The 242,921-nt window shown below is 39.0% G+C and overlaps 3 protein-coding genes and 2 long non-coding RNA genes across 8 annotated transcripts; 1 reads left to right on the forward strand and 4 right to left on the reverse strand.

The window, feature by feature from the left end:
• Positions 1-1,754: 1,754 nt before the first annotated feature.
• LOC137177303 (uncharacterized) lies at positions 1,755-2,271 on the reverse strand. The gene is made up of 2 exons (XR_010926065.1): positions 2,085-2,271; positions 1,755-2,002 (listed from the first exon to the last, which is right to left on the reverse strand). It is a non-coding gene; the product is annotated as an uncharacterized lncRNA (long non-coding RNA).
• Positions 2,272-15,648: 13,377 nt separating this feature from the next.
• chrm4a (cholinergic receptor, muscarinic 4a) lies at positions 15,649-36,590 on the forward strand. Its single transcript, XM_067583799.1, has 7 exons — positions 15,649-15,748; positions 19,201-19,799; positions 20,848-21,002; positions 22,893-23,094; positions 23,234-23,320; positions 25,579-25,848; positions 34,364-36,590. Exons 1-7 carry the CDS (start codon positions 15,649-15,651, stop codon positions 34,607-34,609), a joined length of 1,659 nt encoding a protein of 552 aa, XP_067439900.1. The 3' UTR covers positions 34,610-36,590.
• Positions 36,591-56,805: 20,215 nt separating this feature from the next.
• mdka (midkine a) lies at positions 56,806-89,182 on the reverse strand. Its single transcript, XM_067583395.1, has 5 exons — positions 89,075-89,182; positions 70,813-70,892; positions 67,299-67,466; positions 64,182-64,343; positions 56,806-61,419 (listed from the first exon to the last, which is right to left on the reverse strand). Exons 2-5 carry the CDS (start codon positions 70,889-70,891, stop codon positions 61,391-61,393), a joined length of 438 nt encoding a protein of 145 aa, XP_067439496.1. The 5' UTR covers position 70,892; positions 89,075-89,182; the 3' UTR covers positions 56,806-61,390.
• A 20,594-nt stretch (positions 89,183-109,776) lies between these two features.
• On the reverse strand, positions 109,777-113,130 carry LOC137177045 (uncharacterized). Its single transcript, XR_010925939.1, has 6 exons — positions 113,039-113,130; positions 112,654-112,704; positions 112,320-112,442; positions 112,115-112,234; positions 111,667-111,750; positions 109,777-109,996 (listed from the first exon to the last, which is right to left on the reverse strand). It is a non-coding gene; the product is annotated as an uncharacterized lncRNA (long non-coding RNA).
• Positions 113,131-114,253: 1,123 nt separating this feature from the next.
• Positions 114,254-234,548, reverse strand: LOC137177362 (diacylglycerol kinase zeta-like). 4 transcript variants are annotated; one of them, XM_067583601.1, is made up of 38 exons: positions 230,032-230,134; positions 212,870-214,107; positions 203,407-203,515; positions 202,974-203,069; positions 200,485-200,562; positions 200,006-200,068; positions 197,348-197,404; positions 197,038-197,106; positions 196,220-196,291; positions 195,970-196,086; positions 194,949-195,020; positions 194,076-194,174; positions 193,393-193,475; positions 193,224-193,284; positions 191,507-191,620; positions 191,150-191,287; positions 189,546-189,624; positions 189,259-189,314; positions 187,475-187,537; positions 187,288-187,361; positions 184,341-184,452; positions 183,190-183,276; positions 180,521-180,633; positions 180,244-180,344; positions 175,917-175,996; positions 175,614-175,658; positions 157,596-157,662; positions 152,249-152,289; positions 150,632-150,774; positions 145,600-145,686; positions 138,829-138,918; positions 138,369-138,425; positions 134,568-134,617; positions 129,653-129,693; positions 128,038-128,158; positions 126,236-126,272; positions 125,637-125,736; positions 114,254-117,992 (listed from the first exon to the last, which is right to left on the reverse strand). In XM_067583601.1, the coding sequence occupies exons 2-38, from the start codon at positions 213,904-213,906 to the stop codon at positions 117,876-117,878; spliced, it is 4,026 nt and encodes a 1,341-aa protein (XP_067439702.1). In that variant the 5' UTR covers positions 213,907-214,107; positions 230,032-230,134; the 3' UTR covers positions 114,254-117,875. The 4 variants fall into 4 exon arrangements, with proteins under 4 accessions (XP_067439702.1, XP_067439705.1, XP_067439704.1 ...); XM_067583604.1 differs by lacking the exons at positions 212,870-214,107; positions 230,032-230,134 and adding an exon at positions 232,995-234,548; XM_067583603.1 differs by lacking the exon at positions 200,006-200,068.
• Positions 234,549-242,921: the final 8,373 nt, after the last annotated feature.

The following is a 242,921-nucleotide window of genomic DNA, read 5'->3' on the forward strand; positions in this document are numbered from 1 at the left end:
ACTTTGTAATGTTGCACTATTTTGGCAGCTTGTAAGTGAAAGATATGATATGCACTGGCAACCAGAAATTAAAGCTGCTTCCTCATGTGGTTGTCATGTTTGTTTTTGTAGAGGAGATGAGATGCATCTTGTGTATTGGGTTATAATTGTACTTCTGTGTCCATCAGAGATGTACTAACTTATGTACTAACTTTTCTGATTGCTTTTTCTGTTGCATTTACACTGTCTATACTCTCACTGTGCTCAGTTATCATGATGATTGCCCTGTTATTGAGGTCACATGAAAAGAGGCAACCAGCTTCTCCCAGTTAGGATTCCTTCAGTGTTCATCGTTCAGGAGGTTTATACTGGGGGCTAAATTATCAGCAGTGGTCTTCTCCTCTCCAACACAAACAGACTCAGTGATTAAAACTTGTGAAAACACTGAATAAAGCAGTTTTACATTAAAAATCAGTGTTTCTCTGACACTGTTTGGCGGACACAGGATCGAAGGAGGGGCTGCGTGCCGAGCTGCTGCTAATATTCGCTCATCTCGTTTCTCTTGCAATTTAAGATATAAAACATTCAGGAGATTTTTATCAGGAGCTGAATTATCTGCAGATGTCTCCTCTCCAAAATAAACGTACAGGGGGATTAAAATCGGTAAAAACACAGAATAAAGCAGTTTCCTGGTAAAAAATCAATGTTTCTCAGAGGCTGTTTGGCACAGGACGTCCAAGAGGGGCTGCGAGCTGAGCTGCTGGCAATGTTTGCTCAGCTTGTTTCTCGGATAACTTAAGATCCAATGACTAAAATCATTCATCCAGTTAAAAGATATACTTAAAAACAACCAAGATCTAAAAAAGTTTACTGTCAAAGTGTGGCTTAAAACTGAAAAAAAAAGTCAATGTATCATCATGTATGCGTATACACTTTGGTAGATGCCATTGTGATGGGCAACCACAACGCCGATGCACATGCACAAGATGATTATCGCTACTCTTTGGTAGAGGGGGTATGACACCACTGACAGACGACCAAATTAAACGGACCGTTACCTTGACTAAAATCATGGATTTCTCTGGGTTTGAAAATTTTTGGAAACATTTGGAATAATTTAAGTACACGACTCAACAAAACATATAACATAGGTTTAGTCGTTTTTAGACATTTTAATGCAGGATAATTACATATTATAGCTTGAAAACAACAGTCAGGTGACCATATGAACATTGAAACATGTTTTTTTGCTGTAATCATTCCTCCTGTTCATACTGACCATTAGAAGAGCCCTTCATAATGCACTTTACAATGTAAGGGATGGGGGATAAAATCCACAGTCCTCCTCCTGTGCAAAAATGTATTTAAAAGTTTATCTGAAGCTAATATGAAGCTTCAGAGAACCATCCAAATGAGTCAAACTAAGTAGATATCTTTCAGTGTTACAGTCTTTTTATTGCCAAAGATTTTTACTATACTTCCACCACAGCTCAACACGGAAACACTGTCCAAGGAAACACAAAGAGGGAATTTGAAGCTAAAAAGACTAAATGTGGCAGATATCCACTTGATATGACTAACTCAGACTGCTGAAGCCTCATAAGCTTTAGATAAACTTTTAAATGCATTTTAAATGACTGTGTGGACACACTGTGGATTATGGTCCCCTTGACTTGCATTGAAAGCACATTGAAGGGGATCTTTTAATAGCCAGTTTGAACGGGTGTTATAATTACTCAATTTAGGACCCAAAATGCAGGACACAGACACAGGAGTGGTTTAGGAAAGGGTTTATTGCAAACAGTTGGTTGATTTCACCAGAGTCCAGTGTAGGAGAGGGGCAAAGAGTGGCAGATGGAGCAAGTGGAGTGGAGCAGGTGAGGGGTTCTGTGTCGTAGGCAGGTTGGAGAATGGGTTTCTCAGCAGAGCTGGGCAGGCGATGAGTTGAGGATCCAAAACCAGAAGTAGATGACAAAGATGAAGCTGTTCGTGGCAGGCAATGGTGGCAGACTGGAGTGTTAACCTGGTGCACAGAGAGACTCAGAATTAGCAAATGCAAACTAGTATGAAGCTCAACAAACTACAACTTGGCCTGACATTGATACCGTGTGGTAGACTGAACAATCTGGCAGAATCTTGATGGATGAGCCGAGGTTTTATGCTGCAGTGGCATGTTAAGTTGATTAGATGATCAGCTGCAGGTGCACTGGTTGAAGAGTGGGAGAGGGAAACCAGGATGCCATGCCCAGCATACACACAAACACAGAGAGAGACAAACTGGGGACAAAACCACACACACAAGGGAGAACTAAGAACTAAAACTGCTAGAGAGGCAGAACCAAGACCTAGTCTTCAATCTTACTTTGTAAACTAGTCAGAAGGGACATTGATGAATTGTTTGAAATAGTACAAAAAGGTACAACAGCTCTAAAAAGGACAACATAGGGAACAATGAGTGAAATGAAAGATATAGTCGTAAAGCCAGTGGATAAATATGGGAGGCTTGTTCTGATAGATAAAAAGTTCTATGATAATGAGATACATTCTCAACTTACCAATAAAGGTTTTTACATTAAACCCAATGGTGATCCTACAAATGAATTCAAAAAAGAGACTGATTCCTTTCTGTCTGACTCCTTAACTAAATTATATCTCCCAATCTGAAATGAGATTTTTAAACAAAGATTTTCATGTATGTCCTCCCCAATGTTTACAAGACCTTAGAAAAAACATTAGGAAGTCCAATAGTTGCCTCCAATTACAGTCTGCTAGCATCTTTGTCAATATAGTTGGACAGATGCTTACACTCTCTTGAAGTACAACTTCCAGCCTATCTAAAGGATGCCAGTGACTTCAGTTATAGTCTATCTGATATCAATATTCAAACATTCAAATCAAAAGTCTGGAAACCTCAGCCAATGCATTTCCATCACTGTAGGGTACTGGAGAAATACAATTTACTGAGCTTTGACAATTTTAGATTATTCTCAAATTTGTGCTTTGTTTATAATATTTTAAATGGTTTGGCCCCTCCTCCACTATGTGACTTTGTGTACACTTGCTCAGTAAGTTCTATTAGATCCTCCATAATATCCTCTATACAAGATTGTACCATACCATTTCGTCACACTGCATTTGGACAGTCAGCTTTCTCTGTGAAAGCCACAACTTAGTGGAATGCCCTACCTGATGATATGAAAAACTATAGTTCTATCAATACATTCAAGGCCAAATTAAAAAATCAACTAAAGACCAATCAGCTGTGTGACCACTGAGTCTAGTTTACATTATTAATTTTTAATTGACATTGTGGGTGTATGTGATGTGCTGTTGTGTGTAGCTTTTTTTTTTGTATGGTGTGTTCTGTGTGGGTTTTTTTTGTTTGTTTGTTTTATTTTTTGTTTTGTACTGTTTGTTGTTGTTGTGTTGATTGTGGGGGACTACGGATGCAAATTAGCTTCGAGCTAACTCCAGTGCAGTGCATCTTTAATGTTTAAAACTGCACACTGTCCCAATCAATAAATCAAATCAATAAATCTTGTCACTATGGATGTGGTCTTGTTGTAGAAAAATATTCCTCATTCCATCAACTGATTTTTTGGTATTGTTTGGTCTTGACTAAAATTTTCTTTCAGTTTGATAAGCAGTTCTTCTTCACAGGGTTTGGATGGGTTCTATTTTTGGTCCTGATTTTGCTAACCTGTACATGGGTTACTTAGAACACAACTTTGTTTTACACAATAACCAATTTTTGTAGTTTTCTCCTGTGGAAGCCTCACTGGATATTCTCTCTGAATTCATCACATATCATCAGGTTTAATGTGGTACACAGCACCTATGAAGTTTCCATTTTGGAGGTTTATATTCAGGGTGATCAGATTTCAAAAACTCTTTATACGAAACCCACAGACAAGGACAGTATTCTCCATGTGTCCAGTTTTCATTGTACCTCTATTTTGAATTAGAAGCTCAAAATATGTACAGCAACTTCCAGGAGAGAGCCTATCCTACCGATTGGCTTGATTCAGTCTTTGATATAGTCTGCAAAAATTGTGGTAGGCAGCTGATTAAGTATAGATCCACCAAGAGTTATTCATGTGTGTGTCACCACTTAATCTCCTTTGAGTAAGGACAATACATAAATAGCTGAAAAGCACTGGAATGTTTTCTCTGTTGATTCTATTTATAAAATACAGTTATTTGACCTTCTTTTTTCTCTAATTACAGAGCTAGAAATGTAAAGACTATCCTGTTGGTGCAGATTCTTCTAGTCCCCCTGTTACTACTGTAAGAACTTGCAATGGAATAACCTGCTTCTTTCCTTGTCACAATTATGGCATGTGAGAATTGCAAGAAATTTTGTACATTTACAAGCCACACTACAAACCTACAGCATCAAACAGTGTCTGCTTCACATCTGTCAGTGTGATTTACCTTGCCAAATACAATGGCGAAACAAACACATCGGTCAAAACATGTCTTGGAACACAAGAGTGCCATTAGCAGAAATTATATGAAGGCATCTTTTGCAAGACACTTAAAGGAAACTGGTCATACAAGATTTCAAGATTTAGTTTATTGTCATTTTCTTGTGTATTTGCATCCACAAAAAAAACAACAAAATGCTGTTTCTCCCAGCCCACAGCATTGCAACAACAACAGAAAGGATAAATATATACTGTATATCTAAAAATTCCCTTTAAAAAATGATAAAAACATATAAATCAAGAGAGAAAAAAACAAACAAAAAAAGAACGAGCAGTCAGCAAAACAGTGCATTAAAGTGCATTTACAGAGAAAAATACGTCTCAGTTTGATGTAGACAGCTCTTGCATGTCAACGACTGACCAGCACTGATGGGGAAGTTATATAATCCATTTTGCTATCCAGAGAACATTAGGTAACATGATTTTTGGCACTGCCAGTTTGTATGGGTTAACAGTTAGCCTAGCTTGCACTCCTCCACTCTTGCCCTGCTTCCATGTCCTGTCGCACTGCTTTCGATGTTTTCTCTCCGGCACAGCTCCAGGCAAGGCCTTGGTCTCCTTTGGGTCCACCAGGTGTAGCAGACTAAGCACGCTCAGCTGATTTAGCGCTCCAAGCCAGTATTTCTCATAGCAAAAGCCTTTGTTATGAATGTCCAAAAGAAACTGACGATCATAGACATATTTCACTCCTTGCACTCCACATGATGACACAGATGTAGACGTAGACATGGACAAAGACACTGCATAGTTGGAACTAGGAGAGGCCACTGCAGACATCGTTTGCCTCACCATCACACCAGTTCATGGATAGAGAGAGAGAATACCGCCAACAAGGACTCCTTAATTTCTCTTCTTGTCTTCACAAAATAACTCTTCTGTTAGCTTCCTCAGTGCAATTTCTCATTTGGAATGTTGGTAACAGTGACAGGTAGCAGTTAGCAGTTGACAGCTAGCTAGCTGTTTTGATTTAAAAAATATATCCAAAGATGATATTTCCTGTTCTGTTCTTGCAGTCTCAGCACTGTCATTCTGTGCTATCCAACAGATTACAAAACCATGAAGAGGTTATGTTGTTGTGATTTGGTGATATATAAATAAAAATTGATTGATTGATTGATTGATTGATTGACTTCAAGAGTACTCCACCAAATTTAGGGTTAGGGTTAGGGTAACAGATAATCTTTGCTATTCCACACATTCTTCTTTCTTGTCAAAACCTTTTCCGCTTTTAGAACACAATGGACCTAATCTTGCCCAGTAGTATAATATATATATATAATTAATATTGTCTTCTGGTACAATATGACAGAAGGTCATCACAATTAGTATGCAAGTTTAATTAATTACAGATTCATTTACAAATTCTAAAGGTTTGCTTGTTTGTGTGTGGCTGTATAATGATGTGGGTACACAGGGGCTTGTGCACATGTGGTTGTTAATTACTATTCTAACCATCTTATCTGACTCCTTTTATACATCGGAAGCCAACATCTCTTATCTCTGTGTTCCACACATTGTCAGACCATTAACCTGCAGCTCAACAGTGTCTTTTTCTTATTAAAAGATAGGTTCACAATTTTTCAAGTCTGTCTTCTGACAATAGTCAGTGTGTCTGTTTATGGTCTTCACCTTTTTTGTTACTACTTTTGTTGAAGCACATCGCAGAAAATTTTCTAAATGTCCACAATTACCGAAAGTCACAGGGAAAAACTGTGTCCTTTTGCCAACCTAATATTATGAGAGTATGATTATTTCATCATGCTTGTCACATGAATTGTGTTAAGAATGATTATTGCTGTTCTGTAGGTGCAGGCTATAAGATTTAAAGCTACAGTATTTCTATAGGCAATCCTCTGAATATATCACTGTCAAAGAGCAGTGTGCCTTCCAGAAGCAGGATACACATACATGATTCAAACACTGCAGATATATTACATACATGTTTAAACACAGCCTTGCTGCACTCATCTGATGCAGTGGTATGGTTATACTAATGTCAGGGGGGCTGTGTTCGTGTGTGATACTTGTGTGCATGCATATAATTTATGGTTATGTGCTGGTCAGCTACTTAACTGTGTGTGTAGATGTGTGTGTGATGTACTATTTTTGCACTGATGTTGCTGAAACAGAATATTGAGATTTGAGTCCACAAGTGTTGGTTAGTGGTTGTGGTACAATTTTGCACAATGAATCTTTTTCACAGCCCTGATGTTCCTTCCTTAGGCTTTCTCTAAAAATGCTTTTGAGCCAATCAACATGACTGTGTATCACTAATTAATAAATTTTAAAAATTATTAAAGCAACAAGATTGTGCAACTTTGGTAGATGAATGTCCTCTCTCAATACCTACTAGTTTATTCATGTTACATATTGATCACATGCTTCACAAAATATTGTTTTGTCAATTTTTTAATTTTACATTTACACATTTCCACCCTCTATAGTTCTCCTTTCTGCATCAGCAGCATAATTTGTTGCTGTTATAGTGAAATGTTTTAAAATGCTTCTAATTATTTATTATATTGGTATTACTCTTCATACAGTAAGAGAAGAACACAAATGTCAGTGGTCAGTGTGTGGTTCTTAAAACATAAAAATGTCACATATCAACAAATTACATGACAATACACCATTGATAGAACCTTTTTGTATTCCAGTGATGTGCTTTGATTTTGTATCTAACAATTTGTACTTAGCTTAATATGACTTCTTAGCACGTCATTGGCCTAATTTTTATCTAGTCTCTTATTTACTTCACCTATTTTAGATGCAGGAGCTTGTAGCTGCTTTGGAATACCTTAGATGAAAAGTATCTGCTTTAATAAGCTTTTTCATACACTTTCTGCTCATCTAAAATCCGTAATGCTGGGTTTAGTATTACTAATAAACTAACTAATAAATATTACCTATAAAATAGGACATGACTCTTTCCCTGGGCGGGACTTATTTCTCTGAAAACATGCTTTTTAGGGAGTGCCCTAATCCCAATCAACCTATGTTTTTGTTTTCTTGATAAGGACCTCCAGTCAGCATATGACAGACTGACAGACTCTCAAGAGAGAGAAAGAAGTGGCATGTTGTTATAGTCTGTACAGTTGGGCTTGCAACTTGCAGTTTAGGCCCCTGATGGCATCCTGTCCCCTCCCAACAGTCAAGGTTGGTTTGTTTTTTCCAAAAGTCACCTATTTGGTTAAAAAGATGGCAGCTCACACAACACTCATATGGGTCAATTTGGAAGGCGATGACCAATGACTTGTTTGGTTGTGTAGGGTGTAAGACTTGTGGGATTGTAAATCTTTTCTTGAGTGCAGAGTTGGATTTTTTTGTGCACTTTAATGTATTCCTTAAAAGTTTTAGCAATAAAGTAACGCACATTTTGACTTATATATTTATGTAAGATCATCTGATAACCAAAGTGTCCAAACTTTTTTACTGGTACTGTATGTGTGCCAACACGTTATTTCTTATTATTTTAGATGAGAAAGTGAAAAGGAATTAAAACAGCAGTGTGTTGACCTTGTGTCCTACTCTGTCTATTTTAGCAATTCCTCATAAAAAAGTGGGTAAAACACATCTTAACTATCCTCACATAACAGTATACTACAAGATGCATCCTTTTTACCCTGTTTGTTCCTTTTTTCTTGGTCTGGACCAAATTAATCGGACTAGTGCCAAAGTGAATATGATAGCCATCATCAGCCAACTTGAAATTACCTGTCTCAAGCAAATTCATCCATACTGCATACAAGATTATTTGAATAGTCAGTAGAATGACTGGATAGTCATCAATATACTGAAAAACGTCATGCAAAAATTATGTTGGAAGGTTGAAAATGATGATGTTCTGCTTTAATGTTTTAAAAATGAAGCTCCCCTATTCCCCTCTGCACTCCATCTTCTGGTTTCTTGGTTCTGCAGTTTGTTTCTTCCTGCACTTAATACATCCATTGAATGTTATCAGAGCCGGCCACTCTCTCTCTGTTAAATGAACATTATTAAATAACAGACATTAAATAACAGAATAACTGTGTTGACTCAGCGTCTTGTTGAAAGAACAATACACTGTATATTTAAACCACGGCTTAAATTGATTTCACACATTGGTTAGAGTGCATGCATTAATTTTCAATACACTGCTTTGAAGTAGGGCTGGCAAAAAATGCACACAAAAATATGTTTGATTGCCATTCCGTATTAACATATTGGAAAGGTTTGAGCATTTAATTTCAGCCTAGACTGCTTTATAATAGTTTTTGGTCTTTAATGATAAATAACAAATATTTTTACCTAAGAGTATTTTTGTGGAGGTGCAATGAAGAGTGCAAGCAGTGCAACAGTTTGGTATTTTACTGATCTTGAAATTTGCTTTGTGTGTCTGTGTGGTATTTTGGTGCCCAGCGCAGAGTGCACGGTGCATAGGGGGGAGGAGGTGCAGACAGGTGCGAGGTTCATTCAAATGAAGCAGCACAAAGACAGTTGGTTTGGTTCTGGACTTTGCCCTGTGAATAGACATCCCAGAGCCAGGTCTATTCCTGGTATGAAGTCACTTCTGTTGATTATCTTGTGTTGGTCTACAGAAATGCCTACATTTTTTTGGCCTATTCTTTTCTATTGGCCTGTGTCCACGTCACAATAAGGCTTTTGCACACCAAGTCTGTATTTTTAATGTGTGTTTTTTTAATCCATCATCTGATAAAAATCGTTACATAAAGAAACCTTGCACACAGGGTCCAATGCATTTTATTATTCTATTTGTTGCAAAAATTCACAACATGAGATAAAATGGAGTCATCAAGCAGTGCAGATGACTTTGTGGTTCTCTCGCTTCTTGACAGCAGGAAAAGAAGAAAATATTGGATCCATCCAATCCTGAGATTGGATTTCCAGGTCTATTTCAGGAGGTCAGGGGTCCAGTTTGATATGCTGCTAGCAATACTGGAACCACACATTAAAAAGAAGAACACCAATTTCCAAGGTGTTGCTGGAGTGTCCCATACAATATTTTTACTGATCTCAAACAATCTAGCCGCTTTAACTCCATGTAATGTTAATGGTAGGATCTCTGCGAAGTTGCCAGGTTTGTGGGTTTTATACAAAAAAGTGCACTATTATGAGTGAAAGAGCAGGATATGGGGGATACTCAACCTGATGATCTGGCAACCCTCAATTTCAAGCTGTACGCATTGTTGACTAGCAGCAGCCTGGCAGCAGCAGTGGCAGTGCAGTCTGTTAAGTGGAGATTCTGAAGTGGTTAGTATTCATAGTTTAAATGGTGTGGGCGTTTGGAAACGCCCACACTGTGCATGCACCTAAGACCTACCACACTGCGCTTGTCATTGCACTTGTGCAGTTAAAACAGGGCCCTTAATGTACTACTTCTGGCATCTAGTCGAGCTGGTGAAGTTGTACAGTAAGTGGTGTAATGGCTGGCCATTCTTGCCTGCTCCACAGATCCATGTTTAGGGGTCGCACCCCTCCAAAGGGTCACCAGATAAATCTGAGGGGTTAGATGATTAATTGGAGAGGACATAAGAAAAAAATAATGTTCTAATACACAAATCTGTTTTCAGTATTTGGACTTTTTCTCTAATCTTTGATTTTTGGTGAAATATTGGGTCATTTAAACATTCAATAAAATGAAACCTTGTGAAAAGTTTAGGGGGGAAAATCACTATTTGGTGGAGTTGTTAACAACTAGACATCTGAAATGTGACCCCGACTACACACTGCTTTTTGTAAGATGTCAAAAGCCAAAAAAGTTAGACATCATTGGTTTGCTGTATAGTATAATTTATTATTTCCATAGTGAATCCACAAACACCATACATATAAGGCAAAACAAAAATATATGCACAATTAAAGCTGCAAGCAGCGATGATCGGGCCCTTGCACCCTAGCGCACGTTGGGATGCAGCGCAGTCGAAGGGCTTTTATTGCAGGCATGCAGATGTGTTCAGGACTGAGCTCTTATCGAACATGGCACAAAGGACTTAAATATCATTTCCAGTGTCCACTATGTGGTGCTAGAGAACACCCATCAAGTAAACATCATGTTGCTGTATATCAACTGTAGACCACACCTTGAAAATTCCATGTGAATCACATGATGTTTGTTATATAAGGCTGACTTCCTGTTGTCAGTAGGTGGCGCTATGACTATGACTCAATATTGACATGTAGATGTGTTCAGGACAAGGTTCTTATCAAGCATGAGAAATTTGGTGCAGGCTGGACAATGTACATTCATGCTACAGCAACTTCCTGCTTCATGGCGAAACGTCAAAGTTTGCCACTTCGCCACAGCAAGGGTGTTCAGCAAAAACTCAAGAGAAACTAGTGTAGATGACACACACTGATTTTGAGGTCATCATAATGAATTCTGTAGGAAGAGTTCGTTAAAATACAAGGCATGCAAAATCGCCATAATTGACCACTAAATTCAAAACTGTTCGGTTTAAGCGATGGGTCCAAGAGACTTTTTTGTGTGTCCTGGCGTGATACATGTGTGTACCGATTTTTGTACATGTAGGTTTAACATGGCGCAAGGGCTGTTTCGTTGAAATATTGTTGCGGGCGCTGTCGAGCCATTCTGCCACACCCATGCCCACCACCTATACAGTATTATAGACTTTAAGAGCTGTCATGTGTGTGCAAAGTTTTGTGAGTTTTCAAGCATGTCTAGCCCCTTAAAAACAGCTTTGTATTTTGTAGCGAACAATGTGTTGCCATTGCAACGGCTTTTGATGAAAACTCAAAATCTTCAGGAGTTATCATCATCAAGATCTTACACCTTGGCTGACCAAATTTTATGTGTTCAATTTAATTATATTTATATAGTGCCAAATCACAACAAAAACCATCTCAGGGCACTTTGTCTTATTTATTTATTGGGACCATGTACAGTGTTAAACATAAATGTTACCATTTGATGTATTGCACCAGAGTTAGCTTATAGCTAATTTTCATCTGCAGTCCCTTTGGCAGGTCACATTTAAAACATATAACAAAACAGTAACAAACAGTACAAAGCAAAAAACACACAGGACACATAATACAAAATACAAAGCTGCACACAATAGCACATCACATACACCCACAATGTCAACTAGAAATTCAGCAGACTTTTTCAGCAGACTTTTTAATTTGGTTTTAATTACTTCATCATCACAAAGCCTGCAGCATTTCAACAATTGCGCACTCAAAGTTCCGCCATTTGTCCCCCCTTCATTAGATTTGAACAAACGTTGATGTGTACATTCAGGCGATATGACATGATGTCTCCAGTGAGTTTAATCAGGATTGCTCAAAGGCATCTTGAGTTATGAGCAAATATGTGATAGGCAATACCCACTTGCACCAATCAACATGGCACTTCAGATTTTGGTTAATACTTGTCCCCAGAGCATGCACACCAATTTTGGTGAAATTCTGTCCACTGGGTTTTCAGATATACATTTGTGGCATCCCCCTATGGGTCGGGCTCAAAATGCTTTGGTAGACCTATTCCCCAATTACGGACTGTTGGTATGTACCACTTCTAAGCCCTTTGGGGTTTGAACCCTGATCTAATACAAAGAGTAATTAAGTAGTAGAGCCAAAAGGATACAACACCATACTACAAAACAAAGGAAAGAATAAAAACAATTTAAAAAGTCAATCACCTCTACAGCAGATACTTACATTTTCTATTACTTACAACTACCACACTCTACTTACAAGCGTTTTCCCCGTCTCATTTAAGCAAGCTCGAGTCACCCTGCTGCTCAAAAAACCTACACTTAACCCAGCCCAGGTTGAAAACTACAGACTGGTTTCACTCCTGCCCTTCCTATCAAAAATACTTTAGCGCACAGTCTTTGTCCAAATCTCTGAATTCCTTTCTGAGAAAAACAACCCGAATCAGTCTGGCTTTAAGCGGGGGCACTCTACCGAGATTGCACTCCTATCAGTAGAGCTGCTTGTCAGTCCTCAGCCCTTTTGCTGCTAGATCTGTCAGCTGCCTTTGACACAGTTAACCACCAAATCCTCCTTTCCACACTCACTTTGCTTGTTATCTCAGCATCCGCCCTCCGCTGGTTCATGTCCTACCTCTCAGCAAGATATTTTAGAGTATCTTGGAGGGGAGAAGCATGGCTTATCCACAGGGTTTCCTCAAGGGTCTGTACTTGGTCCTCCTCTTTTCTCAATATACACCACCTCACTTGGCGTAGTCATCTGCTCCCATGGTTTCCCATACCATTGCTATGCTGATGATACCCAGCTCTTCCTGTCATTCCCACCGAAAGACCACAGAGTCTCGGCTTGGATCTTGTCATGCCTTGCCAATATATCGGCATGCATTTAATAACGCCTCCTTCAACTCAGCCTCTCCAAGACTGAGCTCCTTGTCATCCTAGCCCATCCCTCTCTACAACAAAAACATCAGTGTCCAGCTCGAATCAACCCAACTCATGCCCACAAAGTATGCCGAAACTTGGGTGTCATGATTGATGACCAACTAACCTTTAAGGTTCACATGGTCTCAATTGCTTGGTTGTGCCCTGTACAACATCAAGAAGATCAGACCCTACCTGTCTGAGTATGCAGCACAACTCCTGGTACAAGCTCTTGTAATATCACTGCAACTCCTTCCTGGCAGGCCTCCCCACTTGTACGTTGAAACTTCTACAGATGATCCAGAGCACAGAGGCACGGCTGGTCTTCAATCAGCCCAAAATAGCACATGTCACCTCGCTGTTCATATCCCTCCATTGGCTCCCAGTTGCTGCCCACATCAAATTCAAAATGCGGACACTCGCTTACAAAACGGCAACTAAAATGGCTCCCACCTACCTGAACTCCCTCATTCAGGTCTACACTCCTTCCCACTCCCTACACTCTGCCAATGAAAGGTGTCTGGTACCACCACCACGACAGGGCCCTAAATTGCTTGCTAGACTCTTCTCCTCTGTAGTTCCCTGGTGGTGGAACGCGTTACCAAACTCTGTTCAATCCGCAGAATTCCTCTCAATCTTTAAGAAAAGACTAAAGACCCAGCTCTTTCGCAAACATCTCTACACTTGATGGACTGAGGGAAGAGAAAAAACAAAAATACAAAATAAATAAATAAATTTTTGCTTCTAAGCAATCTGTGCACTCTATGCATTGCCTCTGGCATCTATGTCCTATTGAACTCAAAACTTAGCTTTACAGCAATTACTTGTGCTGTTCTCTCCTGACTAGATCCCTGCTTGTGTTATATCAGCTCTCAGATGTACATTGCTTTGGATGAAAGTGTCTGCTAAATGAAATTGTAATTGTTGTTATATTACTCAATTGACCCTCTTCCTTATATAATTAAGAATCTGATACATATAAAGTAAAATTTGACAGGCAGTTAGTCAATCCTGCAAGCAAGGTATTTCCAATCACCTGTGGCACATGATTTACCAAAAACTCCATATTTGACTAAATTTCCTTTCACTGCCACTTAGGATTGCAGACAACCTCTCTAGAGGAAGAATCTTAAATATTTCATTGTACCACATATTAACTGTAGGGGGCTCGAACTCAACCCATTTCAGTAATATACATTTCTTTGCAAGCAACAAACGTTTAAATTCAAATTTATTTAGGTCTTATGTCCCCTTATTAACTTTAAGGAGAAGAAAGGATGGATGTGCATCTATATTCCAATGGAAGACTTAATTAATTTCTAGGGTGATACCATTACAAAAAGATTTAATTACAGGACAGGACCAAAAACAGTGTATATAGGAGGCAGTGTGTAACTTACATTTTATGCACAATGGAGAGACCTGGGTATTAAATTTGCTTAATATTGAAGATGTAATGTAGCCTATGAAAAATGTTAAACTGTGTTTCACATAGCCTATTACAGGTAAATACAGAATTAATTGAGTTTATGGCTTTATTCCAATCATCCGCTTTCAAATCAATTCCCAAGGCCTTTTTCCATGCTGATTTGGTCTTTTCACTAATTTCAGTGGTAAGGGAGGACAGCATTTTATAAGAGTCAGAAAGAAAATGGTTACTCTTCCTTGTTTTAACAGGAATTTCGCCATACTGTGTAGGAGGCATATTGCTTAAATCCAGAAATTTGGCCATTGTAAGACTGTCAATTTGAAGAAAGACAAAAAAGTGAGATAAAGGTATTCCATATGTAGTCTGAATCTGAATCTGATGAAAATCTGGTAAAAATTCAGCAATTTGTATTATAAGGATAAGGAAAGACACCTTGTTATTTTTACCACAGTTTTTCATAATATCATGCCAAGAATGTATATAACTACTTATTATTGGGGTTTGAGTAATATCTGCAGGCCCTTTAGTGATTTCCTTTGTGAGGAGACTTAGCAAAATAAAAGGAATTAGGCACCAGCCATCACAATTATCGTTTTTTTCCAGGTACGCATTAAGCCACTGTGTAACAATTCTGGCATGATTTGCCCAGTTATAAAACTGAATATTTCAGTTTAAGTTTAAGTCCACCAGAATTTCCAGGTAATAGCAGTAGTGTAAATTTCAATCTGTCCTTTCTCCTTCTCCATATGAATCTCAGTGTAATCTCCCTGTATGAGGAAACCACTGATTTCATCTAGGGATGCACAATATTGGATTTTTTGCAGATATGCCGATATTTCCAACTCACTGTGGCCAATTGCCGATGCCGATGCCGATACCGATACATGCACATATTTTTTTCCAGATGGCTGAGGAGACTATTATGCATGCAAGCATAGATTGTACTAAGTATGATCAAGAAAGACAATATATGAAGGAAGAATTTAGGAAGACTGGAGTTCAGCATTAAAACTTTAATGAATTTGCCAAGTGGGTGGAGCAGTAGAATTTTCTTTGAGTTCATTAAACAGACAGGATTAATGTGTAGGATTTAATCTCTGGTCCAGACTCAGAAGCAGAAGGTGGCGGTAATGCACCTAATACTGCCGTTATAAACCAAAAAGATTTTTTTTTTCCAAACAGAGTGGTACATCTGTCAGCCAAGGTGTTTCCTATCTGTGCAGCCGAACTTAGCAGCTCCTCAACGGACTGTTTCTCATTGACGGCCCCAGTGTTTCCTCCGAAGGCTCCTTTAGCCCCAGTTCTGCATGTGGATCCAACCAGAGCACCAAGCCACGGTTTGTTATTCAAGTTAAAGTGGGAAGAAGCAGCAGTTCTGATGGCCAGCTTGAGTGAAGTGGAGCCTGTGGAGGAAGCACCGGGACCGTCAGGGCGAAACAGTCTGTGGAGGGAAGCACAGTCAGGTGGCGGAGGAGAAGGCAACGAATCGGCCTCTCATAATCAACAGAAATGGCGGATACCAACATTTCATTTTAGAGCTTTTATCAGCCGATACCGATGACGTGCCGATAATATTGTGCATCCCTAGTTTCATCTTCAACAATGTGTTGCATTTTAAAAGCTTGTTACGTTATCTATTGTGTCAAATCTTCATCTGAAAAGTAACTAAAGCTATCAAATAAATGTAGTGGGGTAGAAAGTACAATATTTCCCTCTGAAATGTAGTGGAGTGGAAGTATAAAGTAGCATCAAAATTGCACTCAAGTACAGTACTTGAGTAAATGTACTTAATTGCTTTCCACCAGTGTTGTGAAAGGTCCATTCAGAACATGCTGAACCAACAAGGGCCACTTCTACTACAACACACAGATTAAATAAATTAGGCAAAAATATTCTTTATCCATGAAAACCCTGTGCAAATGCTGTGCAGCTGCTAGTTTAGAGAGTAGGGACTTATCCTCTCAAGTCAGACACATATTTTATAAGTCAATGGTTTTGAACTACAGTCCTCAGCAGTGGCGGAAAGTAACTAAGTACATTTACTCAAGTACTGTGCTTCAGTACAATTTTTAGGTACTTGTACTTAACTTGAGTATTTCCATTGGATACTACTTTATACTTGCTACACCACATTTCAGAGGGAAATATTGTACTTTCTACTACACTACATTTATTTGACAGCGTTAGTTACTTTTCAGATGAAGGTTCGACACAATGAATAATATAACAAACTTTTAAAATACAACACACTGAAAAATGAAACCAGTGGTTTCCAACCTTTTTGGCTTTTGACATCTCACAACTCTCTGAGTTGTTAACAGCTCCACCAAATAGTGATTTTTCCCTCTAAACTTCTCACATGCTTTCATTTCAATAAATGTTCAAATGATCCAATATTTCAGCAAAAATCAAAGATTAGAGAAAAAGTCCAAAAACTGAAAACAGATTTGTGTATCAGAACTTTGTTTTTTCTTCTTTCCTCTCCCATTAATCATCTCAAGACCCCTCATAATTATCTTGTGACCCTTTGGAGGGGCCCGACCCCTAGACAGGGAACCACTGGACTAAACCTAGCTGACTCTATATAAAGTAGTTGAAACTAGCTCCACCTCCAGCAGCTACAACAGTAACATGCTGCTCTAACACTGATGCTTTAGTATTAATAATCTAATGATGTTGTATACAATAGTATATCAGTCAGGGGGACTGAACCACTACTTTTACTACAATACTTTAACTACATCAAGCTGATAATATTTATGTACTTTTACTTAAGTAGGATTTTTTCATGCAGGACTTGTGCTTGTAATGGAGTATTTTTACATCACTGTATTGGTACTTTTACTTATATAAAGAATCTGAATATTTCTTCGACCACTGGTCCGCAGCTGCCCTGACAGAAGGTGATTTGTTTTGAGCAGGTGCTTATGCACCTGTGACAGCTGATTAAGAGCCTGTTGATTAGGTCTGGCTCAGAAACTGAGGGCCTAAAGTGAAACCATCACTCTTAAGTGAACATATTCGCTCTGTAAATGCACCAAAATTACTTGATTTGTACCATAGACTGGAGGGATGGTACTATAAGACTAATGACCTCAGAATCTCTAAGGAACAGCTTCTCTGTTGAGTGAGTGTTGAGTTGAATCTTATTTTATACCGAGTTAGCAAAGCTGAAGTCATCAGCACAAATACATGAGTCATGATTAGGAACTTCAGTCAGGCTTATCCAGAGGTACAAACTCCAGCATCCTCAGAGAAAAACATTTTCACACATTATAAATTTACATTATCACATACCATCATATTGCACTAAATCAAAGAGTGATTGGTGTATTGTTCATGATGATTGAAGAAATAACCAGTGATTGTTCATAATATGCTCATTTACCTTGAGTAATATTTAGCAGTTGCAAACACAGCATCCCCCCCACCAATATTTTAACAAATATTTAACTGTCTGATTTTGCTTACCCTCTAAATTTGTTGTCCACTGTCCACAAATTTAAAGCACATTTTCAGGGTTGGTGGTTCGATTCCAGTCCCCTTCTTAGGAGTGTGTGTGTGTGGGCGTGTGTGTGTGTGTGTGTTTGTGTCAATGTATGTGCATAAATGTTAAGGATTGTATAGCAAGTTGCATTGCTCTCAGGTTGGATGTACTTTATACATGCAGTCAATATGAGTAGTTGACTTGCTGCTGTGATTAAAACAACACCTATTAAGAACTTGTTTCAGTGAGCTCACAGTGCAAATAGACTCTTTAAAAATATGCAAAATACCAAAAATAAATACAGAGAGGACAATCACTTAAGAATAACATGTACCTCAAAGTGGTGCCAAATGTTAACCCTTCGAGTGACAAACAGAATGTGTTTATTTTGAACCACTCAGACTTTGGAATAGTCCCAGCAGACATTTCCTTAGAGGGGAGATGCTGGGTGAGAATAATCTCTAATGATGTTCAGGGCCTTTTGGTAAAACCGAACTTCAGAAATTGAAGTGTTTCCAGATGCAGTCCTAACTCTAATACATTCAACACAGCCAACTCAAGTGCAATGTATTATTATGGAAATGTTGAAAATGTACAGAGTTGATATTTGGTGTCTAAGCTCTGACCTCATCACAGCAGGGAGTGATGATAATAACGTGGGAAGATACAGTAGTCTCAGATCCTACATGTGGATGCAGGAGAAGGTGGGGCTTGTGAAATACTGTTAACAGCAGGCGCAGAGCTTTCAGATAGGTGTGAGCAGAGTACACAGCAAGAATGCTAGGTGTGTTGGATATACAGTATGTTGCAGTGAAAAGAGTATATTATGAGAGTGTAGTGACAGACTTTAGTTGACTGTCTGAATGTGCAGGCTTCACGTCAATCTCTTCAGCTGTACTCAGGCTACCAAACCAAACTATAACAGAGAAAGTTTACCATAACAGAACACAACCCAGTTTACCACAGCTCATGCGTAAAACTGAATCATAGTTTCCCTCCAGTTTTAACATTTTGGAAACATTGCTTTTTCACTTAAGATTACACTGCCAACAGATTTAAACTCTTTCACATGTTCAACTGGTAGTTTTCCACCATCCATTGTCCCAAAGTTTATCAACATTTCTTTAATTTCTATTTTTCCCAATGTTAAACTGAAGATTATTTTCACTGCCCCGGATTAGGCACTTTGTAGATGTCTTTTTGTTGGTTCCTGTTACTAACCCAACCACTTTATTGCCATTAGCAAATGACTTATGTGTTTTAACCAATTTCTCTCTTTTCTACAAGAAGTCAATTGCCCAGTTTTACAAATTTCCCCTTTTAGTTGTTTCACAGTTAGAATTACATTACAGTACATCAACCATAATCATTACTGCTATTGCACACCCCATATTTCTCTTTGTCTTTCTCCTTATCTCTCTCTCTCTTTCTTTCTTCTTTTAGGCTCCTCGGTCAACCAGTCAGCTGACCTGTTCTCCAATGCCTCGTGCAACATGTCCACCAATGACTCAACATCATGCTCTCTAGTGGATGATGGAGTAGGGACAGGAAGTCCATATAAGACCCTGGAGATGTTTTTTATTGCCTTGGTTACTGGATCTCTGAGCTTTGTGACTGTCACAGGAAATATTTTAGTCATGCTGTCCATCAAAGTAAACCGCCACCTACAAACTGTCAATAACTATTTCTTATTTTCATTAGCATGTGCTGACTTGATCATCGGTGTTTTCAGCATGAATTTGTACACTGTTTACATCATTGTTGGCTACTGGCCACTGGGGCCGGTGATCTGTGACTTGTGGCTGGCTTTAGATTATGTTGTCTCAAATGCCTCAGTGATGAATTTATTGATCATCAGTTTTGATCGCTATTTCTGTGTGACCAAACCTCTCACATATCCAACAAGAAGGACAACTAAGATGGCTGGGTTAATGATTGCAGCAGCATGGATCCTGTCGTTCATCCTTTGGGCTCCTGCCATCTTGTTCTGGCAGTTCATCGTTGGACAGCGAACAGTGCCACCTGGAGAGTGTTACATACAGGTACAGTTTACTGAGCAGATATAGGCAAATTACAGCAGAGAAAAAGGAAAAAACAATGTAAATATATACATTGTCTGCCAAATTACTTAGCAATAAATTGACCCTTCTCACTTCTGCATTAATAAAATTTAAAAGGTATGAAAGTGTAGTTTGAAACTGGCTGCGTTGATGTGGGACAATATTATCTCAACTCAAGGTCACCTTGCTAGCTTTTTGCAGCTTTCAAATAGGGGTGGGTCCTTTGTCCACTAAAATGCAATGTGAAACATAAGTAGAAGTTAAGGTAACTGGCCTTGATGAAGGTCACTGTCTAAATTAGAGGAAAAATCAGAGTGAAGTGTGGGAGAGTACACAGCTTTTTGATAAATAAAAAGAACTGTATTACATAGGAAGCATCTTCAGTTTTGTGCCTGCATGACAATAATGGAATGAAAGTGTAATTTACGGACCAATACCACTGGTTAAATGGTTTTTGTAAAAATAGGGGTTGTGAACTGGTACTGGTTCATTTTGTGTTGACTACTGGTCTGCAAATCTCCTCTTTTCCCCCCAAAAGTCATCCCCTACCAGTGTGAGCAATAAGTGATAACGTTATTGCTCCTCCCAATTACACACCTCTGATCACCCACAAAAACAACATTTTGGAATAGACAAGGAACACCCTCCTTGATTATTAGTCATGAAAGATTAGTTGTGAAGAAACAACATTTTTATTTCTCTTTATAATATATGGTTTTAGACAACAATAGCCCCTCTCTGTCCCTCACTTCCTGAAGCTGTCCATGGATCTAACACGTCTTTTATGACAAAACAGAGAGACCTCCCCTGAACCCACAGTTCAATTTGAACACTGTTCAAAGATTTCCAGTTGGAGCAATGCAATGGCAACAAAAAGAAATATTGTAAGTTTTATAAAGACAGGATTAATTTCAGGTGTGTTGTACTGGATTATACTTGTAAAACTGGCCACTTAGTGGATGTGTAAGCATTCTCTATTGATTAGGGAAGGGCTATTTGCTTGTCTACTAAACTTTCTTTCTTTCTACAGTTCCTATCTAACCCTGCGGTGACGTTTGGGACAGCTATAGCAGCGTTCTATCTTCCGGTCATTATTATGACAGTCCTGTACATCCATATTTCCCTGGCGTCCAGGAGCAGGGTCTCCAAACACAAACCAGACAAGAAAGAGAAGAAGGGAATAAAGTAAGGAATAAAATAAAAAAAAAATAAATAAATTGAAATCTCACATGCACTGACCTTTTCTTAAATCAAGCATTTGTGTTAAGAAAGGCTTCTGTTACTTATGAAATGTCTAATTTGAAATTCTGTTTTTCATATAGTCTCCTTTCTTTGTCTTCATATGCATGATTCAAACCTTTTCATTGTAGCATATTTTCATTGAAAGCTATTTGTGTCTTTTCCATCTCCAGTTTCCAAGTCAATCAAGTTCCTTTTGATTGACATGATCGTGAAATTACATCTTATTGTGCTTAACCAGAACCCTCAAATACTTTTAAACCGCTATTTCACCCAAAAATCTGCTGAAAGATGTTTGTAAAAGGTTTTATTGTCTCCACTGAAAGGAAAAACAACTGCACTGAGCCTGAATTTGGTTAGTTACAATGGATTCCAATGGATTTTCACTGCAGAAGACAGTATCACAATACACATAGAAACTTCTCAAACCAATGTTACATCATATTCCACTTCCTGGTATCTATTTAAATGATTCTAACACACTCAGTTTACCCATAAAATGGCTAAATCTTCAAAGCTCTTTAGCACAACTTGAAAGTATAGATATATTGGATAAACCACAGTTGCTTGATAAACCATAAATACACAATTATAATAACAATATTAATGTATTTTAAAAGTAAATATTTATTTATATACTGTGTGTTTCTATGTCTACAGTATCTTGAGCACTATATTTGGTGATATGCACCTGATTAGAGCAGAGTTGTCTGGTCTTCTCTGGATGGATGTGCAGATATTTTCCAACATTTTGTAAATCTTTTGCAGTTTGCTACTAACATTGAATTAGTTATATCACCACTTAGATTAAACTTTAAAACATCCAGAGCTGTATTGGAATAAAAGAGTTAACAAGGTAGTCAGAATAAATCAAAACCAGCACCAGATGCATGTTACTAAGGCTATTAACATAAATTAATCATACGTACAATTTGTTGCACAATATGTGTCCAATTAATGATTCATATCCATTTGTGGATTTTATAATGTGCACATCTGATTGTCAAGTCAAGTCAAGTCAATTTTATTTATATAGGACCAAATCACAGCAGAAGTTATCTCGGGGCACTTTTCACATAGAGCAGGTCTAGACCGTAATTTACAGAGACCCAACATTCCCCCATGAGCAAGCACTTGGCGACAGCAGCAAGGAAAAACTTCCCTTTGATGGGAAGAAATCTCAAGCAGAACCGGGCTCTAGGTGGGCAGGCATCTGCTTTGACTGGTTGGGTTGAGAGAAAGAGGGAGGAGGATCGGGGAGAGAGAGACACAGAAGCACAACAATAACAACATTAACAACAATATTAATAATAGAAATATGACCAATAATAATGGCAGGTGTGGTTGTCAAGCAGGACAGGTCATCCAGGTCTTAATGTCCTTAAAGCATGCTTGGAGTTAAATTAACTGATTGGTTTTATCTGGCTTCACTGATAAATATAATTGGGTATCATCTGCATAACAATGAAAATGTGTTTCCTAATAATATTGCCTAAAGGAAGCATATGTAAAGTTGAATAGTATTGGTCCAAGTACAGAACCTTGTGGAACTCCATGTCTAACTTTTGCGTGCATGGAGGATTCATTGTTAATGTGTACAAATTTAAATTGATCTGATAAATAGGACTTAAACCAGCTTAATGCAGTTCCTTTAATGGCAATTAAATGTTCCAGTCTCTGTGATAGGATGGGATGGTCAATGGTGTCAAATGCAGCATTAATATCTAACAAGACAAGTAAGAGAGAAGTTCTTTGTCCAATGCAATTAGGTCATTTGTATTTTTAATGGTGTAAGCACTCTTAAAAAAATAATGGTCATTCCAATTATTTTCCCAGAACTCCCAGCTTGATCAAAAGTCACCTGCTAAAGCAGAACAATAACAATGAGACCAGCCCTCAGGCCAGTCCCCGCTCCACTCCCAAACTCAGCCTGGACTCAACTACCACTGCACTGGAGGCTGTGAAGAATGGCAGAGTGGAAGAACCAAACCCAGTTCAGCGACAGCCTCCAGCACAGCCCAGTCCAGGACTCACACAGGTACTCATTTGTACATTATTAACATCACTGCTTACGTCTGCCCATCACACTCTGTTTAGCATTGAGACAAGACAGCTCGACAGTTTCAATGTCCACTGCTAATCAAACAATCTATGTATGTATCTATCTATCTATCTAGGAGGAAAAAGAGAGCTCCAATGATTCGTCCACAGCTTTTATTCCCCCCACAGAACCAAAGAAGATCAACAATGAGGTGATGTCTGAGGTTGGTGTTTGAAAGTTGGACAACTTTTTGGACTTATGCCTGGGAGCCTAGAGCTGCTAAAGTTTACATTATCTTTTTTCAATCCTGTAATCTCAAGTTATTTATCTGGTTTTCTCAGGATAACCAAGTCATTTTCTTCTGATATGAGGTCAATTATTGTTCTATCTCTGAATGACAAACTTGATTTCTTGTGATAACAGATTCAATATTTTGGGAAAACCAAAGGTGTTTTCCCACAAAATAACAGGATAAAATTGTTTTTACAAAAACATCAATCAGAATCAGCTTAATTGGCCAAGTATGTTGGACACACAAGATTTCTAGTGGTTCTTAATGTACTCACATACAAATGCAAACATACAGAGGACATAGTTAAAATAAGTATAGTAGGCTAACAGAGATAAGCAGATATAAACATACAGCTATTATGTTTATGAGAAAATGAGATAATTATTTAATAACTACTGAATATTGTTATTTTAAGAAGATATTTCCATCAGGTAAACATACACAGTTTCTGTGATGTACAGTAAAGCTGATTGCTAAACAGCTGATTGGAGCTGATGTCAGTTCAGGAAGATCCCATTATGAATCAGTGTAGCGAAAAAAAGTCAATTTCTCACCAGAGACAAGGTGCTGCTGCACTGCGCCTAATACACAGAGTATGTGTTATCACACCACACCTGGGAGCAACATGGAAACAAGGTGGGATTGGGGAGAACTGGATCATAGGGTGTGTCAATTAAGCTTTTGTCAAAACTGTTACTGGCCGTTATGGTCTGACCAGACTGACACAGCTGCATTCTGAATTGGGTTTATATATGCCAGGACTGTGTGCAGGGATTCAGACAAGGCTGTGTGCTTTTTGTCGACTGTTCAGACCTTGTCGGCAAGTTTAAGAATGAAGAGGTCATCTTCCTGTGTTAAAGCCAGAAAAATGTGACAAATGTGAAAAGTTGGCGCAGCTGTACAAGTTGTTGCAAGTCGACTTACCAAAACAAGGTATGTCACTCGCTACTGATTGGTTAGGGCAAAACAAAATAAAGTAACTCACTCTCAATCAGAAATCAGATAACATGGAGACAATGTCAAGCTAAATAATAAAGCAATCTGTCAGATTTCCATGCTAGGATCATTGTAATTTTATATAAATTTGCACATAACTGCACAGGAAACAAAAACATGGTGACTACCAGACTTACAAAGTCTGAATTTAACTTAAAAAGAGACATGATTTTAGCTTTTTATTTTACATTATATGCTATTGTAGCAAGTCTAGCTTCTACCGTGAGTTCCCTCAGCATACAACACCAACACGACAGATCAATCACAGAGAACTCCTTTCATTCTCCACTGCATGCACACATTTTAACATAATTACTTATCATAAAGCGACCATGCACCTGTGGTTGCCTGACTTCTTCTGGCACATGCAGTCAGGTCTCTGTAATCACTCAGTCTCACAAAATATTAGTTTTGGGCGTCGCCAAACAATATCTTTCTGTCTGCCTCTGTGGTGTGCAGCAGTCATCTGAGGTCCAGCAGGCTTCTGCATTTGAAAGGGAGAGTACAATTAGTCAACAAGCACCAGCTGTGCCAATCAACTCACCTGACACTGCTCACCTGAGCCATCTCCACACCTCTCTCTCCTGCAGCTGAACACCAACCTCGCCCACCTCCACAGCTATATTTTCGCTCGCAACTTTGCAAGTCCTGGACTGGACTTACAGTTCACCCTCAGAAGACACTGGTCTGGACTCTCTGCCCCATTAAACTGTCAGTGTGTTATTGTAGGAGAGTATAGCCGGTGTGATTGGCTGCTTGCCACTGGTCCTTCACCAAGTGACAATGTACAGCATGATTATCTAGTTTCCCAAAGCCAAGAGCCATGAAAATGCCCGATGTCATCAACAGCATCACTGAAATATATTCAGTGAAACTTTCATCAATACATTTTGTGACAAACATTTATGTTATCATGGGAATATAATAAGAATATAACAAATATAACAAGAATACCTAACTTTGTTAACTTGAGATAACAGGATTAAAGTAAATTACAGCAACTATGACCTCTCAGCTTTGTACATATGCACCTTTTAGGGCCAGCCAAATATTAACTCACAAGACAAGTGTGTAAGACAGCTTGTGGCACAAAATGACTGAATTCAAATCCCTGACTTGCCGGACTTCATGTACCTTTTACAACAGGCCATGTTGGCTGTAAAAGTTCCAAACAAAACTCTGTTTTTTTCCAGGCAGCAAAAAATCCAAACCCAGTTGAAGAGACAGCAGCCAATCCTTCAGTGTCCAAGATCAACCCTTCCTCGAAGTGGTCCAAGATAAAGATTGTAACAAAGCAGGCCGGTGATGAATGCATCACAGCTATAGAGATTGTCCCACCTGTGGAGGGAGCCGAGAGGCGCTCAATCCCAATCAGCCGCCCCAGGACTGTGGCAAGAAAGTTTGCAAGCATTGCTAGAAGCCAAGTGAAGAGGAAAAGACAGATGGCCGCCAGAGAAAAGAAAGTATGTTTTTTTCTTACTTAAATATTTATTGGCAAGAAATTTGCAACATTAAAAAATAACAGTAACAAAAAACTGTTAAGGGAAATACATTCACATGCAGTCCTGTTGAAGGATTCATTTGTAGCTCTGTTTCAATGTCACCATTTTGAGTGTCCAATTTCCCTGTTTTCTTCCAGTTGTGCTTTTTGTAGTTTCAATATATGTGTCAGTTTTTCCAGTAACAAGCCACTGGTCCTGTCCCAGTGGAGCTATTTTCCCCCCAAATTCTCATATACTCCTTTTTACTTGCTATTAATAGTATTTTAACCAATTATCTGTTGCTTTCCATCACACTTCCTTCAGAGAAGTTACTGATATAAAGTACCATACAACTCATAGTGACCTATACCATTTCCCAAAACCATGTGACTGATCTACTTCAAATGATCACAATCCCTCCAACATATCTGATGTCTCTGTAACTGCTTACCTTTAACCCTGGGTGAAACAGATAAAGGAATCAGAATTTTCCTGGAAAATTCTCTTCATGTCCATGAATTGGTGGATGGGTGGTATATCTTTCAGTCATCAAAAGATAAAAAACTCAACTCAAGAATCAGATAATATTCATGTAACACAACACAGACATGAATGAATAAGTGATAGACAGCATGCTGGAGGACAGATGTACATTAAACAATTACAGGTTTGACTGGTAGTGAAAGAACACAGATGGGCAGTGGTAGCCTAAAGGTTAGAGAAGCAAGCTTGTGACTGGAGGGTCGACAGTTCAATCCCCAGACCAGCAGGATAAATCTAGTTGAGGAAAGTGGAAAAGCAAAGCTGAGGAACTTAGCTGCCCTTGAGCAAGGCCCTTAACCCAAAACTTCTCCAGTGGAGCTGCTCAGTAGCCAACAGATCAGACTGTGGTTGTATGAGCAGCTTTGAGGTGTGAATGTGTGTAACCATGTGAATGTGATCAGGGTGCTCCTGCAAAAGAGAGGCTTCCTCTCAGTAAAACTTCCCTCAATAAAAAAAGGTAAAAAACAGAGGTATTATGAATATAAGGTAGTATGATATGAAGTTTGTGTCAATCCATCCAGTAGATATTGATATATTTAAGTGAAGAGGAAATGTCAGCGGATCACCAACATTATTTATCATCTTCTGGGTACCATTATACCAAATTTCTCGGAAATCCATTAGTTAATCTAGTTGTGAGACATTTCACAAAAAATGCAAATGTGAACCTCATGGTGGTGCTAGAGAAAAGGTCAGGGGATCACCAAAGTAGTCAGATTCATTGTCAGAGAATCATGTATGATCATGTATGAATGTATAAAATTTTTGCAAATCCAAGTAGATTTTAGATATTTCACATAATAAGTGAAAACTTTGTCCTGCTGGTTGCACTAGAAGAAAGCCAGGGGATTACCAAAGTTATTAGACTTTATCCTTAGGGCACAATGTATATCTGTGCCAAAGTTCATGGCAATGCATCTAATAGTTGAGATATTTCAGTCTGTATCAAGGCAGTGGACTGAGTGACCAGCCCACATTCCCATCCCTAGATATTACTACATGTATGGCTAAAAATGTTTTATACTAAGAAGCCTCATCAACAGGCAGAGCATTAGGATGTGTTCAGACCAAAAGTGAAGCAAATTTTTGCCCTCATCATTCATGCAAACTGTGTTTGACACACCGTTTGTGTTTATTCGCCCCAAACAGCCAATGTACCAGCACCAACATAGCTGTGGGAGTGTGCCTGTGTGTTGGTTTGTGTTCAGCCTCTGACTTCACTAAGAACTCACCAGAAAATGGTTATTTCTGCTATTTTCCTCCAGTCACTTTCCTTTTACCTCTTGTCTCTGTATGTTTATGAAGCAAGGCATCATTTCCTGATAATGATCGATCTTAGAAGAGTGCTTCCCAAACGCTCTTAAATTTTACACGTTTCCAAACACAGTACTTAAGAGCGAGTGCACACGCACACTGTTAGAGCGTCTTAATGTTTGTGCTGTCCATGGTGCTGAAGGTTTTGCTGAATACATTTTAGAGTCAGAACAGATAATGGGCCCTATTTTCCCAAAATAGGGCACAGGCACAGATCCAAGTCTTAATGTGTGGGTGTGGCCAACACATTTTTGCAATTTTCCTGACCAGTGAGCTTCAGTAATGACCGATCACATGAGCTCCTCTCATCCCCTTCAAACACAGCAACAGGTAAAACGAGGGAGAGAAGCTGAGTGAGAAAGAGAAATGAGTCTCTGTGAAGCCCCTGACATTCCAAATTACAACTTCAAGACACACCAAACATTAATATACATCAATCAGAATATGCTGACAATGGTAGAATGAAAATAAAGCTGATGTGTTCTCACGTGTGCTGTGTCTGATAGCAGACTGGTGCTGGGGCTTATTTTGTGCAAACAATTAATATAGGATAATTAATAAACTTAAATTTGCAGTTCTACTCCTCTGCTGCATATCTGAAAGTCCTCATTTATGCTTTCAAGTACATATAATATCTTGGAAGTAATATATATATATATATATATGACCTACATAAGCAAACGAGACCATCAGCAAGATTGGCTGTATCTATATAGTTATTCTAAATGCCTGCCACCAGGTCATATTCCCCGCGAAATCAGACAGAACAATTTACAGCATGCAGAAAGTAAGAGTCTATGTTTACATTACATGACAAAGTCATTACTAGGAAGAAAGGAGGACATTTCTCCTCATTTGATAACATTAAAAGTAAAGTTAGACTTGTTATATAGGCTTCCTGACTCATTTAAAAAAAGAGAGAGAGTGCTGAGCTGAGAACACCAGAGTGAGAGAGACAGTGCAGTGGTGCTCTCGCTTCCAAAAACAAATGCATGAGCTAACCAAGATCTTTACGACGCAAGGCGGTGGCACTCATGGGAAATGCAGTCTTCATTCCAGGAAAACACTACCACTTTTGTCCACAGGGGCCTCTAAAATCAAAACAAAATGAAAGTTCCTTGTTGTAACTTTAAATAAACAGATACGATATAGATAAGTTCTAACACTGATCCATCGAACTATTTAAATGATGAATGAAGGTAACCATGTTGTGCCGGCTGTGTGTAAAGTGAAAAACAGGATTTTGTTTAAACCTGTTTTAAAATGTTTTCACGAACATGTTTTATTTTTTCATGGCATATAGAATGCTTATGTATACCTACTCCGTTTAGGGAGGAGTGCGCAGGAAACAGGACCTCTGGTTGTCTATAGAATCAAATACTGGTCATAAATATTTTGAGCTTGTGAAATGGTTTGTGAATGTGTAATAAAGTTTTGCAGCTGTAGAAATATTTTGTGCATGTGTAATTAAAATTTGTGCAGGAATTTTTGCAGCAGTGAGGTTTCACAAAGTCTGAGACGGACACAGAAATTTCCTACCTTTGTGTGTAACAATGAAGTCACATGAGAGACGGACATAGAAATTTCCTACCTTTGTATGGGACAATGAAGTTACAACTACAAACTGCTAGTTACGGCCATAAACTGTAAAAAAAAAATACGGACGTAGTCACCGTGATGTGCCATTTTGAAGCCTCGAGTGTAGCAATTTGACCTTCGCTATCATGGATTTGGCTGTTGCCATGTTTGATTTTTGGAGCCAGAGGTCACCATATTTGGATGAGAGGATGGAGGACCTGCTCACGCATGTGCAGTGCAAATCAGGCAGCGATGCAAATCGGGCAGAGCAGACCATAGTGCTAGCTGCTAGCTTGGTTAGCATGGTGCATTAAAATCTATGTTTAGCAGTGATAATGCTAGTGTCAATGCTAATTTTTGCTAATGAAAAATAGGCCTAAAACCGTTAAAACAAAATGTACTCACCAGAAAATGTGATCATCTGACTCTTTGGTGGGTCTTTTATTACAACCAAACACTGAACAAGACTTTTTTTAGGCGACCAAAATGTTACAATTAACTTTAGTGAACTGAAAACACACTGTGAAATAGCAACGTTGTCGTCATGGTAGCAACTTGTCAATCACAGTGTAGCCACGCCCTAAAGCATAGACTTCCATGCAATCAGACTTCTTTTTGCAGCCAGTGGAGTTGCCCCCTGATGGCCATTAGATAGAATGCAGGTTTTTGGCACTTCCGCATTAGCTTCATTTTTCAGCCCCGGAGGTTGCCACTTGGTTACAGCTATAAAATTTTGACCCTGTTTTTATGTCTGAATCCGATTGGTCAAATGTAGAGTCAATCTGTCTAATCAGAGGGCAGATGGTTGCATTGCGTTCATCTCCCTGCAGGTCTTGAAAGATGGACGACGGTGCAGCTCTCCCACAATCCAGGTAGGTTTAATTGTAATTGAGGGTGCTATAGATAAAGGTGAACATTTAATGTGTTGTGTATTTAGCTCGTAGTTAGTTCACTGTTATTGTAAGGCAACACGGTAACACAGTTGTCCAAATGCATATTTTCAAGTGCAGGAAAGCTGCTTTATGTACCCAGAATAGAACAGTAAAGTAGCTTTCTGTTAGCAAATTTCTGCTAGCATTACCAAAATAGCAGCATCAATGCTGGCAATTAACTTTTCAAGCTGAAGGCAAAGCAATCACTTGGCTGTATTACATACTGTTTCTCTGCTTTAGCATGTTTGATTAAATAATGTAAGCATTGCTAGGCTAACCATTAAAACATACTTCTGAGAAAAATTGCCCTGAGCTAGTTGTATCTCCAGATGGATCAGCAGTTGACATTATTGTGTGACTATGATGTGTTGAGCTGCCATTGATGATGTCAAGTTTTATTTCTAACATCTTTTTAATATATCCAGTCTTCCCTTGTGTCAATAAACTAAAAAAAATCACTTTGTGTGTAGTTGCTAAATATATGAGTAAGAAGCAGCGCTGTATTAGTGGAAATATCTGCAGCTTTGTATGACCTAATAATAACACCCATTTGCTAGTAGACATGAGCTGTCATTCTCATATTTCAGATGCTGTGGGAGTCCAAAGACTACAGCTCCATCCCAAAAGTTCAGAGGGCCATGGTAATAAAATGAGTGTTATCAGGGCCTAGGATGCCACAGCTTTGATCCAGATGGCCAGATGATCCACATCAGCCTGGTTTGCAGTCTGCTGTACCAGCCTTGACCACTCAGGAGCCATTGTAGAGACACAGATCAGTAGGAGGCATGACAATGTATTAATATGTATCACTGACTCCACTGCTGTGCAAGAGTTGATTGTTACACTTGAATCATACACACAAAATATGAATATTGTTCACCCAGTTATCTATTTGGCATGAGTGTCAGTTGTGGTCAAACTGTCAGTGCTGCTTTCTGAAAACAGAAAAGTAACAAAGTATTTCAAAACAATAGAGGCTACATCTGTGTATCATTAATTTTTCCAAACAGTAACTTTTCTGTTTTTTTTTCTATTGGCATGTAATGATTCAATATGTGGATTCTTTGAGATTTTTAATTGTATTTTTTCCAGAGGCCAAAGAGACAGAGGCTTGCCCCTGCATCAGATGAATACCACCTGTGAAGTATCCACAGTCACCACATCAAACTACATATCTGCCATATTAAATTACCTCTATATAGCTATTCATTTATATTTGTGATTTGTAATCCAGCCTTCTGTATATATTTATTCTTGAGCCAAATAAATTCTTACAATTCAAAAAAGTCATAATTCATTTTGTTTAGTCTCTTAAAGACTTCTTGTTACAATTAACTGTTAATTGATTTGTCCATGCCATTACTCTAAATGAAAGTGAGGGTCTAGTAAAAATAGTTTATGGTACAATGATGTAACAAACATGTATTTGTTCAGAAACAATTCAATGTAGTCACTTTATTGTAAAAGCAACAACAGCACAATAAATATTAAATAGCAAGTAAAATGTACCTATTTACAGTAAAAAGTACCTCAGACTATTTTCAGTTGAAAAACTGGAAGCTAAATCCTCATACAGATAAAACTTCTTTTTGTGACACTCTAGATATCAGATTCTCCAAAAACAGCAATTTGGGAAGAAGAGTGTTTGACTACACTGCCATCCAAATACTGTCTGTTATCATCCTGTGTCTGGCAGGTTTGCTGTTACCTGGGTGTCATTCTTGAGCCTCTTTGCAACACTCCTGGAATATGTGTGCCTCCATATGCAGCAGCATCGGAATTGTCTCTAGTCATTGGTTGTAGCATTTCCTCTTTACAGCTGTCAGTATTTCCCTGCATTTCTGACCAACACACTGTGCAGGATCCTCAGCAGCAGGATCATCAACACCCTCTGCATCGTTTTCCACAGCCTCTGCTATGCTCCTGTCCACTGCTCACACTTCCACCGGACCGTTGACTTGTAGAAGCACCCACAGGGATGAATTCACCATCAGCTCTACCTGTGCCAAGAAACAGAATAAGATTAAAATGCAAACCAATCACAGCGCATAATATATAATCTTCCTGCTAATTTACTCGCTTATTGTTACCATCAACCTTACCTAAGCTAATAGCTAATGCTAACTTTATCTTAGTAAGCAAGCCAATATAAACCTGATACTATCTTCACATCTACAACAAAGCTTCTGTAATCCCACAGCAGCTAGACTGTCATAAATCCACAAAATTGTAAATACTAAGGAGTGTGCTAGTATTCATGTCTAACTATGTGTAATTACGGTACATGTCTCCACTCTTAGTTTGTCTTCAGCTTGAAAAGTATTAATGCTAGCGGACATGTGCTAACCAAAAGCTACATTACCGTTCTATTCCGGGTACATAAAGCAGCCTTCCTGAACTTGAAAATATGCATTTAGACAACTGAGTTGCCTTACGATAACAGTGTACTAAATACAAGCTCAATACACAACACATTAAATGTTCACCATTATTTTAAACCCACCTCGGTTGCAGGAAAGCTTGCACCATCATCCATCTTTCAAGACCTTCCAAGACCTTTCAAGACATAAAAACAGGGTCAAAATTCATACTCATAACTTGCAGTTTGTAGTTGTAACTTCAGTGTGTTGCATACACAGGTAGTAAATTTCTGTGTCTCTCAGACTTTGTAAAACTTCACTGTTGAAAAAATTCCTGCACCAATTTTAATTACACATACACAAAATATTTTTACAGCTACAATTTTTTTTTTTACACTTGCAAATTATATATCTGCGCACACAAAACTTTTTCACACTTGCGCAAAATATTTCTACAGCTGCAAAACTTAATTACACATTCATGAACCATTTCACAATCTTGTGCAGCATTATATACAATGCAGGCCTGGCAAAACATAAAAATAAAAAATAAAAAAAAATGAAGAAAAATAATACTTGCAAAAAATAAATAAATAAAATAATAACTAAATGTAAAAACTGCACTAGGCAGTGCCTCTTTAACTCTTGGGTTATCCCACAGGAGATTAACACCTGGCCACAAAATATCCAAACATTACGATTGAATTACAAAACATATTAAAACACAGTTTAGGCAAATATTTATTCAAAAGGCAATTAAAATAGCATTGCAGTTTTGTGCAGTTTTGGCAGTTCATTCTAAACAGAGGAGCACAAATACAGCAGAGGAGAAATAGGTGACCAACAATTGACTTTCATTGCTAAACTCTTTTAACAATAAATAGAGATGTTTAGTACAAATACTAGTCCCTGGGTCTTATTTAAAAATACTTTTTGCGTGCTTTGTTACACTATGACCCACAATATAAAAAATATTAACACTTTGTCAGCAGGACTCCAAATATTAACAAACAGAAGTAATGATGACAATGTAAAATCATGCTATGCGAACACTACAACACAGACACCTCCATGCCAGTTTGATTTAATTATTAATGGAAGTGGCTATGCAGCGTTTGTGTGTGCAAGTGTTCATTTTGCTATATAGGGCACAGGCTACCACCATGACAGATGGTTCTTATGTTTCATGAATATATACATCATCGATTTTGAATGTCTTTCTGAAATTTTTTGTCATAAGGAAAAAGAAACTACATAGAGTACGTAGAAACTGCAAACAGAGCATCAGGAAAAATGGCATTTCAAACAGTTGAGATAAATACATTATAGGTATAGCCAAATATCCTTTTCTTTGATGTTACCAAAAATCACTAGTGTGATCATTGCTGTCTGGATGATGGGGAGAGGAACGAGAGGAAGACGATAGTGATATAAATCAGGCAATGAATGCTCAACACATGGTTGGTTTGGTGCAAATCAGTAATTGTTCAATCAATTTATTGTAGGTTAGTCAATTTTAATGTAACTTAAAGAGATGAAAGAAATTAACAAAAACAAACAAAAATAAAAATGTCAAAACTCACAATCATTGCAACCAACAATCCATCAGGTCTGCTTTTATTTTTGTCAGGGTTATGTCATTGTTGCATGGTTACTTTTCAAATCAGCCTGTAATACAACCATAATAGAAAAGAACAACAGAGTTGGTTTTACTTTGTTCTGGTGTCTCTTGTTCATTTCACTCTTCTTTCCTGTCTCTCCTCTCTATAGGTGACCAAGACTATCTTTGCCATCTTGCTGGCTTTCATCATTACATGGACGCCATATAACGTCATGGTGTTGATCTCAACTTTCTGCCAGTCGTGTGTCCCTGACACTGTGTGGGCTATTGGCTACTGGCTGTGTTATGTCAACTCTACTATCAACCCAGCTTGTTATGCCCTGTGCAACGCTACATTCAAAAAGACTTTCAAGAACCTGCTGCTGTGCCAGTATAAAAATATAGGTACAAGATGAGATGGAAAGAGAAGACTGAGGGTGGGATGGATGGGGAAGGGGTATACTACTGCAAGAATGGGGGGACAGAGGAAAAGAGAGAGGAAGTGTCATTAAAAGTTGAGTGAAAGATGGTCGAAGGAGCTGAAGAAGAAGGATGGAGGAATTTAGTTAAGGGGTTCCTTTGAGGAGGGCTGTCTGCAGGGGATGAGGAGATAACAGTTCTTTGTCCTGCAAATGAATGCCAGTCATCCCAGTTGGTACATATAGAGTGAAATGTGAGTGAAAAAACAGGGAGTCCTTAACCTGCCCAGCTTCCCTTAAGATGGAATAAATCACACACTGAGTGGAAACATGGTTTCATGCACACAGGGAAAAGTCTGCAGTGGCAGAACAGGGATTGATATGAGCAGAAATGATAGCAGTGAATGTAGAGGGAGGGGAAAATAGAGGAAAAACAGCAGATGAATGCAGGTATGAATTGACTGATATATTTGAATTATAGTACTAATGACAGTGTATAATACTGAGGGACAATACTGCAGCATGCATGGCTGAGGGAGTGGTCTGGCCGTGTAGATGGATGGATGGATGGAAGGGGCGGTTCAAAGGGGCACATGAAGGAATTGATTGCGATTTGTGTTTTGGATGATCAAATGACTGTTATCTAAAGCAGCAGACAGACTGGGGGGCTGACTAATGATGTTTTTATGGTGGCCACTAACAAATTTTACAGGCAGGATAAAAAGGTTTCTGTCTCTTGCTAGGGTAAATCTGACCACATAGATTAATAATAGACCACATTATCTTCAAATAGCTCTAACACTGCACCCTCATCACTCAAGTGGAAGGCTACTAGTTTAAGATGTAAATGGGCTAATATCGCCTACTTGGTGGGTGCATAAAATGTTTACCATGGCTGTGTCACAGCCATAAGAACCATAAGAACCAAAGCTGTAGCCATGGTTACAACTGTAATCATAGCTATAGTCTGTCGCAATCACAGCAATGATAGCAGCCAATCATAACACAGTGTAGGGAACTGGGTTAACTCATGTCCGCACACTTGTGATGCAGTCAGGCAACTGTAACTAATACATAACATTATATCATAATGTATCCATGCTATATGCTACTGTGGGAGCTCTGCCTTCCTTTGGTGATCAGAAGAAATGCATTAAGTATTGTGAGGTAAAAACTAGGTAAAAATAATTCTGAAAATGACCACCTCAACCTGTTAGAAGCAAAGTAGAGATGACTTAGAGCTTGTGAGTGTGATTGATAACCCAGATTATGTAATTGGTTCTAATTGCTAATGGGAGGAAACACTATAAACAGGAGAAGGGATTCAGTGACTGAAGAGAAGGTAAAGGGAGCAGGAGACTGACAAACAATTGATATGGTGGAGGGTAGCAGCAGGACAATAAGAAAATAAAAGTATTTTAGATAGCATACCACACAGCAGCCATTCAGCAGCCATAGAGGCCATTTGAGGTCTTCAGCTCATGGGCAATAATAGCAACAAATAACTATTTGTACTTCTTTAAACGATATGACTTAATCTCCTTAATAATGTTGTGGAAAAAGGATTTTCCCTGTTTAGACATGTGATTAATTTGTGTTCATTCCACTTTAGTCAGCAAAAAATAATGAGATTTGATACTGTCCTGCTTCCTATACACTTGATTTGCTTACTACTTGCATGCAATGGGATGATAGAACTATATCCCATAGTCCCATGGTAGTAGCTTCTATCTCATCACAAAGGCTACTTAACATCAGTCTACTGCAGTTTGTTGCCTAACAGTTGTTTGTTTAGTTCAAAGTTTCAATTATAATATTAAAACACGATTTAAGGTCAAGCCCCACTAGCAGTCCTTGGAAGTTACAGTGTTCATTACAACCCAAGTATGCTGAATCAACATACTGATATACAGATCTAACTATTTTTAGAGCCTCACCAGTAGTGGAGCTAAAAGGAGCTGTTCTGAAGGACATGAAAATATGGGTATTATTATTATTATTATTATTATTATTATTATTATTATTATTATCATTATTATTATTATTATCATTATCATTATCATTATCATTATTATTATTATTATTTATTTATTTTTTAAAAAGTTGGTTTGGTTTTCATGAAGATTGCATCTTGTGACCTAAGTAGGTACTGTGAGATGTTTAACTTTAAACTAACTTAAAAATGAGCTGTCATGCTCAAATCCAATACCACATCTTCAAACTGTCCCAAGAGTCCATAGGGGCCAGTTGAGGTTCAGGTAGGATCCCAGTTGGATGTTTGCAGATGATTTTTAAATACATATATATGATTAACAATTTGTGATAATACAACAAGAGTATTTTTTTTAATGTGTGATACTCTACAACAGTTTATTTGTGTTGAATCTCAAGACCTGCAATTCACACTTTGGCCTTTTAACTATTGGGGGCTGGAGGTTGCAGCCTATCAGAGAGGAGCATAGGTTTTATATATTTACTGCGTACAAATGAAATATTTGCCCAGATGGTGTTATTAAATGAAAGTGCAAAAAGTCTTCATAATTAGGGTTTACCCTCTGGGAACCATAAATTTACACAGCACATTTCATGGAAAGTTTTTGATATCCTGTATGATGCACAAACTTTGACAGCCCTTTGACTTTAGAGTGATGCCATTTATACTTTGATATTTAGTATTACAACAGGAACGGTCACACCAAAATCATTGGGAATAATACTCCAGGGACCATGAAAATCCATAAAGTTTCATGGCAGTTGTAACACCTAAACACACTAATGGACCACTGCCATATTTAATCTGCTCCAGAAAAAGCATCATCTTTAACTTTTCATGACTTTCTTGACTTTTCCTTTCTGTTTAGTGCCAATAGCTGTTTATTCTATTTTCCCTCCTTAAGCATTTTTTATGTTTCCACTCCTGCCAGTACAGAAGATAAAAGGGAACAGAGCTGCAGTTTGATCATCTAGAAGTAGCATATTTTGAGAAAGGCAAAAGTAAATAGTTTTTTACTGAGGCAGACTGAAAGTGTGAACTGTGAGAAGCAGGAAAAATGACATGTACTGCTGCTCTTTTCCACCTTGGTTGTTTGTTAATTGTTGGAGCATCTTGCTGTTGCCAGTGTTGGTTTTCTCTCTCTGTCTGAGTCTGTTCAGGTCATTCGCATTTCGTATTGCACCTAGTTATCCCTGGGTCTATTCAGATCGGGTGTCTCTCTCTTTTTGTCTTTTTGTCTCTTTTTGTCGCATCAAGTTTGGGTTTTTTTGTGTGGCTCCATTTCTGACTGGGTCCAAAATGTTGGATCTGTGAAGACCTTTACTGTATGCTATTTATATATTATAGTGGACAGTATTAACTGTTGTTGCGACTACAAGCTAATCTTTTACAGTAACTGTGTTGGTTCGGTTGGCATTGTAGCTGAAGCAATGACTTCTAATGAATTTCCAGCTGACTGGACGATGCAATCCACCTTGCAGCTTCTGCTTCAATTCTATAAATAGAACATTGGGATTAGTATTTTGGAAATATTCTCACTGTCAAGACAGGAGTCACCAAATCCACCTAAACAGACATTCTTTAGAATTAACACTTAACTGAACTGTTTGTGTATGTCTCTTCAAACCACACTTGTTTGGTAGAATTAGTAGATTGTGAGGACTGAGAGAATAAATAGCATAGTTCTTTAGAAGACAGTACAGTTTCAAGCTGGAGGGAAAGATGCAAAGACAAGATATAAGAGGTTGGGAGAGAGTACAGGTAGAAAGAGTGAAAAGACGTCAAAGAGAAAACATCTGGATGGGAGGAAATTATAAAGGGAGAGGGTAGATGGAATTGGAAAGAGGGAATTGGGGAAAAGGACTGATGTGCTTCTGGAAGAAAAGTAGGTCATGATGGGAGGAGAACAGAGGAAGAACAGGAATTCCTCATTTAGTCCTGGTCTCCCATCCCTAATTCTTATGCTGAAATACAGTCAGACAGGCAATTAGAGAAAAAGGCTAAAAACACAATAATGAGGATAAAATCCTGTCCTTCAGAACCATCGTTTCAGCATAAAGAATTATTCGGTTATGAACTACTCAATTGGCTTAGTGATACTGCTGTTGTACAGCAGTTTGGTTTGGTCCCAGTTTACAGAAACAGATTTATTTGTGAGGAATAATGACCCTGTTAGTTATTCAAACATTTTGAATGATAAGAGGATGTTAGGTGAGGATTTAGGTTTTTTAAATGCCACAAACATTATTCATGCCCAACAAGGATTTGTACCAGGTCCATTCCAAATGCAGCTGTACCATCTGAGAGTACCAGTCAGCTAAAGTCCTAAAAAAGCCATGGCTCAGCAGGACTTGGGCTGAGTTTGCTTACAATGTGACCATGTCAGCTTAGTATGGCTCAGGAGCTTGTCGACGCCTAGTCAAGCACCAATTGCAAAGACTGAAGAGAAAAAAGGGCACAAAAAGTTGTTCACAGGAAGTCATGACATCCTGTTTATCTACCCTGGGACTGAGGAGGAGTTACTAAAACATAGCACTCAGGATGTCTTCTTCTTATATTGAACCGTACAAAGTCCCTAGTGGTGAAATTGTAAGTAGGACTTAATAGTTGATTGTCATCCTTCTCATATTGGCTTAATCAGTGTAGGTTAGTAAAAATTTCAGTCACAAATGCGCAGTGAAGGGGCATCCTGGCCCAGTGTTACCTACCTAGTAGATCTCATGGAATCATTTCAAAACAAATTCCTTCATTGTAAAATTTAAAGTTGACAACACGCCCTTACTCTTATATTTTATATCATCTTGCCTTCAAAACCTTTTGCACTGATATGCATTGTACCGCAACATGTTTTGTTCCTAAACACAATCATAATAAGACTATAATTTAGAATATTCTTATGTGACTGTCACATCGTGTATAAACTAGGGAAGAAGTGTGTTCCAAAGAGACATTATGAAGTGAAAGTTTCAGTCGTTGTTCTCACTGGAGACTCCACAGGAACATTTCAAAAGCTTTGGTTGATTCATTCAGTTGTCTTCTTGTCTTCTTCTTCATTCTCTTTTTCACCTCATCTCATCGTCATTTGCACGCTCTGTGTTCCTCTCTCTTGCTAATTTTTTGCTTTGCAAATTACATTATTATGGAGCATTATGGAACAACATGGCATAACAATTTACATAGCAGATAAAAATCATAATTCTCAAAAAAAAAACACAGGACAGTTGCAGAAATAAAATTCCCATTTAATTGAGGTATCTCCAAGATGTAACTTTTAAATGTCTAATGTTTAAATGAGATATTGTCATACCCTAACCTAACTATCAGGGACTACTAAGAAAAGTATTGTCTGTCTTTCTCTGTCACAATAAATTCCGTGTTGATAATGATGTCTACACATTGTAACAGTGGTTCTATGAGCACATCCCTTTTTGGGGGCACTGTAGGTTTGGTCAGTCTCTACTTTGGGGCTCCAGACTGAAATTTCCATTTATTTGTTCATCCAGAGAACAGGTGGATGGAAATGGATCTCCATCTTGTTGCTTACCATTCTTTATGACCTGCATTCTCTACATCCTGAATATTTCCTTAGCTTGACTCCTACATTAATACATCCTATTTTAAAATCCAGAGTTTGTATGTTTTCATAATGTGGACAAAGCCTGTATTGAGATTTGAGCAACAGCAACTTGAGAATGGCTGCTTGGTGTCATTTGAAAACAGAATAGTTTTCACAGAGAAAAGAAGAGAGTCAAAGCGACATTGGATTGTGGTTTGGTATTCAAGAACTGTACAAGGACAAGCATCACCAACAGATTGCTAAGTTGATTTGTAAAATGGCTCAAAGGTTGGTTAGCTTACATCCTGAACCTGAGTTTAGGGAAAATTTGACTGACTGCCTAATTGCTTTACTGACTGAAAGAATTAAAGCTTCCCTAGGCATGATATGTATGAGAAAATCCATCTTAGGATCCTAAATTACAGAACTGGGCTGTAACAAAGTGTCATCTGTCATCTAATTCAGATGCCAAACTTTTACCATTCTTTTCCAAATAAAATTTGGTCTTTGGTATTGAAATTGATGGGAACTGAATATACTTAATCTCACATTCAGTGCATTTCAGAAGCCAATTGAGGTAAGTCATATTGTTTCTCATTTCCTGATATGATGTACCTATCAGCAGGACGACTTTATGAGCTGCCACCCCTGTAGTTAAGATGTGGTTAGGTTTAGACACAAAAATACTTTGTTAAGGTTAGGGAACCATTGTTGTCAGGGTTAAAAGAAGAACAACTTGATTATTGTTGGGGACTTATGGTCATGGTTAAAAAAACAACATTGGTAGTCTAGATGTGTGAGACAAAGATCACGTGACTGCGACATCCTTCTGTTCAAGTCAAGTCAGGGAGCTTTGTTATATGTCAACCCCTCTTCTATCTGCCCTTATTTCCCATCAGCTCCCTGTCTGCTACAGTAGTGATTTAGCGCTCCATTCAGAGAAAGCTCTTTAACATAAGATTATTTTTGATTTATCCCTCTGAGCCCCAGGGAGTAGAGGTGTGTGGTTGAGAAGTGAAGACAAATCAGGGCAGAGTCTGAGCCAAAGGGACATGGGGTGCTTTGAGGCTGTGGGCATACAGTAGGTCTAACAAGTATGATCGAGGCTTCCTCAGCTCCTGTCACAATTGAACAAATTGCCTCCTACTTCCAAAGAGTACTCTCCAACTCTACATTGATTGGTTTTCCATCATGTACCTCTACCAATAGTTCTTGCTTATGGCCACTTTGGGTATGAAACCTATTTTCTGAGTAGCAAACAAGTCACTTCCATTACACCAAATGTTGAGAATTCTCTGATCAGATATTACCAGATATATACTACATTTTTATGTTTATGCGAGACAAATGAAACAGGGATACATTTGTTATGTTTGGCTTATTTGGTGAAGACTCATGATTAATCATTTTGTAATACCACTACCAAAACATGGGTATGTAGTGGTGTCTGTATTGGAAAACAGTGTCAACCAGAGTAAGTACTTTGGTGATATTAGTGTAACTAATAGAACTGATGGCCAGAGCAACCAAATTAAATCCAAGTTTTAATAGATTGAAGTGCTGTTCTGGAGGAATGCACCTCTCTGTAACATGTCTTCAAAATGTCTCCTCCACTAGCATGTCAGTCTTTTTAAAACAATCACAGCAATGAAAATAAAATACCTGTGTGTGTGTGTGTGTGTGTGTGTGTGTGTGTGTGTGTGTGTCCTACCTGTACTATCAACACCATTTTGCTACCACATCTGTAGAACAACATTTTAAAATCGTTTATAATCTCAGTCAGCCAATGGAGAATCATGAGCACTTGGTTGAAAACGTGGTTTCCACTGTTATAATCAGTGGCTAAATAGCCAATGCATGGTTTAGACTGGTGCCCCTGTATACACTGTTTTTTATGATCTGAGAGTGCTGGAGAACCACTAGTTCTACTATCAGCTGATACTCTTGTCTCAGTAGAAGTTTTATCTGACAATAGCTGATGACATGTTTATCTTCTGAACAGAGGATGCAAAAGCCTGGAGAAAACTTCAACTTGACATTTCCTTTAATTTGGTAGTTTACTTTAAACACTCTCCAAACCTTAAATACAGTACACTCTAGTCACAAATACACCATTGTACTGTATCAATTTGAAGCACATTGCTGTAAATACACAACACATTAGTTCTGAATATTAGAGTTTAATATATCACATACTGAATCAATCCAAAGAGAGGAGACATGGTCCTTGTGTTCTTTCAAAGTATATGAAATATATTTACCTCCCAGTGTACAGAGCATGTACTTTATAGTGATCTAAAGACATTGTGAATTGTAGTCTTATTTTTTGTCAGAGTATGGCTATTAAAAGTTTCAATGGCATCAGTTAAGTGACAGCAAAACATTTTCATCATATTGAAGAGCAACTGATTCATTCATTACTTTATGTCAAGAGTACATCCCTGCATTAAGATGACATATATTTCATATTGGGAGCTTGAAATCTGTAATATAAATGCCAAACTAAAGGAAACACCCACATATAACAACTTAGTAATGTTTCCTTTATGTTGGAAACCATCTGTATATGTACTGTATATGCTTTGTATTTAATCTGCTACTCAGCCAGAGCTGGCTTCCCAACAGCATACAAAAAGCTGCAGAATGACTCTTTAAAGGGTAAATCAACACTAAATGGAGCAGCTGTTTTGACTTAGACAACTGATGGAATTGGGGTGCCCACAGAAATATAGAATTAAATGTTTCCAACTTTAAAGGATAAGGCTGGTGATATTCTATATTCTATATTTTTCTTATCGTTTCATGCACAGAGCTAAACCAATAATGATCTGATCTATTAACAACTGTGTGTGTATCCAAAGCCTGATATATCCTGTTCCTCTGTGCCGTAGACTGCACTGGGTGCACTGGGTGACATGATGATGATGTGACAATGGTTACTGTTGCTTGTTTAGAAATGGCTCCAAAGAGTAACACTGTGGAAACCGCTTATAGTGATCACAGTTACAGCTGTACTGTATTTTAAAACAGTCAATAAAATGCAGTAAATAGCTAAGCTGGCCATTTCATGACTTTATATTCATGTAATAAATATACAAATGTCAATTAAATGGTAATCTGCATGAGAAATTAAGAAAAAGAAAAGAAATCGCTTATAATAATCATCCACTTATAGTGATCAATTTCACCCGGACGGACATGATCACTATAAGCGATTGCCACTGTAACAGCATGTAACTCTCAGGAGAGGTTCCTTGTATAGCAAACGCCACTGCACATGCACAACTAAGCAGTTCTATTTACAGAGCTGCGCTAGCTTGTTGTGCTACATATCACAACCTCTTGACTATGTGCTTAAGCTCTCTCTTAGAAATTTACAATCTAGCACAAAGTCAAGAGGTTGTGTTATGTAGCACAACAAGCTATCAAATCTAAGTAAACAGAACCACGTTCCTGCACATGCGCAGTGGCGTCTGCTGTACAAGGAACCTCTCTCCTGAGAGTTAAAATCATATTGCTGCGATTACACTTTCGACCCATTTCTAGGACTAGGTCAAAATCTAATATATGTCTGGACCAACCTTGTATGGTCAATGTGTGAAATTGTGGCCAGTTTGTTACAGGGATAGTCAGTGGTAGTGTCTATAATGTGAATTCCTGGATATTAAATGTTCATCTGCAATTTTCTGTTGTGGACCCAGTAATATTTGTTGTTAAAGTGTACTGAAGTAGCATATCACATGACATGGTTAAGCTACGTTTTAGCAAAAAAAGAAGTTATAGATTCAGTTGCAAGAAAAATACTTTCCACTCATACCTTGGGATGTTTGAAAGAGAACTGATTTTACTTCTAATTATAACTATTCTAATTATTATTAAGTCCCCCTGCTCTTTCATCTGTTTCATTCTGCATATGACTTTCATTTTTTACTGTATGGAGTGTTTTATCAGTGATTGTTATTTGAGGTGCTTTAACTCTGCTTTAATTCCCTCATACACCTTTCTCTGCCTCTTTTTGAGTGAAGGAGGCTGCAGTGGAAATAATAAATGAAAGTTTTGACAACAATATAGGCGCAAATTCAAGAGGCTTATCTCTGCCTGGTTACCGCAGCTACAGTCAAATCAGGCACACCTGCAGAGCAGACACCCCACACTAAACTGATAAAACAGCTACACGAGTCACATGTTTTACCTGCAAGACTTGTGTTAATTAATGCTGTTTTTCATTATTTGTGATGTGAAAACATCAGAGAAATAAAAAGCTTGCGTCCTTGTATTAATTCAGTTATAAAATCCAAACGCACCGCGGAGCATCTCTCCTGCCAGCTGCTGACAGTGCTGCCAACCGGAGAGTCAATCACACTAGATGGTAGAGGAGGAGACAATAGAGACACTGGTATGCGTCTGTTTAAACAGGAGTTCTCTTTATTTAACACTGGAGCTGAGAGCATCAGAGCATGGAGCAAGAAACGCGGTCACTCTGCAGCTGTCCTCTGCTTCCATCATTTGATTCATTTTGAAAGAGAAACGGCCAATGGGGAAACTCCAACACAACTGGCTGACCAACTGTGAACCTTCATCACTCAGTCAGTCAGTCATTCACTCATGGACAACCGCCATTATAGGGCTGGCCTCACTGTTGCCACTGTCTTCAGGGACAAAGGAACATGTCACCCAGTGCAACAGTGTGGCTCAGTGGCATGTTTTTAATAGTTTTGGACCACAACAGAGGTACAGGGGAATAAGATATATCAGGTTTTGGATACACACACAATACTTGTTAGTAGATCAGTTCCTGGTTGGTTTGGCTCCAAACATGAGTTTTGTTGACAATAAGAAGAATACAGAAAATCACTAACCTTATCCTTCAAGCTCAAAAAAGGACTATGTAAGTACACAGAGGTAAATGACAATACCCAGTGTATGCATTGCAACAGCACAGCACAGTTGTACATATTCAATGTGCATTCTTAAATCTCTTACGTTAAAACACCTGGGTCCTGCTGGATACTTGCCAAACAGGCCTGTTTGGCAAGTATCTTATAATCGAACAGAAGCGCAGATCAAGGATCAGCTTCCTGAAAAAAAAAATGCATAGCTGAAGCCTCCACATTCAACAGCATTGAATGTCCATTCATTCACAGCATTAACACCAGGCTGAAAAGCAGTGTTTCACCATTTCTGACTGAAAGTTTCAAGTTGGACAGTGTAGTTGGATGTTGTAAGAAGTGTGCTCTATGTACCCTACTGTGACGTCACACCCTAGAGTACACTTCTGCATCCCTGCAGAAAGGAGAGATGTTAAACCACTGAAGATCAGCAAAAACAAGATCTTCAGCTGCTGTGTAAAAAAAAAAAACGTAATCTGCAAAGTAACTCAGGATCGGAAAGTAAATGTAAAGAAGTAGTAGTAGTAGTAGTACACATAATAGTTGGAAGTCTCCATATTGGAAATACTCCAATTAAGTAACAGTACCTAAAAATTGTACAATACTTAAGTAAAAGTACTTGGGCCATATAGCAGTGAAACACCACTTTACTGCCCTTTGTGAATCAAGGTTGATTTACTCTTTAAAACAATGAGTGCCATTACAGTCAGATCTTTTCTTTACTTTGGTTTCCAGTGGTGGCTTTTGGGAAAACTCCTTTGATGATTTTTTTTTTGTCTGTATAATGCTTTAATGCTGTTTGTACTTTACCTTTTACTTTTTCATGTAAAACACTATTTGAATAGAGACATAATTTTCAAAGCAACATCGAGCATCACTTGGCACAATAATACACACCTTGTATTACTTTTTAAAATACATGTACTAAATGACATGTACTAAAGATATATCAGAAGTAACTTGTGTTAATACAAAACTGTAATGCTAATAAACATCTGCTGTTGCATAACGTGTGTTGCCTCAAACTTGATACACTGAAAACTGCACAGCCTGTAAACTGAGAGTTTGAATATGAACAAGAATTACACTGTAATATATATAAATGGAATATATGTAATATCTATACACATTCTTATTCAGGAGAGAATTTCAAACTTAGAATATCCCCTCCGAACATATTTTAAGGCACGTTAAGATACTCTGCTTGGAATAATAGTTTGTTTGTGTGTTGTTGTTTGCTTGTTTTTTCATTCTTAAAAGTGCTCCTTCTTCCTTAATTGAAAAATCCTGGATCTATGAATATGTTTTCATTTCAGTGGTTTAACTGCTGTTTCCTACTTCATTGAAAAGTCCATTCTCAGTGTATGTGCAATGGATGTTTCAAGTTTCCACATTACTTTGTCGCATACTGGACCACAATTGGGTTCCAAACAAGCGGTGATGTCACAAAATCTTGCTCAGTAAAAATTTACCCTGTTCAGAAAATAGTCTGCATCATCCTGCAAAGTGGAGGTCAAACATCCAAGCAAAACACATTTTTTAATGATGGGGGACTTTAAATTCTGTGGTCAGGGAAAGAAAGAAGAGCACATGAAGACACATTAAAAGGGATAAGCTATATTTTCACCATTTGTCTAATTTCATTATTCAATTTTTTTTTTTCCTGTAATGTGTTTAAGTAAGCATCAGTGTTGGACACCAGAGATAGCCCCACCCACTCACACTGTAAAGCCATCATGTTGTAACCATGGTAACACAGATAGAAACAACACACATCATTTATTCCAGTCTTGATTCCAATGAAATGGAACACAGAGATCAGAACATCAGAGCTGACCTAGATTGGGAGGAGCAGGTCGTTAGGAGTTAGAATCAGAGAAATGAATCAAATCGACAAAAAGTTCACACACACGCACACACACAAACACACACACACATATATATACATATATATATACACACACACACACACACACACACACACACACACACATATATATATATATATATATATATATATATATTTACAAATCAGTTCTAGTTTATACAATAAAATATTAAGACATCGTTATTCCACAAAGCATTTAAGCACTCAGTGAAGGAACGGTTTGAGAGAAACATAATGTTAAACCAACCCTCTGTATCTCATACACAATTGTTATATAAAACAAAACAATGGAAATCGCTGGTCTTTAGCAGACTGCTCACATAGAGAGAAGTGGAGAGGCAGTGTGTTGCCATGGTGAAGGTGTGATCATCATCATCATCATCATAGTCAGTTTGAACAACTCTATGTCTCATTATAAGAATGAATATCATCACCAGGAATGTGAAATGGTAACTCGTAGGCATTACACACACATACACACACACAGAAAGAGAGAGAGAGAGAGAGAGAGAGAGAGAGAGAGAGAGAGAGAGAGAGAGAAAACTGTGTGTGAGTGTGCACATGTGTCATTTTTGTTAAATTACCATTACTTTTCAGTATTAAACACATAAACCTGTTGGCTTGCTATGTGAATTTCTAAATATTGTGTAGGTTTTCCCCTGTTTTTCTAGTCCATGTTTCCATGTAGTAGGTCTCATATGATCCCAGCAATTGTAATCATCAAGTTGTCATGCAAATTTGGTATCATTATATTTTCAGTATAGAGGGAGCTCCCAATTACACACACACATACAATGTGCACTTTGACATATTCTGAATGTAATAAATGAATGTTTTCATGATGGCTAAGGGATAACAACATGATGATCACACAATGAAAATATTTATACCACATTTATCTCCACTTTGAAATTACTATACTGGTGTCAAGTCGGTCCATATTTATTGAACATTGAATGGAGAACTTTTGTTTTGTATGGTTCAGGAACAGCAAGAAGGACCTCGTGTCACAAGATAGGGGATGTCAACCACAAAGTGTCCTGCTTTTTTTTTTCTTTTGTTAGAAACTGCATGTATAAGAGGAGGGCGAAGAAGACCATGCCAGCAAAATGCTGGCATGGGTCCACTTGTCCTCTTAGAGGGAAGGGTCACTGCAAATCAATACAAAGTTGTTCTGAGCCATCACCTTTATCCTATGATGACACATTTCTATCCTGATGGGAGTGGTCTCTTCCAGGATGACAATGCCCTCATCCATAGGGCACAAGGGGTCACTGAATGGTTTGATGAGTATGAAAATGATGGGAACACTTATGGGAAATTTTGGATGGACATGTTAGACAGCACTCTCTACCACCATCATCACAACACCAAATGAGGGAATATCTTTTGAAAGAATTCCAGAGATTTGTAGAATCAATGCCAAGATGCATTGAAGCTGTTCTGGTGGCATGTGGTGGCCCAATACCTTACTAAGACACTTTATGTTAGTTTTTCCTTTAATTTGTCACCCGTCTGTAAGCGTAATTAGCCATTACTAATTGTGTATGTTCTTGTATGGTCATTGAAGCATTACAAATTGGACTAGGTTGAACACCTTAAGCATGCAAACTGATATCTTACACAACATTGAACAAGTTGGCAATGATGCTAATTCTTTTTGCACCAGTTATTTAAACTTTCCAACTGTAACAATTAGGTGGGTTTAAAACCATGACTGAGATTTTCATGTATCACTTCAAGGGGAAATCAACTGATTTTACACATCAGAGTCTGTTTATAGATCTTATGCTTAAATAGTTGTATAAAGCCCTTTGTCATCCCAGAGGGAGGTGCACCAAAAATGATAAATAATAAATAATAAAAGTAATAATTTCTGTTATTTTACAATGTAGAATCCTACACACTGGCAACATCTCATCATGGCTCTGCAATTTGATCACTAAATTATACCTTCACTACTTTGCTTGTATGTATGTTGTGTCTGGTAAGGGCACTGACGCAGTGCACTGAAAGGATGGAGTTTCACTGCCAGACATCCTGAAGTGCAGCAGACAAAAGTGGTCAAAGAAGAAAAAGTGTTAAAGTCTGTGTAAAGCAATAATAAATGTGTGTTCTGAGTTTGTCACATCACAGAAAATGTGTAGTTAACCACTCAGTGAAATTTGAATGATTAAAAAAGTCACCAAGTATATAAAATTAGGTTTCAAAATCATGGAAAAATAAGCAGTATTCTTTGCTCTGAAACACCAGGGGCATGTCTGCTGAAGGCACTGAAAGCACAGCCCTACTGAACAGCCTCTGATCTAGCAACGCTCCTATAAAACTCCTGTATTTAAATACACGATTTAAAATAGGCCTTGTTTATAGGTGTAAGGCAAGCAACATGGATGATGCTAGTCACCCCTTTACGTCATAGAGCTGCCATTTCAAAAAATCCTGAACACAGAAATGGTGAAAAACAGTTTAACGCCGTCGGTATTGGGAGGAGCATATTTGGTTATTAGCAATAATTAATAATCAACCAAATAGGTAGTCTAAGTAAGGTAGTCTCATAAAAGGAGTTCACTTAGGAATGCTAATATCTGAGGGATACCAGCATCCATGGGTGAACAAAGACGGTTTGAGTCCAAGCTCTGACTCTCTCAACCAGCCACTTATTACAATAAGTAAACACAGTAATCACAAAAGACTTCTTTTTACATGTACAACCTTAGCACAGTTCCTCCGATGTGTGGTCCGAGCAGTGCTGTCCTCGTTTCCTTGAGGATTAGCACCAACTGGTTTCTCGATGGGCAGCAAGGAAACACAGGAGAGTCGATTTGGTCGGAAGGCAGTGGGGCATAGAAGTTATCCGTGTCTTTGTGAAGAACTCTTCTGCAGGCAAACAGGAGAGCGCTGTGTTGCAACAGTGGTCTCTTTTTCGGATCTGTTAATTGTGCTCGGTTGAACACAGGGAGAAGTCTCAGCTTGTCCAGCAAGGGGAGGATTTGCAAATTCGGTGAGGGGAGATACACATGCATGGTGGTTACCTCTTTTAGTAAACTGGCTCATGGGGAAAGCTGAGCTTCCTGTGGCACGGATACAATGGAAAAGCAATGGGTGTATCTGTGCAGCCGGTACTTATGGCTGAGGTGATGTCACAACTGTGTTGCTGTGGCATTGGAACATCTCTGCCAATGACAGACAAGAGTTTGGGGCTCTCCCAGATTCCAAACCAAGGTGCGAACTGCAGGGCAGGCTGGGAGTTGTGTTCTGTGTGAGCAGCCTTTTGGCGCTCCTTCTTTGTTTCAGATATTAAAGGACAAAGGCGATAAAAATTGTCAGCAGTGGATAAGTCCTGTGGTCTCCTAGGTTTATGTAAACCTTTTATAGTTAATATTTCAGTTCCAGTGTGTGGGTGTCCTCTTGTTTTTTCCTTGTGCACCTCTACATCTCCCAGATGCTCCTAGTGCCAGATTACCAGTCCTGCTTATCTGAAGGATTGTGTGACTGAATCAAGCCAGCCTGCCAGTAAAGAGCTTCTAAAGTTAGAGGACAAGATACCTGCCACCTCAAACCCCTCTTCTCCTGATTCCTCTGCGGCCAGCAGTCCAGGCATCAAAGATGACCTCAAACACATGCTCCTAGACACAATTAAGCAGCTAACCAGGTACAGCTGGAACAACAAATGGCCATGATTAGTGCATTCACCTCCAGAAAATCCACCTGCCAACACTCAACCCATGTATGGAATGACAATGTTCCAGTGGTTGGTGAGTCAAAGAGTAAAATTGATCAGTGTGTGTGGGTTTCTGGTATCCTTCAATGTGAAGGCTTCTGTCCTCAATAATGTCCACTGTCCAAGAAGGCCAAACATCCGCTCATGTGAAATTGATGTTGCTGTCCACTGAGTTGATGTATTCTGTGAAGGTCTGTACTTCCTGGGTTTTTATTTTCACCCACATGTTGTCCACATATCTGAACCAGTGGCTAGGTGCTGTTCTTAGGTCTCTGCTCTCTACTTCCTCCATGTAGAGGTTGGCCACAGTGGGAGACACTGGTGAACCCATGCCACAGTCATGCTTCTGTCTGTAAAAACCCTCATTGTACTTGAAGTAGGTGGTATTCTGGCAGTGGTCAAGTTGGTCAGATATCTGGTCTGGGCTGAGGTTGGTTCTGTTGCCAAGGATGTGGTCTTGTAGCAGCTGTTTCCTTACAGTATGTATTGCATTCCAACTACATGTATTAAACTACATGTATTCCAACTATTGTGATGGTGGAGTCACAGTAGTTGGAATACATGTGATGAGTGAGGTAATGTTGTAGGACACCATGGTTTCATCTGGGTCTAGTTTCAGTCCTCAAACCTTGTTGACAAAGTCCATTAAGTTATGGATATCCTCAAGAATCTACATGTCTACTTGCTCTTGTTTCAACTCTTTTGGATATACCATGACCAAATCTTTACAGACATTGCCTATAAAGAGAACAATCCAGTGGTCCTGACTCCACAACCGACCTTAACTGACATAATCAAAAGCAAGTCACTCTGGGACCTAGCACCTCCTAATAGATGGCATGATGGGCCAACACAGTTTATTATCAAGAACAATAATAATAATAATAATAATAATAATAATAATAATAATAATAATAATACAAACTTTATAGCTATCCACTAGGTCAATGACTATGTTTACATGTCATTACATGACAATGTTTACAATATTCCTAATAGGCTGCTTACATGGCTAATGAAAATGAATATTCCACCAATATTCCCCTTTACATGCAGAGGGTTTTCAGGGTTTTCCTCTGCTCCAGTGGGAACGGGAATCACAAGACCTTAAGAAACCAGTGAAGTGAAAAACATTAGTGAGCTGCTGCCTGATATTTATAAGTGATGTTGATATGACTGATCTTATAAATTCATAGTTACAGGCACATCCAGTACCTAGGTTGTTCCATGATGTTTACTACACTGCTATACTATACTGCTGAGTGTTTTTGATGCATCACACTGTCTTGTCACCGTCAGTTCATCGCTGCATGTCAGGATAATAATAACCAATCCCTTCTGTCCCATTGTGGAGAAGGCGTGCTCTGTTTTTCCAGCCCACCCTGAACAGCTTTCCACTTTGCTCTCATTGCTCTCCTTTGTCTGCCTTCCTGCTCCAGCATACGTCATTTTGCCTGCGCAGGGGTGCGTTACACATCCAGCCCACTATGCATCTCTATCCCAGCCTTGCAAACTGTTGGCTAGTTGGTTTGTTTATGACACACAGAGCTGACTGTAAACAGCCAAGAGGCCATGTGTCGCAAACTGCAGTCAAAACCCAATTTGACACACACATATTCTGAATGAGCTGTATACATGTCCAAAGAATGTTCCTAAAACCCAAATAATATCGGCATATCCCACATATCAAATTTGCAATATTGTCATATTTGGAATAATAGTGAAATATTAGTGTGCATGTAAACATAGTCTACAGTTGGCAGTGGGCTTGATGGTGACTTTCAGAAATCAATGATCATATATTTTGCTTTTGTCACATTTAGATAGAGGAAAGCAGGAATAGCTGGAGCCCTAGCCCTCCAAATGCTGGTACAGAAAGTTTAAGGTGTAACAACAGCATCCTCCACACTTCTACCAGGCCTGTACACAAATTGTAACGGATCTAGTCATTCCTCAACCTGCATTAAAATCTCATTCTTGATAAACTTTTGTTGGGCCACATATGCCATGTGCATGAGACAAAGACAGGCTTGCACACAGTCACAAGGCCTGATAACAAAGAAAGGCGCCAAGTCTAACAAAAGGACTCCAAACAGACTTCAACTCCAATCATGCTCTGCTCAACTCACACCTAGGTATGAAATGGAGAGTCAAACTCAGCTCTTATTGGACGAGACCCGCTGGAAACGCACAGGATTTCCTCTTCCCCGCCGTGACGTCACTGAGGGTATAAACACTCCACTCACTCCCCTCTTCTCATTTCTCAGTTTGTATATCCTTGATTCCTTTCCTTGCCCCCTCTCCTCATGTCTTAGTTCCTCCCACCTGAGATGCGAGCAGAGGAGGCGAGGAAGAGACACGAGGAGAGAGGAGTTGAGGCAACAGACATTTCATAAGATGAGACATCCTCGCTTCGAAGCCATTATATCAATTAAATATAACATGCGGCAGAGCTGCATCATCTGTCGATTGTTTTGTTACAGCCTGCTGCTGTATTTTATGTTCTTTGACAGATGAGTATAACAGTGTTTATGATAACTTATATATTTACTTTTAATTCAAATCACAACGTAATAATATATATGATATAACAAGAATGTACGGATATCATACATTGTTATATTTTATTTAACACACACATATATATATGTATATCCCTCACTCATAACTCCTCCGGCAAGCCTCCTCTCTCCTTGCTTCTCTCTCCTCCAGATGCATTTTAGGAATTGAGACATCCTTAAACATGATGCGCTGAGATCAATTTCTGGGTCACAGGCAGGAGGATGGAGGAGAGAGGAGACGAGGAGGCACAGAATAGAGAAATGAGAAGAGCCCACTGTCTGAACTACACTTCCAGCTGCTCACCTGACTAAAGTACGGAAGCAACTTCTGTACATATGTTAAACTCTAACTATGCTGCACCATCTTAACCTCGCTGGATGAGTAGAGATTTTCTGTGTTCAACCAAGCACGTTAATGAATCCTAAGAAGACCGCTGTGCAACCCAGCACCCTCACCCTTTCTGCAGAAGACAGTGAAGGATAACCTCTGCGCCACACATGCCTTTAAGTGAGTCGATTCCCCTGTTTTTGTCCATACCGCCACCGAGGATCAGCTGCCAACAGAGCTCAAGGGTGGCCCCGTCAGCATCCAAGCCAAGGAACTGACTATGGACAGAGCCACTGAACGCAGATTGGAGTCAGTGTGGATTGAATGGATATAACGCTCTCCTCTTCTTTTGTCAAGTGAGGAGAAGAAGGACAAGATGATGATCACAGTTATGATCTGCATTCAGGGTCTCTGTCCATAGAAGCAGCCGCCTGTCAGCTGCAGCTCATGGGGAGCTGAGAGGACAGCAGCTGGACAAACTGCCTTCACCAGGCTGACTGACTGTAGAAATTTACTGAACCAAGATAATTTTCATGTCGGCTCCACAGGAAGAAATCGACAGCATTTGTATTTATACATACATGATCATGATGCATATGATGATACATAAATCAATATATTGATTCTCACAGACAGACTGGGAGCTGATCAATCAATGTAGATATGGTAAATAAATTCAAAACACATTCAGTGGGATATTCAACACCCCACGTGGGCCATCACAATAAACAGTTGTCTGTGCAGATTACACTTCATGATTGGTTGATGCTTTTATTCACTGTATGAAAACTCAGAAAAATCAACCTTGTTCCCAAAAAAAAATAATGTCGCTTTTTAGCTGCTTAATATTCGAGTTCTGTGTGAAAGTACTCATGACAAAAACATTTCAAAAAAATATTATATTGACAAGCGAATTTGCATGAAAAAAAAACACCCCTGCTGTGTAAAGGCCTTTAGTCTTAGCATGCCTAAAGAGGTTTGCCACTCTTTTTTATATAAATATCAAATGATGGACAAGCTGTGGTCTTTACTCTTATCTCATCTGTACAGTAAAGTCATGATGATCAAATTTGACCCCCTGTTGCCCTTATCCAGTGATCCTGTCAGTTTTCATTCCATTCCAGGCTCTCTTTATGTTGTTACTGCTGAGCTCTGCCTCAATCTTATCCTCAATCTTAACCTCAGTTTAGCCTTTTTTATTTCAGCCCACACCTCTTTCTTTGATTCCCTCTCTGTACTGACATCTCCTTCACTGAAAGCATATCAGACCCTTAATATTTTTGGAAATCCATTGTTTGTTGTTAGGAAAAATCTCAATCTTAAATCCTGACATGTATTGAGACATTTGAACATACTCTGTTTAGAACTATAATGTGTCTCTGACATGTTTTTTCCACAAAAAAAAAAAATTATCACATTGAAATCCTTAAAATTACATCCACTCCTCCCTCATTTATATAATACCAGAATCTATTAGTATGCAAACATATTTTATTTCAAAAGTTTAACTGCTGGACACTGGATGTCTCCTACTTCACTGCAAAGTCCATTCTCAGTGTTTGTGCACTGGAGGCTTCATATTTCCACATCACACATGTAAGTTGAATATTGGCCCATGATTGGCTTCCAAATGAAGAACAAACTCTTCACATATATCATTCTGCACAGTGAACTTCAAACATCCATCTGTAGGAACAAGAAAAAGAACATGTGTCTGAGTGGAGGGGGACTTTCTTTGGTAGGAATAACAGAGTCTTTGCAAAAGGAGATGTAGCTACACGCAACATCTGTAAGTTGATCAATATCAGAGTCCTCCTGAAACACTGACCAGTCCGGCAATCGAAACACCCCTGGAGGGCAAGAGAACTGTCCTCAGTCCAGACCTTTACCTGCCTTTTTATCGTCTTTTTCCTCCTCAGCATGCAACCACACACCAGTAACACCAGTCCACCGTAAACAAGGTGGTTGTGTTTTACAATTGACATGTGCAGCACACAATAAAATATAAGCTGATACATAATATACAACAAAACAAGTCTATTGCATGGAAAAGCACTGTCTGAGTTTTCCCCAGAAAGTGTTGCCTCTTTTTAGTTACTTTAGTTTGCTTGAATCTGAAGTCCTTGATGTAGGATCTACAACAAAAGATTTTTAAATCATTGACAAGGTCCTGCTCATTAGTAAATGAGATAAATTGTCCTTTGGGTTTCTATCCTGTAATAGTCTGTAAACCCTGCCAGGCTTTCTCTGCATCCCTCTTGAAGAGAGACTCTGTGTCATCCCTGCAGGCTGCCTTGCATTCCTTTATTTCAGTTTTGATCTTGTACTGTTCTCAGTTCTTCTTTACTTCCAACTGCCTTGAAGAGGCATTTTTTCTTCTTTATCTGTGCTTTACAGTAAGTTCTGTTGTCACCCATGGTTTATAATTTGGTTATACTCAAAATGTTTTTTAAGAATTATGTGCACAAAAGTGATTGTACCTATTTATCACTACAACAGCTGGGTGTCATGCATCAAAGGGATATGACCTACTTTTCTTTTCACACCTAAATTACATTTTTGAATTGAATTGTATCATATTTTACTCGAATATTTACATGAGACAACATTTGGCTTAATCACTGGCATATGCACCAATCACATAGGTGCTTTGGAGCTTAATTGTGAGTACATTTCTTGATGTTGCCCAGCAGTCCCCTTATAGATTTCAACCACTTGGTTTCATACAAAGTGCATCATCTTGCATCACTGTGTGAACCTGCTATTTGACCTAATTGGCTCTAGGGTAAGCACTGGAGCAATTTGTCTCATCAAATCAAAGCAATAGAAAAGAATTTATCAGTATAACACATCCTCAACATCCACAACCAGACCTTTTGAAAAGTGGATTACTTTATGATAAAACTAAAAAGGACAGAGAAAAAAGCTGTAAGGTACCAGTCTGTCAGTTAACATTGAGTCTCAGTAAAAAAAAACTACTTCTTCGTGATTTATTGTAAAAAAAAAAAAAAAAAAAAAAAAATCAAAAATAGAGCCAAGAAAAATGAACATAAACCTTTATATTAGGAGAAAAGATCAAAATGAAACATCTTTCATCACTGGAACACACTGAGTGAGTTGGCTGTTTACTTCCACAAATTTTAAAAAAGATAACTTCAAACAACAATACAAAGTTCAGCAGACTTCAGGATAAACTACATGTGTGGAACTTCAACCAAATGTGAATCAGTGGATGAAATGAAGACAGCAGAAATAAATCATTGCTGCAGGGAGCTGTTTATTTATTGATAAAGGCTTTCTTCTCCAACCTACATCAAAGGCAGAATGACACACTAGGTGTGTGTGTGTAAGAGAGACAGAGGGAGATTGACTGCATGTGTGCATGTGAATAAGACTGTGTGTATTATGTGTCTGTTTTACAGTGACAGCCAAATCAGGTCATTAAAATTAGATCAAAGTGACATGACACCATATCATCAAGATCACTACCGGCCAAACTTTAAATACAGACATCTCTCCTGTCAGACACAACAATCTGACAGGAGAGTCAAAAATCTGTCAGCTTCAAATGAAAAACAACAATAAAGCGACATAGCATACAATATAATTTTTGTGATGTTACAGAAAGTAACAAGCTAAAAGTCAAGAAAGGCACAGTATTTTGAAATTGGTTGTAATGGATACATGGAAGCATAGGCTTTGTTCTTATCCTTTAAGGGTAGGTTTGAATTTTGTATCCATCTTAAAGGTGCAGTGTGTAGGATTCATCATAGGATTCATCATCTAGCAGTGGGAATGCAGATTGCAACCAACTGGGGAACCTGAAGTGGCTGTGAAACTGGCAAAAAACGCAAAAGGCCCTCTCTAGAGCCAGTGTTTGGTTTGTGCGTTCTGGGCTACTGTAGAAACATGGTGGTGCAGCATGCAATATGGCGGGCATGTAGATGTAAAGGGCTCATTCTAAACTAACAAAAACACAACGATTCTTATTTTCAGGTGATTATACACTAACTAAAATGTACTGTATATTATATTCCATTTCTGCCAAGTCTGTTCTGCTAGATGCCACTAAATTCTACACACTGCAGCTTTAATACAATAATCACATGCTATAGGTACAATTTTTTTAGGTACAGTTTTTCTCCTGTTCATACTGGCTATAAGAGAGTATCTTTGTCCTTGAAGTCTATGCAAGTTTCTTTGTAGCATTGTGTTCACTGTTCAGCAAACTTATATGGAAGTATCAGCAAGAAAATACTGGATGTGGAACTAAAATGGAGGAATATTGGTACTTAGAGAACAGCTTTTAAACATCACCACCCGTCAGACTGCTGAAACTTTTTACTAACTTCAGCTGAACTCTAGAATGAATGTGCATTTTGGCTCCCATTTCTTCCAGTATTAGTTTTTATAAGAAGTGATCACTTCACTGCCAGCATGGACAGCAGTAACGATTATAGCAATGAAAAACTCTTTCAATATATGCCATGTGACAACTATAGTAGGATAGACTTCTGTTCTGGTAACATTTTACTTCAAGTCCCCATATTTAGCATCTCTAAGCAAACTTAATAATGATTCATAACAAACTATAATGTAGTTGTAAGCAGATATAAGTGTTACCGTATTTGTCAACAATTATAACTCATCATGTGGACATCCATAACTGTATGCTGCTATATAAACACATTGTGAAAGACAATATAATAAAATCAAAATACTTCATCAACATCCAGCCATCATATTATATATGTGTTCATTTAAACTGATATTGAACTTGATGGTATTATACTCTGAAGTGTGTATTTGACAATGAAAAAAAGAAAGACAAGTGATAGGCCACTATGGTTGAAAAAAAGTTCCATGAGGTCTACTGTTAACTATTTCCTTTTGTTTCCCAAGTAGTATTTTAATCACGCATGTGGCATTTAGGTGTTACAGCTAACACAAGTTTGAGGGGAAACTGAGGCGAGTCTTGTAGCCAGTATTCAGGTTATTGTAACAATGAATATACTAAACTTCAGCTTCACACAAATTTGTAATGTTTTTTGTGTGTTTATTTTCTTTCTCACTAACTATTTTTGTCAAATCATAATCTCAAATGAACCGAGCCTCTCCACAATAACGCCTGTTAACTGCAGAAGTACCGTCCCCCTTATAAATCACTGCTTTACAAGACCAAAAGGCCCAAATATGGAAAAATAACACAACCTCAAGTTTGAATATGGTTTGATCTTTATTATCATTAGCTATGTAACACATGACATCATGGTCAATACCACCATTGTACATGTGTTAAGTTCACTAATGTGCCATGTTTGCTATGAACACTCTACAGTGTGACACATGCCATGACATCTCATACTCTGAACATTTTAAAGTATCACTCTGCTATTCCTTGCAGTTTGGAGATTCATGCTAACTAAGGCCAAGAAGGTCATGGTACGCTTCTTCTGACTTATCTTTCACTTAATGAGACCTTGGTAATGATCCGTCTACACATGAATATTGGGAAGATCCAAACCAGAGGGTTAGCTTATTCTAATCAAACAATGTAGGAGTTATAGAATTTTGGAAGAAACATACTGTCAGTGACAACAGAGGTGATACAGACAGGGTAAAACATCCTTTAAAAAAGGTTTTCATTATCACTGTCTAAAATTGTACCTCAAGCCTCTGTGTACTGTATTGGGAGTCCATGACCTTAGAATTGGACTAAGCATTGGGCTTCAATGTTTAAAACGAGTTTGGAATGCATTTTCCACAGTGGCATTACTAGGTCCTGACAGAAAAACCTCTTGTAGTCTATTATGGATAAAACTAATTCAAACAACACTAAGGTCCAGATGTACTAAGAAAATGCTGTTGCGCACATGTGAGTTGCGGTTGTCTGAGTTTGCAGCTGCAGTCTGTGTATAATCAGCGTCTGATTTACTACGACAACAGCTCATTATGCAGTCAGCTCCTGGACTGTGCCCCCAGACACACAGTGAGAGTAAAAAAACTGACAGTCGCAAACTGCATGAAGTTAGTAATTCCAGAGGAATACATAAACCTCTGTTACCATGTCTCCTCCTTTTATTTGCTTGGCGATCTCTTGAATGCATATGCTATGAGAAGAGCGCACCTTGCAGACAATTACTAAATGACTTGCAGACTGCGAATCCAGGCTGCTGAGTCAGCTTGATAAATACAGCACATGTGTCAAACCCTTAGTACATCTAGCCCTAAGAGTCTACAGCCATGCTAGATGGGCTGTACTTGAGCTCAATACTCATATCCGCATGTTAAAATGCTCACAATGGTAATGCTAGCATGTTGATGTTTAGCAGGTGTAATATTTTAGCATGTTCACCTTGTTGGTTTAGCATGTTAGCATGCAAACATTTGTTCATTGGCACTAAACATAAATCACAGTACAGTAAGTGAGGCTGATGGGAATGTCGTGTGTTTTGCAGGTATTTGAAGTATTGAAAGTATCAGACAAAATCTAATTTTGAGCAGAGGATGGTGTGATATGAATAGTAAGGAAATCAGAGTTATTACATTGCATCTTCGGGAGAACATGAAGGTGTGAGTAAAATTTCACAGCAATCCATCCGATAGTTGTCAAGATATTTCAATAACAAACTAAAAAGAGGATCATCAATGCTGTTGACATGTATCCTTTAGTGACCTTGAAAATCTGCTATAAATTTCATGGAAATCCGCATTGGTGAGATATTTCAGTCTGAACCACTAATGTCAACCCCATGGTTGTGCTAGCGGACAAAGTAAGGGGTTCATTGAGGTCAGTAGGATTCATTCTCTGGGGAACATGAATATCTCTACTAAATTACATTATAATCTGTTCAGTAGTTGTCGAGATATTTCAGTCTGGATTAAAGTGATGGACAGACTGTCACACCGACCAACAGACTGACACTAACATCCCTAGAGCCATGCCACAAGCATGGCTTATAAAGAAAAGAGAATTGATGCATCTAAATTGGAAGAAAAAGGGGAAACTGCATAAAAAATACAAAGTGTATCCTAAAGCCCTTCAGCCAAGTTTGCTAGTGATGAGTGAAAGTTAGGGAGAGGCGTACAGGAAATATTTTTTCAGAATATTCAAAGTGAAAGAAATGTGTAACAGGGGACTTATGAAGTCCTAAGGCAGATTTATAAACTTTAAATTCCAAATGCACTTTGATCTACAAGCAACTATTGTGGTTAGAGTTGTTGAATATTATGAATTATTGGCTGCGGTCACTAAGCCAGAATTAGCAGAAACAATGGAGGATACAGCTTGTGTGTGAATGCCTCTCACACACATCCAAGATTAACAAAATGATTCAGACTCATAGCAGAGATGAACTGCGAACAGCTCCTGCAGCCATGGCGGAGTGGATACCCAGACGCATTCTCTGGTTGTGATGGGTCAGACATAGAGAATCCCTCACAGAAAACATTTTTCACAATATCCACAGTGCAAGAAATGTATACCATGGTCTAAAAGAAAATTTATGAAACGAATATTCCAAAAGCAATTTGATTTGTGTTGCTTGGTTACAATGTCACAGGTCACACTCACATTATCAGACCTATTCTAGAGTTTGTGGCAGTGCATATTTCTCCTTTTTGTTTAAAAATTTAGACAGATTCCAAGCTTTTGTCATGTTTGACGAAGCCTGGAGAAAGACTCAAAAATGTGTGTGTGGAAATCAAGCTGTGTTCTGTAAATTTTGTGGCCACTGTGCAATTCAGAGTTCAGCTGGTTCAGGCAATCGTTTTAATTCTATTTCTTCTTTGACTTTTAACACTCTTCTATGTCACCGGAGACTGCTCTCTTCAGCCTGTATTCTAGTTCCCTTTGCCTTTTCTCTTCTTTCCTGCAAAAACACACAAAACAAAATATTACTTACACCATTCATCCACAAAACACTGATTGGTATTTGAAAGAGAAAACAACAAGTATAATGATATATATAATAATATAATGGCTGAACCTAAAATAAAATAGCAGTTCAAATGGTCCTCAGGAGAAGCACAGGCAAAAAATGAAAAACAGAAGAATCTCTAAGCAAAAAATTAACAAGACTAATCTCCGTTTACAGGCCTATAAGCATGATTGTTTGTTACAACCTACTACACCAAAGTGTTGGATGTAGCAAACACTTTCGTTATTCTTTAAAAGTTTGTCCTCAGGTTGGTGGAAGAGTAACATTTTTGAGGTCATTTACATCAAATCTTCCCCCAGGAAGTCCGGTGCTCGCCGAACATCGTCGGAGAAACATTGATTTTTTAGGTGAAACAGCTTTAATTAGTATTTTTAACAATTTTAATCTGCGTGTACATTTGTTTTTGGAGAGGAGGAGACCTCTGTGGATATTCCGCTCCCAGTAGACACCCACCGAATGTCTGGATCTTAAGTTATAAGAGAAATAAACCAAACAAGTGTTAGCAGCAGCTCAGCTAACAGCTTGTGCCAGACGTCCAGTGCTCGCTGAACATCGTCGGAGAAACTGATTTTTTTTTTTAGGTGAAACTGCTTTATTCAGTGTTTTTACCTGTAATCACCCGGTCCGTATGCTTTGGAGAGGAGGAGACCTGTAAAAACATCCTGAACGATTAACACTGGAGTAATCCTATCCCGGTGAAGCTGGTTGTTTAACAATGAAGACAACAGCTCCCATGATCCCTTGCTACTTCACACCGTCATCATACTCCGTCTTTTGTTATTGTTTTGATTGAGAGACCCCTAGCAGCTGAAATTACATATTGTACATTTAACTAATCATTTAAGTTACATTTTTGTTGTGACAAACTCAGAATATGTATTTATTATTGCTTTACATGGACTTTAAATACTGGTGTCCTGTGTAGAAGATTAATTAATGACACTGAGCCAGTTGTGCGTAAAGTAAGCCGGATTTTCAACAGGTGAGTGTGATCCTCTACCATCAAGCTGTTCCAAGCAGGCAGAAACACAAGTAAACATAATCCTCTGAAAATATGGAGGGTGTTTCCATCTATATGTTTATTTATTTTTGTCATTTAAAAAAAAGTATAAGCTTGTACTTTCACTGTTCAAGCAGCAGCTCAGAGCCTATATCTGATTACAGGTCAAGTCAGTTATATTACAGTTTTTTACAACTGGTTACCAGCATGGTTCAATACTCAGTTCACATCTTCAAAACTCATCCCACAGTCAACACAGCAGCAACAATTATGAACCCAACTGTGACACATTTTCATTGTTTTCACACAAAAAACATTCAGCGACTACAGCCTTCAAATGAATACTGAATACTTTTCTCACTCAACTCACAACAAGCAACAAAACTGTGGATCTGCAGCACATTTGACATGTTTACATCCTCACTTCCAAACTCTTCGGTTTATGTTCAAAAACTAACATGTATTCATATAGACAGCCATCTGCCAAATCATAACCACACTGAAATACATCTATATTCACCCAAAAAACAGTATTCCTGTAGAATACATTGTAGTACATGCTATAGAGAACTACACATCTTACTCTGTTTACATAACATACACATTATGTACAACATCACCCATTAAAAAACAACATATACAGTACAGTACAGTAATAAAAAAAGTGATGTCACTTGATAGACTGCTATAAAAAGAACCTCATATGCCTGTTGTTAGTGTTTTTATCTCAGTATGTTCTGATTGACACATGAGTTGTTGTGTCTGTGATTGCTGGAAAGGTTTGCTTTTGTGTGTAAAATGAGCTGCTATGTCCAGCAGTGTGTTGGTAAAGTTGACTGTGTGAAGAGTTTTGCAGATGTGGACTCAGTATTGAACCACGCAAGTAACCAATTGTAAAAAACTGTAACCGGCTGGATCATGAATTGATTTAGAGAGTATTAGGCCACACACGGCCATACAGCAGCCTGACCCCTTCATGGGGCTCTCACTGCCTAAGACCAGTGAAAGGAGCACCAACTTAGACAATGAGAATCCAAAACAGACTCCAGCTCCCAGCAGGCTTAGCAAACACGCACCTAAGTGTGACATCCGGGTTGTTCAAACCCTCATCTCCCATTGGATGAGACCCACCAACAACCCACAAGGAGTCCAATGACGTCACTGAGGATATAGACTTGTGAGCTAAGCAGAAATCAGTGCTTTTTGTGTGGCTTGTGCCGCTTAAGGAAGCAGCAACACATATGTGCTGTGATTTTGTCAAGGCCTACTAACTCTCCTCGCTGGCTGAGCCTGAGATTTCTTTGTGTTCATTCTGAACATAATTCCCAGATCCGAAGAAAGACCGCTGTGCAACCCAGTGTTCTTTCCCATTCCTGCAGGAGAAAGACAAAGGATAACCTCTGTGTCCTGCTCATGAGTGAGTGAGTTGACTTGCTGTCTCCTCCACCTACTCGCTCCTAACTGAGTCCCAACAAGAGAATTGCTGGTAACAGATCTGTTCATGTTAGTTCAGTTCGTGTTAAGCTTTGCTGATTCACGTATGGTTTTACAAATTAGACATATGCATGACTCCTCACATGTTAAAACTTGTATTTTCTCTTATATCCTGCATGCCATGAGCTATTTGTTCATCACAGTTTGTTCTTCTCTGTTGAGATGGAGAAACATCCAGCTATGAACTTGTCAGTCTCACCTTTGTTTTTTGTCTTGGTTTTTCCGTGGCAGGGTTTGGAGACAGAAATAGTCTGTTGACACTCTGCATGAAACAGAACCCTCTTCAATGTCCCTGTTCTGGTCCGCAAGCCAGAGGTTGGATCACACTCTCCCCAATTGCCAAAGCGATACTTGCAGTCAGCTAGAAGAGAGAGAGAGAAAGTGTGAAATGTCATTTTATGTACTGGAAATGGCTCTAACTTTTTAAATTCCTATAAAATGTAATCCAATCACATGCTTTAGCCCTGGTTGGATGTTTGTTGAAACAGTGTTAAAGAAGTGTGACTATACTCTATTATTAGGTGCTATTACTAGTGCCATCCTGTGGACAAGATAATTGAATACATGCAATACAACTTTTACACATTCATGCATTAATTTTTTTTTTCAGCATGGTCCAGTGGGAGCATGTTAATGACTGTTAATGACTGTTGAAGCAATAAAAACAGACATATCACAACTTTAAAACAAGTATTCGGGGCTCAGCTTTGGTATGGTTTCATTCTTATTTGTCAAAGAGAAGTCAGTGTGTACTTTATAAAAATAACCCATCTAACTTTTCCACAGTTACATCTGGTGTACCTCAAGGTTGCATGTTTGGGCCTCCAGTACTCCTCTCCTCTGCTTGCCTTTTTGCAATTAAAATACACCTTTTAATACTTACTAGTTATTTTAGTTACTTAGTCTTAATAATTACACATTATTAACGCCATGAGATGCTTATTGTTTCACCAACAGACACCCACATGAGTTGTCTCTGAATGTTGATGGTTGTGTATAGTATAGTATAGTTTGAGAATGCTACAGGAGAGCCAAACAGAGAGAAAAAGATGCATTACAGCCAGCTTAGTGTGGACATGGTCTTGGTGTCATATGTGACCTGACATTGTTTGCTTTTTACTACTTCCATGCCATAGCCAGATCCATTAATTTCTCTCTTCATCAGATACTGACATTTCGATCCATACATTTCATTTCTCCCAGACTTGATTATTGTAATTTTCCTTTCTCTGACCTGCCCAAGTTATGAAAAGTCTCCATCCTTTCCAGAACACTACTGCTAGAATCCAAACCAGAACCACAGCATTTGGTTACCTCTCAGATCTCATTTCAACAAATACACTTTAATTCTTCCTGTGTTCTCTTCAATCAGGTTACTTTTTCATTCTCATAATTCAAAGCAAATTGTCCATTTTCAGATCATTTTCATGTCATGGCTGCTGTCTTTGAAACAGTTTTCCCAATCACATTAACACAACTCCCTCTTTGGAAACTACTGAGACTGTAAACTCCAAAGTCACCTGTGCTCTTTGTCCTCCAATGTAGAACTCTGTGCAATACAACATACCCTTATCATATTTTATTTTAATAATTTATCAGTTATACTGTGTGTTAGTATGTCTGTTTTTTTCATTGTCTTTTGTAATGGGTCTCATGCAAGAACATTTTCCTCTCTTACTTTTCTCTGTGAGGTTTGCTCGTACATGTTCCAAGTTGGATTCAACAAACTCTCTTAACTGCTCAAACTTGTTGTGAATCGTTTGTTTCAGCCTGATGAATGTCACCTGTTCATGAGGAGGTGCCTGTTTGTGAGATCTGCTCATTAGCATAATCAACGCCCCTAAAATGTCCATATCAGACTCCATGTTCTGCTCCATTTGTGGGCAAAAAATGTTACCAAAGTGTAAAAACAAGAATTTCACTGTGGAGCTTCAGGAAGTGTCAATAGTAGAGGACCAAAACAGTTAGAAGATGTTAACACAGCATGTCATCAGAGCAGCACTTAGTGTGACAGAAATAAAGAAGGAATGCCTGGGACATGAAGTTAGATGCCAAAAAATATCTTTCTAAAGCAATGTGCTCTGTGATTTGAGGCGATCATGTGACTGTTGCAGAGATATTAGAGAAGAATCTTATAGTTTACACGTGATGTTACACTGTCAGCTGCAACACAGCATGATACTGGACAAGGCCTGCAGAGAGACGCTGAGGCAGCTGTTTGAGTGAGAGAAGTTTCCTAGCAACTAAAATGTAAAACTTGCTGCACCAAAATATGCCAAAAATCTAAAAACCCTCTATAAACTGTCAGCCATGATGATGATAATATGTTGAACAGAATATTAATTTTGCATGAATGTTGTTTCAGAATCTTAACTTGACCACTTTGCTAAGACTTAGGCTACACTGATCCAGATTGTTCCATCTGATTGGAATAACTTACTGAGCTCAGAGAACTTCAAGATCAAGCTAATCTTGAGTAGGATAATAAGTTGTCCTGTGCTGTAGAAGTGATGTAAGACAAATGGCTTACATGGTTTTCCAGAAGGGCTTTATGAATGTACAGTAACAGTGCAGGTCTCCTCTAACTAAAAGAAGAGATGCAGAATGATGTGAGACCAATTATAAACCTCTGAGCGTGTTGGTTTAAAAATGGCAACAGCAATGTACATGGAGAGCTTCAGGCATCACACCAGAAACTGTGTTGTTATCATTCAGAAGTGAATCAGTTAGAATCTAATCACCTCTGACACAGTGTCAACAAACACTGTATCATCATAGCTTCACGAATGTATTTATGCAGGGCTGCTGCACCGGATTGCATCATATGTTATGGCTGCTTGTGCTGTTGTTTCTACTGCCTCTATGTCCTCATGCTATGGAGTCAGTGTCAACGGTTTGTACAGTGAAGGTTTTAGAAAATAAAGCAAAAGTTCACAATCAATGTACTATTTCCAGTCGTAGACTATTTTACACTGAAATGCGCACAATTTACCTTCACCTCCACACTGTATCCATCCATCAAATCTCTAACTTTATGGGCACTGGAGCACTACCATTATGTGAGTGTTTGCTCCCTTTTGGGGCCAAAAAGCAAATCGTCATAACGTAAATCATTCATAATGATTATATAAGTCTAATGATTATACAAGTCTTTAGGTTGAAGACTTTAGGTCTTCAACTGAAAAGACTTAGGTTAGGGTTAGGGTAAGTGTCCAGGAAATCAATGTAAGTCAATGTAATGAAATGATTGAGTGTGTGTGTGTGTGTGTGTGTGTGTGTGTGTGTGTGTGTGTGTGTGTGTGTGTGTGTGTGTTACCTCCAAAGTCTTTTTTCCAGTTGCATGGTACTTTACATTTCATCTTCCTGGTCTGCTGGTCACATGACCCCTCTCTAAACCCTGCCCCACATTCCCCGTTGCTAGGGACACAGTTTCCATAGCGCCAGTCAGTGCATTCTGACCTGGGCTGGGAGGGTTTGTTTTTCTCTGAGGATAGAAAAAAATGTATTAACTGGATATGACATGGACGGGCATGCATAGCGTTAATATTATTTTACTGTGTGATCCACACATTCAGTGACAGTGCTGCTAGTGGCCTGTGCCCCATTTCTGCCGGTCACTGCTGGTCACTGGGAACGGAGTGACCAAAGCAAATCTAAGCCATTAGGTGTTTCATGACTTCACCTGTTTTAACAGCCATTCAGCTTGTAGCGAAGTCAGCTGGTCAAGTCAGTTACAAATTGTCAGCTGGGCGAGTTTTGGATGGAGGAAAAAGAGGATCACCTCATCAATTTGTTTGAGGAACAGCCGTGTCTGTTTGACACAAACCTTAAAATTTACTCCAACAAAACCAACAAACAAACTGCCCTCTCCTGTCTCAAGTTCCTGGCATAAATTTGCAAGCCCCCTGGGTATTCCATTGAAGCACCAATGGATGGCTCCAAATTCTCAACCCTCTCATTTTTTAATGTTTTCGCCCATTTCATCAATTCAAGAGCTGCAACTGTAGCAAGTCACTCACTATCACTATCCTCATTCATAATTTAAGACACCACAGATGCTACTAGCCAGCAGTTAGAATGGAAGTACAGAGAGTCATTGCTATGGAAATGATACACCATCTCGTTGCACTGGTGTAAACTGGCAGGTTTCAGAGCGTTGCAGACTGGTGCATTGCAAGTAGTTGCAAGCTTCACCTCATGTCGCGAATCTTTGGCCTGAAGGCAATGGATGCATCAGCCTCCAATGTGCCCATGTCACATAAAATTTGAAATAATTGCTCTAGACAAAAACATACTTGATTCAGTTAATCTTCTGTATATTTTCATAGACAACAAGTATATTTGGAAATGAAAGCAAGAGCAGCGCACTGTTTTAAAGCAATAGTTTTGGTAAATATGCTTATTTGCTTTCTTGGAGTGAGTGGAGGGAGTGCATTGAGAAGACTGATATCAAGATTAGGTTTGTACATTGAGTACAAAACGTGAGCCAGGAGGAGGTTAGCCTTGCCTAGCAGAAGGAGTGGAATCAACTTCTTCTTTTCTTTATTTGTTACTGTTTGTTGATGAACAGTAGTTTATCCACTGATGCCAACTTTTTGTTTTTTTTTGCTAGATTTAGCAACTTTTCAGACTACCCTGGCAACTTTTTTTCTTTTCTTTTTTTTAAAGCACATAGCAACAAATTTAGCTATTTTTCAAATTTGGAACCTTTTAGCAACTTTTGAAAAGTGATTCAAAAGCTAAAATGCTCACATTTTCCCTCTAAATGACACAAAAATGATTTTATCTGTCACATACTCAGAAGTGCATGAAAGTGATGAGAAGTGACAGTTTCTCTGTCACACACTCAGAAGTGCATGAAAGTGATGAGAAGTGACAGTTTCTCTGTCACACACTCAGTCACGACACACGGTCTGTCTGCCTGGATGAAAAAGTACATAGAGGGCTTTTAATTTGAAACAACGGACACAGAAAGTGTCTACATGTTGCGACATCTGGCCGAGGCAAGTGTCTTTCTCCTATCTGTGTATTGACCAGTCTACTGCCTAAGTAAGCGGTGAAGTAAAAGATAAGTTATTGCTAATACATGGGCATGTTTGTGCTCTAGAACATAACTGCTGTCAAACAATCTGATTCACTGCCTTTCTCGCTACCACCGTTCCTTCTCCTCAGTCACTCTCTAGCTGCTTGACCGCAGCTGCTCTCTCTCTCTCTTTTTCTCTTGTCTTTTTTAAAATGAGTTGACAGCAAGGTCTTACTTTACTTATCAAATGAAGAGAAAAGTCCTCCCCTCATCCTAGTAACGTCTTTGTAAGTTTGTGAGTGCCCCCTTCACTCTCACTACCAGAGGGGGGAGACAAAAGTCCTGCACTCCAGCTTTAACTATAGCTAGCCAGCAGCTAAGCTAGCCAGCAGTTTAGCAAGTTATTGCTAGTTAGTTACAACCATGGAGGTATAATAAGAGTTGGAGTTGGCGCCGCCGCTCTGCCTTGCAGCCAATTTTTCACAATGGCCACTCGCGATATTGCAGCGAAAAATTCCCTGCGGCCCAGAAAGGATTTTCCACATAGACCACCATTGTAAAAGAGACACCGGTAAAACTGTTGACAGGACACCTCGAACTGCAAACAATGTCAATTATGACTCTTTCTATTATGAACTTTTGATCCATGGAAGTTTTATGTATGTAAAACTTTCCTCGAGCCGAGAAAAGCGATTTAAAAATCCGTGACATCATCACAATGTAAAGCCTATGGGCTGAGCAGGAACTCGCGGGCGGGGCCAGCGGGGGAAACACTACTGTGCATATTCAGTGTGCTGTACAACACGGAAGCAAACCCAGAAGCTAGAAACTTTTTTTGGCGTATGCACCAGCCGAGCAATTCCTATAGGACTGAATGGGTGCCATTTTTATTCCGGTATCCAGCTCTTATAATACATCCATGGTTATAACAGGTAACAGATTATTAAGCTATGGGTTTTTTTACATTTACATTAAGAGGTTTCAGATTTGGCGGCAAATCAGTAACAGAATCCACAAAAGCTGTAAAAGATGTAGCCTATGTAAGAGATGATTATGTTTTGATTTTTTTCTGCTGGTTAGCTTTAGTTAACATTTTATATATTCTCAATAAAGCTAAGCTGCTGATTGAGCAAAAATTGTTTAAGTAAATCATTTTAATCTAAATAACTGATGACTAGCAACAGTAGACATCGCCAGCCATCACAATGAGTCTATTTTGTGAGACTATTTATAAAGTTTGTGGGTGGTGGGCGGGGCTACTTGAATTAAATTTTACGTTTGCATACGAATTAAACAAACACGATGCAACATGTTAATGAGTCAGCTTTACAGGTGTTTGGCAGGTTTATTTTCCAGAACAGAAGTAAACCAACCCTGACGCTTTATAGCGGCTCTGTGAACAAAGTGACTTTAGCTGAGAGTTTATCTGGTAGTTAGAAATCCTACACTACATCACTCTCCTGCATTTTAGCATTACTTTTAGCTGTTGTTGACATGGGTCTCTAGTCTTCATATTTTAGTTGCAAACATGACATTTAAAAATTAAAAAAAAAAAATTGGTGCCAATATATAATAATAATAATAATAATAATAATAATAATAATAATAATAATAATAATAATAATAATAATAATAATAATAATAATGAATGCTCTACTGCTTAGGAATTGGTGACAATTAACGTCTGTGCAAAGAAGTTACAAGAGATTTGGGGTTCAACACTCGGCATTTGCAATTTTGCGCTCACAGGAACAACTGTAGAAAGAGAAAGCAAGCAAGACAGGGAGAGAGAAAGACAGAATCTTACCTTTCTTGTTTTTCCCTCCATCTACAGATTTAATGGCGATGAGAGTGACTAACAGCAGCAACAGCAACGCAGCCCTCATTCTGTAAAAACACACAGCAGTGGGGAAATCAACATTAAAACGCAACTTCACATGCATTATAAGTGGTAAACCATTAAGTGTTGACCCTCAATCCAAGGTTATTTCATGAGAAATCATTATCTGCTCCTCTCAACAGCACCATCACAGCTCAAAACAACCCAACAAGGGGCTCCTGAAAACTGGCTGTATTTACACGAGAAAAGAAGCACAGAAGAAATTCTAAATCTTAAGTGAAAATTGTTATGCTCCTGTCCGTTTTATACAGCTGTTGGTTATGTTGCAAGCTTAAATTGCAGGGGCAGATGTATTAAAAAGAGCCTAAAGTAATGATACTAAAATAAAGAATAACATTGATGGCCACTTATTAGCTGCGGACAAAACTGTGACCTTGTAACAGGATTATGTACTTTGTCTAAACCTTGCAGTCATATTTGATATACTGCAATGATTACAGAATACTGATTTTCTTCCTTTAGCTTTTTCTTTTCATTTTAATCTTATTGAGATCAGGCTGTGTTTCATTGAAAATAGCTGTATTTTATACTGCTGGACTTTATGAACTCATGTTTTTGGTATAATGTGCTATGTAATCTAATAAGAAAGTTCGTCTTAGGCTTTTTTACTGTTGGTTACACTTCCCTTTAGGTGAACCTGTCAGACTGTGTGAACCAAATTATCTACAGTTGGCCAAACCATAGCTGAGGAAAACACCTACTCCCCCAAGCCAAGAGTGGACCGCTGGACACTGCTGGCCCACATGTGACCAACTGCCTGCCAGCCTGCAGATTTGACAGTGTGTCCAGCACAGTTGGCTGTAGTTGGCTGTTGTTGCTGTTCATCTAGTTGATGAGTGATTTCACCTTCCCTCTCTTCTGCCACAAGTAAAAGACCACAGGCTGACAGCGCCAGCACAAAGCAAAGCAAAACTCCACACAGACAGTATTTCTCATTAGACATGTTTTCAATTTCTTCTTCATAGTGGCAAGAAAATGGTTGGCTTTGTTAGTGGTCCTTCTGCAATGTCTTTTGGAGAAGAGACCCACATCACATCAATTATATCCTCTCATAGAATGTACATGCGTGCATGTTGGCCACCAGCAGGGCCGTCAGCTGTCGTGTTTGTAGTGTGTTCATGTGCAACTACTAACAACATGAGATGTACAATGCGACCGCTGGTCATAGGATTTGAAGAATGAATGAATAATACAGCTAACATACAGTTCACCGGTGTTCAATGCATACTGTTAAGGTTCATTATTAATCTACTGTATTTCCAGGGTTAATACTTTTACTACTGTCATATTTTCTTCATTTTGGAGTTCTTCTCTCTGTTGTAAAAGTTGGAGTCACATTTAACTCCCTCTCAGAAGTTACAGGTGTTTCTCCACCCTCCTCTACTTATTAAGCACTCATTAATGCCCTGCATAATAGACAAGACATCAGCCATAAGCACAGCATGGACATGGTTAACAGTCATTAACAGTCATTTTCAAGTTTTAAGAAAGATTCAGCCGCTGCAGGTGCTGCCACCAAAGGTTACCAGTCAATAACAAACAGACATGAAGCTTAAAACCGTAGCTCACTCCTGTAGGATTCTGGTTTCACCTCTGTAAAACTTTAAGTCTCACTGCATACCATATTTCTAGAAATTATGCTTTATTTAGACATGAGATAAAAAGAGCAGAAGATAGATGCCAAACACGTTTCTCAATCCATAAAATTCTTTTATCTTCAAACTATCAATAGCTTTGCCTCACCAGCCAGCAGGATCAAACATCTACCCCCAAGCCCTCAGTGCTGAGGTGATATGATCATATTCTACATATTTAAAAAAAAAAAAAAAAAAAAAAAAGAGTGCTAAACTCATTTTTGAAACAATTCTGATAGATAAATTTATTAATACATTTTCACAAAGATATACTGTTGACTATGTTGCAATTGAAAAACGCATGAAAACAGTTTTATTAAATGGAGCCCGGGTGATGTCACAGAGATAAGACAAACAAAAGCATGTGCATAATTTAATAATTTGTGCTTTCTAATTACTAATTTCAGCTTTTGATTTGATATCATATTATATATTTTGCCTCCTTCTCTCTTGTAGAGGGCAGCAAATGCTTCTGACGCAATCAATCAGCTGGAACTTTGAAGAAGACGACAAAAACATTTATCAGGGTTTCCAATGTTTTTGGCATGAGACGCTTGCTTTCAGACTCTGTTTCTCACTCTCACGCTGCCCAAACAAACCTTACACAAAATTACGTCTGAACATCAGGATTTTTTCTACATTTCAGCTTTGAGATTGCTCCATAAAAACTGCAGAGAGTGTAAAGGCCACAATTAGCAGGACTTCAGTTGGAGGAAATAATGTGAGGTTTCAGAGAAACGTCAGTACTGATGTTCTGTTTGTTGCCCAACAACGCAGTCTCACATCAAAATGTATAATTGCTACATTGATCTACAGTGCAAAACATATTAGTTTTACAATAACCACTCTAAAATTGTGACATGACTACGTTTTTTCAGCTTCAAGCTTCAAATTCTGGATTTCAAATTCAATTCATTTCTCCACTCTAAACTCTACGCTTTTTTTTATTGAAATAATATAATCAAACAGTTACATAAAATAACACAAGTAACAGCTCAGACAACTACACAACACAAAGACAATGACTCAAACAACATGCAACTATGTGGTTTCAGTTTTCACAATTTTAGAGCTGTTATTGTGAAACGTACAAATATGTTTTTTCATTGTGGACCAACATAGCTATTATACATTTTGATGTGAGACTGGGTTGTGCCCACAGCTGTTTATATGTAGGGTACTGTTCTATGAGTTTATTAACTTTTTGGATTTACATTTAAATTTTGTCATTTGGCAGATGCTTTTATCCAAAGCAACTTACAAACAAGGCAAGACAATTTAGCATTAGAGGACAGTGAAAAAACTCAAAAGAGCTTTGGTACAAATTCTCAAGTAGCTGACCAGGTACAAGTGCAAAAAGAGCGCTGGACAGAACTTTTTTTTTGTTTTTTCATATATATGATTAATAAAGTAAGTAACAACTGGGAGTAAACACGTGCATAAAAAATACCATAAACAACAAGAAATTAGTGCAACAATCAACAAAGTACTAAAAGGTTAAAGGGCTCAAGTGTTGAGGTGTACATGAAGAGCTGAGTTTCAGGCAATTCTTAAAAGCACCAAGGGAGTCAGCAGACCGTGTAGAGCAGTGTAGCTCATTCCACCATTGCAGAACCATGAATGAGAAGAGTCTGAATCGTGATTTCATGATGTGTTTTCTATATTAAATGGCTGTAACCATCACATAGCAGCAGGAATGACCAGGGTCTCCAAATTAAAAACCGTGCATTGTGCATTCTTATGCACCTGGCACAGCAATTGGCACAGTAACTTCATTAATTATCCATAATCATTAATAATAAATAAATAGAAATGTCTTGACAAATTTGATGAAGCTCAGGTCTCATCCTGAGGATGGCTGCTTTATTCCAAACAATTTCACAGAATAAACTCAAAATCTCTGTGTTACAGCTTATATATCTGATGTGTAGAAAAGTACAGAATGTCAATTACCATTAGACACTCATTATTCCTGTCACCAGTCAGGTTTCCATTCGAATTTAGCACAAATTCATTCATCAATTCTTATTTTTGGAGATGCTTGTATTGTTACAGGTATTTCATAAACTCAAATTTGATGCTCCTTGTAATGTTTATGGACCAATCTGGAGCCGGAATGTGCGAAAAGCCTGATGTTCTGAAGTTTCATTGAGGAGTGGCTTTGTGGCCTCCTCTTATGTGGCATGAGATTATTTTGGGCAGCATGAGAGCTAGAGACAGATCCTGAAAGTGGGTGTCCCATGCTAAAAAGGTGTGGGAGTTGACAACCTTAATAAATGTATTTAATTGATTTCTGCCCTCTACATTAAGGAAGGAGGCAAAATATATAACATACACTAAGAACTATTTTTTTTCTAACTTGTCTTTTTTATTACCATGACATTCATAAAAGTCTGTAAAAATATAATAAAATTATACATTATAAAAAGTGAATGGAGTTCTCCATGATGAGAACTGAACAAACCATTTGTTGATTAAGGCCATGAGATGTGGCTGAAAGGCTCCAGAAAAAAAAGCATGTGAACCTGACAAGAATGTTAGTGCTGCTAATTCCAAGGTCAGAATGAACCTCCAAGCTCAAAATATATTTTATTAAATGCACTGTGAAAGTGAATGTGGTCATTTATATTTACAGTGTATATTTCTACTTGCTCAACACCTTCCTAATTTAAATATAATTCCAAACAACACATGTAAAATGTCAGTGTCAGCTTATAACAAACATTGTGCAGAGGTTTTCACAGTTTCTCTCTTAAGCCAGTAACACAGAGTGTAAGCAAAGCTGGTAGAGCATTTTGCAATGGATGTTTCACACGCCAACCAGGCTGCAATTATACACTGCTGCTCTAATAACCTGTCCAGGGACTGGAGTTGAAAAGCAGCGCAGATGCATCCCATGAGGAAACCACTCCAATCTTTTCCAGGATCAACTGTAGTAGCAAAATTATGTATGGCAATAAAACTGAAATCATTGTGAAGGCCTTGGTCACCCAGAGTCTTACTTATGTATAATCAGATGATGGAATGGTTGGGTTTTCTGAAACGATGCCACTTATGATATGATGAGACAAAACGAGAGAGTGTTTTTCTAAATGTGTTATTATTACTCATTTTTGTAAATGACAAGAAAACATATGAAATAATAATGTCCAGCCTGTCAGTTTCCTCAACCCTTGGCTTCTGTTACCATTACCTGAAACAACCCATTAAGGCTCAGAGTGAAGGTCAGAGGTCAACATCGTTTTGTCTAGTCAGTGTTGAGAAATGACCAGAGGCTTGTTTCAGGTTAGAGGTTAATAACCAACACATCCTCATAATTAAATGACCACATAGGTCGATTTTACCATGCACTCCAGAACGTCCTATGGGAACGTTTTCTAAAATGCTGCCTTCATCGGTGCTTTCCAAAACCGTTACAAATCACTGTTAAAAAATAATGATGTTTTATGGCGTGACAACACTGTGGTTAAGGTCTGGTTAGGTTTAGGCACAAAAAACATTTGGTTAGGGTTAGGGAAACATACATAGTTTGGATTAAAACGATCACTTGAAACGTGGCATGGGCTAAAGTTACTATTTTATAAGTTAGGTAACCTTCGTTGTCATGGCAACAGTAAACACCACAACAATCATAGTTACGTTTTTTTAAAAAACATTCCAACTTGCGGTTGGAAACTGGAAGTGAACAGCAGTCTCCTGTAGCTAAGTCCACTTTTTACCAACTATCTAGCCATCCACCCAACCCACCACCATCCAATTTTGTCACCTTATATTGAGATCTGAACTGTATCACTTCTCCGGGTCATAATTACTACAGCTGCTAGATGGTGTCTGTCACTCAAATATAACTATAGGTCATTTAGTCAGGATGCCTCCCATAATGAAAAACTGAAGATCAATTGAAATTCATGTCTTAGTGTGTCATTGACTGCCTGTTCCCGTACTTCCAGAACCATGTCTTCTAAGTCAACATATTTTCATGCACAAGACAAACTCATGTTTCCAAATATTTTGCCCAAACACAACGGTAAATATTGGTTCTTACAGATGCCAATAGCTAGCTGTAGTGGGATCTTATTGACAGCATAGACACAACTATTGTGCCATGAGTATAAATAACAACCAAAACATACCACTGTTATCACTAATAGCATTATCCGCAATCTGCAAGATGTAGCAGCACTGCTGACTGAGACCATTTCCACACTAAACCGGCTAGATGCATCCTCTTTTCTCCGTTTTGGCCCTCCATCCAGACTAACATGGCTTTTTTCTCCCCCCAAAACGGAGCTTTGTAGATATGGCCTCCAGAGTGTGTAAATGTAAATGTGAAAATGCCGGTTTGGCATTGTCGTGTATACAGGGAAAACAGAGCTTTGTAGAAACGCTGTCATATCGGTGAGAAAATAAATGGTAGCAGTAGCATGGCATTTCATTAGAAGTGAAAGAAGAAGAAACACAAATACAATAAGAACAATGGCGGACAGCTTCATGTGAGGGTTGCTCTCTTTCTTGTCTACTTTGACAGCTTGTTTAGGGTTAAACGTAGCTATCTACCACCTCTCTTTGCCAAAACTGTTGTAATCTGCTCGCAATAAACTAAATGTCAGGAAGCCATCACAGAAGCGGTATAATTTCTTCTTTGCTGGTTTTCTGTGGCTGACTTTCTCATTTGTCCTCCGCACATGCCCAATTATCTGTTTTGGCATTTTAATGTGAACAGAGGTATGTGGAGAAACAAGCTGAAACTCCTGCTGTGCTGTCATTCCCAGGGCATCAAATATTTATGCTTTGTCACGCTTTGTCATACCTCGGCCTTGGCGTCTGATATCGACACACAAGGTACCCTTTGGCATCTGTATGAGATGCGCTTGGCTTTTAACTTACTCCAATGTAAACCCATCCATGTCATTATTAGACACCACAAGACCAATGACATCTATATGAGGTGACATTTTCCTTCTTAGGAGGAGGCAAGTTGGGTGGATGGCTAGATGGTTTTTGTCCCTAAACCTAAACAAGTGGTTTTTGTGCCTAAACCTAACCAGACCGCACCAGCTCTGAGAATGTAATATTGCCGCAAATGGGTCCATGTTGAAAGCCTGATGTGTCTCATACAGACACCAATGGGTACCTTGAGCTTCGGTACCAGACGCAGAAGGGCATTGACAAAGCGTTGGTATTTGACGACTTGGGATGAGAACATGTAGCAAAGGGTGTATCCAGCTGTGTATTTTTTCTTGTTGGGCCTTGCTGCCTATAGTTGGCCAACTCGATGCAGTGTGTGCTAGGGAAGCATGCAACAGAATGCATACAGGTATGAAAAGAGCCTACGATGAGTTCAGTGCATCCTGATAAATTCAACTAGTAATATTGCATATCTAATTCCTTATGTTTACAGCTGAACTCCAATGTGTTTAGATGAAAAACAAAACAACAAATGTCACAGTCCTGTTATCCAACCAGAAACCCTATAATTTCTCAGGACCCATCAGATTTTGTCAGGCCGTTGGTTGTGTAAAGCGCTGGGCTAAAGTTGGATTATGATTTGTTATTTTCAGATAAGGATGCTTGATTGTTACATGGCAATAGGTGTGTTTCCATCTACCTTTTTTGTGCACGTTAGTAGAAATGCTGGAAATTTGAATAAAGTCAAAATAGTGCACCATCTTTATATGCCTTACTGCACTTGATAGGAGAATCAGCACCACCAACTGTTTACTTTGATGTGCTAAACTATTAATATTCACAAAAGAGCAGTAGAGGGAAACACATTAATTTTTAATCAATTTTCTGAAATTTGGTTAAAATTTGCACTACATTTAGATGACTAATGATGATAATAATGACTAATGACACACCATAGAAAGTAAGCATTCCCTGCACAAAGACACCATCGAGACAGAGACAAGCATAAGACAATAGATAACCAAAGACCAGACCCAAGATCTACAGCCCTGTCTTTGGGGCCTTCTGATAGCTAGCTTCACTGTATGTACAGTATGTATACATGTATCATCATGGAGTACTGTTCTTTGATGCCTCTTTTCACAGGGGTTGACATTTGAATGTGGAGTATGAAACCATAAGACAGAGCCTGCAAGCATTTTTTTTTTTCAGCCATCCGGCCTACATCAGTGTCACAAACATGCGGTATAGCTACCTTTAAAGTTGCACACCCACACATACACAGGTGATTCCTCTCAAGGTAATTAGCATCGCACCTGGTAAGGTAATCAAATACATGACAACAAGTAAGCGTCCAGTATTGAAACAAGAAAGAAGGCAGAAACTAATTCACCACAGGAAAATATTTCTTTAATCTAGGTATACACTGTAGACATGCAGTCATTAATGAGACAGTGAACATCAGGTTCAAAGAAAGAGCACTGGATTGTATTCCTCGTTCAAGCCATTAGGATGTTAAGTTTTAAGGGTATATATCCAAAAGCATTCTCTTTTCAATAAAGATTTTTCAATATCACCACCTTTATGACTGATTTCAATTTTTTCAACACCAATAGACTTTAGATCTTCAGTTTTGTGTCCAAAATTCATGAAATGTCTTGCCACCGGTGATGCAATATCTTTCCTTCTAATGCAACTATGATGTTCATTGAGTCTTGTTTTTAATATGCGTGAAGTTTTGCCAATGTGGTATGTATGCATTGGCAAAACAAAAGGTATATGACATTTTTTGTCTGCATGTTACCAATGACCTGATTTGATTTTGTTTTTTAGTTTATAAATCTGTGAAATGAACTGCGTGGACCATATTTTTGCATGATGTACAGGGTCTGCATGGAAAAGTACCTGTGATAAAGGGAGTTTTACTTCTGAATTCATCTGTTTTTACTAAATGACCCTCTAAGTTTGTACCTCTTTTGTAAATGATCAATGGAGGGTATTCAAAATCCAAAAAGAGTGAAAGTTGTTGTTCTGTTCCTGGCCATATCATAAAGACATTACCTATAAGTCTAACAAAGTATTTGTTAAACAAAGTATTTATTATGCTGCTTATGTATATCGTCATTGTAAATGAAATCATTCTCAAACTTGCCTTCACATGGTGCAAACAACTAGCTAAAGTAAAGGAAAATAAAGGATTCTGAGAAAATATAGATCTATCTATCGATAGATAGTTAGATAGATGTACAGCACGGGGTAAATGTTTGGCAAGTGGCCATTATAAAAGTCATTATAACTGCACTGAGGCAAATTTACTGTAAGGGCAAATGAATGTATAAGATGAACATGTACAAAATAGAAAACGAAAAGAGAGAAAGGCAAAAACATAACAGACAGTAGAAAACATGAGTGAGCAGGAGAGAAAGAGTAAACACAGTCTCATTCTAAGTGAAGTCAGTGACCAAGAAACACACTGTGACCACACTGCAGGGCATGTATGCTGTGTGTTTGTGCAAGATAACAAAAACCATACGAGTGTAGTAACCTATTAAGAGATAGTAGCTTGTGTCTCCCTTTTAGACGATTTCATTTGTGCTTGTTTGTTGTTTGTTTGAGATCCTGAACATTTTACATACTTGTTGTTAATATTACAATCATTTAGGGATAGGACAGTGGTACAGTACTAATGAGTTACTCAGTAACTTGTAACTACCCAACTATGTTACAATAATGCAATTGTTTTCAACAAGGAGCTTTATTAATAAATATCAATTTAGTTCATAAAACTCCAACATTTACTTAAAGGTGCAGTGTGTAGAATGTGGTGGCATCTAGTGGAACGGACTTGGCAGAAATTGAATATAATATTCATAAGTATGTTTTAATTAGTGTATAATCACCTGAAAATAAGAATCGTTGCGTTTTCGTTACCTTAGAATGAGCCCTTTATATCTACATAGGGAGTAGGTCCCCTTCCACAGAGGTCGCCATGTTGCACCGCCATGTTCCTACAGTAGCCCAGAACGGACAAACCAAACACTGGCTCTAGAGAGGATCTTACACATTTTTCACCATAGGTTCTCCTACACGCTTGGAAGGGGAGGGGGAGGGGAGGGCTATTCAGTTGGTTGCACTCTGCAACCTCACTGCTAGATGCCACTAAATCTTACACACTGATCCTTTACGAAGGAAGCATGATTATTTGCTGTAACATCATTTCCCTAACCTCAACCTGGTGTTTCAGTTGCCTAACCTTACTCATAATTTGTTATAACCCCAATCTTTCCTTTTTTTTCCACTTTAATCATACTGTAGTTTCCATGTGCAAATATTGTAGAAATAAATCATTTTAAAAACATTATTGAATATAATCTCAAGTTTTGCTGAATTGTTTCATATCAGTTGTGTTTGTGGTGTTGGACAGGAGGGTTTGTATCTGTGTGTTCAGTGGACAGACTGGTCCGGGACTTTTCTAACTATTCTGAGTCATAACAAGACTCAGAATAGACTCGGAAACAGCTACCCTGGCTGTGTTCAAAGGTAACAAAATGCAACCACCAATATCTCTAAAGCTCATTAATTAACATGTTATATTGCTTTCATTTAATCCGTTCAAAAATCAAGTGTAAAAATGACAATTTGCCGTTTTACGCAGGATTATGTGGCTGACTATTTTTTGTTCCAGGAGGGGGCTGAACCAGATAGTTATGGATTTTACATGTGGGTATGGAGGGTCTGGGATTGTTGGAGGACACTCTTGACAGTGATGAGCTGAGGAGCAGAAAGTCACATATAGTAGTGCTGCATAACTAATTGATTAAACACTGGAATGGTCATTGCTTTGCTTATGCTTGGTGTTTCCAAATAAAGTGGAGCAACTTTTTTTTTTATCATCTCGTATAATCATCCTGCCTTATATTGTCTTAGGGCATTTTCAGATTTGTGGTTGGTTTCAGTGGATGAGTTGGTAAACTTGACGCATTTTCCCCTTGGTTTGGTTTCTTTTCACACAGAGAAAAATCCAGGCAAATCAAGATCCATCACTACAGGCCACACTTGACCTTCATAGAGCTGCAGAGTTTGGTGATAATTCATAGTGATTTTGTTAGCGCGAGTTTGATTGATTCAGTTGATCCAGAGAAAGAAACTTATAGTCTCAATCAGCCTCTTACTATGAGTGGTGGGGTCCTACATGAGCACATTTCCTGCCCAGGCTCAGACTGTTTTGATTATTTCACGAGAGATTTCTGTACCACTGGTTTGAAGTGCGGGGGCTCAGATGGATATATATATATATATAAATATATATATATATATATAAATAAAGGTTTATGTTTATGTAACCAACACTGTTAATCAAAAAAGCACCCACATAGTCCTGATGAAAAGATAAACAGAGTTTTGAATATTAAGCTCTTAATAAGAATAAAATATTACTTTAAGATGTTTTTTTTCCCCAAACTTTGATTGTTGCTTATTTAGCCAGGAATATTTAATGTTTTAGAGAAATACTGCTTTTTTAGGGTCTTTAATCAATCAGACCCTTCAATCATCAATCATTTTGCATACAGCCCAAGCATAAAATAAGAGACTGATTTGAAAGATGAAGAACAGGATGTGAAATTTCTATGTATTAAGCTACTGTAGTGACTGTGGAAATGTGACATACTGCAGCTACCAGAAAAAAACGCTGGTCAACAGACAGAAAAACTAAACTCCCTCGAGTGACTTTCTTCTCTCTGCTCTGATTATCTCTGTCAGAGCCTAGAGGTCCATCTGCCATAAGACACAATCAGAAAAAACACAGCAAAATCAGCCTGAAACCACATTCTGACTTTCTTATGAACATGAAAGCAGACAAAAAAAAAAAGATTTTTTGAGGTCACGATGGTATTAGAAGTTATTTCCGGTGGAATGAGTGTCTGGGAGAAAGGAAATTTCTTCCCTTCTTCAGTGACCGTAGTGTTTCATTGTGATGGACATGGAGTCCTCCCCCATGACCAAAATTAAATTAGGATAAATCCTATGGCCATTTAAATGATTTTATTCTGTCATTTGAGAGTCAGTTACATTATATATTATTTATTATTATATTCAGATTTACTGTAACTGAGGACAATATATCAGATCCAAAGAAATAAGACTGTAAATTGAAATGTTGTCAAATAAAAATTATAATAGCTTTATAAGTCTGGTAGTTGTTAAAATTCTAGATTTTTATTAGTTACTGCAGCAGCTCATAACCATGAATGTAATATTGTCTCTCCTTAATTTATCAAAATGGTGCTGCAGTAGATGAATACTTTTAATACTTTGAAAAATTTCCACCCATCTGTCAATGTGCCTCTACCGCCCGACAGGGTGCTGCTGCATTCTGAGTAAAGAAAGCACACCCAGTTGTGTGATAAGGGGTTATGCTGTAACTACAGAGCCAACAAATGTAGCTGATGTGCGCCTCTTCACAAATGTAGCTACAACTTGGGGCTACAAAGATTCCACATGGTGACCACAAGAACTGAATCTTGACAGTCAAGTGACGTGGACGCAGGTCAACAGAAAAGAATAGGCATAAAAATCGCATCTCACAATTTTAGAGCCATTATTGTTAACTAATATGTTTTGCACTATGGACCAACGTAGCTATTATACATTTTGATGTGAGACTGGGTTGGAATGAGACATGGCAAACCTTCTCATTGTCACTGTGTCACAAATTAAACCTTTATTGTAGCAATGATTTGATGCTGAAGCCACTCTTTGTTTAGAATAACAATTTGACTTCTGACACTTAGTAAACTGGTGAACACTGGCGTCAAACTGGGTTACTTGAATGAGCCTCTGATGAGTAGTTCAAATCTACTTGAGTGCCATCTGAACACATGCTTCAATGGAAGGGATACAACTCAAGGAGTTAAGTTGGTCGATGCCACAAATATGCTTAAATTTGATTGCTGGCCTTGGTGTAAAATCTTAAATATTTCTTCTTCATTTTAAATGTCACAACTTCTTGTCTTTTTAAATGTATCTGAATCCTAAAAGTTTTTGATTATTTCCAGGTTTACATGAAAATATTAGAGATTTTCAATGTTGTTTCAGACTTTTAGACCCATTGTTGAACTCTACACCTGTCAGTTATGACACATGGTGACAATAATTAGTGAGTCTCAACATAGAGTAAACTACGTATTAAGTGCATTGCATAGGGAGTAGTGAATGAGTGAACAAAGGAGTGATTTCAGACACAGCCTTTGTTTTAACTCTGAATGCTCCTTTAGAATGTTTGCATGGTGCACAATGGTTTCCATGGTTACAATGGACAGCCTGATCCTGCCTTTTCTCTATGAAGAGAGGAGAGTCATTGCTGAGATAATTTGTGCCGCTTCATCATCTTTACAGAATTTTAGGGACAGTGCTGCTTTTGCTGGCATAAGTTTGGCTTTAGAGGGCTTTCTCTGCTGTGTAGAACAAGGATTACAGCAAATCACCTCTAATTTTAACTTCTGCAGAGCTGGCATTAGAAGACACAACCAATCTGACAGGAGTCACAGTTGATCATTGAAGAGCAATACAACAGACGCACATCTGCGTGCACACACACACACACACACACACACACACAAACACTCATGCATCTCATAATAAAAGGCTGACAGTATGAATTTCTGTGGCATGTTCATTTTTTAATCTGAAAAGCCAAGTGTGCTGTGAAAAAGGCCAATTTTGCTCCCCTGCCATCCAAGTTTGGAGTTGGGATTCTGACCAAATTATCAGAAGTGAGGGAGGCTGGGGATAAGGGCTTGAGAGCTGGTGTGTGTGTGTGTGTGTGTGTGTGTGTCTGTGTGTGTGTGCTGTTGACTCTGTAATTAGGGATTTTGAAAAGCAGCTGAGCGGAAATGACTTATTGGTCCCTGTATGACCTACTAACTATACCAGAGAGCCAGACAGAGCAGAGAGACAGACACACACACACACACATCTCAGCATCATCCTTAAGTAACACCCTGTCCACACAGGACACGTTTCAGCTGCCTAGCTGTGTCATCTGTCTCACGTTCAACTGATAGAACAAATACGCTTCAGTTTTAATCACTACAGCTGTCTTCAGCAGCTGCAGCCCAAAGCATCTTGTTAGGCCTCAAGTCTATTTTCGTCTGGCTTATGCACATACAGTAACTACCTACACACATTGAGTTTTGGGCTGAGTGCAGTGCTGTAGCAGAATGGAACCTACTAGCTACTAACGCAATGTTAACCTTCCAAACTCCAACACAGAATTACAATCCTTAACTAAGATTATTTACCCACAGAGTCTCACAGAGATGATGATCATTTTTTAATTTATTAAGATGAGAGTTAAAAATGGAAAGTCACTGCTGCCTTTGAATTAAGCCATCTGCTAATTTACAGACATGACTGGTTTATAAGTTGAGCTGGAGCAAGTTTGCTCTGTATCACGTATGTTCACACTTTTCACAGTGGACGATGAATTTTCAACAGTGTATAGCATGTGTTGCAGAGAGATATATCTTTTATTTAGTAATTAAATACAATTAAATAAAGAGTAAATAATCTCAGGTTTCTGGTCAGTTGTGATTCTTTTGCTAATCCACTCTATATTTCTAATTGACATTGTAGGTGCACGTGATGTGCTGTTGTGTGTAGCTTTGTATTTTGTATGGTGTGTTCCGTGTGGGGTTTTTTTTGTTGTGTTTTGTTTTGGGTTTTTTTGTTTGGTTTATTTTGTTTTTTGGGGTTTTTTCTTTGGCTTTGTACTGTTTGTTGTTGTGCTGTTGTATGTTTTGATTGTGGGGGACTACGGATGCAAATTAGCTTCAAGCTAACTCAAACATTAGTCAGAATCCACATGTTGGCATAGTCTTGAAGGACCAGTGTGTAGGATTTAGTGGCATCTAGTGATGAGGCTGCAGATTGCAACCAACTGAATATAGCTCCCCTCACCCTCCCCTTCCAAGTGTGTAGGAGAACCTACAGTGGCTGCAAAACTTGTGAAAAACAAGAGAGGCCCTTTTAGAGCCAGTGTTTGGTTTGTCCATTCTGGGCTACTGTAGAAACATGGGGGTGTAACATGGCGGCCTCGTTGAAGGGGATCCACCCTCTATGTAGATATAAAGGGCTCATTTTAAGGTAACAAAAACACAACGATTCTTACTTTCATTGGATAATACACTAATTAAAATATATTTATGAATATGATATTCCATTTCTGCCAAGTCCATTCCGCTAGATGCCACTAAATTAAAGATCCTGCCAGAAAATCAGTGCCCTGATGATCCAGAACCTGCAACAACATCTGGAACAAAATCCTCTTCATTCACATTCTTGATATTTACAACAAGACTGGAATCATGTCAGGCTGGCCAATTACATTTTCCGATGGTATCTCAGTGGGTCTAGACTGTCATGTGTCACCTCAAATACCAGTGGAAACACTGGTCACTTCTTTTTCATGTGGGAAGCTCAGATTCCATCCTTCTCCACACAGACATTCTGAACACCACAAGACAACCATAAGTCAACACTTCCTGCAGATGTTTCACATTAAAAGTCTACCAGGAAAGGAGAGGATTATTCCCGATGAGTTTATGAGCTTTTTAATGTGAAACAGACATTGAGTTTCATTAACCGTAGTTTAACACAGAATGAAAAAACAGTAAAGTAAAACTGACTGGAAGTAATGAGTGAATAAAACAGCATTTCTATTAAAACAGAAACAGCAAAGAGTATGGAGCAACTCTGTTGTTGTGGAAACAGCCCAGCCCATGGAAACAGGGCTGAATTACCAACCAGGCACAAAAAGCCCTGTGTTTACTGTGTGGCAAAGCATTTAATCTTAATTTTGTTTTAGACTTTGGGGCAACTGTGGCTCAGGATGTAGAGTGGGTTGTCCACTAATCAGAAGATCGGCGGTTCGATTACTGGCTCCTCCAGTCTGCATTTTGTCCTTTTGGCAAGATACTGAATCCTAAATTGCTCCTGAAGGCCATTGGTGTGTAAATGATTAGACTTTACATGGCAGACTCTGCCATCAGCGTACGAATGTATGTGTGAATGGATGAATGTGGCATGTAACATGGACTAGAAATGTGTTTTATGAATGCAGTCCATTTACCATTACCATTTAGAATAAAGCAATATGTAGTGGTGCAAGAAGTACTCAGATCCTTTACTTCAGTAAAAGCACCAATACAGAAATGTAAAAATACTCCATTACAAGTAAAAGTCCTGCATGAAAAACCCTACTCAAGTAAAAGTATCTAAGTATTATCAGCTTGATGTAAAGTATTGCAGTAAAAGTAATGGTTTGGTCCCTCTGACTGATATATTATTATATATGACATCATTAGATTATTAATACTGAAGCATCAGTGTTAGAGCAGCATGTTACTGTTGTAGCTGCTGGAGGTGGAGCTAGTTTCAACTACTTTATGTACAGTTAGCTAGTTTAGTCCAGTGGTTCCCAACATAGAGGTTGGGTCCCTCCAAAGGGTCAGCAGATAAATCTGAGGGGTTGTGAGATGATTAATGGGAGAGGAAAGAAGAAAAAACAAAGTTCTGATACACAAATCTGTTTTCAGTTTTTGGACTTTTTCTCTAATCTTTGATTTTTGCTGAAATATTGGATCATTTGAACATTTATTGAAATGAAACCAAGTGAGAAGTTTAGAGAGAAAAATCACTATTTGGTGGAGCTGTTAACAACTCATAGACATGTGAAATGTGACCCCAACTACACACTGCTTTTTGTAAGACATCAAAAGCCAAAAAGGTTGGAAACCACTGGTTTCATCTTTAACAATGTGTTGTATTTTAAAAGCTTGTTATATTATCCATTGTGTTAATTCTGGAGTGGAGTAGAAAGTACAATATTTCCCTCTGAAATGTAGTGGAGTGGAAATATAAAGTAGCATCAAATGGAAATACTACAGTAAAGTACAAGTACCTCAAAATTGAACTTAAGTACAGTATTAGGATAAATGTACTTAGTTACTTTCCACCACTGGCAATACACTCAACTAAAACACACCAACTGACATGATAAGGACCTTAAGGTGCCTCTGCTTTATCACCTGATCTTGATATAGGAGCCCAGAAGCTCATTTTTGCCCAAAGACCCCAACGCAGGTTCATACATGTCAATACATGTCATGAAATGGACATATACAAGTGCTGAATTTATTAAGACAACAGGACAACATGGAGAAAGTTTTTCAGTTTGCATTAACAGCAAAAAGCACCAAACTATATTATAATATTATAAATTATGTATAAAAACAAAACAGACAACAGACAAGACATAAAAGAGGTTACTTGTACTTGTAGTTGTGAATAAAGCCATCAAATAAAGATCTAGTTTGTTGGCGAGGTAAATACAGGCATAATCTGAGAGTTAAAAGTCATGCACTTATGGCACAATTCATGGCTGACTGGGTCATAAATATTCACTATCATGGTTTGGACAGTTACATTTTAGGGAACTGCATCAGTCTTCCTTCCTTTCCCGTTAGTTGCCGCTCACTAGTCTGTTCTGTTGCCCAATTTGTCAGCAAAAAAGCAAAGCTAATGTTATTCTCTCAACCCTGTTCCTATCTGCCTGCCCTCTCTACCTCTCTTTCTCTTCTCTCTTTTACACACACACACACACACACACACACACACACACACACTTGTCTTTATATCCTTGTGAGGACACTCATTGACATAATGCATTCCCTAGCCCCTTACCCTAACCCTAACCATCACAACTAAATGCCTAAACCTAACCCTTACCCTAAACTGAACCTAAACCAATTCTAACCTTAACCTTAAAACCAAGTCTTGACCCTCAATTGCCCTTTGAAGTTGTGAGAACTGGCCAAAATGTCCTCACAGCACAGAAATGTCCTCACAGTGCTGATTTTCAGATGAAATTGGTTCTCTGAAAAATAAAGACATGGACACACACACACACACACACACACACACACACACACAGGAAATGTGCCAAAAACAACACCACTCGTATCAGCAGATAGCAAAAACATGCATTTCCAACACAGTCAAACCCTGAAAATACAATGTCACAATAGCTAATTGCTTCGCCTGCACACACTCCCGAAGTTTCCATACCTTTCTCCTACAGTACAGGCAAAACACTCAGACACACACAGACACACACACATACACACACAAAAAGACAATTACAATGGGACAATTACATATAGGCTAGTAAAACCCAGCAGGCATATGATAAGTACTAATCAAAAAAAAGCGTTAGGGAGGCAGCAAAGGAAGAATGTACAGTACAGAGCTTGATATAATGTGATTTTTAATTTTTTTAATGAATGAATAATTTCTCTTAATTTTCAGCACATAACCCCAGAAAACACAAATAATTATGAGTCCACAACCACAACTTATATAACAAACAGCTGTAGGAGCTATTAGCAAACCTTTTATTATAATAGTTTTCTAAGGGTTAGTACCATAAAATTGCTGTAAAATTGCAGTGACCTATAGAGTAGAATAAACCAAGTGTGTTGATGGAGGTTCTTAAAATATGAATTTTGAAGTAATACAGCTCATAAAACTTGATGTAAAGTATTAGCTGAAATGTAGAGAGCACTTACTTGTTACCAGGTTGGAGTTGTAGAAAGACTCAGCAGAAAAGTTCTTTCACTCTGGTTTCCTATCTCTCCCTCTCTAGCCCCCTGCTTTTGTCTCCCAAACCAGTTCATTCTGGTTGCATTAGCCCCATTCACCCCACACCCTCAAAACACTATCAATCCACACACACACACACACAAACAAACAAACACATATGCCTCACATACAGAAGAACTGACTCCTGTTACTGCACCACATTTTCCACTCTTAGACCGACTAATTAATCACAGTGTTGTCTCTGGCCTGGCTCTTCTTGATTAAAGTCTTACTCATCTGAAATAACACAGTGTGTCTACTATAAATATGGAGCACCTCAGGGCTCTGTTCTTGGCCCTATTTGCTTTTCTTTATGTATGTATTGGCCAAATTATATGCAGTCAAGGAATTAATTTCCATTGCTATGTGGATGACACTCAACTCATCATACCCAAATTACCAACTGGGAGGCCAGGTTTGCTGCTGTGAAAAACTACATAATTTCCTGCTTCTAAATTTAAGTAGAACTGAGATGCTGATTGTTGGCCCTGCACGACACCAGTTTGATCATGTTTTTAGATTTTAGATTTCCAGCCACCGGACATGACAGAATCAAATGGTGAAAACAGCGACAATACACCGCAGTGTCAGGTGAGTTATGAATTTCTAGTTTTGTGATATCACGTTATTGTTTTTGATGCCTTTGATGAAACCTGCTTCCGGGATGCTGTAGATAGTTCTACTAGCAATCTTAATGGAGACAAAACAGCCAATCAGAATTTACCTTCTCCAATTCTCAGATGTTTGATTTTGTGGCACATTTGTAAAGCTGTGCCAGGTTAAGCAAGTGTGCAGGAAAAGTTGAACGCGCGCAGAGTGGAGAGGTTGAGAGAGAGACCATGTTAGCTAGTGTGCAGCAGTGCCAGCACACTGAGCAAGAGTTTGTGAGAAGGTATGTCAGTAAAACTGAGTGAGAGGGCACGTTAATATGGATAACAGCAAACATGCAGATACATTTATTGAGCACAGGATAGATTTTTATTTGTTCAAATGTAAATGGACGGTACTTGTGTAGCACCTTTCTGGTCTTCCAACCACTCAAAGCGCTTTTACACTACAAACCACATTCACCCATTCACACACACTCATACGCCGAATGGGTACAGGGGCTACCATGCAAGGTCCCAACCTGCCTATCAGAGGAAATCTAATCATCCACACACATTCAAACACTGATGGCACAGCCATCAGGAGCACTTTGGGGTTAAGTATCTTGCCCAAGGACACATCGACATGCGGAATGGAGGAGCCAGGTATCGAACCACCGATCTTCTGATTAGTGGACGACCCTTCTGCTCTACCTCCTGAGCCACAGCCGCTTCAAGAAATATGAGATCAGTGCTAGTATTCACTAGATTGATGTTACACGCACACACCATAATATCAACATACGGAAAGCAGCTGGCCAGGGTGGTGTTTCAGGACAGCTTCGTGGAGACTGCTGAGTTAGCTGACATGTTTACAAATATTTTCAACCTGTCCCTGGCACAGTGCCTTGTCCCCACATGCCTTAAGACATCCAAAATAGTGTCAGTTCCGAAGCAGACAGCAATAACCTGCCTCAATGACTACAGGCCAGCGGCATTAACACCAGTAATCATGAAGTGCCTGGAGAGATTGGTCCTTAGGCACATCAAGGCTGCTCTCCCACCCACCCTGGACCCACATCAATATGCATACAGAGCTAACAGGTCAACAGATGATGCCATTTCCACAGCCCTCCACACTGTACTGCTCCACCTTGAACAACGAGGAGCATATGCACAGCTGCTGTTTGTGGATTACAGTTCTGCATTTAACACAATCATACCCAGTAAACTGTTCTCCAAGCTGTCCAACCTAGGCTTTGAACACAACATCTGCCTTTGGATAAAGGACTTTCTAACAGACTGGCCACAGTCAGTCAGGATGGGCCCCCACCACTAGGGATGTGGAGAAAGCCCAGTATTTGTATTTGTATCTACATTTGTTGAGGCAGCAAAATTATTTATATTTGTATTCAAATAAAAGTGAAAATAGGCAGATGACTGCACTGACTACTGAGCTAAAATTCTGCTCATTGCACCTGCATAGACAGACCTGAAGGTATTTATACACCCATAACACAGAGACAGTACAGCATGTAACATGTAGGGAAGACCTTCAAAGGCGATTATTGCTTTGCACTTTTCATTTATTGCCTATTTTTTACAACCTAACTTTGTGGAAAGGAGAAGTGGAACAACAGGTTATGGAGAGTCCCTTGAGAGCACTTAACGCCTGTCAGTAGCTCAGCTTTATCTCTGGGCAACACCCCCAACTCCAGGAGTGATGTCCAACTAAGGAAATGTGCGTCATGTAGCAGGTTGATGTGACTCCCCTCATTGAGACCTGTTGATACACGTAACAGCAGAGAAGAGGAGAGACTGAGAAAGCAATGTAACCGACCTGCACGTTGGTATGATTTTTTTTTTCTTCCCAAAAACAAATAATTTTTAAAATATCTGTAGGAAATAAATGTTTGTAAAAAAACCCTCTACTTGTGCTTTGCCGAATAACATTTTTGGATTCGTGTATACCCCTACCCACCACTCTTCCACTCACTCAGCACAGAGGCTTCACAAGGCTGTGTGCTGAGTCCCTTCTTTTACTCTCTGTACACTTATGACTGTATACCAATTCATAACACGAACACAATTATTAAATTTGCAGATGACACAATAGTGGTGGGCTGATCACTAAGGGCGATGAGTCTGCTTAAAGAGAGGAGGTACAGAGGCTGACAGATTAGTGTGCAGAAAACAACATGGCACTTAACACTAAAAAAACAAAAGGACTTATCATCGACTCCGGGAAGAAGCAGGATGACCACCCCCACTGCACATAAACGGAGAGAGAGTGGAGAGAGTCTCCAGTTTCGGGTTCCTGGGCACCCACATTTCAGATGTTCTCACATGATCAACCAACATAAACTCTCTGGTTAAGAAAGCACAACAGCGGCTCCACTTCCTGAAACACTCAGGAAAGTCAACCTGTCACAACAGCTGCTGGTGTCCTTTTACTGCTGCTCCAATGAGAGTGTTCTTGACACATGGGATCCTGGTGTGGTATGGCAACAGCTCTGTGGCTGACAAGAGGGCTCTGCAGAGAGTCATCAAAACAGCCCAGAAAATTGTCAACACACATCTGCCTGCCCTGGAAGACACATATACGTCCCGTTGCCTGTGGAAGGCATCTTGCATCTTAAAAGGACCCATCTCACCAGGTCCATCACCTGTTTGACCTTCTGCCCTCAGGAAAGCACTACATGTCCATCAAAGCATGCACCACAAGACTAATGAACAGTTTTTACCCCAAAGCCATCACCACACTGAACTCTGCTCTGAAAGCACACCCCCCATAGACAACTCTTATACTGTACAATACTGTGCAATATTGTCACTTAATTCTGTGCAATACTTTTTATTTATATATTATATTCATACTGTGCAATATTGATATTCTATTACACATATGTAGGTAAATGTGTACGCGTGTTTGGATTTTGGTGCGTGTGAGATGAACAGGTTTTATTCTTTATCTTGTATATTGAGCTCCACTTAGGCAGTGCACCGGAATTTCGTTGTATAAACCAGTACAATGACAATAAAGGAATTCTATTCTAATCTATTCTATTACTTTGTGTGGAAATCTCAATACATACCAAGAAGGAGTACCGTAGCTCATTATATATCCTGTATAAAAGGTAGCTCATGTCTGTCATGGTTGCTATTACATTTCCAACTATATGTCACTATAAAATTGCAATCACATTTTCTGATGATTTTAGCATTATATGTATTCAGCTATATATCATGAGCAAATTAACCTTTTAAGTTATTCAATTAAATACTTTGTTGACATTGTTTTATTACTTTATCACATGGGGTAATTTCCGGGAAATACTGTTGTTCAATGTCTAGCATCTATTTCTAGAATCTATATATAAATATATAATGTTCCTCAGCCTTGGCATTGATTCTACAAGTCTCTGGAACCCTTCTGGAGGGATGAACACCATTCTTTCAAAAGATATTCCCTCATTTGGTGTTTTGACGATGGTGGTGGAGAGTATTTTCTAACAAGTCAGTCCAAAATCTCCCATAGGTGTTCAACTGGGTTGAGATCTGGTGACTGCGAAGGCCATAGCGTATGATTTACATCATCTTCATACTCATCAAACCATTCAGTGACCCCTCGTACCCTATGAATCGGGGCATTGTCATCCTGGAAGAGACCACTCCATCAGGATAGAAATGTTTCATCATAAGATAAAGGTGATGACTCAGAACAACTTTGTATTGATTTGCAGTGACCCTCCCCTCTGAGGGGACAAGTGCACCCAAACCATCTCAACCAAAATGCGCACAATGTTATTTAGCCAAAGTAGGACATGTTCCTGTTTAGTTTTACAGAGGATTTTGTTCAGTTGTAGTAACTTCAATTGGGAAAACTTAGCATACCACTGAAGAAGTACAAAGGAATTTTAAAAGACGCATGGGAGCAGCACACTGATGATGTCAGAGAGCTGTGATTGGTTGATTGCAATGTTGGTCCAGGAACACAATGTGGGATGTTGATCCAGGAACACTACTTGGCTAAATCACGTTGTGCCAAAATGCCCCCCAAAGCATAACAGAGCCACTAGATCCCCTCACTGTAATGGTCAAGCATTCAGACCTGTACCAGTTTTCCTTGAATTTGTCACCCGTCTGTATGATATTGGGCTATACATATAAAACTGACTTAGTGTCATAAGACAAAGCACTCTGTGGGCCATCAGATCAGAAGCTATAGGTCTTCCTTTCATTGCTATGTGTGCTTGACACGGATAAAATGTTCAATGAAATCACATGTACAACTTTATTTTCAGTTGGTATTTGGTGTTTGTGTACAGATCCACATCAGCAAATGATAAAAGCACCAATCATACCACAGTGTTAGCAGGGAGAATCCTTTCCAGCTTTTGTTGTTTCTTTGATCATTGTGTATCTTGTCTTATCAGACAAGACTGAATCAGTCCATGTCTCTTCTTTCATGTTATACCCATAATTTGGAGTTTATCTGCATCAAGGGAGACCAAAGACGTAAAAAAAAGCAAGAGAAAAAGAAACTATAATGTATCAGTGAAGCTTTGATGGCATTTAAACAGGCCAAGAGGCATGGTGTTAGACTTCCTTTGATTAAGATTAAAAAAAACAAAAAAAAATCCAGCTGAAGCTTACACCAAAAGAACAACTATGAGCAAAACGGAGGATTTAAGTGATAATTAAAATAATGAAAATATATGTGGAAAAGTGGGCACACAACAAGTTGCTGTATTTAACAAGTCCTCCCAACAAATTACATTGTTGGTCCATGGCCTACAGAACGACACATACAGTATAAGTGTTTTCAATGACCCTGTAAATTACAGCCTGGTAGTTAAATAATAATTACCCTGTCATTTCTCTATGGCTAAAATGAAATCCAAATCAAGTGCCAAAAAAGTTGGAAATTGTTCTGGAAAATTTACATAAATATACAAATAATTACCCAGTAATTTCTCCGCAATTTAAACAAAATAGAAAATACCTAGTCTGAAGCAGGTTGGACATTTCCTTTCCTCCAATGCTGAATATGAATATATCTGAAATTTTTAATGAAATAGTCTGCATGTAGTCTTGATTGTATCTTTTTTTTTAGCATCAAGATAAATTAAAGTTGCAAGTTTATCTGACTAATCACCATGGTGGGCCTATAACCTTAAATTAAATGATAGGTGACTTTATATGAAAAGAAAACTGGAAACAATCATTTACATACCAGTGATTTCAGTATGCTATGCAGTATGATTTGGTTTTTCAGAGGAAATGTCACCATCTTTCCATGTATTTGCTGTTTTTGTTTTTAATTTAGGGCAAATTATTAGGCAATTATCAGTTTAATTTTCCAAAACTATTTCCATCTTCCAGGTTTAATGCCAGTATGAATAGAACTGAATTGCTGTTTCAGAAAATAACCGTTTTCTGATCTTACAAAAACTTGGTTAGGCTTAATGAAAGATCATGATTTGGATTCAGATAACTACTTTGTTAATGTTAAGGAAACATTGTGGTTTGGGTTAAAACCTTTACCTCAATGTGGTAAGAAGGCCTTTGTTGCCCTGGTTACAATAATAAACACTTAGGTAAGGTTAGGGAACAATCACGGTCATGGTTAAAAGACACCAACATTGACTGTTGATAGGAAACAGAAAATTAACCGCTGTGTCTTGTGTTAAAGTCTATCTTCAACACAAGCGATCCTGACTCCCCCACTCCCCCACCTCCCCACCCCCGTGTGGACCCTCTTTGGCTCTAAAATAACGTCACACTACTTCCTCCTTTGCTTAGCCACTTGAGGGCTTTGTCACTTCAACATAAATATTTTATATGTTTTTTTTACATGTTTTTGGGCTTTTGTGAAAATGACGGATGATCTTGTTTTTCTTGGCAGGAGAGTCTCTAGATGTTTCATGGGGAACAGGAGATAATGTAGTTTGATTAAGCTTTGTAAACGAGTGTGAGAGAAGTTGGCAGTGTGTCATACTCCTGATCAAAGACACCAAAATAACCTCGGAACTAACTCTTTAATTATTCATGAGAAATTAGCTTGCACTTGTCAATGGGAAAATGAATAGAGATTTCACAGGAATGAATGCAGCAGCATACATTATATCACTTCTCTCAGTTCCCCCACTGAACCAGAACCTCAAACCAAGGCATGTTAAACCATGGCAACTTTTGTGCATCATTCCATCACTAATGTAATGCATATTTGATCAAATCTGCATTTAAAGCGTTGTGTTCCAGGCTTTTTGACATATTCTCTACTGCTTTGCATATTTCTTCTCACAATATATTTGGCAGCCAAAGATCAGATTTGAAAAATGAATACAAACATAGACAGACACAGACAGACACTGTGATTCTGTGCAGAAATGCAAAGTGTATATTGTATTTTTTCCCATTATTTATTGTTACAACTGCAGTGGGAGGCACAAAAAAATCTTAAGCATATAAAAATCTTTATTCTATCAGGTAATCAAACTGAGATCAAGATCTCTCTTACAACAGAATCCAGCAGAAGAACTAAGTACTGAGAGAGGACTCACAACAAACATAGTAGCACCTACATCAGAAATGTCTGTCATTAAGTCTTAATCACACCATGGGATGAGATGTTCAACTTTTTTGTAATTTACTCATGGGGTGACAAGGGACAAGTCCTGGGATCTTGTCTGATGAACAGACAGCATTAGAAGAAGACATAAAACAAAAGTGACGGTGTGTAGTTCTCTTCTTGTTCTCTTCTTCTGGTGAGGACCAGCCTATTGTTTCAGCAGCACTGGCCAGTTCTGACGGCTATCAGTTAGCTGCACATACACCACTGTGTAGCCTAATGTGGTGCAAAGGGTTCAAACAGTGACATTTGTCAGGCCATGGACCATCTAGTCTTAATGAACCATTTGATTTAAATGCAGTTTTGTTCTGATTGTGGATGGAGAAACATGGATATACTTTGGTGTTTTCCCTGTTAAACAAAGTTGTTTTATGTTTGGTGTGGGGTCTCTTAGCCAGAGCGTCAAGGAGGGTGAAGAGAGGCAGACTCAGGCTTGTTGAATCAGTAAAAAAAATGTTTTATTTAGACCAGTGTAACCAAAGACAAGTTTCTAACAAGATGTTATACTGTTTTAAACAAATAAATGACAAGCATGTAAAGAAATACATCAAGGTGTAATAGAACAAATGGCGTGGTCTCACCCACTTTGTTACATTTGGCATCCCATAAATATATCAAAATGTTAACTATATTTTTTAATGTCATGTGTGCACAAATTGTGAATACAAGAGCAGGAATTAGGTAATCTAAGAGCACAGTACAGTAGTAGTACATAGTACAGTATGCAAAGATCATTCATTTGAGTGGAGGGATTATTCATTCAACAGCATTAATTAAGTTACTACATTGTGTGCATGATTGTTTTTAACCTCAGACTAACCAGGCTCTGTGGATAAGCAGGTCACACTTAGTTAGCCTAAACACCAACATAAGATTTAGTTAAAACTGAGCGTGCTCCTTTTCAACTGGCACAACTGTCACGTCAGTTCCTACAGCAATGTTAATATAAAAGATCATTTAACAAGAGATTGTATCACATGTAATAAAGGTGTTAAACTTGCATTAAATTATATATATATGAATTCTGAAATTGTTTTTCTCAATGTTATGAGATTTCTTAATTAATTCTTTACAATTGTGATATTCTGATCTCATAATGCAAAGATATTACATTTTTAACATTGTTTTCTCATAATTACATGTCAGCTCCTAATCAGATTCAGCATGAATGTTTATCTGTCTGTGTATTGGGCCTGTGATTGGCTGACTTGGCCAGTCATCCAATGTCTGCTGGAATACACAGCAGTCAGGAAACATGACAAGCAGGTATACCAGTGTTTCCCCTATAATAGTACAAAAAAAAAATTTTAAATGTCAAAAATAATGCCAAATATCCATTCATTCGCAAATCAATAGCATTTGGCAGCCTCTAAGCAGCGTTGTCTCGAAACGTGACTTATCGTCTGTGTCGTTGCCTCAGAAACTGCAGCGAGTGCGTGGTTAAGCGAGAGAGCATGCAGCAGAAAAATTAACGGTGAATGCGGGCAGAGCAGAGGAAAAGGTTAACAGTAAGTTGTCAGTCTGGCAGTAAATGTACAGTGCAGACCACAGTGTGTCAGTTAATAAATGCTGCAGCTTGTTAAGACCATGAAAAGTCACGTTTGTTGTTTCTCCAACTGCTGGAAAAGTGGGGGTTAGCTCCAAAGTTAGCAACAATGGGTTAGCCTAGCCTGACGACGCTAGACAGATAAATAAAAAACAGAGAAATGTGTAGCTGCCTACTTTGTGTCTCCATGTTTGGGCTAAACATGTCCTAAACCACTGACACATTTCAACCTGTCTCCTAAAAAGCATGCATATGTACAGTATATTACTAAATGCTTTTTCCTAATCTGTTTTGCAAGAAATGTAATTACTGTGTGGATTATGCTCAATGGCATTGTTTCCTTCAGTCCACAAAGTGGAAGCGTCATTGAAACTGTATAAAGGAAAGTATCATTGTTACACTTAAGTAATACACAAACCTCTGCCCACAGCAGTTTCACCCTGCATCTTCTCTGCTTCTCAATGCAAACTGCCTAATTGTTATTTAGATGCTTTGTTCTGTGGGATAATTATGTGAGAGGAAATGTCAGAGGTACATACCTGACCCATTCAAACAGCCATGGATCGATTAGATTGATCAATCCTAATGTGTGGATGAAAAGCTTCAGTATTTCATGTGGCATTTTATAGTCTCCCTTTTAAAAATCTCTGCCCTAAATGGTGATTAGCTGACAAATATGTGTAGATGCTTCTCTGGAGTGCGACCTTTGAGAATGTATGTTGAACTCAAAGGATGGCAGCTCCAGATTAATTAATAAGCAATACAGGCCACTTGTTCCAGAAAACAATATAGCTGCTCATTAAGCATACTGACAACAAAGCAAAGTGATCAATGCATTTGATCTAGAGGGGAGCATTTGAAATATCATCCTGATTGGATGTGTAGTGTGGACAACACAAGACACAACATCCTAGATTGAATCCACAGGGAATTATTGCTATTCTTGGCAAGTGGTATTTAAATGAAACCTGTTTTGAAAGTTGTTGTTCATAGTGTGTGACAGGCAGGATTAAAAGTCGCGATTCTCTGCTGACATGCTGCTGACGTGCTGCAGTTAGTGTATCATCTCATTGCCGGATAGCGCTTTTGCTGCTCTCAACTCAGTTAATTTTGCTATATTCTTTATTACTGCGGATAATTACCTGCTGTACATTTAAACTCACACTAGCTCTGCTCAAGCATTCTTAGTTCTCTCCTTCTTTTAGCAACTTCTCGCTAATCCCACAGTTGGTTACATGCTATTCAGATCTGCTAACTACTATAGCTTAGCAGCTAGCGATGGCTTCTCTCTCTCTCCCTCTCACTCTCCTGTTCTCTCTTGCTTGGTGTGTCATATGTTTAGCTATTCCTCTGCATCTTTTAGTAATAATGGCACATCTAATAAATGTAGTATTTTTACTATGTTGGAGGCAAGGCTAAGTGAATTGGAAGCACGGCTCCACACCGTTAGCTACTGTAGTTGGGTGATTTTATTTTCAAACCCCCAAACTGGGAACCTTAAGTTTACCGCACATTCATGCATGTGTATGTATGTGCTTATGAACACACCATTTAACAGGATGGGGGACAATTATTTCAGCACTTAGCACACCTACCAAGTGCACCTTTCAACACTTTGGACAGCACCTCAGCAGCCAAAAAATGATGTTTTGTCTCCCAAAATCCACCAAGGTATTTGTCAGTGTGCACAAGTGCAGGCTGCTGGCTAAATGGCCCAATGAGACACATTCTCTGTCAGCTTTTTTTTTTTTTTTAAACAAAACAAGGTACAAATCTCTTTGTGGCCTATAAATAACTTCATAGGCTATAACATAAAAATAATTTTAACTTATGTCTTCACAACACTGTGACACAAGCTTGTGTTCCTCAGATTGCAGCAATGACTGCTTTGACTGTCATGCAGGTATTGGGGCTCAGGGTCGTTGGCCATCCAGTCATCCAGTCATTGGGGCTGCTGCACATGCACCGCCTGCAAAAGTGGTTCACCAGCCCTCATTTGGATCCCAAGAGGCACAAGCAACGCTTGGTGAACGTTCCCTCATTAGTGCACCCATGGACCATGGATCTTTATGGCAGAAGACGCAAGAGCCTACCTAAGATCAGTAACCAAGTTATCTAGCACCAGCGGCTACTACACAAGTCTGCTGGCTGATTTTACAAGCACAGGAGCCACGAAGCAGAGTTAGCTTGCCGCTAACTCCGTAAAGACTGAACAAAGCAACTTTGGCCATCCAGCCTGCATGGTAGGATCACGGACAGCCCAGCAAAGCCTGTACCATTTAGTCTTGGAGCCATAGCTCTTGTCAGCCTGACTCACCCATGGATCACCAGCTCAACAAAGCAGCAGTGCCTTTGTCTTCCCTTGTTCACAGAACAAAGGAAAATGTTTGTAGTTTTCCTTTGTCCCAGCCAGCACATGGTTTTAGTGCCTGCTTTCCTTCACACTCACACACAAACATACAGATCTGTATACAGCCTCACTAGCTAGATTACATATTGTGTTACTTATTGTGTTTTTACCTTTTTTTTTCTTTTTAAATAAATGCTTTTGCATAGACATGCTGTCTGTTTAATGTTGCACAAGAGTGAATTTTGCAAACCTCTGCTCTGCAAAGAACTCCAAAATCTTTCAACAGTAACTAACTATTGATATGGTTATTTTGGTTATAGTTATTATTTTAATTATTAATCAGGGTTCCAAATAGCTTAGGAAATTGTATGGGCTTTTCTATGGTGTCATGATAAACCATGGTAGAATTCCTGATGGTTAGTATTGCCTTTTCAAATTTAATTATCATTAAAATTGTGTTTGATTACAGCACAAAACTCATGGTAAGTACTGTCCAACATCAACCAAAGTTAGCAACAGTCTCCCAAACATAGGCTCAGCATGCAACATGGGTTTGTTTTGCTTCAATGAAAACATGGTGGAAGGCAATGACAGCACTCCAGAGATTTTCAGCCATCTAAGAGGACTTTACTAATTCAAAGCTAATTCATGCTTTCTGCATTCATATCCATGGACATCTGTGGTCTTGCCGATGTGCATGCAGTTAGATTCATACTTTTTTCGGATGGACACAGACACGTTCAACATGTGCCTGTTAGTAAACAGGGTTGCAGTGTGATAACTTTCCAGAGTTGTAAAATCCAGTCTAAGTATTCCAAACCACTGTGCAATGCTTTTCTGATCAGCCTTTAAATGCAATTATCTGTTACCCCAACCGGACTTGCTGGATTGTATTTCATTGTCTCACCAGCACTTTAGACAACACGCTCCCACCAACACAGTCCAATGTATTGTTTTACACAAAACTGTTTTCAGTCTGACTGGAGCTGAGGAGTTCCTGTATGTTGCTGAACAACAAGAAAAAGTTAAAAAAAAAAAAAAAAAAAGCAACAGCTTAAAGGGGCCATATTATGAAAAACTCACTTTTTCAGTGCATGTGTGCATGTATTTGGGTCTCTGATGTGCCTTAACACTCAAACAATGGGATAAGACCACCCAGTCAATTTGGTGTGGGCTGGCTTGCTCTGTACTCATGTACTTCAACAAGCCATTCAGATTTGATGCCCCTTCTTAGGTCACATGGGCGAAGCTAGGCTAAGGCTAAGCTAAGGGCAAAAAATTTGTGCATATCACAGGGCTGGACTGGGGGACAGAGCTGCTGCTTGATGACAGATGGCTGCTGAGCCCTGGTGAGCTCTGCAGGAGAGAGCTGGCCAGGGAGGAGAGCTGAATAGTCCTACATCGCTGCTGCTGCTGTCTCATCTTCTGGAGGAATAAACACCCGATTCTGCTCTCATCCAGAGCACTTTACCGGCAGAAGGAGTTTGTTTTTTGAAACTTTTGGGATTAAGTGGATTTATCTTCAACCTCACCTCTCAACATAGCCAGAGCTAAGTTAACACCGGAGTCACACACCACCTCAGCTGCTGTCATCAATTATAAACATCTTAATGTTAAATCATTATGTAGCTATTTCAGCATCCTTTTGATCCTTTTATTGAAATTAAATCACAGCAAAATCTAAGTTTATTCCCATTCTAAACAGGGCTATTTAGACAGGATGAGAAGATCCTTGAGGTATTTTGACCAGAGCATGTCAGATAAATTTGTTTAAGACCCCAGAGAACTGTTAATTTGTGAAAAATGGCTATAATATGGCCCCTTTAATGAGAACAGGAATACAGTACATACATATAGTAGACGAGAAAGGCATTCCAGTTTGCTGCAGAGAAAAGTGCAGTCACCACTCATGGCCAAATGCTGCCATATTTAATGTTAATGCGCATTTGAAATGGTTTTCGTATGTTAACATAAGGTATTGGCTATGTTATTATTTTAATGTTTATGGAAACAAAAGTGTATAGTGCATTATTTGTGGTTTTCAATTTAAAACTTGGTGAAATGATTTCAGTGTGTGTATCAGTACTTTTCCAGTACATTTTAACAATACCGCAATATACTGATAACCATCATAATTTTGGTCATGATATGAAATATTCATACCAATTCATCTCTATACTAGATATGATCAATCTGTGTTTATTAGCAGGTTATGTACTGCAGTCCTTTAAAGTAGCTGTAATTATTAACTGTAATTAAACCTCTTCTTAAAAAGCCTATTCTTGATCCAGGTGTTTAGGCCAAGACCTATATCTAATCTTCCATTTCTCTCTAAGATCCTTGAGAAAGCAGTCACAAATCAGTTGTGTGAATTTCTACATAACAATAGTTTGAGGTTTTTCAGTCAGGATTTATGCATCATAGCACAGAGACAGCACTGGAGAAAGTTACAAATGATCTCCTAATTGCATCGGACAAAGAACTTCTCTCTGTACTTGTCTTGTTAGATCTTAGTGCTGCATTTGACACCACTGACCATCCCATCCTATTAAAGAGACTGGAACATTTAATTGGCATTAGAGGAACTGCATTAAGCTGGTTTAAGTCCTATTTATCAGACTGATTTCACTTTGTACATGTTAACAATGAATCCTCCATGCACGCAAAAGACACAGATTTCCACAAGGTTCTGTGCTTGGACCAATCCTGTTCACCTTATATATGCTTCCTCTAGGTAATATTAGAAACACTCTGTAATTTTTTTATTGTTTTGCAGATGATAGCCAATTATATTTATCAATGAAGCCAGATGAAACCAATCAGTTAACTAAAGTCCTATCGTGCCTTAAGGACATAAAGCTATTGCTACTAAACTCAGCCAAAACAGTTAGTTATTGTGCTTGGCACCTAAACACCTTAGAAACACATTATCTAATGATATAGCCACCTTAGATGGCATTACCCTGGCCTCCAGCACCACCTTAAGGGATCTGGGAGTTATCTTTGATCAGGATATGTCCTTTAACTGCCACATAAAACACATTTTAAGGACTGCCTTTTTACACCCATGTAACATTGCAAAAATCAGGCACATCCTGAAAGATGCAGAAAAACTAGTCTACGCATTTGTTACTTCTAGGCTGGATTATTGCAATTCCTTTTTATCAGGCTGCCCTAACAAGTCTCTAAAGACTCTCCAGCTGGTCCAGAATGCAGCTGCATGTGTGCATGTGCTTCCAGAATAGAAATCCAGAATAGAATTTAACATCCTTCTCCTCACCCACAAAGCATGTAATGGTCAGGCACCATCATATCTTAAAGAGCTCATAGTACCCTATTACCCTGTTAGAACACTGCACTCTCAGAATGCAGGCTTACTTGTAGTTCCTAGAGTGTCCAAAAGTAGGATGGGAGGCAGAGCCTTCAGCTATCAGGCTCCTCTCCTGTGTAACTATTGTCCGGTTTGGGTCCAGTCCAGTTTTTAGTGGAGGCAGACCCCCTCTCTATATTTAAGAGTAGGCTTAAAACTTTCCTTTTTGATAAAGCTTATAGTTTGGGCAAGCCAGGCTTGCCTTGGACCAGCCCTTGGTTATGCTGCTATAGGTCTAGACTGCCGGGGTTCTTCCCATGATGCACTGAGCTTTTCTCTTCTCCTCCTTCTCTCCATCTGTATACATTCATGTACCATTAACACATGTTACTAACTTGGCATCTTCTCCATAGTTTTGTGCTTTCTCGTCTCGCAGGTGTGGACCTTCGGTTACGGACCACCTACTGCCTGTGGCTGCGGACCACCTGCTGTCCCCATGGTCCAGCTTGATGCCCACTGCTACTACTATTGTTATTTGTCATATTTACCCACTGCTGCTATTATTATTATTATTATTATTATTTCTCTGTGTCTCTCTCTCCCCTCTCCCCCTCCCTCTTTCTCTCTCAACCCAACCAGTCAAAGCAGATGGCTGCCCACCTAGAACCCGGTTCTGCTTGAGGTTGCTTCCCATTAAGGGGAGTTTTTCCTTGCTGCTGTTGCCAAGCGCTTGCTCATGGGGGAATGTTGGTTCTCTGCAAATTAAAGAGTACAGTCTAGACCTGCTCTATGTGAAAAACGTTGTGATTTGGTGCTATATAAATAAAACTGACTTGACTAGTCCCATCTGTGTCTACTGTAATGCAGGAATATTAAAAAGCAGGAAAAGCTGTGAAATATTTTTAAATACCAATTGTACATGAGCTTGCAGGTCTTCCTCTGAAGGGCAATGTGGATTCCAAGACTAATACATATACTGTATATACTGTAGTTGCATGTATAGAAAATCTGATTAAGGTTATTTAGAATGTATAAATCATAAAAACAATTGAAATGATGAAAACTCAACTAATTATTATGAGATGTAATTTAATCATTCCAAGTTTTCCTCAGTAATGCTAGGCCTTTCACAGTCTACAATCTTGTGTTATCATGGATTTATGAAACATCATCATTGACTATTTTATTGAGGATGCTGTTGAGGCTTACTTGTAAACACATGGTAGCCAGCCACATGCCATTTGAATTTCATTTCATGAGCCAAACCCACATCTTTTATAATTTTTGAAAATAAATGTCACCAAATTTAGTTTTGAAACCTTTTTTGGGGCAAAATATATTTTGGGTGAGGAAATACTTTGCAAGACTAGCCAGGGAGAACAGTCTGATCTCAGCAGCCTTTTTTTATTTGTTGGTTTGTTTTTGTATGGCATAATATTTGTTGCTGTCAAATTAGTCTGGTTGAAGAAGTTTATTTTAAAGGATATAGCTGGGGATTTTCTATATTTTTCTTATTGTCAACAAATCTGATGTGCAGAGCCAAACCAGCAATGAACTGATATACTGATTCTACTTGTGAGTAAGATGAGCTTATTGTTGGTGTGGATCTGCACATGGGATTTGTTGACAATAAAAAAAAATATATAGAAAATTACCAGCTTCATCCTTTAAGGTGTGTATTGTTGCTGTAATTTTATCAGTTTATCAGGTAAAATACATTTTTAGTATTTAATTTTATTCCTGTAAACCATCCACAGCCATCACAGAGAGATGGTTAACAAGTAAAGGAATGCTTGTTGCTAATTGGACTCTGTCTTTGTCTCTGCAACCAAATCCATAGCGATCAATACCTTAATCGATTCATATTTAACTCCCAGTGCAACATTGTTTCAGCAACATAAATCCTGGTATGCTTCCAAACTATGGGTTTGACTAACTTACTGATAAAGAAAAAATACTGCAGCTCTTCCTAGCTTTTCAGCTGCCTGGAGACTGGCATGAATATATTAAATCTGTATTCACCTGACATTTTCATTTGCAAGCCAACATCAGAGAAAGATGCTCAAATCCCTCAAAGGTAGCCTGATAATCAGACCGAACCTCCATTTCAATTTAACTGAACTGCTGACACACTATTTGAATCAGTGGAAAAAAATCAGAGATGTGGGCGGTGAGTCAGAGGTCTGGAACCAGGCTACCAGAAAAATATTTCTTGAACAAAATCTGAACACTGTAAAATAACTACTTTGATATCTGTCCAACTGTTGATAGAGTTAGTAAGCATATGGAAAACAAAACTGAAAACAAAAGCTTTTATTAACTGATACATAGTGAGCTTTTCTGCGCATTGTGACATTATGAGTTTACAGTTTGTAAGGGATGATTTATATGAAACACTGTATGAAAGACACACTTTGGTTTGTCTAATTGAGACCATTGAAAACTGATATTAATGTGGCAGATTAGGCTTTTCTCCCTTTTTTTTTTCCCTTTTTCAGTGCATCAAATTGTCACCGGGTAGATTCAATGAATCAGCTATGTGCTGGTTACTTGGTGATGCGTTCAGTGCTATATCTAGGCAGGTGACTGTTCCTCGGATGAACATTCCTGCCTCATTCTGGAGCCTGATTCCATGTAGCTGGCGTGTGCAAAGTTTGGCATACTGGCATCTGTCGTGTTTCCTTGCTATCTGGTCTCCCAGCAATTGTAAGGTGTGTATTTCTGTCGTATCTCTATACTGCACATTCAGAGTGTGTGTTATTGGCGTTATATCTGCTTCTGCTCTCTTGCTTTGCAGCATGGTCTGCTCGTCTTAGGGCTGCAGACCCAAAGTAATATTGCCCCGCTTCGAGCCCTTGTTTAATGTATTTTTGTGCCAAGGTAGGCTGGCTTAATTTTTATTTTGCTAACTTTAAACTGCTTTTATCTGACCTCCAGCTAAATTTAACTTTTGTCACAAAGTAGCAGGGATGAGTGGACCCAAATGCAGAGACCGGAAAGCAGGGCTGAAGAAAACCGTCTTTATTTGGCGTGAGCAACAAAACAAAAGCTGACAGAATAGGAAACGGGGCGCGCAGGACAGGACAGGACAGGACAGGACAGAGGATCCAACAAAGACTCAGCTGAAAACCAGACCTTAAATACAAACTAAACTAATCAATCAATCAATCTTTATTTTTATAGCGCCATATCACAACAGAAGTCATCTCAAGGCACTTTTCACATAGAGCAGGTCAAGACCGTACTCTTTAATTTACAGAGACCCAACAATTCCCCCATGAGCAGCACTTGGCGACAGCGGTAAGGAAAAACTCCCCTTTAACGGGTAGAAACCTCAAGCAGACCCCGGCTCTTGGTGGGCGGCCATCTGCTTTGACTGGTTGGGTTGAGAGAGAGAAAGAGAGAGGAAAAGGGGGAGGGGGGACAGAAGAAAAACATTCACAACAACAACAACAACAACAACAAGCACAAGCAGCAACAGCCAGGGAAGGATGCCATCAGGACTGTGAAGGACCGCGAAGGTTCGGCCCGGGGGTCAGGTTTTCCTGTGAGATGAGAAAGCACAAAAAACTCCGGGGAAGAAGCAAAGTTAGTGACATGCATTGATGTTACATGAATGCATACAGATGGAGAGGAGGAGGAGGAGAGAGGAGCTCAGTGCATCATGGGAAGTCCCCCAGCAGTCTAGGCCTATAGCAGCATAACTAAGGGCTGATCCAAGGCGAGCCTGGTCGGCCCTGACTATAAGCTTTACAAAAGGAAAGTTTTAAGCCTACTCTTAAACATAGAGAGGGTGTCTGCACCCCGGACTGAATCCGGTAGATAGTTCCATAGAAGAGGAGCCTGATAGCTGAAGGCTCTGCCTCCCATTCTACTTTTAAAGACTGTAGGGACCACCAGTAAGCCTGCATACTGGGAGCGCAGTGTTCTAGTGGGATAATCAGGAAATGGGAACAGGTGACTAGACACAAGGGCAGGCTGGGCATGATTGGCTGAGGGAAACACAGGGAGCAGGACAGGGCTGACGAGACTGATACAGGGCAGGTGTGGGGAAGACACAGAGCTCGGCAGGGCTAACGAGGATAATGCAGGGCAGGTGAGAGGAGGAGCACATGAACACAGGAGGAGAAAACACAGGGAAATCAGAAAACCAAAAACACATTAAGCACAGTCCGACCAATAAAGGCAACCCAACTGACAGAAAGTCTCTCAAAAAGTCCAACTCAAAACAGAAAAAGTCTGAGGGCATCTGATAATAATGACAACCAAGGAATTCAAGAGAACAAAAACACAAAGAATGTAAACATATCAGAATGTCCTGGCAGGATGTGACAACTTTCTCTTTTTGGTCTCTGATCTGCTGTGATAATGACTGAGCTGTAGCTTTGTGGCTCTCCTCCTCCCACTGCTGGGAAGCTGCACCTTCACTCTCTTTGGTATGTACATGTGTTTTTGCATTATTTTTAATTCAGGTGTAGTTCTCAGTCGGTAACTTTGGTGTTTCATGCACTTTACAGGTGTTTCTGAAGCCGGGCTGTGCACTACGGTGGGTGGCCCTTTCCAAACCCCTGGACCCCACTCCCTGATCAATTGCTGTGCTGTCTTTACATTTCTACATCAGCTGTTTTGTCTTTATATTTCCATGCTTCCACTCTGCAACCACTGTCAGTATATGGACTTGTTTTTACTTCTTTTGCTCATTTTGTGTGTTTTGTTTTGCACCGCAACTGGCTCGGCTCCACGGCTTTGTCCTTGCTCAGTTCAGCCGGGAGTGAAAAAAAACAAAAACTCCCCCTGCTCTCCCCTGTTTAACTTCAGTTCAATGTATTTTTGCACAGAAGGAGGACTGTGGATTTAAATTAGAAAAGCATTAGGAAGGGAAAACATGAGGAATGATTGTGATCTGATTGATGATTGATACATTTTTAAAAATATGAACCTATCCTTAAAGCCCCTCTCCACTCAAAAATGTGTTTTTCTTCTTGTTCCTACAACTGGATGTTTGAGCTTCACAGTGCAGAATGATGTATGTGCAGATTTTGACACTGGAAGGCTGTTTTTACATCCATCTGCTGAAAGTTTCTCTGTGCTCACTGAAAATCTGATTTTAAAGGAAAATTCTGGTTTATTTTAACCTGATGTATTTCCCATAAATATGGCCATTGTGGCTCTATGTGTTATACTAATTTTGCACTCTCCAGCTCCGTTACAGAGATTCTGGCAATTCACAAAAAGACATTTATCACATAATTATATCGACATCTTTCCAAATAAACATGATTTTTACATGAATTGCTTCAGAACTTTGTTTCTGAGTCTGAACTAAAGTAAACACAGAAACTAGCCGCTTGTAGTAGCCATTGTGGTTAACTGTGTAGGGGACCACATACTGCAACTTGCTGACTACCCAAAACACCCTGCATATTCACCTGTGCACGTCAGTTTGTTTACATGTATGAGGATGACTTTAACCGCAGACTGTATGGAAAAACTAAGAGAAATGATGTATTATCACGTGGACTATTAAGAAGACAATTGTAACTCATTTCACTTTGACTGGCCAATCGTATTTATTTGAGTGGAGTACACAGGAGAACAGCTTCCAGCAGCGACATGAATAGGCAGCCTACCCAGTAGCTCTGTCTGTGTTGCAGTGTTTTGCTGCTCTTTTTGATTCTTCTTACTCTTCCTGTTTCTCTACTGCATGTTTAGTGTGTATTCTGTATATCCTATGGATATGGTGGGTTTTTTTATGCAAGCGAGTGGCATTAACTTTGTTTATTCAAGGGAAGAGCCACTAGCACTTCAATGAAAGGTTCACGTTGGCATAGTGCAACCTAATCCTGAGGAGCAGGTACAGGGGATGTAGAGCCGGTGCTAAAGGCTTGGCAAATAGAGAAATGCAGGAGATATAAGCCATCTATTCCCTCTGTGGTGATGGGGAATGTAAACTCGCTGGCGAACAAAGCCAACAAACTAATCACTAAAAAAAATAATAAACTAAAAATCAGACGACCAACGGGGAGTGCAGTCTACTATGTCTCACAGAAACATGACTAACCGGCAACACTTCTGATGCTAACGTGGACATTCCCAGACTCAGACTCACCACCGTGAGAGCTGACAGGGACGCTAAACTATGTGGCAAAAGAGAAGGTGGGGGACTTGCACTACTCATAAACATCAGATGGTTTGGTTGGTAGTGACTTGTCAATCACAAGGTAGCCATCAGTATCAGTGTATACCTTCATGAAGAACTCCATGTCCTCCTGCAAATCGAAGGAATAAAGGACGAATTCCAGGGCCTCCGGATCCCCCTCCCTGGTTGCCATCAATATTCTTTGCCAGTCCTTCTAATTCAGAGTGATCAATTTCAGCCCTTTCACACCACTCAGGAATGTCAACCAGTTGTCCTTAATATACTGCATGGTTTAAACAACAAAAACAAATTAAAAAATGAGAATAATGATGTCCATGTTAGCAAATGCACATGCACTGACACAACCACACTCAATTTAGTATTTCAAAAAAATTTAGGACAGATACCAATTGCTAGTAGTGCCACCATTATTCTCAGAGGATCAAACATAAAAGGGGATTAGTAGAACAAAATCACTGTATCACTGCCATACAGCAAAGTAGAACACAAGGAGCTGTTTAACATTAGTTCACATTAATCATGTACACTAGGGATTAAAAGAAAAGAACCACTGTATGACTTAAAAAGAAATGCCATACAGCAAAGTAGAACACAAAGAGCTGTTAAACATTATCTCGTATAAAACCTGTATGTGGTCACAGCTGAATCAAGACAAAACTGAGATCCTAGTTATCGGAGCAAAAGAGAGAGAAAAACTGTCTGACCACCTACAATTATTCACACTTAACACCAAGGAACAGGTTAAAAACCTTAGTGTTATCATTGACTCTGACCTAAATTTTGAATGTCACATTAGAAATGTGAATAAAGTGTCCTTCTATCATTTAAGGAATATTGCCAGACTGTTTCTCTCCCAGGCAGACACAGAGAAGTTAATACATGCATTTATCTCCAGCAGGCTAGACTATTGTAATGCTCTTCTGTCTAGTGTGTCTAAGGAAGCAGTTGGTCAGTTACAGCTCGTACAGAACGCAGCAGCACATGACGAAAACCAGACAGAGAGCCCACATCACTCCAATGTTAAAATCCTTACATTGGTTACCTGTCATTAACAAAATTAATTTTAAATTTCCTTTATATTTATTACTTTTAAATCACTGAATGGCTTTGCCCAATCTTATCTATCTGACATGGTTAAGACATATGTGCCTCCTAAGTCTCTTAGATCCTCTGGCTCAAACCTCTGGACTGTTCCTGAGGTCAGAACAAAAAGGCACAGAGACGAAGCCTTCGTTAATTACTCCCCAAAACTCTGGAGCAGTCTACCTGAGGGTCTGAGGGGCTCTTAATCTGTTGACACTTTCAAATGAAATCTTAAGACACACCTTTTTACCATGGCTTTCCCCTGAAGTTATAAGTTTTAATCTGACAGTTGTTTTATCTAGTTATCCTGTTATTTTTAATTTAATTTTATCTTTTTTTCCCTTGTTTTTATTGTTGCAGTCTGCTTTTATGTTAAGTACTTTGTGCTGCATTTTATGCATGAATTATACCATATAAGTTTATTATTATCATTATCATCATTATTATTATTATTACTAGTAGTAGTAGTAGTAGTAGTAGTAGTAGTATTTATATCCCATAAGGTTGAATGAACCAAGTGATTCAAGAACGTAAAGCTTCCTTTGCTTTGGCTTCATAATTTGCAAACAGTCCCAACATTCACAGAGAGCTTAGCCTGCAATACATGCCTACATGAAAGCTAAACAAGTCACTTTCAAAAGTACAAGAGGAATAACAATAAAAGATAACTCCATGACATGTCACTCTTGCCAAAACTTCACTTACTAACAGCATCCAATTCTGAGGTTTCCATGAGGGAAGGGTGACAAAATCATGGTCACAGATGTCTGACTTTAAACAGAGAATTTGCATTACTTGTGATGTACATGTATCAGAAGAATGTCACATCATAATTGCAATATCACTTACTGGACAATCAGACAAAGGGTTCTGTGATGTAGGTGGTAACCACAAAACAGTTTTGAAACTCGTTGCGCTCCACACTTTGAGGTCCTGTAATGCAATTGGTAATACTTTAGTTTGCTTCATCATGCATCCAGCATTCATGCATGCAACCTTCCATTTGGCTGAACAGTTTTTTCTATATTTTCTACATTTCACTTTAACCTTTTCGGATACAACAGCAGATATAAACCTGAACCTGGTATTCAGTATCTGTCAGGACACATTTATCAAACACAACTAGTAGACATAAATGACTAACAAAATTGAAGATGTCCATGTTGTGTGATAGTATGTCCCTATATTTAATGGACAATTGGGAAGATCTTTGATAAGCCTCATTGTAAAAGGCAAGAGTATTTTTCCATGTACAATATGACCTCTGAGGGAGGTTAATTCAACACCAACATCATACCATGCCTTCCATGTCTTTCTGAAGTCCTAGAGTCTACAGGTTTTGTCAGGTGAGTGTTTCTCCAAAGATAGGCACCAGGTGTTCATCAGACGGCTTGCATTCATCTAGTGCACTACAGACCTAATCCGAGTGACAACATACATTAAACCAAATAAACATTTGTGTATTACATAACATTGTTATAACTTATGGGTGTGTAAACTACCTTCTCTTGAAGTGGTGGACTCAGAGGGCCTCCCCAACAACACTTTAGTGGTCATATCCAGGATAATTGTTACTGCCTCACGGGTGATCAGTGACTCCTCCAATTTAGAGTCACTGACAGTGTCTACAAGGCAAAATCAGTCCAGATCACAATGTAAAGCTTAAAGACCAATGAATGGTTGTTGTCCCCACAAGCTCCCATTATAAAGATGACTGGTAACCATTTTGCAAATGATTTACTTAAATCCATAACATCTGACTCACCAGTCCACAGAGTTGTTTCATGGTTACAGAAACATATAGTTTGTTTCAAAAGCAACTTCAGACCAACTTACCAACTTCAGATGGGGACACAATTGCCTGTTCACTGACATTGGTCTGCAAGGCTGAGAGACAGGAGAATACAAAAAAACTAAAACAAAATCAGCACTGGTCGGACACAGGTTCCCTGCTTGCTTCACACACAGGTCCACATAGGCCAGACAGGTTTGGGTTGAGATGTGATTACAAAATCTGGCACAGCACCAGCAATATTGATAGGTTAGGCCTAACCAAGCTTTTAGGCTATTAATAGCTAGCACCCCAGCTAGCTAATGTGTGAAGTAAGCCAGTTAAAAATGTTGATAACAGCCTATATTCAGCTCTACAAGTCTAAACATGTCATTTGACTATAACAAAGATTATAACAAAAATATAATATGATATGCGTTTTGTTCTCACCAGCGTTTTTCTACTACATTGTTCTCCATACACCAACTACTGGTGTAACACTCCACACTCACAGCTAGCATCCAATCACAATCAACGTTTAACCCCACCCAAACTTGACAGTTAAACCAATAGGCTAAAGTTGTGGAATTACAGTTGGAATTCACACATTTAAATTTAATTTCTGGTTGGTTAATTAGACTTAATTTCAGCACCTTCATAGTTCAAATAGCATGGTGCAACCATTGTATCCTGGTAACCTGTGGGCAGTTTTAGATATAACAAGCTTATATTCATCAGGATATTCATGAGCCTTACATTTTTTAAAAATCTACAATAGATTTGTGAAAAATTATGTAAAGGTTTAATGCAAACTATGAAAGTCAAAACTACAGCTATCATGTAGGGCCAAATATTTTTGCTGGAGGGCCAGATTTGCCTACCACTGCTATATATGTATAGGTAGTTAATATAAAAAACTTAGAAGGATTCAGGTTGTATTGAATTAGGTGACATTTATACAAATTCCCAGTAAGTGTGGCCATGTGACACTTATAGTTGAAGGAGCTTAGTATTCTGATATTTGTTTGCAAGAAGAAACAGAAATAATGAACTGCCAGTGTGTAATCCCATATCAAATGCAACAGTAAAAAACATGAGTCATTATCGAATATACTGCCTTCTTTTATTATCTTCATATTTATCTACAAATATCAATCAACTTAAAAACAAATTAAGAAATAGAAAGACAGAAATACGAATTCAAAGAATTTAAACTATTGAACTATTTCACACCAATGTGTTTACCAAAAAAACAGAGAACAACAGAGAAAAAAGATTGGCCACAGATGTGAATAAAAATGGATCTCAACCTGCTTTACATCACCTTGATGAAGTACATGCAAGAGTTTACTGTCAAAGCAAAGCTAATATGAAGAGACCAACACAGTTCAACTGCTAACTTTCACAAGCAAACAGAACAAAAAAACAGTGAAGCTAGTTTGAGTCTTGTCTTTTTGGTTTGTCAATATTTGGCAGCCGCAGGGCCAGCAGTTGAGAAACATAAATGAAAGTCAAAGTATATTCTAATAATTTACTGTACAAAGATTAGAGAGACATCATCAAACCCTCAGAAACCCACAAAACTTCTTTCTACAACTATAATTGAAGATTCATCAAAGGGGTTTGCAGAACATCATTATTTTGCATCACACATTCAAGGAGGTGGCTCAACAAACAGAGCTGAGGTCTGAAAGTCCAGCTGGTCACTCCTATTTCCAGTCTGTTCATTCTGATCACCCAGTATTGTAACTTGCTAAATGGCCATAAACTGGGAGTTCACTGGATTGTTCAGTGATGTCATTATTATTAATCTTCAAAGCTCTTGCGTATCAGTTATGTCATCAAATATTGGTTGGTGGTAAAGGTAAACAGGAGAGAGAAAGAGAGGGCCATCACACCAGTCATGTGGCAATGCAAACAAGACATTTCTGAAATATTTGCTCTTAAGAAGTATTTTCAGTCTGAGTTTGAGCTGCCATGACAAGCAGAGAGACAGAAAAACCAGTAAAATGCATGCAGTTCTTCTGAATTTAAGGCTTCCCAAAGCACATGTGAAGAGTGGGCTTTGTGAAAAACCATTGGCATATCATGAGTGGTGACTGATTTCCTGCTGTGTTTACAGACCCTGAGGGAATATGTTTTGCGTATAATCCTGGTTTTGATCATATTCAGGATATGATGTTTACATGGAACATGAGAAACCTGCTTCTTCAGCTTGCTCTCAACACTGATCCTATCGCGTTTCTGACAGTGGGGGCATGTTAGTTTGTATTATTCTCAGTAAAACGTAGGAGTGCATGTTTCTACTGTTTTTGTATCTTGCTGCTTCAAATGGCAGGGTCTGTAATTTATGGGATGAAGGAAAGACTTTTGCAGCACACTCTGAAAATGCAGATGTGTCTTTGAATTCTCCACATCTCAGCCACTTCATCACTGTGTTCCCTGAACAGGTGGGGATGAACTCAATTTAGTACATTTACCAGATGTTTCCCGCTCTGCTTGATTTGCTTTTGTTATCTGATCAGCAGTAATGGAAGACAACAGTTATCTTCATATTACTGATGTCAGTTCAGAGTGAAGATTTATTACTATTATTTATCTCTTCCAGCTTACTGAAAATGGGACATGATGAGTATTGAAAGACATTTCGATCAAATGAAGGTTTCAATCTTGTATTTTGATTTCTGGTGGTGGGGCTGCACCTTTGTCTACATCTAGATTACAGACTGTTAAAGTTTCAAAGTATTAAATGAAGACTGAGGCTGGAAAATTTGAGTATAGAGTTTAAAGAGCTCTGATATTGTTGATTTGTCCAAAAGTGCCTGCAAAATCCAAATGTTCCTCACAAACTCAATTCAGTTCAAATTAGTTTTAAAACGCCATCAGTGAGTTGAGTTGCTGCTATTCAGTGCTATGTGTGTGTACTATACTTTAATAATAAAAAATAATAATACATTTAATTTGTACTGCACTCTTCATTCATAGTGAAACTCAAAGTGCTACAGTATTAATAACATGAACAACATAAAAAAAATTGTAATAAGAGTTAAGATGAAAAAGCCTTTCTGAATAGAAAGGCTTTTATGCCTTTTTAAAGAGTCTAGAGTCTGTGCTGCCTTCAGATGGTTAGGAAGGCTGTTCCACAAGCATGGTGCAGCAGAGCAGAGCGCTCAATCCACCATGGTGCAGAGCTTGCTACTGGGGGCCCGGGGGAGCAAGCTGTTGGCAGATCTGAGGGTGCGGATGGAAGTATGTGGTGTGATCAGTTCTTTTAGGTAAGGAGGCGCATGTCCATTGATTGATTTGTGTGTGAGTAGCAGGACTTTGTAGTCAACCCTGAAGGAGCCAGTGCAATGAAAACAGAATTGGTGTTATGTGTTTGTGTTTTTACACTCTCATCGGGATCCTGGCAGTGCTGTTCTGAGTGTACTGGAGCTTCTGGATGCTCCTGCCAGGGATCCCTGTGAAGAGCACATTACAGTAGTCCAGTCTTGAGGAGATAAAGGGATGGACAAATTTCTCTGCATCTGACAGGATTAGAGAGGGGCGGAGTTTACAGATGTTTTTGAGATGGTAGAAAGAGGTCTTATGTGGTCATCAAAAGGCAGTTGAGGGTCAAACCTAACACCCAGATTAGTGACTGAGAGGGAAAGGGGGATGTCCTTGTGGTCAAATGTGAGATGAGGTAGGGGGGATGATCTGGTGTGGAGTGACAATAAGGAGAGCTTCAGTTTTGCTGCTATTTAGGAAATTTGTGCTCATCCAGGCCTTTCGATAAAAACAAGCTTTAAACTTAAGCACAACTAAATATGATAATCATCCATGATTTAACACTTGATCCTTGTTGGTGCAAACTATAACACAATAATCTTAACATTTAATCTTTTCAAAATAGTTGCATCCATTTGATCCAAAATGTATGATATTACTGTCATGTTCCACATACACAAAAAGAAAAAAAAAGTCAATCAATGATTTTACCGTTGATGCTCTTTTTTAAATGGCCTTTGGATGTGCACTTTCATAGCACAATATGGTCATGTGAACTTCCATGTTCCATGTCCTCCTTTTGAGAAATGATTCTAATACTGTGTGTAACATGATCGATGATGGACAGATGTTTTCTAATGATTTTTTGAAACATTTTGGATTGGTTATTAGTTTGAAGTCATCTCAGCCCAGAATTTCAATCTAACATTCAATCCTACAGTACAGGCACCAGAAAATATCACTTCCCATCATATAAATATTAATTATCCCTGGAATATATTCATGTAAGTCAACATAATACAGTGTGTCCAAACAAATGTCTTGACAACTTCTAGACAGATTGCTATGAAATCTGATACTAATTATGAATCCTCATGATTTCAGGGATCCACTAACCTCTCCACCACCACTGCTAAAAATATGGTCCACAACATGGTATTTAAAAAGCAAAATGGTCAGATTTCCAGGACCCCCAGAGGATGAATCCTAATGGTTTTGACTCTCTAACCTTTCCTCTATTTCCCTCCATCATTGGGCCAAAACACCAACTCTTATGAACAGATTGCCATGAAATTTACTCAATTGTTTTCTATGTTGGACATTCAATAAAGTCTCCACTAGTGCCATCTTTAGGCCAAAACAGCAATGCAGCACATGCAGATATTTCAGATATATTTGCAGATATTTGATCTAATATGCAAATTGTCAATACATTTGCTGAGATATTCGGGCTCCTAAGGAGAGCAATTTTAATGAAGCCTTTCAGACACTAATGTCCCCCCAGAGAAATTTTACATTTTGGTGTGTAATGCAAATTGCAGACTGGACTGAAATTGTACCATCTGCAGACTAAATGTAGTAACTGATACTAATACCACGACACATTTCATCATCACTAATTTATTGTAGATGGTCACATTTAGTTTAAAATGTATAGTCCTTTGTATACCTTTGATATGAATGGCTTTTGAAGAATAAATCTGAAACTGCCCTTAAAATCAGAACCCTGATTTCTGATTCTCCCAGTGTTCCATTTTCCTGATTTCACTGTCACTTTTTATTACTCAAACTGAAAAGGAATGACTTAATGAACTTCTCATAACCTTACTCTTTCTCTTCACACCCATTAACATTAACATCCACTGACTTAAAGTCATTACCATCATCATTATAATCTCTGCCGTAATAATTATTAAATGCACATTTCAATCAGATTTGGCACGGCTTCACACTCAGTCTGCAGTCAGAAGAAAGCAGTTTCTTCATCCACGTCCTGTTCATAAAGAGTTCAACAGTTTCAGACAGCTGTTTCTTGATCCTCTCTCTGTATCATCTGGTAATGCTGTCTGTTTTCCAGATAGGCTGCCAGTTCAGCATCATTAGCCTTCTCTGCCCTGTTCTTAGGAGTATCACCCTGATGGAGAGGGAGAGAGAGAGAGAGAGAGAGAGAGAGAGAGAGTCATACATTATTGCTCTTATTTGTACCGTCTTCATTTTATTTTACTCCACTATATACTGTACTGGCCCAAATATAAGACAACCCCTCCCCTTTTGCAACACCTGTTTTTGATAAAAGACATGTTGAAGATACAACACACTTTCACACTCATCCTATTTACTATTTATTCTCATCTTGAAGCCTTTTCTCTTGTAAAAGTGAAATGATACCATTAAAATATATAAATAATAACATTAAAGACATGGAGACACTTGCTAGCCTAGCAACAATAAGGCTACAAACAACCCATAATGCAACACTCTCTGTAGGAGCAGGTGTTACAGCAGTACACTCTCATTCAAGAGGGATCTCTGATCTTGTGAGCATGTAATGTAAGATGATGCCCACTTTTTCAAATATAATTATCGGAATAAAACATCACCTTAAGTATCATCTGGGCCGATATGGTATACAGGTTGAATTAATGCATTCTGGATGTGAAATTAACTGTTAACTGCCAAGCTGTATGTTGGTAAAGAGAACTGTGAGAATACATTTGAAAAAGTCAACTTGGTATTGAGAAATGTGTGTAATCAATTGTATACAACTGTTAGTGTTAATAGCACAATGCTGTCATACTGAGTTTTCCAGGCCTGGAAAACATTTGGAAAAATGTGAAATCGCAAAAGGTTTTGGGAAGGTCCTAGAAAATACTTTCATAAATATTTTAACAGGGTGAGTTTTAAACATGACCTGTGTATTTATGAAAAAATGGAGCCCTCTCATTCATTAGAATGTGGGCAGTGCATTGACGCAGAGGGCTCAGCACAACAGTGCAGCGTCATCCGGCAAAAGAGACAGAACCAGACTCAACTTTTGCTTCCGCACATCTAAAAGTCATCCAGCAAGGCGCTGTGATAACCCAACACATACATGTGCACATTCCCGTTGGATTACTTTGTAATGTGAATGACATGTTTCTGCTCTTTACCTCACGATTGTTGCGATGAAAGATGAAATAGTTCCAGCCGCGATAAGGTTGGAGAGTTGTACAAACACTGTCTAGTGTTTGGCGCCTGATAAGCTTTAAACACATTCATCTGTAGCTCTAACTTCCTGGATCACATTTCATTGTCTCACTGGTACGCTTTTTTTGGTCTGAATGCAGCCTAACAGATAGAGAAAATAGCAAATTTACGTATTCCATGTCTGAAAAGTGTTTAGTCAGACTTCTGGCAAGGCTCTAAGAATACCTACCTAGATCTGCCTGTCTACCTAAATCACCTGTATGTTGTTTGTTCTAACACTTCTACACTGTGAGCCGTAATGAACACTGGGCTGCTAGCAATCCTTTAGACTTCTAGCCTTGTTAAAAACAAAACAGGCTTTTGTTAGTCTTATTCCCACTTGCCAAAATGGCCAGCCTCTCCCCTGCTCTGCTCTAGAAAGACTGTGATGTTTCATTAGGCTCCAGTTGCCATGTCTAAAATGTGTGTGATTGTGAGTTTACAGGCCAGCTGATGCCTGTGTTGATGAGTTTTCTTCTCACATTTCTCTATAATTGAAAAATGTTGTTGTGGAAGTAGCATTGTCTCCAACTGATAACAATGAGATAAGGAGAAACAACTAAATTGGAAATGAAATAAACAACTTGTGTCCTTGAGAGGACATATTCTAACTGCTTGTTTATTGAGGGAGGGGCCATTATGCTGAATCACTTCCAGAGTTTAGAACAGACTCTAATTAGATGAGTCCAGTATGAGTGAGTGAGAGAGAGGGAGAGGGAGAGAGAGAGTGTGTGTGTGTGTGTGTGTGTGTGTGTGTGTGTGTGTGTGTGTGTGTGTGTGTGTGTGTGTGTCTATGTGAGTGCATTTGTCTTTGGGGCTCTACCAGATTTGGAAACATTAGACAGAGAGAGATGAACAGGGAGAGTGAGAGACAGGGAGCTGAACTTTATTTCAAGACCATGAGAGAGTGTAAAACAACTGCTCCTAAAGCCTCTGGTTTACATGAACCATGGAGTCACACATAGAGACGCCATAAGTGGCGAGTGCAGAGAGATGAAGAGATAAAACACAGTACTTTGTAATGCAGGGATGTCAAAATCATAGTCTTTTCCTCTCAAGTCATTTGTCTCTCTTTCTATTCATTGCACTCTCTGGCTGTCTGTCTCTCACACTCCCCCTCTCCATTCATCCCTCTCCCTCCCTCTCTCTGTATCTAGGTCATTGCTGAATACAGCCAGTTTGGAGCCTTTTCTACATGGTTAAAACCTCCATGGAAAACTGAAGAAAAAAAAATGAAAGTAGATGCATATTTGAGAAGACACACATACACACATATACATACATATGAGACAGTCACAATAGAAGACTCCACCAGAAAACCCAGCCTTTACTTATGAGAACATATTGTGCCTTTTGTGGATTTCTGTTATTTATATATTGTTTTCATGTTAGATGTTAAATATGGTCAAAGTTCCAAAACTTGAGGTTAATATATGCAGAAATGCTTCCTGCAAGTCAAAAGTCAGGTCAAGTCAACTTGCTCTGAATTCTTCATTTGCTATGTTTTTTCTTCCTTACTGATGAGCTGATGTCGGCTTGTCACATAAACGGTTAACCGCTCTGTAGCCGTTGTTGCTAAGGTTGTTGTTAAGGTCTTTCCATGACATTTTTCTGTGACATTTTGAGTAAAGAACAAGAAAAAGTAGTGAAATCCTGCTACGATAGTTTGTTTCATGGTTTGTTGACGTAGCCTTTGAAGCTGGCAAGAAGTCCTTCCTTAATGCAGCTTCCGGAAGCTGACCAATCAGAATAGAATGGGCCCCTCGGAGGGGGGGGCCTTAAAGAGACAGGTGCTAAAATGGCCTGTTTCAGACAGAGGATGAACTGAGGGGCTGCATAAAGGGTCAGTATGAATTAAATAAATATTTTTTTAATTGTAAATCATGCAAAAATAATTAAGTGGAGTCCCAGATTAAAAATATAGACCTGGAAATGTCCGTAACATGTCCCCAAGCAAGTCCTTCAGTGCACTATATACACTGGTTCCAAGAGAACTGGTCATACTAAAGTCTATTCACAGTGCACAGTTCTCTGTCATGATTATTTGTATACCCCAGTATCACATACAGTTTCATAATGGATCCACACCCGCAATGATTGGTGATTTAAGATAATGGAAAAAATATTGAGAGTTAATTCAAACAGGGATCCTCCCAATTGATGCAATTGCAGCTGTAGTTGGGCTAATTGTTCCAGAAATATGATTACTATAATAATGGTAAATGGACTGTACTTGTATAGCGCCTTTCTAGTCTTCCGACCATTCAAAGCACTTTTATACAATGAGTCACATTCACACACATTCATACACTGAATGCGTACAGGGGCTACCATGCAAGGTCCCAACCTGCCCATCAGAGGGAACTAACCATTCACACACATTCACACACTGATGGCACAGCCATCAGGAGCAATTTGGGGTTCAGTATCTTGCCCAAAGACACTTCGATATGTGGACTGGAGGAACCGAGAATCGAACCGTCGATCTTCCGATTAGTGGACGACCTGCTCTACCTCCTGAGCCGCAGTGAGTTTAAGTTAATTCAACATCACTTCTTAACACCATTTCAACTTCAAGATAGGCCTCTGTTGAAATACGAAGTGAAATATGCTTTTCTACAAGCCATCACGGTACCAATAGCTGATTTCAGTTATTTTATTTTATGCTTTGGTGATATCTATCCATCCATCCATTTTCTGCTGCTTATCTCTGGGCTGTGGTGGCAGCAGGCAAAGCAAGGAAAACTCCAGAGGGAGGTGTCCAGGAGGCAGCCTAATCAAATGCCCACACTTCAACTGACACCTTTTAAAAGTCAAGATGTCAAGGCTCCTCACCTTATCTATAAGTGAGAACACCCTACAAAGGAAGTTCATTTCCACTACTTGTATCTCTTTCTTTTGGTCATGACCCAAAGCTCATGACGCTATGTGAGGGTTAAAACATAGATTAACTGGTAAAATGAGAGTTTTGTCTTCTGGTACAATACTCGCATCAGTGCTGATGGTTCACCAATCTGTTTTTCCCCCAGTCCATCTCAAGCTCCCTTGTCAACAAGAGACACTTGGGGCACCAGCTCACTCCCAACTTGAAGTAGACAATCCACTGTTTCCCAGAAGGGTGCCATAGTACCATCCCAGCAGTGTCACACTCAGATGTGAACCATTCCAGTGAGTACAAAGGTGGTGTTGACTTCCTCAAAGAGTCCCTTTCACCTCCAGAGGACATCTGGATGTTATCTGTATGACTGTATGTGTTATTTAGGCACAAAAAAATACATTTGGAAGTTTTTGCTTGATTGACACACTCAGCCATTGTGTTTGCCACATGCTCATCTCATATCTGCTCCACCCAGGTTCTGTGCCTTTAGCAACTGACAAAGATGGTAAAACCTTTGGAGTTGGAAACCAACCAAAATCTAAGCACAGAAACCTTTGCTGATGTCATAGATTCATGTTTTCTTTACAGGCTGTGATACATGCACACATACACACAGGAATTATCCCAGGAATTAAGCTATTCAAAATTGCATCTTGGATTATGTGGGGAGACATATTGAACTGGAGCCCTATAGCTTGATGGGAGTCTAAGAAAACACAGCCAAGAAAACACAGTAACTGAGTTAAGCTGCACTTCTAGCTTGAATATCACCACAACAAACACTTCTAGACAAAAAACTTCACATGTAGATATTGGAATGGAGTATATACAGAATCAACAGGTGGAGTCAAGGTGAGCTTTAGTAATGACCAATCACATGAGCTCCTCTCATCCCCTTTAAAGGTAATACAGGGGAGAGAAGCTGGGGTCTCTGACAGAGAGAAAAGAGTTAATCTCCCTGAAGTACCTGAAGTTCCAAAATACAATCGATTTTCATATGGTTTATTTTGAGCACCGAAAATATTTTCTATAATTTTATTACATGGTTATATTCTGTTTCTGTGACTATTCTCAGTAATTGCACCTGCCATGTTTTTAATGGAGAACATAGAACTTTGTAAGGTCTCAGTGGTGAAGACTCAGCTTCTCCACATGCAAGATGAGAACTGAGAACTGTCCTAAAGCTGAGGAGTGCCACTGAGCCTGGAATAACATTGCAGAGAAGGTTTATATGGTGATAATAGCCTGACATTAATACTCTGATGTACTAATCTCAGGGAAACAGAGCACAAGCTATACTTTCAGTACAGTGAATAGTTGGAGTAAATAGTTGTATGCAAGCTGACATACCACTTCCAAGAAAAACACTTAACAGACTATACAATCAAATCTCTTCATGACATGTTTGACATGTTCTCTTTGGTGATGCAGGGTGTGTCTGGCAACTTACATGCTGATGATGTGCTGTAATCATCTGTATATACTGTATATATGTCGATACAATTACTAATTACCTGTTAGATAATGTAGTCAGTAACCTAATCCAAGTATCACAATATTAAAGTGATTGATTACTTTCTATTACTTTGGATTACCTCAACACGAAATATGCAAATTAAGACCAGAGAAAAGAAATATCAATAAGATGACTTTTACTTAAGTGTATTCTGTAATGCAACCTTAGAATAGAAAATGGGGAATCCAAGATTTGTAGCATCAAAAATGTGTCTTCTGCTCAGTGTATTTTTAAAGAAAAACTTGCTTTTCACTAAGCAAATTCAGGCAATAGCTTACACACCTCCAATGAAAGTGCACAACACATGATGTGCATTACAGAGAACATTCTCAGGGAAAGCCTCTGACGAAACAGCGCTTGGCCCACTGGCTGTGTGAAGCTATCAAACAGGCATAATGTACTGTATATCGCAGTGGGGGAAGACCCCTCGCGGGTATTTGTGCCCACTCTACGAGAGCTTTGTCCTCCTCCACAACTCTTTTCAGATGAATGGCAGTGGCAGACATATGTGCAGCAGCATCATGGGCTTCACCATGTCCTTTTATTTGGTTCTATCTGTGTGAGTTTTCTCTAACTCATTGAGTATTGAATGTGCTCAGTGACCAGTGACACACTGTCAGCTCTGGGCATGTAATGCTCACAGTCATCTCAGTGGAGAGGTGTTATGTGCGCTACAAGCTGTCATTTACGCAAGCATCTCTTTTAACTCGTATGAGTCTTTGGGACTGCCACAATGTGTAACGACCATCCCTGCCTACTCTCCCAACATAAGTGTATGAAGTGTGTGCCGGTGCGCCTGCTATGCCCACTTGTGTGCCATGTGGTATCATCCTCTATTCACACCATCATGGATCATTGAGTTATTTTGTCCTCTTGTTCCTGCTCTGCTTATGTTTGGGACTTTTACAGTGCATGCTAGTATATCTTTCTTCATTTTAAAATTTATTTTAAAATTGCAATCCTGCTAATAATCCTCATTTTTACTAAATGAATCGTAATCTGATTACGTCTTTTTTTCCGTAACTTTAATGGAATAGAGTTACCTTTATTTGTATATTTTTTGCGGTTGCTGCTTATGGTCTGCGCCCTCTTCTCCATTTGGAGCCATGACTTTACAAATAAGGAGTGTGGGATATTGCCTTTCACGCTCTGGAAACAACACTAGCTTACAGGGAATACCGAACGCTACTAGCTAACATTAGCTAGTAGTATTTCTAGAGAAAAACTGAGGCTTTTTGAATGGGAGTCAGTTGGAGCATCTAGCAGCTGTTGGTGGCACTTTAAGATACTTCTGCATTGGGCGGCTGTGGCTCAGGAGGTAGAGCGGGTCGTCCACTAATCGGAAGATCGGCGGTTCGATTCTCGGCTCCTCCAGTCCGTATGTCGATGTGTCCTTGGGCAAGTTACTTAACCCCGAATTGCTCCTGGTGGCTGTACCATCAGTGTGTGAATGTATATGAATGATTAGATCTCCTCTGATGGGCAGGTTGGGACCTTGCATGGTAGACCCTGTACCATTCAGTGTGTGAATGGGTGAATGTGATTCGTAGTGTAAAAGCACTTTGAGTGGTCGGAAGACTAGAAAGGCGCTATACAAGTACAGTCCATTTGCCATTTACCATTGGCTTCAGCCTCAAGCTGTGGTAGTTGCCGCTTGGCTGTAATGCACTGAGGTCCTGCTGTGGTACTGTAAGAAAAACAGCTGGAGCTAGTTTCAACTACTTCATATACAGTTAGCTAGTTTAGTCCAGTGGTTCCCAACCTAGGGATTGGGTGTTGTACTTTAAAAGCTTGTTATACTATCCATTGTATTAATTCTTCATCTGAAAAGTAACTAAAGCTGTCAAATAAATGTAGTGGAGTAGAAAGTACAATATTTCCCTCTGAAATGTAGTGGAGTGGAAGTATAAAGTAGCATCAAATGGAAATACTCAAGTAAAGTACAAGTACCTCAAAATGATACTGAAGGACAGTGCTTGAGTAAATGCACTTAGTTACTTTCCACCACTGATGAGTAATCAGTGTGTTTGAAAGCTATTTTCTTTTTTTTTTATAAGAGAAAATGGTGTACTGTAAATGTTATTAATGTTTGTAAAGTTATAGTCCTACATGAGATAGGCCTGATATGGTTCAACTCCACCAACATGTGAAGAACCTACCTGTAGGTCTGTTTTCATCAGTGAGGCTCCTGCTTCTACCAGATAATGACAGATGGTCCTGTGACACAGAGATGCAGCTCGATGAAGAACCGTCTCCCCACTGGTGGTCCAGAGTACAGAGAGACAGAAAAAGGGAGAGAGGCAGCATGAGATAACAGCGTCTTATGTCTCCAGGGAGTCAAGTACCATTGATGCTCTGGCGCCCTACTGCTTTTATTTGGTTTCTTATGTTTATTCTCTTTTAAATTTGGTACACTTGTTAGCATGCCCAGCACATATAGAGAGACCAGAGCCCAGTGGAACAACATCAAAGGGGGTCCTACAATCACAGTATAAAGTTATATAGTTTTACAAAATTTTCTCAGACACACCATGTCATATACTGTGTGTTTACAAAAATGTGTAATTATGCCCAGAGGATTTTTGTTGACAAACACACAACAGTAATAAGTGCTTATCAATGGCTAATTTTAAAAAGAACACTTTGAAGATTACCACTGTAAAAACCTCGCCTAAGTCAATTAATTCAAATCTTAAATTTGAATTGTTGAAGGATTTAGCAAGTTAGGAGGTGAATAAAGGCAAAAACATGATCTCACTGTAGTTTTTCTGTGACATCAAGCAGGTCACTTGGAGCTGCAAAACAGAAACAGATGAGAAAAGATTACTGTAGTGAGACATTACATTAGATCATACTGTTGGGTGTCAACAGCCCACTAACATGCATTTACATATGTCTTTGTTCAGTTTTGTTAACAGTGAAACATTCCAACCCAGTGTTCAACAAATACAGTTCATATGCAACTATTCTTCATTAGTCATTTACTGTGTGTCCAATGGAAAAAATCAACACCAGTGTAAGAGGTAGTGTTACAAGCATATAGTGATGTAAAAAATGAGCATGAGGACATTGTGAAGGGGGTGTTTAAATGTTTACTCCTGACAATAGTGACCTGAATTCTTGTGCTGTCTCTTAGAGGCTGTTCACACTTGGTTTTAAAATGTGTTTTGGTGATCCGAACAAAAGTGGACAGCCAAGACACATCGCCGTTCACACCTGTGTCTATCATTCGTCTCCAAGCTGACCACTTGTGTTCAGATTTCGTTACTTTCTATGTCACATCCGCTAGAAGGTCCAAGGGCTCCAAGCACAATTATTACATCATTCTGTTTCCAGACAAACTCCAGATTTGTCTCGCATGGGCTAGCTAAGATAACAAAAATGTTTCAAGAACTAATATATATGTACGGGCTATTCCACCTGTCGAGATTGGCAGGACAAAGTCACTTTGTGTCGGTGCACTGTCACCAAAACAATCACCGCATCCTGCATTGATGACGTATTTTTCTGTTAGGTCCTTGTCGAGGATGCATCAGGACGCATTAGCGTTTACACTACAAAAGATATGTGGTCAAATGTGTCCCAGACCACCCGGGCAAGTTGTTTGAGTGATCAGATCACAGTGCATCTTGCTGGTTGTTTACACTTGTATTTAGCACTGTCCACTTGTGGTCTGATCGCTCAAGACGCATTTTAAAACCAAGTGCAAACAGGGTATTACTGCCAACCAAATTATTATCATCAGTACTTGATATGAAGTGTTTTTTGTTCAAATATATACAGTACTTTGCAAAAGTTTTAGGCACTTGAGATGTTTAGATTCCTATCCATTATGCAGTACCATCAGGGAGGCGTCTGATTGGTCCCAAATTTATTCTGCAGCATGACAACAAGCCCAAACATACAGCCAGAGTCATAAAGAGCTACCTTCAGCAACATAAGAACAAAGAATCTTGCAACAGATGGTATGGCCCCCACAGAGCCCTGATCTAAACATCATGGAGTCAGTCAGAAGCAGCTGAGACACCTAAATCCTCAGAAGAACTGTGGCAACTTCTCCAAGATGCAGGAACAACCGACCTGCAAAGTACCTGAAAAGCTGTGTGCAGGTGTACCGAGGAGAACTGCTGCTGTTTTCAAGGCAAAGCTGCTCACAGCAAATATTGATTTCATTTAGGTTTCTGCTGTTTACTCACCTTCGTATGAAGATAACTGAATAATAAAAACTATTCATGGCATTATTTTTGAAAGCATCCTCACTTAACTTTTAGTACCCAAAACTTTTGCACATTACTGCACATACAGATATACATGAAATTTCATTGATTCTGATGTACTCTAATGTAACTGTTAGCCTGCTGTACTTGTTTTTATCCGTATGTCTTCTGTATGTGTATCTTCCGATGTTTTTGTATGCAGGTACACTGAGAGCCACTGGAAACTGGAGTCAAATTCACTGTGTGTCAAAATATACTTGTCCATGAAAACTGGTTTGGATACTCATTCTGATTTTGTGGTTATGGTTGTCACTGATAATGGCTGCTGGTTTGCTACAGTTACCATTGTCCAGGATGTAGCGGACCATCTCCTTGCTTCCTGTACTGACAGCATGGTGCAGCAAACTGCAGCCTGATTGGTCCAGCGCTTTGAGGTCAGACCCATTCAGGTGCAACTCTTGGAGCTTTGGGTGAAAACAGGTTTTAATTAGCTTTAATGTGGAAAACAAGATGCAAAATATGTGTGGCAAACATTTGATTGAATCCTACAAATATTAACATAAAAATCTTTTCCCTTAAAGCTAAATTAAAAGTTTTGGACACTTGTGGAGCAGTGGGACAAGCTGAAAACACAACAACTGACATATTCTGACTGTATGAAGTTGGTATGTGTTAACAAGCAGTTATCTATTTACACATCCATCAGACACTGAGCAGCATTATCATTCATTTAGAGTCATACTGTGCCCCAATGAATGTAAGTCAAATGTTCACTCTTTGGTGTCCACCAACTCAAGAGAAAACATATGTCTCTTTTTCACATTACACATAGTCATTTGATCCATTGTTACTACAAAAATATTGATTTGTGCAGTTTTAAAGATATACTCCCTAATTTTGTGAGAGCCCTGCAAAATTACCAATTTCCACATGCAATGCACCTAATGCCACAAGTAATCTGTGCTCTTGCTACTGGGGCTGGATGATATCTCGAATTAATTAAAATAATTTGAATTTTTGTTTTTACATGATGTGTAAAACGTCTTAATTGTAAAACTGAGTTATTACAATTTGCACAAAAAGGTTATTTTTAGTCAGAAAGTAACATAGATGGTAGCTGCTACATTAGCCATTTGAGTCATGACAGTCTTGTAAACTGTGACGTGAATAGTTTTCACTACATGTTCACCTGTCGCAGTTTACAAGTGGAGAACTGTCTCTGGGTATCTCACAGTGAATTTAACAGTTACATCTACATAAGAACAGACTGAAAATCACTCTGTACACTGATCTGTGTTCTCGGTTTGTGTTAGTTGATAAGGTATCATCTTTAATTAGGAGAGTTGAGAAGCTGGGAGTCGACTCAACAGTTTCCAGATACTTTGTTCCTAACCTGTCTGGTAGCTAACAATAGCTAGCAGCAGTCTGCAGATATCAGCCTGATGTTTTGTTCAGCAGCAGATCTGTTTCTGCCCTATCTGTGCTGAAACTGGATAAACTGAATGTGCTCTACTTAGTCGAAGCAGCTGATACTGACAGGCAATACCTGTGTGGGGAAATGTATTCTGTACGTAATCATGATAGCCTGCAGGTAGTGCAGGTCTTTTATTATTCTTGCTCAGCTGTCTTAAAAAATGTGTTTCAATCCTGCATTTTGCAGACAAGATTAGAATCGTGAATCGACCCCAAGCTTTAAAAAAAGCTTGAGATTTGGGTTTTTTTGGCCATATTGTCCAGCCGTGGTTGCTACTGCCTTTGCTTCATTTAAAGAAGGATGAAATATCTCTGATTTCAGCAGCCGGCTCTGGTCTGGACATTTAATATCCAGATGCAAAAATGTACATGATACAGTGTGAACAGTTAACAGGTCTTTTGGTGCTGTGCTTTGGGACAAAACCACCATGGTGGGGAAATTTTGAAACATTGTTCACAGATTGACTACTGAAACTGTCACTCACCTTCTTCACGTCCTTGTTCTTCACACACTCAATCAACATCTCTATCATGAGAGAGAGAGAGACTATTAAGCAAGAGTAGCCAAGCTAGTTGTATGAAAAATGAGTACAAGACTTCTACACAGGAGACAAGTTTGGGCAGGACCTGACTGTGATGTAGAAAGCGCTGCACTGATGTACATGAAGATCTGGTGTGAGGACCAAATCATGGACAGCACAGAATCTTTTGAGCACAGATAATCTTAACACAAAGGCTATAAAAAACAATCATTTTAGCATCTCAGATCGTAGCAAAAACTGATCAGGATCATAAATTACTAAATGCAAAATACACAGAGAACTTTAACTCTGAAAGAAATAAAGAATTTAAACAGAATTTCTTCTTTTGTACTAAAAAAAGAAAAATCATTAACAGTAAATTTTTTTCTATTGTGTAAAGTATTCCAAAGTTCTGAGGAAATCCCTTACATGTGGTTCACATTTGTATGACATCTGGTCAAGGATAAAGAACACTTGTACTGTGAGGTACACAATGGACAAATTAGCAACTCAAGGCATACAGAACTCAAAATAAACTGAATATTGACAAGACTGGGTCAGGCCCCTCCAAAGGGGATAAATCTGAGGGGTGGTGAGATGATTATTGGGAGAGGAAAGAAGAAAAAACAAAGTTCTGATACACAAATCTGTTTTCAGTTTTTGGACTTTTTTCTCTAATCTTTGATTTTTGGTGAAATATTGGATCATTTGAACATTTGTTCCCAACCAGTGGTTCCCAACCTAGGGATTGGGTGTTGTACTTTAAAAGCTTGTTATACTATCCATTGTATTAATTCTTCATCTGAAAAGTAACTAAAGCTGTCAAATAAATGTAGTGGAGTAGAAAGTACAATATTTCCCTCTGAAATGTAGTGGAGTGGAAGTATAAAGTAGCATCAAATGGAAATACTCAAGTAAAGTACAAGTACCTCAAAATTGCACTAAAGTACAGTACTTGACAAAATATACTGAATTACTTTCCACCACTGCTGTACTGTGATATGCCACATTTCACATTTTAATGACTCATGGAAAACATGGAAAACAGGAAGCAACGATGATGGAAGTTAAACAGAATTAAACAAAGCCCATCATCATCATTAACATGAACATCCTCTTCAAAGCCACTGCAAACACAGACACAGTTTGTTCAGTATGTCCATGTCATTGGTTACTGGCTGGAACACATGCTGTGTGTATGGCTGAAACCAGGCAGAGATATGAGATGAATGTTTATTAGGTTGACCTCAATACTCGCTCTCACCCCCCCTCCCCCTAAATAGCGGAATCCTAATCCAGTTATGTTAGGCTTACTGTGTGTGTGTGTGTGTGTGTGTGTAAGAAGGGGGGAGAGAGAGCAAGCAGACTTCAAAAACCTCTAAGAGCTTTTGTGGCTGCAAGACAAATCAAAAACAACGCACACTCTACAAAACCCAACACACACAGAATGCAGGAATTAAATGAATTTAGCCCAAGGAAAGAATTAAGCAGAGAAAATGAGAGTCAGGAGAGGAGAGGAGAGGAGAGGAACAGAGGAGAGAGGAGGAGAGGAAAGGAGAGATGAAGAAAGGAGAGAGGAGGAGAAAAGAGGAGAGAGGAAAGGAGAGAGGAGAGGAGAGGAGAGATCACACACACACACACATTTACATGTCATTTGCTCCATTGAACTCTTCAGTTTGATGCAGTCAACCTGCCTGACCTTATGGGAGCTGCCTGTGTGTGTGTGTGTGTGTGTGTGTGTGTGTGTGTGTGTGGATGAGAGAGAGAGGACAAGTGTCTGTACATGTAAATGTACAGAGAGACTGAGCATGATGAATGATTTTAAACATTTCTAGGACTAATTTGGCTTCTTTTGAAATAAATTATGCAAATGAATGAAAAATCATGCCAGCTGTCTGTATCCTAGTCAGCAAGCATTCAGCAGAGGGTACAGTCTGTGGACAAACTTCTCGTCAATTTCTCTGATTGGCCGTGTTAAGACTGACAACTGTGCTGTATGAAAAAATGCAGCCACCTCATTCATTTCAATGAGAACACTGCTGCATCCAGCCAAAAAGCTAACTATCTTTATACAACACTCGCAATAAGCTTCCTATTTCCTCAGTCATTTTCTTACTATGAGCAATGGGATCCTATATGAACACAACTGCTTTGTATTTCTGTCTGTCAGCACTGGTGTGACGTGGGCTAAGCTCATTTGAGAAAAGGTGATGTCACATGCTTTCATGCACCAATCAGGATTTAGCAGCATTTGAATCAGAATCTGACAGTTGTGGGCTGGTTTGCTAGTGTTACCAGAAGTGTTACTCAGCTTTGAGTGCTAAACTCTTAACAGATAAGGCTGGCGATTTTATGTATTGTGCGTGTATCAAAGCCTGATACATACATCTTATTCCTTTGTGCCGTAGAGAAATGAGCCATACCACTGCACTGGGTAACATGTTGCTTCATCCATTAAGACAGTGGTTGTTTAGAAATGGCTCAAAAGAGTAAACATAGCAATAAGATAGCAACCTGCCATTGAGCATGTGCAGAATGCGGTTCCGTTTACGGAGCTTCACTAGCTTGTTGTGCTACATATCACAACCTTGTGACTTTGTAGTGAAGTTCTTTGAGAAATTTATAACTTTAGTACAAAGTCAAGAGGTTGTGATATGTAGCACAACAAGCTAGTGAAGCTCCTAGCAAAGGTAGTAGCATCTGCTGTACTAGGAACCTCTCTCCCGAGAGTTACCATCTTAAGACTGTTATTATTCTTTGGAGTTGTTCTAAACAAGCTACAGTGACCGCTCTCTTCAGTGACAAAGGAACATGTCACCCAGTGCAACAGTTTGGTTCATTGACATGTTTTTAATAGTTTTGGGGCAGCAGAGCTCTATAGCACAGAGGAATAAGTTATATCAGGCTTTGGAAACACACATGATACTTGTAAGTAGGATCAGTTCATTATTGGTTTGGCTCTGCACATGAGATAAGCTGACAGTAAGAAAAATACAGAAAATCACCAGCCAAATCCCTTAATAAATACTTAGTTTTTTCGAAACTTTGGTGTGAACTGATTGGTCAGCTTGGGCTACTTGTGTTTTCTACAAGATTCTGATATCAGTGGAGATTGTTGACAGTGAAGACAAAATGAAGAAAGTCAAAGAAAGACTATAATCTGCTGCTTTTCACTAATAAGTCTCTAGCATGTCTGCTGGTGGTCATTTTGGAAATTATCGCTCCTATGTGTGATTGACAGTTGGCTAGCCTGCTGCTCTCCGCGGCTCCGGGACTCACACTGACTCGTAATTTCGGAGCTTCTATTCAAAGAATAAACAGTGAGTGATTTTTCCTCAGAAACACAGTTCCACTGGGTTTGTGTTTAAGGAATTACACTAACAAGACCTTCACAAGATGCTGCAATATTTCTGTAAGTTTAATGTTACTAGATTATGATACATGCCTAGTTAGCACAATTTAGCTAAAGAAGCTAACCCTAGCCCAAGTTAGTAAGCTAGCACTAGTAAGCTAGCGTTTGCTTTGGTACCATGGACACATTAAGAGAACTGGTTATGGTGGCGCTGCTCAGCCTTGGTGCCAAATTTGCCCAGTGGCCCCTTGCGGTATTGTGGCGAAAAAATCCCCTGCAGCCCAAAATGCATTTTCTCCACAGACCACCATTACATAAGAGATGTCTGTACAATTGTTGACAGGACACCTCTAACTGCAAATAAGGTCAATTATGACTCTTTCTATAATGAATTTTTAGTGCATTAAGTAAAGTCTGCAGGCCGAGCAGGCCTATTTGCTCGCTTCTAGTGTTGATATGTATGCTGTTCCTGTGCAATGCCTGGTTGCCTAGATATACTTTATTTGGGATCAATAAAGTACATCTATCTATCCATCTATCCATCCATCCATCTATGTTCAGTGGGCTGCACAACCCGGAAGCTAGAAACTTTTTTGGCTCATGCGCCAGGCGAGCAGTTCTGATACGATTGATTAGGTGTCATCTTTGAGTCCAGTATCCAGTTCTTATAATACATCCATGTTTAGTCTGAGGCAGCAGGTCATGTTTCCAGAGCGTGAAAGGCAACACCCTACACTCCTTATTTGAGGTCCTGGCTCCAAACAGAAAAGATGATGCTGACCACAAGCAGAAACTCTGGGCTTCAAACCGGCTCCAATGCAAATCAACGGGTGACGTCACACCTCACTACCTCCATCTTTATATATAGACTATGGGACAAAACTAAAAGATAAGATGGTTCATTTATGTATGTGTACTAAACAGTAGATTTGCCACAGTTAATTGAGATAAAGTGATAAAGACTGTTGTGCTCTCAACATGTCTCTGTCAGAAATACAAGCGCTACTGTATTAGCTGTGGCAGAATGGGAATGATTTCCAGTGTGACTTTGATCACTGACAGAAAGAACTGGGTTGCGTTCAGTTTACAATACAAACCTGCCAGCAAACTCACCACCAAGAAAGAAACACAACTGAACCAGATCAGGAAGTGAAAACATGCAAGTTCCCAAAGAGAATAAAACCACAGTGCAGCTGACAGGAAAGAAATCTCAGACTCCCACACACCCAACTCCCAGCATGCAAAGTGAGAGCGAGGAGACAGAGGTTGAGAAAATGTGTCAGAGAAGAGAAGAGTTTGTCTGGAGACTCACACTCAAACATAGAAGCTGTCTTGCTTCTCTTTCTTACCCGCACAGACACACACAGCTGTCAGATACAAGGTTCAGCTCTGTGTGTAATGTGAAATTTAAATGAATCTTTAAATCAAACGTCAGGCTGTACCAGACAGGTCCTACAAACTACCTGTAGAGCACAGAAATGTGTGTGTGTGTGTGTGTGTGTATGTGTGTGTGTGTGTGTGTATTACCTTGTTCCCTCAATTTCTCTTTTTCACTCGTCTTTTGGCTATTTTCCTGTCTGGAGAGAGACCAACACAGACAGACCTTACCACTTTACTCTACATTTACAGCCATTTGCAGTGCAAAAAAAACACTCGTAACTATAACTCTCACTCTCAAACAACACACACACACATATACACACACACAATCAAGCACAAACACTCATGTCCACATGCACACAAACTTGTATGCCGTATGTTTTGTAGTATGTTGAATTTTTGATAGCAGGCCAAAACATACACTGTGGATATGGGGCATGACATGCACAAATCAGTGCTTATTGAACTTTTAACACTTCAAGTCATTGTTGATAAATATAAACATTGACTTTGGAGTGACAGTGATTGTTATTGTGATATTGTCATTAAATTACAATATTACCATTTTTGTGGTATTTTTGCCATTATAATTGTACAATGAAAATGTTCTATAATGACTGCCTTACTTGGAATAAATCACAGACATTTGATAGTTGACATACTTAGTTTTTACATACATACATATTTATCATATATAAATACAGACCAAGCACACAAAAGTGTTGATAGTTGATTTCTACACATTTGACAATTGAGATGTGTAATAGGTAATTGTCGTCTCCTCAAAAAGACACTGCAGTGAGATGTTCTGTTGTCCTGTTTGGTGAACTAAATTCCTTCGTCCTCGTATCTGCCTGTCGCTGACACATGAGGGAGAGATGTGAGGTGCCAAATGGAGAGCACCCACAGTGTCAGTCATGATTAGTGTGTTTGTCACATACAGCAGCTCCAGTATTGTAGTAGTAGTGGTTGAGCTTGTTCGTTGGGGACTGGAGAATGTGATTCGAATCCCACTTGACCTTGGCCTTCAATACTGATGTGGTAAAGTAAGTAAGGTTTTACTGAGGTAAATGGTAGGTTGGATCAGCCAAAGGGTTGGCTGGTTAGGTTAGGGTTAGGTAAAGGTTAATCCCCACCCACTCAGATGCTGTAAGAAGGTGATGCTGGGTGCCCCTGTGACAAACAAGTAATGACCCCTGAAACTGAATGGGTCAAGCCCCTGTATCAAAATGGGTCACACCTAAGCAACAAATTAGGTTTGTTTGAGGTGAACTGTGCCTCCCCTGGAAACTGGACAGGATCAGGCGGCAGCAGCAGGGGTCAGTGACAAAGATCTACATCCAAGTCGGACAGTTCTCAGCAGGAAGTAACAGAAATATTTACATTCTGTTAGATCTGATCCTGATTTAATAAAATGTTACCAGATCAATCTACTCAACCATAGCTACTCAATCACTTACATTGTGTTAATGATGTCTGTGTGATAGAGTACAGCCTATTAAAATTACCTGTCATCTCCAATATTATTAAATTATTTTACATAGAAATTTAACCACCGGACCACCTGCTGGTCAACATGCTGAACACAAATCAGCTGACTTGTCAAACTCATTCACTTCTCATTCCAGTGAAAAAGAAATGATTTTTATTCAGTGTAATCTGTTTATCTTGAGCTCTGGGGAGAGGTCTTGTTATAAGCTTTTAGCTTCCTGCCTCTCCTGCACAAATGTTTATTTATTTTAAGCTGATTATATGCAGGTAAAAGTGTGTTTTGATAACATATATGTGAATGACTTTGTGTACATATAAAATCTTTAAATATTTTATAAAAAATATATCTTGTAATGTGCACACAAATAAATGAATAAAGTAGGGCAGGACAGGAGCAGAAATAGACATTATATTATTTATATGTCAAATATTCTGACTGTCAGGGCTTCACATCTGTACAGAGGAGTTCATGTCACACTTGTTACCATAACTTTTATGTTATTTCAGTTCATTATGCTGACAAAAACGAAATAATTGCATAATGTTCAGATTTTGTCCTGCCGTAATATTTTGTTACTGAATGTTTTCTGTCACTTTGGCTGACAGAAGTTGTCAACACATCTGAATTCTTAGTACAAGATTAAACTAATAACAATAATATTGGCCACACCCCTGCAACAATGATAGGTTGATGCTGGTACTGCTAATGAGGCTGCACATATGTGCAAACCGCTTTAGTTAATATAGCATATGCCAGCCGCTGTGGCGATATTATTGTGGAAATTCATACAGAAACATTGTGCATTTATCTGATGGGATTTGACATCATGCATGGCCACAAAAGCATGCATGCACACACACACAAAACCTACACATACTCATTTGTTAGTGCAATAGTGTTTTAATGAGCAGAGTACTGCTTTGCTTTAATGAGTACCAGTATGTGTTAATGAGCAGAGGGATGTGCAACAACAAGTGCAGTGTGGTAGGTCTTTGGCACTGCGCTCTGGCGCAACACTTCTCAAATCAGAGCCTGCAGATTTATCAACATATCTGTCCTGCTGCCTTCAGATGACTGCTTCTCATACAGCATGCAACTGTGGACAACAGATATTGTAAGAATTATCCATATTAATTTACAGATCAATACAGACTGCATTACTGACGATGGCAAAGCCAATTTCATGGTCAGGAACATACCAAAGTTAGCATGGGAACCAGGCAAATCTACCAAGCTGGCAGATATGTCTGGCCCCCCTCCCATTAAGACAGATTTCCACCCGTCTTGGCCCATGATGGGCCAATCACAACAGTTTATCTACATACGTGGGGACATACAGGGGTGCCCACTTGGGGATATCGTGCTGTGATTGGTCAATATCACCGAACTCCATTGGAGCACCTGATTAGTTAGTGGAGGACTCATGACTGATGGTCTGGAGAGGTCCGTCCAGCACAACGCACCAGGTACACGAAACTCAGAACTGTCAAACTAGGCAGTGCTGATCAAATATGAATTAAGATTCTGTCACTGCATTACCTATTTCCCCCTCAAATGTTTTCAGAAACATATTTTAGTGTACTGTTTAGCTGTAATATGAGAAAGTTTGGCTTCTGACCAGGCCGTTCTGACCAGGCTGCCATTTTTTTCTTCTTGAAAACGGACAAAGCACCACCCAACTTGCATGTGTCACTCAGCGCTATGTCACATGTTTCGTTGCTCTGATTGGCTGTAGGTGTTGTCCAGATCTGAAAAAGTCACACATCACATGTTTTGTTGCTCTGATTGGTTGTAGATCTATCCAATTGCATCCAGAGGCATTTCTTTCTGCGCCCGTTGATAATGCCCCTTGGAAATTGAAAATGAACTGAGGTTCCAGACTAAAAAGCATTCGTGAATTAGTCTGGCGATGCCAGGCTATACCAAAGTGGTACAGTGCAGAAACTTGGCTCACACTGACAATATGACAAGAATAATACATCTGTTGTCTGAGAGGGGTATTAGTAAAAAACACACTCACACAAAGAGACACATCAAAATCAAACCAACGACTACGCCAAACCACATCACACCTCTTGTAGCAGCTCTCTCACCCTTTAATGTCACCTGTTGGTATTTGTATGTGGGGTTAGGGTCATCAAATACATGAGTTAAAAACAACCACATTGTTACATTGTTTTACACTGAGTTCACAGTTTATTGAATGCACCTGTGTAATCTAATGCAATCCAAAAATAGCCTAGTAATCAATCCAATCTATGTCAAGTTTATCATTTTGAGGCCATAGTTGGTGCTGGTTTTATTTTAGACTGCATTGACTACTGACAAGTGTTTCTAGCCCATCCAAGAGGGTGACAGAACTCTGTGTATAATTTCATTATTTATGTCCTGTGATGTATTTAAACATGATTCATTTATTTAAATAATAATATAAATGTGTTTGTTAGTGTACTGACCTCAATTTCGGTTTAAAATCAGCAGCTGTCGTGTTGGAACGATGGATGCAGCCCGCTCTGCAAAACATAAACCAGTGACAGCATAATGACAAACAAGAAGTACAGGCAAGTTACTTTAACATTACAAAGTATAACATTCAACATAATGACAAATTTAAATAAATACAATCACTATTGTTTTTAGTTTTCACTGACCTTTGCAATGTGTTAACTCTGACTGAAATTATGTAAGGAGTGTCAGTGATATGCAATGGATTGCCTGGTGGCTGTAGTTTTTTAAAAGTCTATATTAATAGACATATTAATTTCTACCAACATTAGAATGAAAATTAATCTTCCACCATTATTCTTCTCTTTTTTGTCTGTCTGTGCTTTTGTCTTTATTTTGCAAATAAGACCAAAAAAGATACAACCACCATCATGACCTCATTAAGAGAGACTACTCAGTGTGTATACTAACCTGCTGAGTTTACTGGTCACATGTGTTGTGCTGTGTGTTAAAGCTTCAGCCGCAGAGCTGTCACTGTTCACTCTCTGCCTCTGGGAGGAACTACAGCAAAACACAGAGGAAACAAAGTCACTAAACAAACTCAGTGAACAGCTCAGCCCCAGACAGCTTCAGTGATGGAAAGTAACTAAGTACATATCCTCAAGGACTGTACTTATGTACAATTTTGAGGTACTTGTTCTTCACTTGAGTATTTCCATTTGATGCTACTTTATACTTCCGCTCCACTACATTTCAGAGGGAAATATTGTACTTTCTACTCCACTACATTTATTTGACAGCTTTAGTTACTTTTCAGATGAAGATTTGACACAATAGATAATATAACAAGCTTTTAAAATACAACACATTGTTAAAGTTGAAACCAGTGGTTTCCAACCTTTTTGGCTTTTGACGTCTTACAAAAAGCAGTGTGTAGTCGGGGTCACATTTCAGATGTCTATGAGTTGTTAACAGGTCCACCAAATAGTGATTTTTCTCTCTAAACTTCTCACATGCTTTCATTTCAATAAATGTTCAAATGATCCAATATTTCAGCAAAAATCAAGGATTAGAGAAAAAGTCCAAAAACTGAAAACAGATTTGTGTATCAGAACTTTTTTTTCTTCTTTCCTCTCCCATTAATCATCTCACCACCCCTCAGATTTATCTGACTCTTAGGAGGGGCCCACTGGAACCACTGGACTAAACTAGCTAACTGTATATAAAGTAGTAAAACTCCACCTCATGGAGCTACTCGAGTATTTTTACTTTGATACTTAAAGTACATTTTGCTGCTAATACTTAATGGAGTATTTTTACATTGCTGTATTGGTACCTTTACTTAAGTAAAGGATCTGAATACTTCTTCCACCACTGAACAGCTTATAGCCAGGACTTCTCGTACTGAGGAAGAGTTAGAGTTCAAATATTTGCTGCAGTCTCCAGCTTCAGGCAACTTCTGGAATGTCTGTAGGGGACATTTTCTATAGAAGCACCCACTTCAAATGTTATCATTCAATTGAATGGGCATTATCAGTGGTTATCCGCCTCATAGATATGGGTTAGAAGAGGCCTACTACCCCTACAAGTCACTTCAGAAGGGCATTGTCATCCAATGGTAAGATGGAGGTCACCTTTGAGTTACAGATGTCATCTTCCAGCCATAGTAACCCAGGGGAGTGACGTAGTTCAGATGATGTCAATGTAAGATAACTTGATAAGATGATTTTTTCCCTCATTAGGAAGAGGTAGGTTGGGTTACTGCCATTTAACCTGACATTTTTACTGCATTTTATTGCATTCATAACCATTTTATTGCATTCATAACAAGACAGTTAACAACATTTAACTACGTTTCAAGTGATCATTTTAACCCAAACCATGATCTTTCCCTAACCCTAACCAAGTGGTTTTTGTGCCTAAACCTAACCAGACCTTAACCACAGTGTGGTCACATTATAAAACATCATTATATTGTAGTGTAACGTAACGTAGTGGCATATTAACTACTGGTAGGTGCCAGAATCCTATTCCAATGGGTTGATATGCACCTACTAGTAGGTGTAGCAGGACCCTTCTAAACCACTGATAATGTCCATTCAATTGAGTGATAACATCCAAAACGGGTGATAGAAGATGTGAACCATATGGTCTATTAATTGTTCTGAAACCAAAGCGGAGAATTTTTTTCTAAACAAAATATTTTTCTCTTACGACTATATTTTTAATCAATATTTTCCCTAAATGAGAATCTCACTTTAACATCCCTATGAGGTTCATCAAAGGAACATACTGTGTATCAGGAGGCGACACATAATGCACTTGCAGAGATGAAATGATTGCAAACATCCACAGTTTCACTCTTAGTGACCATATGCTAGTTAGTGTCTATGTTTTATGTTTTAGCATAAGGCAGACACGCTGCCTTCATATATTCAAACTATGAGCCTCAACCTTTTTGCAGCTTCTTTGCATTTTTTTTATCTGGAAAGTCTGGATCCTTGCTAGATAAAGAGTTGAACACTGAGATAATGAGCATGAGTGAGATAAAGGCACTGGTGAAGAAAAGGACTGAGTAGAAGGAAGAGGAAAGCATTTTGAAGGGAGTTAAAGTAGGACAAGCTGAGGGCAAAGCAAGAGGAAACAGAAGGTATGTAAAATTCTCTCGGAATTTTCAATACACAAGGAAACTGGTAGCAGCTTAAACATTTCCAAAAGGGAATAAGAATCTCACATTGTGTCCCAATGCAGCAATGCGTAGGAAAAAAATGAGGTGCAAAGGATATACAGTATGTCTTGTTCAGCAGAGCAGAGTCTATAGTGTGTAAGAGGTCCAGATTGGCTTTAAATCCTGAAATAATAGGGGTTTTTTTTCAGTGCAGACTGCTGTAGCCATGCCATGTAGTCTTTTACAGGGCCAAAAGGGACTGTAAAGGATTTGAACTAATGCTATGTCTTGCAATAAACACATGTGGCTGTGCTGGTGACTAGTGAGACAGCACTCAGTACTTTTGTAGCTTGTAAATGTGTGTGCCCTACACAAGCCATACATTCTGTATCATATTGAACAGGATCCCCAAGCAGGTTTTGTGATGCTAATTCTTTATTATTTTTAAAAAATATCTTAATGATGCCATTATATAGCTTTGTGATGACAGTGATGATAATGAAATCAATTTGTTCTTGTCTTTTACAGGATACTCCTCCAGCTAATCCCAACTGCCTTTGTTTCTATCCGTCTTACCGCCTCTAATCAAAGGATATCTAGCATTAAAGGACGGGTTCACAATTTTTCAAGTCAGTAACAACAGTCAGGTGCCGAAATGAAAACTGAGACATGTTTTCTTGCTGTATTCATTCCTCCTGTTCATACTGACCATTTGAAGATTCCTTCATAGTGTATTTACAATATAAGTGATGGGGAACAAAATCCACAGTCCTCCTTCTGTGCAAAAATGTATTTAAGTTTATCTGAAGCTTATATGAAGCTTCAGCGTCCAAATGAGTCAAATCAAGTAGATATCTTTCAATGTTACGGTCTTTTTAGTGCCAAAGTCCCTCTTTTTGTTACTATACTTCCACCTGCAGCTCAACAGGGAAACACTCTCCAGGGAAACACAAAGAGGGAATTTGATGCTAAAAAGACTTGATATGACTAACTCAGACTGCTGAAGACTCATATAAGCTTCACATCAACTTTTAAATGCATTTTGTACAAAATGACTGTGTGGACACACTGTGGATTTTGGCCTCCATCACTTACATTGAAAGCACATTTGAAGGATCTTTTAATATCCAGTATGAACAGGAATGATTACAGTGAGGAAAACCTCTTTCACTGTTCATATGGACACCTGACTGTTGTTTTACAACACACTTGAAAAATAGTGAGCCTGTCCTTTAAATGAAAGACAATACAAGTAATCCTCTCTATCTATCAGCAGTGAGAGCTTTTTCTGAATAAATCTAGGCTGCTTGTCCTTCCACAAAAAGAGAACACTCTGTTTATTGATGTTCAAAAGTAATGATTCTGAGCCCCTCCAATGACTTCTCATCCATGTTGACATACAAATTTTAAAGTTGTTGCCAAAATTGCAGCCACAGCTACACAGCTGTACACTGGGAAATACAATCTGCCACTTTCATGTGACTGTGAGGTCTCACAGAATTAGTTAGTTTTCTTACCTGAAATGTACCTCACAATTATTTCAGAAATTTCCTGACCTGTGGAGATCATGATTATGTTTGCTTTAACAGTTTTTCATCTGATACTGAAGTGTAAACTGACTGTATGTGAACCTATCAGCTCAAAAATCATTTTAAAAAACAAAATGTTTGGTGTGTAGGTGTCTTTCAGTGTGTTTGTCAGAGACAGAGGGATAGAGAGAAGCAGAAGAGAGAGAGGTAATTATAGTGGGAGGAATAATGTTCACCTCTGGCCTTGCGTGGGCAAACTGCTACACTGTTTGTGTGAGAGTGTGTGAGAGTGTGTGAGAGCATGTGAGAGTGTGTGTGTGTGTGTGTGTGTGCGTGTGTGTCTAAGTACAGTAGATTGGTGTGACTCTCAAGTGCTCTGACATGCATTACATTTTTCTCTCCATCCACTGTTTTTCTGACTCCATCTTCCTCCTAAACCCATCTCTCCCTCACTCTGCCCCTGCCTCTCGGTCTCATCTCTCCTCCTCATCCACCCACTCAGTGCACTCAGCATTGCAAATCAGCCCGCCAACACACAAGGACACACACACACACACACGTGCATGCACACACACACACACATGCAGTAGCCAAAAGGTACTGTTAGGATCAGCCGATGGTGTGGCTCTGCCTATTCTCACATTGTACTTTATTTATTCCCCATTTCTGTTCTGTAAGTTCATTTTTCACATTTTGTATTTTACATCCACGAAGCAGCTCAAATGCCAGCAGAAACTACCACATTGTCATATTGTCTGCATCGTTGTTTCCATAGCTGATTAGGTGTTTAAGAGACATCAGATAATTAAAGTGAGATGACATGAAACAGTAAATACCATTCCAGGATATAAACCAAACAGCTTCGTATATTCATGGCTGTTAGCAAGGGTCAATTAACATTAGTGATGCGGTCAGAGCAGCGTACCCACTCATCTTTATACTGATAACTACCTTTCATTATTAAAATGGTACAAAAGATCACTGATACTAATTATCATACACATTACATTATGTGATCAGATTAACATGTTTAAAGTACTCAGTGTCACAACATGACACCATTCCCTGTGTTTTTGTTAACTGAAGTAATCATGTCTGTCATTATGTTTACATGCCACCAATAATACAGCCAGTACTGTGAAAAAAGCATTTAAAAGCTCAGTTCACCCTAATCACAAAAATATGTTTTTCACACTGATCCCTGGATACATATAGTATGCAGTGTTATTTAGGTCTTAATTAGGAGTGTCATGTAATAAAGTTTTCATGATTATCATGGAATTAAAAAACTAAAAAATAATGTGTAATTTTCAAGCTACCATAACATCAGTGAATATATAATGAAACAATGACAGACACACACACAGGAGCACAGGTATGTGTGTCACATATAGCACCACAAAACCTCTTTGAGGATTTGTGGTGCATTGAGGATATTATATATTTTTCCCATGTGAAGACATAAACTATTAACTGATCTATGTAGTATTGGCATGCATCCATATCTGATTTCTGATTCATCTGTGCCATAAAGCTCCATTGTTGTTGATCACCATGAACACACGTACTGTAGTTTATTTTGACCCAATCCCACACACACCGTCCTGCTGCCAGAAATACTCACTAGAGCACCAAATGTGGATTCATCTGCTGCTGAAAATAGTCCCCAACAAATGCACTATTTCCCCCTGTTTGAGTATTATTGGTTAAAAACTACAGTGGCCAGCTGTGTTAGGAATTTACTGATTCTTTTTAAAAATTTAAGAAAGTCTTCAGTAGGAATCAGTGGACTAAGGCCTGAGTAACACAAAGCAGGGAAGTCAGAAAGTATTGAGAGACGGACTATGGGATTAGTTTACAAATAAGAAAAATTAAGACTATCACTATCCTTGTCCCTTAAATAAGTCAACAGAGAAAAATGAATCTGTTTTCTCTCTGTATGAGCTTCTCATCCAGCCTGGAGAGAGAGAACGTTTAAAGAGCATCAACAGACAGCTGCTCTAACAGGTTCCTGTAGGTGAGAATTTAATCTCTGTGAGAGTGTGTGTAAATATGGTTAAAAGGATTTCATACGGAGGCAGGGCAAGCAGGAAAATATGTTATCCACAGACACACACACACACCAAGAGCACACATAACCATAGCTAATATTATAGTAACACTTGGCTGTTTCTTCATAAGGAAAAGAAAAAAATGCAAATACAAAATATTTTTGTATGTATACACCTACACACACATGCACACATGCACATACATACTTCATGCAAGCTTTGCCTCTAACAGGCTCTATAGCCTAGACAACAGTGAAGCAGCGCACTGTAATTTGCATGTACAGTACTCCCTCAACCAAACAGAGAGAGCTGAGTCCTTCCCACTTTACCCGCTATATACTGTACGTGGATGTCATCATGTAACTTGACATTCACTTTATAGACTGAAATACAATATTGCTTTCTGAATGTGATGCTTCTGCATCATTGTTTTGAGCAATTATAAAATATACTCAAGCTCTCTGGTCTGATGAAAGTTTAGACTTTCATAGTTTACGTCAAAACATTTACACACTTTTTCACAAATCTACCGTAGATAACAAAATAAACACAAAGCTCCTGTGAATCCTAGTTATTGTAACATAACCTTGTTACATTTAGTTCTGTCTCCATGGTTGCGTCATGTCATTCTAACACTGAATGGTGCTGAAATTTAGTCTAAACCTACCAGGGATTAAAGTTTTAATGTTTGAATTACACAACTAGCCTAGGCAACCATAACAGATTTGTTCTTTAGTGGTTGGCAATTGAACAGAAATGGTGTGTTGATGCCATCCCACCCCCAGATACAGTCATTAACAGTGTTATAAATCTATTTTATTCTAAATGAAAAAAAAGACAAAAAACAAAACATATAGGCCTGTGTTTTCACTGCACCAGTTGACGGCCCTGCAATGAGAAATCCTGAAAAAAGTGGCCCATAGTTGAACCTAATTGCTGACCCCTGATATAGCGTTTCTCAAAGAACTTGGCAGTGTATTCAGTGTGTGTCTACCTGGTAGCAGAGGATGATGTTGAAGGAGAGGAAGAAGCCACAGGGTAGACAAAGACTTCACTGGAGGTCTGATTAGAGCTGCTTTCCCTGAAGATCACCAAATAAACAGGTTAAACATTGCAATCCTCTGGCAGAGCATTCCTTCACTATGCAAAACAGAGCAGTGACCTCAGGGAGAGTATACATTTTATCTACTGATTTGGAATAATGGACGCACAATAAATTTACTTTTATTTATTTGGCAGAATGAATTGCATTCTTCTGTGATGTTTCCCTATTTTCCCAAATGTCATCCAAGTATTTCTGCAGTGGTTAGATGGTCATTTTTCTCGCTGTCTCTTCCCTCTCTGCCTTGTATGCTACTTGTAAATTTTTCAAATGGTAGCACAATATATTTTTCTAATGTCTGTATCTTTTATTTGCAAGTAGTGTTTATTATTCAGTTCAATAATGTATTTTCTTAGGCTGGTTTCCAGAAGTTTCAGTACTGCTGTATCTGGCCTACTTTCCTGCAAGTATGTGTCAAATACATTTGCAGACTGTGAAGTGATGTGATTTTCCATGAGTGTTAGCATGAAGATTATCTACCTCTGTGGAGAGGAGATGGACTGATTCTGGAAACTAGATTTTCTCTGTAAAGTCATAGCTACCCTTGATGTCAATTAGACAGTGGGTTGGAAAATGGTCTCTGCTGTTCTATTTTGTGTCAACACTTAAATCTATGAGTCTGGTTAGTTAGGGCCTCAGGATATTCAGATATGTTTCACAACTGCAAAGTTTACTACATTGTGGTAGCAGATGTAGATAGGCATCATGGCAGGGTGCACAATTTCACCATTAGTTTTTACTATGGCAATCAGTGTTATCATTAAGCCATCTAAGTGGGTCATGGGAGAGAGAGGCGTACATGGATGGCGCGACAGCCATCACTTCCTAATTGCATCGGACAAAGGACTTCTCTCTGTACTTGTCTTGTTAGGTCTTAGTGCTGCATTTGACACCATTGACCATCACATCCTATAACAAAGACTGGAACATTTAATTGGCATTAAAGGAACTGCGTTAAGCTTGTTAAAATCCTATTTATCAGATCGATTTCAGTTTGTACATGTTAACGATGAATCTTCCATACAGGCAAAAGAAAAAAAAACACTCCATAAATTTTGACTGTTATGGAGATGATGTCCAATCATATTTATCAATGAAGGCAGATGAAACCAATCAGTTAACTAAACTCCAAGCATGCCTTCAGGACATAAGGACCTGGATGACCTGCAATTTTCTGCTACTAAACTCAGATAAAACTGAAGTTATTGTGCTTGGTCCTAAACACCTTAGAAACTCATAACAGAGTTATTTTTGATCAGCATATTTCCTTTAACTTAAGGACTTCCTTTTTTAACCTACGTAACATCAACGTATTGCAAAAATCAGGCACATCCTGTCTCAAAAAGATGCAGAAAAACTAGTCTACGCATTTGTTACTTCTAGGCTGGATTATTGCAAGTCCTTGTTATCAGGCTGCCCTAACAAGTCTCTAAAGACTGTCCAGCTGGTCCAGAATGCAGCTGCATGTGTACTGACAAAAACTAGAAAAAGAGATCATATTTCTCCCATTTTAACTTCTCTGCACTGGCTCCCTGAGAAATCCAGAATAGAATTTAAAATCCTTCTCCTCACCTACGAAGCCCTTAATGGTCAGGAACCATCATATCTTAAGGAGCTCATAGTACCCTATTACCCCACTAGAGCACTGCACTCTCAGGAAGCAGGCTTACTTGTGGTTCCTAGAGCCTCCAGCTATCAGGCTCCTCTTCTATGGGACCATCTTCCAGTTTCAGTCCGGGAGGCAGGCATCCTCTCTGCCTTTAAGAGTAGGCTTAAAACTTTCCTTTTTGATAAAGCTTATAGTTAGGGCCAGCCAGGCTTGCCCTCGATCAGCCCCTAATTATGCTGCTATAGGCCTAGACCGCCAGGAGATTTCTCATAATGCACTGAGCTCCTCTCCTCTCTCCTCTAATGCACATTACTAACTTGGCTTCTTCCCTGGAGTTTTTGTGCTTTCTCGTCTCACAGGTTTCTATGGATCATGGCGGCAGACCTCCTGGTTATGGATCGTGGGCTTCCTGCTTCCTGCTGGGACCCTGTGCTGCCATGGTCCTGTTTCACAGCCACTCCTGCTATTATTATTATTGGTCATATTTCTATCATTATTATTGTTGTCATTGTTATTTCTGTTGTTGCTGTGCTTCTCTGTGTGTCTCTCTCCTCTCTCTCCCTCCCTCTTTCTTTCTCAACCCAACCAGTCAAAGCAGATGGCCGCCCACCTAGAGCCCGGTTCTGCCTGAGGTTTCTTCCTGTTAAAGGGGAGTTTTTCCTTGCTGCTGTCGCCAAGTGATTGATCATAGGGGAATGTTGGGTCTCTATAAATTAAAGAGTACGGTCTTGACCTGCTCTATGTAAAAAGTACCCTGAGATAACTTTAGTTGTGATATATATAAATAAAACTGACTTGCCTTCATAGCACCATGTGTCAAAAGGCTGCTGGATAAGCTGAACACTGACTTACACCCCACACTGTATGGAAAAAGGATTTTGGAGCTCCCTATGACCAGTTTAACTGAGGAGTTTAAATGTGCAAAAGCAACGCTGGAGCTTTCAGAGTCTAGGAATATAGCAGTATGGTGTACAGCGCTAATAGTCACAGCAGGGAGGAAGTGAAACCCAAGGGAGGTAGTTTTACAGGTTCAGGCAGTATTTAGACATAGGAATATTGTAGGGCAGGTACAACTTGGGCATAGGGGGTTTGGACTGGGAATAGTGCATCTCCTCAGGAGATAGTTACCACTAATCTAACACCAGATTTTGTGTTGTCATCAGAAACACAGTGTGTTTCATGTAGTTAGCTTGTTGTTTTTAGCTAGCATACTGTTTCCTGATGGTGGTAGCTGGTGATATTAGATATTAGGCTTTGTTGCTTGCTAAGGTGAGGGAGCTGAGAAAGATTGTTTTGTTTCTTTGGTGGCTGAGACAGCATGTTACTTAGCTTAACATATTGTTAGCTGGTAGAGGGGGTGGTGCTAGGATGCTGGAACACAGTGTTGAGCCTTCTCAGTGTTGTGGGCCCAACACAACGAAGTACCAGTTATTGAGAAGGTGCACACCTGATGACCTCTGGGCCAGATTATCCAATGGGTATTCTGGGTCGGGCCCAGGGGTCCATGCACTCTTGGGGCCCAAGAAGCACAATTATTTATTTTTTTAATGTTTTTTTTCATAAATTTAAATTTCAGGTCATGACACCATATATAATCAAAAACACACTCATATATTATTTTACATGGACAGAATGATATAATTGGTCAGGTGTGGAAACAATGGTTACATCCCACCCCGCTCTCCTCTATGCTGCCATTTCTCCCAAACCAATCGATAGTACTTCAAAAAGTTTCACGAGACTGGATGTATTCCTCCTCTACAGTTAATATTTTTTGCTTTGCCTGCATGATTTTTTCAACAAAGAAAAATCAATTTGTTAATGGCTTTTCTGACTGGAAAAACCCTGAACACATGCATGATCATGAGAATAGCTCTGAGCACTCTACTTGCATGTTAGCATTGCTTCAGCGCTCATCTGGCACTGGAAACCAGACCGTGAACACTAAGCCAGTGCAACAGCCGAAGGAGAGAAGCGGTACTGATGAGAGATGCTGAAGCGGGTTGTAACTGCCATTCAGTTTTTTTAAGCAAAAGATGGCTGCCTTTACATGGTGAAGAGCAACTGTACAGAGGAGAAGTGGAGAGGAGGAGATCTTCAGACAGACAGACATGACACAGAGACAGCCCCTGGGGGGCAGAGCAGGAGAACAGGAGAGAGACAGTCAGACAGGAGAGACATTAACTGGTGTGTGTGTGTGTTGTGTTTATTTGTGTGTGTATGAGTGTGTGTGTATGAGTGAGGACAAACTACATGAAACATAGTATCATTATGAAAAAGCAAAAAAGCTCTGGCTGCTTTATTTTACATCTAATATCAGATACTTTAAGGCTCATGTTGTATTGTAATGGTTACTTTCAATGGTTACTTATCATTTTCCATTGAGGTACAGTGCTCTCTATAATGAATTTGAACTATTCCATATATGCCCTGTATGCTATGTGTGATTTATTAAAGAAAGAAAAAAAGCCTGACATCACAAAATGGGAGATTGGGTTAGATTTTGGTTGATCTATTCCATTTGCATCCTTTTTTCATCATCAGAAGAGGAGAGAGGGGGAGAGAAGAGGAAAGAGGAGGAGATTGTCAGACAGACACACACAGAGAGACCGCCCCTGGAGAGCAGAGGAGAAGAACAGGACCAGAAGACCAACTGGAGAGAGGAGAGGTAGAGAGGAAGGGAACGTCAGACAGACAAACAAGACACAGAGACGACCCCTGGAGAGCAGAGGAGGAGAACAGGAGAGAGACAGTCAGACAGGAAAGAGACAGCAACAGGTGTGTGTGTGTGTGTGTCTGTGTGTGTGTGTGTGTGAGGACATTAACCGTAGTATTATCATTATCATACCAAACCATGTTGGCTAGGGGCCCATCAAACATTTGTGCCCAGGGATCTCTAACTTGATGATTCGTGCCTGGATGACCTCACAGACTTGCCTTCCTCTTACTCTCCAGATGGCTTGCTAATTAGTGGCTCTTGTGGGACGAGATAAACAGGGATGGTGACTGGGTAACTGAGCGTGCCATGGCACTCAGATTAAACTTCCAGGATTCAAAGGCAGTTTAACGGTATATTCAGGTTAAGCAAATGGTATCACCTGTCAGAGGGCTCAGTAGAGTTATGACAGCATAGCCTGATACCCACTACAGGGCCTAATGATAGATCAAAACATCATTAAACGCTTCCATAGGAAGCCCAGTATTAATGTCACCCAACTTTTGCCACATTTCACTGTTCACTATTGTTTACTGGTTAGGGCTAGTGCTCAACTAGTGGTGACACTGACAGGATCAGTGTGATGGTGATTGACTTACCTGCTGTGTACCAGGCTGGAAGCAGGGTTAACCAGGTCAGGCATTGTTGTGGGGGACGTGCCTACTGTCGTCATAACAACCAGTTCAGGGTCCAAAATGAAGATCTCTTCTTGCGAGATTTCTGATACGTAGTTTAGATGTTCCTGATATAACAATACATATGGGACATTATAAATAAACAGTGAGCCCAGACAGGTATTATCAAGAACCCAATGTGAAGTGAAAGCTGACTAAGATAAGGTGTTCGAAAGGCAATGAAATGGTGCAATATTGGGGAATGGGGAAAGGTTCAAGTTTATATAAATATCTTCTGACAATCTGGAGACAATCAGTAATGCTTGCTTTGATTTTCTTGCTCAACAGAAACCCACAGTTGTTTTCTGCTCTACTCAACTAAATAAAATAACCAACAAAATGGTGCAAAAAGCTGATCATCACGGACATTGGCTTCCTGATTCTCTACAGTATACCTTTAATGAGCTCAAGTGGCAATGGTAGAAAATAACTGCCCGATCAAAGCTGATCATATAAATTATATGCTCACCACCTGCAAAGTTTCAAGCTGGTAAAAGACAGGAGAGAACCTGCCTCTTTGTATCTGTATGTATAAACACAAGGTAAGGCAGGTTCTAGCCTTGCAGCAGTGCATCTAGTAAGTATGCCAGGCTTGCAAGATGCTTAGGAGTTCAGGCCAAAACATTCAGCCCTGCATTCAAACATTACAATAGTTTATATTTAGGGTTTTGCACTGGTGAGGACACACTGTTTCAGGTATCATCCCAAAGGCGTTGGATGAGATTGAGGTGAGGGCACTGTGAAGATTTGTCAAGTTCTTCCACACCAAGCTGGGAAAACCATTAATTTAATAAACTGTTAACACAACATTGGAATAACACTATTGTCTAAAATTACTGAATTCTGGAGCATTAAGGTATTCCTTCACTGGAACTAAGACCCCTCTCCACACACTGGCCATATAGTGAACTGGAAGAATGTGTATTTAACTACTTTTTTGAGAAGGAGCAGCTGGGCAGATTTTGCTGACCAGCTGTCAAAAACTACCCTCTTTAAACTAAGAAGGAGGCTGAGTATTAACAAGACATGCTACCCTGTTAGTTTCCCCCTCTCTGGATTCCACTAAAGCCTCTGTAGGCTACCTGTGGTGTATGAACCACTTGTTAGAGTAATATGCCAAGCGAGCCTGCACTACCCCAGCAATGGGAATAATTAAGCAACTGGCAAGAAACCAGATTCTGTTCACACTCATGAAACAGCGGACATCTGCTTCCACTGCTACAGCTTTAGCAGGATCCCAAGACGTGCCAAGTCATTAGGAGAGAAGCAGCCACAGTGAGAGGAAATTCTTGGACTCTCCCTTGCACTCTGAAGGTGGTGAAGGCTGTGCTCTCATAAACATCTCTTGCAAACACAAACACACATGAAACATATTTTAAAATTAAAATTACCAGGGAGTAGGAACACAGGTACTTTTATTCTGTATGTTTCAAAATCACCTGACCTCAGAGAGTTGGTTACTTTAGGCTATATATTGAATGTATAACTGAATCTAGAGACACGATAGAGAAATAATATTCAGTGTAAACAAGATACACTTACCTGTGCTCTGTCTATCCTGTAGAAACGATCTGCTGTGGTAGCTGTGGAGACAAAGAAAAAGACAGTTTTAACCAATGAAACGTTATTTGTGGTATTAAGGATGGATTACCTGATAGAAAACATGCAATATGCTAGGTAGCTTAACATGTTGTTAGCTGGTTGTTATTAGCCAGCATGTTAGCTGATGATGTTATAGACAGAAGTGAATATAGCTTTCTCAGGGGGCTGTGTTGAGTGTGTGGATGCAAGTAAGAGGGGGTGGTTCCGGGATGCTGGAACACGCTGTTCTCAGTGTTGTGGGCCCACCTCAATGAAACATCAGTTATTGAGAGGGTGCTCACCTGATGACTCGGTAGACTTGCCTTCACTCTAACTTTCCTGAGGTTTTGCTATTCAGCGGCTTTTGATAAGGCTAGTAGAAGTAGATAAACAGTAATGGTGGTTGGACAAATGAGAGGGCCATGGCATTCAGATGAAACTGCCTGTCAAGCCAGTTGGGAAAACCATTATAGCATAGTCCATATGAGAGTAGGATTCAAGGACAGTTTATATGTGTCGTCATAACAACCAGTTCAGGGTCCAAAATGAAGATCTCTTCTTGCGAGATTTCTGATACGTAGTTTAGATGTTCCTGATATAACAATACATATGGGACATTATAAATAAACAGTGAGCCCAGACAGGTATTATCAAGAACCCAATGTGAAGTGAAAGCTAAGCACCTAAGATAAGGTGTTCGAAAGGCAATGAAATGGTGCAATATTGGGAAATGGGGAAAGGTTCAAGTTTATATAAATATCTTCTGACAATCTGGAGACAATCAGTCATGCTTGCTTTGATTTTCTTGCTCAACAGAAACCCACAGTTGTTTTCTGCTCTACTCAACTTAATAAAATAACCAACAAAATGGTGCAAAAAGCTGATCATCACGGACATTGGCTTCCTGATTCTCTACAGTATACCTTTAATGAGCTCAAGTGGCAATGGTAGAAAATAATTGCCCGATCAAAGCTGATCATATAAATTATATGCTCACCACCGGCAAAATTTCAAGCTGGTAAAAGACAGGAGAGAACCTGCCATGAGTTCAGAGCTAGAACTGTGTGTATGTGCACGTATGTATGACATTGTATAAGAAGTGTTTTTTTTGTGATATTATTAGTAAGCTGCAGCTAAATGCAGGGCTGCCAACACCAGAGGAACACCAGGTCAGCTGTCCTGGGCCAGGGAGGGCCCTCTAATCTGCTGGGATAATTTAATAAAAGCTTGTTATTTTTTTATCTTCCTAATTTTCCTTGACATAGTGGTCGGAAACAATTTTACTTGTTAAAAAAAAGAAGAAAAAAGTTTAACATCTAGCCAGGCCATCCCCAGTAAACTTTCAAAATAGCCAGTCGTCAAAAGTCAGGTGCTCAGAAAAGAACAGAGAGATGAAAAACAGAAAATGATAGCAGAGGTGCAAAGGACTACTTGTATTTGAAAAAAAATACTGAAGTGGAAGATGCAGCTGCAACAAGTACAGCCCCACCTGCAATGGGGGTGGAGGGTATTAATTGAGAGCTAGCTTAAACATCTAGAAAACAGTCACTAATAGCTACCACCTAGCTTTAACTTTAACGTCCAGTTATTAGCTTGTATAAAAGCCTGACACAATATATCCTCTGACAGAAACAGCTGAGTATGGAGGTGGAAGAAGCTGCGTCAGAGAGGAGGAAAGACCCAGCCTGCGGATGAGAGCAGGGTGGGAGAGGCTAGCTGCAGTGAAGAGGAGAGGGAGGGAGACGCAGCGCTCGCCCCGGAGTCAGAGCAGCAGGTGTATGATACAAACACAAGCAAAATAGCATCAGAAACTAATTTTAGTGGTCCTGGGTTATGGCTGGATAAAATGACTGATTCTGACAGGGTGAACCTGGACCGTGTCATGGCCAAGAGAGCACCTTTCACAGAGATCGCAAGAGAAATACCAAAAGATGCAGAACATGCGTTGTGTGTGTTATGGCCAATCAGCATCCTGTGCGCAGTCGGGACTGTGGGGGCCTTTGCAGATCATCTTGTCCTGGGCAAGAGCTAGATAAATTGCAGGCCTGGCTGTATGAGATTAATATTCATGACATGCACCAGTAAACATGATCTGATGGAACTATGCTTTACGTTATTTTCAGGGTGCTGCAGCACTGAAACCTTTGCAAATTGCTAGATTGCGTCTATATGCATTTCTTCATTTCTACTCTTGAAAATCGTGCTTTTTTATAACTTGGGTACTTTTGTACTTTTGGCCATAATTGCTACTGGTTATGATAACACTCATTGGATCAAAGGACATCTCTGTCCACAGAACCAGCTACAGCAGAAATGTACTGAACCAAAATAGTTTTCATGTCAGCTCCACAGGAAGAAATCGACGGCATTTGCTTATTGATTTATTTCCCCCGCCCACCGCAGCGGGTGAGTGTAATCTGCCTATGGTGAAACAGGCAAGGTCATAGCCACACTGGGAGCCTGGATCAATCAATATAGATACCATTTAATAAGTTCAGAACATATAAATAGCAGGAGATTTGTGTGATTAAACAGCTGTCTGTGGGGATAACACTTCTCCAAACATCCCAGAGGAGAAAAACACCCTAGGAGTCTGCATAGACTGATACATTATATGAATTGGAATTGGAAGCATTCAGACTTAAAATAGTCCTGCGTTAAACCAATTCAAGGGGCTCCGTTGGTGGGGGCGTGTTGTTTACCATTCTACCAGTGAGACAATGAAATACAATCCAGGAACAGATTAGTGTCTTTAATTGTCTTTAATTAAAGGTTTGTCAGACACCAAAACACCGCACAGCGATTTGTAATACTTCCAGGATTTTACAACTCTTTAAAGTCATCACAGTAGCAGCTACATGTATTTTATCTTTCGTCATGGCAATCATGAAGTAAACACTAGAAAGACTGCATTCATGTTATGTGTGATTGGCTTGCTGGATGACATTGCCTTGCAGCAAAACTTAAACCAGGTTCAATTTTTTGCCAGGCGACCCTGCATTTTCACCCCCACTGTGTCAACGCACTGGTTCATATGAGGAGAGGGCTGCACTTTTTCACGCAGAGCTAATGTCTGCTGTCAAAGCTTTCCAACAGACCACATTTACCAGCCACATGAATGGAATGATCCAACAGGTTTTGAAGGGAACATATCATGCTTTTTTGTGATTTTCTGTTATTTATATACTCATATGATGTTGGATGTCACCTCAAGTTTTGGAACTTGAGGTGAACGTAAAAATGCTCCCTGCAAGTCAAAATCTGCTTTGAATGCTTTGTCTGCAATGTTACCTCTACTTCTTCCTTGTGATGACATCACGATGGGCCCTATCTTACGCCTGGCGCAAAGCGGTGCAAAGAGGCGCCAAGCGTGACGCAAATGTCTTTGTTATTTTAAGACCGATGCAGTTGTCATTTTCCCGTCCAGCACCCATGTTGTTTGAATAGCAAATGCACTTGCGTGTTGGTCTTAAAATGAGGTGTGGTCAGGCACATTGTTGGTGCATTGCTATCTTGAGGCAGCAGAGAGCGATTGCGTTATTGACCAACAAAAACTTGGTCTGAAGTCAAAGGTGCAGTGTTTCACTGTTATTTTAAGGGTGCATTATCAAGACAATAATATGCAGCTACACAGGCGGGTGCACAACATGCATGAACTCTGCTTGTTACACACACAGGACGCGCAGAAGTGCACAAACAGGCAAAAGATTACAAATAAAAGGATTACAATGTGAAAGATTATTATGTATATCAGCATATTTTAAAAAATACATGTTATCATGGTTAAGCATAATATTTATCAGAATTAACTAATCGCAGTAATGAGGGATGAAATTGTCTAATGGCAATACACATAGGTATTTAAACAGATGGACAACAATGGATCAGACACAGATCGACTTTCCTGCTGCATCAATACATGATGACATGAGGAACACATGAGGAAATAAATGAGGTGAAAACAATGATTAAACTAACGAAGGAAATAAATCTGCACAGCTTCTAGCTGCTGCCAGCAGCAGGATAAGAACCTTGGAGAGCTGATCAAGTCCTGATAACTGTGTTAATGATTCTTTACATAATTAAAATGAATGATTTAATTTTTGAACAATATTTAACATTCTTTAACATTTTTTGACATTACAGTGATCAGGTTTCCATACTTTCAGCAATTAAAACCCCACTGATCAAAACAACCCCCACCACCGGCTATCATAACTATCCTCTCAGAGCCAGTCACACACAGAGATGAGTGGGCACCAACTTTAATCCCACTGTGAACTGATTTTCAGGACTTGAACAACTGAGCCAAGAACTGATCACTGGGCAAACCAGCATAAGAGCACCAGAAAGCTTGCAAGTCATCACCACCAACAATAAGGAGAACTTACTGCACAACATGTCATGCCCTAGTGACATACTAGAACAATCCACACCAAACATGTGGACACACACACACACACATGCAAACTCTAAAATGTAGACTTGTCTAAAGACAATTAATATTGTATGTTGATATGTGCATGTAAATGAAATGCAAATGCAAAGATATTCCAGTAGAGCCCCAGAATATAACTATACCTGGATATGTGTATGCTATGTCTCCTTTAAACAAAGCCACAGTTCAACCTCAACATCTAAACCACAATGATTGCTTGAACTGTAGCACAGAATATATTTAATAGCGTGTGTGCTATTAGTATCACAGCTGTATGTGCTGGCAGAGAGAGCAGTGGGGGTAATCTGGCTGTAACAAGACTGAAAATAATGAGCTGTGTGGGTTGTCGGTCCACCAGCCATCACAGCTACTGATATGATGAACCTCATCACAGTTTAGCAGAAATGTATTTGTAAACTTTCAGTTCACCACTGAGATACAAACTACTGTAATATTTACCTCTAGCTGCTGACAGAAATCTGATTTTTCAAAAATCTGTGTCTGCATTGACTGTTTAAATACATGTGATAAGTGTCATACATGGGTGCAGGGACTGGGTACTCTGCATGGCTGAATACCAGTCAAATTCAATGAAGCCAATGAAGCTGATTCTGATTACTAATTGGATATGTACCCGATCAATTGTTTTTTTTCCTTATTTGATATTCTATTTGATTTTTTCCCAAAATGGCATTTTAAAAATATTTTATAATAATGTATTCATCTGAATATGAGACAATATTTTGTTCTGGAAATTACGATTGAAAAAGCAGTTTTATTATATTCGAGGACTAGACAATTACTTATTCTTCACAACATCAGATATTCTGTCTTTCTAAATGAAAAAGATGAACATTCTGGTGTACTTACAGTCAAGGAAACACCATTTTGGAGACAATCTCTGCGAGGAAAGAATCTTTGGCTTGGCTGCTTCCTCCTGAGTGACAAAGAAACAGAACAGTTAGATTCCAGAGCAAGAGGAAACTGGCTGACAGTGGAGCAGGGAATGACCTGGGGATGTAACTTTTTGTTAATAATAATAATCCATCTATCTATAGAACAGAGGGATTGACAACAGAATAGCTTGAAGAACAGAGAAGAAGAAACAGATGCATGTAACAAAAAGTTTGGTTTCTTTGTTAGATATTTGAAGACAGAGAGTGGGAAAGTCAGAGCCAAGACCAGAGTGTCTGGTCTGGCTGAAGCCTCACAAAGTATCCATCAAGTTTATTGATTGACTGATTGATTCATTGATTTATTGATTGACTGGTGGACTGATTGATTGATTGGTTGATTGATTGTTTATTTCGAACATGTAACACATAAAAAAACAAGAATGACAAATATCAAGTCAACAACTTGACATGAAGAATATTTAACTAAAGTCAGAACCAAGAGTAACACGTGCCCTTGTTAAACCAAAACTCAATTAAAGTAACTTTACAACGCTGCCTAAAACAAATTACTGAACTGCACAACTGCATAAATAGTAGACCAATAGCAACTGTACTGATAGAAGGCAAAGAAATTTAAAGTTTTATTTTCACCTCTCTTACAGGGGACCCAATCTGCATTTCCATGTCTAAATTTTTAATCTGGGGCTCTACTGGAATATTTTTACATGATTTACAATTAAAAACTCCTTATTTATCTTATACTGGTTCTTTACTCAGCCCCTCAGTTCAGCCTCTGTCTGAAACAGGCCGTTTTAGTTTCTGTCTCTTTAAGGCCCCCCTCCCGATGAGCCCACTCTGTTCTGATTGGTTAACGTCACGGCCAACTCCGAAGGCTACGTCAACAAAGCATGAAACATACTATAGTAGTAGGATTTCATTACTCTTTCATGTTCTTTACTTGAAATGTCAACTTCACAACTCCATCTATACATGTTCAAGCCGGAATCCGATCCGAAATATGAGCGGACAACTTGAACAACACATGGAAAAACCTTAGCAACAACCTTAGCAACCAAGGCTATAGAACAGAAAGCTGTTTTTATGAGCATGCGACAAGCCAACGTCAGCTTGTCGGCGAGGTAGAAAAAGCTGTCGCAAACAAAGCGTTCAGAACAGGTTGAAGCCCTGGCTTTTGACTTGCTGTAGGGGAAAGTCTCCTGATAGCTTTGAATGCAGACAGTACAAACCTCAAACGCCAGACCAGCTCTTTCTTCAACTCCCCAGGAATGCTGGCAAATAACAATAAATAAGTGAGAGCTCCAAATCCAACCCCCCCCCCATCTCGTGCATGGTCACTAAACCAGACCACTGACTCAAACCACCTTTGATCCTTTGAGCTACAAGACAGTGAATTGACAGTACCACTTGGAAAAACAACCCCCACCACCGGCTATCATAACTATCCTCTCAGAGCCAGTCACACACAGAGATGAGTGGGCACCAACTTTAATCCCACTGTGAACTGATTTTCAGGACTTGAACAACTGAGCCAAGAACTGATCACTGGGCAAACCAGCATAAGAGCACCAGAAAGCTTGCAAGTCATCACCACCAACAATAAGGAGAACTTACTGCACAACATGTCATGCCCTAGTGACATACTAGAACAATCCACACCAAACATGTGGACACACACACACACACACACACACAAACTCTAAAATGTAGACTTGTCCAAAGACAATTAATATTGTATGTTGATATGTGCATGTATATCATGTGTGTTATTATGTGCTTTAGTTAGACTTTTATTCCACTGCCTTTAAGCCAAGAAATGTACCACAAACATAGTTCCATCATCCTTGATAACACTAACATCATGTTTAGTACCGTTCTGCTTGTTTCACTCTCAGAACACTACATCTACTATCAAAAATGCAAAATTATGAATCAGGCAATTGTTGTCGTTTCCTTATTATTATACATATTCTAATAAGAGTTATGTGGCCCAAAGAATCATTTCATATTTGAGTTGTGCTCATAATTGCCCCATAAAATCATAAAACTATTTGAGTGCACAAATTCCTACACAGCATTTCTACATAAATTCACTTAAAGTTTTGGAACTTTGAGGATGTTTAACACCCCACATCATAATAGTATACAAATAACAGAAAATCACCAAAAGCAGAATATGTCCACTTTAACATCCTCACTCCCTCTCTTGTGCTCACCAACTCACATGTCATGAGCTTAAAATATAAATATGAAATGCAAGTTTAACTGGGAGATTCACTTGCGATCAGCTAGTTTTCTTTGAGCTGTTCGTCTCCAATTAGCTCTGAATGCTGCAGCGAGGCTTTTTTAACGAGATCAAAACACAGACAGCATATTACTGAGATTCCTGTCTCTGTCCTCTGGCTCCCTGCTAGCTGTAGAAAGGAGGTTAAAACCTTGTTCTTTGTTTACAGAGCACTAAATGGTCTTCCCACTGCTTCTATCTGTGTATACTTGCCCCTGTACCACACTGTCAGACACCTCAGATCTCCGACCAAAGACTGCTGTTTGTCCACAGATCAAGGACTAAATGTTGTGGTTATAAAGCAGATACCCCAAAACTGTGAAATATTCTTCTGTCATCAATTTGTTTTTCTCACTCTATTGCTGTTTTCAGCTTAAAACACACTTTTGCACTCTGTTAACTGGGCCTGACCTGACCTGACTCGATTGTTCCTGCAATGGTCTGAGGCCATATGTTGTATGCTGCATGTTCTTTTGCTCATTGTGGGTTTTAAAATAATGTATTTATGTATGTGTTTGTATGTAAACTACTCAAATCCAACAGCCCTGCAATAAGTCCTATCATCATGAAGGTTCTACTGATCAGATTTTGTCGAAAATGTTTTAGAGGGCTGTTGATTCAACTCTATGGTCGTTCTGGAGGTTGTATGTGCTGCTCAGTGTCAGGCAGTACACTACATGTAATCCCATTAAGTGTTGCTGGCTTTCATCAGAATCAAGTCTATTGCCATGTAGGTTTGCACACACAAGGAATTTGCCTTGATGTTGTGGTGCATAACAGTCAAAAATATACACAAAATTAAATAATACTAAATCATTCAAAAAGAGAAAGAAAAAAATTATGATAAAAAAATGTAAATTATATTCTAAGTGAGAAGAGCTGCTGCAGGTTTAAATTTTAAATTGAAGAGAATTAAATGAAATGTACAAAATATTGACCAGGAATGTGCAAATGTGCATAGTGTTAACAGTATATTCAGTATGCAATTAATAATAATAATAATAATAATAATAATAATAATATACTTAAATTCTTTTTTTTTAGAGCACGTTAAAGAAAAAAACAAAATAAAATATATAATCAAGAAAACAAGACAAACAAACAAAATCATCAGCAAACATATATATCAAAATCCCAAATTTGACATTATTATAAGTGTAATGTCCATGGGAGGGAGTCATTGTTGATGAGGCCAGCTGCAGACGAGAAGAAACTGTTCTTGTGGTGTGAAGTTTTGGTCTTGACAGACTGTAGGGAGGGGAGTGTTTCAAAAAGTTTATATCAGGGTGGGAGGGGCCAGCCATGGTCTTAGTCCTGGAGGGACTACAGGTTGCAGCCAATCGTCTTCTCAGCACAGCGGAGGATATGCTGCAATCTGCCCTTGTCCCTGGCAGTTGCAGCAGCGTACCAGATGGTGATGGAGGAGGTGAGGAAGAACTCAGTGACCATCATTGACTCTGGCAGGTTAAACTTCTTCAGCTGCCGTAGGATGTACATCCTCTGCTAAGCCTTCCTGGTGAGACTGCTGATGTTGAGAATTGTTGTTGGAGTTTCTCTGAGTAGTCATTTAGCCTCTTTCACTGCCTTGCTAAAACCTCTATTTCACCTCTTCAAACTTATCCTTGTCTCCACTCCTGATTGCCTCTTCCTTTTCCATCCTTAGCTGTCTGAGCTTAGCTGTGAACCAGGGCTTTTTGTTGTTGTAACTCACCCTGGTGTGTGATGGTATACAGCTGTCCTCACAGAAGCTTATGTAGGCCATCATAGCCTCTGTGTATTCATTCAGACTGTTGGTGGCAGTCCTGAAAACATCCCAGTCAGTACAGTCCAAACACTCACAGAGGTCCTTCACAGCTTTACTGATCCACTTCTTAGATACCCTCACTACAGGCTTAAAGAGTTTTAATTTCTGCCTGTATGAGGGGATCAGGTGGACCATAACATGGTCAGAGTGGCCCAGTGCAGCGTGGGGGATGGCATGGTAGGCACCACTGATAGTAGTGTAATAGTGATTAAAAGTATTCTTCTCTCTGGTCAGACGTTTAAAAAACTGTCTATATCTGGGGAGGTCATGGCTTAAATGACCTCTGTTAAAGTTGCCGAGGAGAATAACTAAAGAGTCTGGGTTTGTCTGCTCCACACACAGTGTCGAGTCAGCCTCCTGCACGTTGGCCTGCAGTGGAATGTAAACACTGACCAGTATGAAGGAGGAGAACCCACGGAGGGAGTGGAAAGGTTTACAGTTGATAAAAAAGATTCCAGATCAGGGGAACAGTACTGCAGAATCACTGTTATGTCGTTACACCAGTCATCATGTGTGAGACAACAGATACATCCACCCTTTGTTTTGACAGAGAGTAGAGCAGAGCAAGGGTAAACATTCTAGCCTTTGAGATTATCATTGACTAGCATACTACTGTTGACAGATACTGAAACCGACAATTTAAATCTCACCTCCAGTTATTGCTTAAGAACAGACAACCCCTGTTGACCGTGTCTCTCCAACCATTTTTTCATCCACACTTATTTAGCCTTCTGCTTTTGTTTCTTCTCACATGCAAAGCATTTTGTTTACATCTGCTTCCCGGTGAGATCACAAGGTGGTGCATTGATCTCTGGCACAATGATCTTAATATTATCCTGAAGGACACAGTTGGCTCTGGAGAGTCTCCTTCACTCTCTGATCAAGCTGTGCTGCCTGAATAAGCTACATCACATCACATACACACACACCATTCAATTAATTTACTGAGACTGACATTTAAAAGTCATTTAACATGATGTAATAAATTATAGCACAAAATAATGAGTGCAGGAGTTGTGTAATGAGCTGTTTATACTGTGCAAAAGTTTTAGGCACTAAAAGTTAAGTGAGGGTGATTTCAAAAATATTGCCATGATTAGTTTTTATTTCTCAATTAACTTGCTACAAAGTTGAGTATGCAACAGCAGAAACCTAAATGAAATCAATGTTTTCTGTTAGCAGCTTTGCTTTTAAAACAGCAGCAGTTCTCCTCGGTACACCTGCACACAGTTTTTCAGGTACTTGGCAGGTCGGTTGTTCCTGCATCTTGGAAAAGTTGCAGTTCTTCTGTGGATTTCGGCGTCTCAGCTGCTTCTGTCTCTTCATGTTAATCCCAGACTGACTCCATGAAGTTGAGATCAGGGCTCTGTGGGGGCCAAACCATCTGTTGCAGGACTCCTTGTTCTTCTTGCTGCTGAAGATAGTTCTTTATGACTCTGGCTGGATGTTTGGGCTCGTTGTCATGCTGCAGAATACATTTGGGCCCGATCAGACGCCTCCCTGATGGTGTTGCATAATGGATAAGAATCTAAACATCTAAAGTGCTGAAAACTTTTGCACAGTTTTATACTGTATGAGCTTCTTTTTGTGAGTTGCTTGTACTGTAGCTTCCTGCTCTCGGTAGTGTTGTGTTGCGGTAGCTGAGCTACGTCCAATGAAGACCAGCTTGTAACTTCATCAGCTACAGTTTCAAAGTGGCATCCTCGACACTGCTGTTGCTGTTGAATTGTGTTGTCTTATACTGACAGGTGTTTCTAAGAATCCCCTCTACGTAATAACTATTAATAAAACATTTCAACAGACAGCCTCCAAAATAACAATGAAGTGGAATCAGCACCTCTCTTAAACAGTTGAACAAAAACTAAATATTACAACATTCATGAGGGTAGGAGTTATCGCAGCCTAAGTTAAGCAATAAATAAGGAGAAAATGGCTGAATATACTGAAGGTTTCTCAAACAAGCTAAACACAATGTTCTGAATGTGATAGCTGTTGACTTTGGGTGTGACATTCAGGATTTTTTTGTGGTTGAAACTTAACTTTGAGCACAGTGCTAAGTGACCTGATGCAGCAGTCTGAATGGAGATCTGCAGACTCTGGGCTTTTATGGCTGTGTCATAGGTTTTTCCACAGTAACTGGGATAAAATCATTGGAGAACAGTGAATATATACTGTACGTAATCAATCCTGGTTTTGGCAGCTTCAATGGAAAACAAAAAAAAACAAAACAAAACAAAACAAAGAAAATGATTTTAGTTCAGCACTGCAGTTGACTAAATTTAAAAAGTCACCTTCCAATAGATGTGACAGGAGGAAAACAAGCCAAAGAAAGTAAAGTTATTTTCTTTTCAAACTGCAAACCTTTCATGCAGACTGTGACAGAGAGGCTGGCTGAAGTAAACACCGCTCCTACTCTCTCCCTGCGTTTGTCTTTACTTATCTAATCCTGCTGTCGTGTTCGGCAGCAGTCTCGAGTTGAGTAAAACACCCGCAGGCTTTTACAGCAAACTTAAAACACCGAATCAAAAGTTGAACTTGTCTGACTGACTTGACTCCTCTCTTCTCTTCTTCACCTTCTTTCTTCTCCTGTCTCCATTCTCTCCCGCTTGTCCTCTCATAAAGTAGCCAAGTTCTTACTTTTGTTAGTCAGATCCACTGAGCCTTCTGGGCCTTGTTCGTCATTCATTCTGTGCCTGAAGTTGTGTGTGTGTGTGTGTGTGCGTTATTTATAAAACAGAAGCATTTCTTAAAAGGGTCACATAATTGGAGGCCGATTCTACACCTCTAAAGACAAGGGGCAAAAAACACAAGAGAGAATGTGGTGGTGAACAGAAACATGAATTAATGTCTGTTCTACAGAAGAGACAGTTCTTTGCTCTGCTTTCATATGGCAGTTATTTTATTCCTTTCTCCTATTTTTACCTGCAATAAGACAAGTTCAGCCAATCACAGCAAGCACCGTCACACATGGCAGCAGCCGGCACTTCTAAATAGAACATTACACTCCATTCACAGCTAGCTTTTTAGACATATTGACATACACTATAGACATTGTTAGACTAATTTGGCCATAAACGAACACTGTAATTATTTTTACTCATTGATATTGGACAAATTAAAATGTTGACCTGATGATGGCTCTAGATATAAAGTCAGTAAAAGTTATTACAATTCATTCTGAGGGGAACATGAATGCCTGAACCAAATTCTATAGCAATCCATCCAATGGTTGAGACATTTCACTCAAAAAACACATACTGCAATAAAGAAAGTTTACCTTATAAGGTCCTTATCAGACAGGAGCTATTTAGCTTCTACTCAATCACAAACTGCACCAGTGAGCATCATCAGTCACCAGAGAGCAGGAGATCAAACGGTGAAATGAGCGTTACATCACCCTGGTTGCTACGCAACACAAAGTCTCACAACAACTCATGAGCTGTCTTCGCATTAGTGATCTAACCTATATAAAAACAGGATAGTGTTGTTAAAAATAACATTTACAGAGTTAGCATCACTCTGCTTGCTTCTTATGAAGAAGATGAAAAGCTCATAGTGAAATGAAGGATGTGGGTACATGACATCCACATGAGGAGAACAGAACACAGAGTTCCATCTCATCCATGATGTCTGCCTAAATACAGCAGAGCTATTTATTCACTGCATTTGCACTGTGCTTAAGTAATGGGATTGCCTCCGGTTTTTCACCAGTATTCCAATATGTCAAACATCATGTAAACCGCAAACACGTTTTCCTTTCTCAGGTTGAGTGATTGAGACAAACAGTTAACAAAGATCAGCAGGATAAACTGGGTTAAGTGGCCGTGTATGCCCTCCACATGTGTTCATGTCACTGTGGCAGGAAAGACTACTCATAGCTGGAGGTGGGTAATATGGACTTTTTTTTTTTCAAGAACAATTTTCCAGAATTATTTGAAGACATACATAAAGGGGACATATTATGCTTTTTGTGCATTTCTGTTATTTTTATACTGTTATGACTTCAAGGTGAACATATGTAAAATACTCCCTGCAAGTCAACACTGAGAAATGTCCACACGTCATCCTAATATCGATACTAGATTATTTCCTTGTTTTATGAATGAAACAGCACACAAGTTGAAGCAGCTGCAGTGTGTTTGACACAGCAACCCCACCCATAACGCTCCTGTACCTGTGGAAAATATGACAGACCATGGACTTCTTTAACACCTGGAACTATCCTTCTGGAACTAAATTTATCTGGGGTTCCTCTGGTAGAAACACTGATTTCTGTACAAAATGTCACTGTAACAAAGTAGCAAAACTGGAAAGAGCAGGATGATTTTATATAACCAGAGATTGTGTCCCATCTTCTGCCAACAGCCAAAAGTGGTTTCTTTTTATCAAGATGCTGATCTTTAATCATGATGGCAATCAAACCTTAAGCACTAATCCACATCAGACCTTAACCATAAAGGGAACAGATGAGAAAACACTTCTATGAGTCATTTCTTGGACAGTCATAGGGTATATTTTGGAAGCACATAAATTGAAAAATGTGACAAATTTGTCATTAAGGTATGAGGACTTGTTTGCTATTTACACCAGTGGGTTGTATTTTATTACATGAAAAGGGATCTGGTTTCGTTTAACAATGAGAATGGAAAAGAAGTTAATTATGTGCTTTTAGATGTGTGTATGTGTCATAACTCTACTTGTATTAAATCTACTAATGATGCGACCAGATCACAGGGCTGGTGAGTGCAGATGGTTAAGGTTTAAGTCTGCTTCTATAAACCATTGAAATGGACTGGACAGCGGTGCTCTACGCTTTGTGCACACAATTCAAGTTGCACGGGCCGGCGTGCTGTAAAAGTACAGCAACCACATTCCCTCCACCGCACATGTCAGGGTGACAGAGCATGACAGTACGGCATCCCAGCAGCAAAATCCCCCTGGCCACCAAGAGGAAAGAAAGACAGGAAATAGAAAGGAAAAAAAAAAACCTCCATGACAGTAACTCACAGAAGCAGTGAGCAGGTGAGCTTTTCTGTCTCCTCTCCTACAGTTAAATGCTGTTGAAACTATTCGTAGAATCTCATTAAGCTCATCTTTGATTTACGCTAACCAGTTATAGCAAAATACTGCTAATCATGTTGTAAAGAGAACAGAATCCTTACTAACAGAGCTGCCCACACTGGATGTGTGATTGCTTCTGTTGTTCTGTAAATAATCCTTGAAGTAGCAGGTTTTTCAGTAGTGTCTCTCAGCTCCTCAGGAAAGAGGAGTCTGGGTGTGGAAGTGTACTGAATGACCTTGGGGTGGGTTTGCTGACATCACTATCAATTTGATCTATACTGCCTACACTCTGTCCACACTTAAAGCTGAAATCTCTCATTAAATACAACAACAAATATTTCTTGTCACAATAGTGTACTTTTTATCATATGGGTGGTGGAGTTTGGTGGTTAAACTTGTTCTCTATGAACTGTGATTCAGTAACACCTCACTACCTTTGTGACTGACAATGACTACATTCATTCATTTTGTAAAATCAATGGCATCCAATGCAACATGTGTGTAATCAACTAATGATCAAATTGTTGCCTAAAGATGCATTCAATCCAGACTCATCAGCTTTTACCTTTAATCAGCATCTGACTTGTGCACCAAATGCATTTTATCTAGCCAGAATCAGAATGCAACAAAATAAAAATTGAATTATTTGAAAATTAGATGTAATGTTAGCATCAGCTACTGTATTGCATGAATGAAATACTCATAAAAATGTCAGTAATGTCTATTGTGATCACACAATGCTGGCCAAATGCAAATAATATGAAAGATCAAATGTAATTTTAATTATGTAGAATGTTTGTTCTTCTCAAATCAAAATACATTCCATGGTAAAAAAAAAAAAAAAGTACCAAAGAGGGGGCACCCCGGGGGCCTAATGGTTAATACATAACCTCAAAATCCACAGCTCAACTCCCAGCCGTGGATGCCCTGTTGCATGCCAAGCCCCCATCTCTCTCTCTCCCCATGTTTCCTGTCTCTCTCCACTGACTGTAAAATAAAGGCCCTGGTTTGTTTTCACATAACACATTTCGTATCACAAAACAATATTTTACAATAGAACTTATTACTTGAAGCCCTTGGATTTCTGAATCAGTCTTTTTCCCTTAATATTTCAGGTATTCTTTATAATGATAGGGAACTTGATTTGTTGATGTTAAATGAGTGGTACTTCTTTATTTTACTGAACAATAATTACTTAATATTATGTAGGTATTTTGAAGTAATTACAGCCCAAGTCTATATGTAGTTAGTACCAGTAATATGTTGTATTACCCTAATTTAGCAGTAGGTAAAACAGTTATTGGTACAAATCATACTTTTTTTGAATACTGTAAAGGAACATGTAATGTAATGAGTAAAGTTTGGAGCAAAAGTATGGAGCTCAACCAGACTCATACTTTGTACACAGCAGTTTTTACCAAGCACATGGACTGACTGAATGTTAGAATCTACAATAACTTTTGCTGTGTGAGGATGACATTGACATTCAGTACATTATTTTACTTAGTATGATACATTATGAATCAAAAGAACAACAGAAAATCTTAATACAGTAAGAGTTAAAAGTAACTTCATTTTTCAGTCAAGATTCAGTTTCAGAAGTAATACACTCTTTGAATTTTGTTTTCTAATTAGGTTTTCTGTCTGTTCCAGTCTTCTGCTGTGTGATTGAACAAAACTGTGAAAAGTGTGTTGATTGATCAATAAAACTATCCTGAAAGCAACACTAAAAAGACTTTTTAGAACTGTACAGAGAATTGTGTTTGTCATGTGATTGTTTTTGTTCTCGGGCCTCTTGTGCGGAGATCTGGACCTCAAAGAGACTATCTCATTAACCCTGTAATTAAACAAAGGATCATGAAAAATAAAAGCCTAACTTTGAGTCACTGATAACTTTTTTTATCTCTTCAAATCCGACAGCTTCTGAACAGAATAAATCACCTCTGCCGTATCAGGACAAACTCAGCACAACAAGCCACAATACAATAAACTCACCAATAAACTTGGCTGCACACACATAAAACAGGTATATGGCTGCCATGAACACATTGAAACACAACTAATCAATATACTTAGCGAAGGTCATACACACTCACAGGGTACGAACTACAGGGGAGCGAGGGGGGGGGGGGGGGGGGGGGCTCCTCTTAATAATACATGAGTTCCCCTGAAAACAATAATTTGTGAAATATTGGGGGGGTCTCTAAAATATTGACAATATGCTATTTTTGCCATGCATTTCTATCTTTCTGTATCTTCATCATCATGGATCATGCATAAAATTAGGCTATTATTGATGTATGATTCATGCATGAGGGTGATTCATCACTAATTCACTTTAATAAAGATACCGCCATGCATGCTATTCTTGCCATCACCATCGAATTGTGGCAGCGCAATATCATAAACTTAACTCACTTTAACTCAAAGATCAGACCCCCCCCCAGTTGAAAAAAAGTGAGCTCCCCTGAAAGCCATGGTATAGTTCGCACCCTGCACACACATGCAAATGCAGACATTCACAGACAATAGTCCATGCATCACATTTTAACACTGAGACACAAGGGAGAAACTAATCTCTGTGGAAATAAAACTGTCTGTGTGTCTTTGTAAAATCAAAAACCTCCACTGATGTTCCTCAGATACATCATGTCACCTCAATATATGCATGTTCGTTACCTTTTTTTTGAGTCTGCTTAGGTTTGATAGTATTTTTGTTCATTTAGGTGCAAAAGTATGAAGAGGAACGTAAATCAGAGAGGCATGGAGATTCGTTATCCTCTTAGCCCATCACATGTCTTATACTTATCAAACAGCTGTGCAAATGACAACAGAACATGATGAAAAGAGTTCATCAAAAGGAGAAGAGAGATGGCCTCTCCAGGTATGAGAATAATAGGGTTGTCTGAATGGTGAAGCATGAAAACATATGAATACTCACCACAGATCTATAGCCTTGCTGTGGCTTCTAAGTTAAACTGTCATTTAAGGAAAAAACTGAAAAGGTGCTTTAAACAGCGATTGGTTGCCGCAGCAAGAAGAGGAAAGCCAGCTGCTGCTCTCGTGAACGTGCACAGCTCTCTGCTGCTACCGTTACCATAGTTCAACTTTTTCATCTTGCCGCCGCAGCTTGCAGTGTGACCATGGCAACCACAGAAACCAGAGGGAAACGATAAAAGAGCCTCAAAGTCTGATAATCTGGTGTAGGACAGTAGGAGTCTGCTCTAAGAATCGGCATGCCAAGTTTGACTGATCTGGATAGGGCCTGTGCGATAGGGCAACTTCAAGCTGGTGTTCCGCAAAACCAAGTTGCAGCATTATTTGGAGTGAGCCCTAGTACCATCTCCAAAGTGAGGGCCAAGTTCCATATGAACTGGCAGATGTCAGAGGCCGTGAAGTGGGCGTCCCAAGAAGACGACACCCCAAGAAGACCGTTTCCTCACCCTGTCAGCACTTAGGTACCGTAGGCTGTCTTTTACAGATTTGCAGTCAAGGTTTGCAGGACCATGTGGCTGACGGCTATCTGTCCAGACAATCTGGAACAGACTGCATGCAGCTAATCTCCAGTCTCATAGGGCTGCCAGGAGGCCTGCCATGACTGCTCTTCACCATCAGGCCCGTTTTCACTGGTGTCGGCAACATGTGCACTGGAACCTGAACATGTGGAGGAACATTATGTTCAGCGATGAGTCCAGGTTCTGCCTACAGCAGTTGGATCATAGGGTCAAAGTGTGGAGAAGACACGGAGAATGTTATGCTGATTGCTGCACTGATAGAGTAACATCTTTTGGTGGAGGCAGTGTGATGGTGTGGGGCGGCATCTCCCTCACTGGAAAAACGAGGCTTGTCATCATTGGAGGCAATCTCAATGCAGAGAGATATCAAGATGAGATTCTGCAATCAGTGGCAATCCCATATCTCCACAGTCTGGGACCGAACTCTATCCTCCAAGATGACAATGCTCGCCCCCACAGAGCAGGGTTTATCAGAGACTACCTTGGGAGTGGAGAGGATGGAATGACCTGCCAGCAGTCCTGACCTCAACCCCATTGAACACTTGTGGGATCAGCTTGGGCATGCTGTTCGTGCCAGAGTGACCAACACAACCACGTTGGCTGACTTGCGACAAATGCTGCAACCAGAGCTACAACCAGCTCTATTTGGCTGCATAAAGATATTATTCTAGGTGGATAGCAGCAGCCCTTAGTGTACATAGTATCCAAACACAAATCCCATGGCCCCTGCTGATCTTTGGCCTTCAAAAGGAAAATCAGTCACTTCCTCCAAACGTAGCTGGGACCACCAGAAAGCCTGGACAGAATTACCTTAAATGGCCACAAGAACAAGCTATAGTTCCTCTTTAGTTTAGTTCTTGATTACTTGGGCATGGGAGGTGCTAGATAGAGACTCCTCTGAGTTAAAAGTCTCCAATGCTGACTTTGATGTAAGGACTTAGAGAAAGTGGAGGACTTTGTGCAGGGTGTGTAAGTGGCATCTGTAGATTTTCAAGACCTCACTACAAGAGAGCCCTAGGGAAAGACAGATGTCTCATGGTTTAGGAATATGTACGAGCAGGTGTGGAAAAAGTACGCTTCCAGTAGGATGGAGTGGATAAGGCAGGAAGGCACATGGACCAGGACCAGATTGGAACAAACCATGAACTGCAAATGTTCTTGGGCAGAATTCTGGAGAACTGAGCCACTCCAGATCAAGTTCCCGATTCAGTCGATTTACAATGCCTATTTCACTGGGATCTGGCAAAAACACCAGCATGCCTGCTGTGCCAGAAAAGGAGATCCCTGGAACAGAATTGTCATTGGGATCATAAGAAGCAAACAAGTGCACCCTGCAAGGGAACCAATCAGCTTTGTCATGGATGGGACAAAGGGCCTTCTAGAATTAACTGTTGCTTGGTAAGATAGGGTGGAGGAGGCCCCTGACAGGAAGAAAGCTAAGTACACAGATCTGAGTGCAGGGGCAGAGGATGGCAGGCACAATGTATACACATTAAAGGTTGCTGCAGAGGCTTTGACATCCAGTCCATCTGCAGAGCTTTAAAGCTTCACAGAATCATAGGATTGCAAAGGGAGTGAGCCATCATGAATATAACAGTCACTGGTGAAAAGGCATCAAGATGGCTATGGATCCAAGCGACAACTGCCATGGCTTGAGGCTGAAGCCAATGCGTAACCGTCTCCCATTCGAAAAGCGTCAACTTCTTTCTAGAAATACTGAGTCTGATTCTTTTCAATGAGTCATTATGGTCTCAATCTCAATTTAGGCATATAATAAGTGTGCTGGTGGTCGTTTTGGAAATTATTGCTCTGTTAATGAAATGTGAAGATGTATAGTAGATTTCTGCCGTGTGGGTGTTGATTGACAGCTGTGCTTGACAGTTGACTCACCTGCTCCCCTCCCCAGCTCCAAGACTCGCACTGAGTCAGACTATTGTCACAATATTTCACTAAGTTTAATGTTACTTGATTATGATGCCTGCCCTGTCAGCACAATTTAGCTAAAGTAGCTAACGTTAACCTAACTGTGCAATGCTCAGTGTTCCAGTAAGCTAGCGTTAGCCTGGGTCGAAGGTAGCAGAACGTGTACCCAGAATGTAAAAGGCAACACCCCGCACTCCTTATTTGGAAGGTCCTGGCTCCAAATGGACAAGATGGTGCCAAACATAAGTAGCAACTCTTCAAATCAGCTCCAATGAATCCAACAGGTAACATCACACCCTGCTACGTCCAGCTTTATATACAGGCTATGTATGTATGAAGAGGGGAGATCTATTGACCGCACGTGGCATTGGACTTAAGCCTGCTGACCTCTCATCTGGGTAATCAGTCTAATGCTGAAAGACCTTTAACAGTTAATGGCCAAAGGTTTCATCACTGATTATATGTTTTTTTAATCACAAAATGTGTAAAAAAAAAAAAAAAGAATTTCACACAGCTGAGTGACAAGCTGAAAACAGACATGGCTCTAAGATATCTATTCTCAGTGTAAGACCCAATTTATCACCACTTACTTTATACTACCTTATTGCGATGAAAATCCCATCTGTTTGTGCTCATCCTACCACATTTGCTCTGTATGTGCTGTGCTGGACAGGAAATGTCAAACATTTCAAGGTGAAGAAAATGCCAACATGTGATGGTGCATGTTTGAGTCCTTGCAGCGCTACCAATCAAAAAGTTCAGGTACTGAAGCAATAGCTAAGGTTGTTTTTTTTATGTAGTATGTCTGTAGTTTTACTTGATTTTGTTAAAGCATGAAAGCATTTTCACATCAGGCAAAATATTACTTCAGGTTATTTACACATGACTAAAGAAATTGATTTCTTCACAGTTGGTGTGTAATACAAGCTTTCAATAAATACAAACTTCAGTAGAGCAAGAAAAAATGTTGCTGCACATATCCACTGCACACTCTGCACTCAGAGCTGTGGAGCTATGTAACCAAGAGGTTGAATTAATGACCACGCTTGAATCTCAGCCTGACCTAAGCAAACTCCGTGGCTGCATAACCACATGGCCTGCATTTCTGAGGGTGGAAGCCTGTACTTCTTCAGTGGTGATTACAGGCGAGAACAGCTAGTACAAAAACTCTTGGTTTTACTTTTCTCTCACTGTGGACTGAGTTTGGCTCAATATAGCACTGCTCAGACATGTAATCTATAATTTCATTTATCTGTTAAAGTAATGGCCTTTTGGCCTTTCAAACACAGGTCTCCATTAGGGAGATGTTCCATAATGACTGTTCAAACATGAAGGGACCATAATAGATAGAGCTTCAATGCTTATGTGATATTTAGCATCAGACAAAGGCCTAGACCCTTTTTGTCCTCCTTGATATGGTGGTGTGAGTGAGTTGGAAATTAAACTACGTCAGTGACAGATAGTAAAACTTATTTTTCAGTTGATGACTATTCATGCAGGGGTGAGGCTCACATTGCAGACACTGAGTTCATGTCCTCTGTTTTTTGTTTTTTTTGTGAGATTTTGGAGATTTTAACAACTTTAACATTAAACGCTGGTTCCAGTATTTTTTTGACTCAATATATTTAAATTTGACAAATTTCACACCAAAATAAATAAATTAATATATATTTTTTCCACCAGAATTTATTCCTGGTTGTTTGGAGAGGACTTTGAGACAGCATTTATTGGGAAATAAAATATGAATGCTTTATTTTACAGTTCTGTAAAGTACTACAATTATGTAGTCTGGTACTACATACAGCGAAAATGGAGACAAAGTTCTGAGACTGCTATTTTAGTTAGAGTTTAGTTAGTTGATTTTTATGTCTTTGAAAGAACTGCTCCATTAAATAAAACTTGTGGAAAATATAGTTAACTCAAATAATAAAACAGGGAAACTATAAGTAATGAAAATATTTTTGAGACTGGCGGGTGCTTACTTTCTGGCTATGGGGCTGTGTTTATCTCTGTGGCTTGACTGACAATCAAGCTAAACAAATAAAGCAATAAAACCAGTAATTTCCTGTTCTCACCTTGTTGGTAATGGTGACTAAAAAGTTAGGATGTCTTCATTCTTACTGGAACTTGGAATGACTAAGATGATGTATTTTTAATGATCCTGTTCTAAATCCTGTTGATTTTATTCGTGTAACTGTGTGTGCGTATTGTGTTGTGTAATACATTATTGATTACACTCTGTACCTACCCCTAGAGTACAGAATCTGTTCTGTTTATGTGTGTGTGGGTGTTTATTTGTTTAGAGTGGTGTGTGTGTGTGTGGTGTGTATGTGCTGGAGGACTCTAAAGCAGGATTTCACTTTACAACATTTAGAGCCCTCAATAACATAGTTCTTCAATTGTCAATCACTCATGCTGGCTATCAGCACTAGTGTCAGATGTAACCTTTCTACTAAAATCTACCTCTGGATTAAGACAGGAAACTTTCCTCATTAGTTTCATGGTTTGACTTTAGAAATAAGCTCATTTGAGCAGCCTGAAAGAACTGCAGTAATATGAATGGAGCAGTCTGCTACCTCCCACTTGATTATTTGAGTATTTAATTGCTGCTGTGGTTAACTGACCTCTCAGATTACAGTTGACATCCCTAAGCCGATTGTGAAATTTAACACATTGTATTACATATTGAATAAATTGTAACCGTGGTTCTATGAGTGCAGGTAGGGCCCTCTAAACTCTGCATTCTTGTCAGGCTGCTTGGGGCTGCAAAATTTCAAAGAACTGCATTCAGCTGTGAAGCAGCTCCAAAAAGATCTTGGGTAAAAAAGTATTACATCCATGGAGAAAATATTTTGCTTTTTCTTATGTGAAGTTTAATTGGAGGTGTCATTCCAAAGTTGCTGTTTGACTGACACCCGATGGTGCTGAGTATAAAACTGTTGATTACATTTGTTTATTTTATACTTTATAATGTGTTGAAGGTTTGGTTCTACACTCATCTTTCATGCAGTGCCCCAGGGCTGGTAGCTGTGGTGTCAATAACATCTTTAAGCTAACTTCAGTGTAAAGATGGAATTGTTTTTTTGGTATGTTTATCGCATAAGGCAAATGGCATCTGTGATTTCAAAAGTTACGTCCATTTCCCTAAATGTTGTCTACTAAAAATGACATTGCCTTCAACTTGAAGGCAATATATTGTCTTGTATTTTCCAGTAAGTGTTGCTTGTTTGTACCGATTGCTAATACAACATAAAGAAAGGGATTAACTGTCAGATTTGCAACTAAAATGTTAAATGTTAATAAGCTCAAGAAGCTAGCTCTTAGTTTCCCGTGTGCCTCTGAGCCAAACAAAAACTACACTACAGACTCCAGCATCCAACTACCAACCTGCATTCCCCAGCATCTGAGGGAGGGGTGGACAGAGCAGAAATCCTAAAGAGGAAGATGGAAGTGAAGGAGAGTAAAGAGGAGAGTAGTCTAGACATTAAGAAACTCAGGTGTGCGCACACACACATACACACAAACACATGCACACAGCTTAATTAACTTTGTTCGAAAATTTAAAGGAGTTTTCTCTGCTTCTTCTTTCTTCGTGTTGCTTTGTATCACTGCCTTTTATTTTCCATTCAGTGATACAGAACCATGCCCTTTTCATCTCTTTACATCCCTCCCTCCCTCCCATCCTCCTACCTCCTGCAAACGCTGGATGTGTTCTCTGCAAGTTTCCAAGTCGCTGTCACCAGGAACCACGATCAGTCCCAGAGGAATGGCTGAAGATACAGAGGAACAAGACAATTATCCAACAGCACTTTGATATCTGCTTATACACTGGTTCTCAACTCCAGCCTCCAGGACCCTGTCAGTACTGCTGGTTTTAATTCTGGTCATGTTTCAGGGGCTGCTGTAGACCTGGGACTCCACATGAATGCAATTAAATATATGGTGTTATGAAAAACCAGCAGCACTGTGGGTAATGAGGAACGAAATTGGGAACTGCCAACAGCAACATGTCAACTGATATTTAAACAGGCTGCATGGATTGCTGCAGTACTTTTGAAATAAGAAAATATATGCTGTAAATTATACTGGGATATTTGCATAAATCCTCTTTGTGACAGAAAGAAAACAGTTTTAGGCAAGGTCAGAACACAAGGCTTTTAAAGTCCTTCAGGGCAAATTAATAGCCGATATGAACAGGAGGAATGATTAAAGCGAGGAAAACCTCTGTCACTGTTCATATAGACACCTGACTGTTGTTATAAGTCTTGACAAATTGTGAACCTGTCCTTTGAGGGGTTATGTTGTAGCTTTGAAGCCTACTCATATAGCTGCTGTAGACTAAATGTTGTTGATGTGTCCCTCCACAAAAATGTAACTACAAATCAGGGATACCACTTGGAGACTGTAAGAGATGTGATTGGTCAGCTCAAGTTGTTTGTATTTTTGGTGCCAGTGGAGATTGTTAATAGTGAAGACAACATGAAGTCTGTCGCTTTTCACTAACACAAAGTATATAGGTTTGCAGTACTGAAGGATCTCAGCTGCCAGCCAATCAGTACAGTTCTGGTAGGTCAGTCATCACCTACGCTGCTTTAATTAACATACAGCTTGTCACAGAGTGATTTCTTCCCTGTTTTTAATTTTCAACTCTCCAGTCAAGTCAATTCCTAGATAAGTCAACTCTCAAGGCCAACCAGTCCTGGTCAATTACAAAGTCCTTACTTTCACACTCTGCACTGAATTGAGTACAGATCTCAAGTCTTCAACGCTGGTCTTAACTCAGACCAGCACTAGCACTAAAAGCATCACTATTGTGGTAGTGCAGTCATTTCAACCATGATCTCTTTTGTATATCCTAGATAAACTGCTCTCCTTTTCCTGCTGCTGGCATTTGTGTCTTTCATTTTATTAAATGAGCCTGACCGAGCTGGCCCGTCATCAGTAAACCGACGTAGGTCGCTCAAACAATAAAGACTGCTCCCTGAGGCAGCCCAGGCCGGCTGCCCGCTGCACCAACACAAAACTGCTGGCTGAACATCACACAGCTTATTGTGCTGGAAGAGCAGTCAAACACACACACAAACACACACACACACCTCTCATTGATAGAAAAGACTGCCACTGAGAGTGAGCAGTAACTTTAAAGAGTAGTACCTGTTTACTCTCAGTCTAATTCACTATTCACTGGAATGTTCTTCGGATAACAGACAGAAGCAGCACAGCTGTTTATTAGCCAGGTGCATCTTAAAACAGCCACACAACCCACTTACAAAGTACTGCATTCTTTTCATGGACTGTCTCTGAGGATGTTTCCTTTTTAACCAGTCTTTTTAAGAAGTGACTGATTGGTTGTTGTGTAGGGTACTGTAATGGTACGCGTAATGTTGTGTTTGTAAATGCAGCCTTTCTTGGCCATTAGTTAGTATTTTATTTAAGGTTCCTGTAACCAGACAACAAAATGTGGAAAAAGTTAAGAGGAGTGAACACTTTTCAAAGACAGTAAACATATTGGAACTGAAACACTCAACTGTTTAGTCCATCGACAGAAAATTAATCATCAAAAATGTTGATAATTGAGTGGTTAAATGTCCAGCAACAATTTCAAACATATTCTGGTTCCCGCTTCTCAAATGTGAGATTTGTGTATTTCTTCGACTTCTATCACTGTATCTTAGGGGTTTCAACCAAGTGTAATAAGCTTAATTTAGTCCCAGAATGTAAAATACAACAATTATGTGCAATAAAACAATGTATATAAAGTCTAATATGCACAGAGGCCATGTGCAATACAACTGACTATATACAGCATTTTGACATTTATGTGCTGATATCTGTAACTAAATCTCTGTTTATTCAATGTAAAATTGTATTGTAAATTATACATTTGATACCTTTATATCTCTGAATAACCTGACACCTAGTTGAAGATGAAGCTGCAGTTGTGTTGAAATAATGAATCTAATTGGTTTGACAAAATGTCACTTTGGACTCTTTTTACATTTAAGAATTAATTAATCAACTACAGTAATTGTCAGAGTAACAGATGGTAAAAGCAACTGTTATTTGCTGCACTAGGACATACATATATTTTATAATATACATAATATGTATATCATGTAACATAGAACTACATTACAGAATAAATATGTTTGTATTTAGTCATTGAATTTGTTAACTTTAGGAGTGTCTTAGATGATATTTCTCCTATAATTCTAACAGAACAGGTCACGGTTTAAAAAAACACTATGAAAGATCTGTCCACATCCCCATGAAACAATCTCTACATTCCACATATGTTCAGGATGGAATACAGAGCACGGCGTGAATGAACGGCATTGAGATGATATAACATCTCAATGCCATTTCTCTGAATGGCATTGAGATGATGTAACCACTGTGCCTCGGGGTATGAAACATATTTTTACCATCTCCCCAAGTGTCACATCCACAAGTTGAGAGCAGTGATTGATTTGCATAGTGGGAAAACAACTCAAACTTCAGATAGCGAGAACAAAGAATGAAGTATAAAAAATGAATATCAGTCAGCCAAATCAAATATATAACACTTCAACATAACACTTAGGGATTTTTTTTAAGTTAAGCGAGGTTTTAAACGAATAATATTATATATTATTATCATCATTCTTATGAAATATGTATAAATATGTACAGTATATATACATATTTCCCCCATGGTTTAGGCTTGAATCCCAAGGCTCAACAGTACAGACAAATGACATGCAAAAAACAGAAAGAAAGAGAAATATGTCTACATTTACAGCAATATAAATAGTTTACAGTATTATAAAGGGGGCTGTTTACAATGTTATAAAAGCTAAGAGCGCCACCTTGTGTCAACACTCTGAACTAACATGAACCAAATGAGTGCATGTGTGTTCTGTGAAGCCATGTGAGTGTAATTGTTCCCAATGAGAGAGAGAGATAGTCAGAGGCAGAGCTTTCCTCTTCTATGTACATGAAACATCAGCAACGCCAGCACTGCGCACTGTGTGTGTATGTGTGTGTGTATGATATCTTTCATGTGAACACAGACACTCACAGCTCCATCACATCACTGCAGCATGACAAGTGACTGAGATAAAGGATGGAGAGACAGCTGAAAATCATCTTGTTGACCTTCAGATCACTGCTCTACCTTCTAATCATCCAGCAGTTTAATTCCCACTTCAGCCTGAAGATATTCAGGTACATCCACATGCAACTTCTTGACCATGTTCAACACATCGGAAGACATCCTAACCACATGCTGACAAGCAGGAAGCAGCGGGTTGAAAATGTGGTCTGATATAACCAACTCATCTTTTCAAAATGTCATTTTTGTGTGTGTAAAGAGTTTGTGAAGACTACTGATAAGCCCACTGCACATTGAATACCATTCTACTGTAGAGAAAGACCCTTTAAACCCCTTAAAAACTTTTATTGGATTATTTGATCTGCAAATCATTAGAGATGATATACGACTGGACAGTGTCGAAGTCTTTTCAATAGACATTAATTGGTGTTAAAACATATGGTTTTTTGTATTGTTTTGTCTTTCTTCACACTTGTTCTTTGTCTTATTTTCCTATTATGAATCATACACCATAACTTCCTCATGCTTAGTCCAATTTAATCAAATATTGATGCACATAGCCTTTTTTGGTGTTCTATAAATATGCCATTTGGACCATGTATCTGTTAAACGTTTCTATTACATTGTTTTAACATTTTTCCTAAAAGATTTTGGGTTATTGACATTAACCAAAGAAGGGCTTGAGATACAATTGGTAACATTTTTACCATATAAAACAAACTGTATGACCACAATAGCAAAATAAAGTTCCTGGGAACATTATCACTCACACCATTAACAAAAACATGTTAGGTTTGTTCATGAGAAACTCTTACATACAGTGAGTCTGGTTATCACTGCTGGCTACACATAACAAATACATAACAACAGTAACTGCAGACATTGTTGCCACCACTGCAGATGGATGTGAGTGTGTTTCCTTACATGCTTGTCGTAGTTTGTCCTTGTCATAGTGCAGAGCCTCATAGTCCGTCATACTGATCCTGCTGACTCTGATCCTCAGCCTCTCTGGGACTGGCTGCTGGCTGAGACACAAACCAGACCAGACCAGTTTTAACAGATTAATTATTACAAAGTCTTACATTATCATGTCCAGTTACTTAGACAAGTATTGGAAAATTAAGCCTATCGTGCTTGTGTGTATGTGTGTGTATGTGTGTGTGTGTGTGTGTGTGTGTGTGTGTGTGTGTGTGACACTCACTCGTTGAGGTGTGGTAGTGACGTCCTTCGTTTAGTTTTCTGAACCATGTTAGCCTGGTTTCTGAGGCTAATGTGGATGACTGAGGGAGCAAGTCTGCATGGTTCACCATCCACCTAAAAGTCATCAAAATTGATCAATAATCAATCAATTAACCAAAGAATCAATCATATGAATACTTGGTCTTCTCAATTCTGAAAAAAAGTCAGAATAAACTATATTCTGTAATATTAGGAGGTAACTTTAGATGCTCTACAGAATATTGCATCGTATTTAGTAGTCAACACTTAAGCTGTGTGCAGAAATATGACTCTGCTGAGACAATATGAATATTTAGCACAGTGGTACTACAAAAAGCTTGGAGTACAGTGAAGCAGTACAGTAACAGATGTACAATAGAGTGTGTACGTGTGTGTGTGTGTGTGTGTGTGTAGAATAATGAAACCAAGCCTCCTCACCACCTGCCAAGGAGGAAAATAATTTGAAAATGAGTTTTGGAAATTAACGACTCTGTTTTTCTGCCGAACATGGTTGAGCCTCCCTCCCTTCTTCTGCTAGCTCCGATCTCTTAAATCGTACATTTTAGGAGAAGCTGCATTCCTTTGACTCGCTCTCCTCCCCTCTTTTTCTTTTATATACAATAAGTGTCTGAAATGGTCAGAAATGCCACTAAAAATTATGAAAAATTGATATTAATAAGTGTAAGTGTGTCATTTATCTATGGTTTGATTGATAGGATAATGTTTTCTTCATAGGTTGAATTACAGATTAGAAAAAATAAGTTTCATTGATTTTATTCTGTATTTTATGTGGTTAATCAATATTACAATTTCTAAGTGTTCTCACTGTTTCATGATGTGTTGATGACATTGACGACAGAATGAGTTTGTCGATTTGCGAGCGTGTCATTTTGAAATATGTGATAGAGATAAAATTATTCCCTTTTAAAGTCGGGGGCCGGTTTTCTCTCTACAAAAAGGAATTCATTAGCAATCAATGCAGCTCCTCAAAAGAGCAGCAAGGATCCTCTCTCTCCAAAAACACGCCTCCTTGCTAGAAGAAATGTTACAACTCTTTGTCTGGTTCTTCTTCGTTCATGCCTTTTTGGGTGTTGCTCCTCTTTTGCTTTTTGCCTTGCTGAGCACTGCTGCTTCTTCTATGTTCCTCTCTGTCTTATCAGCCGGGATGGAAAGACTCAACTAAGAAGCAAAAGACTGCAAAAATGCCTAAGCCACAAACCAAGCCAAGCCGTTTTACATTTGAATTATCTATTATTTTTGTAATCTCCTATTCTTATTGTGCAGTTAAACTTTTTAAAGACTTTTCCAAGGACTCTTCTGATTAGTTGAGCGCTCCATGCATCCAACTCTGCAGCCTGCCAGTGAATGCACCAAGACTGAGACACTACGCGGCCTCAGCTAGCAAGACTGGATTCATCCTCCTGAGAAAGAGTGAACCAGCTGTTTCACCAAACCTACTGCAACGATGCTCATCTAGCTGTTACTCCGGCAACCCGAGGATAACGAATCTGCTTCCCCTTACTCCACGCTTCATCACCAAGGAAACAGTAAGAAAACCATCTACCATGCTTCTGTCTCAGAGTTGATGCAAGAACAATGCAAGGACTTAGTTAATTGCCCCTCCTTGCGTTTTTGATAACATTCATTCATTAATTCATTCATTCTGTCAGCAGCATCTTGTTAACTTAATTTACCAATTCATTTTATTTGTATATATGTACATACGCTTGGTGTTTCCCTATTCATCCCTATTCCTTTGTAGTTCAATAAATATCTTTATTTATCACCTAGTCGTTGTATTTGTCTGTGTTTACAACAGAGATGGGAGTCCCTGTATTCAGAGTTCATGACTTTCAGATATAAGACTGATTTATTTCATTTGATTATTTTTCCTCCTAATTATAATTTAATTTATAAACTAATTAATCAATGGAGATGGTGCCCCTATGATTTAATGAGTGCATCATAATGATTTCCAAGTGTAGTGATATTCCTACATGTGTTTGTGTGTGTGTGACACTGCACACAGATGCTTCAGTATTAATAATCTAATGATGTCATATATAATAATATATCAGTCAGAGGGACCAAACCACTACTTTTACTGCAATACTTTAACTACATCAAGCTCATAATACTTATGTACTTTTACTGCAATACTTTAACTACATCAAGCTCATAATACTTATGTACTTTTACTGCAATACTTTAACTACATCAAGCTCATAATACTTATGTACTTTTACTGCAATACTTTAACTACATCAAGCTCATAATACTTATGTACTTTTACTGTAGTAGGATTTTCCATGCAGGACTTTTACTTGCAATGGAGTATTTTTACATTGCTGTATTGGTACTTAAAGGACCAGTGTGTAGGATTTAGTGGCATCTAGTGGTGAGGTTGCATAGTGCAACCAACTGAATACCCCTCCCCTCATCCTCCCCTGTCAAGATGTAAAGGGTTCATTCTAAGCTAATGAAAACACCATCAGTTCTTATTTTCAGGTGATTATACACTAATTAAAACATACTTATGAATATTATATTCCATTTCTGCCAAATCTGTTTTGTTGAAATAAAGGATCTGAATACTTCTTCCACCACTGTGAGTGTATGTGTGTGTGTGTGTGTTTGTGCGCATGTGCATACCTGCACTGGAAGAGGTTTCGTAGTGGTGAGAGTTACTTCTCTACACTGGTTCAACCTCTCACCATGACCTCCAACCTGGAGAGTAGCCTTCACACAGAGAAACACACTCAGTAACTAAATATTCACAACATTACCCCAGGTATGACTTCATTAAAGGCTACTTCAGGGAATTAATATTACACTTTCATGAAGTAGTAGGAGGGACTCAAAAGACAGACAGTCAAACTCCTTCAAAGACAGATATTATAAAACTGTTTTCATGGGCTGAGTAGTACTCCCTTTAGTAAAATCAGTGGAATGCCTCTTAAAATTAAAAAAAATATATTGGGGGTGGTGGAGTTAACAGTTGGTGTGGACAATAAGGCACACAAAAGTGAGATTTATGCCCTAGTAGAAGTTTGTTTCCAAGAAGAGGCTTCAAGCATGAGCAGCTGGTTTGGTAAATGTACATCTTGTTATTGTAACTTCTTGTTACTGTTACTGTTACTTCCCAATCACAACTGCTTCCCTAAACTTTATCTCATCCAGAGACAGTAGATGTCTGGCAGATGGCTGTGACTCTGCGTTAGTCTGAATGGGATATATTATGCATTTTATATGACAGGTAGACTCTGCTGCCTTTCACATCATTTGCATAAAGCCCACTGAGCTTAAATCTCTCTCTGATGCCCTGACTTCGCTTTTGGCTCAGCTGTCTGGAGAAAACCAGGTCTCAAGTCTGAACTCCAGCTGCTGTTTCAAACATGTCTGCTTATTGACTCATTCATCATGGAACTGGTTTCATTTTCTCGCATAAGATGAGGTGCGTATTAGTGAAACCAGCTATAACTGGTTGAGTGATCAGCATCACTTATTTGACACATAAAAGCTGATAGACTGCTCTCATCAAGTATTAAAATCTCAAAATATTATTATTAGACTTTTTTCTTAAAATGTTATGACTTTGTTCCTGTACAGCTTTTTTTTTCTTCAATGCTAATAAACTAACAACAACAAACTACTACTGACATAATCACAAATAATACTAAGTCCATTCTAAGTAATATTAAATTCATATTTATATTATTTTAATAAAACAGACTGTTGACTGGCAGCTGGTCATATAGATCCTTTCCTCCCCTGGTTACCAGGACACAGTGAGGGCTCCGTACCAGTGACGTCATGGTGAATCCAATGACCTCGATGTATCCATCATCGTGGCGCTGAGGTTCAAAGTCGTGATGTTCACTAGGGTTTCCCCAAGGTGTAGTGCCTGCACAGTACCTGAAGCACACAACACACACACACACAGCACATCATCATAACCATCAATTCCAAAAATACACACAACACACACACTGTTATTATCAGAGGCAGCAGAAACACTCATCATCACCATTTGATTTGATTAAAAGTCATTGTGGCTGATTTTGGTTGGAATCTCTCCATTCATGAACTGCACCAACTCTGCAATTAGCTCTTCACTGACAGCAGGGACAAACAGCTACAGCAGTGATGATGAGTCTTCCTCAGCACTGAGATTGTGTTTATTGCACATCAAGGCTCCAACACCACCAACACCAATAAACATGATTATAAAAAGCGTTTACACAAATTGGTGGCTTTTCTCCTCCGTGTCATAAACAGCTTGAGTAATATCAGGCGCCCACCATACAGAAGGCATTCCAAATAAATTAACACACATAACTGGTTACGCTTGATTCATGATGTCGTGACCAAATGTTTGAGAGCATATAAATACGCCCGGATCACAAAAACACACAAACAGCAGAAAAGTGCCACAGCATCATCTAAATGATTACTGCAGCAAGGTCACATTCACATTCAGTATGTTTTATCTGCCTGTTTTCCCTCCGTGTTGGAGTTTGCAGCGTGTTTATGTATAATAAATACACTTCACCTCAGCAATCTAATGCAATCCAATACAACATACAATAAACAGCTCTGCCATAAATTCCATAAACTCCACTTAAAGTGAAAAGTGTTATCCCCACATTATCATATATGAGGGGGCAAAATATTAGGAACACTTTTCAATATAATGCACTCCAGTACACCACCACCACCACCCACTATGACCTCAATAATAAACATAAAGTAGAATTATCACCTTTTTGACAATGTCAACAAAAATTGAAAATATATAAGCTTTGTAAAAGTAGAATTTATGGCAGAGCTGTTGTATTGGATTGCATTAGACTGTACAGTTTTCCTAATAAAGTGGTCAGTGAGTGAACTGTATACTGTACAAACAATTGGTGTTTTGCTACTGGATAAACAAGTTGCAGCTGCTTTTTCAACGTTTAACCTACTTAACCTACCACTGGGCATTTTGCTTTTAAACCAGTTGCCAGTGGTTACAGAATGTCATGTTGCAGGAGAGTCAACTAAACAGATGGCCCTTTTTGACCAAATAGTTCCAGGAACTATGGATCCACTAAACTCAGGAGATAAAAGTCCCTTTTGAACATTCTTGATGAGGCAAATTGACAACTGCATGTGAGACACAATTATTCACAAACAAGGACACAGCAACACAGAGTCATTATGATGTTCTCTGTGTTTACTGTAGCATGATTCTGATGTTTGAATGGATGCAAAAGAGATATTTTTATAGGATTTTTAATACTTATCCAGTCGAAGGGTCTAGTGCTGTTTCATGTCATTTGGAAGGAAACCATACTGACTGAGAGAACTCATAATGGTAACAAAAAAACACCATGCCACAGGCTGAAATACAGTTGCAATGGTGTATAGTGCAATGGTGTATGTAGTAGTGGGATACACAGTAGATGAATACAATTGAATACATTAATATATTAAATGTATTTCTTTCATTGTCTTCAGTTAAAATTAGCGTATATTTAAGATTTACAAGAAAAAAAAGGTTTTGGCCATTTTAATGGGACATGTGAGCTGCTGTTGATGTGGAGAGAGACCAACCTGCAGGTCTGACTCCACTGACAGGTTGTATTTTGTCTTGTTTTCATGTTTACCAGCAGTATGTTTACCAGCATGCGCACGGACACACTCAAATGCTAAAACATTTCTTTGAGCTGTTTTTTGTCTCAAATATTTTCATCGCTGCTCTGGTGCTCACTGTTTTTCTGACTGCTGAGCACCTGCCAAAGTGAGTCCTGAGCCAGTGAGCATGTGGTGTTACCATGACAACCAGCAACCGTGATTTATCATGTCAGCTGCAAATATCTGCATATTAAACAGAGTTTTTAATATGTTGATTTTGATATTTATTGCTTATTTATTCTGTTTTGATATGTTCAAAAACATAAAATAAAACATAGTTCATGTAAATTTCTCTATAGAAAGCAAGGAATCTCTGTCTGTCTGTCTGTATGTTTGTCCTTCACATATCTCTTGAACCGTTCATCCGATCTACTTAACACTTGGCAGGTGCATTGCTGGGGACCAAAGGAAGTGCAGTGTCAAATTTTAGTGCAATTTGGACATGCAACACATTTAATATTAATAAACTTTGAATAAACAAGCAAACAGTGAGCCACTTCGCTCCATGTCTGAGTGCAACAGGGGCTGTTTGATATAAACACCCTCACATCACAGCCGGGTGGGGCTTCTGGGCTCTGACATCCTGAGCATGACAAAGGCACACGCCCTGCTCAGTTAAACCGCCCAAGAGAAAAAAACAAGCATACACAGGAGAGAAAAACAGAGACCACAGCAGTAAAACTAGCCAAAACTAGACACGTTTGATTGGCAGCAGAATCACCAATGGAAGGCTATAAACTGCTTCTATGGTTCCACCTTAGTTCAGTCTCACCGTTGAATTTCTGTCTGGATTTAAACCATTTAATTTACTGATTCCTTATTGCTTTAATTGATACGTTTGTCAATTGATACATACATATGTTCTCAAGCAAGCAATATAAGCAAATAAACAGGCGTGATTTGAACGGGCACAGTGTTGCAGATTTTTTGAATGTGGTGAAATGTTATTAAAAACACACAATAGATGAAAAATTATATGATTAATCTCCCCCACTGCAGTAGAAGGTAGTGTAGAAAGTAATATCCACAGTAGTAGTAGCAATGCCACCATTACCATTACCAGCGCTGACTCACCTGGGGATGTTGAGGAAGACCAGACACTGCAGCTTCAAGTCCTGAACCTTTGATGTTAAATCTGTCCCATCACACTGGAGACAGAGATAGACACACAAACACAAACACACACAGAGCAAGAGAATGACTGAGTGTTCTCACGCAGCAGTTGACTGGATGACTGACTGCTTGATTGACAGCTACTCACCACCACTTTGATGTGCTTTGACAGATCTTTGGAGCTTCCCATCAGGAAATCTGAGAATGCCGTCTGTATGAGAGACACACACACACACACACAGATAGACAAACACACAGGTAAGCGGGACTCTCCTCAGAGGAATGCATCATGAAGCCCACAGAGTTATCCCCTGCTGCTTCTGACAAAGCCAGAGACAGAGTGTTCCCAAACAACAATCTTCACCGCTGCAAAGTTCTCATTTAGTTGTGTGGTTCTCACCACAATTCTACACAGTAGCCACACCTGGGTCACCTAATGTTTACCACATAGACATGGGGCACTTGTAAAACATCTTAGACAGCAACTGGTGTGACCTCAAACTGTCATATTCTGAACATTTAAGTGACACAGTTGATATGATGAAACCATTATTGCAGAGTTTTTTGTGATTGTGGTTCTGAGAACAAACATTGTGTTTTTCATAACACTTTTAAGTACAAACTTAAACTATTCAATTCAATTCAATTCATTTTTTATTTATATAGCGCCAAATCACAACAAAAGTCATCTCAGGGCACTTTTCATACAGAGCAGGTCTAGACCGTACTCTTTAATTTACAGAGACCCAACAATTCTCGCATGAGCAAGCACTTGGCGACAGCGGTAAGGAAAAACTCCCCTATGTAAGCCTCTGGATGTAACTGCTTTTCTAATGATTTGTACTGCCAGACATGTTCATCAATATGCTCATTGTATTAATCCTCACATGCAAAATATTAAAGCCAACAGAGGGAGAGGTGGACACAGAGGAACAGACAGAGTGAAGTCAGAGCATCCATGTTGCTGTGAGAACATCACAGCAGAGACGTGTGGGGAAGGGTTGCACCAGAAGATAGAGAAGGCAAATATCAGAGGAAATGGTGTTTGAATAGCCAATGAGATGTTGGAGGGGATTTATATTTTGTTTTTCATTTATAAAAACTTCCCAATATACATGAATTTGTTGTATTGAGATATTTGTTGTTGTTTCTTTCTTACCATTAAGTTTTGTGTTTTTTGTTGTACCAGCCATGTGCCAGCTAATCAGTGGTGGAAAGTAACTAATTACATTTGCTAATTTTGAGTACTGTATTCATATTATGCTACTTTATACTTCCAATCCACCACATTTCAGAGGGAAATATTGTACTTTCTACTCCACTACATTTATTTGACAACTTTAGTTACTTTTCAGATGAAGATTTGACACAATGGATAATATAACAAGCTTTTAAAATACAACACATTGTTAAAGATGAAACCAGTGGTTTCCAACCTTTTTGGCTTTTGACATCTTACATAAAGCAGTGTGTAGTCGGGGTCACATTTCACATGTCTATGAGTTGTTAACAGCTCCACCAAATAGTGATTTTTCCCTCTAAACTTCTCACATGCTTTCATTTCAATAAATGTTCAAATGATCCAATATTTCACCAAAAATCAAAGATTAGATAAAAAGTTCAAAAACTGAAAACAGATTTGTGTATCAGAACTTTGTTTTTTCTTCTTTCCTCTCCCATTAATCATCTCACCACCCCTCAGATTTATCTGCTGACCCTTTGGAGGGGCCCGATCCCTAGGTTGGGAACCACTGGACTAAACTAGCTAACTGTATATAAAGTAGTGTAAACTAGCTCCACCTCCAGCAGCTACAACAGTAACATGCTGCTCTAACACTGATGCTTCACTATTAATAATCTAATGATGTCATATATAATAATATATCAGTCAGAGGGACCAAACCACTACTTTTCCTGCAACACTTTACTCACCCCAGCATAGAACATCTTATTCCTAAAACGACTGTTAAACTTCTCTGGGTTGGCCTCTAAAACAATGACAGAGAGACATTAAATAGATAAAACATTTAAGAAACATGCAGCAAATCAAATGGAAATGTCAAGGTTTTGCAAACATTTGAACTAAATGTAACAAATTAGCAATGTTCCCATAATCTTCACACATCATTATTAATTTGAACAACGTTAAAAACCTACTCACACAGTATATAATGCTGTAATAACATATTTCACTTTTCTGATTATCAATATGAACATACCTCTTGACTCGTGGAACTCTAGAGTCACATGGGCATCGAATCCAAGACTGAAGTAATTGTTGAACACATCTAGAGGAAGCTAAGAAAGCAGACACACAAAACACACTCAAACATGAAAACACACACTAGTTACATCTCTCATTACACTGCAGTCTTGTCTCCAATAAATAACATTTATATACAACTTAATTGCCGCCCAGATTATGTTTACTGGAAAAATGTAGATCCAATGCAGAACGTTTTTAACAGCAGCAGGTGGTGAACTAGTTCTGATCCAGCATCAGGTGTTCTGGAGTCCATGAGTGATCAAAGCTCGTCAAAGACCCAAGTGTTGGTCAAGCGTAAATTTCTGATTTGATGGTGGTGCTAGTCAACAGGACAAGGGGTGGGGAATAAACTAACAACTGATTAGATATGAATCAGTTATGAGTCATCTGTTACTCTTTTTAGTCTCTTAGTTTGAAGGGTTAAAGAATCTAGAGCATGTGTTTGTCTAGTGAATTTGTGGTAAACAGGGGTCATATTCTGCTTTTTGTGGATTTCTGTTATTTATATCCTGTTATGATGTCAGATGTTAAACATGATCAAAGTTCCAAAACTTGAAGTTAACATATGTACAAATGCTTCCTGTAAGTCAAAAATCAGGGCTTCAACCTGCTCTGAGCACTTCGTTTGTGTTTCATTTTTCTACCTTACTGACAAGCTGATGTTGTCTCATCATGCATGCCCCTAAATGGCCATCCGTTCCATAGCCTCGGTTGGTAAGGTTATTGATAAGGTTAATCCATGTGTTGTTTGCATTGTCCACTCTCATATTTCAGATCGGATTCCGGCTCAAACATGTATGGATGTATTTGAGAAGGTGACATTTCGAGGAAATAACAAAAAAAGTATTGAAATCCTACTACTATAGTTTGTTTCATGGTTTGTTGATGTAGCTTCTGGAGTCAGCGGAGGTCTCCTGAGGAACAGTTTAAAAGAGCTGGCCAATCAGAACAGAGTGGGTACATCAGGAGGGGGGCCTTAAAGACAAAGGAGCTAAAACGGCCTGTTTCAGACAGAGACTGAACTGAAGGGCTGTGTAAAGGGCCAGTATAAGATAAATAAGGAGTTTAAGTTTAACTGTAAATCATGAAAAGATATTCTTGAGGAGCTCCAGAATAAAAATATAGACCTGTGAATGTGCAGAATATGTCCCCTTTAAATATGAGTTAAAGATAACCTGTGGAGTAACCACTAATAGAGCTATGAAACAATGTTTTTATGAGTGGATCTTCATTTTGTTTGTCTCCAGTACTGTAAGACCATTGGCAATAATGTGTAAAGCACACACAGATGACACAATATACATTTCATGTCAACCGTTTCACATTAGTCCACTAATCTACAGGTGGCAATAACATGCCAAGAAAGACAGCAATGTGCCAGCAAATGGCAGGGAAGAAGAAAGTTTCAAAGGAATGACCTGAAGTACACACACACTGTGTGTCGCTGAGCAACACTGAATGTAAACAGAAACTTGTTTACCAGTGGAAGTCTCTGAGGTCAGCTCAGAGTGGAAGGATATGATGTCTTTGCCAGTAAGTGTGTGCGTGTGTGCTGACCTTATCAGTTTGTTGTTCATCCGCTTCAGCCCCTGAACTCTGGTTTGGTTCAACCTGTAGATTCCATCTGTCCAGCTGCACAACAGTTCCATCCTCAACATGGGACAGGATCTTAGACAGAGGTTCATCTGTATAGCCCTGGAGTAAATAAAACATATACATGTACACAATCATATAAACTCCTGTGATCATAAAACATGCACAGAGGAAGACAATAAAATCAACAAAACATGACGATGGGTATTAACTTTGAAATAACAAAATCACATTAGGAAAAAAGCTCATGCTTATAATACTTTAATTTACTATTATAGTTTAGTTATGAGTGTGTGTGTCAGTGCAAGTGTTTGTACACACCCCTCCCCAGTTGAGGGTCCTGGCAAGGTCATTTCCTGTCCCAAGTGGTAACACAGCAACAGGAGGTTGAGGGTTTAAAGCCAGGTCATCAAGACAAGACAGGATCCAGCCCACCTAGTTTTACACACACACACACACACACACACACACAGGGAGAGACATGCAATTACAGAGACAAAAGGGTGTGTTCCCATCATAGATTGCTTGTTTCAGCCTGATGAATGTCACCTGTTCATGAGGAGGTGCCCGTTTGTGAGATCTGCTCATTAGTGCCCCTAAACGCCCCTAAAATGTCCATATAAGGCTCCATGTTCTGCTCCATTTGTGGGCAAAAAATGTTACCAAAGTGTAACAACAAGGAGTATCAAGGAGTGTCAGTAATAGAGCACCCAAAACAATTGACAGCAGAGCAGTACTTAGTGTGACAGAAACAAAGAGGAAATGCTTTGACGTGAAGTTAGATGCGAAAAAACATCTCTCTTTCTTTTTTAATAAAAATAATAATAATAAAAAAAACATCTTTCTAAAGCAAAGTGCTCCATGACTAATATGGGAGGCGGTCATGTGACTGTCACAGAGATATTAGAGGAGAATCTTATAGTCTACAGGTGATGTTACACTGTCAGCTGCAACACAGCATGATACTGGACAAAACCTGCAGAGAGACACCGAGGCAGCTGTTGGAGTGAGAGAAGTTTCTTAGCAACTAAAATGTAACACTTGCTGCACCAAAATATGCCAAAAATCATAAAATCTAAAAACCCTCTGTAAACTGTCAGCCATGATGATGATAATATGTTGAACAGAATATAAATTTTGCATTTTGTTTTAGTATTTTAGTTAATTTCAGTATAGTAGTTCATATTTAAACTCTAAATTCATTCAGAGTAAGACATTATTATTCTAAGCCAAAGTGTTTTCCCCTTGTGAAGAAAGGCAGAGATGATCTATTCATGACACGTACAAGAGGTCTGAACCACTCATAAATTCCACTCACACCTCAGAGAAAGTTCTATGTTCAATGAATGCCACAAATTTTCTTAAATCACTTGTACGTGCCACTTAAGAAGGAATCTGATTGTATAAGAGGTTCTTGCATGAGGCCCATTATGACAAAATTGCCCTCTTAGTATCAAGGGTTGCCTAAAAACCTTCTTCAGTTCAATATTCATCAGGAAGAGATCATAATCACTGTGTGACTTTTGATTGAGCCCAGTTATTGCATCATTTTAAATTCTCTTGAAGTTCAGTGAGATTTGTAACTACAAGTGGACGGTATGTTTTAATCTTCCTATATCTCCCAATTAGTATTAATATTGGCCACTGTAGGTTCTCCTACATGCTTGGATGGGGACGGGGAGGGGAGGGGTATTCAGTTCATTGCAATATGCAGCTTCACCACTAGATGCCACTAAACCTTAAAGATTATCCTCACCACCTACTGCATGGAAGAGTACAAACATACATATATCATATGGTTTTAGTCATCATCATAGCAATTTTATGTTTCATTGTATTTCTTGTTGTACTCATCATACCTATTTTCTTCTCTATTGTGAGTACAAACATGGCGGTGTTTATATGTTACACTAAACTATAGGTATACTACTGTGATGTCTGTGTTTATGTGTGTGTGTGTGTGTGTGTGTGTGTGTGTGTGTGTGTGTGTGTGTGTGTGTGTGTGTGTGTGTGTGTGTGTGTGTGTGTGTGTACTCACAGTTCCATCTCCTCCACATGCCAGAATCCTCAGGTTATGAACTTTACGATACATCTCCAGCCTGGAAGAGTTAAACTGGTTAATGGTACATTCAGTTCAGTTAAATGTGTTTAACATCATCATTAGATGTTTACGCATGTGTGTGTGTCTGTGTGCGTGTATGACCTACCCCTCCTTCGGCCCTCCTTGGCTCAGGTCAAACACCTGCCTGGGGTTCAGATACCACATAAAGGACTGAAGGATCTTAGTGCCCTGTCAGACAAACAAACAAATGGGACATTGGAAGACTAGAAACTGACTACCACTACTGACAATCCAGAATCTACTTAAAGCTGGGACTGAGAGTCCTAAGCTTTTGGTCTAAGTAATAAACAAAGCATTTAAGTGCTAGAAGAAGTTAGAGGAAGTCCAGAGGACTCCTAAGACACTAAGAGCGACTCACAAGGTGCAGGTATGTGCCTTCTGCATCAGAACTTTGCAAAAATTCAACAATAAATAACTTTGTAAGGCCTTTGATGGCAGGTGACTGCCTACACAACTCTCCATTATTGAACACTGAAAAAATGCAGTTTGGCGCTCATGAACTTAGAATATAACTGCTGTCTGTCAGAATTATACATCAAACCAAAAGTACGCCCTTCAGTTCCCACTTTCTTTGACAGTTGAAGTGTACATGAAATAATCACTAGCTGCAATAAATAAATGAATAACTGGATCCAATTGGAGGGCTGAAAGCTGATACACAATTTAAAAACTGGATGACATATTGATTTGTTGACTGATTAATTTCTCCCTCACTTGCTGAACTGCTGGTTTACCCATTGACTGACTAACTGGTTTATTCATGAATACCTGGTTTCCTCCACTCTTGGGGTTGACAAACACCAGCAGTGGTTTCATCAGTGGTGAGGGGATGGGTCGGATTATAAATGGCTTCCACTGTCGTCCCTCCTGTCAGAGAAGAGAAGAGGATGTACTCAGATCAGAGATTCTGCAGCAGAGCTTCTCATTTCATCCGTCTAACCTGTGACTGATGTTCCAGTTGTACTCTCAGTCCAGGACAGAGAGCTAACAGCACTTTGAGCTTCTCTTTGTACTTCTCTTAAATTTACAAAGACATGAAGTTGAATGTTCTCCAGTGTGAGCATTAAAAAGTTGTTGATGTTTTGTATTTTCTTTATCTTTTTTGTGATATAGTCAGTCATTTGAACCAACTTAACTAGGAACTACTGTTCTTGAATCAAAGTTTGCTGCTATGAAAGAAGCAGATTGCTTCAACCTCACCTCTACTCACCTGTAGTGATGACAGCCCTTTTGAAGGTATTTGTCCCAAAAACTTATTAACACAACTATGCTGCTAAACCCAGAAAATGGAAATGTTCTCAATAGATGGCAAAGATACAAAATGTTTTGAGATGGAGCCTTTTTTAATCATAAAAAAGCACTATCTATGGGTTTTTAGTCTGCGATAAAACCCATCTAGTGCTCATGTGTATGCTGCAGTTTGAATATAACACTATTGATGATGTTAAAACCTGAGCTCTGTTTTCTTTAAACAGTTTTATTCTCTATCATGTATTTGTGTGAAGCAGATAGTTGAGATGAGAAGATAAAGTGAAACAAAAGCCCTGTCAGGAGAATTTCACAGTAGTTTTTCATTTCAGAGACACAGTGAGATCTTCATGGTCTGCTTGTGGAGGATCATAGTATACAGTGGTGACTGACCTCAACTCCTTTCTTGCTGCTTTTCCTCTTGAACGACGTTCTCTTCTTCTTCTTACTCGACTTCATAGATGACTGTTAGACAGACAGAAAACAAAAAGACTGCAGGTTGATTTCATGAGGAACAGTGTGGAAAATGTTACTTAACACTGTTAAATATTTCCCTTCATTAAATTAAAAGTGTCTGAAATTCAAATTCACATTTATTATTAGCATTACACTTCCCCATGTTGGAGACATACCAGCTCTCTGTTACTATCTAACAAATATGTCGATCCAGCCTCTCTGAGTCATCCTGAGCAAGATATTTTACATTGCTGCTATCGAGAAAGTCTCATTTAATATTTGTAGAATCAAAACTAACAGAAATATCTGAGATGCAGATGCAGAGTATGTGAAACATGGATTAATAAAGACTTTAGTTATGGCCATGGCCATGAAAAGTAGTTGTTTTTGACTGTGGATTAATATGTTATATCTAGACATCTCAAACAGAGTTGCCATCACAACTTGATTACTTCTTGATAGTCTTGCATATTATCAGACTCTACAGTATGTACATGTAACAACATTAGCAATAACATGAGTGATTAATCTTTCAGAATCTGGAATTGGGGAGGCTGCATCTGATTTCTGTAACTTTCTGATACCAACTATCTGACATTAACACCCACTTCATGCAGTGACTGACCAGAAATGCTGGTGTAAAGTAAGCAGGGTCTGAACTTTTTTCTCAGGCTCTCTTTTCTCTTTCCTTCATCTCTGTCTTTAGTGTATTTATGACACTTTTTCTGTGACCAACTGAGTGCAACATCTTCCAGGAGAGTCTGAAAATGTCTGCCATTATCCTCATATTTAAAAAATGATTGCGTCTCCCTTCTCTCTATGACGTGCACACATTCACTATGTCATGCATGTGCATGATGAGGCAGTGAATGCATTGTGTGACAGGACAGATGCTGTAGAATTAGACGGATTAGGAGATATCTACCAAACCAGGTAAAGAGTGAGTGACAGCAGATACCTGATTACGTCGGACCCGAATGATCCATGTGGGTGGAACTATGAGGGCAGCGTGTGCTCCTATTGGACAAGGCTCCTCAATTTGCTGCAGCATGAAGCAGGAAACCTTGTTGTGGTACTAAAAAAGGGAAAGACATGATAACATTACATCAGTTATAATAAATTCAGTTAATTCAGTAACCCCTTCTGTATTTTTTCCTTTTTCAGTTACAGATATTGTGTCACACAGTCCTTCTTCCAAACATACTCACAGCCTGTTTGCACCAGGAACAGCTGATGGCAACAATGTCTTTACTGTGGAAAGCAAACTTCTGCTGGAAGCCCTGGACAGAAAAACAAGAACAGATATCATCTCTTCACAACTACTGTAAGATGCAATCGAACTATACGTTTAATTTATAGGCATTTAGTTAAACACTATATATAGACTCACCGAGCTCTTTATTAGAAAACAGTTGTGCAATCTAATGCAATCCAATACAACAGCTCTGCCATAAACTCTTGCCCCCCGCACGTATGTTAATGGAGTGGACAAAATATTAGGAACACTTTTCAATATAATGTGCACTCCAGTTCACCACCACCACTCACTACAACGTCAATAATAAACATAAAGAATTATGTTTATTATGAATCACCTTTCTGACAACGTAATCAAAAACTGAAAATGCAAGTGTATATATAAACCTAGCCCTGCTACAGTGGGGGTACCAGAAGCTCAAAACAAGAGTCAGTAGCAACAGCAAAATAAGCTGTTTGGCATTGGCAGAGAGGATTTGGCAAATTTTTCATGGGCGCAACCCACATACTCAGCTCTGCTGCTCATCTCACAAATGCAAGTTCCTTACAAATTTGGCACCATTTTAAAGGAAAATAAAGAGGCTTTCCAATGGTACAAGATTTATTGCCAAGAAGCATTGTTACAACAAAGAAATATATATATATATATATATATATATATATATATATATATATATATACATACATACATATAAAGTCAATGTACAACAAGCAAACATTCAAAAGATCCTTAACAAATTATTATAAAAACATCAAAATTACCACCCACCTTCCCACATTGTTTGCATTTGCCTTCTTGCCGTCTTCGATGCACCCAGTGATGACGCACCACATTGGGCTAGAAACACACAAATGACATAAATTATCATTTTCCAAACCTAGATTTACATAACATTCAATCCATGACCTTTTTTGAATACAAACAACATACAAATATTAGTAAAAGTGAAAATAAAGTTAAGTTTGTTGCTGTAGCTGCTACAGTTTTTGAGGTTTCTGATATTTGTTTGTTTGGTTCTACAGCAGCTTCACCACTTAGAGCCCCAACAATAACATGGAGGCAGAAACTAAGAACTCACCTCTCGAATGTTCCGAGAGCCTGATTCCCTGAAAGACGGTTTACACCTGAAATTAATCTGGAGGAGAGCAGAGGAAGAGCAGAGAGGAACACAGATGTAAATACATAGATCACAACACAATCTACTATGAGAGGTTATGAGGAAGACCTTCAGAACAGACAGCTGTTACAACATCTGTAGATGTGCATATCTACAGGAACCATAATGATTTCCAGTGATTAGGTTGGCAGGTCGACAGCGTTTTAAGGAGAGACAAAGTTTTAGGCGGAAGAGGTTCAGACGTACCTATGTGACATATCAGTGAAAGTGAGCTCCGCCTCCAGTGAGGCACCATGATTCCTCATAATGAAGTGAAAACAGTAAAGAGAAAGCAGACACCACCAGACATCTGTGGTTGCCAGGCTGAACACTGTCATGTCAATAGCACTTTTTGGGGGGAGGGCATATAGAACATGTCATTTAATCATGATAATTGGCTCTGGTTAATTTTGATGACATTCTGTTTGTTCCTACAAATCATAGTTCAGCCTTGCATATCACAGACCTCACTGGTATGCACTGTTTTATAACAAATAATGTATTAGTTGGTAATTAGTTTCTCATAATTAGTGGTACTATTAATGTCATGACATAGGCAGCAGCTTGAAGAAACACGAGTTTATCCTTGCAGAATCACTAAGATAATGTTCTTTGTTTATTCACTTAAAGGTAACCCATGGAGTTTCTGACCTCTAGTAGCACTGTGGAGCTTTTCTTATGAGTGGGTCAAGACAAAGAAGAAGAAGATTGTAAGCTGGTAAACATGGATGCAGGATGTAAAATACTTTAATAATGGGCTTTGCTATAGGGAAGGAAATTCTATAGGGAAGGAAATTCATTCAACCGATTTGTTAGAACTCAAGGACACACACAATGTGTTTTGGTGACTAACACAGAATGTAAACACAACTTCTTTTTGTTTATAAGAAAACTCCACAGAGCATCTTTAACTTCTTAAAGGGGGCATATTAATCTATTTGTGATTTTCTGTCATATACATATTGTTATGATGTTGGATATCTATGCTGCAGTTCAGTGTTTGGTTGTACTCTAAGACCCTCTAAGGAGTCGGATGTTCAGTTTTTCTGGCAAACGTTTAGTTTTAAACCTGTTTTTCGCTAGCCAAATTCATCATTTGCATTAGCAATATCACAGTTAACCACAGACGGTAAATGCATTGTGCTAACCAAGCTAGCAACTAATGCTAGCTTTAGGTTCAGTTCCACCCTCTCCTCCAGATATAGTAACTACTGGCCCTAAAATCCAAGATGGCGACAGTCAAAAAGGCTGAATTTGAGGCTTCAAAACAGGAGTCCACAAACCAGTGGGTGATGTCACAGTGGCTACATCCATTATTTTTTTACAGTCTATGGCTGAGACACAGCTTCCAGAAGCTAACCAATCAGAACAGACTGGGCTCATCGGGAGAGGGTCCTTAAAGAGACAGATGCTACGAAGGCCTGTTTCAGACAGAGGTTGAACTAAGGGGCTGCATTAAGGGTCAGTATAAGATAAATAAGGAGTTTTGAACTGCAATGTGAACATGCAAAGACATTCCAGTAAAACCCAGATTAAAAATACAGACTTAGAAATGTGCAGAATATGTCCACTTTAAACTCAGGCCCATCAACAGGTCCATCATTAACAATATCACATTGTTCAAATGCACAGATATGATCTGAAAGCTTCAAAAGTTATTAAATATGTCAGACTTGATCGTGAGGGAATGTGTACAGCTGTACTCATTATACATTGTGTGCACACCTTTGGTCAAGTATAAGTATTCCTCTTGATTCTGCTGTTGTTATTGACAGTTGTGTTGGTTGTGGGTAAATAACATCAGCTTTAAGCTTTTAAACAGGCTTATGAACATGATAATAGTAGTCTGATGTCAAAACCATTACAGCATCAACTGGGAAGGGGTCAAAGGTCAGTGAACTGGCTGAAACACAAGACTGATTCCAGTCAGCCATGTAATTGCAGTCTGCAGTTTCCTCCTCCTTGACTTTGTCTCTGTGACCATTCCTCATCCATCTTTGCTGCCTCAACCTTACTGTTTCAGAAAGTGCCCTTAATACCATAACCTTCACAGAGATCTTTAATGATCGACAGAGCCCACCTTTTAAACATGTCAGATTTATCACACCACTTTCATCAACAAGAACCTGAGACAAAAGAAAGAAGAGTCTATGTGACATAAGGAAAAGGAAAAAAGGAAATGACCCTGTCATGCTGATGTAAGAACAGATTTTTCAGCAGAGGGTGTGTGTCTGACCTGGATTAGATTCTGTTTTGATTAACTAATTGAAAAGAGGATTTTCCACAAACTTGTGGATGCCAAAGCTGCTTCTAGAGAGTACATGTTCTATCTGTGTTCCCTGTATACTGCAGAGATTTTATTTGTGCGGTGGCCCCAGTATATTTGCCTCCACCTGTAAAGATTACTTGTTGGGCTCTCGCACTAAATAAATTCTCATCTGATCCTGAGGGAAACACTGATACTGGTTTCAATATGGATTGATTGAAGAAAGGTCCAGACACCAACCCCAGTCATTTTGGTCAGGTTGAAGGTTAGAGACGAGTAGGAAGGAGAGAAGGGAGAGGTTTTGTGTATCTCACTCTAAAGGTGGGGTCATTGAGGGGCATGGCGGCATCCAACAGAATGGCTCTAGAGCTGGGAAACTGCAGGTTAGACAGGAGTGATGGTTAAAGACAACCTGCACATTCTTTTAAATGTGCTGCCCTCTGCTTCAGAATGAAAGTAAATAAAACAGAACAAATAAAATGACATTTTCAGATTTACCTCATCTCTGAGGGTTTAAACTAATCCTCCTTTTCACTTCTCTCTGATCTTAAACTCATCCTTGAGGACTGAAAGTTTAATCCTTCTATCACCTTTTGTCCCTCATGAATGACGTTTTAAACATCCTTCTTTAATCTTCTCCCTTCCACCTTTATCCCTCCTCGATGACTAATGTTTTACACCTGCGTCATTATGTTTCTTGTCTCTGTGAAGTGGATTTAAAAGATGAAATCATTTGGATTCACTGAATCAGTCTGCTTGGTAAAAGTATTCTCAATATAAGCAGAGAAATTACCTTCTCCAGTTGTTCTATACAGATGGTGTGGACAACTATCTTACAGGCAGCACACTTCCTTCGGCTGACTGACTTTTGCTAGAAAGAGAGAGAAAGAGGGGAAAGCATTATTTTAATTTTGAACACAAATAAAATAACAGGAACAAAAGTAAAACAATTTATATATGAAACAACAGTAATCTAGTAATTCCTGTTCTGACTGTCAGCAACTAGGAAAGATTATTTGAATGGACAGAACATGAGGCAGTAATGCCACCTCTGACCACCAGGGGTCAGTCATGTACTAATAAAAGTGAAATGCTGAAAGCACAACAGATACATAACATGATATGACATGAAACTCTATGACATGTGATGACTTTGTGTGTGTGTGTGTGTGTGTGTGTGTGTGTGTGTGTGTGTGTGTGTGTGTGTGTGTGTGATATGACAAGCTTGTCATATGTATGACCTTGATATGAGCTAACATAAGCAAAAATATAACTTGACTGTGTTTGATGATGAAATTTTATGACTAACTGAAGTACTACAGCATCACTGTTTCACAAAGATTTCATGAACTGCTGAATGCTGAAATGGTAGTGATGGATAGTTGTTGGGAACATGACGAGACAAAGTGATATGTAAAAATGCAGCACAGACTGCATCAAGTTTAAAGGATGGGTTCACAGTTTTTCAAGTGTGTGTTAAAACAACAGTCAGGTGTCCATATGAACAGTGAAAGAGGTTTTCCTCGCTGTAATCATCCCTCCTGTTCATACTGGCTATTAAAAGATCCCCTTCAAATGTGCTTTCAATGTAAGTGATGGGGACCAAAATCCACAGTGTGTCCACACAATCATTTTGTTCAAAAATGCATATAAGTTTTAAGCTTTAAGTTAAATACCGCAAGAATAGTCTATAATAGCCTATAAAGTTGTAGAATCATTATTCAGCTTTTGTTGCCAAATCATATTATTTCCTTGTGACACGGTTGCAATTGGTAGCAGCCCAGTTGTTGAGAACTTCTGCTGTACAGTACATGACAAAATAATCATTTAATCTCTATGACAGAGCACCTCCCTCAGAGAGGAAAACTGGAGTGGTTTACAATATCAACATGACATCACATGTGACAGCTGAGAAACAGCAAGGGCCCTGAACAAGAGACTAAATGAACACATCAGCTGTCTGTGAACACCAGACCAAAACCACTCACAGCATCTGCTGAGAAGAGGTCAAAGTCATGGAGCAGGAGTCTGTGGGTGACCAGAGAAAGATCAAGGAGGACATTCACATCTTTGAACATCTCCCTCCATCTTCCCCCAATATACAATCACCTCTTATCTAAGTCCCAAAGTTAGGTCACATAATGACAATGAACTGATCCAGTTCCATGGCAAATGAAGACCATAAGATAAGGATGAAAGTAGGGATGCAAGTAACCATTATTTTCCTTATTGACTAATCTGTTGATTATATTCTCAATTAAACGATTAATTGTTTGGTCTATAAAATGTCAGAAAATGGTGAAAAATGTTGATCACAAAGCACATGATGCAACCTAAAATGTTTGTTTTGTCCACAACCCAAAGATATTCAGTTTACTGTGATAGAAGACTAAAGAAACCAGAAAATATTCACATTTTACATGCTGGAATCAGAGAATTTGGGCATTTTTTCTTAAAAAACAACTGAAAATGATAAATTGAATATCAAAATTGTTGGCAATTCATTTGTAAAAACAGTTCCAAAAACCCAGTAAGTGGACCTTTGAGTTCAGATTATTTTGCTACACATACTGTACAAGGCTGAGAATAAACACCCATGCTCAAATCCTTTAAAGTGTTTCCTGTCTGGTTCTGGGGGGGTCTAGCCCATACTCAGGGCTACAAAAAGGTGAAGACAAGCAGTTCATTCTGTTCCTGCCTGTGTTTTGCATCCTACTACTTACTATATGAACAACTGTGTTGGAGTCATCTTTACACAGTCTGAAGCTTAGATCTGGTGTGATGTGGCAGAGCCCTGATTCAACTGACCTGGTGTTCAATCCTTACTCTTGTGCTGCTATAAGTGTCATTTGTTTCCCAGCTCTCTGGTGAGGTCTGCTAATCTCAACCACTGCAGCTACATTCAGTGAAGAGGACTATTTCTACACACTACATTCCATTTACCTAATTTGTACTGTTTTGTACTTTGGACGATCACTCCCTTTTACGGATAACTGAGTTGTTAAGTGCAAATACTGAAGGAATATCTGGCTGTAAAATGTTGCCAGTAAACATTTAGCAGATGTAGATATACTGTATAAACATGCACGAGGTGCAAACATAAACGTTCTATTTGATACACTGAAGCATTATGTTCTACCCAAACACATTTCCCTGATTCGAAATATCTGCATATGAATGTCATTTGCTGGAAATAATTTTGAGAAGACAGACAGAGAGAGTAGAGAGGGAGAAGTGGTCCCAATAAATACAAATAAGACTTAATCAGTATGTGATACTAACCAGCGCTCTGGCGATACAGTGTTGCTCTCCCACATAACAGTAGTCTCCAGACACATTCGTCTCAAACCAGATATGATCTCCATACAGAGCCGACTCCTACAGATACAAACACACAAGTACACAGAGAAAACTTACAGGGGGGTAGAAACTTCAAATGACTTGTTCTATAATGCTGTCTCATTGCCACACATACATAAATGTTGTTGGTGTTAAATGGTGTCCTTAGCACAAAACTGTGCCAGTCAGAGTCAACTTGGGGTTTATTATTTAGTCTGAGATTGTACATAACTCTTTTTATGAATCACAGTAGCCTCAGCAGCTAAACATAAACATCAGGAATCAAACTTTGATAAACTAGCAATAACACATAAGGCCGAGAGCAGACGTATAGCACAGATAATGTGTGTGTGTGTGTGTGTTTACTCAGACTCACAGTCCAGTCCACAGTACTGCGGATATTTGCTTCTGGGTCCGTTCTGGTCAGAGATGATGTGCTGGGCTGACAGGGCAGATGGTGCAGGCCGGACTTGGCTATCGCTTTCCTGGAGACACACAGCAACAGATTGACAGGTTGACAGGTTGTTCAAGAGAGAAATCATGAATGCTGTTATTATATTCTGGACAATGCAGGCTAATAAAGTTCAAAGAGGAAAGAAAATACTCAAATCTCTGACACTTCCACTGGTTAAAGAGTTTTGACTAAAATTTAACTGACCTTTCTTACAATGTTCATGTTCCTGGTCAAACATTTCTACAATAACACTCTGCAAGGTATATATCACACACATTCATCTCATCTCATTAGCATTAAAATTAGAGATTGAATTTCTTAATTTACAAATAAAAATGGCATTTAATAAATTTAAGTAAAAGAAACATTTTGTTAAAAATATCTTCCTGGTAACCAGAGCCGGGTTCAGAAAACAAATGACACGTAAAGGGAACCAGAAATGAATAAGAGGGTGCATTTATATATCATGAGTAGAAATATATGTTTCAAGGTTCTGACCAGTTTGTACATCACAAAATCCCCACAATCAATCAATCAATCAATCAATCAATCAATCAATCAATCAATCAAGTTTATTTGTCACATGTAAGGTAAAATCACAGCGAAATGTAGTCCTGCCAGTTCCTTCAATGTATACATTAAAAAGAGTTGAAATAGAATAGGAATAGTAATAAATATATGTGTATGATTTTTTTGGGGGGAGGGGGTGCTCTCGATGGTGCAGGAGTAGAAATTCCTCATTAAAATTTCCTCAAGTATTTGAGGTGAAACAGTCTCTGTCTTGCCTTTCTCAGCACTGAGTCAGTATGCAGCACCCAGGTCAGGCCCTCGGTGATGTGGACACCCTGTCCACCGAGGACTCATTGATATTAAGGGGGCGTAGTTCCCTCCTTACTTCTTCCTATAAGCTCCTTGGTCTTGCTGATGTTAAGGAGTAGGTTGTCCTGACACCCGCAGGTCAGGTCCTCTACTTCCTTCAGGTAGGCCTTTTCATTGTTATCTGTGATCAGGCCCACCACAGCTGTGTTGACAGCAACTTGATGATAGTGTTGGAGTCAAAGGTGGCTACACAGTGGTGTGTGTACAGATAGTACAGCAGGGGGCGAGCTTGTAATCTGTTATAGTTCATAGACTTTGCCATATGCTTCTGGGATTGCCCTCCTGTGGCCCCTTTTTACCTTCTTTACTGCTCTTCTTACATTCTAGGCTGCTGCTTGTTTCTGGCCGTGGCCCTTCGTTGTAGGCTGCAGTGCATGCGTTTATGGCATCCTGGATGGTTCTGGTAAACTATGGTTTCTGGTTGTGGAATGAACTGTAGTTTTGAGTACAGTTGCTTCTGTTGTTTCACAAATTAAATCCACCACAGACTCAGTGTTGATAGTGGTGTCCTGGAACGTGCTCCAGACTGCATCATGTAGTGCAGACTGTAGGGCGGCCTCTGATTGGCCTGACCATTTCCTGACCTCGTGCGTCACTGGTTTACTTACATATTTTGACCTTAGGAAGATGGCCGCATGGTCACTCTTCCTGATCCGCTTTGTAGACATATTTGAATGGTGTGTGGCAGTGGTCCAGTATTTATTCTCCTTGAGGCGCAGTCAATATGTTGATGGAAGTCGGGCATAACCTTCTTAGCCTAATTGAAGTCTTCAGCAACAATGAGCACAGCGTCAGGATAACTGGTCTGTGAGCAGTTCAAGGTTTGCAAATATCCAACAGAGCAGCCTCTGTACTCGCCTGTGGTGGAATGTAGACCACTGTGATAATGACTGATGACAGTCTGCATTGGATTGACAATAACTCCAGATCAGGTGAGCAGGAACGGGATAGCATTTTAATATTCCCTCTGTCACACTAGTCCTTACTCACCATAAAACACACGCCTCCCTCTTTTTTCTTGTCAGTCCACTGTTCTGTCAGAACAGTATACGGAGAAAGAGTCACCTGGTTGAACGGTGCTGTCTGGTTTTCCAGGATTTAGCCTAGTTTCAGTGAAACAAAGGACATTACAGTTCCTGACATCCCATTGGAAAGTAATGCGGGCGTGGAGGTCATCCAGTTTATTATTATATAGCAGGATGCTTGGCAGAGAAGATCCATGTGGCTGGGATTGCAGCCGGTGTTTAATCCCTCTATGTTTACCTCAGTGTTTCCTCCAACGTCGAGATGGACGCAGAGATGGACGCACAGATGGTCTTGCTTGACTGTGTGGTCGGGATCGTAGCTGGTGTTTATCCCTTCCACCTCTTCCTTGATGTTTACTCCAATGTTAACATTTGAAAACACACAAAAAGTACAACTAAAATTGTAAAAATAAACATAAAAGCATACATTTGCATAAATTTAGCGGCACTAATGGAGAGGCGACTGGGTAGGTCCATGCCTTCTAGAATATAAAAAAAAAACAAACCTGTCATTTCCTCAAGTAAATGTGGATGTGACATCAAGTCAAACAAGCATTCCAGCACACACCAGGATACAAGGACTGACAGGAAAGTCTATCCTAGTATCCTGGTGTGTGCTGGAATGCTTTCTGTATTTGCCCTGCATCAGCTGGCACCCATGAGAGAGACACTGCTGTACACAGAGTATCTTCATCTTTGTGAGTATCACATTTTTGTGTTCAGTTTTTTTTTTTTTTTGAGATTGGTTAAGGGTATACTATGCAGGATTTTCCTAAAAAACAATGTACATATAGCTATGTATGTACAAAAGTAATCCCTCTAAACCATCACTTATGTCCCACTAGAAGTGTGTAGTGGTGTATGTATGTACAGAGACTCTGCCCTCTGCCTGTATTTTATTATATTATTATTATTTGGCTGTGTTTGGGACGTTTCAGGGCGTCATCCTTTGGGCAGTGGGTGTGTAGCCCCCAGCCAATAACAACGCCCAGTTGTGAGATCAGGACTTGTAGTGTAGCGACAGGGTTACATCACTTTCTCCGTCTCTCTCCTCTGCTCCACTCTGCTCTCTGTTTCTGTGTCATGGATGTATAAAGAGCTGCAGGTCTGTATGTCCGCTTGACCGAGGGCGGGGCTGAGCTACACACACACACACACACACACACACACACACACAGCAGAAAGGCCACAGAGGACAGGATAAAGTTCTGCATTCACACAAAATCCAGCAATGCTGCACCATCGCGTAGGGTTATGTGGAGGTGTGCGCAGGTGTGGGTGTGTTTGTTTGTGCTTTAGAATGTAACTGCCATGAAACAATCAGAAAATAATGTTTCACTTATCCGATACACTGCTTTGTCCTTGCTAGCGCCGCTATCTTTCTTCATTCACTATCTAGCTCGTTCAACCACCGCTGCTCTCTCTCATTCTCTCTCTCTCTCGCTCTCCTCTCAGCTCGCTCTGGCCTCATTGAATTGGGGAGGAGGGGCCAAATTTGAACGTTGTTTTTACAAACAGCAACAAACAAATCCTGCATAGTACACCTTTAAGAGGGAGCAAGTTTCCTGCAACTTAATCTGTCTACCAGATGACACTGAAGGATCCCACATGCGAGGCTGGGAAAATGTGTAGTGTCATCATATTATTGTCATGATCTTGGTGTCGTATCCAAATTTCTTTGTATGGGTTTGATTTCCTGAGAGTGGAGCCTGAACTGGGAGGAATTCATGTGGCATTTATTGTTTATGCAAATTCTGGTCAGCTGAGATTTGCCTTACTCTCACTCTCACCAAAACACGAAAAAAAATGCACAAATCAAACATCCAAAAACATGCAAACAAAGTGTAAAAACTGAGATTAATAGTAACAATGAAAAATATGACATTTGAAGTATTACAGCTACATGCAAACAAAACTGGCTCAACTTTCCACTATCAGGACTGCACAAGCACAAGACATGTCAAAACAGACCTGTGCTTTAACAAAATACATACAACAAAAGAGGTCAGACTACCCATTCTGAAGACCACCTCTCAGGGTTGAAGTGGGAAAAGACCAGAGTACCTGGAGGTGGTGATGTCACAGCATCAACCTTTCAGAGCAGCAAAATGTTTGGGACGTTTTGATGCCTTGCTTCGCCCTGAAAATCACATGACCACCCCAACTGTTTGTTTGAAAACAGGATGTGCTTCTAAACCTGCCAAAGTAAAGTACAAACTGAGCTGTAGACTGATAAAAGTGTCAGTTTTTATAATATAGACTTTACTGAACAAAATCAATACAATGAGAGTGATGAGACCACTTCTATTCTGACTCACTGTCTCATCACGTCTCAGCTTAGATCCATCCATATAAACGGAAAAACAAGAAATGCCCGACAGATGTCACCATTTTCACTCTATCAAATGCTTTGAAACAATGAACCATAGTGCTTCAGAAAGCTTTATTTACCCATCACTACCGGGAGGGAACGCACACACACACACACACACTTCAAACATAGACGCTCATCCAAACCACTATTTATGAGTCAGAAATTTGTAACTTCTTTCAATCAAAATGTTGCAATTTCATGTAATCTGCAGTGTGGATGTTTAAACATTAAGACTGGCATGTTTACCATCAGACTTTATATCTTTTTGCTGCTCAAAGTATTGTTCACTACCTTGGTCACAATTGTAACCAATAAAGAAAGTGAATAGCAGCCTAATAATCTTTTATAACTTTTCAACTTATGCGATGGCTATAGTTCAAATAAACTGCAGGCTTTGAAAAAAATCATGCCAAACATCAACAGTAAGCACAAACTCTGAAGCAGGCAGTGAAAGGAGAGAAAGAAAACTCTCAATGACAAGGGTGAATTCTGGCTCACAAGGTAAAAAAAAAAAAAGGGGACTGAAATATGATCCTGCTTTCTTTGACAGATGATAGAAGCTGATAATAAACTGCAATCAGCTGGTGTGTTGCTGCTGGTCGATTCAGTTTTATTTAATATCACAAATCACAAATGTGCCTCGGGGGACTTTACAATCTGTACAGCGATATGACATCCTCTGTCGTCAGACGCTCGCCCTCTCCCCTAAAAACCCTTTAATAGGGAAAAAATGGAAGAAACGTCAGGAAGAGCAACAGAGGAGGGATCCCTCTTCCAATACAGATAGTTTGATTTTATCTACTTGTCAGTTGGTTACAGGAGCCACTCAGTCTTATCCAAGCACAAATAATGCTACATGAGATCAGTGAACAGGAGAAGCAGCATACACAGTATACATACACAACATATTGTAGCTGGCAACTTTGTATATAACGTTGCATAATAGAAATTTTAAACATGATGCTTCTTTAGTTTACTTAGAAGTTTTGCATAATCAACCACTTAGTTGTAGGACGGTTAACAACCCACAACGATGAAAAGCAATTACTCAAGTAGCTGTCACTGCTTTTAGGACTGAGAGGTGGGAGAGTTTCTTTCACATCTATTTCTTGTGGCATATTTTTGTATCACTTATCGTTTTTTCTGACTGCTGTGAACTTGAATATGATATGAAAGCAACAATCTGCGGATGTCTGTGTACTATGAAGCTGCAAAGCGGTGCAGGGTTGAGTTGAGTTGTAAAGCCGGTTGATAAACTTGTTCTTAAACTTGTTTAAACAGTTACTGCTTGTTTCACAAAAAAAAAAAAAAAAAAAAAAAGTGAGTAAATGAATCATTTGAGTCAGGTCAGACATGTCAGTATAACACTGTAGACACTATAAAAGCTACAGTTTATCTGTTGCGTCAGTAGTTCCCTTGTTAGCCACAAAGCAAGCTAATGTCATGGTTTGTCAGCAGAGTGGAAGATAGCTGTGAAGTTATTAACATAGAGTGTGATACCCAGTCTGAACCCGCGAGGGTCCATGGAGAAAAAAAACAACTAATTCATGCTCTCAATGTAACAGAATTCACCCTCATGCCATTCTCATCCAGCGTACACCCTCACTGTGGATAGCTTGGATTTAATAAAGTTTTATTTTCATCTTGGACTAAGATATGTGGATATACTTTGAGCACAGCACTGTGTTATCTCTCAGATCCCTTATAATACAAAAACGTTTGTCCCAATAATTCTGCCTAACAGACCTAATGATAAAATATATATCCACCAATCCCTTCAACTCACATTTCATTACGTGTTACAGTCAGTGCATTGGAAACATGTCTGATTTTCACTAGAGGAAGTATAATTTGTGTCAAAGGTTTAAAGCTGAGGTACAGCACCATTTCTGAAAGGAGTAATAACCTTTCCTAATGTTTGATCATCATGTTCCAAAACACCTGGCTAGACCTGGAAATATTAGAGGGATTTATTAAGCCATCTGAAAAACACTAGAAATAAACGCGTATATTGTGAGAAGTAAATGAGAGTGAGGTTGATTCAGACACTCCCCATGTGCTGCTCAGTACATATGTTGGACTATAAATCTCCACAATCAAATGTAAGGGACCCTTACCAGAAATATTTGTTTATGTTCTGTGTTTCAGTTGAAAAATGAATATCAGGAGATATACGATTATCTGATTTTAGAATCTCTCAAATATCGATATTGGTAATGCCCTTCAAAATCCACCATCAGTTTAGCTCTTAAATGTATCTAATGTAAATTATTATTCATTATTATCCTAATTTTTGAATATTTGCCATTGTCACATTATTAAATAGGCAGAACAAGGAATGGAAAAGAGCTAATCTTGCAGCTACCCTTGTCAGTACTTACAACACCCTAGAGAGCCAGTGGCCAGATGGCAACAGCTGTGCTAAAGGAAAGGCCATGAAGTCATTCAGATCTAAAATATATATCACCATGGGAGCATGAATGTACTAAAGAACATTTCAGACTGCCTGTTAGCAGATAACACACGTATCCTGATGGTGACACTAAGGCAAAGGTCAGAGGATCACCACAAACATAGTGTGGACTATGAATATCCATGACAAACTTTACAAAAATCTGGGTATTTGTTTTCAAGATACTGTGATACAAAGTCATCCTCAAGGGACTATAAATATTCATATACATTTCTGTGGCAATGTGACCTAATGCTTCTCTAAGCCAAGGACCAGGACAGACCAACCAACCAGCTGACTGACATGACAATTCTTTGCCATGCAAGCAGTGGGGTAAAAAAACAAACAAATGAAAAACAGATGATACAATGGTAAAACACATTTTCCCTTTACTGTAATAGAGTTGCGAAGTGGGAGGAGCTATTTTGGGCACCCCTGGTTCCAGAAGTAAAAATTCCATCCATTTTCCCCATAAACAATGTTACGTGACTCACAGTTTGAGCTCTTCAGACAGCTTGGATTGGAATGAAGCTCCCCCAGTTAAATCATCAGTACACAAAACATGAACAACTGTGTTTAGAAAATATCTGGTTCTTTGATAAAAAGTTGAAGGGTTAGGGTTGAAGGGACAAGACTTTGTACATAAAGAGTTTTGAGGTAGAAGTTAACTATGACTCCCAAGGTACATTTCGGTAAGAAACAGCCAATCACCAAGCTTTAAAAATTCGGTCATGTGCACCACTAACAGCAAGCAGAATCTAAAGATTACGGTGTTGAGGTTCAGTTTTAATTTCTGGAACAAAAACTATGGCACCACATTAAGTATTTTGAATTTATTACCACTCTGATTCATGCCTCTGACTGGCTTCTTCTCCATAGCAATGAAAGCTGGGGCTTATGGGTAATGTAGTATTCTTAGCCATCCACTAAAATCACAGACCAAATGTGACTTCTCAGAAATAAAGTGTTAATAATTGAAACTGGTGGTAAGAATATAAACCTGCAGGATTGTTACATTATTCAGGAGATTCTTGAGTTTCCATGTTCAGTAACATTGAGGAGATCATTTAATGAAAAAATTTAAATCGGAATCCAGAATCAAGAAAAACCCTTCTGGAACTCACTTCGAACCACATAAAATTTAAAATTTTATCATCTACTTGGGATGATACAACTAACTACCAACAGTAAGATGTGACTGATTAAAAGGTCAATGGACTTATGGTAGGATCACCTGGGCAAACTTGCCTCAGGGGTTAGACAAAACAATCCTTGGATCCTCCTATGAGCATGAATGAAAGTTCAGTTCTGACCTTGGAAATGTAGTTTGGTAAAAATGTTAACTTAAGGTTCACTCCGTGGATGGAACTTGCTCAGTTGTAAGGGAAATGGCTCAGTTGTCATTAGAAGATATACGTACATTCAGGGGAGTCAATCTGGGCCAAAGAGAAGACGATGGGAATCCCACCCCAACTTAAGGCCAGAACAGAATCTGCTAAATCAGCAGGGACCACCAGAAGCATCCCAGTGGGACCCTCTTACGTGCTGCACACTCTGAAGACAGGAACACCCCCCACCACCACCACTACCACCCCACCCCGGAATAGACTCTGAACAAGAGACTGTTCACACTGAAAGACCAAAACAACTCACAGCATCAACTGGGAAGTGGTCAAAGCTCGTCGACCAAGAGTCAGTGGACATCAGGAGAAAGATCAAAGGCGACATTCACATCTGACCTCAGAGACAGGAGTTACCATCTCCATTTATATACAACTACCTGTCATCATGTGACTGAAATTCCATACTAAGTCACATTAAAGGACCAGTGTGTAGGATTTAGTGGCATCTAGCAGTGAGGTTGCAGATTGCAACCAACTGAATACCCCTGCCCTTTCAAGTGTGTAGGAGAACCCACAGTGGACACAAAACTCGTGAAAAATGGAAAGGTCCTCTCTAGAGCCAGTGTTTGGTTTGTCCTTTCTGGGCTACTGTAGAAACATGGCAGTGCATCATGGCCAATTGCAACGTGGACCCGCTCCCAATGTAGATATAAAGGACGCATTCTAAGGTAACAATAACACAATGGTTCTTATGCTCACATGATTATACACTAATTAAAACATACTTATGAATAATATATTCCATTTCTGCCAATAGATGCTACTAAATTCTACACACTGCACCTTTTAGTAACAACTGAGTTATCACCACGTCAACTGAGCAAACTCTGGCAGACTGACCAAGTAAGTGGACCTAGAGTTAAGATTTGTCATTTAACGAGAACTACTCACAGGATCTATCCTTATTGAAAGCAACACCTGAGTGGAGTAGTGGTGCAGCAAGAAAGATTTACTGGTATTGATTCAAACCACTGGAAAAGGCCAGCAAGTGGACCTTGAGTTTAGGTTATTATATCAACCATCTACAGGGGTCCATTCCTAGAGCCAGGCCCGCGCCTGGTGCTCATAGGCAAGCTACTCTGTGTCAAAGCATACAGGAAAAACTCTCAAGCTTAAGCCTAGTATGAAGTCCTGCCCTCAAAACCAAAACCACATACAAGTACAAGCACACTGTGTTATTCTGCATGTGTGTGTGTGTGTGTGTGTGTGTGTGTGTGTGTGTGTGTGTGTGTGTGTGTGTGTGTGTACATACGACAGGAAGTTCTCCCATGAATCCAGATACGGATCATAGTATATCATTCCCTCTGGTCCCCCCAGTGGTGAAGAACAGCTTTTATGGAGTGTAGACCCAGATGAGGGCACATCTGTTTCTGGAGCCCCAGGATCAGAGTTCAGACCTGCTGAGGCCAGTTGACCCAGACTGGGGCTGGTGTTGGAAGTCTGGATGGGTTTATTTAAAGTCCAAGGAACTTGATTTGACCTTCTGCGATTATATTGGCCATAAACTCCATAAATTGTCTCACTGCTCCGATAGACAGAATCTGCTGGGAGGAGGTGGGAGGAGTTCCGTCTCAGACAGCGAGGAGGGCGGAGCAAGGGGCGGGGTTTAATGTTTTCCATAACAACTGCCTGCGTTAACTGCATCTGAGAGGTAGGCCTTACATCTTTTATTCCCCCAGCTCTGTTCTCCATTTCTTCACCACTCCCTTCCTCTCCATCTGACTCAGAGAAGGAGTACAGAGAGACATCTAATTCTTCCTCTTCCTTCTCTTTCACTCCTCTGCCCATCTGGACTAGACTCGCAAGTAACATAGAGGATCCAAGTAAATGAGGTTCAATGGATTTTATTTTGGAAGGGTGTCGATATCGCACTGCCAGTCCTCGATGTACACAGGAGACAGTGGGGGAGGGACGACGAGCATGGTGATTTTTATATTGGACCGCCCTCCCTCCTCTCTTGATGGCTACATCTGCTTTCTCAGCTCCTCTTCCAGGTTCTTCCCTTGGTTCACTTGTGTTTGTTAATCCTATGTCTATAATGGACTGTCGCCTCTGTCCACTGGCCACCAGTAAGCCAACACTGGGGCGCCTGCGCTGATCATTACAAACTGGAGGTAAACCAACAGAGGAGCGTCTGCTTTGTACTAATGCTACAGAGGGCAGACCAACACTAGAGCGCCTCCTGGCTTTACTGGCTGGAACTGCAGGACCAGGCTGACGGACAGCAGCGGCATGCTTCTGTCTTTGTTGGCGACGACGGAAATGACGCTGGAAAAAGAAATCCATCATGTCTTCAAGTGTGATAGAATATGGGATATACTACAAATGCTATATGGCCTCTGATAAGATATGATTGAGTGAAGAACATAGCAGTGTATTTTCCCTGTCTGGTTAAAGGTCAGATAGCAGTTCAGATGATGTTCTAATATCCAGCCAGTATAAGATGACGGTCCAGCTCCTCTCCTTCTCTTCAGTCTTCCTTTAGAAATGCTGAAGGAGCAAATAGGCTGTTCTGTTAATTAAATCTATGTAGTTCCATAGATGATAACATCAAAACAGCACATTGTTTCCACAAATCTTACTGATACGACAAGTAGTTTCTTTGAAGGAATAAAGAATGACTAAATACTGAAAAGAAAATTAAGTTTTCATTAAAACAAATTAAATAGGTCAGTTGTTCCCATGTTTAATTATCTAACCAGTTATTTAATTGGATCAAGGGATCTCTGATGCAGTGCTGCTTTGTTCAAAGTCAGTCAAGTCATAGAAATTGGTATCAACTGGTAACCCCCTCAGTGGTTCCCTCAACATGATCAGTTGATTCACTTGTTCTTCTTTTAGAGTGTTTATTTACCCTCATGTAGAGTCATGACTGTAAGAACACAAATATGGGAGCACTACCATAAATGTAAGTGCAGTAATTACTATAACACAGACAGTTCTTCAACAAGGAGGTTCATTCTTGACAATATGTGCAACTAAATCATTTCAGCTAATAAAGTCCATTTAGCTTTTTCAGAGCTTTCAACCAATTCAAACCATTTGAATTTCAACCAGTTAAAACTATTTGCTTATTTTCTAATTTTAAGAGTGAGGCCACCAGGAGGTACAACTCCAGTCGACATACATCAATAAAGAATTAAAGGTAAGATGTAGGTAAGTTGAAAGCACCAAAAAAAGCTATTAGGTGGACTTTTGAGCTGAGATTATTTGTCACAGACAGTTGTTGCATAAAACCTAGCATTATAATGTGCTTTCAACATACATACATATACATATAGCTATACGCTATATATAGCTATATGTAGCTCAGGTCCTCTACCAGAGGCCTGGGAGTTTGAGGGTTCTGCGCAGTATCTTAGCTGTTCCTAGGACTGTGCTTTTCTGGACAGAGACCTCAGATGTTGTACCTGGAATCTGCTGGAGCCACTCTCCCAGTTTGTGGGTCACAGTCCCCAGTGCTCTGATTACCACTGGCACCACTGTTGCCTTCACTCCCCACATCTTTTCTAGCTCCTCTTTCAACCCTTGATATTTTTCCAGCTTCTAGTGTTTCTTCCTCCTGATGTTGCTGTCGCTTGTGATAGCTACGTCTATCACCACTGCCTTCTTCTGTTGTTTGTCAACATATATATATATATATATATATATATGTGATGTGTGTGTGTGTGTGTGTGAGAGAGAGAGAGAGTGTGTGTGTATATATATGAACTACTTGAAACCTCAATATAATGATAAGGTTCTGCTTACAGGGTCTACAATAAGCTGCTGACGCTGCCTCGTCTGACTTACAGTTCGTGCCTTTTTTTACCTTTTCCAGGAACCAGAAACATTTGCTGCATTTTGACTGTAGGAACCTGAAGTAGGTCTTAACTATTTAAGTTCACTGACTAAGCAGGCATAAGCCTGGCAACTGCTACAACTTACATACAGCATTCAGAATGCAGCACCCATGAGCTGCTAGGAATATGACTTTCATTTTCATACAGTTTCAGTTAGTGATGTTCAACAACAGACGTGGGTTGACTTCCCAGCATGTTGAAGAATGAGTGATATAAAGATAGAGATGGAGAAGCAAGAGTAATGAAACTGAAACTTTATGCTAATTATCTGACATCTAAAAATCTAAAAATCTAAAAACTATAAAATGTAATACTCATCATTACTTTGCCCTTTATGGTACTTTTAATCCTGCTTATCATCTCTGTGTGTCTCCTTTCCAACACTTATTCAGACATTGTAGTTGCAGAAGAGTAAAATACAAATTGATCATGGTGGTATTGTTTCACTGGATTTCAAAATTACATCTCACTTTTGCTGAGTCTTAAAGTATCGTTTTACGTGAACAGTAGCAGAAACGTGAGCTAAAGGTAAACTGAGAAAGCAGTTTTTCATAACAACAGCATGCTAAAAATCTGAACTCTGTAGCCCCAGATACAAAGAACCTACACTCATAGAGCACTTTATTAGGAACACCTGTGCAATCTAATGCAATCCACTACAACAGCTCTGCCATGCATTCTATATACACACACAAAGTAAGTAGAATTAAAAAAAAATTTTACACTTTAAGGCAAGGTATTGCAAATTAAATGTAAAATGACCAATGTGCATTGCAAAGGTTGTTGTAATAGGTAGTAAAGTTGGGAATTTGTAATATCCATTATTTTATTTCAAATTGAATATGCTGAAGCACAGAGCCTGAAGAACAAAGAATGCGTAACTGTCCAAAAACTTACTGTCTTCACTGTAAATGGGGTGGATATAATATTACAAACACTTCTCTACACAATACAATTCAAAAAGTTGCATCGACAGCTCTCTAAAACAACAAAAAACTGAACCCAACCCTAACTATTTAGCCAACAGGCGTGAAACTACAATGCACTACTACTAACTGTGAAGTCTTCTTAACTGTGGAAGCTTTTTCCTTTATGATCTGCCAGCCAGGTAACAAATAGCTGTTGTGTGTTTCCTGCAGCAGACAACTCAGCATATGAGTATAGAGAAAATGAGGGAAATGGGTTCCAAAAGGCTGGTGATTACAATTAGCCAGACAGTATGTGTAACATGCAAATTTCTGTTTTTATAATCCAGTTGTCAACAGGATATCTATATTACCCATTTACATAACTATAAATGCCAATTTATTGAAAACAATAAAAAAAGGGCTCTGTGGAAAATCTGTTCCATATCTGTTTCTAGTTGTGCCACTGAACTTACAAGAAACAGAATGAGTCAGGGCCACACAACACACTGCTGCAGACCACACCACCACAAAGTAGCCTAACTCAGTACAACAGATAAGACCATAATGAAGTAGGATGCGGCAGAAAACATGACATGTGGTGTGATATAATATCATATAGCACAAGACACCAGATTGGTGCACAGGACAAAAGTGCGCACAGCTTTGAGTATGAGAACTCTGCTACAGAAACCACCATACGGTCTAACAGGAAGTCACATCACATTGAATCATCAGCGCACTGAAACCTCCGCTGTTCACTTAATCCCACCACTGACATTTAACAGACAGGCACTCTGTCTCCTAATGCTCTATCAGAAAGGTCAGGGGTCATTACAGCAATGACTGGCTTTCTTTGAACCACACACTGCAGCTAATGACAGTTATAGTCAGAGTTGAAATGCAATGTCTTCAAATAAAACCGTTATTATTATTTATTTATTGCAATGAGGATTTCACATTCGTTTTTTGCTCAGACAGGAATATCTGCTTCCATCTTTGCCTCCAAACTTGCAGCACTGTGTCCAGTAAACCTGTACCACCTACATACCCAGTGGCTAAAATCAACCATGAAGGAGTGACTGTCTCTCTTATTGATGTTATGAGATATAAGAGAGGCTGCATGGTAGGCAGGTAAGTCACAGAAAACCAGAAACAAATACTGAATAAATGTCGAGCATCACTCATACTGTTACACCACATGTACAGTATGCAACTCCCTAGTCACATGACAAATCTGATTGCAGAAAGTTTACCCTGCTTCATGCAACGCAGAGTCTGCAGTGCTCTAGCCCAGAAAGTGATAGTAATGCACCTGAAGCTGTTTGATAAATGCCAACAAACACCAGAAAAAGAAGAACAGTTTAGTAGCTAACTAACAACAATAACACACGCACAGCTCTATCACACATACAGATCAATGAATTTTAATCTGATCAGGGATCAGATACACGTCACCGCAGCACGTATGCCTTCTGTATAAACGTGTGTTTAAATTGTTGAAGCTGTTTTGTTCCTGTGGTTACACGGGACAGGAAGTAATTGGCTTCTTGCACAGACCAATTATTGACATAAGTATACTTGCTGAAACGGATGGATTAACATCTTTTAAACATTTGGCTATAACTGGTCTCTGGTAACTGGATTACAGTCAGTCCCTAGTGCTTTTAGGTTGCATTTACTTTTGGATTTTTTGGCATTGGATATCAATCAGTTATCCAATCTACCCAGGATGCATGAAGAGATTAAGTATAAATGGGATAATACATACAGTCCAGACAGTAAGTATTTTGACAGTTCCACAGTTTCCGTCCTTCAGACTCTGTGCTTTATCACATTCAGTTTGAAATAAAGTAATAGATACAACATTAAAGTCTCAGCTTTAATTTGAGTAGGTTTACATCAATATCTAAAGAACTGTGTGGGAGATTTAGCCCTTTTAACACATGATGCCCAAAGGTTTGGGGTTCAAATGTATGAAGTCAAACAAAATCACCTTTGACATTTAGTGGAAAGTCCTTTGCAATCAATGCCTGGCTGAAGTCTTAGAGCCATAGAAACAAACACAAACGCTCTGTATCTTCTATAGTGATGCTCTCCCATACCTTCCCTGCAAACACTTGCAGCTTTTGCTTGTTGTTGGATCTCTTTGACTTTAGTCTGCATTCAGACTGAAAACAGCCCTGTTTTAAAACTTTAAAACTTGGATTTTTGAGGCCGATGCCATACCAATACTAAGGAGTAAAAAGAATTGGATATCAATATATCGGCCGATAAACTTATATATACACAGAATATATACATAAATGCACATTTTTTGCAATGATCCCTCGAATGTGGTTATCAAGCACTTGTGACAAAGATATGCAATGGAGGCGTGATATTTTACAGTTTAACAAACACCTCAATCGTATAAAATTACATCAGTGCACTGAAACAGTAAACTTCACTGGGAACTTAATCATTTTATAAATGATTTAAAAAACACAGAACAAAAAAAACACATCTAACACAATACATTAAACTTGAATTAAGAAAAAAGATCAAATATACAGAAAATGCTGCCAATATAACTTTAAAAAACCTTAAAAATAAAAAAAGTTTTTGGCGCATATCAGACCACATTGCCAATATTGGCTGATAATATCAGCTGACCAATATATTGGTCGGGCTCTATTTTCCATCATATTGATAGAGGCTGATTTTTGTTTCATTGTTCCATGGAACTTTTTCCAGAACTCTACAGCTTTCTTTTTGTATATTTTTGTGAACTGCAGCATGTCTAGCTGTTTTTTAAGATTATCAGATTAAGATTAAGATTATTTGCATCTTGTGCTGAATTCTCAGAGGTTTTGGTCATCGAGTCTTCTCTTGATCGTTGACAAGGAAACATGTCCGCCTACATCCTGAATAGCGTTCTTGACTTGCTGTGCAGTCATAAATGGCTTTTTCTTCACCATGCAAATGAATTTCTGCTCATCCACCAGATTTCTTGCTTTTTTTAGCCTTATTATTATCATCTTCTTCACTTGCATGGTCACCTCTTTACGTCTCATATTGTCAGAAAACTCCACCTCAATCTATATGGCAACTCTCAACTCTCAGTCAACTCTGAGCCACATGTGAGCTCTTTTGTGCTGAACTAACGATAAAACAACACACAGATGCCCAACAAATATTTAGTAGAGTGCAATTATTTTTGAACCACTGCAATCTGGGAACTATGTATTAAAAGGGCTATACTTCACACACACTGTTCCTTCTGTATTAATGTAAACATACTCAAATTAAAGCTGAGACTTAGCACTTTAATGTAGTATCCACTATTTTATTTCAAATTGAAGGTGCTGAAGCACAGAGCCTGAAGAACAAAAAATATGTGACTATTAAAATACCTATTGTCTGAACTGTACATATGTATGTATTCACATGTAATAAAGCAGACTGCATGCTAAATATATGTGTTTTAGAACTTGTTACAGCCAAAAGTTAGCTTTTTGCAGTTCCATTGTGCTGGTTTATATGTCGTCCGATATGTGACAGGAAATGTCAGTACAGAAATGTCAAAGATGTGATTGCGGTCATTTAAAATGTGGTGGTACAGTGGTAAAGTTTGTTCAGCAGAGAGCACTGAGAGGTTTATTTTTACACTGTAAAATTTCCAGCTTGATCACAAAAACAAAAAGAACCAAATTTAATTAAAATGTACTGAAATGTTTCTTTCTGTTATGTAAGAAATTATTTTATCAGGTAAATGTATCATTACCAGATTTTCATAAACTCTCAAATATCAATATCGGCCTCAAAAGTCTGGCATCAGTCAAGCCAACGAGCTTCTGTTTACATGTCTTTGTTTATCAAATGAATAAGGAAAGCTTAGCCGTCTCTCTCTTTCCTACAATTTAAAACTGCTTTTCTCTGATCCTTCCATCTCTATCCATCCTCTGCTCTCCACCTCTAAACAACTCTATTATGACTATGTGTTTTTCCCCACTGCGTGTGTGTCTGTGTGTGTGTGTGTGTGTTGCTGTTATGTAACAGCTGCCTTCTACAATGATAATCCCCAACCATAACGGTGGAGAGTGAGGGAGAGATAGGGATGAGAGTACTCAGTAATAAAACATTACCCACCTGAGTGTGTATTTGCATGTCAACATGCTTAACGTTCTTTGTCTGACTGAATCAAGACAGAAAAAAATAGAGATATTTCAATCTGCATATGGAGGGAGGAAAACATCTTCATTTCTCCTGGTTCCACAAATAGAGACTTTCTGTTGGAGAGTGCTGGACTCCTTTTAAAGACAAAGCAGTGGCTGAAAAACACCATCCAGTCAGGACTGCAGTAAGACTGGAATCAAACAGAGGTCTATGTTATCACTCTGCTGTAGTAATTTAAAGTGATTTCCTCTTAATTGTATGACTAATTTAATTTGACCCACTACAGAGGACTCACTTTAGTGTCCTCACATATTACCTTTTCCACAGCAGGAACTTAAAGGACAGCTTCACACTTTTTAAGTTTGTCTTAAAACAATATTCAGGTGCCTAAATGAACAGTGAAACATGTTTTTCTTGTTGTAATCATTCCTCCTGTTCATACTGAGCATTAGAAGATTCCTTCATAATGCACTTACAATGTAAGTGATGGGGGACAAAATCCACAGTCCTCCTTCTTTGCATAAATGTATTTAAAAGTTTATCTGAAGCTAATATGAAGCTTCAGCGTCCAAATGAGTCAAACCAAGTAGATATCTTTCAACATTACAGTCTTTTAGTGCAAAAGTCCCTCTTTTTGTTACTATCCTTCCACCACAGCTCAACAGGGAAACACTGTCCAAGGAAACACAAAGAGGGAATTTGATGCTAGAAAGACTGTAAATGTGGCAGATATCCACTTGATATGACTAACTCAGACTGCTGACGCCTCATTTAAGTTTTAGATCAGGTTTTAAATGCATTTTTGCACAAAATGACTGTGTGGACACCCTGTGTATTTTGGCCTCCATCACTTACATTGAAAGCACATTTGAAGGGGATCTTTTAATAGCCAGTATGAACAGAAGGAATGATTAGAGCAAGGAAAACCTCTTTCACTGTTCATATGGACATTGTGGACCCACCCTTTAACATAAAGGAAAATATGTATCCATTGTGCTTTGTTTCCACTGACTCCCCCAACTTTGGGGCCAAGTTCCTCAAAATAAATTACAGCTCCAGCTACTTTCAGGAGTTGGCAGCAGTGCTTTAAATCAGGACTGGTCAAGCAAACTGGGATGTCAAGGCCCTCAATGGTATTTAGGAAGAGGGTGCTTGAGTCAGTGATTAGAAACCAAAATGTGGACTTCTCATTGCCTGGCAGAAACCAAAGCCTCATAATGGTACCAAACTTCAGGTCATGTGAAGCCCCAGGCTACTGGTTGAGTCATGCAGTCTGACTGAGTTTTCAAGTTATGATGATTCACAATAACATTTGATAAATGTAAAAAATGTACCAGGTTAATGGTAAATACATTCATAAAACTTCAAACTTTTCTGTCCTAATGCATGCGAATTCCTCTATCAGCCTCCATGTAGTGATGAACATAATGTTCAGTCTGCTAGAACAAGCAAAAGCAAACTAACAATGGACTTTATGTTTATGTTCCAGTTTTCACATCGTGCAGTGGCTTTTGAATGAGTCCACTGATGTGATGCACAACACAGTATATGTATGCAAGCACCTGGGATCATTAAACAAGTGACCAGCATTCAATTTATTGTCAGATATTGAGAGCTGCAAAGTTTCTCCAAATTTGGGCAACAGAGACCGCGTTTCTCAGCTGTAGAAGGAGCCGTGGGAATGCATCAAAACTGTTGACTCATTATGATTTATTGAGTCTTGAAATGCAAACTTTGAAGAAGGCACCCATGACTTGGGACACACCTTATATGTGCTTTCCTATTGTGGTTAGGGGCTACAGCTCATCCCTAGATGATTTAGGAGAACCACAGAAACAAGAAAGCTCACTACCATCCATGTGGGCCATGCACACATAGGAAAAACAGAACCTGTTTTGGAATGGCAGGGCCATTAACTGTTTAAGACATCCTTTACTTTGCCTTAATTTATATTTAACCTGCATTTTAGTTATTCATAAATCTGTTATTGTACTGATAGTCTATAGCCCTGCTACCAGCCTTACAATGTCCGTCACACACCTCAATAACAAATGTTGAAAAGAGCAGACATACTCATAAGTCTGCTATTCTCAGGATCAGTTGTGCAGGCTAAAAATATAATGTAATGTCCTGACAGCACTAGAGAAAAGATCACCGGGACATTAAATTAAAAGGGGAAGTATGCTCAGCAAGTTTCATGTCCTTTCATGAAAAATATCTTGTGCGCAATGTTGATCATTTTTCCTGAGAATGGCACTGCAAAGTTCAGAGTCTGGCCATTATATCTGAACATTTATTGTGTACAAATGGAAATTTTGGCAGGATGGTGGAGGGAAGAAATTCAGACTGACATTAGCTCTGGGTGAAAAAGCGCAGCCCTCTCATTCATTTGAATGGGGGCAGTACATTGACTCAGCGGGGGCGCCAACACAGAGGGTTCGGTAAAACAACGGAGGGTCACCTGGCACCTGGCCTTGAACCAGACTAAACTTTTGCTGCAATGCAATGCAAAAAAGGGTGCTGCGTTGGGCAAGGGGACAAAAGATAACAGCTGCCACCTTGATAACTTTCCAGAGTTGTAAAATCACATCTGTGAGTATTACAAATGCGTGTGGTATGGTGTTGGTGTTTTGGCATCTGATAAGCTTTGGAATGCATTCGTCTGTAGCTCCAACTAGACTTCCTGGATCATATTTCATTGTTTTACTTTAAACTACACGCCCACACCTACACAGCCTCCTGCGTTGTTTTAACGCAGGGCTGATTTCTGTCTGAATGCAGTCTTACAATCAGAAAGCATTAGAGGATGACTCTGGATACCGTGAAAATCTTCAGTAAAATCTACTGAATTCCAACCATTACATTTGGAGGTACCTTGGTATGGTGGAAAGTATTTATGGAGGAGATTGTGACCCAAGATATTCTCATACCTAATCAAAAAAAAGACTAATTGTCAGTACTTTCCAAAACAACATGACAGTCACAAAAAGAACTCATTGTGTTTTCTGATCTGCCACTGTTAGGGTGTAGTGAGGTTTAGCCAATGTTGTTGACTATTGACTGTTGGTAAAAGATGGGTGGTTGAGTGAGGTGGTTTGGCATACAAACACACTTTGTATGCCAAACCACCTCACTCAACAGTTCTTGTGGTAGTATAACGTTTTGCTACTTTGGCGCTGCTACTAGGACAGTAATTATTTGCACAACAGTTAGAAGTCATTTGTCAAAATAGAAGGAAAGTACAGCTCATTTGAAGCATTTGAACAAAGAACCAATGTTTTTTTTCTGGTGAGGACAGTTCTGACTTTTTCCTCTAATGCCACCATCAAAGCAACAAAACTAGCAGCTCTGTGAGGCTGTACTTAAGCACTGCTGTGCTTTGAGCTAAAAGCTAACATCAACATGCTCACAGTGACAATGTCAATATACTGATGTTAAGAATGTATAATCTTTACCATGTTCATTTTTGTTTCGCGTGTTAGTATGCTAACATTTGTTAATTTGCATCGAACACCAAATACAGCAGAATCCTGTAGAAATGTCATTAGTTTTGCAAAGTAATGGACAAATTAAAATGAATATTTCAGAGGATCTCCAAAAAGATAACAATTTGTACTAAAGGGGATATGAGTGTTCAACCTAATTTACAGAAAATTTTAAATTCCATGGCAATTCATCCAAAAGTTGTTAAAACATTTCATACACTACCACAAATATCAATCTCATGGTGGTACTATAGGAAAAGTCAGTGGATCACCAAAACCATTGGAGTTCATCCTGTAGGGACCATGAATGTCTTTACCAATTGCATGGCAATCCATTCAGTAGTTTTTGAGATATGGCATTCTGGACTGGACTGACCAACAAACCAACTGACGGACATTGCCATCCCTAAAGTCATGCTGCTAGCCTAGCTAAAAAAATCATCCATGAAGTTGTAAAGATTTATTTAACACAACATAACATAACACAAACTAGAAGACAACCAATCATTTAACCAATACACAAACAAAGTGTTAAGTAAATAATAAAATCTGGCAATACTCAATGAGGAGCTGAAGGCTTATTTGCCAGTGAGAGAGACAGTGAGTTTCATCATAAAGGAATACTGTGATCTCAAGTACAATAAAGTGTAAGACCTATGTTGTTCTGTAGACTGAGCAACCAGGGTCAGGATTAGGGTTCAATGGAAAGAATAAAGAGATTTTGTCAGTAGGTGTGTGCAAGTGTGTGAGACTGCCCAGAGCTCTGCTGTTGGGTTAAATATTTACATGAACTATGCAAATACACAGACATAAAGAGTGCTGTACAGCAATGTGGTGTTCCACTCCTGGGGTGACACCAAGGCTTCTAGATATCTATAGCGATGAACCGTATTTATATATAACACTGATGTTGATAATGTCTCTTTGCGCCTTCATAAGAGGCATTGTGTCCTATAAAGGAGTTTTGTTACAAGCATGTGAATGAAATGAATTTAAAAACTGTGAGTGAGGACATGTATACTGTATATTTTATGTCATATTGTCTATAGTAAATCCATCTGTTTGCTGTGATGTTTGCCTCAACCTACTTTTTCTCCTTCAGGCTGTGATTTTGTTTCACAAACAAACTAAAATTTCTTTAAAACAACTCCCATGGTTCTGTAGTTTGGCAAACTAGAAGAGTGGTAGAGCTTTAGATGTAGTAGGACAGCTGGATACAAATCATTATCCTGGCAACCCAATCTCTAGAATAAAATGTTGGCATTGTATGTTTCTGCAAACCATGGATATGTTGAACCCCTACGTTTGGACACTGCATTAAATGGCCGATATCAGTTGAATAATGATGATTTATGATGTGACAACACTGTAGTTAAGGTCTGTGTAGGTTTAGGCAAAATAAACCTCTTGGTTAGGGTTAGGATAAGATCATAATTTGGGTTAAAAAACCCAGTTTTGTCATCTGTAAAACGGCTGCAAATGTCCTGATGTCTCACTAAAAATACCCGGTTTTGTCGGTTGAAACAGGACGCAAGTAGTGGTCTCAAACTCTGGTCTCTGCTGCTGCTTGCAACTTTCTGCCATGAAACTAACTTTTCAGCCAACCAATCAATCAATATACTCTTTGTATCATGAACATGATGGTTTTATAAAGGTTATAAAGGACATTAAAAAAACATTTTGTTTTACTTTCCACCTCTTTCTTCTTTTATTTTCAGTTACATGAACCAATGTGCACACTGTGTGGTACTGTGGAACAAATCTAACCATTTCACACAGCATTGACCAGCTCATATGGCATATCATGCAACTATCTTCCAGGAACCCCAACCAACAGGTTATTCAGTTTCATTTTACTCTTCACACACCGCATGAAATGAAAGCCTCATTAAACTACACTACACACACAAAATGCTAATAGAAAGTGTCAAAGATGCCGTCAGACAAACTGTCTAAACCATTTCCCATTCACCAGCAGGCTTGTTACTTAATGACAGCTCCACCTTGAAGCTCCGTCAAGCAGAGGCGTCTCTGGCTGCCCAGCTGCCAACAGATTAATAGCCTGTAAATCCAAAATATCCCCATTCTGTCAGTACAGCCTCTAAATTTTATACATTGGGCAGTCCTGAGAAGCTAATGTGCACCATGCAAAAAGCAAAAATATTCCATACCTTACCACAATAAAATTGGTATAGAAGTGTTAATGAGAGGGAGGGATGGTTGCTCTCTTGTTTTACTATGGTTTATTTATGAGTACTTAAGATATCACTAATGTACTCTATGGATCAATGAACTTGTAACCCCATCCCACTATAAACCTAACTAACATTTTATCAATGGAAGCCAATGAGAAAAGACCAAATTCAAACACCCTGAGTTTAGTACATAGAGGTGTACTAACTTGATTAGTTTGTTAAAGAAGTTCTTGGATTTTCTTGTGGGTTTTTTTTGTCATTTTGTCTTTCATATAGGGATCAGTGTTTCACCTATTATTGTACAGGCCTGGTGGATCACCAGGCCAACAAGAGGCCGCACCGGGCCAAAAACTTATTTTCTTTAATGCCAGAAATAATGCCAAATATCCATTCATTCGGAAATAAATAATCATTTGCGTTTGGTAGCCTCTGTGTGGCACTGTTCTGAAACGTGAGTCAACCTCTGTGTCATTGCCTGGGAAACTCTTGACACGATGTGAGTGCCTCATCTCTTTAGGGTTTTTTTCGGTGTGTACCACTGGGCCTGAAAAAAATTCTAAGGGAAACACTGGGGATAGTGCGCCTAACATATGAAAAATGTACAGGAGATGCAGCACTCCTGACACACTGACACAACAAATCTAAGTGGTAGGGATGTGGCGGCTGACAGTGACTGGCAGGCTGCAATCCTGTCTACTAGAAATTATGATTATCTACGACTAAGGTGCAACAGAAATAATATTTTGTGAGAAATGAATTACAATGAACTTGTTTACTCATGTATTATCTTCCAATTACAACTCCTGACAACTAAAGCACAATTAACCTTCTTACAGTTCTGACTAAAGCACTTGGTTTATGTTGGGGAAAGATGGGGGTCTCGGAGGAAGGAACAGGATGTGTTTACTGTATCAATATTTCACCAAAACCATGATCTTTACCGCATCTTATCCAAAGTGCTTGTGTAGCGTAAAGCTAAACTTAACATGCACATGCAAAAATGCTGCCATTGAAATAATCCAGGCAGTAATTATGTTTCCTCCTAAATGTAACTGACAGAACACCCTCTTGTTGAAGGCCTTTCAGAAGAGAACCTTCAACCTCTACGAGCCTTCCGCTATTACAATGTCAAAAACAGTTAAGTTTCAAGATAGTAACATTGAGCCTAGAGGAAGCTTGGAGATTTGGAGTACTAAAACAAAATCAGGGAGTTTATATTTAACTGAGATTGATGTTTGGTTTCGTGATGCCAGCAATCTCTATTATGAATGAATACTGTCAAAGACAGTCCAGGGAACATTACTTGCTTTCCTTCCTGGTCACCTTACATACTGACTGACTTTATTTTTCCATAGACACTTTATCAGTATAGGTATTTTCCCCTTTTTCATCACCTCGTTTATATATTGTTTTCTCACTCTCTCTCTCTCTCTCTCTCTAAATGGAGATATGTGTTCATTCCAAACAGTAGCATTCACATCACCACTGTTTTTCTGTTGTCAGTCTAAATGGTAACATGTTTTTGGTCTAAACAGCAGCTTTTATGTCAGCCTAAGGACTGAAACACACACACACACACACACACACACACACACACACACACCTAAGTAATTTGCTCAGCATAATCCCCTGCACCTTTGTTTACAGATTGGTAAGGGACAGTAAGAGGATGTATGAGGACAGTGTCATCAGAAAGCAAATCTTACAAAGTGCTTTTTACAAACACAAATAAACAATAATGTTAAAATGCATAATGAAATGAGAAAATGTCTTTTCATTAGACATTAGCTCATCATTCACTGTTTTCCTTATGATTCCACCTCTATAATTAATCATTCATTTGCTCATTAACAGTTCCACTCTTACAATGATGATGTAAGAGCCAAAAACCACTAAAGGAAACAGTTTAAGAACATAGCTGTCTTGGCTAAGGTCTTGCCGAAAATAAGCAATTTACATGTGCTGAGCACTAGAAATGACCCCTTTCACATTATACATATAACGTCATTTGATTTCATGTAGGTATATAAATTTCAGATTAATGCAGTGCTTATTTGCTTTCATGTCTGTGCATCCTGTATAGAGACAAAGGTACAGAGTTCCAGGACATGTCTAGCCTAGTTTAGCACAAAGACTGGCATCAGAAGGAAACAGCGAGGCTCTGGGGGGAAAAAAAAAAACTTTCCACAAGTTCAAAGTTGTCTTATTTAAAATGCAGCCTCACGGTAGTTCAGGCAGGCAGGGAAGTCAGTTATAGTCACATCCTCCATACAACATGCTCCAATCTTGTATTTCCATGACCTACGTCTCTCAACAGGGAGTCTATATAAACATTTGGCGCTCATTCAGTCTGCCTACAAGTTCTGCCCTCGCTGCTACACTGCTGAATACTTTAAAGTTTAACTCCCTCCTCCTCCCAAGCCTTGTCCTGTATTAGCATTCAGTTGTTTGTGATGTTTAAAGTTTCTTTTTTAATGTGTTCATCAAATGTGTATCTCCGGCTCTGCCACCAGGGGATTGTGAGCTCAGGGACAGTCTGTGTCAAACTTGCTCAGATTTCTCACATGAGCAGGCCACACCACAAAACCAAGAAATACATGTAGTTACAATCACATGGTGATCTGTAAACACAACACTGACATATGATCACATTTTGAAGGTACCCTATGGAGTTTAATACTTCTAATAGCGCTATGGAGCGGTTTTTTGTTTTTGTTGTTTTGTTTTTTTTATGAGCGGTTCCCTATTTTGTTTGTGTCATGTACACACATAAGGAGCGAAGACGTACAAGCATGCGCGTGAGTACGAGGGTGACGCATTTCACGGTCGTGCGAATGGTTTCACACTACACCAATGATATATGAGTAGCTATAATGCACCAAGATATGCAGCGATGTGTCAGCAAAGGCGGAGAAGAAGAAGAGTGAAGAAGAAATCATCTCTGCACTACTGTATGTCTAACAATAACACCCAGTGTAAACATCACTTTTGTTGGTTTACAAGAAAACTTCACAGGGCATCTTTACTTTAACATGGTGAACTTGTCACCACTTATCAGTTAGCGAGCTTGGTTTTTTGTTTTAGATTTAAAGTTTGCAACACCAGCAGCTGCGGTGCAACTGTAGTATGTATGAAATTATAACTTTCTGTAATACAGTAAATAAGTAATTGATTTTTAAGGTAGTTTTGCTTTGTATGCTGGTTTGCTGTGTTACTTTAAAACACATCCCTAATGTATGCAGTGTGGTAATAATAATAATAATAATAATAATAATAATAATAATAATAATAATAGTAATGATGAAGTACCAGATTTAACCTGCTAATCACACTTTGATGGACATTTCTTGTTAAAGGACAAGTGACTTTGTTTACGACAGCATCTTCAAAAGACCTTTTGTGAAAGAACCACCACAAATAAAACCTTCATCTGAGGGCAACTGTAAGGGCCAATGTATTGTTGTTGGCCAGATTCATTTTGATCCATATTTTTGCCATTATTCTCATGCAAGTTCCCTGATATAAGTTGGTTATGTCCCCTTTGTGTTTGAGTTGACTGAAAACTAGGAAGAACACAGCACTGCATCAGCCTGCTAACAACACCACAGACATCACTGGGTTTACTCAGTTAGTTCATTTCTACAGAGTTGTAGACTAAAGTATTCATATTTTTCTTAATCCAAAACACTAAAATAGTGACTAAAGCAAGTATTCTACCGTTGTTTGAAATGAATCCTTGCCAACATTTATAGAATGTTAAATAAAACTTAAGCAATAGTCTTTATTCTGATGAATATTGTAAAAACCAAAGAATAAATTAAGAGCCAACCTGAAAAAGGTAGAGAGAAGTATCCATTCACTGTTCCACTCCTCTTTCTCATCTGTTTATATGACCGAGCTCACACTAAACCCTGGTGTACAGTGAGTGCTAATGTGAAGCAGAGAGAGAGGGAGGAGGGGTAAAAGACAACCAGTGGGAGGAAGAGGGGTAGAGAGAGAGAGAGAGAAAGAGAGAGAGAGGGTGTGGCCAGGAGAGAGAGAGAGAGGACTAAAATAAACTTACTTCCTTGACAAGCTGAGTGCAAAACTGCCTGATAAATGTACACACACGAACATGAGATGAAAGAGGAAACATAAAAAAAAGCATAAGATTGATTGAATGATTGTGAAAGTCAGTTACATTTATCTCCTTGCTACAACATGCTGTTTAATGTGTAATTCAAGACAGAATGAATAAACTAAAGGTGTTAATTAACACCAGACCAGGATTTCCACCACAAGGACTGATTATTTATTAGTATTATTTTAATTTCCAACAATTTGCCAACAAATGTTGTCTTTTTGCTAATCATTTTTATGTAATTTATGTCATAAAAAATCTGGCAGTGAGTGATATAACAGACTTTCATCATTAAAAACACTTTACATTTGTATCTTAATCTGTTTTTCATGAATATGAACAGCAACAGCAAGCATCTGCCAGTTTGTCCCATTCATGTTGGGGTTAATAGTAGGTCATACACTCATTATTACTAATTCTTATGATAATTACTTATTATTAGCTAGTATTACTCTGTAACCATGGATTTCATTATTTTAATGACAAATGTTTAGTCAGCTATAGTCGCTGTAACAACAGAACAACTGTTAATTAAAATTAAAATGAGCTTTTTTGCTGCTTTATTGTCTGGTTACCACATATACTGCATTTATGTTGTTTGTAATATTTGTACTTGCAGCAGAGTATTTTCTCTATGTAAACAATCCAGAAAAAGTTAACTGCATCATGTTATTTTCAGGGACGTAATGCTAGCTAGCAGCTAGCTCAGTAGTTGTCAATGTAAATGATCAACAGCTAGATAGTTAACAATAATCAGAATCCCACAGTTAAACTTTTAAGCACATTATATTGTTTTAAGCTTATAAGCTTTTTTTTTTAATTAGGACCCTCAGGATTTAGGGTTGCTCAGGTTCAAGCAGCTCATCCTGGTCTGTGAAGCTAACGTTAGGTCAGCAGCTAAACCCTGGTTGTATCTTGGTCATCAGTCAGATATCAAAACCTTTGCATTGATGTGACTCATCAGCAGTTTGTCACAACTACCAGTAGCTGTTAACAAATTCTTTTGAGTGACAAGATTATATCTAGAAGATGTAGAGAAATTTCAAGTAGAGCCCTAATGTGAAAACGCTAAATGTGAGCAAGTGTTTTTTCAGTCGGTTTTTCACAGAAATCTTGCTATTCAACTTCTACCTTACATAGAAGCTGAATCATCATTCATGAAAAAAAAGATACGTTTGCGGTACAAACTTGAAAAATTATACAAACAGACCACAGTAACACTTTATTTTACAGGTCCCTAAATTTTATACTAATTTCCTGGAAATTTCCTGAGTATTTCACATTTAATTTTTAGGACATTTTACAGAGAGGGTGGTGCAATTTGAAACAAATTATAAGAAAAAACAGAAAAAAAGTGGGTTTAGTTGGTAAGTACTACCTCATTATATTTGGGTTCACTGACAGAAAATACTTAGTTTTCAGTGTGTAGTTTTGTGTGTCAAAGTGCATATTAGCACATTAGGGTGTTTCAATCATTTTCTAAAAGTAGCTGCTGTGTAACTGTAATTTCTTTGAAAGGGTTATGTCATCGGGTAGTATTTGGGAAATGTGCTCATTATAGAGTTTTTAAGAAACAACATGTTAATATGTAGTTTGACACACAAAACTACACACTGAAAACTATGTATGTATTTTTTGTAAGTTAAAGAATTGTTGAGACTCTAATTCATCAAGAATTTTTGCAATTTAACACCCTCTAAGTAAAATGTTCTAAAAATTTACCTGCAAATTTCTCAGGAGGTTAGCATTAAATTTACCTATAAGATAAAGCATTACTGTAGACCACACATACAGGCCTGGAGATTATTTCTTATTAAATCACAATCACTCAGTCACACCTAGGTGTTCCCCTTAAATCCTTCATCCTTATGATAATGATTAATCAGCATGAGTTGATGGTAAACCAGTAATGAGCAAAAGCTTCCTCTGACACACAGTCAGTGTTACACCAGAGTAATGCAGCATGCACAGACATTCACAACATCTCTTGCCCACTAAACAGCCACCAGACGACCAAATTAGCCTCTGGTGCTACGCCACAACCCCTCACTTCCCACCCATGAACACTGACAATTGTTTATTAGAGTGTCTAGTCAAGCTGGAGGCGCTACTGTCCTCATTGTTGCTGTTGGCATGACAACTGCGGCCCCTGTTGCCGTGGGAATCGTGTCCCCTGTCCACATGATGACGAGTGACCCACTGGCAAGGTTATACACACATACACTCACACTCACACCCAAACACTGACACAAATATAATCTGGATCTTGCGATGACTCACCAGGACAACAGGAAATAACACTGAGGGAAAAACCCGGATTCTTTCCCAAACGTGTGAACTAAATCTTCTTGTTGTGTTATGTCTGTAGGGTGTGTGAGGGTCTGTATATGAATGACTGTCTTATTAGAGGTGTTTGCGTGTGTATGTGTGTGTTTGTATCTGTACATAGATAAGGCTTGGATGCATTCACTGCAGCTGTGAGCTGTCTCAGTGTGACCTGAGAGTACTTCACATCTGTTCACTTGTCTAATCAGGACAGGAGGGCCTGAGACTGTGTCAGCTCACTAAGTCTCAACCAATGACTCCACCTGCTGGTCAATTACAGGTATTACACTCCTGTATTACATTTATTCAACCATCTCTCTTTCTCTCTCACACTCACTCAGTCTTACCTCCTGGTGAACAGTTTGAGTGCGGCGAAAGACTTGGAGCAGCCACTCACCATATCCTTCTCTTCCTCCATGCAGACTGGGGGGGACGAGGAGGAGGATGGAGGGAGGGTAGAGGAGGAGCGCAGAGAGGAATTGGAGGAGGAGGATGCAGAGCTAAAATCTCCATCTCCGTCATTTACAGTTAATAACCCTTCTCCTTCTCTTTCTGTCTCTTTAGGAGCACCCTGACATGCCTTCATCCCAGCCCCATGTCCCAGATCAGGGTCTGCTCCTGGGTCGAGATCCATGACAGATGACTTGCTCAGCTCCTGTATTCTCATCACATTTTGGCAGGGTGAGCTATGACTTCTGGAATTCTAGATAGTCTTGAAAATTCTGCAATATTCATAGAAAGAAAAGTCCTTATATGACTTGGGTTGTAGTCCGAGCACTCCCGAAGGAAAACTTTAAATGTTCCTTTAAATATTCCAAATATTCCCAGAGGAATTCTTGGTGCTCAGAGGAATGCCGTCTAGTGGAGCAGTTACAACGCTGGTGATTGCAGGTCCTTGAGGCTTTCTACCAAAACCACAGAGATCAAATGGAGTCTTCTGTAAAAATGTGATGAACTCCAGCTGTGAGAAGACCTCTCACCTACTCTGGTCAGATACTGGACCCTGGTTGCTTCACTGCAGTCCACTCAGAAATGTCTCATGGTAGGAAATATGACCTATAACCATGAGACTATACTCACACTACTATATGTAATATACTCAAAGTACTACACTTAACTGGGAAACTGCTTAACTAAACATAAATATATTCTAGTGCAGTTACAGCAACACTAATGTCTTTTGCAAGGTTAAAGCACGCACCTCTATAAAAACTATCCAACACATACTATAAGTGAAGACTTATGTTTCAACAAAATAGTATTATAATGCTAAACTCTTAAAAGCATTACACTCACAGAGAGTTATTACTACACTTAACCTGCTCTAAGACTCCAAACATGGCTACCCTGCAGAGGCTACAAAGTCAATAATCCACATGCCAAAGGTCTTTCTACAAGACACACAAGGTGCGTGTGTGTGCGTGTGTGTGCGTGTGTGCGCGTGTGCGTGTATGTGAGTGAGTGAGTGAGTGAGTAGAGATTAGTGTGGAATACTGAGGGAGAGATAATCCTTCCCAGCATTCCTCTCCATGTCTGCCTCTCAGTAGTATTGCTGTCAGCAGTAGTCTCAGTGTCACTGCAGTCTTCTTGTGTGTGTTCTGTCTCAGTTTGCTGTTCAGAAGCTTTTCACACCTCTCTCTTCCTCTTCCCTCTCTTCTTCTTGTCCCTTCTTCTGTAAGTTTACAGTTTCCTCTCCTCTTCCTCCTCCCCTCTCTTTTCCTCTTCTTTAGTTTCTTGCTGAGTTTAATCACACTCCATGTGAGGTGGATGTTGACACACACACATCTAAGTCGCACGCTGTTACACATACACACACACACACATTCACACACTGATCCTTTACTACCCGCCCGGCTAAAACCAGGAAGTGGAGAATGACAACAATCAGGGCCTCACTGTTAGCTGCCCTGTACATGCCTGACTGAAACCCTCTCACTGATGATTTCCTGCTTTTTTTGCTTGACTCTTCTATTTTTTACTGTGGCCTACGTTTGACACCAGCCTGTCACACAGGCTGCAGAACTACACTGACTCAGAGTTGTATCACATAAAGTGCAGAAAGCTATCTCATAATGAAAATACTACACTTTAATAGCCTCTGTGTTTATTCCACCTCTTAGCTTCTTTGCAGGTAATTTTAGTGTTTTTCTCACGTGTGCAAACCTCCCACTTTACACACCATTCGACATATGTGATGCTCACTGATGCGTATCTCCGTGTTGCTACTGACTTCACTTTTCGAAATCTCCCCCCACAGCTTCCTTAGCAACATGCAGCACAGTACAGTTAATCTGACATCCGAGATGCACCAATACAGAATGCACCATGTAGCAAATTACCGTCTATTTTACAGTCATTTTGTGTTACGTTAGGGTGTGAATGTGAATTTAACAGTTTAAATACTTTGCAAACATGTGCGAAATAGACTGTGAATATAGTTTTGCTGGTGGTTAAAGGATGGGTTCATAGTTTTTCTCAAGTCTTTTTTCAAGTGTGTCTTAAAATAACAGTCCGGTGCCCAAAGGAACACTGAAACAGGTTTTTCTTGCTGTAATTCTTCCTCATAATGCACATATGTGGGCCAAAATCCACATTCTTTCTTCTGTACAAAAATGTATTTAAAAGTTCATTTGAAGCTAATATGAAGCTTCAAATGAGTCAAATCAAGTAGATATCTTTCAATGTTACAGTCTTTTTAGTGTCAAAGTCCCTTTTTTTGTTAATATACTTTCACCACAGCTCAACAGGGAAACACTATCCACGGAAACACAAGGAGGGAATTTGATGCTAAAAAGACTGTAAATGTGTCAGATATCCACTTGATATGACTAACTCAGACTGCTGAAGCCTCATATAAGCTTCACATTAACTTTTAAACGCATTTTTGCACTAAATGACTGTAGACACACTGTGGATTTTGCCCCCCATCACTTACAATGAAAGCATTTGAAGCATTTGAAGCATTTGGAGCATCTTTTAATAGCCAGTATGAACAGCATGAATGATTACAGTGAGGAAAACCTCCGTCACTGTTCATATGAACACCTGACTGTTGTTTTAAGACATACTGGAACCACCTGTCCTTTAAGTTTGAGTGGAAAAACTATTTATGAAATTTTGAAGATATGATCATTGCTACGTTATGTGTGCATTTTGTGTCAAAGCAGTTTAGTCCATATTGACTGCTGCTGTGCTGACTGTGTGAAGAGTTTTGAAAAAGTAAAAATGCATGTGTCATTATGTTGCATGTATCAGAATCACATATGTATGAATGAATGCATATACTGTATGTGTTATAGTGTCAAAATGAAAACTTATCCACATGGACTGCTGCTGTGCTGTCTGTGAATTTAATTCAAGAGCACAAATAAAGTAAATGAGTGTTTTTTCCTCACATACCTGCATGGCTCAGCATTTTTAAATACAGTAGAAACACAGCAAAAACAACAAAAAATTTATCAGCCCATTGATTGTGAATAAATTTATCTAAAAGACCAATACATGAGGTCATTTTTTGCTGTTTTTAACTATAGAGCGCCATTTTTCCTGACTTAGTTCTAGAGAGTATAGACTGCTTTTTTTTTTTAAAGGCAGAGCATCCGACTGAATTTCAGTTCAACAGAAGTGCACCTGTTTCCTGTTATGTTTTTTCTACCTTGCCTGTTGCTCTCAGCTCAAGTCCATTGGTTCCTACTGAACATGAAAAACCACCAACAAATACTTTCATTTTCTAAAAAGGCTCTGTAATTTCCTAAAAAGCGGGACACTGTCGTTTTTAGGAGGAGGAAGGCAGCTGTTTGGGATTATTTTGAGTGATGGATTAATCCACATTTGATGCTCACCAGACTTAAACATATGCTGCAGGAGCAACATGAAATATGCTCTGATAAGACTTTTTATAACCAGGCCACAAATGTAACAGATTATCACAATCAACACTCAATGTGAGCTGAATTACAGTGTGATAAATATGTATTTGAAGTAAAATTTCACATTTGAGCTACCTTCCCCCACAGCACTAACAACCCTTCCTGCTCACTGACTGACTACTTCACTGAAACACATCCAACACTTAACTGTAAATCATAGGTTCTCCTTTATGTACTGCTGTAAATGACCACATGGGGGTGCTGTCTGATAGATGACCAGACAGCTGCTCTTCAGTTTCCTTAGATTAGGCATGTATTGACAGGGTCGCCCAAATTACTGGCATACTTTGGAATTGTTGACATATTTGTTCGGCTACAGAGTTGTACAACAGCACATGGACAGTCAGGACATGTTTTGAATTCTGTCATTCATTGCATTAGATGATTTTAGCAAAGCTGGATTGGAAATCAGGCTGAACCATGAATAAACCTGGAGAGAGGAACAGGTTTAGACCCTTCATCACTCAAAGTCATGAAAACGTGTGAAAAAGAACTTGAAACACATATCAAGATAACCCCAAGTTTCAATATCACAGTGACTTCCACAACTATCAGCCAATCCTGGATATATCTACCCAAAACGAATTTAACCTAACCTAACCATTTAGCTGCCATGGTAACACTGAACATGTCACTAACGCTGACATGTTCACTGACCGACTTCACAGTTTTTACCAGATAACTAATCAAATAAATGACCGAAGCAGGTGACATAACCATCCAACACCAGTTTTCCCACTGAAGAATTCATAGTTAGTTATAGTGAGAGTATACATAATGTTCCTGCAAGTTCTACTTGGGTAGGTAAATGTAAGCAAGTCATGAGCGTTCCTGCAGAAGTCCATAGCTGGCTGGAGGTTGTGAGTCTGTGGAGATAGATGACCCGGAACTTAACATGACTGAGGGATGGTTTTGTTCTAAATTTAATCTTCTGATAGTATGTAATCCAATGATATGTACTGTACTGTTAAATCAAATATTCATTGTTTTTACCACATCATTTAAACACTGTGCAGACAAAGCAACACAGGATAATGTATCAAGGGAAAATCAGGGATTATAAAAATCAACTCTCTAGAGAGCTTTAAAACACATAAACATACATGCATACTGGTCCAGGTCTGAATGCTTGTCCCCTACAATGAGGGGGTCTGGGGGCTCTGTTATGCTGTGGGGGGCATTTTGCTGGTTTGGGTCCACTGTCCCCTTAGAGGGGAGGGTCACTGCAAATCAATACAAAGTTGTTCTGAGACATCACCTTTATCCTATGATGAAACATTTCTATCCTGATGGGAGTGGTCTCTTCCAGGATGACAATGCCCCAATTCACAGGACACAAGGGGTCACTGAATGGTTTGACAAGTATGAAAATGATGTGAATGTGTTGCATTTTTAATGCAGGACTTTTACTTGTAATGGAGTATTTTTTACATTGTTGTATTTGTACTTTTACTTAAGTAAAGGATCTGAGTACTTTTATCCATCACTGGATATGCTCATGCACACACACATTGCACATTGCACATGACACATGACAAACATTACCTTCATACCTCTGTTTTCTACTGTGTGTACTATTGTGTATATATTATTATAGATCTCTTTACTAAACACCTAATATATCTTGTCTACATGGGGTTGTTAGTTATTGGACCCTCTATGGAGGTGGGACTGTGCCTTCGATGGTGAGGTGCTAGGGCGACCCAACAAATACAGAGAGCAGATAGACACATGAGCCAATTTTCATTTATTTTTTATTATTTTTGTGTATGTGTGTGTGTGTGTGATCATTTGCTGATCCATGAATTCATTCAGTTTTCTCATTCACTATCCTCCCCCCTGGTTAGACTACTTAACAATCATGCAAATCCCTCGGTCAGCTTCGGCTAAGTTACAATTTCATGTATTTCGTGTCTTTTCATGTTTCATATCATTGAATGTTGTTTCTGTTGTCATTTTTCACTAATTAAAGAAATAAAGTAAAGAGTTAAAGATGGTTACTGGTGATATTTGTGCTTGTGCTAGAGACACAGCCAACAACTGCCTGAGCTGTCAACACTGGGGACATAGAGTTTATTTGAAATATTTGCAATGAGGGCTTGATTTTATTTGACCCGAGCTTGTAAATGGTTCTGATTTGGATTTTTCATGCAGAAAAAGTAGTGATTTACCACACTTTCTAGTGTTTTCCCTCTTTCTTTACAGATTCTTTACAAGGATTGGACAAAAGTTCTCACCAAACATGTGGAGGCTGTGTGAATTCACATTGATGCTTTCTGTTCCTGTAGGAACTAACTAAAAATAGCATGCCTCATAAAACACCTCTTTCAGGATTCAGTGGATCTTTATTGGTATCATGATGTCACCATTACTTAACTGTGCCCTGTCCTGATTGTTATATAAAAATATTTATTTTTATGTATCTATATATAGTGTGTGGGAGAAGGAATGAAACCAGGGCAGGATGAAAACACAGGTTGTTGTTATGATTCTTTGTGATTATGGTTTCAGTCCCTCTGACAGAACCAGCACATCTTAGCACTTTTATTCATATGCACACACATACACACACACACACACACACACACACACACACACACACACACACACCTGCTCCTCTCCTCTACTGTTCCCTCTCATTCAGTGCCCACTCAGTATTTCCATGACAAATAAAAAGCCACTCAACAGCACGACACACATTTCAGAGAGATCCTTTTAGCTTCCCCACACCCACAGCTGACCCATTTTCTCTCTCCTACTGTCCAACTAAGGACTCTGATTATAAATTCTAACATTAATCCTAAACTTGACCTCGAAGCAAACAATTTTCCTAATGAGTTACAGAGAAAGATCCACAGCACAAAGCTCTCCTCTCTCTCTTTTATAGTCTTGTGGGGACATCAGTGGAAATGTATGATAGGAACATCATAAGTGCTATATTCACAGTCCACTCTGTACATTTACAGCTATGATGCTCATGGATAAAACAGTGAATGTAAACAGCAATTGATGCATCATGGCTTCAGGGATTTAGTGCAACATGAGCCCACTTGAACTCAGATTACTGATTATTTGTTCACATCTTTCTAGGCCACAAAGTGGCATTGAACCTGATCAAAAACATTAGGATTGGTGATTTTTTTTTTGAAAATGAGTACTTGACTAATTGAATGTAAATATTTAACTATGGTTCAAAAAAAACTTGCAGGTGCAGTTGTAATAGCAGTGGTTAGTTTAGTCTACTTAAGCTTAGAAGTGGGCAATATGGCCAAAAATCTAATCTCCCTTTTTTTCAAGCTAGGGGTCGTGCAATAACATGATCAGCACTCAGACAATAATATGAATGCTAATCATGGTTTCAACTCTCTACTCATTTTGCCTTTGTTATTCAAGAAAACTTCATCCAGTATCAACAGGTCAATCCTCAGACCGTATTCAAAGAACCAATTATCTGGATGAGAATTAACAGGATTATTTTAGCCTGATTACAGCATGTTAACCTGAATCAGTTAAGCCACATTTCAAGAACAGCACTGGTACCTTCTGGGGGTTTGAAAACATGGGTATGTGATCATCTGTATGCAGAAAGTCATGGAAAGCAGCTTATTCAATAAAATATATGATCAACAGTATGAAAAGCCTTGGACAGATTTACAAAGAGTGCAACACAATGTTGCATTTTATCAAGCAAGTCAATAATGTCATCCACAACAGCAGTTATTGTACTATGAGTAGGACTAAAGCCTGACTGCTTTGGATGAGGGACATTATCTTCCTCCATAAAGATTTATTTAGTATAAAATGTTATTTAGTATAGCACCTTTCACAGAAATAAAGACTGTAAGTACACACACAGCATAAGACCATAAAACATAAAAACAATAAAAACATAAGCCACAAGATGAAGTTAACATGTAAACAAAACACAGGCAACACACAAAGAAACACACAAAAGAACAATCACTAGACATCTTAAGGTGAGACAAAAGCCAATTTGAAAAGATGGGTCTTCAGTTGATTTTTAAAACCTTATACAGAGACCGCAGATGGTATGTCTTAAGGAAGAGAGTTCCATAGTGCTGGAGCCACTACTACAAAGGCACAATCACCTTTTGTTTTCAGTCAAGAGTGAGAGACAGCCTACCAAACATACCAAGCATGATTGTTGTAAAAAGGATCTTTATTGCATTAAAAGGTTTACTGCTGGCACACCCTGTTAGCCCCCTGGTTAAGACACATGGCACATAAACACAACCTCCATGTTTGTTTCAGGGAGCTGACCTTTGTTGCATGCTTCCACTCATTTCATCTCTAATAATTCACTGTTCAGCTGCTTATTGTCAAACCCAGTTTGCTGGAGTTTCCTTGAATACACCAACAGAAAGAAAAGGTAGTTTTTTTTTGTCCAAACCAATCAATATGACAAATTACCCCCATGTGACTGTGACACTAATGATTATGATTTGGTACATGACAATATTCCAAACAATCTCACAGCTACATTGTCTGTTAATGTGACTTAAGAAGCAGCAGACTAAATGTTCACTGTGATGTGCGTGTCAAAGACAAAGAAAGAGGTTGACAGTGCTGGATGAATCACCAGTAAAGATCTGTACCATCTGTCTGCTGAATGTGCCACTCCATCTGTGGAAAGCCTCATGCACCCATGTTGATGCCAACTACACTTGTGAGTCGAGATGAATTTTTACAATGTGGTTACACAGCAAATATGATGTTGCTCCTGATAAAATGATGATTTGGTACTTGACTACTGTATATTCCTAACAATGCTGCAGAGAATGCAGCAAAAATCAATCCCGTCAATCAGTCATTAGCAAGCCTTTACCATGCCCCTCTTTCGCAGGTTAATACTTTATTATATTATTGCAGCATCATATCATTTTTAATCTGAAAATATAACAAAACTACTCGCAAAGAAGTGAGATACAGTAAGACAAAGTACGGTTTATTGTTGTAAGCCTCTTTAGAGGGACAGCAGTGATCGGTGACATTGATTAACCTACTTACTGTATCTGACCTGGCTGACTGATAACTAAGAGCCACGCAGCTGACTGCTAACTGTGGCAGCTGTACTGTTGCAGTGATGGAACAGTTCTACAAACTGTTCTAACTGTACCTGTAACTGTTTGTGACTGGTTGATAATGGATGATGTGATAGCCCTCTGTATCATGTATAACACCATCTGTATCACTGCCAACCATTTTCCAAAGTATATCATAGTGCTGTAGGTTTATGAGAATGTCATATCTACCAATAGCTGTTGCCATTCATTTCCATATGGTAACTAACCAACCACAACATTGACTGCTGTCAAAGTCATCACTGCGTGGTTAAGCAGACCTCAAACCAATCTGCAATCTGCAGTACCATGGGATAAAAACCAGTGGCTTCCTGAATAATGCAAATAAAGAAATAATACCACAGTATGCCTTGAACATGGATGGCAGTAATGTAAAGTATAGAAACATTGCACTGTAAAACATCATACAGGAATTTAGTGGAATCAACTAATATTTTGTCATTAACTTAAAGGACGGCTCCATTATTTTTTGTTTTGTTGAGGTTTTTGTATCATTCCATAGCTTCCCAGTAGTGTTCCATATGTATTCAAATCCAACAATTCAAATTTTGGTCAAAGCACATATGTTTAAGTGTCAAAATGCCATTTTCCCAAGCCCTTCTAAGCAGTGACTGTGCACTCTAACCCATGTCACTACTTTTTGCTAATGGCTGAGTGGGCGTTTCTATTTGAACATCCCGGGAAAAAATGCAGATGGAGTCGTCCTTTAACATATATATTAAATATATTATTTTAAGTTCATTCAACTAAAATGTTCAAGTTTTTATTTCAATACCATTTCAGAACTCATATTTATAAAAATCTTCTAACTTGAAGTATTTTGACTTGAAATGATGAGTTGAATGAATGTACTGCTGGGAGTTCACTCAACTCATTAAATTTAGTTTCTAAAGAAACATGATCAGCACATTAGCAGATTTCCCAGCATGCATTGTTTGAGAGTTAAAACTGCAGAGACTCTTCTTTCTTGTAGTTTGAAGAAAACATACAGTACATGATGGAAACTTGCAGTGTATCTTTAATATATGCTTAAATCAAGAAACAATAAAAAGAATGCAAACCATGTTGAAGGTCAGTATTGAATTCAGTTGCAACCCGCGTATACTCGTAAAATAACTTCACTGAATGTTGCACATCAGTTGAGCAGCAGCAAATATATCTTCACTCTTCAAATTCAGAAAATATAAATGACAACCAAAATGAATCTAAATCAAATTTACATTTTCAAACAACTACCTGATCA

The sequence above is a fragment of the Thunnus thynnus genome, chromosome 24, assembly GCF_963924715.1.
Source record: "Thunnus thynnus chromosome 24, fThuThy2.1, whole genome shotgun sequence".
Classification (NCBI taxonomy): Eukaryota; Metazoa; Chordata; class Actinopteri; order Scombriformes; family Scombridae; genus Thunnus; species Thunnus thynnus.

Coding starts and splice junctions, on each gene's coding strand:
- chrm4a (XM_067583799.1), top strand. CDS start 15,649: ATGGCCAGCTTGAGTGAAGTGGAGCCTGTGGAGGAAGCACCGGGACCG. Junction 23,095..23,233: donor CCAGTCCAGGACTCACACAG/GTACTCATTTGT, acceptor CTATCTATCTAG/GAGGAAAAAGAGAGCTCCAA. Junction 23,321..25,578: donor ACAATGAGGTGATGTCTGAG/GTTGGTGTTTGA, acceptor GTTTTTTTCCAG/GCAGCAAAAAATCCAAACCC.
- mdka (XM_067583395.1), bottom strand. CDS start 70,891: ATGAGGGCTGCGTTGCTGTTGCTGCTGTTAGTCACTCTCATCGCCATT. Junction 67,467..70,812: donor TGGAGGGAAAAACAAGAAAG/GTAAGATTCTGT, acceptor TTCTATCCTCAG/AGAAAAACAAACCCTCCCAG. Junction 61,420..64,181: donor AACCAAGACAAAAAACAAAG/GTGAGACTGACA, acceptor GTGTTTTTGCAG/GAAAGAAGAGAAAAGGCAAA.
- LOC137177362 (XM_067583601.1), bottom strand. CDS start 213,906: ATGATGGATTTCTTTTTCCAGCGTCATTTCCGTCGTCGCCAACAAAGA. Junction 200,069..200,484: donor GTATAGAACAACTGGAGAAG/GTAATTTCTCTG, acceptor TCTAACCTGCAG/TTTCCCAGCTCTAGAGCCAT. Junction 117,993..125,636: donor TGATGAAAACAGACCTACAG/GTAGGTTCTTCA, acceptor CCTCTCCATCAG/GGTGATACTCCTAAGAACAG.